Raw genomic sequence first — 283,702 nt, 5'->3', positions numbered from 1 at the left:
GCAGTTTTCCCAATTGAATTACAATCTTGTCCCACAAACAACAACACAGTAAATCTGTTTGAAAGAGTACTACATGTACAAGGATTAGGAGCAAATTTTATTTTATTTCATTTTCACACGACAGTGAGCAATAATTGAAAAAAATTATAATCAAATTTCATGAACAGGGTTTTGAATTGTGAGATATTCTACCTAATCTGAAGAGATTGTGGGACATAGCTGTAGTAATAACTATTTAAGGGGAGTTGGAGCCATGAATTGATGATGGGGTGGGATGATGAGAGAGTGTGTAAATACCATCCAGTAACATTGGATGGCAAAAATTAAAACTATTAAGATGTAACAACACCTTTCGAATTACAGTACCGGCAATAGCAATCCTTACTACATAAATCCATAGTTAATATGATAATTCTAACAATGCAATACATTAACTTGGTAGTATATGGAAGTTCAAAATGCATTGTTAAAATAAAAATCCTCTTGAAAGGTCAATTCTTCTTAGCATAATCAGAAACACTTATTTCAACTTTGGAACAACTGATATATATTATATATACTCGTGAGAACTCAAAAATCATATCCAGATATAATGAAAGGAATACCTTGAAATGATTCACTTTTTTTCTTTGAAATTGCATTTTTCCATTAAGATAAATAGCACAGGGATCAACTAAAGTTAGTATTGATCTACTCCAATCTTTGATCTTAACCTAAAGTGATGGAGGGATAAGATCCTACTGTTGATAAAGAGGTGAATAATACCCAGTATAGCTTAAGTTACATTTTGCCAAGTTATTTTAATTTTAAACTCAAGGGCTGTATTGAATTCTAAAGGTGAACAATAATTAGAAAATGCTAGCAACTGTGAGCATAGCAACATAAATTTCTCAAACCTAGGACCTGAAAAACAATTTTCCTTTTATCAAATTGTTTAGACTTCCCTTAAGGACAATTGAAAGGAATTTTCAATGTTTATTTTAAAGAAACGAAGAGTAATCTGAAAAATAATTGGATTCTTTATCTTTATGCAAATGAATCCAACATACTTTGTACTTGGCACAATAATCTATTTTAACAAATAATAAATATATAATTTGATTGACAATCTATCCTGGGCATATTTGATTTTCTTTCACATACTTGAATTTTTTCTGCCCAAAATGATGTATTTAAGTTTGACCTCACACACTTATGGCATGCCTTAATCAAATCCTTAACCAAAATTTTTTGAATGGATAGACAGGTTGCATATACATTATTTATAATAGATGATGGATTTCATGATAATCAACAACAACCACAACGTATCATTGATATTTCTTAAGTTATTGTTGGATTATTAATAGCAATGAAATGCGAGAAAACCTTGACACTTAACACCTTAACACCTAGGCTTTTTGTTGATCAGTATATTTTGATCATGCAAATAAGAAAGTTTCCTTGCTTGAAATCCCAAAACACAAACACCCTAGAATTAACACAATCCAAACATTATTTTATTTGAATACAAAATATACATGTATTATCATTAACAGTTACACAAGCATACAAACATAAAGAAATCCATCCATAAATCTAAGCATAAAGATGAAAATATCATCGTTCTGAGAGGAAAATAAATTTTTGTTTTTCAGCTGAAAAGAGCTGAAGTTTATAAAGCTAAAACCTTACAATCAATATCTTATTAATAATCCAAATCTAGAGGATTCTAATAGAATTATTGACACCAATCCAATACATTTATAGGAATATGTAGAAGAGATTCACTAAGTATCATACAAAAAAACTAAAGGTTGGACGATGGATCGCCCATTAAAATCAAGTAAGACTTATTATGATGGAAGTTGACTGAAAAATGTCTACAAGAACGACTGTCGTTGCAATCAGTTTGACAACGTGTCAGCTTTGCAACTCAAACTTCACAAGTCCAGTCCAGCTAGCATAAATATATAATATCTAATTCAGCAAGAATCACGATTTTCCCGGTTTTAGATTTTTAGTAGAGGATATTAAATAAAGCAGCTTAGAACTTGAGGTGCAGAGCTCAACCAGCCGGTCCTACTCACCTTTCCACTAAGATGCGCCGATCCATTCTGAACTATAGCACAAACCATGGGAGGAAGATGAGTATCTACACCTCCTATCACACTAAATCCAAAGCCACCAAGGGCTCTTCGTTCTAGTTTGACAATGTTATCCATATTTTGTACGGCCTCCTCCTCCTCGACTTGTCATCTCTTCTACTTCAACTCGATTCGGTTCGAATTTTTGAGCCACAATATCGTTTTATCTTCGATTTCCGATGATGCCCGATTGATTTACGACCATCTCCGGATATCATCCGGAAACGATTTTTCAAAATTACTGTTTCCTATTGCTTAATTCTTTGACATGAAAGCAGATAACATGTCAATGATCATGTTTTTAAAAGGGCAGGGCTTTCTTTTTCACGATCCTTAACGAAAATGTTGAGGAAGACAGTTAACATTTTATTTTTAAGTCGATGAAGAAAAATACCCCACCCCCTCTCCACTGGGGTTACGTGCTGAAAGTTTAAATCGACCTGCATTGTGGGATGTCAAAAATGGCGGACTGTTTTCAAAGCGAACGGTTGTTGTCAAGAAGTCGCTTAATATTTTGAAAATATCTCTTTTCCCTTATTTTGCCCTTGTTTTGGTTGTTATCACATGTACATCGTTCATTTTTTGATAGAGTTGAGAAACTTTGGTGTAATAACAGATGAATTGGTAGTCTATTTATTGATGCTACTGTTTACACTCGTCGAACTTGCCTCTTGACTTCTGCAGTTTGGACGTAGTTTAAAAAGTAAGGCTTTTGTTGTACCAGACTTAAAGCTTGAAGATGACGGCGGGAATGATAAAAGTTCCAAGTATCATGCCTTTAAGGCTGCCAGAGGTCGGAAGGAAAAACATTATTACCGCAGATACGCCAATTGAGCTTCGCACGGAAACCGAAGATACGATTATTTACTACACTATAAACGGCATGAAACCCGAGCCATTCAAACAGATAGGAATAAAATGTACTTACAGATACAATAAACCATTCGTGCTAGGACCTGGTAAAAGGGTGGTTAAAGCTATGGCTACGTCACTAGATGGAACAAGAGAGAGTTCTATAGTTACCAAGGCGTTTATGGTTGAAGAGGCAGACGATGATCTTGACGCAAGTCAGAGGACTGCATCATCGGATGGGAATGCGCGACAGAAGTCAAGAGGAATGTCTGGATATCGTCAAGATAATGACAATAGTCATCATCAAAATGAATTATCCGTTTCTAATAGGCCAGTTTCTAAAGGAAGATGGAGTGGTGATTCCACAAATCAACCAAAAACATCAACACCAACATCGATGAATCATTACATGGAAGGGCCTAATTATAGAAAACCATATTCAGAGCCACGATTCATGAATAAGAGATTTGGATCTGATAAAGCTACTATAGCCACATCTGACTTTCAGTCCTTTAATGGGATGAACGATGAGTACAGAGAGAGAAAAGGTCCAGAGACCAAGACACAGTCAAATAAGCTACAAAAAGATACAGATTACCTCAAATGTATTTTTTGTTTTGCGTCAAGACCTTCTGACCCATTTGCTCGGTTTTGTGCAGAATGTGGATCACCCTTACCTCCCTTGCCTCAGAGCAGACTACCCCCTCCAGAAATGGGTAAGCTGGTCACATGCATTTCCTGTCACTCAATGGTACCAGCGAATACAGAGATATGCATTGTGTGTGAGTCGCCGATGCCTCCACAATGGCAGCCACAAGCTACCAAAAAGTTTCTTGCAAAGACTGTGTGTGCAACATGCGGCACTGCTAACCCTCCAGACCTGAAAGTGTGTGTCACTTGTGAAGCACGACTGCCGACAGATGCAAAGCAGATTTATACAGAAAATAGTGCACCTCCTGTACCTAAAGGCGATATGGGGAGTTATATGACTTGTTCAAAGTGTTCAAGGATCAATAGCAGTGATGCTCGTTACTGTGATTGGTGTGGAGAGAGACCAAGCCTGTACCAGACACCTATTACTTGTTCTAAATGTGAGGCCTCTAATAGCCCACATTCTAGGTAAGTCTTCACGAGAGTAGTTAATGCTTTGCCCCCTGCCAACCCCTCCCCTCGTCCCTTCATAACCATATTCCTTACCTTTAAGACTTACCAGGTAAATTTTACATGCTATGTAATATTTTTGTGTATAAGGGTTTTGCACACATTAAATTTCCTCTGCTCAGTCACATCAGAGGTGTAGCTAGTGGGTGGGGTCAATCCTCACTAACCTCCACGATCCCTCCCCCCAAAAAAATGCAGGAATTTTTATTTAAATAGTAGACTGATGCATTACTGGTGCCAAAAGACTGCCTTGTCTGTGTTGTGCAGAACATCAATTTAATGGAGGGAGGGAGGAAGGGAGGGAGGAAGGGATGGAGGGATGGTTGAATATGATGGATGAATACTAATATGAGCCGTTTATGATTTTCGTCAGGTTTTGTCATTCCTGTGGCTGTTCCATAGAACCCCCTCCAAGAGTCACCCACAAAGTGAAGTCCAGTTTGATAGGAATGCTGGTGGAAAAGGACAATATACAGAACATGGCTGGCTGCGGTGGTGGTGCATCATGGTTACCTGTTACTACATCTAATTACTATGCTGACAAGGCTGATAAGGGTAACAATACCTCTGTAGCTGGTTGATAAAACTGATAAATTGGAATCCATTGTAAATAGTTGTGGGTGTTATACCCCCTCAACATTCACAACCATATTAAATGATGCCTCGAAACCTCAAGGGTGATGTAGCAGTAATGCACTTGCCTCTTAGTACTGGCGTCATGGGCTCCATTGACTAGGCATCACATGTTGGTAGAGTTTGTTAGGTCTCTCCCTTGATTCAAGGGTTTTTCTCTGGTTTTCCTCTGTTTCTTGCCTTAGAAAACAGACATGCTTTCGCTAAAAAATAGATTTTTCTCCAAAACCTAACAAATTTCAATTCAATCTGATTCAATTTGATCAGCCCATAGGTTGTTTTTGAGTATCAATGAAATTTATAGGTTTTTTCTTTATAATGTTCCTTTTTTCTGCATTTTCTACAACTCCTGATTTAGCACGTTTTCTCTAGCTAGGCTTCCATCCATCAGATCAGTACTAATTCATCATTTCCTTCTTATTTTCCCTTCAGCAACTTCCACTGTTGGACTATTCTACCCATCCTCCCAGTCCATTAATTCACAGATCGAATACGAGTTGAACGAGAGAGCAAGAATGGAAGGAACCAGGGATAGGCGGCTTGCTCTCGCCGGGGTTAGCCCGGGGCGAGGGTACTGGCGACAACAGATGGATCACATATGCGCTCACCTCAAAGCACATTCTCAGAACAACCCAGAATTCCGCAGTCTTATTGGGGAACCACGGCTTGGGAAGATCATCACTGCAGCTGTTCATGAGGACTTGGTTGGGGAAGAATTCACATTGACTGTCACATTTGCACGTAGGGAGAGCAAAGAATCTTGGAAAGAGAAGTCAAAGGCACTTGCTGACGGACTGAAAGCATTCAATATCACTACCGCGTCTAGTAGAGAAGATTTGAGTGGCAGTCAAAGTAGTCTCCAAGATACACAGAAGAAATTGAAAGCAAAGAAATCTAAGAAGAAGACAAACGTGAAGGAAAATGGAAAAGCGTCCAAGCTAAAGGAGGAAGATCGCTTGCTTGTTAAAGAAGTTGGGCCTAAAGGACAAGGAAGGGAAGATGAAATCGAACGACTTTTGGATGCTGGCGGCAATCCTGACTGCGAATCTACCGATGGCGTCCCACTTGTTGTCCTGGCAACCATCAATAAACATTTAGATTGCATTACGACTCTAGTTAATGCTGGTGCGAATGTTAACGCTAAAACACAAAGTAAAGGCAACACAGCCTTACACAAGGCTGTTTCCCTAGGGGGAGGGGGTGCCAAGTATGTTGACGCCCTTCTGGGTCTGGGAGCTAAAGCTAACGTTAAGAATGATTCAGGACAGACGCCTTATGATTTAGCCATGTCTTCTGGACACGAGTCCATTGCGCAGAGATTTACGTCGAACGTTGGTGACGAACTTCTTCAGACACTTACTAAACCGCACAAAACAAAGTATATAGCTGAATAATTAGTCTGTATGTTACCTTGGGTTTCAGAGGTCTTGTTACTCCAGTTCCCAACGAGTCCCTCGTTGACCACTCGAGGAAAAAACTAAAAGCCACTTGTAAACCTGTTCCCCTCCTCCCCCACCCTTTCCCCCTCCCCTTCCAAGGCACCCTGTAGGCCTGATACTCGGGTTAGCCACTTGTAGTAGGTAACTTCTCCAACCTAGTTTTTATTTAATTTTTACGTTTCTTTTAGTGAGTAAAATATGTAGCATTGTCTAAGTATTTGTCTCGGTTCAGATCCTATTTACTGGAAGAAGACAAACGATTGTAATAAACAATGTAAGTCTGATTTTGTCCCTGTAAAATCTAGGGTTCCTCAAGGATCAATTCAATAGTATTCGTCTGTAGCAAACCATCCTAAAGGAAAGTGCGGCGAGATTTTTTATGTCAAAAAATTCCCAAGAAGAAAAAAAGAAAAAGTTGGATTATTCCCCAGAACCATCCTAGAGGGATGTACAATGAAATTTTTGGCTTGAAAACCTAAACATAGAGGCATTTCAGGAAGGCCAAAAAATCTCCGTGGGAAAAAATAAGGAAATAACACATAGAATCAAGACGCCCTATAGGCGTTCACTGGGTTGCCTGTATCATGTACAGAGGCCTAGTACAGCTGAAGTAGAAGTTTGCAATGTTCGCCAAAAGATAATGGAATGTTTCACAGAAAAGAATGATTTCGTTGAACTCGTGTAAGGCGATCTTCTCCCTTAAGGTGTTGTCTACATAACATTAAAATAATTGCAGTTTCTGCCCTTTTGTAGGCTATAAAATAAATAGTTTTGCGTTATGCATGTTACACTACTTGTGAATTTGATCTTGCGCCATATTTGACGCAACAAGATCAAATATCCAAATGTTCTCAGTCAGAATCACCAATAAATTTTCTTATCTTTTTACCATCCTTTGTTATCTTATTATTTACTGAGATGGCTGTTTATTTTCTTTGTCAGAGAATGCAGAAATTGTGCAATAGTACCCAGAAGTCTTCACTGCACCATCTACTAGTCCTTTGTGGGCATATGATCCAAGTGCAGTATATGTTGTTGTCAGCAAACTTTGCTAGGAAAGATAGGAAAACATAGCTTTAATTACTTTTCGCGGATAGATATTGCTTGTATGACTGGTCGAACTTATTTATACAGGCTTATACGGCAACCGACTAGGAATGATTTTTCTTTCTTTTTTTTAATTTTTTTTTACTAAAACGATTGCCTTATTGTTGAAGATTTCAATCTAATAACAACAGATTTTTTAAAAAATGTTATGTGGATAAGATGGGCTTCGAACCCACCAAAAGAAATTTAAAAAATACGATTCTAATTTGCCATACCCCCGAGACATCCGCAGAGCTGAGGCGGCGTATGGACTTCGGACCTGACGGCGATTAAATCCTTCTGCCCTTGGGTGTACGAATTACGCAAGAAAATGTTCTAGCCGAAGCATCAGGGGAGAGACCAGCCGGCCCCCAGACCATATCGGCTAATCCCTTGCATCTCTGCCACGCACGGAATCGGTTGAAATCATAATGTTAAAAAGTCTAGTCTATTCGGTGAATTGTTTTCGCGGCTATTGTTATGCTGATTCACCAGGATCCGTGGTCCAGTGGAAAAATCGTTGTCGTTCAAGATACTAAGTCAAGCTCGTCTGTTGAGGGTTACGACTTGGATGGGTGACCTAAACATTACACCTACTAACGCTTTTGCTTGCTTCTTTTTTCCGTTTTTCTTTTTCTTTTTCTTTTTCTTTTTTTTTTTTTTTTTTTTTTTCTTCTTCTTTTTTTTTTTTTCTTTTTTTTTTTAATACAATATAGAATAGTAATAGCTGTATCATTCAAGAAGCTATCATGCAGGAAGGACGTCCCGTTGGAGCTCCTACAAAGGAGCCATATTTCTTCAATTAAAACATAATGAATCTAAACTAAACTATCCAAGCCGTAATACTTTATTTTGGAGAAGCTGGAAAGATGATAAATAACCAAGATGACCTTATTTCTGCGAATGACAGCCAAACTGAGCGTAAGCGAGGAAGACCTAGAAAACCTGTCAATGAGAAGTCAACGATCACGCAAGTGGAACCGAGAAAACGAGGTCGACCTAAAGGATCCAAAAATAAAAACCCAAAGGAAAAGCAAGCTGCATCAAATAGACTAAATTCTTCAGCAGTTGATATCTCAATTTTACAAGAAAATTCTATAGAATACGAGAACGAAATTAAATATGTATCTAGTCAACCGAATCCATCAACGAATTTGAATATTACAAACATTAATCTTCTCCCAAGAGATAACGCTGAATGGATCGATAAGATCGATAAGAATACATGTACATCTATTTCAATTAGTGATTGTTCTTCTGAAAGCGTGAGTAAGCCTGGTAATCTTCCATTATATACAAACGTTAACAAACCAACTACAATCTGCTGGGATAAAAATTTAGAAGGCGTGGAAATTAATATTCCTACCATGGCCATACTAGAAGCTTACAACGAAATAACAACTTGGAGGAGAAATGTCTTTTTAGTTCCTTATGGGAGAACTGGTAGAGATTTTATCGATCAAATAACTTTACACATAGATGATTGGAATGCGTGCTCTGACAAACAGCATATTGCCTTAAAAGCTGCCTTTGTTCTGTTGGCTGTGGGTCTCCAAAAGCCAAATAAAAAGTCTAAAGCTAAAGAAAACCAACGCATTCTGGCGAAACGTCTCGCACTCTGGAAGGTCGGTGAGCTCAATCAATTAATTCGCGAGGGGAGGATAATTCAAAGTCGCATGAAGAAACACAAGACCACATGTCCACCTGATCGATCAAAAGTCTTTGCAAAACTTGTGATGGAAGGACAAATTAACTCAGCATTGCGCTTCTTAAATGAATCAACAAACGGAGGCATATTACCACTTACAGATGACGTCATGACTCAACTCAAGGAGAAGCATCCTGAACCACAGCCAGCGAAATTGGGATCATTGCTATTCGGCCCAATTGATGATGAGATACCCGAGTCAATTTATAGTGAGATAGACGGTGATATGATCAGACAAGCAGCCCTGAGAACTAAAGGCTCGGGTGGCCCTTCAGGTATTGACGCTAATGGCTTCAGAAGAATTCTTGCCTGTAAGTCATTCAAGCAATCCTCCTCAAAGCTTTGTGAAGCACTAGCCACAATGACAAAGATCCTCTGTACAACATATGTAGATCCCACCACCATAGAGGCATTAGTTGCAAGTCGTTTGATACCGCTTGACAAAGGTGAAGGCAGCGTAAGACCCATTGGAGTTGGAGAGGTAATCAGAAGAATCATTGGAAAGTGCGTAATGAATGTGTCAAAGGATGACGTCATCGAGACCAGTGGCTCTCTCCAATTGTGTGCAGGCCAGAGATCAGGGAATGAAGCTGCAGTTCACGCAATGAATACTATCTTTGCTGCAGATAACACAGATGCCGTACTTCTTATTGATGCATCAAATGCTTTCAACTCACTAAACAGAGCTGCTGCTTTGCACAGCATCAGAATCCTTTGCCCTATTATTGCAGTTTATGCCATCAACTCGTACAGACAGTCAGCAAGATTATTCATCACAGGCGGGAAAGAACTCGTGTCAGCTGAGGGAACAACACAAGGTGACCCACTGGCTATGGGTATGTACGCGTTGAGTATGCAGCCTCTTATTACAACATTGCAGGCTTTTTCTGACGCCAAGCAATGCTGGTTCGCTGATGACGCTAGTGGTGTAGGAAAAGCAGCGGATCTTAAAAAATGGTGGGACACTCTTAACCAGTACGGACCAGATCTTGGGTACTTCCCCAACGCAAAGAAGTGCTGGGTTATAGTAAAGCCACCAAAAGAAGAAATCGTCAGAGAAACTTTTAAGGATACACCCATTAATGTAACAGTGGAAGGGCACAAACATCTTGGTGCAGTTCTTGGTTCCAGATCGTTTCTAAACGAGTACGTCACGGAAAAGATTGACAACTGGGTGAACGAGATCACCAAATTAGCAGAATTTGCTCTATCACAGCCACAGGCCTGTTACGCTGCCTACACGTTTGGCTTAAAACATCGCTGGACGTACTTTCTTCGCACACTTCCAGATATCTCAGACCTACTGAAACCTTTAGAAGCTGCCATCTCCGACGTGTTTATACCCGCCATGACACAAAAAGATTGTGATGAAGATGATCGCAAGATTTTATCGCTACCGACACGATATGGAGGTATCGGTATTACTAACCCGTGTATTGACGCAAAGTATGAATTCTCATCGTCAGTCAAAGTAAGTGCCCCACTTGTGGAGAAGATTATCTCCCAGTCTCACGAGTTGCCAGATGAAATTGAAGTGAAAACAGCAAAGCAGAAATGTCACACTGAGAAAGAAAAAGCATCCAAAGATGCGTTTGAAAGCCTGAAGGAAAGTCTACCAAAGATTACAGCCAGATCCTTGGACTTAGCCGCAGAGAAAGGAGCATCAACCTGGTTAACTGTAATTCCTCTTAAGGAAATGGGATTCGACTTGAACAAGAGAGAATTTAGAGACGCTTTACGTCTCCGTTATAATTGGTCTTTCAGAGACATTCCATCAAAGTGTGTATGTGGTGAAGATTTCTCGGTCGATCACGCAATGATATGTAAACGTGGTGGATTCGTAATTCAACGTCACAACGAATTACGCAATCTGGAGGCTGAGCTTCTTAGCACAGTATGCAACGACGTAGAGATTGAGCCCTTGTTACAATCAATCTCAGATGAGAAACTAAGCAAAGGAGCAAACAAAACTGCAGACGCAAGACTTGACATCCATGCACGAGGTTTCTGGGAGAAGCAACGTTCTGCCTTTTTTGACGTAAGGGTTTGTCACCCAAATGCAGATACGTACAAAGATCTAGATCTACCCAAAATCTACAAGCTACATGAAAATGACAAGAAGCGGAAATACACCGAAAGAGTAAACGAAATCGAACATGGAACATTTACTCCCCTTGTCTTTTGTACAACAGGAGGTATGAGTAAAGAATGCAAAACATATCACAGCAGGCTTGCTGAACTGATAGCCCGAAAGAAAGGTGAAGAGTACCACAAAACAATGGCATGGATTAGGGCCAAGACTTGTTTCTCTCTGTTAAGATCTGCACTTGTATGTCTACGAGGCTCAAGGACTATAAAAAGAACTTATAATGATATAAACAACATAGACTTAGACATTCAGGTTGCTGAAAGCGCCATTTTATAAATTTAGATTTTTAGCTTATTAACGTAGATTTTTAGATAAAGATACATAGTTATATATTTAATATATATTTCAATTTTCCTTATTAGTCAGTTTTTCATTTTATAATTCCTTCTTCTTTGTAAGTATTATATATTAACATATTCATATTTAAATAATGGACAAATTCTATTCGTTTTTTACAATCTTGAAAAAATGTATAAATATTTAAAATTTATTAATTATTGATTAGAGATTATTGTTATTATTAATTATTGATTAAAGACTATATATCCTTAATGAAAAATAAATAAATGAATAAATAAATAAATAAATAAAATAAAAAATAAAAAATATATATAGAATAGTAAAACTCGAACAAACCTTTTTATTCTTTTTATAATCGTTAACTGTCATTTGAATATAAATCAGACTTTACACGGGATTTTTGTATCATATGTCCGCAAAGGACTCTTGGGTAGTGCCGTGAACACCCCTGGGTACTATTGCGCAATTTTGGCGCGCGTTTTCTGACGCAGGAAAATACAGACACGCAACGCTTTATTAGACTGGGTTGCCACAGGCAACCCAGTAACCGGAACCGGAAGTGATTGCCAACGTTGGATAATAATCTAGAGCCCAATCTCCTCTCATGACGGCCTCCAAAGAATCAATGATCTGAACATAGCGTAGTCTACGAGACACGAACTACTTTCTATCTTTTTCTCCATAATGAAGCTCGTTAACTTAGCTCTAGGCATCAGTACTAGCTTTGTATTATTCCCAGCCTTGATATTGAATAGAAAAACGATCCTCTGCAAGGCAGAAGAGAGAGTTTCAGAAGATTCTGTGAGAGTCGCCATTGTTGGTAGTGGTATCGGTGGTTCGGCAGCGGCTTGTTTTACAAGAAAACTCTTTGGTGATAAAGCAAGTATTGATGTTTTTGAAGCGAGTAGTCGAGTTGGAGGAAGGCTTGGTGTAATGGAGGTGGCTGGAAGGATGTATGAATCTGGTGGGTCGATTATACACGAGAAAAACAAGTATATGAAGAGTTTTGTGGAGGAACTTGGTAAGTTTACTGAACACTGTACAGCACTCTAAAGCTATTACTGTAGCATACTTACTGTTATTACTGAAGCAAGGTTTGTAATGTGACAAGAGATGGGTTATTTGATATGCCTTTTTCTGTGGACATTTATTCATTTATAATTCAATCATTTCTATTTTCATTCATTCATTCTTTCATTAATAATAATAATAATAAACTCTTTATTTACCGAGGGTAACACTAAATAGCAATATGCTAACAAACCTGTGGCCCTCTAATATATTAAACTATGAAGATATGTGTGTAAAAAAATATCATTTATCCTCACATTCATTCATTCATCCAATCATTCACATATTCATTCATCACATCTGTTTATCTTTTCATTCATATATTCATTTATTCATTCCTTCAAATGCATAGTTGGTTTTGTTCCTTTTCCATTATTATAAAAGCACACAAAAAGTGGCTGCCATTTTAGTTGACCTCCATCAAAAGAATCCAAGACCAAATCTTTTGTCCAAGTCAACCAACATGGCGGCTATGATGTCACATGCACAAGGACAAAAGACATGGTCGCCATGTTGGTTGACATGACAAAAGACACCAAGACCAAATTTTTTGTTCAAGTCATCCAACATGGTGGCTATGACATCACATGCACAAGGACAAAAGACATGGCCGCCATGTTGGTTGACATGACGAAAGAAACCAAGACCAAATGTTTTGGTCATCCAACATGGTGGCTATGATGTCACTGCTTACATTTCTCAGGCCTTTGTCTGAAATGCATTTCTCTTTCAGGGCTAAAAAAGCTAAAAAGCAATGAAGCAGATAGTCTCATTGCCATCTACAACGGCACAGGCTTTGATTTCATTGGCAGCAAATTCAAAATACTAAACTACATCAAGTTACTATGGCGATATGGCTTTGACCTCATAACAATAGACAAGTGGATCAATAACATGCTGAAACATTTCAGTAACATTTATGACCTTCAAGATAAAGGTAATGCATATGAAAATGTTGACGATTTATTAAATGCAATGGGTGGAGAGGAATTTGTGGGATTGAAGCAGAAGACGACAAGAGATGTGTTGCAAAATCTTGGTCTGAAGGATATTACGATCAACGAGATAGTTACAAGTGTGATGAGAGTCAACTATGGTCAGGACGTGACCTTGAATGCTTTCGCAGGTATGTGCCTTAGAAATTTAAATTAAAATTATATTAACAATCTATAACTATGGTATTATTTTAAAACTTTTCATCCTCTCCAATAAACAAGTGATTGATTTGGTAGATTTTATTTTCTTAAGAAAACTGAAATCTTATCCAATTACTCAGTAATTGATTGGTTTCTCTTAGCCAATCCAAAGTCAATAATTACAACAGAACATATTTCAACCAATCAGCTAGCACAACTTTGTAGATTTTTTGCGATATTTAAAACATTTTAAAATATTTTACTATATAAATTTTTTAAAAAATTCAAAATAAAATTACTAGTTATGGATGTTAAAATAAAAGTCATGTGATAAAAGCTGCAAATTCGATGTAAAAAACATTTTGCGATCCGCACGATCCACTTGACTGAAGTCCAGTCCATTCCATCCATGCTCGGTTCCAGATTTTCCAAAATTAAAAAATCTCTCAAAACTCAGTAATCAGAAGAGTAAATCAAATTTTAAAAGTTGGACATGTTTTTTCAATAAGTCAAAATTATTTATACTGTTTCAAAACCTAAAAACGCATTGAAAACTTTTTTGTGATCCGCGATCCACTTAACCAAAGTCCAGTCCATTCCATCAATGCTCAATTCCAGATTTTCCATAATTAAAAAATCTCACGAAATTCAGGATTTAAAGGCATAAATCAAATCTCAAAGATTGGGTAGATTTTTGCTATACATTAAGATTATCCGTACCCTTTCAAAAGCTAAAGATTTGATGAGGCTTTTGTGTGAAAAATACTAATTTATACTTCCTGAAATGAACATACTCACACATTATGGAATGTGCACACCAAAAAATTACACTTTGAAATTAAATATGCTTAAAAATTCAGAGGAAATTGAATCCCAAGGACTACCACTTTAATTTTATATACATAAACTTGAACAAGAATAATAGGATTTGAAGTGCACTTCAGTGTATATATATATGGTACTTGTTTATTTAACAAAAGCTTTGGACAGTCTTGGAGGGCTTTTGATTATGAACACATCTATGAGTGCATGTCCGATAGTTTAAATCTATCAGCTGCTCTGGACTTAGAGCCTCCACTTATAGCCATTTTGTAGAGCACGTATACACATCTATGAAAGCATGTTGGATATTAATTTAACTCTATCAGCTGCTCTGGACTTAGAGCCTCCACTTATAGCCATTTTGTAGAGCACGTATACACATCTATGAAAGCATGTTGGATATTAATTTAACTCTATCAGCTGCTCTGGACTTAGAGCCTCCTCTTATAGCCATTTTGTAGAGCACGTATACACATCTATGAATGCATGTTGGATATTAATTTAACTCTATCAGCTGCTCTGGACTTAGAGCCACCACTTAAAGCCATTTTGTAGAGCACTTATCCACATCTATGAATGCATGCTGGCTAGTAATTTAACTCTATCAGCTGTCTTGGACTTAGAGCCTGCACTTAAATCCATCTTTAAAGCTTTTTCTTATAGGTTTTAGAATTATTACAGCATTGACTTTATCTCCTTAAATAATCCTGTATGGCTTGCAGCTATTAACTGTTTGAGTTTGCACTTGGCAACTTTTTTAATTACCTACTTGGTTCCTTGAGTGCTTGCCTAACTAAGTGTCCTGCGTATAAGAGCACTTGCGGTTTGGGATTAACTTAAGTGGTTTTCAAAAGAGCCCTTAAAGGGGCACTTGGATAAAAAAATGCCCCAATTTTTGAAAGTCTGAATAACTGAAGTATTTGAGGATAGTATGACTCAATTATAATTATGAAAATCTGATTAGTGAAAATTTTAGCCTGGGAGCCACTTGCTGTTGAGATATTTTGGGTTAAAAGTGAAAAGAACAATAGGGTTGAGTAAATGACGTCATTTACTCACAATTTAGATGCTGAATAAAATTGATAATTTTCCCCGCCACTTTTGACTGTGAAGGAAACATGTTGGCTACTATCTGGGCCATGTAGATAAGTTTAAACAAGTTTCAAGCCATTTCTAATTTTCATTGATTTTCATCCAAGTGCCCCTTTAAAAGGAAAAAGTCTTTTAGAAATCTATTGAGCATTCTCCCAAATTGCAGGATTATTAGAATATCTGTCTGGGGAGAGTTAATGATCAAACTAGATTTAGACAGTAACATAAAAATCACTTTTATTTAAGCGTCTAGTGCTTAAGCGTCGTTGTAGCTTTTTCACACTAATTGGGGACACTTTTCACTCACACATGCTATCACTACATTCAATGTCTATGCACACAATGTCTAGGGAGAATTAATGATCAAAATAGATTTAGACAGTAGCATGAAAATCACTTTATTTAAGGTGGCTCGACCCCCTCACGCTTGACCGCTACCTTCCACTTTTGGAACGCTAGTGCATAAACGTCTTTTATCCGAATGCAAATCTTTTTTGCACATAAGTCACATAAAGATTGAATTAATATTTGATGCAGTTTTTAGTGAGATCGGACGTCATAACACGTGATTATGATGAAATATTTGCTTTCGTTTAGAAAATAAATTTAGCCTTGCAGAGCGTTCAACACTAAAATGCTTCGTACCACATAATTATATACTAGATGCCTCCATTTGTGGGGATTTTTGAAAAAATCTATCTAGCTAATAATGAGATATTTGAGATTATTTAAATATAGCGCATAATCTACTTCAAAACTAAATAATGGATTGAAGTAGATTATGCACTATATTTAAATAATCTCAAATATCTCATTATTAGCTAGATAGATTTTTTCAAAAATCCCCACAAATGGAGGCATCTAGTATATAATTATGTGGTACGAAGCATTTTAGTGTTGAACGCTCTGCAAGGCTAAAATTATTTTCTAAACGAAAGCAAATATTTCATCATAATCACGTGTTATGACGTCCGATCTCACTAAAAACTGCATCAAATATTAATTCAATCTTTATGTGACTTATGTGCAAAAAAGACTTGCAATCGGATAAAAGACGTTTATGCACTAGCGTTCCAAAAGTGGAAGGTAGCGGTCAAACGTGAGGGGGTCGAGCCACCTTAAGCGTCTAGTCATTGTAGCGCTTTCACACTAATTGGGGACACTTTTCACTCACACACACTACCACTACATTCAATGTCTATGCACACAACACTCAACTCACACAATCCAGGATTCACTTTTCTGAACCTGAATGTTATCAAACACACACGACACCACTGCTCTTTTATTCATCTTCATATAGAGTATCTAAAATAGGATTAAAATAACTCAGTGTCAGGATTCATGCATTATCAAAATGGTATAAGATGGTTGTTGATCCAGGGTTGTTGATCCAGGGTTGTTGATCCAGGGTTGTTGATCCAGGGTTGGCTAGACTGAATTTTATCAAGCCACACACCACACCACTGCTCTTTTATTCAATGGCATTTATCTAACATAAAACCATATCCAAAATGAAGTTGGGAAAGGCCAACATGGTCTTGACAGTTACTAGTATATATTTTCAGCTTTCTAGGATTTAGCAACTAGGCGTGAATGTTGTCCATCACAAGTTACCCCACTCTACCCCTCACATTGCACCAGGCTGCTTCTAGCACTTTGCTAGCCAATACTACACTGCTTTGATGTCTAACATACAGAGCTAGCTGGAATTGAAATAAAGATCTGCAATAGTTAAACTCATTTGAATATGACCATATGTGATTCACAAACCTGTTTCATGTTTCGTCTTTTGAAGGAAATCAAATTATTTTTTTTATTGCATTTATTGGAAGATAGGAGCCACTCTTTGAAAACACTGGTAATATCTGTCATCTAGTCTTCTTATTTTCACATGTTCTTATCCAGCGTTTTTCATATGAATTGTTAATATAACTACATACATTGGCTGTATCTTTTGTCTACTAGATCTTATGAAAAATCAAATTCCAAATACATTCATTGGAAGACGAATGTCACTTGATCTTTAGGATGACTGCTTAACTTTGACATGGATTGTTCATAGCACTACATACATAGATGGCCTGCACCTCTTGGTGGCTGCAATACACAAGCTCTTACACAACCACTTATCAAGTATATATAGGTATACTGGATGGAAAAAATATAATTGACTTGAGCTTCTTTTTAGGTTCTGTCTCGTTGGCTGGTGTTGGAGGTGGGCTGTGGTCAGTGGAGGGAGGAAACTATAGAGTCTGTGAGTTACTTTTAACTGCTTATAAAGCTAATCTATATAAAGAAACCAAAGTAAGCAAGATCACCAAGATATCTAACAACAACAAACCATCCTATATCATCACTACTAGTCAAGGATTGAACCAATCATATGATATTGTGATTATTGCTGCTCCTCTTGAAGTGCAGTCCAATTATTTTACTTGTCTCTCATGCTCAAACTGGCCACAAGCGAGTCACACTAACACCTTCTGGCAGACTGTCGCTACATTTGTCCAGGGTGAGATCAACTTGACACATTTTGGGTTTCAAAGTGCCTCTGATGTGCCTGAGGGAATCTTTACAACCGAGAATCCCAAGAATTACTTCAACTCCATTGGTCTACAACAGCCAGTACAAGACCGCAACTCAACAGATACCAGAGATAAACCAGTAAGGAAGGTTTTCTCTCGTCAGTCTTTGACTTCAGAACAGCTTCAAGAGCTGTTTGCTACGAGAAATGTTACTAAGTCTGTAAAATGGCTGGCCTACCCAGACCTGAAACCTGCTAGGCATTTTACATCTTTTATCTTGGATGAAGGAGTATTTTACATCAATGCTATAGAACATGCAGCAAGTGCCATGGAGATGTCTTGTGTAGGAGCAAAAAATGCTGTACTCTTGGCTTATAAATATTACAATAAACAACAGGTTGATAAAGAAGAGGAAAAGAGAGAAGAAAAAACTAAAAACGATGAACTTTAATAACAATGCAAAATAATTAGACATAATTTTTTCATTGAATGAAAAGAATTTTTTATTTCATTTTTTAAGTGTATGATGTGTGCCGTTTAATTTCAATGTATAAAACCTAATTGTAAAATATTTATAGTTTATGTAAAGAAGTAACGATTTTATATTGCACCATAATTGTTTATAAATGAAAATAAAACGCACACGACGAATAAAGATGTAGTTATATCATTCGTAATAAAAAATGCTACACAAAATTCTGCAAATTGTTGCAAATCAAAAGTTTGTAATTTCGATGATCAAAATTGACAGAAAAATTCTTTGAATTCTAACTCCAAAAATAGTACATTTTTGTAATAAAGAAATCGTGTAGTGTTCACTTAAGTTGTTTTTATTGATTGTGCACACGATGTTGGTTGACCAAAAGTGCAACAGTTTATGGCCCGTAATCAATTGATTTATTATAAAGTGGTTATCATTATTTAGAGGAGTTGGCTTCCTCATTAATTTTGTATTATTATTCCATCACGACATGGTTGTTTTTCTGGAGTTTTTAATAGTTTTATCGCCTCCCAGACTCGACTATCTGATTATCAAATCCTTTTTAGCTTGTTTTTTACTGAATGTAATTTTGATCGCCTTTCCTATTTTTTAATCTTTAATGAAAGTGCAGTGTAAGGTATTGAATGAAAACAGCTGCACACAGTAGCTGTCTACGGACGCGGCACCTCCAAAAACAGATAAAAATCTTCAAATAATTATTTGCCTCGAGGCCCCGACTTCTGATAAAATGAAACGGCACTTATAAATGAAATGGGACTTATGCATGCACTATCGCCTGATGAAGACTAGCAGTAGCAGTCGAAACCTAGCGGTCCTCCTGACTACCACAATCGTGAGGCAAATGAATAAGTGAAATCTTTGAAATGAAACTTTTTTATCTTCGAATAAAAAGAAATGATTTCAACATTTATTTATACATATTCATTATACATATTCATTTATTAATAATTTCTAATATTCTATATTATTTACAATAGTAGAGAGAGTTGAAAAATTTACATATTGACGCGCGCACGTGGTATATACATACTCCCAATATACAATATATACAATATCGCTTTATATAGGCGCGCGCATATGTTATATATATATATATTACTACAGCATTCGATAAAATATTAGTGTGCGAGGGCGGCGTGTTTGATCTCAGTTACTAATCATTGTTTTCCAAGAGGGCTAAATCAATACTACTAACGTCTCGGCTATATATCTCTCATATCAGCCTTCTTTCTGATTAACACAGTTCTATCGTACATAGGCCCAAAGCTATTTCTTGTTTCTGTCGATATGATATATCATAGCATACAGCTAGTACGTATGTAGCTAGTATACATGGAAGATAATCATGGGTTATCTATAAAACCCTTGTGATAAGTTTTGAATGTTATTTCAGTGATGTTAAACATTTTATTTCAACACTTGAATCTTTTTTGAATTCTCGCATGACAAGCATTAGATACCCTGGAGGTACTTTTGTTCACCATTACATCGGTGATGCTTCTTTTTTCCCATAATTATCTTTTTACTCATCATATCTTTTTGGGTGGTAACTAGAGGAAAAACCGCATATATTATGATTGATCTTATCAGACGATGTTGAAAAAAATACCTCTTGAAATGAGAATACGTTTTTCAGTTAAAACTAATAAAACACTTGATGTTGTAAACTTGAAAAACTAACTCGGAAAATACTGATAATCCGTATCTTGCGCATCTCATCATTTTGATGAAGGCTGTCACAAGCATGGCAAAAACACCATGCCGCAAAAATTACTATTTTCTGATAAATTTTCTCTCCGGCATAGCTTCAGTAATACTGTATTATTTATCATTGGCCTTGATATCACTTAATTAAAGAAGTCCGTGTTCCTTAAGGTATTCTATCTCTAACATAACATCAGTGATATTCTTTGTTATATATACGGTGCTAGATTTATTATCGCGAAACAACGGCCGCGAGATATCTTGTAAGTGTTCTGGATTCTTAACCTTGTTATATCCCAGCAGAGTCATCATGATAGAACACTCTTGTTCAATGGTTCGGATAGTTTCAACATCGAGTTGTGTTCTCCATAGGTTTAGGGACATCGTAGCATTTTTGGTCGTCGAAAAAGGGTGAAATTCGTGCGTCTTCAGGGTATTTTGTCGTAGCCACTGGCCTGCTTTCTCAGACCAAGGCAGATTAGCAAACTCGTACAGTTCTCTTGTAGCTCGTTCAGTTTGTGTCGCGATATCTTCATACCGAATCACGTGATACATCGTCTCAAAAGCCTCCTCAGACACACCCTTTTTCAGGTTATTTAAAACCTGTGTACAAAGTGCGCGCGCATTTGTCTGATAATCCGCCTTTGTCCATTTAGTGTTGTGTCGAGAGAGGTCAATATGAGCACGTGAATTAATAATTGCCCTCGGGTCACGTACGAGGTGAATAACTTTCATAATATTCCAAGGTGCCTCGATGTTAAACCTGCGCAACTCTTTAAGCTCGTCTAAGTTCTTTACCCTTATAGTCTTGATAACGACATGACGGTATGATTGACAGATGTCAATCAATGTGCTAGTGTGAATCCGCTGACACTCTTCTTGCACGTGTTCCATGTTTGTTGTGCTCGGACACATAGGTGGTTTGGACAGGACACGAGAAGACAGGCGAAAAGCCGAGTCCGACAACTGACTGACAAAATAAGGATTTTCTTCAAAGTTACAAGTGAAAATAGTATTCAGAAGCCTTCGAGATAGGATTCTATATGCGTTACCATGGTTACGCTCGAGCTCCTTTAAAAAGAATATTGGTTCGTAGAGGTAGAGTATATCAGGGTGATGGTTGAATAACTGGCCAACAAACGATGAACCAGATCGTTTATATGCCATTAATACAATATTATAACGAAAAATACTTCTTTGCTTCGAACCCATGTCTTCTCCTTTCTCGCTCGGTTCTTTATTTCTAGTTTCCTGTAGAATATCATTGAGTTTTGAGGCAATGTTTTCCAAATTTGTTAATGTAGAACCGCAACGCTCTGACCTTGCATCACGCCTAGCATCGTCTGCCTTTTGTTCGGCACTGGAGTCCTTATATCTGCCATTGACTTTCCTACTCCATGTGGGATATGTTTTCGACAAACGCTTTTGCAGGCAAATAAGATTTGCCACACAAATTGCGGTTGCGCAGATCAACAGTATGTAAAACGTATATCGTGATAGCCATGAGTTTGCACATGCGTATGGCGGCTTTTCCGTTGTGGCTCTTTTCATAGTCGGGAATCTTTGCCCATCCTTTTCAGCGTAATCTTAAGACTACACCTAAGGCAAGGACAAACAAATCCACGCCATACGATTTCCTGGTATAGAAGTTTTCATTTGACGAACAAATAACAGATAACAGTCGTTTCAACGGATTTTGTTTTCAAACTTTTTTCTGTTTGTCGTTTGATACTGTCCTTGTGCAGCAGTGGCGTCACTTCATGGCACTTGTTCTTGTCTCTTCATGTTTCTGAAGTTCAAACACGTCTCAATAAATCAAAAATTATTCCCTAGGAAAAACTGTGTTAGGGAATTTTATCTCTGGACTTTTCATCCATGGAATTTTTATTTATTAAGGATATCTTGTTACGGGATATATTATATGTATATTTTCGTTAGAATTTCAGTGTACGTGATTTTTAGTTACGGAAGCCTTAGATACGGAATCCTTTGTCACGTGAGCCTTAGTTACGGTATCCTTAGTTACGGGGCCTTAGCTACAGTAGCCATGGTTAGCTTGGGTACGATCAAAGTGACAGGTCAATCTTTGTACCTGTAAGATCAAACCAAGGGCAGCGAACCATGTCATTTCAAACTGGTATTTTTTTGTCTTGTGTTGTTGTAATGCTTGTCGCTTTCTCTCTTAAAGAATCCGACTTAGAAAAAATAAATTCTTATTTTTCTAGTATAATGATTTTTTAAAAAATGAACTATTTAAAAAAACGTTATCCCATCCGGGTGCTTGGAGATTGCGGCTCTGATTGGTCCATTTGGTTCCGATTGGAGGCTTGTTATTCGATGAATTTGGCTCGTTAATTTAAATACTCGTATAACTAGGACCAGTTAGCGTTTGCATAAGTTAACCAACCATATGAATCACAAGAAGTACAATAAAAAATAATAATTGAACTAAAAAGCTTTGCTTGAAGTTGATCAAGCGTTCCTTGCTTGTACAGCAGAACAATAATGGTGAATATGATAGACTGTGATGGGACATTTACTTACATTATTTTTGTTCCATCTTTAATAAGACACACGTATCCTTGTAGTATTGGTTTTGAACTCCGTCTAGCTACGGGGCGTTAAAATTATGTCCGTTAGAACTAGTTACCAGGCCTAATGTTACAGAAACACAGGGAACCCATACTTTCAAAGATTTCTGCTTTTTTCCAGTCCATCCATGCCAGAGTCGATACAGGGTTCCCATGTCAAGGTTCCTATACACCACGAGTTTGTCACCAATATTCTTTTGAGCTTAAAAAACGCAAATGGAAATACAGAATATTTGCACTGCGGGCTCAACTGTAATATATCGACTTCTTTATTATTGGGAATAGTGTTTTCCCATTTCAGACCACGTGTCATTCTCTTGAGAATAAGATTCTTTGTTTGAGTTGTATTCCTAGTCATTTGTCTTCTAAAGAGACGACACTAAAGAGAATACCATGTGGTCTGAAATGGGAGAGGACGTCTATACCAATTTAATATATCAAAGCGTTTTTAGCGCAGTAATGTACATTAAACTGCGTCCCCTGCAGGCTGTAATTTGAACTGTACACGTCTCAGTTTTCCTCTGTTCATTAAAAGGAATTCCAAAACAGGATACAGGATAGAAAGATCATTGTACTTGTGACGTCATCGGCGCCATCTTGTTTTCTCGTGGTTTTTGAATTATTGATGTTGTCACAACTGTTTTACTTTATGTTAAAATCTGGTTTTCCTCGAGATTTAATCTTTTTTCATTGCCTATGTAAATTTTTATGTTTTCCCCCTTTCTTGATGCCATATTTGACCTTAAGCTTCTTTTACTGTATAGGAAAAAATATATTTTAGCTAATTGTTCAAATCGCATCATTAAAGTAATATTTTCTTCATCGGAAGCAGAAAAAGGAAAGACACCCTTGCTAAGAAAAAGACGAATTACAGATAAATCGACAAGTGAAACCCCATTAATATCCGATGCTAAATTCAACCATAATCCATCATCTCTTTACAATCAATATGTTTTTTGTTTTATATGATAAAGTACAAGATATATATCCATTGTAATATCCACGGTAATATTGCTGTTAGATAGGTTTGCTGGGCTCTCCCTTCATTAAAGGGTCCTTTTACTCTACAAAATTAAACCTAACAGGCTACAATTCCAATGCGATCTGTGAGTTAGCCGTGCCCTGACTTAAATCAGCTCAGAGGTTGTTTAAGGGTTTGATCTGTAAGTTAGCCGTGCCCTGACTTAGATCAGCTCAGAGGTTGTTTAAGGGTTTGATCTGTAAGTTAGCCGTGCCCTGACTTAGATCAGCTCAGAGGTTGTTTCAGGGTTTTCTATCTGTGAGTTAGCCGTGCCCTGACTTAGATCAGCTCAGAGGTTGTTTCAAGGTTCTATCTGTGAGTTAGCCATGCCCTGACTTAGATCAGCCCAGAGGTTGTTTCAGGGTTGGATCTGTGAGTTAGCTGTGCCCTGACTTAGATCAGCCCAGAGGTTGTTTCAGGGTTCGATCTGTGAGGTAGCCATGCCCCGAGTTTGATCAGTGCACAGGGTGTTTTAGGGTACGACTAATAGAACCGACAGCTAAAAGATAATATCTTCGAATATTTTCTTATTCTTGTATTTTAGGATAAGAAGTTAATACATAATATCACATCATGTATTTCACTACACGCTATTCCGCTCACTTTGTACTAAATCTCATTGTTAAAGTTTGTTTTGTCTTTGGCAGATCATTAATAAGTTCACTCAAAAGCCCTTTAATCGTGTGACTGAGATCTATCTACATTAGGCTTTGGATAGCATAGAACACTTAACTATCTCGGGTTCCAAATCACTTCCAACTCACGTGTTTGAGTAAGATAGGTTGCATTCATAGTTATATAACATTACTGAGCCCCAATAGCAAGGCAAGAAACACGGTGACTAAAATAAGAGTATGGCCTAGTTTATTTTGCCTTTTTCTTTCTTTCTCTCTCTCTCTCTCTCTCTCTCTCTCTCTCTCTCTCTCCTTCTTCCTTCCTTCCTTCCTTCCTTCCTTCCTTCCTTCCTTCCTTTCTTTCTTTCTTTCTTTCTTTCTCATTTATATGTATGTATGTATATTTTCTACACAAGAAAAGAGCAATATATATATATATATTTCAATATTTTTCCTTTACATATTTACCTTTCTTTCTTCCTTCCTTTTTTTTTTTTTTTTTTTCTTTCTTCCTTCCTTTTTTTTTTTTTTTTTCTTTTTCTTTCTTCCTTCCCTTGACGGAAAACCGTTTAACTCGCTTAACACAGTAACAAATATTCGAAATTAATGAGTTACAAACATCAGAATGTTTTCAAAATTTAAAGAAAATAAAACAGGAAATAAGGAACAAAAAGTGACGCAGAATAGCATAATTTCCAAAAATCGATAAACAGAAACCTAACGTTTTTACTTATTTTTCAAAACATTAAGCGAAAAATAAAATAAAATAATTTTGAGAAAAAAACAAAACGGCTCGCTAATAATTCAGATATATGTATATAATTCCTATATTGCTAATATCTATAAGATTACACCATAGATTATTCAGTCATTTTGCAGTTTATCGAAATTCATCATTTATATTCGAAACGGTATATGTTATCCTTCAACGACACAAAGACAAAAACTCCCAACTTTTAAATAAATTCGGCTGATTCACTAAGAATTTTAAGTTATTCCTTTCTCGTGTTAATTCGATTTCTATATTCCCTTTAAAAAATCTCTTTTTCGTTTTGGTTTTTGTCTCGTATCTCACTTTTATCTTTTTCCTCGCCAATTAACCACACGCTGTTTTACATCAATGCTATACATGCTATGTATTGTATAAGTCTACATTTGTTTGATTTATATTACACCTAACTGAAAAAACATAGCCGGGTTCGAGAAGGTCGTATCATCGAAGCTAAGGTCGAAAAGGATTATTGGTACTCCGAAATGTGTATTATATTTGCATATAGACATGTAAAAATGCACAGTAGAGCAAAGATTAACAACATGCCAAAGGCATGTTGCATAAAATGTGCACAGGAAGGGAAAACTGCAATACGCATGAAATTAGCATAATTGTTTGTCTTCCCATGCTCCCCTTCGGTCTTAGCTTTGAAGATATAACCTTTTTTTGAACCCGACAACGTTTTTTCAATTTGGTGTATACACACAATGTGTTGAATGAAGTGCTCAATCGATTTCATATTAAATACCGCTTTTTTTTTTTTTTTTTTTTTTTTTGTTCTCTTTTATCAACTACAATCGAAGGAGTTTGCGTTTTTTATTTTTATCTTTTCCGGAGTAAAATAGAAAACATAGCTTTTTTTTTCATGGAACCGCTTCCTACGTGGCTCGAACCGCCAAAGATTTCGGCGTTCAACGATTTTAATTGTCATTGCTAGCTGTATTCCTGTTCGATATACTAGACTTGGAACACCTTCATTAGTTTGTACGACGATTCTTTTTGAGCTTTTTAATATATTTTATTTTGAAGATAGATTGCTGATATCTCGGATGAAGACATTGCTGTGGGTGTTTTTGTAAAAAAAAATATTAGGGTTTCTCTTTATTATATTTTAAGCCGGTCGTGGTCAAGTGTAAGTGATTGTGTAAGCTACATGTTTGTCTCATTTACGATTGCACAATAAGACAGTTTGAGATAGTACGCCGTTCTTTCTGTCTTGTGTCTTTATCTTTCTCTTTATCACGTTTTTTCTTTTTCTTTGCCTTCGTTCGTTTTCTTGCTTTCTTAATTCTTTTTAGCATTTAAAAAATAGAAAATACAGCTTGAAAATCATTTAGTAGATTCTCGGCTTATTGAGGTTAATTCTATTGCAATAGAGTTTGTCTTTCATGTTGTTGCGGTTCCTGTTTCAACGTGTAATTTCCTTGACTCTATTGCCCTGCATAATATAAGACAAAAGAACTACTGAGTTTGTAATCATATGTAGTCTGGCTTAATACGGATATTGACTTTCCCTTTACCTGTCGTCTCACATTACCGTTATGTCCAATCAAATATAGACTTAGCTTCAAAAGTCAGGCCCAGTATTTTGTATTCCCTTCCGTTCGGTTGTCGTCTTGATGATCATAAATATTATTATTATTGTTATTATTATTATTATTATTATTATTATTACTATTTATTATTATTATTATCGTAGAATTATCGTTATTTCTGATTTTGTTTCCTTACTTCTAGTTATTTCTACTCTTGCTGCTGCTCTCTTGCTGCTGCTCTCTTGCTGCTGCTCTCTTGCTGCTGCTCTCTTGCTGCTGCTCTCTTGCTGCTGCTCTCTTGCTGCTGCTCTCTTGCTGCTGCTCTCTTGCTGCTGCTCTCTTGCTGCTGCTCTCTTGCTGCTGCTCTTGCTGCTGCTCTCTTGCTGCTGCTCTCTTGCTGCTCTTGCTGCTGCTCTCTTGCTGCTGCTCTTGCTGCTGCTCTCTTGCTGCTGCTCTCTTGCTGCTGCTCTCTTGCTGCTGCTCTCTTGCTGCTGCTCTCTTGCTGCTGCTCTCTTGCTGCTCTTGCTGCTCTTGCTGCTCTTGCTGCTCTTGCTGCTCTTGCTGCTCTTGCTGCTCTTGCTGCTACTATTTCTACTTTTATTGTTGCTACTACTTCTGACGATGTGGTTGTTGTTGTTACTCTTGCTGCTGTTGCTACTAATACTACTACAGTGTTGTAGATTATAAAGTCGTTGAGTAGTGAACTGACTAGCATTTCTACCAAAATGTTCTTGTCATTGCCGAAAGGTAGGATCTTTAACGTTGTCTGTTGAATTTGTGTTCAGATTAAAGGAATTAACTAAATGATCATGAAGCATTTCAGTCCTGCCGGAATATATCATCCACAGTCGCCATCTTGGATGAATAGAAAAAGAATCTCCAAGATGGCTTCCGTGAATCTTCTTATAGCTAATCTTAGACGTACTTGAACATAATTGCATGCGTTTAATCCATATAAACACCTATCGTTAGTACTTCTATAATTCATTAATCAGAATTTAACCATCTTTGTTTAGAAACAGTTCATATTTCACATTTTCACATTTCATATTTCAAGATATTTGGCGCTAAGAACACAGCCTTGCAGTCGATCGGTACCTCTCAACTCTCAGCAGGCGTCGAGTTAGTTGACCCGGTGTAGTCATCGGGTGAACGGTACACAATGCATTTGCTAACAAAGGGAGAAAAATCTCATTACCTTTAAGTTTTAATATACACACAGCTGCTTTAGAAATGGTTGTCGGGGAGAGCAATATCCGATAAGTCAGTCGAAGATGGAAAGGAATTGTAGACATAGATCTAAACACGAATAAATTAGAGGTTTTAAAAGGTTTTATACAACCTCTGGGTTATTGACAACAACAATAAGAAGAAATATACCAGTTATTCCAGCTATTCTGGATCTTGAAATGACCTAGTATAGGCTGGCTTATCGCCTATTTTATAATAAAATTGAAAAAACAAATGCTGAAATGATACGCTTTTTTTCGTCACTCATCTACACGCCGCCAGCTACGTGGTTAAAACCAAAATATTAATTAGTTTTTCAGTCAGAATGTGTTTCCTTGGCTGGCGTGAGGCTTTACATCCGTAATACCTTCAAAGTAACTAGACTGAACTGCAACATTTTGCCTTCAGGCTGTAATTTAAATATTCATTTATTTGGAAATAGGTAAAGTTAAAAAGAAACATTAGAATGACTTGAATTGGTGCAATCTTAAAGTTTAATTTCAATTTGGTTGTAACAAAATTTAGATTAAACTTTTCCTGCATTCTGAGTTGATACATATTTAATAAGCTTACGGTACACGCTGTATGTACACTTGGAATTTCTCCTAAAGATCCCAAGATCCGCTACTGCCTTTAAAACTCTTCCAGTAGTATAAATGTTTTCATTTGCGGTTTCCTTCTGACAACCCTACAATTAGATAAAACCCACATATAATAATAATAACAACAAAAAATCGAACACACGAACAATATGGTTTTGTAACAAGCACGTTTTGCTCATCAATGTCTCTTATATAGATAAAGTTAATATTATACTCCAAGAACCGATATCACACGTAAAGTGTTTTGGTCTAGCAAGTCGACACGTTTTCTCAATGGACTTCTTTAATTTAATCTTTTTCACCCTCAGCAGTGGAAAATCCGAATCTTGCGTTTTCGCGTTTTTTTCTATCGTCGAAACCACAAATAGCACAGAGAACACACGAACACAGAGAAAAACATCTGTGTGGTTTTCGTGTTCCTAGAAAGAAGAAACAACAAGATTGATTGAAATAAAAGGAATTGGGTTTACATTCTTATCATTTTCCGGCCCATTGTGCTGCAGTTCGCTAAACGTGAGGTAGTTATATGCAAAATACCGATAACACATTCGCCTCTCGAGAAACAGCTCGCTTGTTTCCCCTTAATTAACAAAGAAAGAGTTGAAAAAGAATCAGAATTCTTTTCCAGTTGGAGACAAAACAAAATTTATTTTTTTTAATTCAAGCACCAAAGTGTTATACTTTTTTTTCTAGGTTCTTATACGAATCCAAACACACTGACAAATCTGCCTTTTAACTCAGCTTTTTAATTTTTGGGGGTGCGGTGCATGCTACGTGATACAGTCGCCATGTTGGTTGAAGATAAGATCAACCAACATGGTGGCTGTCGTTTCATTGTTATTTATATCTCAAGGGGTTTGGAGTCGTGTTGATGCACCCCGAGATTCAGGCTTTCTTACAAGCCAAAAGATACCAATAGTTCAAACATTATTTGAATTAATTCCTTAGGATTTCTTATACATTCCTTGGCATTTAAGACAAATCACTTAAAATGCTATTCTTGAATCGCGTTCTTTATCCCCCTAATTTTTTGAAAAATCCTTTTACACAATCTTAAGACGAAAATTCCCTCTTGACTATAGAGTAAATAGTCACATTTATCTTTCTTAGTTGGTTAGTCTGGAATTGTCCGAATTCTCAGATTTAGTCTAAGCTGAAGGACAATTCCGGATAGAAAACCACTTTTACCACTTTTGAGCTATTTTCAATCCTCAAGTAAGGAAAATTGCTTGCTATGTTTGATGCACAGCCTTTTTCCTGGGAAAAAATACATTGCCGCCATGTTGGTTGATGCGTTAAAAGAAACTAAGACCAAATCTTTTGTTCAAGTCAACATGGCGGCTATCAAGTCAAATGTACAAAGGCAAAGACGTGGCCGCCATGTTGGTTGATTTGACTATAAGAAATCAAGAAAAAGTCTTTGCTTCAAGACAACCAATATGGTGCTGGGTATGACATTGAAACCAAGATTGAGCAAAGTATAAGTAATAGATATCTAGAACCAAACACCTCCCTGTGTTATGCAAGGCTCTTTACTCTCATGATTTTTGGATCCTTTTTTAAGCCATATGGTATTAGATATCTATCTGATAACCTCAGTGTACTTAATCTTTGATCATTCCAATATCCTTTAATTATTTCCCTCAAACCTTTTAACACCAAACTTTACCACATTAAGGAATGCTCTTTTCTATCTCCTTACAGTAGTTATGCCATAGTGATAGCAAATATGTTAGATTTTGTGTAAGGAAATCTCTCCAGCGGTTTGAAAGTCGGTAGTGAATAAGGATTCAAGTCATTAGTCTTCAGACAGTCTTTGTCTAGTAATGGTTGATAGACGCTTAGATTTGACATATGGCAGTATTGTTGGTCATGTACCACAGTTTTATTAAAGGATTTAGGAAACGTGCACACGCGCGTTTTGGCGGGAATTTTTCCCGCCGAATCCACAGGAGATCCAAAATAAATATCGTATTTATCTATGCTTATATGTGATGATGGATGTAAGTAGCTATAGTGCTGTCCATTGATAACAGTAAATTAGTTGAAAGAGTCATAAACAAAGAGATTTATCTGTTTATCTAAATAGGTAAACGAGAGAACCGGCCATTTAGTAGCGTTTCTGTCATGTATGTTTTAAAAAAAGAAACAAATATACGAACTTCCTAGCCCAATCTAGTGGTCACTAAATAACCTCAGTGTACGATAATCACGTCTCTACTCCTGTATTCTATTACTCTGATAGTTTAATAAGTAATAAAGAAAGAAAGAATCAATGATCACGAAAAAGTACTGGAGATTTGACTCAGAGTGTGAAGTGACTAGCATTTCTACCATTTTTCATTATTGCCTATTCACGTGTGTTGAAAACCATAGGACGTGCATTTTAAACTCGGCCAATGGCGAAGCTAAATGACCTCTTTCCTATTGGTTAGTAGAGTTCACGTGACTTGAATCCTAAGAGAATGAGAGGAAATAGGTTTTTTCTGCCAATAGAGATGTAGAAAGATTTGATGTAAATCGTAATAACTGCCAAGACGACCTCGCTCAATCACAAAGTACCGCAGTTTGAACAAACCACTGCGCTGCGCAAGATTGGATGTCTACACAGCAGCGAGCCGGCTTGTTATCATTTTTCCTTCACTTAGTCGCGTCAAAGTTAGGTATGTATAAGACCCCAATCTCGCTTACATTGGATTACATTTTGGCCTTTTGACTTTTCTCACAAATCATTTATCTCTTGCAGTCTTGTAGTAAGCGAGTCAAAGAATTCTGACCAGAGTTTAAAAAAATAGTCGAATGTCATTGAACAAAACGATGTTTTTACCCGATTACATGGACGAGCCCCAGTGGCTTCGCATTGGACGACTGGCAATAGAAGTCCTTCTCGCACTTTTTGGGGTTTTGGGTAACATTGCTGTGATCATCGCTATCGTCAGGTGTCCGTTCATGAGAACGGTTACCAATATATTCATCTGTAACCTGGCTGTAGCTGATCTAGGTGTATTGTTGTTCTCCTTTCCGTTTGCGGTTGTCAAAGAACAAACTTTGTTCTACTGGCCTCTAGGAAGGGCGCTATGCCAAGTTGCTTATCCTTTGTCGGAAGTCTTTATCGGGGTTTCTGTCTGGTCGATCGTATTCATCTCTATCGATAGGTAAGTACTGACTCTATTACATAATGACGATATTTTACATCCTTTATCTGTCTAGTTCTCTAGCGAAACTTCTAGGGGTTTGTCTTTTCTTTTCTTGACAAATTGCGCGAAAGATCCTAAACTTCAAAATAAAAAGCGTGATTAATAAGAAAATGATCGATAATAACCAAGTTTACGTTGACAACTTTTTTCCTAAATTAGCATCAAACAGTACAAACTTCTTTCTTGATAGCTGTTATCAAAGTAATATCTGAGATAAAATTTCTGAAACGACCCTTGAAGAGGATGATAAGATCACAAAGTAGACGCGACATGCGAACCAAATTGAATTTGTTTTTCTAAAAACGTCAGTCAGTGGTCAAAAAGTGCAATTGTCATTTATTCACTTTGGTTTAGGAATCAAGTCAGTCGAAGTTGATTATTGACTCCCCGCTTAAACCAAGTTGCATAATATATTCAGTAGAACTAAATTCGGATTACGCTTTTTGATAGATAAAACAACACGACATTTTAACCCCCGAATGATCAACAAGTAAAGTAAACTGGATTTTAAAAAATTCTAGAAAAATAATGGCTACAGAGACGATGAAAACGGGAATAGCACTAGCGTACTATGTAATTATGTGATATTCATTATGGAGTTCTTCACTGTTCCTATCTCCCCTGGAGTGCGAATTTTTTTCCGGGAAAAAATTAGCTTGAGAATACAATTTAAATCCAATACTTAGGAAATCATTATGATTGTTATCAAACAATTTTTTTTTCGTTAGGTTTTGCTAGAGGCATCACTACAGGGCATTTTCCGTTGCAATGCGGGTCGCCTTCTTCTCCCTCTCTCTCTTTCTCTCTCTCTCTCTCTCTCTCTCTCTCTCTCTCTCTCTCTCTCTCTCTCTCTCTCTCTCTCTCTCTCTCTCTCTCTCTCTCTCTCTCTCTCTCTCTCTCTCTCTCTCTCTCTCTCTCTCTTTCTCTTTCTCTCTCCAAGACCAAAACAGGCAAATATAAATGCAAAAAAAAAAAAAGTAAAACTAAGAAAGCTGTAGAAGATTTTTTTCCATCCCATTCCATTCCTTTCCTTTCCTTTCCTCTTGTGCGCAAGCAACTTTTCTCTTCATTTTTTGTCCCTTATGATACTTCCCTTTACCGTCCAAAAATATTTCAAAATTCACTAAACTGTACTCGGCTCCTCAATAAAGTTTTCTTTCTTTTCTTTTTACTTTGCATTGAAAAACACAAATTTAAAATAAATATATTATGAAATTACTGATCAATTGAAGTGTATTTAACAGTAATGATGATGAAAATGTAAATTATACACCGTGAAAAGATGAAAAAAGTGTATTTAGATGCTTTGCAATTGCGATGCCACAAGGACCAACCAACCCTCAAGGAGGCACGGCATTTTTTCATTAGAGTTTATTGGATTTTTCACATGTTATACTAGAGAGCCATAGCCATCGTTCTATTCCGGAAATGCTCAATTACCCTTTAAATTTGGCAGTCCCTCTGTCGCCGAACCGACTAGTTTTACTAAAAATTCTCAAATTTCAAATTGTATCTTTAATTTCTAATCTTTTTTTTTTTATTATCACGATAATTAGTGAAATGTTGTTTTTTTCTTAATCATTTTTTAGCCTCGGGGTTCATGTCTTTACTTTACAAAAATGTTTTATTATTAACGAAGAAAATATTTAGTGATTTGAATTCGGAATGTTTTCGAATAGTTCCAGAAGACGATTATTATTGGCGACAAGCACCATGTCGTCCTATCTGTGTTCTTTGTATGATATATTTGCTCAAGTTTTCACTTCAGTTCACTTTCAGTTTGCCACTATCTTCTTTAAACCACCTACGCACTAGTTACATCGCCAAAAAAATACTTTGAGCAAAAACTACAGCCTTGGTATCTAACACAAACATTGTCTCTTACCAAGAAATTATTAAAAGGCTAGAGATCGGTCAATACTTGAGCTGTTGTTCTGTTTGTAGCTCTGTGTGTGGCTTGTTATATTTAATATATTTCTGGCTATGATTCCTCAAGAACAAAAGGATAATTCTAGAGAATGTAACTTAAGAATTATTATGATTATATATAAAGCAAGAACTCAGAAAAAGCTGAGTTCAAGATGTGTTTTGAACCCACGGGGTTCGAACCCCTGCAAAAGAAACATGATAAAGAAGGCTACCGCTCCGTTTCTTTTCTGTCTCTTTTAAGAAGTTAAAACTTCTTAACTCAACTATCTCACTGATCGCTGTACAATGTTTGTTTTTGTTCAAAGTGGTAGAGAGCAAATTACACTCTTAACCAAACTAACAGTTCCATTTTGCTGCATCGTTAGATTCAAAAGAACCGATTGTGATTGCCTTGCCATGCACATAGGATGAGATATTAGATTCTTTTGTCAAGGGGTTTGTTCGGTATATAACGCTGATGTTTACAAGACTCAGCCAGAGACTCAAAAAATAACAATCGCTCTTCTTTTTGCGAAGAGGGTAAATCCAAAACCGGTTTGCACTGAAATGTTGCTCAACTCCTTTATTCCGCTAATTTGTGATGTTGAATCGAGACTCAAAAATTATTGATATCTTGGTATATTCGTCGGTGTTCAGAATTCCAACTTGTCCCTTAAATGTCAATGTAATATTTCATTATATTAAGTAATGAGTTTCTGATGCAATGATCATGAATTACACAGTTTTTCCAACGCCATAATATATTTGATTTTATGATAGAAAACTTATAAAGGCCAATATATTTGATATCATTATAAATGTACCTGCTCAGTTTTTGTCGGTATTTTTTACGAGGATGATTTTCTTGCGGGATAAAGGTGCGATGTATTTAGATCTCGATATTTCATATCACATCATTAATTTATACATGTTCTTGGTCCGTCCTTAAACCCGTCTCCAAGGTTACATCCAAGTGTACTGTTCGTCTTTTGCCTTCCGTGGTGGACGAGGAAGAGGAGGAGAACGGGCAACCAAGGCAGCGGAATAAGTTGACTTTTAATCAGTAAACGTGGGATATTTCTGTCTTAAATTTATCTAGTTTATTTAGTTCTTCCTTCCTTCCTTCCTTCCTTCCTTCCTTCCTTCCTTCCTTCCTTCCTTCCTTTCTTTCCCTTCCTTCCATCCTTCCTTCCTCCCTTCCTTCCTTCCTTCCTTTCTCTTCCTTCCTTCCTTCCTTCCTTCCTTCCTTCCTCTTTCTTCCATCCTTTATTTCATTCATTCAGCCTCCCTCGTTTTTCTTCCGTATCTCTTTCCTTTTATCTATTAACTCCTCCAACCTCCTTGCCTTCTTCATTACTTTTTCAGTTTCTCTTACTTCTTTCTCTTTTTTTCCACACACACACACACACAACAACAACACTTGTCTCGAAGTATCGAATGTCCTCTCAGTTTTCTCATCATTCACGTATCCACTATCTTCTTCATGTCAACACTATGGAAAGAGAAGTCTATGACGACAACGATTAAGAGTTTCTAGCCACTCTTGATCCATTCATTTATTCTTTATTCACTAGATACTTTTATAAGATTAAAATAAGTACTTAGAATGTACTTAAATCCATGGTGAAATGTTACAAGAAACATCATGTAGTCGAGTGTTTTCTCCACCGCCATGCTTGCCAGTAAGATGTTTGAGTTCTTTACTTTATTTATAGCAATTGTCTTTATTTAACTGTTATTTTCAAAGATTATCCTCTTTGGATAGTGTACTTGAAAATAAGATTCACGCATTAGATTAGCGTGTAGGAGTTAACCTGATGTTTGCTCTTTATTACTAGATGTTGTCAGACTAATCGAATAGTAACTAGTGGGCGCTAATATAAACCCTCATTTTTAAAGCGGTGATATTTTCAAGGCTGGTTAAATGATTCAAAAGTGGTGCTTCATCAATCTGTGTCAAAATGCAGAACTGTCTGTTGCTGACACAATGATGAATTAATGACGGCGGTCAGTTAAACTTTCTTTTAAGACAACTGATATTCTGAGTTGTCTTCAGGCGAACGATTTAAGAATTAGTTACAGATGATTTCTCGATAAGCAAATGCCGTCTTTAGGATAGTTAATCACCGCGAAGCCGGGGCTGAACAGAATATTTTTGAATTATGATATGACAAACTTTGAAGTTAGCCTCCCGCGCGTTTTATTATTATTATTGATTTTTTTTTTTTTTTTTTTTTTTTTTTTTTTGGTACCGTGTTGTTTTCACGGCGAAATTAAGTTTGGACTTCATGGAAAACTCGCTGATGAGGCTTTAAAATATGGCGTACAATCTTTCTAGACTATTTGTGAGAAATAAAAGACATGTTTTTTATCCGCAAGCGGAAAAACGGATGACCACGTTTCGGCATCATCTGTATTTCGCTTTACCTTTCGCTAGCCTTCTAACAAGGGACAAGTATTCCTTTGTTCGTCTTCTACTTGGAGATCGTTTTTTGCTATTGTTAAAGGATGATTTACTGGTAAACTGTCGTTTTACGTTTGCCGTTAATAGGCAGATTAAGATTCCCGTTTTTCCTTCCCGCAAACGGCAAACGTGACCACGTTTACATCGTTTCCCTACATTTCACTTTACCTTTTGCAAACCTTCTCGACAAAGACAAGTATTCTTTTGTTTATCTACTACTTGGAGATTTTTGCGATTCCTTTCCACTAATTTAAAGAATTTTTTAATTGTCAACTGACGTTCCACGTTTGCCGTAAACGAGAATCTTAAACTCTTTAATTAATAGCAATCTTATCTTTCTATTCCACTGAGCATCTGGTCATTCAAGAAGTTTTAGTTTCTAGTAAACATCAAAACCCTAACCCTAACCCTAACCCCAAAAACGATAAATTTCGTACTAAAACGTTTATTTTTTACAAATTACTAAATCGGGGTAAACCGCATTAACCGCTGCTGGAGTTTGACCTACAGCTTACATTATTTATTTAAGTGTTTCGTTGAATCAAGTTAGTTTGAGAATATATATTGATTGATCTAACTTGAGGTTTAAATTTAATATCTACCAGTATTAGTAACAATTTTTAATATTATATTATTGAAGTATTATTGACATCAATGATTGCCGTTCCACTCGTGTTCACAATTTTCCATAACTATTAATTTATTATTATTATTATTATTATTATTACTATTATTATTATTATTATAACTAGAATTAAAATCTGTTGATGTTGATAAATAAATAAATATATAAAAATATACATACACCTTGATGTAAATTCGCTTAGTAACATTAGATAATTGTGGGGTGGGGTGGGGAGGGGAGGAGCAGAGGTTGCAGACGATATTTATTGTTTTGCAACAATTCATGCACGCTTTGTGTGTGTGTGTGTGTGTGTGTGTGTGTGTGTGTGTGTGTGTGTGTGTGTGTGTGTAATATCTTGATATTTTTTAACTAAAAGGAGATGTTGCGCGATATTTTGACGTAGGTAAATTGCTTGCTGGGTATTTTTGGGGGATTAACGCAATCCTCCCTTCAATAATCTAGTAGTCCGTCCCTTAAATGGTATACTCTTCAATCAACGGTTTTCTTTTTTACTTTAATGATTCTTCGTCTCTTTGAGTTATCGATAACCCTTTCGGCGTTGTTTTCTTCTTCTACTCGTAATGAACAGAAAACGGTGTTTATCGACCAAGTCGTTGATAATACTGCTTTCTCACATCCGAACACAAATTATCAAGATATTTCAAATGTTAGATATAAACTTGGAGAAGGAGAAGTAAAAATATAGTCAAAAAACCACTTGAGGCTTAAATTAGACTCTTCAGCAGCCGTTCTTAGTGCAGGGAAGAACGGCTGCTGGGGAGACTAGGCTGAAAGAATCCGCGAGATCGAATCGTGCACCACCGAACACTGTTATCAACAAGTAACAAAAATAACAGTATGAGGGCCCAAGTTGTGCTTTCACTGGGTTATTAGAAAATTTAATTAGAACAAAAAAATTCCAATCATTTGAGAGAAAATTTATTAAGAAAATTTCAAATTTTGCCTGCTACAACCGCTGACCAACCTCCGGCTTCCTTAGATAACCTGGTACTTTGTTTGCTGGTTTTTTGAATTAAATGAATTTCTTTGTTTCGTTAGAACCCGCCACATTTACCACATTTTACCACTGTTTCTCGCTTTTCTATCCTTCGACGCTTTTGTATTTTCGTTGTTGTTTTGAATGTATCGCTGTGTGGTCGCAAAGAGATTTCTTTATCATCCTTCGAGGCATTTGTTCCTATATTATTGTTCCATAAATAAATCCTGGTCATTAGTTGACGAGATACTAGTAAAATAATGAATCAATTCACCACAGGTTAACGAACTTCCCAGTCCTGGAGATAATTACTTTAAAGCAAGCAAAACAGACGGTGTGATGGCCGACTGATCTTTTGTTTTCATGGTGTGATGTTCGCCTGTGTTAAGCTATAAATACTAGCAAAATTTAAAACAATTTAGTTTCTGAGGTTTTTACTTTTCTTTGACAAGTTTCGGCAAAATTAGAGTACACAAAAGTAATCAAAATGCGGCGAGCAAAGTATAAAACAATTTGAATGAACGAAACATTACTTCACTTCAGTCATGTCTTTATGTATTTCACATATTTTATGATAAACACACCGTAGGAAACAGATTTCAACAAATACATATTCGTAAAACATACTTTTGCTTCAGTAAGATTCATTAGTACGTCATACTTATGTGGAGAAAATTTTTCTTTTCTTTCAATAAAAATAAAGTATCCAGCAGAGTCCAGAAAAATTTAAAACAATTTAGTTTCTACAAAAAATTTAAAATGCGAGCAAAAATTAAAAATGAAATTTAAAAAAATCAAATTATACATCCTTTTATTTTAACGCTCATTTTTAGTTAACGTCGTACTTCATATCAAACTTTCCACATAGAAAAGTTGTCGTTCCGCTCGAGCTGTTTCTTTTACCATATATGGAATGTGCTTACCATATTAGGAAATTGGAATATAATTTTCTTCACTAAATAGGCGAATTTCTTGCTCAAAACTGCTCAAATTTACAGTAAATCGAGTGAAAACATCACTAACTAGTCAGCCATCTTGGTTTTGGCCGAAAAAAGACTGGAAATTGTGTAGGGGAGGGGAGCGTGGTTTGTCACCACAGGAAGCCCGCGAATGACAACAATTGTTTGATATGAGTAGGTTTTTTCTTCTTCTGGAAATTAAATATAAATATCAAACAAATGTCTCGGTTCCCTCGAGTCTTAAATAAGTAATGAACAGAAACATTTTTCGTTTCTTAATGTTATTTTGCACGTTTCCTTGTCAAACAATGCACGTTTTTATGTGGTTCGAGCCGGTTATTTTGGTAAAAGCGTTCTCTAGTCTCTTAGAGTGAGACATAACAAATGAAACCGTAATTTTGCCTCATCCTTGTGAGGTTTTTTCACTAAAAAGCAAAAAGCGTAATGATTACTTTAGGCGTAATTTCAGACCACATGTCATTCCCTTGAGTATTATTTCTTTCATGGACCCTTTTACTTTGACCGTAATCCTAACCTTGATTTTTTAATCTTTTCAGATATCGCGGGATCGTCAATGACAGCCATCTTCGATCCATGAAGATTGCTCGCATTATCTGTTTTATTTCTTGGATAATATCTTTCCTAGTGCTATGCCTCCCTCTCCTCATTGTGACGCGCTATTGGGAGGGAGCTGGGTTCAAGGACTGTATTCAAGAGTGGCCTCAGCAACACCGTAAGTCAATGGTGCGAGGATACACTTTCATCTGCTCCTTCCACAACTATGTGCTTCCTCTGTCAATCATCTTGTGGACATACTTCAAGATATTTCGCAAGCTAGGTAACAGTACAGCATTCAACGAGTCAACTCGGAGAGCCAAGAACCTGCGCGATAGCTCATCTTCTCGCCATGATGAGCAGCGAATCAAGCGAAACAACCGAGCTAAGAAGATCCTTACCCCGGTAGTGGTGGTGTTCGCCGTGACCTTACTCCCTGTTAATGTATTCCGACTATTGCTGACATGTATGCCCAGTCTGCTACACTTCCATTATCTCTGGGTTCTTTATAACTTGTGTGTCGTTGCGACTGTGTTGAATTCGTCTTGTAACCCTTTCATCTACGCCGTTGTTAGTGATAACTTTCGTATGGCCTTCAGGAAGATGTTGGGAGCTAAAGAGAATTTCGCCCGTAGACGAGCACCTTATGCTCATTTGTCCTCTCCTGAAGGCGCCACCGCCACCTTCAAGCTACATAGCAAAAACTCCCCAAAATCAACGACTTCCACAAACTTCCCCGTAGTGTCTACAGGCTCCTTAAGTTCATCAGATCAAGTTTGACCTGTTTCCCAGTCACGTGACTTTTCGGGCTTTGACTTATAGACTTTGACCTTACAACATGCAGAGGGCCATGAACTTTGGAGTTTGACCTTTCAATCATGTAATCTGCTCGATCTGTTTCTCTATAGCGTGACTTTTGGGGCCATGGCTTGTAGCCTTTGACCTTTCAATCATGTGACCTGTTTGATCTTTTTCGCCATCACGTGACTTAAGGGTCATTAATTTTGGACTTTGAGCCTCCGATAATGTGGCCTGCTTGATCTTTCTCTATCACATGGCTTGAGGGTCGTGAACTTTGGACTTTGACCTTTCAATCATGTGGCTGGCCTGGAACCATAAATCAAGAGACACTTCTTGTACCATGTGATCTCGTGATTATTGCCTCAAACGATTCTGAAGCCACTGTTAGAAAGTGTAAGCGAAGCACTACAGAGGCTTTGCACCATCATGTGATGGCAGCCATGACAGGAGGCAGGAACAATTAAAATCTGGTCTAATCTGATTTAAACGAGAAAGAATTCAGTTTCCAAGGGAAGAAAGACTCACGTGATGGTGCAAAGCCTCGATATACTGTGTTGTAACACTATGCCCCAAACTTGCATGTAAATATTTCTTTCGCTTCTTCAGTTTCCATCAAGTAGATAATATGTTTGAAAAATTCACAGACTCTACGGCTATGACCTCGAGAGAAAATCTCACAGCGTTTCTTAAACTGGAGGAAGATGAGAATACAACTCATTCATGTTAAAATGTAAATTCAATATATACTATAAAGTGAAATTTTCTCAAGGTTGCGTGCGCACCCAACTTGACGGGCCACAAAATTGAAAAACTTAAATTCAGTAAAATTGAGAAGCCAGTTTTATATTTAAAGAGGAGAATAATCGATTTTATAAATTCTTATCGAAACAAATCCCATAGGAATGTATAATAATTCTCATCATAAAGCTCCTGTTCTGGTGTCGTGGCCCGTCAAGTTCTTTAAATTTGGATGCGCACGCAACCTTAGGTCTATTGGTGGAACTGTATATGTTACATATCACATAATGCACACGTTACGCTTAATAGAAACTACAATCAACACAGGATCAGGATCTGTCAGGAGGAACTAACAGGAAGGACTACCACTTTATAATTCTTCGGATTTTACTTGGGCCGTAGAAAACAGATGGCATAATACTCCTAATGAAGAAATAGAAAACGCGCGCGCGTGCTGTGTGCTGTCATAAAGCACGCGGGGGTTGGCAGAACACGAGAGAAGTGTTAGGAGAAGCACGACGCGTAGGAGAGTGCTTCTCGACACTTCTCGAATGTTCTGCCGACCCCCAAGTGCTTTATGACTGCACACAGCACAGCAAGCAAGTTTTTTATTTCTTTTATAAAATACAAATTACAATAATAGATAGGAATGACGCAACGGAAAGTGCGCGCGCGTGCAATGTGCTCTCATAAAGCACGCGCTCCAAACCAACCAGAACGCGACATTCATAACAGTTATTTTATAATACATAATAGTATACTCTAAATCACTCTAATTCAGAATTGTTGTTCTGTGGACCATGTACAAACTTATTTAAAAGACTTATGTTGGAATTTTGTATTGTGGGCTAATCAGAGCGAAAATATTTAGTTTTCTTTCGCTTGACTTGACCACACTTAACCTCCAACACGAGAAAATTAACTTCAATTGTAGTTATAAGGACCAAAAAAAAAATACCAAGATAACCTTTTAACCAGAGCAGTAAAAATATCTTGTAAACAGGGTTTTTTTTTAGTGATTCTAACTATAGCATCGTAGAAACAAAACATTCTAAAATACTTAATAATCGTGTCATGTATGGAACTGTATTATTTGTTGAATAAAGGTGATTTCATCGACATTGACGAATATCAAGAGCTTATTTTGCGCTTATCTGAGGAATGAGAAGCGAGTCTGTGTCACTTCTCAGGTAGTCGTCAGTTCATTCGTTGGATGCATAAAAAGCAAACTCGACAAGGTCTTATCGAACTGATTAACCTCACTGAAGCATCATAAGAATAGATGACAAGTTAATCAGGGAGATTTCCCGCATCATTTGTTTGTACTGATAACATAAGTCGGATGATTTATAAAGCAACAATCTGCAGCCCAGACTGATAAGCTTAGAATTATATATATATATATATGGTTTTTTTTTTTAAACGCGTATTTCTTCAGATTGCGTGCATTCTCTTATTGTGAAACCACACACTCAACCAGGGTTCTCTTTTTTTAATCATCCACTGGTGATACGACGTACTCTAATTAATTTTTACCAATATTTCGTTTTAGATTGCGTGCATATTCATTTAGTCAAATCACACACTTGATTCGAAAGATTTATTTGAAAAGATTTCATTTCTGATCACCAACTTGTTATACGACAGTTTCTTGCTTTAGATTGCGCATATTCTCTTATATTCAAACCACACACTCGACAAGTTATGATCTTTGATCATCGACTTGTCAAAAAAGTGCGTACTTCAAACCCACTAGATGAACTATGGTTAGAATTTATTTTCGTTTGGTGTACAGTCCTGGCATTTAAAAACTCTTCAATAATTCATTGGTGGCACGTTTTCAGTAATATTTCTTATGATCAACTCGTTTTAGAATCACTTGAATTGTAGCTAAATTATTTATGGCAGGTATTTTATTAAGGATCTTCTCGGCGCCACTTCTCTCAAAAGGAAGAGCTACTTGTCGGCTCATTGATTTGCGGTTAGACCGGGTTTATTAATAGCATTCTGAACGACTATAAATATCTGATAAAAGGTATGTTATGAAATAGGCTGCGCGCGCATTTATGTGTGCGCAGTTAGAATGTTAAAAATTGAGCAAACACGCAAGGTGCGTCGTATTTTAGCCGTGCCCTGACTTAGATCAGCCCAGAGGTTGTTTCAGTGTTTGATCTGTGAGTTAGCCACATGCCCTGACTTAGAATAGCCCAGAGGTTGTTTCATAGTTATATCTGTGAGTTAGCCATGCCCTGACTTAGATCAGCCCAGAGGTTGTTTCAGAGTTTGATCTGTGAGTTAGCCATGCTCTGACTTAGATCAGCCCAGAGGTTGTTTCAGGGTTTGATCTGTGAGTTAGCCATGCCCTGACTTAGATTAGCCCAGAGGTTGTTTCAGAGTTTGATCTGTGAGTTAGCCATGCTCTGACTTAGATCAGCCCAGAGGTTGTTTCATAGTTATATCTGTGAGTTAGCCATGCCCTGACTTAGATCAGCCCAGAGATTGTTTCAGTGTTTGATTTGTGAGTTAGCCGTGCCCTGACTTAGATCAGCCCAGAGGTTATTTCAGGGTTAGATCTGTGAGTTAGCCATGCCCTGACTTAGATCAGCCCAGAGGTTGTTTCAGGGTTAGATCTGTGAGTTAGCCATGCCCTGACTTAGATCAGCCAAGAGGTTGTCTTAGGGGTTGATAACATTTAAAAGTTGATTGTGGTCATTGCACTCACACATTGCATAATTTTATTGGTGTTAGTGAATTGTAACATGACGAACAAGGTACAGTCAGTACGGGGGGAGCATGTAGGTCTAAGGTAAACCAGGTAACGGGGGTAGAGTTGGTATGGTATCCCCGCCTCCCCCTGGAAGAGGTGGTAACGTCAACACAGAATCAGATGTGTTAACAGTCGATCCGGGGGAGGATGTTGGCATGTTTCCAGTCAGTAGATTGATCCAAGGAAGATACTTCCTGACATTTGCATAAACACCATATTTCAAAGCCCTGGCGCATCCCTTGCCCCAACTGGTCACCCCAACAAGGCTCCACTGTTTGGGATTTTCTGGATTTCTACAAACAAATGGCCCCCCGGAATCGCCCTGACACGAATCAACCCCACCCTGTCGTAATCCACCGCATAACATGTTAGGGGTGATCTTCTCTCCATACGACTGCTCGTGCTTGCATATATCACGTGATACAATTGGTACTTTGGCTTGCATCAAGACCTGGAACACGAACGTTGAAGAGGTTAGAAAGACGTTCAAAGCGCAGCCCTACATCGAGAGCTGTTTTTAAAGGAGCGCAACTTCGAACGCTTTGTATTAAATGGCTAGACTTTGAACCAAGACAAATTAGGTCTAAAGACCCTTTGCACTGAGTCCAGAGAGGAATTGTTCTGGGGGACAAAAACAATGGAATTTTTTGCACAAGAAAAGACGGCCTATTGTTTTGAACAATTCCTCTAGGAAAATCAATTCAAGAGGTGTATTCCAGGTATATTGCGCACCAACCTTGGAGGTGATACCCCCCTCTTGTAACGCACCCCATCCACTGATAGTACACAGGGTACCAGTGTCAAACTCGTCATCTGCTTCAGGAAGACAGATTGTATTTACTCTCTTGTTGAGAGTGGCTGGCTTATCTAGTTTGATGAGCGCAAGGTCGTTATCGGTCGTGTGCTCATTGTACTTAGGATGAATGTAATATTTGTCGATCAAGAAATCTTGTTCGGTTCCTTCTGTCTCGTTCAACAAATGCTCTCCTGAAATTAGAGATTTTACAACGAATTTAAAAAGATACGAACAGTATATATGACCCTTGGTGTAGAGCGGTTTTACGACCTCCATGTTATGAGGCAAATACAATATTGTTCTGCTAGCTAATATTATAAATTAATGATAGACTAAGCCAGTTTTTGCACCACTTTAAAACACATGCCATTCCCTTGAGTATTACATCTTTGTTTACCAGTATAGAGCTGTAACTCAAACAAAATATTTTTCTCGATAGATTGACACGTGGCTACATCTCTCTTTAAGCAACCACGCCTTTGCTTTTGCGACCACACTTATGCTTTAGCAACCCCGCCTGTGGTAACACATGGTTGCCAAGTAACTGTTTACCCGGACATATTGTTCATGACTTACCTAATCTCAGTTTATACATGGTCTTATCCTTAGTGATCTCAAAGCAGTGAGCTGCAGTCAAGACCCATTCTGGATCGATGAGCGAACCACCACAAAACTGCACATTCTTATCGTATCCTTTGTTCCATAGAAACGCAACCTGCCATGGCCACGCCCCTGCCTTGGCAACCACGCCTCCCACAATACGTGTCCCAACGGCACTAGTACCACACAGACGCCCACCTGAGGACAATGATTATACATGCTGTCAATAGACCTTTTTGCTGTCAGTCCACATGTCATTACCTAGAGTATTATTACTTTTCTAGACACTTTTAATTTGAGCCTAATGTTTTCCCATTTCAGACCATATGTCATTCCCTTGAATATTATTTCTTAACATTGCGTCATATTTCGTCAGTGCCCACACTGTCCTAACCCCTCCCTCCTGCGTCACCTGTTTGTTTTCCAGAAAGGCTCCTCGAGGTCCACACCGCTCTGAATCCTTGTGCTGTGTCAGATTCATCTGAATGGAGTTTGATTCTTAATGTCGTGCCTTGCGCGTTGATCACTCCTGGTGAGTTGGTGCCACAGAAACGACCTATGAAAAAGAGAATATGACCCTTAACAACCCTGAAACAACCTCTGGGCTGATCTAAGTCAGGGCATGGCTAACTCACAGATTGAACCCTGAAACAACCTCTGGGCTGATCAAAGTCAGGGCATGGCTAACTCACAGATAGAACCATGTAACAACCTCTGGGCTGATCTAAGTCAGTGCACGACTAAGTTACTCACCAAGCGAGGGAGAGTTCTTTTTTGTTCCTTCCCAAATCTCCACGTTATCGTACGAACATTTGGCGCTCTGCTCAACGTTGAAGATTTCGAATGAAAGCGTCAAAGAGTGGGTTATTGGTACTGTAATAATCCATTCACAGTCTACATTTGCAGGGTAGTTGTTAGGGAAGTGAGGACTAGAGATATCTCCCGTCAAGTTGGTGAATTTACCACCACATTCTGCAAAGGTAATGGTGTAGATCGGGATAAACAACGTTTCATTTTGAATTTGAGAACTTTTAAGACGAAATTATCTTATAAAGGCTTAGCAACATCACGTGACAGCAGCCTTGTTAGATAGCAGGAACAATACGATCGTTTTTATGAGAAAGATGCAAAGGGGTTTTATTGTTCTGCCATCTAACCACAGGCAGCTCAAGCTGTATTATGGGCGCTGGCACGCGATGGTGCAAAGCCTCTATTGCAACATACTTATGATAATATACGTGTCATCCTCATCCTCAATAGATAAATAAGTAAACAAACAAACGCATAAGTACATAAACAAACAAATAGGTAAGCAAGTAAAAAATTAATTATTGTATAAATAAGTAAGTAAAAATTAAACATACAAAAAAAAACAACAAACGAACGAACAAACAAACAAACTATTAAATACTTACTTATATTCCTAGATACAGCCTTCCAAGTTGCTCGAAAGCCTTTACCAGTATCAGCATCATCAGATGTGAATACGATGTAAAGACTGTTGCCCGATGAACGGATGGAAGTCTTGGGTTTCTTGGATCCACACAGGTGAACTAGCTCAGGTCCCTTGGACTAAACATCAATGAGGTAACTAGTATTAATACCCTTAAACAGAATAGTGCTAAAAAGAGAAGTAAGTATAAAGTATGGATAGCATGAAAGGTCAAAGCAGGGGAAGGTAGTGCAAACTAAGCTGAAGATGCTAAGGTATGGCAGTTGAATGTAAAGGGATCGAGGGCAAGGTAAAACAGGAAAGAACATGTAGTGTAAAACATGCATGGCAGGGTATTGTATTCATAGGGTAAGGACATGAAGTGTAAGCCATGGCAAGGTATTGTGAGTTATGGCAAATGAGCGTAAGGTAATGTATTCATAGGGTAAGATAGGGCATATAGTGAATGATGACATTGAGAGTGAATATAGTGCAAGCCATGGTAGGGTATGGTAAGGTAGGGCAAATGAGCGTAAGGTAATGTATTCATAGGGTAAGATAGGGCATATAGTGAATGATGACATTGAGAGTGAATATAGTGCAAGCCATGGTAGGTTATGGTAAGGTAGGGCAAATGATCGTAAGGTAATATTTATAGGGTAAGATAGGACATGTAGTAAAGGATGACATTGAGAGTGAATATAGTGCAAGCCATGGTAGGTTATGGTAAGGTAGGGCAAATGAGCGTAAGGTAATATTCATAGGGTAAGATAGGACATGTACTGAATGATGACATTGAGAGTGAATATAGTGCAAGCCATGGTAAGGTATGGTAAGGTATGGCAAACGAAGGGCAGGATAGGAGAAGCGTATTGCAAGGTACAATCATAAGGTATGCATGTATAATAAGCTAATAATATTCTTAAGTGACCATAGACCTCTCCACTTACATTAGCGCCATCATATATCGTTAAACTATCGTATCGACACTTCTTGCTTCGTTCGATGTCCATCTCTTTGATATTCAATTCAATCGCGCTCTTGGAATCGACTCTTATCGTCCAGACACACGTAGATCCCGTGGGGTAGGGGGACGGGAAACCTGGTGAGGTGACTTCTCCAGTCTTTCCTTGTAGATTACTCCCACAGTCTGACATCAGTACATTTTTTATGCATAACTTTAGTTGTTAAATTTAATTAACTTCAAATGCGTGAAAGTAATTCAGGATATTTAATTCGCATGTGCGTGTGCGCATTTCAAGCATACGTGCCTTCTCTCCTTCTTCTCTATCTTCCTTCCTTCCTTTCCTCCTTTAGTCCATTCACCCTTCTTTCTTTCTTCTTTCTTTCTTTCTTTCTTCCTTTCTTTTCCATGCTACGCATGCTCCACGAGGTTGCGCAGTGTTGTGTCTTCGAACAACTAAACAAACAGTCAAAACCTAAAAATGGCGCACATCAACTTTATCAAAAATAACTCGCTCAACTCAATTCCCTCTATGACAAGTTTAAAATATTCACATGAACAAAATAGACTCATTATGTCTTGCTGTAGTGCACAAAGCTTTCTTTACTGATTGAAGAAATGTAAATATTTTGATGAAATGCAGCCATACTTACTAGACTTGAGTCTCTTTGGAGCTCGAATATTCCTAACTAATAAGCTGTCATCGTCTTCCTGCTCGTTAAAATACATTCAAAGTGGTTTCACAGAGTTAAAAGGATTGCACTTCCAGTAGAATTAAAAGTTATATAAGACACTCCAGTTGAGGGTCCCTAAAAAGTAGCTTGCCATATTTGAAATCTCTATGTCTCCTTAATACCATATAGTTGATATCAACTATTAACTATGTTCATACCAAGTCGTACCGCTCAATGAGCTAATCGTTCACAAATTGATTGTAAATAATTCGTTAGAAATATTGCCAGAAAGATGCCTCCGGCGTTAAACATAAAATCAAATTTCTAGTATAGTTTTCGCTACAAACACTGCGTTGTGTGGAGTGTTCAGTTGTTCATACCTTAAAGAAGCTTTCTAGAGGTATCGATTGGACCAGTCCAACGATAGTAACAGCAACTAAAAGCCGGACAACCGCCATGGGTACAGCTGTAAAAAACCAGTCCTTTTTACTGAGTGATCGACTTTTGCGTAGAGATCTTGATGCTTTAGGGACGATGTGTGAAATACGTTAAAATTAGATGCATCAAGAAAAAAATTAACTCTTGCCGGAGGGCGGCTGGTTGGTTTATTCAGCTGAAAGATTCAGGTCTGATAAAATTATGATTACACTATTGTCCGGGATGGAACTTTGAGTAGTTCAAATTTCGCACAACCAAAAGCAATTATATTTTAAAGAGAAAATCTAAATACTCCGTTTTCCCCATGCCCAACAGTAACTGTCCTTCCTATTGGGAATAAGATCGATGCGCTATACTCCAGCATTCCCTAGAACGCTCGGTTAGTTAAATTAGGACGTCCCTTGATTGACTATTCGAGTTGTATTTGGTTTTCTATATATTGGTTGAAGCCAGTTCAACGGCTGTTTATACTTCTGTTAAGTGTTCTTTGGTATATTTTTATTGAGTGTGAGCGTATTGATCTAGCTTGCCTTTTATCTGTCAGTTCGTAACGGACATGCGCAGTGGTTATGGCGATTATTTGCTACAGGTTGGTTTCCGTTGTAATAGTGCGCATGCGTCATGACTTATGTCATGTGTCATCACTTTCGCAGTTTAGTACTATTTTTTTATTTCACCGAGTTTGTTTGAAATATACGTCACCACTCACAAGGCGTCCCACATGGAGAGGAATATCTCTTGATCATAAGTCATCGACGAAAAAATCGGTATTTCGGGCATGCTGGTCATAGCAAGGAGTTAATCATCCACGGTCTAGGGGCCGATTAACCTCTCCCTTAGGCTTCGGCCAGGCTTCCTGATCATTCTGTAAGTCCTCGGATAGCGGTGTAGGGGTCGAAATCTCCGGCGTAGCCGTAAATGCTTCGCTCTGCCATACGACGGTTCAGCACTCGATGTCTGGAAGTATGGTCCTTTGATTTAATCAATCAAAAAAAACTGCTATCTATAAGCCTGAAGCGAGATGACGTTTTACCCCCGACTCTATACCATAATAGTTTCTAAAATTCTTTCATATTAAAATTTTTTATTCCTTAGAGAATACAGGAACAATAGTCATAATTAAAAAACAAAAGCAATGTGAAAAGGATTATGGTCTAGAGACGGGGGTAAAACGTCATCTAGCTTCAGGCTTATTGTAAATGAAATTTTGAAAGATAAGGCGGAGATAAAGTGCTACCGGAAGTAAACCGATGGCCCAGGTAAGCACAGCGGAATACAAGCATGCGCACTGACAACCAATGAATGGCCCAAAGAATGTAAACTCTAACTTATTGCCGTTTTTCTAAGCAACCCGGTTTTAAATCGGTAAAATAATTAGTCTTACCTTAGCCGGATCGATCAGATTTTCAGACCTAATTCTTCTTTCTATTGAGTCATTCTTTAAAAGATGCAGAAAGATGTTAATGACTTCGTCACCACCCTGCGCAATTCTTGACTTTAAAAATCATTTTAGGAAAACCTCCTGAAATATGCTGTGTAGAATGTGGTGACTCATTCATACGACATACCGAAGATTTATTTTTGATTTATGTTCGTGGCATTCTTGTTTACAGATAGTTTCTGATTTTTTCTTTCTTGTTATTATTTCTGGGTTTCGTGCGCCCGTGATACTCTCTTTTTCGTGTGCATTATTTTTACTGATTCCTTTCGTTTTATAGATATTTTTTTTCAAATAGAAAGAAAATTTTCCAATCGAAATTTCTAACGAAGCTATAATCATGTACAAAATATATTTTAGTCATGTTCTGATAGATAGATGCTAATCATTCGCGGTCCAATCGCCTCTAAACAAACCAAGAATCGAAGAAAGAATTTTAAAAACAATATATATAACATGAATAATACTATTTTTCATTAAGTTACAGGAAGTCTGTAAAGTTGGGCTCAAAATATTTTCTTTTTAGCTTCAGAAACAAGTAGATTTTAGAAAATTCCGAAATGATTTAACTTTTGACGATGTAAACAAACTATCTCAAGAATGCTTGAGGCTTTTTATGTTCTGTACTTATAGTCTAAACTCCCAAACAATAGAAAATCTAATCCCAACAAAAGAATCTACTGAGTGGTGCTTATATTTTTCACTTAATACCAATTAACATCAAAAGGCAAAGCCCGCACGCTGCAAAGCTATTCACTTTTAAAAACCCTTTTGGTTCTTCAAGAACTCTTTTTGTTTCTGTCGTTTTGATAAACTTCCACAATATTGGCGGCTTCGTTTGCTCTTGTTTCTCCATGAACGAATCAAAGTTTTCAGCAAAACCAGAGGAAAATAAAGTATAAGTAAGAGTTTATATGTTATTAGGGAAATAATGGTATCTCGCGGCATCTATATTTCGCTCGAGGATGGCACAATACGTGAAGTGCAGCAGATAAAACAATGGAATATCTCTAAGCTTACTTATTACTTCGCCAAAGAGACGTCTCTAAAGTCAAAAGTCAGCTTGCTATACCAGATAAATTCAAATTTCTAAAATTAAGAACATTGGTAGATATTTTTAAAAACAAAGTTGATAGAAATCTTTGAAAAAGGTTTATCAAATAGAGGTCAACCGTAAATCATCCAAGTTTATTTATTTGTTCATTATAATGTACGATTTTCGTTCCATAAAATCTAATTTTAAAACATCAATTTTTCGTTTTAGATTGAAATTACCAAGGTTGAAAGTCGTAATTGTAAAAGGATTTAGTGCTGACATTCAGTCAATTAAAAAATGCCAGAGAGAGTCTTCAAAAATAAATAAATAATAAATATCCTCGCCTTAACCGTGCTTGTAAGGGTCTTTTTCTGCCATCCCTTTCTGGACATCAGTGAAGTTTGATGAAAACTTATTTGTAAACAAAAAACAATGATAAATCTATGATTACTTTTATTTTGGTACAACCAGATACTAAAGAATTCTGTGGAAAAATAATCATTAATATTTTACAATATTTTCGTATTCATTTGACATGATAATAATAACAATAATTTTCATATAATTCTTCGAGTTTACTACTGTCGTCCTCGCTCATCATCTAGGGAGAACACTGTTTTAATGTTACGTCTTTTGTACTTATTTACCATAAAAAAATATAGGCTGTTTCTACCGCTAATGAATTATTAATTTGTATTTTTTTTTCATAGATTTAGTCAAAATATGAATTCACCACATATTACGAAGATATTTTGAGGCCTAAATTGACTCTTTCTGAATTTTTCTCTGCCGGGCACCACGACATTCACCAACTCTTGTTCCCGCAAGGCTGTGAATTTGGTCAGCCAGCTCAGAAAATAAATTCAGTGTTTGCACACATAATATTCAACTCTTAATCTAGTATAACATTAATCTATGTACATATATGTCATTGAACATATAGAGCAAGGAAATGAAGAGTTTACAAGTTAACATCAAGTAACATCGCTCATGGCGTTTCCCCCCACAGTTTTCCCAAACGTAAACTAAAATCAAAAATTGAATACCTAATAGATGATTTTAGATGATTTTTTTCGTTGCGAAATTAAAAAGCATAAGGAGAAAGAATTCAGTAAAATCACCATAGAGTCGTTAGATTAATCCTGAATTAATTGTGGGAGCAAAAAGAGTCGTGCTATTCCAATTTGTCTTCTTCATGTCACGGTTCGTCTTAAGAATGTCGTTGAAGATGACACAAACATCGTTCATTATTTGTTCTTCTTATACTAACTGTCCCACAATGACTATGTTTGTTTTTCTAGCAAATTCTTCGCTGTAACACGTACATGGCAGTGAATATTGAATCAATCCTAGAAAGATTCTCCAAGCTTCTTATCAAGTATTGATGCCTATATTGCTAATGGAAAAATCCTTTCCTGATATTCTCTGATACTGATATCTTTTCCCCATCATTTGCTAGCTGTCTTCGCAGAATTTTGTAATTATTTCTTTATTAATGAATCAAGCAAAATTGTTCTGTTGGCGGTAGTTATATGGGATATCAGATATTTGTTTTTCAAAGCGTTTTGGAAACCATTAAGGAAAAGACAGATGCATTCTTTATCCATTTACCTCAATTTATCTTTTACTATCATGGATGTTTATCAACCATTTATATCTCTTAACATCCAGACTGTCTTGCCCACAAACCAATCGCATTTTCGCGGTTAAGCCGTCTCAGACATAACTCTCAGTTTTATATACGCATTTTACTTTATGTTAAAGCTTTTTGTTTCAAAATCATTTGTTTTCAACGATTCATAATAAAAAACAAGACCAAATAATCGGAGACATCCATGTTACATCTTTTCGGCTTCACCAGCTATTTGAGTGTCTGATTCCATAGTATTGAGCGCGTAATAATTAGATGTCCGATTGATTGTCCCACATGGTGTAGCTTTGCCTCTGTTGTTATTATTACTATCCGTCTCTTGCGATTTATTTAGATTAGTTTCACTTACTGCAAGTCTTTTCAGGACGCCCGGGGAAAACGAGGAATCAAAATTATTCAGCTTTTGCTTCTTTGTGGTTGAAGAATGTCCAGCATTCATAGTAGGAGTTGAATTCTTTCTCAGTGAAACTTTTTCTTTTTCTTCTAGTGTTTCAACTTTTTCTGCAATCACATACTCGCTGGTCGATATTTTCAGATTTGATTTCGAGCTGATACTAAACGATAAAGACTTTGTCAACAAATGTTGACTTGCTCGCCATATTTCCCGCGAAAGTTCACTTTGTGTTGATGAAGAAACAAGGCTGTCTTCATCACCTTCATCTATAGAATGAAGACTAGTAGTTGAATCGTTGAAGTATCGTAGAAGTAAATCCTCCTTCCCTGATTTAATAAACCCTGTAGCAAGCAGAAATACCATCCCTTCGCCCATCGCAACATCAATTACACTTTTACCATCGTTGGTAGTTACTGTGACATCAGCGTACGTTGCCAACAACAACTCAACCACATCAAGGAATCCTCCGTTGGCTGCAAAATGCAAAGCTGTCCATCCTTTTGAGTCACAGATTTCCATATTTGCACCATGGTCAAGCAGAACACCGATGATTTCTAGTCGACCATGAATACAGCTCCAGTGAAGCGCAGTCATATCATTCTGATCTTGATCATTGATCTTGTCACTCTCGAATCGAAGTACGAATCTCACCTGTGCGATATCATTGTCTTCGATAGCTTTTCTCAGGATTACGTCGGTACTTGATTTACGATGGTGACTTTTCTTCATTCTTACTGTTTTTTAAATATCTTTGACTCAGTTAGTAGCATTCCACATGTCTTCAGTTAACGCAAAGCACTCTGTCGGTTTTGTTTCTTTACGGAGAAGCCGTCAAATCTAAAATGATAAAAAAATCATTGAGGAATTAAGTGTCATTGTCCTGCATGAAATCTTATGTTACTCTTGGCATGTTTACTTAGGCTTTTGATCTATGTTTAAATATTTATAATCCAAAAGATAAAAAATAACCTTGCCGAACAGAAAACAGCTACGGGCCAAAAACAAGCGCGCAGCGGAAGAAGCCACGAATTCAGTTCACTCACCGGGTGGCTTCAGTGGACAAATTGTTCAAGTTCCCCTAAGTACTGTAGTCCAAGTCATTCATGTGATTCAAGCACTTATGGAAATGAGTCCATTAACAACTAGAGTCTTCTATTTACTTGGTCAGTTTTATGTACAGAGAGATGAAGTAGTGTGTATGGTTACTTTTCGTGTAATCTCAGTATTCTTGACACTAACTTTTTAGAGGTGTGAGGTAAATCTACTCAAAGTTTAACCACAGATAAAGAATTAATTTCAATTTTAGTGTAACCAGGTCTAGCAAGTTAAGGAGTGGTGGTTAATTAGGGAATTACTTTGGATGAATAAGAATTTGATTTATTGAGCTGAACAAATCTAAATCACTGAACACTGCCATTGCCGATTATATTGGTGAATAATGGCGGCTCACTTGATAAGATAGTGGTATAAAAAAACTCATTAAATAAAGCTGAAAAATAAAGCCCAAAGATACGAGAATTTATTTTCATAAATTATAGTCTTTTTTCCGATTTCCGCTTTCTTTCATGATTGCCCAAAGAGCCTTCCGGTCGTGATTGTCATCGCCATTGTAATTACTTCGCCAAACTTTCCAATTAAATTCAAAAATACTTCAACTATCCAGTGGATTTTAAATTCCACAAAATAACTGAAGCTTCCCAAAAGCTTTTTATACTTCAAAATTGTTTTTAATCCGAGGATTTAAGCGCATTTTTAGTCGCTAGAGTAATTCTACATCTTGGTGTTATTTGTGCTCAGTAGTGAGTTTGCAGCCGGTTTTACATAAATAATTTTGCCCAAAGTTTTTAGGCTACAAAATAAAATATTATATTATTATTATTACGATTATACTTACCAGAATATTCCAAATTCTTTTAGAAGTATATTTATCTTATTTCCTTAAGAGAACCGGCATTTTCATTATCATGAAAGTTCGCCTTAGTCGATTGTTGCAGTTGGTCGGCCAAAGTGGTGTCTGAGTGTTCCTACGTAGCTAGAGCATACGCAACAGTAGTCAAGTTATTTCGACACGAATCAAGTACCGTTCAGAGACGTCATAGTCATAACCAGTTTTGATTGTAAGGTCTCCCGCCAATTGCTATTGAAGTCACAGCACCACGGATTCACTTTTGTTCTGGTTTGCTAACGTTGTTTTCGTTTTTGTATGATTTATAAATCCGTAAAGTGAATTCCTTTCCGTTACGCTGAAATACTTGGCATGACTAAAGGACGTGATGTGAATATTGAGCTACAAGTGGGGCGATTGAGAGGTTTTCTCGTCTTTTTTTTTTGCTTTCTAAACTAGAAAAAACTCTGGACGGCAAGGAAACGTGGGGTAGCAACCGTAGAACAAGTCGAGAATGGATATAATGTCAAGACTACCGTTCAAGAAGTGTGGGCCGCAACACAATGACTACGAGGGTAGAGAAAAAAAAATTGAAAGAAAAATAGAATAAAGAAAAACAAAGATGAAACGCGTAAAATGGGACGCTGGAGAGAATTCCTTGCGTACCACTTTGAAGAAATCGGCGCAAAATCAACGTGAATTCGCGAAAGGAACAAGACTGATGAACAAAAGCGATTACAAAGTGACAAAAAAGTGGTTTTATAAGAGCAAAGACGAAGTGTGTATTGTGATGCAAAAGAAAACATGAAGTAGAAAATGGTTGAGAAGACAATACTGTCATGATATTTAGTGGAGGCTTTGATTATGATTGCTTGCTTTAATGATGATTAATTCGGCATACTTATTCTGGTGCTTAACTTGATACAATGTGTGTAGAGAGAGGGGAGAGAGAGTCATATTACATTTGTTACATAATAGAGCCTAATGTTGCGTGACAAGTATATATTATTACATCCCCCTTTCCATTAAAGGGAAAAAAAAACTAATTTTATGAAACGCTAAAAATTATCTTAATAGAAAAAAAATATCATATGTAATAACAGTAATACTACTTGCTCATGCTTGCAAGTGTCAAATTTTTTTTTTTTTTTTTCTTTTTTTGTCTTTAAACGTATCTGTTGGGCGGTCTTACGATTCTTCCACTTCGGGTAACTGTGGTCCCAGGTGCGTGGCTTCCGTTGTTTTCCAGAGGTTCTGCATTGCCTCTGGTCTCTGTTAGTTCTTGATATTCACTGGTAGGTTGCTCTGCCGCTGGGGGTGCTTCTCTGATGTGACACCTGTTGCGTCGAAGCTCACTTCCAGTTTGTGACGTCACTAAGTATGAGCGTGGTGCTTCAAGCTTTTCCTTGACGACTGCAGGCTCCCACTTCTTGGTCGAGGGATTCTGAATGGTGATGTTGGTACCTCTTGCTAGCTCGGGTAGAGGTCTGACATTACGATCGTGGTAGAACCTTTGGATTTCTTGTTTTTCCCTTAACCGGTCGGTTATTTAATCACTGTTGGCACTCCTGTTGATGGTGCGGGGTAGGTTATCTTGTAGCTTTCTTCCGAAAAGTAACTCAGACGGCGATGGGAGTTTATTGTCAATGGGTGTGGTGCGTAGACAAAGCAGTGCCATACTGGGATCCTGTCGTTTCTCGAGTGTCTTCATGAGAACACCTTTGACTGTTTTAACTTGATTTTCTATGAATCCATTTCCTTGTGGGTAGTGTGGAGAACTGGTTACGTGGTGGAAACCATATTCGTTGGCAAATTCTTGGAATGCTACACTGTCGTACTGAGGGCCGTTATCTGATCGGACTATTTTTGGGATTCCCTGCTCGCTGAAGATTTGCTTCATCGCATTAATGACAGTTCTGCTATTACTCTGCCCTTTGGGTATCTTCCTGACGAATGGGTATTTGGAGTAAAAGTCAGAGATCAGAAGGTATTCAGAGTCGTGTAAGTGGAACAGATCAGTTCCTATGGTGTGCCACGGCCGAGGAGGTATCTCAGTTGGCAGCAACGGTTGTCTGGCATTAGATGCCTGATGTTGTTGGCAAATGGGGCATGATTGGGTAATCTTATCAATATCGTTGTTAAGGTTCTTCCAGTACACAGAAGTTCTGGCTCTGAGCTTTGTCTTTTCAGCTCCTTGGTGTGCTGCGTGAAGCTTTTGTAGAATGTCATTTTGAAGCGTTACGGGAATGATGATTCTTTGACCTTTTGTTAGTATTCCGTCATCTATTCCTAATTCGTCTCTGAATGACCAATAAGGCTTTAGGCTCTTTGAGATTTCTTTGATGGTTGATGGCCAGCCTTCGTAGATGACTTGCTTGAGGGTGGCTAATTCTTGGTCTGCGCTGGTGTTTTCACGAATCTTCTCAATCATGGTCTTGCTAAATTGAGGGTACACCTCATGTACTTGGACTTCCATGTTTCCAATGGGATGGTGATCTTCTGGTGATAGACGTGAGAGTGCATCTGCTATCAACATGTCTTTGCCGGGTATGTACTTGATTTTCAGGTCGTATGGCTGCAATCTTAGTAGCATTCTCTGTAATCTGGGTGGTGCAGATATCAGATGCTTGAGGTGAATACTTTCTAGAGGTTTGTGGTCGGTAAACACTGTGAATGGTCGCCCGAATAGATAAGTATGAAATCTCTCACAACCGTATACTACTGCTAGAAGTTCCCTTTCGATGTTAGCGTATCTTGCTTCGGTTTCAGTTAGCGACTTGCTTGCAAAAGCGACTGGTTTGCCATCTTGGAGTAAGGATGCTCCAAGACCCTTGGTCGAGGCATCAACTTGTAGGGTTACTTCCTTTCTATCGTCGAAATATGTTAGGGTGGTTGTATCAGTGATTGACTTCTTTACTTGCTCAAATGCTGCTTGGTAGTTGGCGTTCCAAGTGAAGACTTGGTTATCTTTGAGTAGACCTCTTAAAGGTGCTGTAAGTGTGCTTAAGTTGGGTATAATAATAATAATAATAATAATAATATTTATTTATAAAGCGCAAATACAAATCTGTTCTAAGCGCTAGTAAACAAACGACAAAGACAACGACAAAATAAAATTATTTACAAAGAATATGCTAATTTGAAGAGATAAGTTTTAAGTTCAGTTTTGAATGAGGCTAGACTTGATGCATTTCGGAGAGATATTGGAAGTGAGTTCCAGAGTTCAGGAGCAGCCACAGAGAAGGAGCGATGACCATAAGATTTAAGATTATAAGAATGTGCTGATAGAAGAACTTGTGATGCAGAACGAAGATTACGGTTCGGTTTATACACTGAAATGAGTTCCCGGATATAGATAGGAGATTGCCCATGAAGAGCTTTAAAAGTAAGTAATAGGATTTTATATTTAATTCTAGATTCAATTGGTAGCCAATGCAGATTAACGAGGATAGGTGTAATGTGGTCATGTTTATGGGAAAGAGTGATTATTCTGGCAGCAGCATTCTGTACAGATTGTAGTTTATCTAAGAGTTTGTTTGGTAAGCCAAAGAGCAGAGAGTTACAGTTGTCGAGTTTGGAGGATATGAACGCGTGGACGAGAGTTTCAGTTGTTTTCAAAGAGATGTATTTTCTTATTTTAGCAATGTTTCTGAGATGATAAAAAGAAGACTTGCAGATATTATTCACATGACGAACCAAAGTAAGATGCGTATCAAATATAACACCAATGTTCCGAGCATGCATTGAGGGCATTATCACATCAGAACCAAATTGAAGAGAAGGAAGAGTTAACTGTGGGCTGTGCTTTGAAGAAAATAACAGGAATTCAGTTTTGCCTTTATTTAGTTTCAATTTATTTGTAGTCATCCAAGCATCAATATCAGATAGACAGTTTTCAATCAGTTTCATGGAATCATTAAGAGACAAATCATCATTACAGGAGAAAGGAATAATATAATTGAGTGTCATCGGCATAAAGGTGGAAAGACATTCTGTGTATTCGGAGGATATCAGCTACTGGAGAAGTATAAAGGAGATACAACAAAGGACCAAGTACGGAACCTTGAGGTACGCCATCATCATCATCATCATCATCTGCTTCAGGGCGGACACCTTTGCAGGGTCGGGCTGTATTCCAGCTTCGCTACAGATGATGCCATAGAATTTGATCTTATCTTGCTTTATGTGACATTTGTCTGGATTGAGCTTTAACCCAGTCTTCTCACATCTTTGGATCATGCTGTGCAAGTTTTGGTCATGTTCTTCTTCTGTTTGGCCATAGACTACTATGTCGTCGACGATTCCAATGACTCAATTACAGCCTTCGAAGGTCTGGTCGATTTTGGATTGGAATACGTCTTGTGACATACGGAGGCCGAATGGCATTCTCAGAAACCGATACCTGCCAAACGGGGAGTTGAAAGTTGTGAGGTAACTTGATTCTTTGTCGAGGACGACGTTCCAGTATCCGCTTTTGGCATCTAGAATTGAAAAATGCTTGGCTCCGCTGAGTTTGGGAAGAATTTCTTCTAGTGTTGGCGTAACGTGGTGGTCACGTTGAATGGCGGCATTAAGATCTTTAGGATCCAGACATATTCTTATTCTACCGTTGGGTTTGCGTCTATAGACTAGGCTGTTGACCCATGCGGTTGGTTCACCTTCTCGGACCTTTGTGATTATTCCTTGTTCCATCATCTCGTCTAGCTCTAGCTTGATATCATCCTTAAGGCTGATTGGTACTCTTCTTGGTGGGTGAATCACAGGGGCTATGTTGGGGTTCAGCGTGATATGGTATTCGCCTTGGAATTTTCCGATGCCGTCGAAGCAGGTGGGGTATTTGGATAATAGCTGTGCTTTACTTTCTATCTTCTGGCTCGTAGCGTGGTTTATATGACTTTGGTCGTGTGGTTGTTTGGCATCATCCTGTGTTTCCACAGAACAGTTCAGTGTAATTAGCCTTAAATCTAGTGCTGTTGGCAAGCCTATGATTGCACGGCCTGGCGCGTTGGTGATGTAGAAAGGTGCTTTGGTTTGCAATTTATTGTGTGTGCATTCTATATTATATATGCCTAGTTGACCGATTTCTGATCCGCCGTATGCTGTGAGCTTTGTTGCTGATGGCTTTAGGGCTTTAGGTAGAGGGTTTCTGTCTGGACCAATTTCCTCCGGAAACATCTGTTTGAAAAGTCGGATTGGTAGGATGTTGGCTTGTGCTCCTGTGTCTACCTTGGCCTTCAAGTTTGCAGCTTGTGCGTTTCGCATGTTGGCCAATTGAACGCCTAGTGTTGCGTATACTTCATCTCTGGGTTTAGTATTGACGTTATCGACACTTATTGATTCAAAATTCAATGAGTCAAAATGTTCATGTAAATCATTTGTGTTCATCATCTCATGGACGCGCTTGTTTTTGTGACGTGCGTCTTGTGTGCTGTCTTGATATGATGGTTTTTTGTCTTGTGTCGTATGTTGGTTTGTGGGCTGTTGTGTGGACCTGTTCTTTTGGCGGCACATTTTACTCCAGTGGTTAGCTCTTGAGCAGTAATTGCATGTAGAGCCATATGCGGGACATTTTCGGTATTCATAAGTGTTTCCGCAGTTTCCACATTTTCTCATGTTCCCGGTTCCGGATTTTCCTACGGCGTGCACGCTTTGGTTGTCAAGCGGTTTGTTGGATAGCTGTGCTACATGCGCCATCGTTGCTTCGTAAGTTCTGGCGTATTCGATTGCTTTGTCAAGCGTTAAGTCGTTTCCGTGCTCTAGTATTCGCTCTTGAGCTTTAACATGCTTAGTGCCTATAATCAATTGTTCAATCAGGCGTTCTTCTAACTCCTGTTGATCTCTAAACTTGCATTTATTTGCATGATTCCTGCACCTAGTCATGAAATCATCAGTGCTCTCATCGTTATTTTGTTTTAGATGTTGTAGCTGATATCTTTCTAATCTAAAGTTAGTTTTAGGTGCAAGATGCTTTTCGAATTTGGACCAAATAAAGTCGGGCTTTGTTTTGTCATCGTCGTCGGCCCACGTGAAACTGTTGTATATATCTACGCCTTGACGGCCTATCCAAAGTAATATATATGAGGATTTTTCTACATCTGATTTCTTTGAGAACAGACCGGTGAATATTAATTGGCAATATTGTTTAAATCTAGCAAATTCGTCGGTGATATCGGCTCCAGCTTGCCAGTTCATAACAGGGGGCGTGAACCCTGTCGCCATGCTTGATGTGTTTCTTGCCGAAAAAACGCTTATTTCTTAATATTACTGACCTTCCAGTGTCTTGTGTGTTTAGTGCTTTACTTCTGACACCATGTCATGATATTTAGTGGAGGCTTTGATTATGATTGCTTGCTTTAATGATGATTAATTCGGCATACTTATTCTGGTGCTTAACTTGATACAATGTGTGTAGAGAGAGGGGAGAGAGAGTCATATTACATTTGTTACATAATAGAGCCTAATGTTGCGTGACAAGTATATATTATTACAAATACAAGGATAGAATGTATGAAGAATGGTACAACGCAGGAGGGAAATTGAAAAACAATGGCGAAGCAACAGTTTGAAAAGATACAGAAACTTTACCCCACAGAACGATCTATAAATAGTTTGAATTCTCAGTCTGTTGATGATTGAACTTTGGTTGTTAAAGAAGCCAGGACAGCGGTCGTTGTCATGATAAGAAGACCTCACCAAGAAGCAAGCATGGCTTGGGTTAGTTAATTAATGATGAATTCAACCCCGTGGTCTCCCTGTGCTAAGGATAAAAGGGAAAAACTGAGAACAACATAAATCATTAAAGGGAAAATCAAACTCTTTCCCAGATCTTACTCATTCCGTGAATAAGAAGGACCTGGGTACGAGAATAGAGGAACCCAGAAAAGGACTGCAACGACGACGTTTTTAACAGGGTTCCCAAGTCATGGCATTTGCATCAAATTATAAGTTAATTTTCTATTCTCACTGAATAAATTAGCACGGAGCAGTATGAATTAGCTCAACGCACATGACTTATTGCACAACGTCGTTTGAAGCTTCGGAAAACGAATTTTGCCCCACCCACCCTCCCCTAGGCCTGGTGTTTACCTCATCACAGTCGCGGATCTCACCCCATATCTTAACTTCATTGCGACGTGATAATGGATTCAGCGCGGATATATTTCTTTATTTATTTCCCCTTTCTAATAAAACAAAAACCGCAGACCACTAAGCAACGCAGGCTAACAAAAAAGGTCACACGATAACATGACCATAATCCTTTGCGTTTCAGTTACCAAATAATACGTTAATATATAGATAGGATAGCTTAACAGGCTGTCTTTCTGAAAACTGACTTAATTAAAGTGCTTAACACTGACTATAACGTTAACAGGGAAAAAGAAATTCTGCTCAAAGATAAGGATATTATTTATTCATCAGTAAAGGAATAAATAGGACCAAATGTGGTTTGCCATGAATGATATTCAAAAGCTAACATTAGGGCTGTATAAACAAAATGCTTTAATAGATGACCATAAAATAACTGTGAATATTACTTCAGGATGTTAGATATCTTAATCAATAACAGACTGAAAATATCTCTAAATACGATCTTAGCTTTATGTATATTTTATATCCGAATATTTCAAGTCATTAGTCCTCGATAATCCATTTTTTAACTTGATTTTTTTAAAAAGACTGGCAATGTCTGGCAAAAAGTGACGAAAATCTTTTAAAAAGAATTTGACTTTATTGAATGAAAATTACAGAAATAATAACTGCTATATGCAAAGAGTCTACGCCATATCAGTACTATCCTGGTGTCCAGCAACTTATCTTTCGTTCTCTCATTTCTTGTTATTTTTACTATTTTTTTTTTTTTTTTTTTACAAATAGCTAGGGCATTTAATAAAACTTAATTTATTCCAAAAATCTTTGCTTTTTTGTTGCTCAATATTATCTTTTACTAAATGATTAATGCTCAGTCGCCTCAGCCAACATTGTTTTTCTTCCAGCAAAACATACTTATATATTTACCATTCTGCAGTATTAATTACATGACTCAGTAAATACTTCTTGCTCTTCTTATCTGTTGGTATATCTAATGCAGAAATTTTTGGTTTTCCTAATAGAGCCAAAGACTAGTGCCTATAGACTATTATATTCGGTCTAAATACTTATGCCTTGAAGTAATATTTCTACAATTCAATAAATATAAAAATAACTTAGATGAAAAATTAAGAGAACAATATTTCTGGCAGGTACGAGTGTCAGACCTTAAATAGCTCAAGTGTGGTAACGAAGTGACATAGGATTTGATTTTTCGGATCCAAATTTTCTATACTTGTAGAATAATTTGAATGAAAAGTGACTGAGAATAAATAATTGATGAAATCTTGTCAGTAGACAAGCGAAATATTTGAATAATTACAAGTAAGATAATTTTCGAAAACTACCAGAACTTGTGGTAATGAGATCTTTCACCTTTAATAAAGTCCCTGTATGACTGATTCGATGGTAACGTCAAAATTTTGTCACTCTCAGATAGTTTTTCTGTTGAAACAAAAATTAAGTATATTTACATTCGACTGAACAACTAAGTGTTTTGCCATTGAGGCGAAAATCTTTTGTCTTTGATTAACTTGCGGGTTATGCTCTGACCAAGCTCGTTATTCGCACCAATATTTCTCAACAGACAGGCAATTCCAAATAGGAATATCGTGAATTTAATTATCAGCGTTGTTGGCCAATGAGAAGGCTTCTCGTTGACATCACAGTCAAGCTTGTCCGTCGTAATCGTAATCCAAAGGAACACTTCACATAGGATGATTACAGAGATACTTGGCACACCAACTGACGAACTTTAATTCAAGACTGTAGCTAGTTTTTTGGTTTCTAGTGCAGCCTCGTGTCGAGGTCAGTGTTTCTAAAGTGATTGATTCTTTTTTGGTCTCTCGTTTAGTGCTTTGGTTCTGCGTTATTAGACACGGCAATGGCTACGGTAGAAGATTCTATCTCACCTCCTCTGATCATAGCGCCAGCTAATGTAGCTAGTTTTCCGCGAAGATCTCGGATGAAGAAGCCGATGTCTCGTGTTTCATTAGCAACGGACCGTTTCTCTTGTACATCATTCTTAACCACTGGGAGCTACAACGAGAGCGAGTTATCTTGGTCTGACTTACCTCGATGGCGCAGTTTACCGAGTAATTTGGAAGAAGAAGTCTATTATGATGATTGCCCAGATATCTTACGCGCGTGGTCTAGGTATAGGCTTACAAACATGGCACGAAGATACAAGACTATGGACTATATAAATATGATGATCGCCTCGCGTAATGAAATGATGAGAAGTGCAGAGATCGACATTGGATCAAATTTATCGACAATGACAATGACGGGGCTCTCTGTTAGTCGAGATTTGTTGTTTGATCGCGATGACTTTTCTGAACAAGGCTCAGCGAATGTTACAAGAAGCCCTTCAGACGATCGACTTTCTTGGTCAGGGCAAAATGAGGATAAAAATACTAGTCTTACTGAAGCGAACTTAAAGGAAGCCTTGTCTCGTGTGTCCAATGCGGTTTCTTGCGAGAGTCTGAATAAACGTCATCGCAAAATGAATAAAATTGAAAAATGGCTTTTCAAATGCCGAAGCAGCCCTCAAAACAGCTTTGTGGATTGAGAAAGAAATTCTAGGAATCTCAAGAGAAAAGACTGAATGAAAGAAATAAAATCGCAGCCGCTTGTGCATGTATATCAATTAATGAATGAAAGACAAATGAATTGTTTTCATCTGCGTAGGCACCTGTTCAGACTGTATGTTTTTGGAATCAAACGCTCTGGGATCGGAAAGCAACGATTACTATTAACCTGAGTCTGTTTGATGAATAACCAAACAAAGAAATTGGCTTTTATACATCCTTTCAGGGATTATCTGTATGCCATATTCAGGGGGAAACTCAAATATGATCCGTAAATGGGAAAGAAAATGGTATGATCTTGTGCGGTAAAATACCTTGATAAATTCAAAACATTTATCAAGACATTCTAGAAAACAAATGTAACCTCGCATGACCAAGCGAGTAGAGGAACAATATCCAGTGAAAAAACACAATGGCGAAAACTACTTAGGAATTCTAGTACAGCACTATGAATATCATTAGTGCTTACTTTATTTATTTTTCTCTATTGTTTTTGGGCTGTAGTTAGGACGCCGAATGGAAGACTAGAACAACGCGAACGCTCAAAAACGCATTACTATGAAAAAATCGAGCTGATATAGGCTCATAATGAGAAGAATATTAGAAAATAGTGTCTAGCGCCGCTATGCACTGACTTAATCATCCATCGAATATTAAAGGTTTCAAAGAGACAATCTTATCAATGTTAATATCGACCCGGAAGTCAATCACGAAAATGACGATGATGGAAGTTTTTCGCCCATTTATCCAACCAAATTATCCATGTATTGAGTAATCTGAGCTGATGGTCCAACCACGATTGCTTGTCTGAAGCTACGTCTTGTTGCACACTTGCAGTCTTGATGGAGAACTACGCTCTTTGTCTTTCGTAGATAAAGACCTCAAAAGAGACTAAGTTTAAGTCAGCCTTTAAAATATATTTTTGCATTTTTTTGTCTACGAAACCATCTGCCTCTTATTGCATAAAATTGATCAATAGTCATAGTATACATCAGGTTTAGCCGATTGTGGATGAAAATAAATTCATTCCTTTCTTTTCATGGATATGTATTTCTCATTCTCTATAGTTTTTCGTTCAACAAATTTTTTACAAATATTGTAAGGGCTTAGAAGATACCAATTATGAAAAGCGTATATGGCAATGTAAAGCATCCTGTGATATTGATCCAACACTCTTGTAGGCGCGCAGTCAAAAATATTCAAATAGCATAAGGCAAACTGCAAAAGATAATGAGAACCAAAGAAGCTCTTAGCAAAAAGAAGAAAATTCGGACTCATTTACTTGGTTGATATCATCAAAAGTCTCCTTTTCTGAATTCCAAATTTTTGTGTGTGAAAGTGGTCCTTTTCACTTCAATTATCAGCTGTATATTTAATCGCCTTTGATCTAGTGTGGTGACAATCGAAGGAAGCAGTTAGTCACACTTGATGCCGGACTAATGGAATAGTGATTTATATTCCTATATAGTGAGGTTTATGACATGCAGAATTGAGTGTTCCAGAAACATTTAGACGCAAGTTGACGCGCGTCAATCCATCGGAACATTCATACTGTACAGTACTAGTATACAGCCGCTAGCTATAGTCTTAACGACTAGATTTGTAAGTTTTAAGCCTTACAGTGCTTGCTTAATTCACTTTTTAAAAATGCTTTTTTCAAGACAAATTGAAGTTAATATTGTGATGTAAAGGAGAGGAACGAATAAAACAAAAGCCATTTCACTTTTCTAGCAATTTTATGTTCACTTTTGACAAGTCTGCTAAAGTAGTGGTAGTTACTCTGCACGAGCACACATCAACATATCACATATATCACTGGCAGCAGCTACATGTAAATACACTACTAAATGGAGTTATTTAATTGTAATGGCTTCTTTGGATGTGAAGCCGTACCTGACAAAACTCCGCAAAAATTAGCTGTCATGTGTGTTTTAAGTCGTCGGCAACCCTACACAGCGCATTGTTCAATTTCTTCTGATAGTTTTTCGGCAAAGGCCGAAGACAATTAATTCTGTATTCTAAATAATTCGTTTCCTCTTCGTTGCGGTAATTGAAAGATAGATATGCCGGACTCTCTTATTGCGCAGTTTTTTTCCCAGTATTTCTAGCGGCGCTGATTAAATACTCGGATCTTCATTAGCCTAGACGTATTAGTATTTGATCGTTTTAACTTTCACTGCAAAGCGACTGCAAGAAGTCTTCAACGCGCGGACATTTCATCTGTTCATTTTTTAATTTCTTCTGCCTTATTTATTGTTTATTTTCCCGGCTCCTGAGATCTTTTATAAAAGACGAAGATTTGTTTTGTTACAAATGTCTTTCCATTCTCTACTGGATGATCATTATCATTTTGCCAGCCATTCTCATTCAAAGGCAGTCTCAACACACTGGAATAGATGCGCTAATAGATTTGGAGCCAAATTGCATGGCTTTCTCATTATCCATCGATCCCTCCCAGAACCACTCATCAAGGTTTTTATGCGATAACTAAATTAGACTTCTAAAGGATATTTGTCATGGTATTCTAATGGAAGTATATCCACTATAGGTTTATCATTAACTCTTTCATAAGTGTCGTCCTTAACCGAACGTTCATTAAGACTCCGGCAATTGCCAAATTTTTAGGCCTAAATATCAGTATGGCCCAGGTTTCGGCGCAATACCATTAATGTCAATAGTATTTATGGATCAAATGTAGGTCTTTAGACGGGTTTATTTCTCATAACTGCGCCTACATTTTGAGAAATTCCCTGCTGACACATGAGTAACATCTCTGCTTTTCTCCTTTCTTCTATGGGTTTCCTGTGGTTGGTGTCAGAAGTGGGATGCTCTTTCTCAACTGCATTCGTCTTATGTTCAAAACAAAGTGATTCCGTTAGTAATTTTAAACCTTCCAATGACGTAGATCTTGCATTTAGGATATGTATAGCGTCATGTCGGTCATGTCAAAAGCTATTAGACTTTCGCAAAGTCCGCCGCACTGTGTGAATTTTAACATCGGAAGATATATGACTCATTAAATATGAATGAACTATATTAGCTGATCTTCGCGCACATCGTTCAGATATCGTAACTTAGTGGTCGTTCTTTAAGATCTAAACCCGGCTCCAAGATGGCGCATTCATATTCCGCTTGGTTTTAAAATAAACACGACATTTCTTGCCCACACGGAATACAAACGTGGGAACATCGGCTCCAGAAGCAGTGGCAGATTTAGAGGGGGGCATAGGGAATTCAATATATCGAGGACCCCCTTGATAGCAGATATATGTATGTGTTTATCAGCGGTCAAGTGTGACGTCATAGCCGTTTGTTTTGTTGCAGGTCAACCAACATGGCGACCATGTCTTTTATCCTTGTGCACTGAGACGTCATAGCCGCCATGTTGGATGACTTGAACAAAAGATTTGGTCTTGGTGTCTTTTGTCATGTCAACCAACATGGCGGCCATGTCTTTTGTTCTCATGACAAGACATGCACGCCACATGTATTGACTTCTCCCCTCCCTAGGTATTTTGTTCTTGTCCCAGTTATATTCTATACTATGATTAAATATTAATGACGTTTTTAAGTAAATAAAAATGGTATCCCTTCCTACCCTCCCCTCCCGAAATATTTCAATCGTGTCCCCAGTCTCCCTTCGGGTTCATGCCCATATATGGTATAGTGGAAGGTTGATCTTCCTCCTTGTCGACTGTCATGGCGGATGAAGCTGGGTTCTGACTTCGACACCAAAATCACCGTATTTCTACGGTACGAATAACCTCTAAGACCACACAGTTATAACTGTGGACTCTACAACAAGCTGCTGGATTGATTCAATCTGAATCTAATGACGACGCAGTCGTTATCTGTGTACATTTGACTAGGAATTCCTAAAGTTTTGAAAGGACTTGGACTTGTACACGATGTCTTACTTCAAGCAGCTCGTTAGCAAAAAGAAAAGACGATTCAGGGAAGGTGGTTTCGACTTGGACTTGACTTGTATCCTTTGTTTTATTTGCGGAGTGGAATTCGCTCCAAACAACTATTTTTCTAGCTCATTTAATATGTACAAGAATGCAACTCTAATACCTCTGAGAACATTTATTCCTCGTTTTTTCCTTCCAAAGTACGAATCCCAAGAGACTAAAAATATATCTCCTTTGAAAAATTTAATAGGAAGATGCTTTAATTAAGCTGTTGAGAAGTGTTATTGATGTATTCGAGGTGTTAAAAGTTGGTTTTCGTACTTTGCTTGTGTTAATGATACACGTTTTGTCTGAAATGTTCACATGTCACGCTTTCCGATTATAATATCACACCACTAAATACCGAAACGTATATATATATATATATTATAAATAATTCCTAGTTTTCTTTCTTCTTTTATACTTTATAATGTATATTAATAACTTTTTATACTAAGAAAAACGACAGAAGGCTGAAAATTGTACTTTTTTGGTTACTTCCGCCTTGGTACCGAACAATATTTGACCAAGTTCTCACATTATTTGACTTTACTATATTGATTATCTTATTTATTACAAGACTATATCCTCTTAATCGCGTAAGAAAGTGAAAATTTAAGCGCTGAAATATTTTGGCTTGTTATAGAAATAGTTATGGTTTAAGTTTTCAGTCTTGTAGCCTCGCATTTGCTGATTCGAGCGAGGAGGGACTGTTTCGATTTCCGTTGAAATTGTTTCACAACTCCAAATGTGTACCAAAGATTCGACCGGAAACAAGAAGTGTAACTCTAACGATAACATATAATTACTTTGTATTTTGATTTCATTTACAAGCTACCTTTACAATCAATCAACTATTAACTTTATTTAAGGAGGGTGACATGTAACAGTTTTAGCTGACAAAACCCTGTCCTTCCATTTCCTCTTTGGTTAGTAGAATTAGTTTGGTTAGTAAATTATGTAACTTTTGCTTACCTTAAATTTATTCTGCACCAGTGTTCACAATGTCTTTTCTTTCATCACTGCTATTATTAAGGAATGTAAGATGTGCATACATGTCTGTACTATGATATAAACGCGCTGGGAGCTGTAGAGCATGACAAGAGTAAGCTTAGGAACACAAGGCGTAGATGAGCATGATTGTGTCTCTGTCCTTTAATATAAACATGGTAGCTTACCCATCAGCATGTAAAGTATATCTCAAATATTTTATAAAGTACTATGTAGGGGAACGTTAAATATTTTAATAAAAAAAGGATTATTATAATTGAGAAAATGGGGGGCCTTGAAATTTTAGTGTTTCTGAAAAGTGGATTCCCCATCCCCCTGCATAATAACTCCACACAGAATGTGCATGCGTTTTATATTTGTACAAATACACATATCCTTAACTCAGTCCAGATATCAAGCCCAATATAGTTGCAATGGGATTTCCATCGGAGAACATTGAAGGTGTTTATCGTAATCACATGGATCAAGTATACAGGTAAAGACATAAAGGACATTGTGCAAATACTAATGAAAAATACTAGAGGGATACCATACATTTGTGAAAAAGTTAACTAAGATAATTATACAAATTAGTGCAAAGGTTTGTAGTCCTACCGGTCTACTATGATATGCACTCTAACATTACATATATGATATGTGGCTGCATTTAAAACTGAATCACGTCATGCAATATTCATTATAAAATAACTATATAAACACCCCTTTTTAAATGGTTGGATGATTTGCTTTATGAGGCATGCACATTTTCTATGTCCTCATTCCTTTCCAAAATAATGGCTGTTTATAAAATAAATAAATAAATAAATGCCTTCTATGCTGTGTGCAGATACAAAGCATTTGGATATTGGCAAAACACTCTGGAAATGTTGAGAAATACTTCCCCTATTATACTTCAAACTTCTCCTATAACATATTTCTAGTGTTCTGCCAATCCATAAAGTAATTTACACACAACACGTGAATGCATTTTCTATTTCTTCATTCATTTTCTATTTCTTCATTCATTTAGAACAGCATTATAAAAGCGTAGCATGTTGAAGTCATGTGTTTCTCACATTGTTTACCAGTGATGTGGTAATAATATGCAACAATTAGTCCATTATCATCGGTTGTATATCTTATGTATGTTCTTTTTTTTTTGTATTTTTCTAGATTTCTTGAAGTCAGACACAAAGATCATTATAAAGTGTACAACCTGTAAGTAGTCCAAATATTCAAGAACCTTGAAGTTAAAATATCAAACACATTTAGTGAGAAAATATAAACTCAGGGCTTAAAATAACAGCTGATCAGTCGCCAGTCATCATCACAGGCCAAATTAGTTTTAACTGTGGGTCAACATTACTGGTCAAAATGACTGACAAGGCAAAGATTCGACTGGAGAAGTCCCAGTTCTGGCCTGATGTTGCTCGGTGTCCAGCCATCATTTCAAGTCCTGAGACTAATTGTTTTCCAAGGTCATGATGACTCATAATAGAAGTGCAGGACTGACTTTAGCTAGACTACCAAAAACAATCGTCTTTCTAGTGTTTCTGATTTTTGAAATATTTTTATAATGTCCTAGGTGTTCGGAGAGGCAGTATGACCCGTCTAAATTTCATCAGCGAGGTAAGGATTCATGGTACAACTTTTTGTTTTATGAATTTTGCTGATGATGGATTGTAATGGTGTGATGACGTTGGTGATGATGACTGATTGTGACTGATTGTGACTGTGATGATGATAGTGTTGATGAAGATATGATGATGACTGATGGTGACTGTGATGATGATAGCGTTGATGAAGATATGATGATGACTGATTGTGACTGTGATGATGGTAGTGTTGATGAAGATATGATGATGAATGATTGTGACTGTGATGATGATAGTGTTGATGAAGATATGATGATGAATGATTGTGACTGTGATGATGATAGTGTTGATGAAGATATGATGATGAATGATTGTGACTGTGATGATGATAGTGTTGATGAAGATATGATGATGAATGATTGTGACTGTGATGATGTTAGTGTTGATGAAGATATGATGATGACTGATTGTGACTGTGATGATGATAGTGTTGATGAAGATATGATGATGAATGATTGTGACTGTGATGATGTTAGTGTTGATGAAGATATGATGATGAATGATTGTGACTGTGATGATGATAGTGTTTTTGTTATTGTTTCAGTTGCCACCTACCCATTTGATGACCACAATGCTCCACCATTTGAGCTCATTAAACCCTTCTGTGATGATGTTGACGAATGGTTAAAAGCTGACAAGAGGAATGTTGCAATCATTCATTGTAAGGCTGGCAAGGTATTTAATGTATTTTATTGTTAAATAATAAGCTTCAGGTAAACAAGTCCTGGAACCTCATGGAAGCGTCAGATCATGGAACAACTCTCTTGACTAAAGGACTTGTTGTTAGCATTAAAGTCTGATTGTTGTTGATAATTGATGTTGTTGATGATATTGATGGGGGTGGTGGTGATGATAATGATGATATTGATAGCGCCAATGATGATGGTGGTCATGATGATGGTGATGAAGATACATGATGATACATGGTGCAGTGATGAAGGTGGTAATTTCTGTTGGTGATGGTGATGTTGAAGATGATGATAATCTTAATAATGATGCGAATACTCATCTAATTGATACTCGTCACATTTTTATACCTACAGGGGAGAACAGGAGTAATGATTTGTGCATACCTTCTTCACAATGGACATTTCAAAGACGTGAACCATGCTCTAGCATATTATGGTAATGCCCGCACGAGAAACTCCAAAGGAGTGACCATCCCAAGTCAAAGACGTTACGTCTACTATTATGACCACCTGCTGAAACACAGACTTACATATGAGCCGACAATGGTGTTGTTAAAAGCATTGGAAATAGTAACTATTCCCAACATGCAGAATGGAACATGTTGTAAGTACCAAAAATATCTATTTTAAAAAAGGTTGTCGAGGCAATAGGCCATACGTCAGTCCAAGATGGAGAGGAATTATTGGCATACGTCTAAACACGAATAATCTAGGTGTTTAGATGGTTTTGTTGACTACAGACATCACTAAATACCTCATTTCATCAATAACCTGTGTTCTTGTAAAGGATAATACTTGGAAACACTGGTCATTCCAGCTACCAGGTATTCTTGGATCTCATAATGACCTACTGTATCTCTTATTGGTTATCATCTTATTCTATCGCCATTGGCTCTCACAACCTTTTCTGACCTGGGTGTTATACATTGTGGAAGATACATCATTCTCTATCTGCTGGGAATTCCAATCTCACTTCATAGAAGGGAAGCTTGAATTTTTTCTTGAACTACATTTGGCTGTTTGTTGTTGTGTATTCAGGTATTCATAAGAGTGGTGGCATTTTTATTGTACAATTTACGATAAAAAGGTTTTTTTCATTTATTTTCTTTTATTATTTGTCAGGTCCTTTTTTTATTCTTTGGCAGTACAAAGTAAAAATCCACCAGTCTAAAATAATAGAGGTGAGTTTTTAGGCTTAAAAGTTTGAATGAACTGCATGAGGACTCACAGTCAATTAGTAAGAAAACCGTGAATACTTAAAATATGTCTTGAATGTCAATCATCTGGTTCTGACCAATCACATGTGACAGTTAATTAGTGAAACGAATTCATTCTCACATGCAATTGGTCAGAACACAAAACTTACCATTCCAGTCTCTTTTTAGGTGTTCACAATTTTCTTACTTTGACTGTAAATAGCTAATATTTTACTACCATTATCTTTAAAGTGCGACCCTAGAAGTTTGATGTCTCGTTTGCTGACTAGCATTTTAACAATTGTCAATTAAAGAACTGATATGACATTCTTGGGACTGTTACTCGGTGTCTATAATAGCAAGTGTTCGCAATAGCAAGAGTTAATTACAATCATTTCTTTGTCAAACAAATGTTTTTTGCTTGGGATTTTGCTCCTGTTTGCTATTGCTATTTAGCAAGTAGTCTGCAAGGCAAGAGTTGACTGTACATGTATTTAATGATTCTTACTTGATTTTGAATCCTTGTGTTGTGTTGTAGAGCTCAAAGAAGGGAGACAAAAGTATTCGTCTAGAACTCTCTCCACCTCTACCCATATGTGGGGATATTAAACTAGAATTCTTTCACAAAGAAAAGTTCAAAAAGGTTAGTATGATTTTTTTAGCCTGATCAAAGTCAGGGGATAGGCAACTCATAGTTTAAACCCTGTAACAACCTCTGGGCTGATCTAAGTCAGGGCACGGCTAACTCACAGATCGAACCCTGAAACAACCTCAGGGTTGATTTAAGTCAGGCCATTGCTAACTCACAGATCGAACCCTGAAACAACCTCTGGGCTGATCTAAGTCAGGGCATGGCTAACTCACAGATCGAACCTTGAAACAACCTCAGGGCTGATCTAAGTCAGGGCACGACTAACTCACAGATCGAACCCTGAAACAACCTCTCGGCTGATCTAAGTCAGGGCACGGCTAACTCACAGATAGAACCCTGAAACAACCTCTGGGCTGATCTAAGTCAGGGCATGGCTAACTCACAGATCAAACCCTGAAACAACCTCTGGGCTGATCTAAGTCAGGGCATGGCTAACTCACAGATAGAACCCTGAAACAATCTCTGGGCTGATCTAAGTCATGGCATGGCTAACTCACAGATCAAACCCTGAAACAACCTCTGGGCTGATCTAAGTCAGGGCACGGCTAACTCACAGATTGAACCCTGAAACAACCTCTGGGCTGATCTAAGTCAGGGCACGGCTAACTCACAGATCTAACCCTGAAACAACCTCTGGGCTTATCTAAGTCAGGGCATGGCTAACTCACAGATCTAACCCTGAAACAACCTCTGGGCTGATCTAAGTCAGGGCATGGCTAACACACAGATTGAACCCTGAAACAACCTCTGGGCTGATCTAAGTCAGGGCATGGCTAACTCACAGATCGAACCCTGAAACAACCTCTGGGCTGATCTAAGTCAGGGTACGGCTAACTCACAGATTGAACCTTGAAACAACCTCTGGGCTGATCTAAGTCAGGGTATTACTAATTGTTATGATTCTGTTTGTCCTTACAGGAGAGAATGTTTCAATTCTGGTTCAACACATTTTTCATCAGTACTGCTTATACTAATGTTGATACGGAGAACAAAGATGAAGAATGTGACCCAACCTTGTTTACATTTAATGACAAAAACTCCCCCGAGGATAGGTGGTTTACACTACCCAAGGGCTGTATAGATAAAGCGCATAAGGATGAAAGATGTAAACTATTTCCAGTGGATTTTAAGGTAAAAAATGTCAAAGTAAAAGGAATATTCTGAAAATAACAAACGACACTTGGTAAACTTTTGAAGTTTTTACTTGACATGTTGCAGCAATTATTTTTGAATATTGTTACTGCATTTGCTTCTTTTAAATAAAAAAAATTATGATATTTTAGATATCTATGAAAGCAGCTTTATCTATGATGATAATTGACTTTGTTTAGAGATGGTGGCGTGTGACAGTCGGAATAATAATTAATGTAAATTAATTAAAATAAATGATAATTGTGGTCCTCAATGTTTAACTTCTCTGAATGAGACGGGACCACCATTTTACATGGTCATTTGAGCCACAGCAATGGTCTAACCATTTGCAGATACTTTTTAGAACAAGGCAGTACTTTCTACTTAGATATTATAAAAATCTAAGTGTAGGTTCTGCCGAGTCTTGAACCATGACCTCATTCACAATATAGTATGGTATATGGGAAGCACCGGTGGCGTGCGCTGCTAATGCGCCCCCTCTCACCAATGCGGCCCAAGTTCGAGTCCTGCCTATCTTGATGTCATATGTGAGTAGAGTTGTTTGTTGGTTCTCTCCTGCTGCTTCGAGGGTTTTTCTCAGGGTTCTCCGGTTTCCCTCCCTCCTCAAAAATCAACTTTTAAATTCTAATTCGATCTTTGGGCTTTCACTTAGTTTGGAGTCTAGCTCTGTTGTGATTGTCCCATGCTGTGATACAACAGCGAAAAGCTTTGTAGATTTTTTTAAATATGGTGCCCAACCAACCGTGCCAACCAGCTGAAGCTTCGTACAAAATTATAAGAAAACTTAATTGTATGCACTTTTTAATCTTTTTTTATCAGGTGAAGGTATATTTCTCTGAGGTTGGTGAACGAGAGAGGCCAGTATATGAGAAAACATTGCCAGTTGCTGAAATGAGAAAACCAAGAAGGACTAACCACAGATTAAGACCATCATCTAATAAGAATTTTGATGATGCCAGCAGCGGCAGCTGCTATCCAATGGAAACAGATGAAAAATCACCATTTAAGAAGGTTAATAGCGAGAGCATTGGATATCAGACAGAAGAGGAAGATGATACCATTTCAGATACCGACAACGAAGAGACTTGGGAACAGGAAGGAACGATGGTTTGAAATCTTCGGAATGACAGGTCTGATTTTGTTACCATACATGTAATTGTCGTTATAAGGTTCCAAATCCATACAAGCAAAACAAAAAAATGCTCGTCGATTTTCCTATTGTTTTATATCCTCTACACAGAGTGATTCTATTTAACCCATAAATAGATATTATTACTAATAGATAATAAATAAATAATAATAAAATTGAAATACTGTGTAAAGGGAGTATGTAATTGGAATTTACATTTTGGAACAAAGTTTTTGGAACTTACTTATATTTTTGAAGTGAGAGAAGAAATGCGAAAAATGACTAACTATGAGTAGGACTCAATGGATAATTTTGACGATATGGTGGCCATCCTTCCAGCGGGCAAAATAAAACAAAAATCATTAAGAATATAAAGAGTTTCATGTATTTGTCTCTTTTATGGGTTAAGGTGATGGATGTGCCACCTTAATTTTTCTTTCGTTTTATTTTCTTATGGTGAGCTGTTAATATCAATTGGGGTTATTATTATAACAAAGCTTTATTTCCCCCTTGGATGCCCCATAATGCCTTGTGATTCTAGATGGCTGCCGTATCATTGAAGTTGTCCATGGCATATGTACTCAAAACGTTCGGGCTGATCAAACTCAGGGCACAGCAAATCCACATATTGAATTGGGATTTAGCTTGCTGTGCTTTGGGATTAAGAGAACCCAGAGAAAAACCTTGTATTCCCAGGCAGGGGCGTATCCAGGAATTTTAGAAGGGGGGTGACTATTACAAAGGTTTTACCAGGAATTCGAGTTAAAGGGGGGTGACTGTTACTAACGATGTACTGAGAAAGTTGAGCGAGAGGGGGATGACTAGTCACCTACTTCACCACTCCTGGATCCTGAACCCCTGCCAGGGAAGTACCCGTTATTGCTTTCTATCAGTTATATATTTTAACTACTTATTTCTGTTAACAAACATTTCAAATGCTAATTATTGGACGTTTACCATTTAATTCCATTTTATGGGTCAAGTAAAATCACTCTTAGAAACATTTTACTAAATAGTTAAGAGCATGAGCCAAAAAGCTTGTGAAGAAAAATGTCTTTTATTTTTATTTTTTCTTATTTTAATTTTGTAACAAAATAATCTAGAAACCTGAAATTCCTGTCATTCTACTCTAACCGTCAACACTCGACTTTATTTTATTCTTTATTTGTGTAAATATACTTTTATCTTTTAATTTCTCTTTCATCATTTCATCTCCTTGAATAGCTTTTTTAGACTTTCAATACTAGAACTAGAACTAGAATTGGAACTGGAATTCTAGAATTCTATTGTTTTTGATTTGTAAAGTTATTGGTTGACAAACTCTAGTGTTTTATGGTTAGAGTAGAACGATAGTAAAACATTTTGAAATGTATAAGTGAGTAAGAATAGAAGTTCTGACCAAAATGTAAAAATCAACATTTTATTGATATACAAATGTACGTTAAGCCTTGTTGTTATATTTTCCATACAATCTACTTTTGTCTAATGTCAATATTTCTAGTCTTGGTCATTATCAATATTGTTATTAATCCATATACTTGTCAACTCTGATCATAAACTCTCTTTAATGGACAGATCCAGGCAGGGTAGGTTAGAAATATATCCATGCTTCTACCTATACGACTCTTATTCTTACAGAAGTGTCTAATATCAGAGAATAAAGGCTATTCTTGCTGTTGATTGTCAATCAATCTAGCATGGTTAGCTGATCAATCCAGTAGCATTCAGTTGTTACTTTCAAGACTACCTTTATCATGGATTCTGTGCTCAACATTCTTGTTGAATTTTATGTATAAGATAATAATTTAACACACAGTCTCCTTGATTTTGGTGTGCAACCTGTAACAAATCAAACACAAAGATCTGATTGAATATTACTACAAGATGATGAGGAATAGACCAATTGATGGTTTTCAACCATTCCCAAGAGAATTAAATGACAAGACATGGCAGCCATGTTGGAGGATATAACGAGAGAATTCATTGACAATTCTTTTGTTAAGTTCCTCCAACATGGCCACTGTGAAAACCATCAATTAAGATTAGGCCTAAGGTTTTCCCATTTCAGACCATGTGTCATTCTCTAGAAAAAGATTCTTTGTTTGAGTTGTATCCATATTCATGTGTCTTCTAGTGCACAATGGTTAAACAAAGAAATGATACTCTAGAGAATGACACATGGTCCTAAGACAATATTGGATTTTCATGGATGCAGTATAAAATGCTATTTAAATTATCAATTTTCTATTAAATCACTATCCAATAGATAAGCAGATTTTTTAACATGAATGTAAAAAATCACATAAACTTGCATTTCATTGACCTGTACATAGAGTGAACAATTTATTTGCTGTTTGATTTGTTTAATTCAGCTACGGGTACAGTACCTAGATGCAAAATCTCTCTATTCATGGCCGCCACATTAGCATGTATGTATGAAAAGTCACTGAGATAATTTCAGTTCAAATCTGTGAAGGTAGAACATTGATCCCAAGCACTTTTCAAATTTTAGTGCTGTCTTGCTTTACTCTCTCCTTATGACCAGCAGTTGCTCTTCTTGGTCTTCTTTATTCTCATATGCACCCCACCTCCCTTGCATTATTTTGGTTCTGATCCAATACCATCAACAATTTCCCAGATCCCTTGCCATTCCTTTGAGTATCATTTTTTACATTTACCTGCCTACTTCTAAGATAAAAGGCAAACGAAGAATAATATTCCCAAAAGAATTGAAATGGCTAGAATTTCTCAAGGGCGGATCCAGTCAAAATTTTAGGGGGGGGGGGGCTAATTGAGTTTAGGGGGGGCTAATTGAGTTTCTTCCGTCAACACAACCGAAAATAATATAAAAAAGCATCGTTTTGTTCTGCTGAAGGGGGGACTTCAGCCCCCCTTTGCCCCTCCTGGATCCGCCCTTGTTTCTCAGCTACAGACTGATATACTGGCTGTAAGCAATAAAAATGTGGGAATAATAAAACATGTTGTATAACATCCATGCAGTGTGAGTGAATAAAATGACTTGATATTTTTAACTTGTGGATACATGAAGGGTAGAAATGAGTTGTTGTAATGGGTCTCAATATGCAAATGTGTCACCCCCTCCCTCCCTCCCTCCCTCACTATTGTAGAATGTTCACTTATTTCACACTGTAAGTAAATAGCAGCTATTATAGATGCATGCAAATGAGACAATACTGGTATGATTCTTAAACAAAATAATTTCTCATTGCAGGCTCAACTGTAATAACAGCGATTGAAATCAGGGTTGACTTGCAACGAAACTGCTAATTATTTATGATTTATTTTATTTTAAATTTTTATGGCTTGTGTCAGTAACATAAATATATTCAAAATTCTTTAATATTTACAATAGCATTAAGAAAACAGAAAATTATATGTTGCAAAATTAAGATTTTTCATTGCAAGAGATGACCTAAGTCAGATGTGCATTACAGTGCAGTAGTGATCAAAGAACAGCACACAGGAACCCAGGCTGTTCATTGTACTGTAGTTGTCAGCTAATTTTAGTTCCTTCGTCCTCAGGCTGATTTAGAGTATTCTGCAGGCCTATTTTATCATGGCAAGTACTATTACCATCAGTTTTGGTATTTAAAATGTCATTTTCTGAAAGTTCATTGTTTTTGACAATCGTGTAGCCTTGGAGAGGAGTCGTCTCATTATCCTTGGTTATGAACTCTGTGTGCAATGGCTCTTCTCCCTCAGTGCCTTCATCGTTGCCTCTGTCAGGGACTTTATTGATTTCTGTACTATATTCATTTTCTAGTTCTTCCTCGACAACATTCCTATCATACTCTACCCCCTCAAGTATAGCGCCTTCTAGTGATTTCTTTACGTCCTCTTCGAATGATTCGTGTTGTTGTCGATCTTCTGGATCGAAGTATGGATTCAGAGGATCCTCCAAATTTGGATTATAAAGCAAGAACAGCAAACCTTGCACACAGTCTTCTAGATCGTTTTGATCTGTCCAATCGTCAAATAAACTCAAGCAAACGTCGCCATCTTCTTCCTCGCTGATGTTTGGATGGTATATCCTCGTCTCGCAACAAACTTTTGGTGCTTCTTTCGGGTAATTTTCTATTTTAACTTTGAAATTAAACTTCCCTCTCTTGTAGTAACCATCAGTTGGTTTAATTTCGAGATGAAACTCTGTCACATCGTCTTCGAAGTCTAGAACTTTTGCTTGATTGTTTGAAAGTTTTTTGACATTTTTAAGAAGACGATGAAAATCTTGAGTGAGCGGAGTGAGTTGACCACACATTTTATGGTTGTATATCGGCTATTCTCCTGTCTTTTTACCTCGCTGATGGATTGTATTTCTAGATTTCTTTCTTTCCATGTAAGTAAGTTGCTTGTTTGTCGTAAAATGAATCTTGCAAGCCGTTAAAAAGACAAATATACTCCGGTTGAGAAAATTACATCAGAAAGTTTGATGTAATATATGAAACAACTTGCAAGCTTTGACATCTGTGGTGCAACCGGAACCAAAACAACTCGTAAACGACCAATCACAGGAGAACATTCTTGAAAACCGGAAATAAAGTTACACCATATGATGCAATCGTCAGAAATAGGGGTTAATACCCCCTGTGGAGTGTTAAAATGATAAATGGTATAATAATAATAAATAATTTTTAAAAATATTTAAGATGCCACTTTCATTGACTCTATTATTCTATTTTTTCGGACACATAGCATTCTTGAGGGATATATTGCTTTTGAATTTATATTGAAAATGAAAAGAAAAAAAAAAATGATAATAATAATAATTAAAGGAAAAGCAAAAGACGATAGAGAAAAAAAATATTTAAAAAATGGAATATAAGATATAAATGAGAAAAACGGAATAAAATGAGAATAAGATATGAGGAAAAGAGGTATTAGATTCCAGTTTCCCCTCGGTGTATATCTCCCATCATGCAATAGGTAGATGCTCGTGTTTATATTTTTTACTTCCAGGAAACAACGCATGAAACTCTTAAAAACTGTCGATAAAGAGGCTTTGATCTACTGATTTTCTCTCTTACACTCCAATCTACTCTATGCACAGTATTAAACACACGGTAAGGAAATTTCAATCGCAATTTCGTGTATAGAGAGTGAATGTTGAGACTTGCAAAACCAATGAGGATTTCTACATTTCTTGAAATTAAGGACAGTCTTCAATCCTTCCTCTTATAAATCGTGCTACGTGTCTTCCTCTTCATAAATCGTGTTATGTCTAGAAATTTGGTATCAGCCTTTTCTCAGGCTTTGAGATTTTATTATGGTGAGATTAAGATCGTTATAATCAACTGAATAAGCATGACACATGGCTAGCTGCTGTCATAATTGTGGGTCTATCAACCTTAAACTTAAAATGAGCTCATTATTTCAAACGTTAACATATCTATACTGGATAATATTGAATCATTAAAATCACATAAGATTTTAAGTGAATTTAGTTGGCTATTGCCAATTAATCAATTCAAAGCTGTGCATAATATTGATATAATGCTGGTCCTTTTTTAACGTTGTCCTATTTCAGCATTTGATCGATGCCATGTGCCCATCATTCCCTTGATTATTTTATCCTTTTTTCGTGTATGAAAATGTTTATAGTAAATATCTTTATCTCAGATTGTGAGAATGTTATGTAAAGGGTAATATAATTATAAAGGAAAGCAGGTATTTGTGCAAGAATATAATATACTGAAACTTGTATAGTAATAGTATAGTAATTGTATAGTAACGTATAAAAACATATTCCTAGTCACCACAGCAAGTATAGCAGTGGCCCATATATCTCAACGGGATCAAACTGAAATGATGTGAAGGCATCTCTGGCAGCCACTTTACAGTCCATATATGACCCCAGAGCACTGAGCTCTTACCAATTGTATCTATTATTAATTATTATATTATTTTTTCAGATTGACACTTTAAGCAACCAGATGTTCAAATTAAAAGAACTGCAATAAGCTGTATAGCTTCTGAGTCATATAAAGATGTATATGCATCAAAACCAGCAAGATACACCCCAAGATGGATGGGTGGAAGTAAAATGTCTGGGAGCTGGAGGATTTGGGACGGTAGTGTTATGGGAGAACAAGGTAATCAGTGTTTGATGAAGACTTTTATCATGGGTCAAGAGTTTTAAAATCTTTTATAGATATTTTGGAGTTATTGAGAGTGGCATAGGGGTAGTGAACTTGGGTTTTCCATTTGAGGTCTCTGGTATTAGTTTTGGATTCAGCATCACATGGATTCAAGGGTTTTCTTCAATCTGGTTTCTCTGGTTTTCCTTCTTCTGCAACACACTAAACTCCTATTCCATTTCAATTTAGTCGTGCCCTAACATAGGTTACACCAGCAGTTGCTTTAGGGTGTAATGAAATGGAAATTAGCTACAAGCTTATCAATCATATCATTTTTGTAAAAAACTTTTTGCACAAAATTTTAATCAGGTTATGAAGGAACAAATAGCAATTAAAAAGTGCCGTCTTGATCTCAACCCTCGAAACAGACAAAGATGGCAACAAGAAGTAGATATTTTGAAGAGACTTGATCACGCAAACATTGTGAAGGCCAAGGAAGTACCAGCAGCCCTTGATGTGCAAGAAGGAGAGCTTCCACTGATGGCCATGGAGTACTGTTGTGGTGGTGATCTCAGAAAGGTTACTATGTAGAAAAAATAGAACTTTAGACCATGTCCCTAGAGCATCAATAGGCCTTTAAAAACAACATGTAACACAGGAGAAATGGCTTTGAATACAAAATCGTATATATTTTATAAGGATTTGTGAAAATGTGTCATCCAGCACATTTTCCTATACAAATTCTTATAAAATATGCCATTTCTCCTGCATGTATAGTCAACATTATGAGCTAAAACTTTGCCTTCTTACTAATATTGAGGTGCTCTTTCGATTTCTGGTGTTCATTTTGACACACCTCTTTTTACAGGGGGTAGGATCACGTGACCCGTTGTCGTAAAAGGCCTATTCTTTGTTTAACCATTGTGCATGAGAAAACAAATAAATATGGATACAACTTTAACAAAGTAATCCTATTCTCAAGAGGATAACATACTATATGGGGAAACATTGCTCCCAAGCTGTCACTTCTAGAGGAGAACCGGTGAAAAAACCTGTGAAATTTCAAAAATTCACATATTCATATTTTTTACCAGGATTTTCATGCTTTCTTACAGGTCTTTCATAGCTATAGGTTGGCTTTTGTAGCTCAGTTGCCAAGTCGTCTGTAAATCTAACATATCAACTAATCTGCATTATCATTATTGTCATTTAGATTTTGAATTCACCTGAGAATATATGTGGAATAAGAGAATCAAGTGTAATTAATGTTGCTGCCGACATAGGTATAAAATATATTTTTGTCTCAGATTGCTTGTGTGATTTTAAAAGTCAGGTCACAAGATTATTTTGAATGTTATAAATTGATAATGTTCAAATGACAAAGTCAATTATAATGGCTTTGCAATTTCTGTAGCATTTCAAGGAACTTAAGGAGTATCACTTCTATTGCTACTTGCACTCAATGGTATGGTATTACATTACAGAATACTCCACCCCCCCACCCCCCCCCCCACCCCCCACTATTCCTGCTGCATGTCCTGCATCAGAGTGCAAGACTAGCTAGCCAGGGCTATAAATATTAATTTCACCTAATCAAATCTATCTTTTCTCTTTCTTCCCATGTAGCATGTGCCATCCAGTTTTTGCATTCAAAACGTATAATTCACAGAGATTTGAAGCCTGAAAATATTGTTATCAGCTATGAAAGTGGAAAGGTGAGTTATAAGTCCCACTTATCCCCTCCCTCCTCCCCCGATTACAAGCCCCCTCCCTTTCTCCCTCCCCCCTGATAATAAGCCCATCTAAAAAAACTTGTATAAGCCCAGGCTAATTATAAACAGAATTCTACAATATATCAACATCAACATTAACCACCCAAAGGTTCAAAGGTTTTTATATAAGAAGTGTCCTGTACCCTAGCAGTACTCAGGTGAAATATAGTTCGAAAACCTCAAATTTATGCCACCATTACTGCGATTCCCAGTCACACGCGACCAAGTGAGACCAAAATCACAAACGAAAAATTGAGTTTTAGTGGATGTCAATTAAAAAGGTTTCTTAAACATGTCTAAGGATTCCGACTCCGAATTTCAAATGTTTAACTGCAAACTATCAGTATTGACTTATCCTATCTTGAAGAAACTCAAATTATAGCCATAGCGATAGCTTTGCAATCAAGCGTTAAAGATTTGGAGCCAGAATCCTGTGACCATTTTTGAGAAAATATATCCAGAGTGAGAAATTCACAGTGACAAGAACCATGAGATAAGGACAAAGATTTTTGCACATTTGCATGTGTACATGTGAGAATTTACATCGGTCCTGGTGTAGAAACCAATAGAAATGATAGAAACCCTTTTGATTGACGTCCACCCAAATTCAACTTTTCGTTTGTGATGAAGGTCTAGTTGGTCGTGTGTGACTGGGAATCGCAGTAATTTTAACTATAATGTTATCTTAATGTATTGGTGTGGTTTAGTGGTAAAAAATACACTCGTCTTACTCTTCTTTCATTTATTTGATTGCGTTTGAGAGAGAGTTCCTAATAAAGGACAGATTACAATTTAACGATAAGGCAGAAAAGGATTAAAGCAAACGGAAAGCAAAAGAAATAGGAAAAAATACTTACAAAACGATGTGTAATTTAAGACGGTCGGTGTTGAACTGAAAAATTACTAACTGAGCTTGAGTGAACTTAACTTAGTCTAAATTATGCACATATTTTGTCTGGAAACAAAAGGCGAAAAATGCACACGGGAAAACGCGTAAAATTCCAATCTAGCACTAACATAATGTGTTCTTACCAGGCGGTCTACAAATTGATTGATCTTGGGTATGCCAAACAGCTGGATCAAGGCAGCGTGGCAACAACCTTTGTTGGTACTCTTAGATATCTGGTAAGCATGCAGAATACAGTAAAGGGCTATTAAAAATACTATATAATTAAATACTTGATGTATTACCAAATGAAACTGAAAACTGGAAAGTCCATGAAGAAGATAACTTGATTATTCGTAAGAAAAAAATACCAGTACATGTAATTACCAATAGATGTTGATACATTACAACCGCAGTAGAAATATATATTTCATATTTATTCTCATACATCAGGCCAATAAACCACCTAATGTGTCCTTGAAGTCTCATAATAGACTTGGTAGCTCAGCATGGCACCGGAATCACCAGGGCACAGGTTCAAATCCCGTTCAAGACTCAGAATTTTTCAATTTGAAGCTGCATAAGTTGCTTGGCATACTGTGAGGATCAGCTCAATTTGATATACATGTATATACTACAGATTTCATTGCAGTGTGGCACGCATTAAAAAATTCGTCTGTGAATTTGCCTACGAGAGGCTGTGACTCCGCCCACTTGGAGTCGTGATTTTGTCTGCATTCTTTTCTCGGCTATTCCCATGCAACGTTCAATTCGAAATTATGGCGGCGAGTAGAAGGTTCGAGTTCCAAGTTGAGTATGGAGGCGGGGGAAGTTTTCGAGCAATTTCTACAAATTTTCCAGGAAAGCATCATGTTATGATATCCCCACCACTTTCAACAATCTCATCTATGACGAGAGATCTCAAATCACTACTTATGCTCTTCCCCTACTGTAAACACGACCAAGTTGGCTAATGTCCACTGTGCATTTCACGAGAAAGGAATGCAGACAAAATCCAACTCCAAGTGGGCGGAGTCACAGCGTCTGGTAGGCAAATTCGCGGATGAATCGAATTTTTTAATGTATGCCACACTTCAATGAAATCCGTGGTAGTTGTGTCTTGTCAGTTTGGACTGGAGAAAATAATTAATTATAGTCAAACCATGGAGGTATGTCAAACTGCCATTGTTGCCAGACAGTGACTGGACATCACAAAAATTTGGCAAGAGAGATGTCACTAATGGAAATGTTTTTTAAATATTTGTTGAACCCAGGGATTTTAAGGTTTTTGAAACTTCTAATAGTGGTCAAGAAAAGTCTTGCATAAACCTGCAAACATTGTAGTCATAGCAAGTTAATTGATTACTGATGATGCCCATTTGTATCTTATTAATTCCTTAAGTCATTTATTCATGGTACTGTGTGTCCATTATCTTCAGGCTCCTGAGCTACTGGCAGGCAATGGTAGCTACTCCAAAACTGTAAGTTGATTTGTTATTAGTATCCTGACTGTATTTATTCACTTTTTTAAAATCTGTAAATTATTAGCATACTAATTGTGTATGGATTATTTCAGGTAGACTATTGGAGCCTTGGTACAGTATTATTTGAATGTATCACTGGAAAACGCCCTTTCCCAGACCTATTTCCTGTTCACTGGTATGATAATGAATATAATAAAAAATGTATTTGTAACAATAGCTGAACTGCATCCCTTTCACCTCTCTATTGACCACAAACTATACCCCTTCTTATTCAACTCATTCATATTCATGAAGGAAGCACCATAGAAGTCATAACCACTTAGAGATATGTCATTCTGATACAAAAATATATTATTTTATATAAGTTTTAATTTGTCCTCTTAATCTTTGGTTACTGGACACAGTTTACATAATTCAATATAAACAACAAAAGACCTTATAAAATACAATGAAGTGAGAAAAGAATAAATTAGCTTTGCAGTACATTCAAAAAAAGATCCACATTTTCTCAGAAAAAATTAAACTACCCTCTAACTTCCTCCATCATTCATTCGATGATGTATGACCCACAGATTACCCAACTTATGATACTTACCTGAACTCAAGCCAATTTTGTTTTTTTCTAGGCATAAAGTAATCGGACTCAAGTCAACTAAAGATATTCATGCTTATTATGATGTTTCAGGTATGAAAACTTACTTCACTGACGACAGTTTTGTTCATTTGGAAAACAGATTTTCTCATGTAGTATAACATTACAGACTAGATGTCTTAGGATTTTTAAAATTTGTTACAGGTTAATAGTAACACCAACTATGAGAAAATTTCACAACTTTAAATTAAAGTCTATTTTTTTCCAGATGAATTGAAGTTTTCAGATGTATTTCCATATCCAAATTCTCTCTCAAAGTAAGTTATTTTGAAGGGGTGGGGAGAGGTCAGGGGCTGTGTATCGTATCCCCTTCCTCCTTTTATATCCCTCCCTGGTGGAGCTGTAAATCTTTCTATGGAGAATTACTTGATGTGTTGACTGATAGATTTGTCGGTAATTCACTATTATAGCAGTCTGTCTTATGTTGCTACATAGTTTGTGGCTCTTGTGTCGAAATTTACCACTAACAGGGCCTCATAAATGGTGCATCAACTCCTTAAAAGACCTGTACGCAGTCCCTGGTTTGGTACCTTTATCTAATACTGGAATTTATGGCTTGGATTTTTTTAACTGTAAAAAACATCTTTCAGGTGTTTTCAAGATAAATTTGCAAGTCTTTTGCGGCTGCTACTGTTGTGGGATGCAAAGCAGCGGGGTGGTGAAGTCAAGGAGAATGGTTCACCAGAATGTTATATTTTATTACAAGATATTGTATATACTAAGGTAAGAAAAAAATTGAAAATATCTAATGTATTGTATTTATTTCCTCCTTAGAAGGTTGTTGAGGGTCTGAGGAGGGTATATATTGTGTAGTTCCATAAAATATACATACCTTCCCATGGAGGGGGATTAGAATTTCCGAGGGGTGGGGAGGGTCTGAGGGTCTTTGTGTACCAGTAGTTCCAAAAAATATCTGTACCTCCCACCCCTCCCCACTCCCCCCACAGAAGAGGCTTGATGTATAACTTCCCCTATACCAGAATCTATTTATGTTTTAATCATACTTCCTTTTTTTAGGTCATACATATATTCTGTGTCTTTACCTGCACACTATTAACTTATGAAGTCACTCAAAATGACAAGTAAGTGTTTTTGTCTTGGGATCCCTGTGTTGTCTTTACCACAGGATGCCCAGAACCACAAATATAATGCAATGTTATTCATTCCTCAGGCTTGATGATATTAATGTTAAGATTTATGAAGACACAGGCATTGCAGCTGAGGATCAAGAAATTATTACTTCTGCTGGGGAGGAAGTATCAATGGACTCAACAATGTTGGACTTCATTAATACTGATGTAAGTATCATTCTATTATTGAATTTTCATTTTTACTTCAAAAAATTATGTTGGAAACTTTGATAGAATTTATTGGTTCATCCCTCAATCTATCCCTCCATTTGTCACATCCCTCCCTCCCTCCCTCCCTCCCTCCCTCCCTCCCTCCCTCCTTCCTTCCGTCCACCCACCCACCCATCCATCCACCCACCCACCCATCCATCCACCCACCCACTATCTATCCGTTCTCTTTTCTTTTATTCATTTATTGGTCTCATCCTATTTAATCCCATTTGATCCCATTCCACCATCTATACCATCTTATTTCTCTATTTACAATATACTATATTTTTTTAAATTTTAGGATGATCCACAGTCATTCTTGTTCCTCATTTCCAAAAGTGAAATCCCGAGATCCCCTCGGCCTCTCTTCACGCTTCCTTCAACAATCAAATCAATAGGTAAGATTATCAATAATCTGTTTGGTCATTATTATTAATCAGCAGAATAAATCTCCTTACCAGCCTTCAGTGATGGACAAACACTGCTGGCCATGTGCTATCGTCCATGTACATTTTCTATTGAAAATTTGCCATTCAGGTGGTAAAACTCCATGCAAGACCAGAAACGACTTGTAATGATAGCAATCTACTAAATATATAAACAAGAAAGTTTGAAAAACCAATTTTAACGGAGTGTATAAATGTGTCTATTTTTGTAGTTACTGAATCAAAGACCCTTCTGTCATTTCCAGTAAGTATTATTCTCTTTCCAAAAGTATTAGTCAGTAATGATGAAAAGGTAAATTATACACCGTGAAAAGATGAAAAAACTTACTGACGTTTCGGACGCTAGTCCTTCGTCGGAGTAAAAGATTTTGCTCTTTTACTCCGACGAAGGACTAGCGTCCGAAACGTCAGTAAGTTTTTTCATCTTTTCACGGTGTATAATTTACCTTTTCATCATTACTGTTTCATTAGAAACACCGACGCAGCTCACACTAGTTTTTAGCTAGTTATATCTTTTTAAAAGTATTAGTCGTTTATTTTGTCATTGATATAGTGGATAAAGTGCAATGCATACTACTGCACCTTACAATATATAGCCCATTTTTGAGATATCATGACCAACCGCATCATAGCAAGGCTGTGTGTGAAGGTGCTCTTGGCAGCACAAAGTATAAAAGCGTTCTTCCTGAGAAGTTTTGGCTTTGACATGCGACTGAACAATATACCATTTTATAAACAAAGTGTCAAAGACAAACTTCTCAGAACGCTCTTATATTTCATGCCACTGTCTTCGCAGGTAGCCTCACTATGGTGTACTTGGTCACATCATCTTGGAAATGGTTTTAACTTTTCACATGTGAAAAGTTAACATATCAAGCTTTACTCTATATGTTAGTGTTGAAGTTGGAGTAGAGAAAGCTCACTCCATATATGGTATGATCAATTCCATATTTTGATTGTGCGGAAAAGCGGCAAACAAAAAGGTTAGCAAGGCTGACGTAGCCAATCCCTGAAAATCAGCTTCAGTTGGGATGTTATAAAGGAAGAGTTGTAGTTATAACACTACTGATGCATCCTTTGTTTTTTATTCGTCTAGGAACAGAAACGAGTTCATGCTGACGCTCTAACATTTTGTCAAGAACAAGTGGGTAGTTACCAGAACCTGTTGCAGGCGCACAGATCAATTCTGTAAGTAGAACTACACTGTATTAACGAATAACTGTCGTTCTGATTGGTTGGGAGCACGTGCATTATGAAAGCACACAGCACGCGCGCGTTATATCAGTTGCATCATTCCTATCCATATAATAACGGTATTGAAATTTGTATTTTATGAAAGAAATAAAAAACTTGCTTGCTGTGCCGTGTGGAGCTGTGCACTTGGGGATTGGCTGAACACTCGAGAAGTGTCGAGAAGCACTCTGCCTACGTGTCATGCTACTCCTAACACATCTCTTTACTGCACACAACACGCTTGCGCGTTTTCTCTCTCTCTTCTTTACTACATTAGAAGATGGTAAAATGACTCCAAAAATGTAGATCTGAAAATCGTCTGTGGAGTTGAGGTATAAGGTGTTGATAGGTTAATAGTTTAGTGGTTTGATGATGGGACGTCTGTGACTGTTGTAAGATTATGGTAGATAATGGTAGAATGATTAGGTAAGGTTTCAGTTTAGATATGAGGTGTTATTTATATTTTAATTTTTATTCCTAATCTTTTTTTAGAAAACAAATGTTAAAATTGAATTCAAAGCTGAATCAACTAAGATCCACCTTATCAAGTAACTGTATAAAACTAGAAGAACGACTTGAATTCTGCCGAGAAAGGTTTGTATTCAAAACCATCTATATTATGCCTAGGAATTCATTTTAGCTCTTGCGAGAAGCGAAGTGTTGATTTGGCACATTTGTTGCGCGCAAGCTGGGTAACGCCTCTTTGAGTAGAAAGTATTCGCTTATTCGCTGTACCACGTCAACGAAAATGAGAGAATACTGAGAAACCAAGTGCAGTCATTGAAAGATTTCGAGTTAAGATAGTGCAAAAACAAAAAAATAAATAAAAATTTAAAAAAATAAATGAATAAATAAAAAGCTTATCTGGATACCGCGGGATTTGAACCCACGTTAAAAATTCTATAATTAATTCCAAAATATAAAACCTGTGCCTACGAATTGCCATACCCTCGAGACATCCGCAGAGCTGAGGCGGCGTATGGACTTCGGACCTGACGGCAATTAAATCCTTCTGCCCTTGGGTGTACGAATTACGCAAGAAAATGTTCTAGCCGAAGCATCAGGGGAGAGACCAGCCGGCCCCCAGACCATAACGGCTAATCCCTTGCATCTCCGCCACGCACTAGGTACATTGATTTGAAAAGTAAAAATAAATCTAGTCTATCTGGCGCATCGTTTTCACGGCTAATGTTGTGTTAATTTCACGAAACCGTGGTCCAGTGGAAAAAACTTGGGCTTCCAAAACAGTGAGTGAGTGTTTATTTTTTGTTTTGTTAGCGCAATTCGCTACAATCCCGGTCTGCAAAAAGCTTTCCCAATATATCAGTCTCCGAGCAGCAGGTTACCACACACCCAGTTTCTCATTCGTTTAGTATCTAGGGCATACAATTCACATGACAATCTTTTTTCGTTTCCTTATAGTCTAGATATTGATAAGGAGTGTTATTCAGACGTTGTGGTTGATATACAAGGTAAAAGACATTTTAAAACTTTTTACATTGCATGTGCTAGGACTTTACAGGAATGAGAGGCCCGCTTCATCAAGATTGCTTTGCGCACTAATTCTCCTAGACGGCGGAGCTGGGGTATAAATTTAATTTCGTAGTTTAACGAGACTGATATGATTAGACATGCATGAACAAAGTAGGCAAGCAAAGCGTAGCAAAAAAGTATCTAAATAAACGAGGTATGAGTCTATTTTGAGTCTTTGGAAAATGAAAATCGTGAGTACACTGTTTACAACAAGGAAGGAGAATGTTTTTAGTTGCATCCGAGAATCTTGCGATCTTTTCGAACCGCTCCGCGCGCCCTAATGTTCTGATGGATTTCAATTTACTTCAATAGGGAATGAAAAGTTGTTGAAATCATGGAAAGAAGCAGAAAAAACGTATTTTGTATTTGATAAGGTAAGATAAGTTGTGAGGCCGTCACAGTCACAGCACGTCGTAACTTTTCCTAACGTTGGAGTTCGTGTACATGTCTAAGTTTCCATGTCATTGAGATAGACCTGATAATAGTTTATGCCTCTTTTGTTCACTGTTCTAGTCTAATGTAACGTCAGTTGAGAAGACTGCTTTAAACGTGCATGCACAAGTACTTGAAATTCAAAAGATACCATTCAACCAATCGCAGACGACTAACCCGATGCAAGAATTGTGAGTATTGGTAGTGATGTTGCTTGTATGTTCTTTACCTTGTCGTAATGTTTTCCAGACTACGTGTCATTCTCTCGAGAATAGTATTCTTTGCCATGTTTGAGTTATATCCATATTCATGTGTCTTGTTATGTGCAAGTGTTAAACAAAGAAATGATACTCTAGGGAATGACACGTGGTCTTAAGGGCCTGAACACATGATGTAATATGTTGTGTGTCGATTAAATGGTTAGGTATGTTGCCGCTCGACAAGTCTACGAAGACCTTAAGCAAAGAAACTTATCGTGTAAGTAAAGAGTTGAAATATTATTCGTACTAGGTTTTGTATTTGTTGTGATGGTGTTTTGTTGTTGGGAATCCAACAGGTTATGATCAAAAGATGGCAGACTGCAGCAAGATAGCTGAGGTTGTTGTGAAATGTTTAACGAAAAGAGAAAAAGCTGTCAAAGATATGTTTGTGCATTTGAGGTAAGACAGTGCACCGTCATCATTATCATCATAAGTCATCATCATCATCAGTCCTCACTATCAGTATTCATCATCATCATCAGTACTCATCGTCATCATCAGTATCCATCATCATCAGTATTCATCATCATCATCAGTATTCATCACCACCATCAGTCGTTATCATTGTCATCATCATCACCATCAACATCATCATTGGTCATCCTTAGCTTCATCATTATCTTCATCAGTCGTTAACATTGTCATCATCGTCATCATCATCATCGTCATCATCATCATCGTCATCATCATTGTCATCATCAGATTGCGGTCTTTGGGAAGGGCTTGTAGATGTTTGTGTAATCGATAATTTTTTAATCTCTATGACAGACGTATTCTTCAATGTACAAGACAAATCCAAGGTATTATTCCTAAAGTTGAAGAAGAAACACGGAAAATATGGAGACACAAAGGACTCGTAACACAGGTAGGTCATCCCTCGTCCTTCTCCTTCCTTCGCCTTCCCTCTTCCTTCTTAATTACCTCCTTCCTTTATTTTTCTTCAACTTTTTCTATAATTTTCTCTATTTTCGCCTTCCCTTTTTCTTGTACCTTCTCCTTCCTTTTCTCTTTGGCTTTTCTTGTCTTCCCAAGCTTATTATAACACCTCTCCTCTAGCAAGAGTGCCATTCCGTAGATACGATCTTAGTTACCGCTGTTTTACAGATCCAGAAACAAAGACAGTACGACATTTGGTCATTGATCAATCAAAAGGTATGAACTGGAATTAAAAAAGGTCATCTCATCTTACAGCGATGTGTTGAGTGTTAGCTGCTCAACTTAGCCAAGTAATTCCAGGACATTTGAATCATTCTAACCTCCCTAACTCTTCTCTCATTTTTACAGACTCAGTTTGATCATGTAACCACGGCAACACGGTATTCATTGGAATCTCACAACAGGTTTGTTCTGTTAAAAAAACTTTTCTTTTTTTTCTTTTTCCCAAAATTCATAAATATTTTTATTATATTCGATATTCTTTTTCTTTAGTGGAAGCGAAGATTCCTCGGAACTCATGCAACAAAGCTACAGAAGTATTGAAAAGTGAGTTCAGCATCAAACTTTAATATTCCAAATACTGGTTGCTATCTTTGTTCTTCCCTCTCATCCTTTCGCCGTTTGTCATGAAAAATTCCCAGCTTTTTGTGACATTTCTTCCAGGTTTTCTGGATTATTTCAGTCTATCAGAATGGAGCACAACCCTGTCACTCCACAGGTAACATTATTTTATTTTCTAATTCCAAATGTTACCGTATCGAAAAAAAGGTTACACCTTAATATTTTCCCCTCCTTTTGCCTAAATTCGTTCTTTGCTCACTTATTATTTTCATTATTTTCTTTTACAGAAGTTGGATTGGAGTTTTCTTGACGTTGACAATGGACCTCAAAACAAGGAAGAGAATTCATAACAAGAATTGACAGACTACGCGCAAAGGAGAGAATTTCCGCAATAAATAACTCAGCGTTGTACTTAGGGCTCGTTAGTAATCAATGAAAAAGACGTTGAGTTTGTCCTTAAAAATCTCCAAAAGAGTTCACTGTTCTGAGAAGCATTTTAATGAAATATATTGCCCAAAGATTGATTACAAAAAACGCTTGTATTTCAAGCTTAGCACTGGTAAAGAAAAAAATAGTATTCAAGAAAATAAAATCCAGTGTACTATGTTTCAATTTAAAATCAGATTATCATATGTAGAGCTGTGCAAATTTTTATCTATCTTTGTAGGATTTTATATTTGTTTTTTTATTTTATATCCACTCGTAGGGCCACAGGTTTGTTAGCATATTGCTATTTAGTGCTACCCTCAGTAAATAAAGACAAAGAGTTTATTATTATTATTATTATTGTAGTCAAGAGCAGACTCTAGACTCTAAAAATATCAATTTACGCGTCATGTACAAACGATAGCAAATAAAATTGAGTAAGACTTTGTAAGGTGTTTTTCAAATGAAAACATAAACGGTTCTATTAATTATTAGGATGAGAAATTACATTTTTAATGAATTGGAAAAGAAGATGTAGAGGAAAGGGCAGGAGAAGAGAGCAGGGAAGATAAGAGCATAAGAAGAGGCCTCATTAGCGGTCTCATATTCAGAGCATGCGTGTACATTGTTATGTAATCCAAGATGGCGGCAGCAGCGAGAAAATTTTTGCGGATATCTTCTCTTTTTGTACTCAGAAATAAGTTGTTTTTACAACAAATCAATATACAGCCTCGTTTTATAACTCATGCAAGACTCTATTCTGAAAAAGTCATAGATCCACCATACTTAGGGCCGTCAGTACCGAACTATAAACACAGAGAAGATGAAACGCTGGAGATGAAGAAATCGCGATTGTTGTATCAGAGCAGGTATTTTATACTGAAAATAGCTTTGATAATGTTACTATTATGTTGGGTTTTTCTTATGAAGTGTTATTCTAAGCTGCCATGTTCAGTTGCAAGAGTTATGGGCTCGCATTTGATACTGCTACATGTTTGTGATTATACAAAATATGAAATAAAAGTAATGAGCTTTAAATATGATAAAAAGTTGCTTATGTAAGCTTCTAACATAAAGTCCAACTTTAAATTTTGCATCAACAGAAAGAGAGGTATGCTTGAGAATGGTCTTCTTCTAAGCACATTTGCAAGCAAGCATCTTGACGAACTGGACGAAGCATCACTAGAGATGTATGACAAGATTATCAACCAGCCCTCAAATGACTGGGATTTATATTACTGGATGACGAGCAATAAACCAACCCCCGAGGAGTATGATAATACTGTTATGGACATGTTAAAGGAACATGCAAGAAATAAGCAAAGAGATGTGCGGCTTCAACAGCCAGATCTGAAACAAAACGAAAGACAGTGAATGGATGAATAGAATAGGATCAAAAACAGCTGGTTTTATTTAGCATAATTATTATTTGTAAATATTTCATTATAAAACGCATAGCAAATGTAAAGATGCGTGAATCTAGTTCATCAAAACAATAAGAGTTTCTTGTAAAAATTTGAAATAAAAGTGTGAGAAGTTTCCATTCCTTGATTGGGTTGCCTGTTTAATAGTAGTCCCGTTTACCCTGGGTACAAGGTTGCTCAGGAGACCAAAACAGCAACAAGTTTGACTTCTTGTTGAAGTCTTGAGTAGGAAAAAATCTTTTTTCAAGAGAATATTTTAATAAGATAACTTTTCCTTTGAACCAATATACTAAGCTTTCTTGGATGTGTTTTGTATTACGCGTAAATTTGGGGTATTTGAAGATTATTTTGTTTGTTTTTGGCGCGAAACATGAATCATGGAGGCAGTTGTGAGTGAACATCAACATGGCCGACGTTTGAACGATAAAGAAACAACTTCAAATCCACCTATTAAAGCAGATATCATACATGAAGCTACTAAGTATTGTCCATTGTATGAAGCTGCCGAGAAGGGCGATGTGGAGGAGCTGACTCGCTTGTTGTCCAGGAGTCAAATAGACGTGAACGAAAAGTCAGGTGGACATGGCGCCTACAGGACCTCTCTTCATGGAGCTGCAGGATACGGACACTGGAGAGCTACTAGGACACTCTTGACGGTACTTATTTAATAATCCTTACATAGATATATAAAAAGTAGTATCCATGAGCCTAAAAAGTTATAAGAGTCACACTTAATCTTGTAGCACAAGAAAAAGGGAGAGCGATAGCCAATAATTTCTGATATTGTTATCTAATCTAGGCTGGAGCAGACCCATATTATCAGAGCGACTTGGGCAGGACCCCCCTGCATGAAGCTTGTGCCGGTGGCCATGCCAGTGTAGTACAAGAACTTCTTCAATTCATGACAGATACCGACACACAAGACTGTCATAAACAAACTGCCGCACACATTACTGCTTTTCATGGAGAAGTAGAATGTCTGAGGCTTCTGATTGGCTGCGGCAGTAATATGAATATTGATGATAAGGATGGGTGTACTGTTGCTCACCTGGCTGCATTTAGAAACCACCCTGACATTATCAGGTACAGTAGGATATATAAAGACTGTGGAGGGGCATAGTCAGGATTTTGCCTTGGGGGTGGGGGAATGGGGGTTACATTGGTAATTCTCAGAACCCTTGGCTGTCTTGGCCTCCTTAGCTACATCCCTGCTGAGGGTGAGGTCTAGAATGGGGGTGGGGGGTGGCTAAACTCTCTTTTTTGGGGGGAGGAAGTTACAGACTGAGCCAAAGTCAAAGGTTTGCAGCCACTCCAGAATAATATTAGATTTGCTTCAGTTTCTTCTTGATTGACTTGGCATTAAATATGATAAAGTATTCACAGGAAGGCTGCCTATAGGTCTTTCTCATGTGGCAGCAGTGTTAGCTGGAGCAATATCTTTTTTAATGGCAAAAGCAAAGGCTTTAATTCTGGTGGGAATAAACATGGATGCTGCTTGAAAAAGTGTAATCCCATAGCTGTGATAACTGTTGCAACAGAACTTGTGGCCATCGATCTTTAGTTCTGCATCTGAGGAGCTTTTTTTGCTGTCTATACTCATGCAGTGTGTGATTTATAATTTCACGGTGTCTAAGATAAATGTTTATGATTACCCTTTATTGATATTTATAATTCCATCAATAGATGTCTAATTGAAGAAGGTGTTGATCCAAACTGCATCGATAATCACAGACGAACACCTGCACACTATGCCGCTATGTGCAATGGACTTGAGACACTAAAAGTTTTGGCACATAATGATCTAGACATCAACTCTAAAGACACAGATGGCTGTGTTCCTGCTCATCTGGCAGCCGCCCATAACAGCTTGTCCTGTTTGCAGTATCTCATATCAGCTGGTTTGACTAAGACAGAAGTAAGGGATAAAACAGGCAGGTCTCTTTTACATATGGTAAGAATTGAGAAAGCCTCTTTAAGCTAAGATAAAGAGCATTAAAACATCTCCTGATATCAATTTGTTTTGACCTGTCTGACATCAAAAAACAAATGGAAGTGTTATTTTTTCTACATTTTTTTTCTGATTGGTTCTAGGCAGCAATAAATGGAGCTACTGATTGTCTTCACTGGCTGTTGGAACGACGAGCTAACCCTAATGTTAGAGATGGTAAGTTCCAGCAAATGTTCATACTTCTCCCACTTATATGAGGATTGAGGATGGGTATTTTCAAGGGGTGGGGAGGGTCTGAGGGGTATATATGTGTAGTACCAGAAAATATCCATACCTCCCCCATTGAGGGGGATTGGAATTTCAAAGGGGTGGGGAGGGTCTGACGGGTATATTGTGTAGTACCAGAAAATATCCATACCTCCCCCATTGAGGGGGATTGGAATTTCAAAGGGGTGGGGAGGGTCTGACAGGTATATTGTGTAGTACCAGAAAATATCCATACCTCCCCCATGGAGTGGGATTGGAATTTCAAAGGGGTGGGAAGGATCTGAGGAGGGTATATTGCGTAGTACCAGAAAATATCCATACCTCCCCCATGGAGTGAAGATGGGTATTTGCAAGTGGTGGGGAGGGTATATCCTGAAATATTCTGGTGGGAAACCCTTGGTAAGGAGTCTAGTTCCATCATTCTTCCTTTGGTAATTATGTTGTCATCATGTTTTTTGTTGTAACATGATATTGTTAGGTTTGGCAAACACACCAGCACACTATGCTGCAACAGGAGCACATGCACAGTGTATTAGTTGTCTTGTCCATCACAATGCTGACCTTGATCTACAGACATCACAGGGTCTCACTCCTTTAGACCATGCTAAAAAAGCTGGCAAAGCTACAAGTTTCCAAGATGCAGGTGAGTTGGATGGACAACAGTTATAAAGTAGTGGAGTACTGATGGGAGGATGTTAATTTGTTTATCACTGATGTTTTGCAAATGTCAATACTGTCACTGTCTTGATTAAAGTTAATTATCGTTACTATGATCATCAGCATCACTGTGTTTACCATTATCAATTATCAATATCACCACCATCAGTCATCAGCATCATCTGTCATTAGTCATCAAAATCACAATCATCACCATGAGCAGTCTTACATCATCACCATTATCATCATTATCATCAGGCATCAACACACCATCATCATCATCATCAGTCATCAACACACCATCATTATCATCAGGCATCGACACACCATCATCATCATCAATATCAACACGCCATCCTCATCATCAGGCATTGACAAACCATCATCATCATTAACATCCACACACCATTATCGTCATCAATATCAACATGCCATCATCATCATCAGGCATCAACACACCATCAGTCATCATCATCATAATAATGTTATCTTCTCAGTTACTATCAGAAATACTGACAGACTCTACAATTTTTTTTCAGTTGATAAAAAGATCTGTTGTTACTTCTGTGTTGCCAAGCAACAGAAAGTAGAGTATGATCTTGCTCACCAGCCCACCCCTGTGGAGAAGAATATTGCTGCAAGTGAGTCTGTCATATTCAAATCACCAAAGCTTCTAGGTGAAGGAAATTCAGCACGACCAGTAAGGTATTGTCATGCAGATAAATATTAATATTTTAATATTTTATCAATAAATAATAAATTATTATTAATACTGGTGGTTGAGAGTAAAAGTCCGTAAAAGTCCTTCAGGTTTTATTTTTTAGTATCTTAGTGGCTTTTGCATTCAAACATGATAGATTAAATGTAACATTATGGGTTTTATTTTTGCCAACATCAAAAATCATTTTTGCATGGTTGGAACGTGAATTCAATATCAAAACCTGAAACAACGTATGCAGGATTGATGTAAGTCAGGGCACACCAAACTCACAGATTGAATCTGATGGAAAACCCCTTGAGTCAAGGAAAAGGCCTAAAGAACTTGACTCACATGCTGCTAAATCCAGATATCAAACTCAAGACCTCATAGGTATGAAGAAAGTGCACTACCACTACACCACCCTCAGCCCCCAAAGCACCAGCACATTTTATCACAGCAGTACCCATAACACCAACGAAATATTTTCCCTATGATTCTGGCAGTGGTAAGACAAACATGGTTACCAAACCAAGTCGTCCCCAATCTGGTAGCAGCAAGACCAAAAGGCCTGTCAATCAGCCAATGAAGAAGCAATCATCGGCTGATGTTCCTAGGCGTGACCTTGCGACCAAGTATTTTGGCGAGCATCTTTTTTCATTACCTGAGGTTCTTAAGACATCTTCAGCTGGTTCTGCTGGAAAGGGAAGACGGAAGAGCAAGAAGGACAATTCTTTGCCTTAGGTACTGAAGTGGCTAGAAAAATTGGACCACTGTGAACTAACTGTATTATTGTATAGATACGAATACCATTATGTACCACCCAATGTAAATAGTGCATGTCAACTAATAAAAATGTCAGAGCTCAGTGTTCATTATCTGTGATCTACTTGTAACCCCTCCTTAAGCAAGGCTTACAAACTGGGATATAATGTTAAAGATTAGGTCTGAAAGCTTGGATTGAATTCATTTAGCAGCAGTAAGGGGGACTCGCGATCACCATTCGGAATCGCCCGGAAATTATCCGTGTTTATGCACTAGCGTCCCCCGCGGGAATTACCCGTGTTCTGTTATATGTTGCGCGAATGTTAAGATATTTGTCTTATATATGCATGAATGTAAAAAGTTCACCAATGACTTCTGTATAATTTGCCTAAGATCCAAAGTTAACATTCCAAAACCCAAGGGTTTCTGGTGTTGTGGTAAGAAAATGCAAATAGAAGACGACACGTCAGCACAGTGTTACGAGTGTGGTAAGAATATTCGTAATGCCGTACCAAATGCTACCAGAGAGCAGTATTACGCTAATGGAGGTCGTAAGAAAACACCTTATAAGAGAATAAAATACTTTAGGGACTGGATGAGTCATATCCAAGGTTTACATCCGATATATTTAAGCGACGAAGTAAAGAAGAAAATCATAGACCATTTAGAAGAGCCAACCCCACAAAGTCTACGGAAAACGTTGAAAAAATTAAAACTAGGGAAATATTACAAAGCTATTCCCTATCTTTTGTCTGAAATTACCGGTAAGTCTATTCCCGAGGTTTCTGATATGAGCAGAGCCGAGTGGATGTTTTGTCGGCTGAATAAGGATATTCCTTATTACCCTGACGTAATTTACGAAATATTTTACAAAATAGACCCCAACCACCCCCTGTTAGGATGGATTCCGAGAAAATAAAAATGCAAAACTGGCGTTGCCAGAAACCCCACTGGGGAATGCATTGCGCAGAACACCAAGCTATCCCCAGTGGGGTTTTTTGCATTTTGGGCTTACGGGGCTTATTTCATCCCGCGCCAGAGGCCCTCTAGTACGTACACATATATCTTTCTTACGACCCACCAGAGGGTGAACTCCGGACAGCGTCCCGAGACACTCCCTGACTTTTCCAACTTTTCCTCACGAAACCCCCCATCGCGGGGTTGAATCGCACTTTCCACCCCTCCCCCACGGTTGCTGTGAGTGGGGGAGGCTTTTTTTTCACTCACAGCAACCGGTCCAAATGCGTCTACAGCGAGGCTTGAACTCGGGACTTTAGGCCTCCCCAGCTCCAAAGTCCCACGATCACAAGCGAACGCCAGACACATCTGGACGCTTATGTATGTGAAAAATATTAAATATTATATTTAATCTGCATAATTTCTAGACTGACGTTCGATATGTAAATAGAATCCCGTCACGCTCTTTTCGAAGCAGATGTTTACTGAGCAAGCTTTCTTTGAAGCTCTTCTTTCGCTTCTTGATAGATCTTTTTGCGAGATTCCTCGGAAAGATCTTTTACGACTGTTTTTTTATTCCTTATGTCCGTCTTTAGTTTCTCGTATTTGTCTTCTTCGGCTAAGATAAGCGAGAATTCTACGTCGTCTATCTTTCTGTCACGCAAAGCCTTTGAGACAAGGTCGGTAATAGTATTTACTTTAGCCCTAGACAGAGCTATTGTCGTGTCATGCTTGGATATTTTCGTGGATAGCTTTTTCATAATACCCGTAGCAACAGCAGAAATAATACCACAGGTTGCCCCAACGCCGGCCAAAGGAACTCCAACGATTATTCCCGGCCCAGTAAGCGAAGTAGCAACGCCGGAGCCCGTTAACACAACAGAAATGGATCCTGAAGTTATCGCAATCTTATGTAGCGTACTCCGGGCTCTGACGTACTTTTTTCGGACTTTTTCGTAGTGTTTTGTCTGCCCTTCCAAGTAAGCCAGGATTAAGTTCGCTTTATTAAGCCTGAAATTCTCCGCGTTTAATTCGTTAGGACCTGTATCCTTAGTGGTAGCGTGATAATTGGGAACATCTGGGTACAACTGAGGTGCTGATGGTATAACATCCATTATATATACTAATGTACGACGCTTTTGGGAATGATATTGAGGAGCAGCCACATCATGACAACCGGGATTACTGGAATTGGAGAGCATTTAGGAAGATGTTTCCACATGCAGACCCTAGTAAGTTCGAAAGAAGACCCGATGGGATTTACTTTAACGGCTCCAGAATGTACAGCAATGAGGATTTGAAACCTACGCTGGTCGATCAGATAGACTCTCAACTGAAGAATTCTGGTTATATCGAACATAAGCCCGTGCAAGGTTGGTCAAAGGAATTATTGCTGGGTACCAGTACTTATCCGATACCTGCAGTTTCATTTGATAAACACCCAAGCTTGGACCTAACGCTGAACATGCGGATCTCTAACAAGCATTCCTTTCCGTTAAAGGTGCGAGATATCTTCAAAAACGTTCCCATTGTTCATACCACCGCTAAGGAATCTCATGAATGGTTGAGAGGCCCTAACATGCGATACTGGCCACAGCAACTGAACTTTGCGGTTTGGTGTGCCACTAGCGGCTGCGGTGTAAGTGCGAACTTGATGAAGAATTCGATATTCATGTTTCATTTTCACTTCACGGTTAGAAGAATACTGCATGAGATGGGAGTTACCGCTTTACCGGGAGGTGCTGCGTTCTATCCAAGAGATAATAAATACGATGTTCCAGCCTATGACAGACTTTGTAAGGAGTTCGGTGTTGTAGGGAAGGATTTTAGATGCACTACCGGTGCTAACAATGGTCTGGGACATATTTGGGCTTATTGGGGGATTGGTGGACACGAGCTAAGCGATAAAGAAGTTCATGCGTTGAATCTACGATGGAACACTGGGTATCACAAAGAAACTCACGACAGTAGCACCTTCTTTGAACCAAATGCTAAGACCACTAAGGAAGTTAGAGACGAACCTCTGTTCAAAGACGAGGGTGGTAAGTATGCAGGGGTCAATCCACTGATTATTAAGATTACCAACGACGAGCAAACGAAGCAATATCTTAACTTTATACCCCCAGAAGGTAAAGGACTAACTAGAGCCGGCCTTGCCCGTTTGAACCGCAGCATAGAAGCTTACGTGTATTCCATTTTGGGAGCTCAGGTAAACACCCGATCCAGCATAATCGGAAATACGGGCGCCGCAGAAGAGACGCGAGCCGAAGCCTTGATCTTATTCGAAAGTTCGATCTTGGAGGGCGACATTAGCAAGGGCGTACAGCGTTACCAACTAGCTATACAAAATTCTAAGGCGAGGTTGGACTATGCAGTAGCCCCGGGTTGTTGGTTAATGCCCAGTAATTTATCTATAAATACTGGCTCTGTAGTAGGATACAACAACAAACTTCAACGAGCTACTAAGGATATGAAGTTTGGGGTGAATGACGTGAACTCTGACACTCTTAGGAACATTCCCCATTTCGTGGAGAAGTCAAAAAAGTCGCATGAAACGAAGCTACCCGTAGTTAAGAAACCATCGAAGAAGGTCCTGCCTGCGATACGTGAGGAATATGACCATGACTTATTAAAAGCCGGCCTAGCAGTCGCGGGTGTTGGTCTGAGCTATTATATATGGCGATGAACAACCCCTACGTAGCTGGAGTAGATTGTGTTTATACGACTTACACAGGCGAGAAAAAATACACCCAGGCATCTTGGGTTGATGTCACGGGCATGTCCGTGAATTTGAACTACTCGGGAAAGAAATTGATCCTTTGTAGTATTTGCATTGGTACGAGCAGCCATGCCAACGTGGGCTTTAGGTTCCTGGATGAGAATGGCGTACTGCAGCCTATGAGAAATAAGACGAATAACAGAGAGCCTGCGCATTTTTCCGTAGAGCCCCCCGCCAACAGCGCCGAGAATTTATCGATTTGGACTTTTCACATGGTTGCTGATTGCCATGGAAAGGTAAAGCTGCAAATGCGCGTAGATGATACGGGAAAGGCCACAGTAAATAGCATAGAGGATCAAAGAGATCGACCTTATAATCACGCAACCATCAGCACTCTTACGGTGGTTAGTCTCTAGAAGCAAACTATGTTTGCTGAAATATATGAATCCGCATTTAAATGAAACGCGCTACGTTCACTATTTAGACGTGAAGGAGTACAAAGGGCATAAGTGGTTTGATACAGGAATATGGGTTGAAGTTGGAGGCCCTGCGTTAGTCATTTGCACCATTAGCATTAACACGGGAACGAGCGCGAACGTGGGGTTTAGGCTCATCGATGAGAATGACGAGCCTTTGCCTTCCTATCGAACTTCCTCGAACAGCAGAAGAGCGGCCCACTTTTCGATGGAGCCAAACAAGATTAGCGGTGAAGATCTGACGCCGGTCACGTTTCATATGGTAATTAATTGTAAATATGCTAAGTTACAAATATTTCCCGATGATGGTACCAGCGATGGGTTGACGCCGAGCAACGTAAGGATAAATAGCATTGGCATGGGTAGCAATATTACCGACGCGGTTTGGAGCCATAAGCCCATTTCTACTATAAGCGTGTTGCCGCTAGTTCCGCATTATCAAGGCGGTGCGAATACTATCTTTACTTATCCCCAGTCGAGAACGCCTCGGGCGCCCGACGACGATAAGCCACCAGTAATACACAAGGATAAGATCAACCCTTCATCTTCTTCAGGAGTACCACTCCAATAGCTACGACTGATATCCAAATGTTATTCCCCACAAACTTTAGCAGTTCTCCGCCGGCCCTCAGTGCCAGGCCAAGAACACTACCCAGCAGCCCAGGAAGACCGGCTGCCATCTTTTTTCCCAAGTCCGTCAGCCCACTACCTAATTTCTTTACGCCCGCGCCCGTAGCCTTAAGCGTGGATAGGATAACTCCTACTACGCTTGAAATAGCGACCGCAAACGCCAGCGGAACGCCATACTTCAAAAGGGCTCTTTTTACCTTTTCCTTGGTGGTAAGCCCCAGCTCCTTTTCCAGGTTTTCCTTTTGCGCCCGTAATTCCGCAAGGCGCACCTCTAGATCTTCTGTTTCCCTTTGGGCAGCCTCCCTTTCCTCTTCGGTACGAGTTTGGTCCGCAACTACTTCTCGCTGCCGCTCTATTTGCCCCTCCAGGTCTTCGATGGCCTGATCTCTTTGCCGGATTTGTTCCTCCTTAGTATTGATTTCAGTCATTAACCGCCGCCTTTCCACCAAAGAGCCAGCTATGGTGGTTTGTAGGTTTTCGGTATCGTCTCTAATTAAGTCTAACTCTTGCAGGGCGAGGTTAAGAGCCCTTTGAGCCTGATTTCTTTCACGTCGAATTTGGGTTCTTTGGTCTACCAACTCAGCTATTTCTTGATTTTTAAATTCGACTTCCCTCCTATGTGCGTCGGCAAGCCGTTGGTTTTGCTTCATGTATTCCTCCTCCCTTTCTTCCAACGTTTCCCGCAGTGCTTCCACTGAGGCGCCAGAGCTTTGGGCTTCTCCTAAGTCCTCCCGTGCTTTGTCTAATTCGCGCAGGGCCTGATCCACCTGATTTCCTATTTCTTTTATTCTTTCATCTTGATGGGCGGACTTCTTTTCAGCATCGGCAAGTAGCTGACCTTGCTTTGCATATTCTACATCTTTTTCTCTTAACTCCCTTTGCAGATCCGCGGCACGTTTTTCCGCGTTGGTCCTTTCGGTTAAGTTGTGCAGCCTTTCTAACAGGCTTCTAGTAGCACGCTGAAAGCCTCTTAATCTCAAGACGTCACCCCTAACGTTGCCCTCCTCATCAAAGAGGTTTTGCGGTTTTGTCCAGCGGTCTTTGTCGGGAAATCTTAAGTCTTGGACGCTTATGAGGACTTTGTTTCCCTTTTCCGTGAGCTTTACGTCGTCAGCATCAAAGTTGTCGTAGCGCAGCTCTAGCTCCCGCGCTGCCCACTCTACGGTTTCCCGCGCGGCTGCTTCCGGCTCGCCCATGTTTTGAAGCTCTATGTGCTCACGCGGAAACGTGTACTCGCGTGCTTTGGGATGTCTTAGGGCCTTTGCAATCCTATCCCTTAGGGAATCGTCGACTTGTTGGGTGGGAAGCAGCGGTTCTTCATCACCGTCGTTAATGTCAGCCTGACCTTCCTCAGTGGTGGGATCGAAGTCGGGGTCTGTTCCTTCTACTTCCATTATATATGATAAGCTCAAAGTTAAATCCCAACGTATTACCTAAGCAGGTTGGCGGACTGAAAGCAGAACGCACCTTTCATCGGGTCACCTTTACCCCCAGCAGCGCTAAGCCAGGGGAAACCCTGTACGTAGGCGTGCCCCGCCTAACGGATAACCTAGTCTTAGTTCCTGGCACCTTGGCTTTAAGGTTCGACCTAGCGGTACAGTCAAGCCCCACAGATGAAAGGATTATTGTTAACAACGTGGGTCGCAACATCGTTTCTAAGATGAGAATCAAGTTCGCCGGGGAATCCTTGCTGGACTTAAATAGGTACGATCTGTATACCACGTACAAAGACTTATGGTTGACGGCCTTTGACCGCGCGCAAAGGATAGAACAAGGAATTGGTAGTGTCATTCTACGTAAGGTACGCACACCTACGAAAACGCAACCTACTGACGGCAGCGGAGAAACCGCAGTGGCAGACGCAAAGCGAATAAAGACCGCCTATGGTAGTAAGTATGTCATACCACTGGACTTTGAAGTAATCACGAATCACGGTGTGTATTACCCAAGACAGTTATCCGAGTTACAGTTTGAAGTAGCCTTAGCAGATGCTAATAACATCATTGGTGGGCTAAGCACTGCACTTACCACAACAACCCCATACTCTATTACCAACTTAGAGCTGCAGTATGAGACCGTGTACAGCGAAGAGCTAGCCCGTAGCGCTGGCATGGAATACAGCTCCGGGAAGGCATTCTTATACGACCACGTAGTGATGTATAAGACGTTTAGCTTCTTGGATAAGACGGATGAGGTTATCAATCAAAGCATTAACCTCCCCCGAAGAAGTCTCACGGGGTTAATGTTGGTGTTTGCCAAACCCTACGAAGCCGGTAAGCGCGACTCCGAAGCCTTTCACAACCCCAACATTACTAACGTCGGCGTGAATATTAACGGGGTTCCAAACAAGGTCTACTCGCAGGGAATAAAGCCTGCAGACGTGTACAGAGAAGTAAAGCGTAAGTTTGGCGACCAAATTAGCCCTGAGGAATTCTTTAAGGACAAATATGCGCTGTGGATTGACATGCGCACCATTAACGACGAAGACCTACATGGCCAGGGTTTACGTCTAGTAAATACGCAGGATGGCATAACATTGGAGATCAAACGCACCAAGAATGCCTCCGCGGGCGACGGTGATAAAATAAACTGCTACGTCTTCGTGGTGTCGGACGCGCAGCTGAGCGTAGAAATGAATCAGCTAAAGAGCGTTGCCTATTGATCCACTCGCTCATCCTTTTGATAAAAAAATATCGTTGGTATATAATGCTTCGCGTATTCGAAAACAACGAAACCAAACTGCAATGCATAGTGCAAGGCGATAAACTATACTTTAAAGCAAAGGAAGTGGCGGCTGCGTTGGGTTACGAACGCCCAAAAGATGCGATTAAGGTGCATGTTCGTGAAAAGTATAAGGTAAAGCTTAGCGAACTTAGAGTGGAGGTGAATCGCCTCCCCTCGTATTCACAGCCTAATTCCCTGTACGTAACCGAATCTGGGTTGTATCAACTAATATTTAGCTCTAAGATGCCAACGGCAGAGACATTCCAGGATTGGGTCCTCGAGGACGTTCTTCCCGCATTGAGAAAGACAGGTAAGTATGAAATAGAAAGGCGGTTCGATAGTCCTAACAAGTTAGTCTTCAAAATGGAAAATGAGTTTGACCTGCATAAGAAAGTCGTGGACTACATACGCCGCTTCTACCCACAGATGCTCATAGCGCCCGGCTTAGGGGAATTGCAGGATTCTGACAGCAAACGCATAAAATGCTGGCAGAAGGGTTATCAAAGGGGTCAACCCGACCTCTTAATACTGAACGCGCATTTAAGGTATGAAGGGCTTTGCATCGAATTAAAGACGCCGAAAGGAAATGGCATACTCTCCGCAGACCAACGCAAGATAATTTCGCAGTATGACGCGAATGGTTACCTGACCATGGTTAGCAACGATTATGACGTCATCTGTCGTGCCCTTAGCAACTACGCGGAAGGCATCCGTATTCCCTGTCGGTGGTGCTGCAAACGCTTCAAGACTACGGAGACAAGGGCAACGCATTTAAGAATATTTCATAGATATAATGATCGTCAACCAAATACACTGGCGTGACCTGATTTGCGGTAAAGCATACGAAATAAAAAATTACGTCGTCTTCGAAGACATCGACCGTTTACGGTTAGTCCTCAAAGACTTAGAAGGCAAGGAATATTCCCTTTGGGCGCCGGATTGCGTGCGGTACGTAATTCAGGGCGAGGAATTCACCCACTTACGCAGCTATGGTAAGGTAAATGGCCGATGGAAGTTTGACATTGAAAGAAGAGTCACTCCATCTCCTCTTTGTAGTTAAGCGCGTCTGCTAAAGTCCGCTGCGCTTTAGGATCCGCGGAGCACCAATGCCCCACAAAGGATCCTTCGGAGAATACCCTGTCGCAATGAAGGCAGGTGTATTTTTTACGCGGTTTTGAGGTCGTCGTAATGCAATCGGCTGGTGGTTCACACGTAATACAGTCCATATATTGAAAGGGCGATTAGGAATCCTCCAAAGAATGCCATGAAGTAGGCTACCATATACTTAGGGACTCTGCAAGGCCCCTTTAAAGGGGTCTTTATTTTTATTTATTATTATTCATTATCCTTAATAATAATAAATAAAAATAAGAATGGGATTTGAGACTCTTTGCGCAAACCCTACCTACTATCTTAAGCCGCCTACTAATCATTACGGGCTTTCCTTGCCGCCTCATTGCCGGCATGCCAAGCTTCGAAGCGATCTAAGTACTCCTTGAAACCGCCTTGGCCGTCGTAGAGGCACTGCCAAACATGTTGGTCACTTCTTTGACAGCCGCAGCGCTCACAAGTTGCCTCCCAATATTCTCTATCCTCCCACCTTACGCCTTCGACGCAGTCAAACTCCGCAAAGCGCTGGTCAATTTCCTTCTTCCGGCGCGTTAACTTCCTTTGGGTTTCCTTTGGGCAACATCGTGCAGCAACGTCGCCGTGCTCCTCGCAAGCCACGCTCAGCAGGTCGTAATTGCCGCGGCACCGATGTCGATGCCATTCGTCGTTCTTGTCCTCCTCGCAGCGCTCACATACGTTCTTTAGGCAAACGCGGTTATCCACGTGGTAATCCAACATCTGCGCGCTGCTAAAGAGGCGATTACACTCCTTACAACGCCTTTCGCGTGCCTTCTTAGCGCACACCTTTTTTTCCAGGTGGTATTTTAACATTTGCTTGCTGCTGAACTCCTTGTTACACCGCTCACACTCCATATATAATAAGGATTTAATAACCCTTATATGGGATACCGCATAAAGTCCTTAACGGACTCTTTTGCCCCGGATACTATTTCAAAGAGTGTCTCAGAATGTTGACGTTTAGGTTAAATCTTTGTTAAGGATGCCTGGAAACTATTTAAAAAGTGTCTCAGAATGTTGACGTTTAGGTTAAATCTTTGTTAAGACGTGCCCTTCAAAGGGGTTCTTATTTTTATTTATTATTATTAAATATCCTTAATTATTCTTAATAATAATAAATAAAAATAAAAATGGGATTTGAGACTCTTTGCGCGAACCCTACTTTACTATTTTAAGCTGCCTACTAACCATTACGGGCTTTCCATATATACTTAACGAAGATTTAACCTCATTGTTAACATTCTAAAACACTTTTTGAATAGCATATACTTAACAAAGATTTAACCTTATTGTCAACATTCTACAGGGGATATCGCATGAAGTCCTTAACGGACTCCTTAGCCCACGTTGCCATCGTTATCAGCGCGCCAAACCGTTCTGCACGCTTCAGACCGCACATTTCATCGTACAACTCCTGCACGCGCTCTTTTAACCGGTCTATCTCCTCCCTTTGCATTTCTATGGTGTCTCTTTTATCTTTTGCGTCGCCGGCAATCCTTCTTACTGCGTCCACTGGGTCCATCGTATATATAATGGATCCGAACCATATTCCCTGCAATGCTCTGATCGTAGGACCCACCGGCTGCGGCAAAACGCAGTTCGTAGTGGAGCAGCTATTAGGACCCTTTAGATACCGTTTCGACTATATCGTGCTGCTTTGTCCCACCTACGTGAATAACCGCACCTGGGAAGGCATAGGAGTGAAAGATGACGACTTCTTTGTAGATATCTTAGACCCCAACGAGTTATCCAGCCATCTTAAGTTCTGGCACAAACAATTCCCTAAAGATACGCAGACACTCCTTATATTGGACGACATCGCCTGCGGGGACGATGTAAAAAAGCGCACGTCAGAGCTCGTTAAACTCGCCTTTAGCGGCAGACACGACAATATCAGCGTTTGGTTGCTCTCGCAGCAGCTTACCAGCGTCTCTAAGCCTTTTAGGGAAAACATAGGTTCACTTGTCGTATTTTATACTCCGAGCCGGAGTGATCTGGAAACCATCTTAAGCGACTATGGAGGCGAGATAAGCAAGGAACAGTTACACGAATACATGCGGCATTTAAAGACGCACCAACATTCCAAAATGATCTTCTCTTTGAGGTTTCCCTACACGGTTGGAATCTATGATTCCTAATGTATATGGATATTGAGCAGCTCTTAGATGAAGTCCCCACACAGTTAGATGAAAGTAACCTTAAGGAACAACTTAACATCCTTGTGTCTTCGGGGAAGTGCAAAGAAATGATAGGTAAGGAACTTACCCATGAGCAGGTTAATAAGTTGTCAGAAGAGGAAGTCAAAAAGTTCCATAAAAGGTACGAGGCCGCCCTTGCAAGTAAGACCACGGACGCCGTAGCAGACTCCGCTATCCGACTTGCGACTAAATTGCTTGGACTTGCACTGCCCATAGATGACGTGGAGCAACTACAGAAGGACATAAGAGATGACTATGTCATATCCCAAGAACTTAAGATAACCTGCGGGTGGTTGTCTTTGAAGTGCGGTAAGTTAATGGCAGTCGCCTCTGCGGCACTTCACGTAGCTCAGCATGTCGACTTGAAGGAGGTACTAGGTTCCTTTGGAACATCTTGGAAGGACTTCAAGAAGGACAGAGAAGTCGAAAAGGTCTTCCAGGCAGCACTTGCTGAGGTACCTGATCAAGTCGCCTCAAGTACTTAGTCAAGTCGTCCTTAAGTACTTGGTCAGGTCGCGCCCAGGTTATTTCCAAGTCGTCCTTAAGTACTTAGTCAAGTACTTATCAAGTCCTTCAAGTCCTTAGATATAAATGAGTGAACCAGAGTCGAAGGTAGAGCAGCCCCAAGAGGAGCAAAAGATTACCAAGGTTAAATCTCCGGGCAGAGTCGCTGCCGGAAAGAAGCTCGCGGAGATGAACAGGAAGAACAAAGCAAAGAAAGAAGAAAAGGTGGAGGAAAAAGAAGAGGAATCCTTTATCAATCCTGGGTACGTCATTGGCGCGTTGGGAGTCATCATAGCAGCAGGCAGCCTCTACTTACAATGGCGGGCTACGAAGCCAAAAGTAGAACCCGTGCATGTGCCGCCAACATATCACGCACCCGTGCAGGAGCCCCCTAAGAGAAGCAAAATACCCGTGATGGAGTAATAACCTTCTCGCTCTGTAATATAATGTCAACCGCGTTATTGAAAACTGTTGAAGAAGCAGCTATCATTACTTCCATCGTTGCGGGTATTGGTTGGGTAGGTAAGAAAGTGCTCAAAGAAGACTTTACTGAAGACCCAAGCAAGAGCTTCGCTAATTTTGCTAAGATGACCGCTGCCGTAGGCGGGGCTATCATGGTAAAGGATTACCTACGGAAAGAAAAGTACCTGCCAACGACATAACTCGTGAAAATCCCTGTGATTTTCTAATATATAATGGCTAGCGTGGTCGCAGGTGGAGTTATTGCAGCTTTAGCATTCACTGGAGCTAATTATGGTGGTCAGTATTTGGATAGATTAGTCAGAGGCGACAAAAGCGGAGATTTGGCCGCTGAGAGGAAGAGACACGACTTAGCGCTGGAGAAATATCAGCGAGACGTGGCAGCTTGGAATGAAAAAAGACAAGCTTACAGGGATTGGTTGGATAAGAACTACCAAGACAAGATGCAGGCGGATAAGAACTTCGAAAATACGGACTACGCCTTTAAGCTCTATGCGCAGGCGCACCCCGCGGCATCGATGGGATTGAGAAAGCCTCAGTTCAAGAATTACTACCAGCCTTCTAAGAAACAAAAAGATAGTGAGTTGGTCTTCGTAGGAATCGCAGGGCTGGCAGGAGGCGTAGCTTTGGCGTATCTGCTCTAACGAAGGAAACTGTGTTTCCTGAAATATATGATCGTCTTTTTGGAAAGCGATAAAAATAACTTTACGACTTATCTGAATCCCCCCATCAAAGCCCATAAGGTTCGGCTGGTTAGTTGCTCTTTGTACAATTCTTGGTATAATTTAGTCAATGCCTTGGTCACTGAGCATAAAGGCGGCGGCAATTATCAAGGCGTATTGCTGCCCGATGGACATTACACACCAATCACCCTTGCTAAGGAATTAGCAAAACACGGTTATACGCTCACCACAGGATTGCCGCACGAAATGACCCTCAAACATAATATGCCAAACTATTCAGTAACTTTTGGAAAGCTTGACCCATTGGGATCTTTATTATGTGCCTCGGGCAAGACAATTACCGACACAGCCGTACCCGTGAAATGGAAAGTCGCATCCTCTTATGAAGTCTATTGCGACTTGGTCCATAGTTACAACCATGGAGAAAAGTCTTCTCTCATGTCCAAGTTTCTGCCCAAAGGTAATCCATTTGACCCAGTAGAATACACTCCCATTTCTTTGAGCTATGATTTGTCTAATTTGGTAGAAAGCATAAACATCACCATTAAAGTGGACGGAAAGACGGTGGATTTTAACGGACGTAAGATCAATCTTGTTTTGGAATTCATATAATGGGCCGCGTAGAGGACAAACTCAAAAGGATTTACTATGGGCCTGAAGGCTATTGGAAAGGAGCGTCGGCCATCAAGAAACTCGCGACCGCGGCCAGGGTATCAGAAGAAACGGCTAAGAACTGGCTAAGAAAACAAACCCTCTGGCAGGTTTATCTTCCCGTGCCTAAGTACATTCCCAGGCCCAGCTTCACCGTAAATACCCCCAATGAAGTTCATCAGGCGGATTTGCTTTTCTTACCGCATGACAAGGTGAGAAAGAAGACCTATAGATACGCTTTGACCGTAGTTGATATCGCAAGCAGATATAAGGACGCCGAACCCATAACCAGCAAGGATTCTGGAGAAGTCGCAGAAGCCCTAGGTAGGATTTATAAGCGCGTCTTGAAATGGCCTAAGCTGCTGCAAGTGGATGCGGGGACGGAGTTCATGGGCGTCGTTACTAAGACCCTGGAAGACCACAGCACTAAGATTAGGAGAGCCGAAGCTGAGTACCACAGGGGTCAGAGCATCGTCGAAAGATTTAATAAGACCCTGGCCGAGCGTCTCTTTGGATACCAGTATTGGAAAGAGCTGGAAGATCCCTCCAAACGCAACAGGGAATGGACACAGCGGCTCCCCCAGGTCGTCGCGGCCTTGAACAACGAGGCGGCCAGGGCTACGGGAATAAAACCCAGGGATGCCATAAAAAAGAAACACGTGAACACAAGTCCTACGTCAGAAGTTCAAGGGCGGTCGGACTGAAGGAAAAAAAGCTCCCCCGCGACATAGTGGTCAGATACCTCTATCAGCCGGGGGAACTCGAAGGTGGCAGTAAGAGAGCCACGGATCCTAACTGGTCCCTGGAAACGTATGAGATTTCGAAGTCCGTCACCAAGGAAGGGCAACCCGTGTTGTATTACCTAAATGGACCAAGTCGTGGATTTGTCATGGAAGAGCTGCTCATAGTCCCCAAAGACTCAAAGTAGTGCTGCTCCACGCGCCCGATTGCACTCTAGGCATGTCAGTCTTACGTTGCCTCTGCAATGCCCGCGTTTGTTGTTGATACGATCCACGGAGAACTGCTGATCGTCATTTGGGTCAAACCTCCATAGTAGAGGTATGTTACACTTGGCACACCGCGCCCCTTTCTTATAGACGTCGTCCACGCATAGGTCGAACGTCATATTTTTTTCTTCGTCGTGCCGCTTGTAGCGAAGGAGTTTCTTGGCAATGTTCTCCTTAGCTACGTCCTCTGGCGTCTTATCGTAGCGCAGTTGCGGCCCCCAGGCTCTTTTTAACTGTTTGGTATATTCTACACGGCTTACGGCAGTGTAGATAAGGTTGCTCCAACACAGCCGCTGGTCTATGATCCATAAGGTTTCTTTTATGGTAAGCCCTTGCGCGCTGTGGACTGTCATACAATAGCCCAAGCGCCAGTCTGGATGGGAGGTTATTTTTTCCACCTTTTCTATGGGCACCCAGGCTTTGTCATGCGTTACTGCGTTCTGCAGTTGGATGTCGGTACCAGGTACCCAGACGTCTCTTTTTTGCATGCGGGTGTCGTGGGGTTTGTAAGAAACGGGCACCAAATGCGTAGGGAAGCGCTCTCGGTGTATATTTAGCAAATCCTTTTGTATGTGAGACTGTGCCGCGCGCTTACTACTTAGCACCAGATCCTTAGGGTGCCAGGCGTATAGAAAGTCCTCGTATTTCTTCGCTCGTACGCGTTTGCGCAGTGTTTTGCATTGCTCGGCGTCACTGAGGCCCCTCAATTCCGCTTTCAGGTTTCTTATTTGATCCTTACTGCGGTAGTCGGTGTTAATTTCCTCCGCATGGTCTACGAAATCTTTCAGCCATTCGTGGGGCATCTCTCCGGCTATTGGAGGAGGCTGGCAGGGATCTCCGGCGAATATTACTTGACACTTTCCACGGAGGAATTCTACGAATTCTTTGAGGATTTCTAAAGGAACGGTGCAAATCTCATCCCAAAGTATCACCGGAGGTATGTCGTGGATGGCTTCTGGTACCCACTTTTGGCCATTCCAACGGAAGAAGCTGTGGTACGTTTGAGCGTCGTGGCCCATTTCGCAGAGTTCTCTTTCCAAACGATGTGTTGGCGTTAGCACCTTTATCTTAGGAAAGAGTTCTAACACGCGCGTAGTTTTACCGCTGCCGCCGGTACCATAGAGGTAAGAGAAGCGTTGGTAGGAAATAGGGTCCGCAACTGAAGGTAGAGGCTCTTTGGTAGGCGTAATGGAACCGCGGGTGTGTTCTCCGTGATATTCTACACGTGCCCTCCAAGACCTTATCTCCTCATCTTTGACGCGCCATTGGCCACTTTCTGCAAGTTCATCGGCAGTGTAGAATTCCTTCATCTTTTCCAATACGTGCGGTTTCACGTATAAGGAATCCGTGGCTACGCGGGGGATGTCTTCTTTGTCAAACCGCAGGAGCATTGCGAGAAGGTTAATGTGCGCATATGCGAGCATACTGGCACGCAGATGGTAATACTGCGGCCGATGGTCCTGGTAATAACACAAAGCATTCCATTCGTGTAGTTTATCGTCGACAATGTAGTCCCACTTCTCCACGGACACCATCGTTCCTTTGTCATGCGCACGCTTTATGAGGAAGCTTAACTCGCCGGTGTCCGTTATTAGGCGTCGCTGCATATGTTTTTCACCCTCCTTAGCGCCCCGCGTGAACTTTCCTATGACCACGCGCGCTGTGGGGTTATGCTCCGGTAACCATTGCGTGAAGGCGCTGTGACAAAGTATGGCTTCATGCGCTGTGTATTTTAAAAGTTTGCGCTCTTCAAAGAACTTCAATAGGGGCACCGGTATCCATTCTTTCTCCTGCAGGTGCTTCCCATACCACGCATAGATTATGGGGTGCAGACCCGCTGCTAATTTCCAGGTGGTCAACCGTACAAACCCCGTTGCTGGGGCGTCGTAGTGACCATCCAACGCAACACGAAAGAATTGTGAGTCTGGATGCCCGTATCTATCATAATATTCCTTACAATCCCCCAGGCCTTTGAAGCTTGCGGGGTAACAGTGTTTCATATCCAGCGACACGTATTCGTCTTCATCGTATTCCATGTTCCACAGACCGCCGTGGCCGTGTTCTACGCAAGCTTTAGCTATGTCTTTGAACTCCTCCGGCGTGGATTTCCAACCGTTTCTTTTCTTTGCGGCTAAGAAGTCCAAACTGCGACTGCTAAGCACTTCGTCGGAGAAGTCTTCTCCTAAAGTCTCACAGGCGCTTTGAATGCGCAGCTGTTCCACTTCAGGACGATACAAAGTACCATCTTGGGTCATAAATTGACTTCCTTCCGCATCCATTAACCAAATAGAATTCTCGTGCATTAGTTCTGCAAGCGGCGACTCCTTGTAAACGCGCGTCTCCTTCTTCTTTGGGAACCTTAACTCCCTCCACGCATGTGCGTTATGCTGGTAAATTACGATAGGCGCACCCCGGCCCCCATACTTGTGCGTCCCGGAGTAAATGAAGCCGTCGGTGATGTCTTTCACGTGTATGCGCCTTTCTAAAGCAACCTCTAACTTCTTGATGTTTTCAATGGTGGCTCCTGCCCTACGAGTAGCATGCTCCCATTTCCTGATGGCTTCTCTTCTCTTCAACGTAAGCTTACCTCCCCTAGAGGAATCCTCGAAGAACTCTCTAACTAACTTACCCACGCAGTTACCCGGATGCCGCATTGGTTTGAGCTTCTTAACGTCCGGGTTCTTAATTTCATACGCACCGTAAATAACCACGGTGACCGGGTAAGCAACTTCGTAGAACAACATGTCGATGCCCACCAGCGCCCCAGGACGCGTGTCCTTGTTTAAAACGAACAGGTCCTTCCTGCCAGACGCCCGTATTGGATTCCTGCCCTTTTCTATTATCCACTCGCCGTCTAAATACTTTATAAACGTCAACTCCAGGCGGTAATTACCTTCGGGCATTAAGTCAATTATCCTTTCTGCTCTTTCCTCGCTCATCGTCTCATCTGTATCTCCCTCCATAAACGTTGTGAAGGCAAAGTCGGCGTCTAAGCGGTCCAGCACCTGAGTTCGCAGTCGGCGCACAGTCTTGTTACTAATGCTTTTGATGGTGTCCATCTATATCTAAGGAATATTTTATCCTCCGTTTGCGACACAAACATAGCAGCAGTAAGGAAATCTTCGCGCAACATATAACAGAACATGGGTAATTCCCGCGGGGGACGCTAGTGCATAAACACGGGTAATTCCCGGGCGATTCCGAATGGTGATCGCGAGTCCCCCTTACTGCTGCTCATTTAAATTCATTTAATGCCGAATATGATTCCCATGTACATAAGATGTCCACTGTTTTATCTTGTAGGTCGATCACTTTCAATAACTAATAATTATTAGTAGAAAAAGTTTTGCAACTAAATTATCTCAAACATTTTTGATGAGTGGGAAGACCATAGTGGTGAAAGACAACATGTTAGCGGCCTAAGCCATCTATGCTACAAGGGGGATCCGGGGGGGGGGGGGGGGGGACAAAGGGGGGCAAAACTGTTAAATGCTGTTAAAGCTGTTGAATGTTTACATCAGATTGAAATTCCTTCAGCATATAATGCTAATATTAACATGACTACAAAACCAAACAGTATTCCAAAGGACTGTAGAGCAAATGTCTTCAGGTTTTTCTTAATCGATCCTTCACCTTCTTTACATGAAATCTCTGTTGCTTCTTGAAGCTGTAAGTACACATGTTTGAATGATAAAGATATTCAAAATCATGAAAAAATTTAATTAAAAATAAGAATAATTGGAGTCCAAATTTGATAGTGTTAAGAGTGTAGTGTATAATGTTGGATATATGTGCTATTTTTAAAACGTTGCAATACAGATTGTTCTTTAGAGAGATAATCATCTACTTTATAACTAGCCGACGCTTGGTGGTCATCGATCGCCCAACTTTTGGCCATACCTTGGCAGAGCATCAAAAGAAAAGCTCAAGCAATTTCTCCTCGGATTGAAATGTTTCATGAATACGAAAGAGTGAGTTTCCAAAATTGTTGGTGATGTGTCAGCGTGTTGGTGATGTATTGGCCAAGTGTCGGTCAATATTGTTCCTAAGTGTTAACCGTGTTCAATGGCCGACAGTAAGGCAATTGTCGACTGACACGTCGGCTGGTTAACATTGTCAGCACATACTTACCATGTCCACCAATGAGATGTAAAGGAACATTCCTCCTGCAAGAGCATAGATCCACTTGACAGCTGATGTTGAGTATCCTAGCAACAGTCCAACAACCAAACCAATGAAGCATGTACATGCTGAGAGAAAGTTACACAATAATGCCTGTTTATAAGACATGCCAGCATTGAGAAGGACTGCAAAATCACCTAGAGAAAAAGATAAATGAAAGAATCATTTAGCTTGGAGTAATGCTTTACCATTTCAGGCCACATATCATTCCCTTAGGAACACTATTGCTTATCAGGTTTCAAAAATCATTTCTGATAAACAAGAGAGTAAAACTCAAGGGAAAGAATCCCTGGTCTATACTTACCAAGTTCATGAGGCAACTCCTCACAGAATATAGCAAGTGCTGTGCTAATGCCATCGTACGTTGATGTTGAAAAAGCTGCACCTATTGCCAGGCCATCGATGAAGTTATGCACACCATCACCAATAACAATCATCCATGCAACGGGTGCTATTCTTTTTTTCTTACTATGCTTTTCAGTATCGTCAGGGTGTACAATACCAATAGATGGCTGAGAAGTGATGAGAATTTTTGAATCAGAGTCTGCACAGGGCAGGGCAAGTTCTGGCTTGTTTGGAAAATAGCTGTTGCCAATGCAGAAGCTCTTGACGTGACCATGGTGGTGATCTTGCTTGATGTTGTACATTTCTAATTGTGCTTCTGCTATGCCGTTATCAGGAATCTGATGTTGGTGTTTTTTGTCCTGCAGGCGATATTAAGAGAGTTCAGCAAAACAAAAGAAAAAGTCTCTTAAATTTTATTGAACCCTGAAACAACCTCTGGGCTCATCAAGTCAGGGCATGGCTAACTCACAGATAGAACCCTGAAACAACCTCTGGGCTGATCAAGTCAGGGCATGGCTAACTCACAGATAGAACCCTGAAACAACCTCTGGGCTGATCAACTCAGGGCATGGCTAACTCACATATAGAACCCTGAAACAACCTCTGGGCTGATCTAAGTCAGGGCATGGCTAACTCACAGATAGAACCCTGAAACAACCTCTGGGCTGATCTAAGTCAGGGCATGGCTAACTCACAGATCAAACCCTGAAACAACCTCTGGGCTGATCAAAGTCAGGGCATGGCTAACTCACAGATTGAACCCTGAAACAACCTCTGGGCTGATCTAAGTCAGGGCATGGCTAACTCACAGAGCAAACCCTGAAACAACCTCTGGGCTGATCTAAGTCAGGGCACGGCTAACTCACAGATCAAACCCTGAAACAACCTCTGGGCTGATCTAAGTCAGGGCATGGCTAACTCACAGATAGAACCCTGAAACAACCTCTGGGCTGATCTAAGTCAGGGCATGGCTAACTCACAGATCAAACCCTGAAACAACCTCTGTGCTGATCAAAGTCAGGGCATGGCTAACTCCACAGATCAAACCCTGAAACAACCTCTGGGCTGATCTAAGTCAGGGCATGGCTAACTCACAGATCAAACCCTGAAACAACCTCTGGGCTGATCAAAGTCATGGCACGGCTAACTGTAACAGATTGAACCCTGAAACTACAACCTACAGGCAGGGCACAGTTACTGTAACTCAAAGATTGAATGAGCATGTTGTTTTCAAGTAAGGAAGACCAGAGAACATAGGAAAACCCCCCAAAACCCTTAAGAAGGGAAATACAAAGGATATATAGTTGAGAAATCCCAAAATCCATTTCTTACATCTGACAAGTAGTGTGAATGTCCATGGCCGCCAAGCATATTATCATCATCTTTAAACCTGACATACATCTTCATGATGTACTCCATACAGAAAAAGAAATAGATCCCACCGACCATAACACAGCACTTGTAGAGGTAGGAAAAGTCATCATCTTTTCCAAGGCCAAATGCCTGCAGCAAAAAGATAAAATACATGTTAATGAAACAAACAACGTAGAACCTGTACAGAAATCAAGGGCGGCATAGTAGTGGTGCACTTGCCTGTCACCTCAGGGTCTACAGTAGGTTTGATTCTTGGACATGCCATATCAATGTTAAGTAGAGATTGTTAGGTCTCTCTCTTGATTCAAGGGTTTTTCTACAGTGTTCCTCCCTTTGCAAAACCTAATAAGCTAATTCTAATTTGATTTGTGAGTTAACTGTGACCTGACTCAGATCACCCCAGAGGTTATTCAGAGCTTAATGCGTGAGGTAGCCTTGCCCTGACTTTGATCAGCTCAGAGGTTCTTTCAGAGCTCAATCTGTGAGTTAGCTGTGCCCTGACTTAGATCAGCCCAGAGGTTGTTACAGGGTTGAATCTGTGAGTTAGCCTTACCCTGACTTTAATAGATTGGCCTAGAGGTTCTTTCAGAGCCTTAAGTGAGCCATGCCAAGTCTAAGATAAATTACTACTTACACTGGGAATAAGATGAAAAATACCACTTCCTCCTAACACTCCAACCGCTAGAGACACCATGAATAACAGAAGGGTCTTGTAGAAGTCTTCGCTCATAAACGGCACAACAAAAGCACCAAATAGAGATGCACAACTGATAATAAAGACAGACAAGAAACCATATCCCCAGGCTGAAATAATAATAACAATAACATATTAATATTTGTATATATGGTAATATTTTCCTAGTTGGGAACCGTACTTTTTTGGGCTACCTGTGGTAATATATGGAGTTTGACCCTAGCAAGCCCAAGCAAGTAAGATTCGAAATTTAAACTTTTTTGAAAATGTATTCACTTTGCTGAAATACTGTCATTCATGGTAATCAAGTACTTTTACTCATATGTTCTAAGGAATGACTTGATATACATGTAGAAAATAGTAGCACCGAAGCTAAAGAGAACCGTTTTTTGTTTACAAGTATAAGATACTTATCATTTTTACCTTTAGCCTTGGATTCCTTTCCAACAATAGGCTCGAGTTCTTCAGTTTTATCACTACATTTCTGACTATCTATCTGTTGTACAATTGCTGGACAAATCTTGTTGAAGTTTTGTTTATTCAATGCTGTCTTGTTGACTGAAAATACATCTAGAAGACTGGAACTTGAAAAGCACTGAAACAAAACATTTAAAACATGATCAAGTCATTTGATTTTTCCAGTCCGGAATTCTACAAATCGTGCGTTCTGATTGGCAGCATGAACGGTCCGGTATCCCGTAGGATAACGAAGAAAAAAAGTTATTTACCGTCCTAAAATGGGTCTGGATAGGGAAAAACGGGCCTCGGCCTGTGTTTTTATTCATATTAGCAACTATCATTAGTATTAGTAAACTAAGTATTATCATCATCATCATCACTGTCGTCGTCGTCGTCATCATCATTGATGGAAAATTCTATTACGAAGAATATCCTGAAATGTGTCTTGCAATAATTGACGACTTGCAATAACAGGTCAAGTGACCTACCTCCCTTAAAACGAGCAGTTTTGTCAAAATAAAAAAACAAATGAAAAGAGCATTTCGGCATTAGTAATTAGTGAGGAGGCAGAGTTTCAGCTCATAATAATCAAATGTTTCATAAGGATTTGTATGGCAGAATGCACTGGATGACCCGGGTAATCCACAACCGGCGGAACGAACCCCAACAGCCAACACTTTTCCCATACAAATCCTTGTAAAATATTTGATTTTATATTTAATGTCATTTCTTCTATAGTCAACATTTCGAGCTGAAACTTCGTCCTCTTACTAAATTTAAGGTGCCGTTTTCATTTATGGAGTTCATTTGGACTCATTTGCTCTTTTTAAGGGGGATGGGGTCGCGTGACCTGTTAGTGCAAGTCGTCTATTGCGAGCCTAAAGGCCTAGGCAATGCTGATTGAGCTTAACCAAAAATTCTTATTTTTCCTCTTTAACGGTTCTGTAACTAATAGATAAGTTGCCTGTTTATTAATGTTTTCGATATAATATAACCCTGATTTGATCAAGCTTAACTTAAACCAACTTAAGCTTAACTTTGTTTCATGGCAAGAGAACATATTTATACTCTCTTGTTCGTAGTCATTCAAGCAAGTTTGGGTTAGCACATAATATGCCACCATTGTAGCACACCTCGATTATCAAAGTTGGAATGTATTAATATGCAGGGTGCTAAATCTTTCTTGCCTCAAAATCACCAGACCTTTTTACTTAAACACTATTTTTGAAGTTCATACAAGCTAATTATGGGCATCTACTTTGCCATATCTTGAACCAATCCCGCTAAAACAGACAACCCTATTAGCAAGAAAAAAGAGGCTTATACATGTTTCTGAATAATTGATTAATTGATCAGCATCGATCAAGCAAATCACAAAATTATTAACTCTAATATCTTTGCTCTTATCTATCTACTCTAATAATTGCTCTGATCCATTGGATGGCATAGTTTTACATGAGCTCATTAGTTTAAATGAGTAATCCTGAACATCCCATTCCGGACCGCGTTCGTGCCGCAAGCTTTTTACGTGATTTAAGGATATTTTATAATGTACTGTTTTGGGAATTGACCCAGAGCATGAAGAAGACAAGTACACAATAGCAAGTTTATTAGCATACCATATATATTAGCAGGGGCGCACAAGGGGTAACTAGTCATGATATATAATAAATTATAATGTAATAATTATGATTTATATAGCGCTAATATCCCCATGGTTCAACGGCGCTTTACAAAAAAATCTGATAAAACATATAAAAATATAACTATATAGGTATTTAGTGTGGTTTAGTGGTGTACATTAAAATCTTTAAACCATAATTACAAACAACTCCATAAATACATACATATTTGATCACCCCCCCTTTTGCTCAAATTTCTTAGTATATCGTTAGTAACAGTCACCACCCTTTTCCTCGATAAAACCTTCGTAATAGTCACCCCCTTTCTGAAATTCCTGGATCCGTCCCTAATTACTAAAAAAGTTTGTAAGAAATTGCACAAATTTGAACAAATTAGTAAGCCCATGCAGTAACGGACCTCAGTACATTTTCTACAATTTTGTTAGTTAACTTCTTCGTGGATATATGGAATGCACTCTACCATATAATAAACAATAGATTTTACACATGAAGTAGAAATAATTAGAGTGACAAGTAATAATTCACTGAATTAAGTTATCTTTAGTAAGAAAGCCCTGGATGTCTAGAGGGCCAAATGTTGCCGAGTGTCTAGGCGTGCTTGGGAATGATTGGAAACCAGCAATTGAGGACACTTTTCACCCACCCAAACTACCACTACATTCAATTTTGTATTTCCCAGTGGCGTGGAACTTACCCTTTCATTGACACCAGCGTGATTGTTAGCAGTTTTTTCGTTATCTTTACCGATCCCCAAGTTCTCGAACATTGTTTTTAACTGTGTATCATCCAAAGAGCCATTACTGCCATACTTTTCGAACAGTTCGTCGGTAAAATCTTCAGGCGAAACAACATTGGCACTTCGAATTCCACTGTGCGACACATGATGCGCTCTGTAATTACTGTGAATAGGGACGAGTAATATAACAAAAATAAAGACAAACAGCTGAGATGTCCACGAGCTTCGGTACAAGAGAACCATTGTAGAAGAAGGTCGCGAAGAAGTGCGATCATGAGATCTGAACGAATTACCAAAGTTTTCTGATAGATAATCCGTTATTTCGAGACCTTTTAGCCTTGTGTTTACGCTAGTCTACTTCGAGAAATGTCACCGTTATCAGTTAGGAGGGGAGGGGTAGGTACTAGATTATTGTTCAGGACAAAATTTATATGCAATCCATTTATAAGCCACTTGCATGTGACGTCAAAGGAGCTCATTTTGGAGGATAAAACAAAAGAATTTCAATTTCCTGAGAATTAGAAACCTATTGTTGTGTCCTCCACATTTGGCTGAATTTGGACATGCTGCAATGGGTCGAATAATGGCTTTATATACAATTAAACTGAAGACTAGACTTTTCATCTTGTAAATTCTCATGTATAGTGCCACCTTAAATAAGGTTAAATACTTGAACCCCCCACTCTTTTTCATGATGTACAGCACATTTTTCATATATTTTGTTAATATTGTCTATAGGTCTTTGCCTGTCCTTCCTAGAAGTACCTTGTCAAGGTCAGATGAGAAATTCTATCAGATTGCAGTGAGTGATACCCCAATGTTCTACTTTGCTTTGGGTAGGTTTAAACACGACTTACAAGTGCCAGAGCAAGAATGATTATTTTAATTTATTTTTATTTTAATTGTTCAAAAATCAATAAACCTATTCTTTAACTCATATAAGATACCTTAAGCATTAGTAATCATTAACAATTTCTTGTGAAAGCAACTTAATTAATAGTTTTTCATAGCTTTATTATCAATGTACCAAATTAGGTTATTGCTTTCTGGACTGATTCCAACTATTGGCATTTGTTTCACATTTACTAGATTACTTTCTTCAGCAAGTGTTTGAACGATATAAGCTTTTTTGTTTCCTAGTATAAGCACAGCTATGGACTTGGATTTGTTTATAAGGTTGTAAGTCATTGTCATTCTTTTTCCTTGGGGTTCTATATGCTTTGATTCAGTCATAACCACCCAATCACTTGCCGAGAGTGATTCTGAACCATGAAACAACTGTGTGACACACGATGTGCTCTGTAATTACTGTGAATAGGAACGAGTAATTTAACGAAAATAAAGATAAACAGCTGAGATGTCCATGAGCTTCGGTACAAGAGAACCATATTTAAAGAAGGTTGCGAAAAAAGTCATGAGGTCTGTCGAAGAATATATTTACAACACTCCATTGACCGTTTCACTTGTCAAACAAATTAGCATCCACATGTAAACCGAGACTACGAGAGTCTAATTTGAATAAAACTTACGTAATGCTTTTTGTGTGGTGGGACCAGTGAGCCAATGTATGGAAGGTTGTGATTTTTTTAACACTCAAATCGTTTTCTCAAGACCTTGTAGCCTAGAAATGTCATGTTCTATCATTATAGCCAATTTTCATAGCAAGAAGGCAGACTGAGGGGAAGGCTATCTTAAGGCTATCTCTATTGAGGGGTTTATAGACAAGGTTGATTGATTGATTGATTGACAACTGATAGAAAATTTTACTTGAACCGTGAAACAAACTTTCGTTATACTAGATTGAATCTGATTAGACCGTGGATGCCATACAGATCAGACGCACGATGTCGTCAAAAACAAGACATAGCACCCCATGGATACTAGGGACTATTGATTATGTTTTCCATGGCAAATCTCCTAATTAGGGAAGGGGGGATGGTTGAGTGGTCATAGCATCCTTGTAATCAGTTGGTGCTGGGTTCGAGTCCAACTGTAGGCACTAGCTGATTCCTGATTAGTTCCAATTCAGTCTCTCGACCATGCTTGTAAATAGCCAACTGGTTTGCCTTCTTGGCAGTTGGGATTCTCAAAACACTTAATGTTCTGTTTCTGCTTCATTTCAGTTTATTTATTCTTGTAAGAGCATTGAGACTGCAGAATGCTCTCAATAAAGTATTATCATCATCATCATCATCGTTATTATTATTACTATTATCATTATATTAATTATACAGCTTCTCATTAATCCCATATAGGTAACTGTCCAATTATTTTCTTAATTGGATAGGTCTTGTTGATATGGAATTAATTACGCAGCTATATAATTAACAGGTAATGGGATTTCATTGTTCCCAATCAAGAAATAATTAGACTCAAAAAATTCCTCTGACTGCCAAATTGGACTCTGCCTATGGCCCCATCCAATTTTGTCAGTCCTCGGAATTTTCCTCGTCCAATTATTTCTTAATTGGACAGCATGGAGTCCTATTACATATACAAATAACCTTCAATAGGAATATTCAAATACAAACTAAAGACATATCTTTAATAATCTATGATAATAAATAAATATTAATCTTTATTATTATATATTATAGAGGACATTACACGATGGCGCAAAGATATTAAGTTGATCTTCGAGTGGTGAAATATTTTTCAACACAAGAATATAAACTTCATATCTTCAAGCCAAAATGTAATTTTCTTTTTAGTATATAGACACATCCACAAACACTTGTTAAAAACATTGGAAAAGATGTCATCAATATGTTCACGTGTGAGGATATGCAAAATATGTCACTGAGATCCCAGATGTAGTTCGTATGAAAAATTTTAATATTTTATAGCATTTTATTTTATTTTGTATATTCTTATGGCAGTTTATGTACTTATTGACTGAGTAGGTCAGGGCCATACGGGAAAATATTTGGCTCGAGGTGATGCCGTACGGACCGAGCGCAGCAAAGTCCGTACAAAAGACCGAGAGCCAAATATTTTCCCGCACGGCCCGACCTAACTCAGTCAATAAGCATTTTTTCATATGACCCTAAATAAAAAAGATATTTGAAAAGTTGCAAATTATGTCAATACGGTCGCAGGTTTCGAGCAGGGCCGTAAGGATTCGTAAGGCCCTGCTCACGCCATTTTCCCAAAGGTTTTTTTAAGAGCACGCTCCCGAGCAGATACGGGTCATATGAGTATATAGCTTATTATCGTTTACTTATTTTCTTTTATTGTTGTAAGAGCTTGAGACCTTGTAGAGTGCTCATTTATTATTTTTCTTAAGAACATGAGATTAAAATATAAAGATGAATTTAAGAACTACATAGGTTGGTAGGGTCAGGGCCGTAGCCAGGGGGGAGCACTGGGTTCACGTGCACCCCCCCCCCCATAAAAGCTTAAGGTCCGCTCAACCATCTCCTTTTTCTTTCTTTCTTTCTTTTTTTTTTTTTGGTTCTGCTTTCTTTTGGTTACCTTTTTTTTCTTTTTGGTTCTGCAAATTATTGCCTGTGCACCTCCCTGCAAGATCCCTAGTTACGCCACTGAGTTGGTAATAATAAAAAAAAACGATCAATGGTCTGATTTTATTCAATGTGCACCCTCCCTGTAAAAGTTCTGGTTACGGCCCTACCCCTATCTAGAATTACACGAAGTAATTTTCATCCAGGCCCTTTCTAGATCGAATTAGAATTCAAAAGTTGATTTTTGAGGAGGGAGGAAAACCAGAGAACCAGGAGAAAAAACCCTTGAAGCACAGTTGTGATCCAACAAACAACGACAAGTCCAAGAATCGAACCTGGGTTGCATTGGTGAGAGACAACCCTTTCACCACTACACCACCCGTGCTTGACCCCCAAAATAGCCATGCAAGTGTATGGATATAAAAATATATAACACATAATATATAATATATATAATAATTATATAATATTATATGTGCTTTTTCATTCCATTTCTGTGTCGGCACAGAATGTATCCTCCAGTCTTGGTCACAGAATTTTCTTCTACTTGACATATATCTATCATCTATATCTATATTCTATGAAATGCTCACTTCAGATTGTAATACTGGTAGAGTATAATGCTAATATATACATGACCACAAAACCAAACAGTATTCCAAAGGACTGTAGAGCAAATGTCTTCAGGTTTTTCTTAATCGATCCTTTACCTTCTTTACATGACATCTCTGTTGCTTCTTGCAGCTACGAGTTAAAATGAATGTTAAGTATTTGCACACCAAATTCAAGTGTGATTAAAAAATGTAGTGTATAGTGCCACATTCAAGATTAAATAAAAATTCTAGTACAATATTGAAGCTCTCCGGAATAAGGGAAAGTTAAGGACTTAATTTTCGAAGCCCCAAGAACGACCCATGAAAATATTAAAGTTCTAATTGAGAGCCCCCTCTTCATGTACCTGACCGCATCTGTCAGCATCTTTATGCATATACTTACCATGTCCACCAATGAGATGTAAAGAAACATTCCTCCTGCAAGAGCATAGATCCACTTGACAGCTGATGTTGAGTATCCTAGCAACAGTCCAACAACCAAGCCAATGAAGCATGTACATGCTGAGAGAAAGTTACACAATAGTCCCTGTTTATAAGACATGCCAGCATTGAGAAGGACTGCAAAATCACCTAGAGAGAAAGATAAATGAAAGAACGGTTTAGCTTGGAGTAATGCTTTACCATTTCAGGCCACATATTATTCCCTTAGGAACACGACTGCTTGTCAGTTTTCAAAAATCATTTCTGATAAACATGAAAATAAAACTCAAGGGAAAGAATCCCTGGTCTATACTTACCAAGTTCATGAGGCAACTCCTCACAGAATATAGCAAGTGCTGTGCTAATGCCATCGTACGTTGATGTTGAAAAAGCTGCACCTATTGCCAGACCATCGATGAAGTTATGCACACCATCACCAAAAACAATCATCCATGCAACAGGTGCTATTCTTCTTTTTTTCTTACTATGCTTTTTAGTGTCCTTAGGGTCTACAATACCAATAGATGGCTGTGAAATGCTGAGAACTTTTGAATCAGAGTCTGCACAGGGCAGGGCAAGTTCTGGCTTGTTTGGAAAATAGCTGTTGCCAATGCAGAAGCTCTCAGCGTGACCATGGTGGTGATCTTGCTTGATGTTGTACATTTCTAATTGTGCTTCTGCTATGCCATTATCAGGAATCTGATGTTGGTGTTTTTCGTCCTGAAGCGAAAGTTACCTAATTAACAAACTCTACACACCTAATGTCGAGTCCAGAACCCAAATTTATCATGGAACAAGGGCCACAAGTTTGTTTGCCACTGACTATTAAACCAGGTACCTTCATGTTTATCTTTTTGGTTTATGGCCTAAGTGAAAGCTGTGTTTATTCTTACTTACATCTGACAAGTAGTGTGAATGTCCATGGCCGCCAAGCATACTATCATCATCTTTAAACCTGACATACATCTTCATGATGTACTCCATACAGAAAAAGAAATAGATCCCACCGACCATAACACAACACTTGTAGAGGTAGGAAAAGTCATCATCTTTTCCAAGGCCAAATGCCTGCAGCAAAAAGATAAAATACATGTTAATGAAACAAACAACGTAGAACCTGTACAGAAATCAAGGGCGGCATAGTAGTGGTGCACTTGCCTGTCACCTCAGGGTCTACAGTAGGTTTGATTCTTGGACATGCCATATCAATGTTAAGTAGAGATTGTTAGGTCTCTCTCTTGATTCAAGGGTTTTTCTACAGTGTTCCTCCCTTTGCAAAACCTAATAAGCTAATTCTAATTTGATTTGTGAGTTAACTGTGACCTGACTCAGATCACCCCAGAGGTTATTCAGAGCTTAATGCGTGAGGTAGCCTTGCCCTGACTTTGATCAGCTCAGAGGTTCTTTCAGAGCTCAATCTGTGAGTTAGCTGTGCCCTGACTTAGATCAGCCCAGAGGTTGTTACAGGGTTGAATCTGTGAGTTAGCCTTACCCTGACTTTAATAGATTGGCCTAGAGGTTCTTTCAGAGCCTTAAGTGAGCCATGCCAAGTCTAAGATAAATTACTACTTACACTGGGAATGAGATGAAAAATACCACTTCCTCCTAACACTCCAACCGCTAGAGACACCATGAATAACAGAAGGGTCTTGTAGAAGTCTTTGCTCATAAACGGCACAACAAAAGCACCAAATAGAGATGCACAACTGATAATAAAGACAGACAAGAAACCATATCCCCAGGCTGAAATAATAATTAATATTAAAGTAATAATGATGATGATGATGAATAACAATGATTAATACTTGCCAAAGGCAGAGTGAATATCAGGGAATAGTTGAAACACAAGTCTTTGACTGGCGAGGTAAAAATCCCCTAATATTTCCTTATTTGAAGTTGTTTGTTCCCTCAGCAACAACATGGATATGATATAGAAACCTAATCTGAATTACGTACAACGATATGAAAAAAAATCACTATGGAGTTGTGAATTTTATTTTTTAGGTTTTTAAAACTGGGCCTAAACATTCTGCAAGCTATAGTAAAATCATATTTAAGGTTAGGAATGACTATTGCTTAGTTCTAGAAATTTTCCATACCCCCCCCCCCCTCCCCCAGAGCAATTTGGAATTTGAGAGGAGTTTGGGAAGTCAAAGAAAGAACAAAATTACAGAGTTAGTATGAAAGAAAATTGGAATTTCTAAGGGTAGGGGGGTCTTTAAAGAAATTCCTCCTTGGGGAGGCATGGATAATTTTTTTGAAAGTACACATCGTCAGTGTTTTTGCAAATGAGGTACAAAGTTCACCAATGGTGTGATATTCCAATGATGAAACATTTCAGCAATGGTTCAATGGCAACTTGATTTGGGAGTATTTAAAAGATTAATAATTATATTTTTTATGTAAAGTAATTTCAGGTTCAGTACAGTACAGGTTCTCCAACTGGCTACTTTTATTTGCCAAATTAGTCGAACATGTCTTTATCAAAATGCCTTAGTATTATTTTATGTAATAGGACTCCATGCTGTCCATTTAAGAAATAATTGGACGAGGAAAATTCTAAGGACTACCAAACTGGATGAGGCCGTAGGCTGAGTCCAATTTGGCAGTCAGAGGAATTTTTCGAGTCTAATTATTTCTTGGTTGGGGAGCATGAAATCCCATTACCTATTAATTATATAGCTGCGTAATTAATCCCATATCAACAAGACCTGTACAATTAAGAAAATAATTGGACAGTTACCTATATGGGATTAATGAGAAGCTGTATAATTAGTAATATTAGTGGTAGAAGTATTATGTAACAAAAAGATTCTCATAAACCAATGAAAAACAAAGAAAACAATAATAAGCATGCAAAGGCACTTGGGCTGTACTAGTGGATATGTCTATAGGGAGGATTGAATTTTGGGTTAAATAAAAATTTTTAGAGAAAAACAATCCAATGAAAAGAGTGATTTTTTTGGCTTTTGAAAATGAAGTCAAAAACAGTAATTTTTGTTTTTCCAAAAATGTATAAAGGATTTTTTGTTAGAATTTTGGACAATTCTATTGGTGTTTTGATTTGCAAAGTTTTCTGTTTACTGGTGAAGATTCTAGACTGGCATTGAGACCAACCCTTTCAAAATATAGGAGGAATTAATAAGGTGCATATTTATGGGCAATTTAATTTATTGGGCATTTGAGGAGACAAAGGGTCAATATAACCTATTGAAATATGTCTACAAGTATAAAAAAATATCATTTTTACCTTTAGCCTTGGATTCCTTCCCAACAATAGGCTCAAGTTCTGCAGTTTCATCACTACATTTCTGACTATCTATCTGTTGTACAATTGCTGGACAAATCTTGTTAAAGTTTTGTTTATTCAATGCTGTCTTGTTGATTGAAAATACATCTAGAAGACTTGAACCTGAAAAGCACTGAAACAAAAAGATTACATAATAACATTATCATATATCATATATTAAATTCCAAATTTGCTTGGATAAATTTTCTAAAAGAGGAACTATGGAACTACACACTGCTACACAGAATGTGTTATTCACACCAGAATATGTCATTATGTCACATTTATGAAACTGAAATCGTATACTGATTAATAATTCATGGCTCATTGATCAACCAAGGTTTCTTATTTGTACCACGTGCACATGCAGTAGTTTGAAACCCCCATCAAATAAGACTGCACCCATTTCAAAGTCCTAGTACTTTGAAATAAAAACATAACAAAAAGAGTATAAGATGTCGTGTCAAATACTCATCACTGTATTCTATTGGGGTTTCAAAATCCGAGTGAAATTTCAAATGCCTTGGCTACACCTCAGCATTTCAAATTCCACTCGGATTTTGAAACCCCAATAGAATTCAGCAACTTGTATTTAAAACATTACATCTTATGAAAAATGCTATGAAGACAAAAGTGGACATAGAGCTTTAAATTTCGTTCAGTTTTTGAAAACCTATTCGAAACTTCAGAATGGTGAAATGGGACCTAATCTAATATCTATTTCACAAGTTTAGTGACTTCACTCTAACATATGAAGGCTAAAGTAAAGAGAAAATATTTAAAAAATTACAAATAAAATTCCAGAACTTTAGATTATATTAGAATTTTTATAGTGAAATAGACATTAGACTGACACACTTTATTCCATTGTTTTCTTTTGTGTCTATTTGACTATTACACGTTCACTAATAATTTTTATTTCACGGGTTAAAAGCCTTCACTCTAATTACGTTGTGTATGTAAATCCCTCCAAATATATCGAGCACTTCACCTATGAAAAAATATCGCAACATTTTCTTTCAGTAAAAGAAATATCAAGCAACAACATGCAGGCAAGGGTTGTTATAAATATCCCTCATCCGATGGTCGGCGTCCCTTCCTTTAGGTGAATTTAAAACAATATGTTTAGTTTTTAGCTTTTATATTTTTGTTAGCAAATGTGAAAAAGATAAACAAAACTGGATAGAATCCAACAGCCCTTCTACAAAAATCAAATATTTAATTGTAAGCACCCAGCCTCTTCATTTCAGCACGTAAAAAAACGTGTACTGGTATTTTAAACTACCGATAAATGTGCCACGTACTGATACTGATATGTCTTCAAGGTAATTAGATATCCCTAGTCTAATAAGTGCGTTGAATATATGACTTGAATAAGTTGAACAATTCAACTCATTAGTAAATTTTAGTATTTTTTTTTCTACAAGAAAAAAATGCACTGAATGGTTTAACCGTAGTAAGAAAGCCTTGGGATACAATATATGTACTGACGTTCGTTAAAATTTACCTTTCTGTTACAAACTTTTTCCATTGTATATTACAAATGTTTTCTTGTTTTTATTATTGTTACGTCTATGTCTTAAATATAGTAGAAACTATTTTCATTTTTCCTTTCAGTCATTGTCAAATGTCACGTACTACAGTGACGTGGAACCTACCCTTTCATTGACACCAGCGTGATTGTTCGAAGTTTTTTCGTTATCTTTACCGATCCCCAAGTTCTACGAACATTGTTTTTAACTCTGTATCATCCAAAGAGCCATTACTGCCATACTTTTCGAACAGTTCGTCGGTAAAATCTTCAGGCGAAACAACATCGGCACTTCGAATTCCACTGTGCGACACATGATGCGCTCTGTAATTACTGTGAATAGGAACGAGTAATATAACAAAAATAAAGACAAACAGCTGAGATGTCCACGAGCTTCGGTACAAGAGAACCATATTTAGAAGAAGGTCGCGAAGAAGTACGATCATGAGATCTGAACGAATTACTTAAAGTTTTCTGTTAGTTAAGCCGTTATTTCGAGACCTTTTAGCCTTGTATTCATACTAGTTTGTTACGAGAAATGTCACGTCGCACGTTATCAGTTCTAACGTTCGTTCAACCAGGCCAGGTTCTATAACCGGGAAAGATTGGGCACATTAGAAGGGGAGGGGTAGGTACTAGATTATTGTTCAGGCAAAATTTATATGCAATCCATTTATAAGCCCCTTGCATGTGACGTCAAAGGAGCTCATTTTGGAGGATAAAACAAAAGAATTTCAATCTCCTGAGAATTAGTAACTTATTGTTATGTCCTCCAAATGGAGCTGAATTTGGACATGCTGCGAGGGCTCTAATAATGGCTTACACTTAAACTGAAGACTAGAATTTTCATCTTGTACATTCTCATGTATAGTGCCAAATTAAATAAGGTTAAATAATTGAACCCCCTCTCCTTTTCAATCTCGATGAATGATGTAGGTCATGTAGAGCACATGTTTCATATATTTTGTTAATATTGTCTATAGGTCCTTGCTTGTCCTTCCTAAAAGTGCCTTGTCAAGGTCAGATGAGAAATTCTATCAGATTGCAGTGAGTGATACCCCAAGGATCTACTTTGCTTTGGGTAGGTTTAAACACGACTTACAAGTGCCAGAGCAAGAATGATTATTTTAATTTATTTTTATTTTAATTGTTTAAAAATCAATAAACCTATTCTTTAACTCATATAAGATACCTTAAGCATTAGTAATCATTAACAATTTCTTGTGAAAGCAACTTAATTAATAGTTTTTCATAGCTTTATTATCAATGTACCAAATTAGGTTATTGCTTTCTGGACTGATTCCAACTATTGGCATTTGTTTCACATTTACTAGATTACTTTCTTCAGCAAGTTTTTGAACGATATCAGCTTTTTTGTTTCCTAGTATAAGCACAGCTATGGACTTGGATTTGTTTATAAGGTTGTAAGTCATCGTCATTCTTTTTCCTTGGGGTTCTATATGCTTTGATTCAGTCATAACCACCCAATCACTTGCCGAGAGTGATTCTGAACCAGGAAACAAAGAAGCAGTGTGACCATCTGGTCCGGCCCCCAGGAGTACAAAGTCCAAGCTCTTATCACTTATAAGTCTTCTGATCTCAGCTTCATAATGATTGTGACCTCTGTCACTCACTGCACACAAACCATTCTTAATTTTCACAGGTATTGGGTGAACATTAACACTGGGTACTGGAACATACCTTAGAAGATTATCATAAATAAATCTGTAATTTGAATGTTTATCTGTGAGGGTCTTACATCGTTCATCTACTAACCAGATATGAGTGCCATGCCAAGGAAAATCTGGGCAGAAAAATGCTAAATGTTTAAACAGAGCAAGTGGGTTTGATCCACCAGATAGAGCTAAGTGAAAAACACCACTCCTTATAACTTCTGTTGATGCCTGTAGAAGGAGATTTTCAGCTAATGTCTTAACTACTTCATCGCTAGAGCCAGTAACAAGAGATCTTTGTCTGAATAAACTTTTCTTGTACATATTGCTTGACCTCTCTTCTGGCTCACAACTACCATAATTATCTAGTACACCTCTTGAACAACTCTCATCTTTAAAAGGTTGAGCAAACTCAAGTCCTTGACCTCTGATGGAGAAATCAAGAGTTTCAAGGGTGTCTTTAGAATAGATTCTAGGCATTACAGACTTAAGGCTGTCTAATAATCGCGTCCAAATTTCCCATGATGCAATGAGGTCTTCAGTGCTGATGAACAGATCTTGTTTTCCATGGTATGCTGCTTTTATTAAAGCACTATAAGCATCATGGGATACAAAGGGTTCAAATACATTAAAGGATTTACCAAGGCAGTCATATAAATAATCAGGTTTAGAACTCGTTAGTTTCCAGCCAGAAAACTCAGAAACTGTTGGTAAACTTTTTGATACGATTAGAGCAGGCTTCTCCAAGTCTCCACCTTGTATATGAAATATCAGCTGGTCTAAAAAGCAATGATCATGGCTGGATTTCATGGTGTATTTCTTTTTAAAAATAATTCTCACATATGCTGTTCTTTCTTCCAGATGTTTCCCTGACAGCAAGACAAACGGCACACCATTCCATTTTGAGTTGTTAAGAAAAAGAAGTACAGCAGCAAAGGTAGGTGTTTCATGACTGGATGGAACAGGTTTACCATGATCCAACTCACAATCCTTCACATAATCTCCATATTGACCAGTAATAGCACTATACCTATGCAATGTTTTAACGCTTCGTAAAAACCTAATCTTTTTTTGATGAATTTCTGTAATATTGTTGATATCACTTGGGGTATCCATGGCAATAAGAGATAATACTTCAGTTAAATGGTTTTGAATGACATCACGAATGACGCCATACTCATTATAAAACCTAGTTCTGCCTCTACAATCTTCTTTCTCTTTCATAGCTATTTCAACACTATCTATATAATCTCTGTTCCAAAGACTACCAAATTTATTTCTGTGTTCAACTCTGAACTTCATAATTTGAGCCACCCCTGTTTTGCCGAGATAGTGATCGATGCGATATATCTCTTCCTCCTTGAAAAACTGCCGCAGATCTTGTGCAAGTTTTTTCGCAGATGCTAAATCAGAGCCAAATGGTTTTTCTAATATTATCCTTATGTAAGTATCATTAACATCTTTAAGACCACGGGGCCTACAATGATTGTTTATACTCTTGGCAATGGAACTATATGCAGAGGGTGGCACAGAGAGATAAAAAATACGTCCCAGGGCCTTAGATTCTTGAGGCACCTCAGCATTAAGGTCCTTACAAAGTGTTTCATAATCATCATCAGTCTTTAGCTTATAATATTTGACTTGCTGTTTCAACTGAACAACTTTCTCCCCACAGTCTTTCATATGCTCGTCCTTATTAGTCAAAGGACACTTCAAAGTCGATTCTAATATGCCTTTCAAGTGGCTTTTTCCTTTCTCTTGATCCATTCTAGCCGCTCCATATACCTTGATTATTTTTTCCGGGCTACTTTGTTGTATATATAGATCCAACAGCCCTTTCCAGAGATATCTTTTAGCCAAATCTCCAGTAGCACCCACCAGAATAATTTGAGTTGAGCGTCTTTCCATTTCACTGATTTCTCTTGGTTTGGAGCAACGTAACAAAGAAAGTGCCAGTAATACGATAAAATATGACTTCATTATTGTGACATGAAGATAAAGAGATAAAAATTAACGATTTTCTACGATATTTTGAACTGAATCACCCAAGCAATAATGTTCAGTAGTCTTGTCACGTGATACGCCTAGACAAAACCACAGGAAACCCAGCATTTGGGTTTCACTCGGCCTTGTGCGCATCTTAAGCTCAGTGTCACTTTAGAACATAGTTATTAACTATGGTAAGAATAAGCAAGTTGGGCCAGTTTCAGTTCTGCATCAGGTACTTACTTTTGTTTCAAATGACGGGTGTTTCTATTGAACAATTATATACTGATAATCAAAACATCGTACTTAGTTAAATAATGAAAATAGCTATAACTAAACTTATTTTGTATTCACATGCATTGAGCGTTTTATGAATAAAAGTTGTTTATTGTTTGTTTTTGATGAGTCAACAATTTGCCAGGGAACAAGAAGGGCAAGTCCAAAAAGATGAAACTTTGTTTGTAGTACTGATGATGAGCAATGAAGCATGCTTGCATAATTACAAGTCAACAACAAAATAGACAGAAAACAAACCGTCTTGAGACCAGGTGGTGGTAAATAAGTTTTTAAAATTCATCATCTCGATAAACTCTCCGATATATGATGGGGTCAAATCTTTCTAGAAGAGTACAATATAGATCTCGCAAATTTCTTGAGGCGCGAAGCTGAGGCCATCATTTGCATATCACAGGTGCACGGAGGCGAATCCAATCAAGCAAATCAAAAGATCAAGCGAAAACTAGAAAAACATCTGAAGACATAGTATAAATTAACAAATCGAACTGTCCCGCAAATTAAACATAATAATAAAAATATAATACCTCGTGAATATGAAATACAGACGCCTTGCTCCGGCATGCTCCGGAGCACCGTCATTTCAAGGGTTGATCCACGATCCACCCTGATTCACGATCCACCTGATGCAGAACTCTCATTTCATTCATAAAATAACTGTTATCAAGAGGAGCCCTGATAAAATCCATACAATAATAAATATAATTTAAGTAAAATACTAAAATATGGTACTAGTACTATGCTAATAAAATATAAAATATAACGCTAATTTATAATACTAAAATATAATGCTAAGGCTAAGCCTTGAACGAGGCGAAGAACGCGCTGCAGGCCAGAAGACTTTGGAAAGGCGATTCAAAAATATATATCTTCTTCCATAAATCATTGAACTAGTCATGATGTAACTAAGGATTTATTTTACTTCTGCATTTTTAAATGATTAAATTTCTTTTCATTAAATATGCATAGAAAAAGGACGTGGTGTGAATGAGTTTACTATTCCGCCATGATGAAGAGTTTTCTTTGAAATACGAAAAAATTAGTAATTCTACTGTGAATTTACCCATAACATGATGACCACTATGCCTGCTATACTAAATAATCTCCATGAGGAACCAGTTCCGATCTACGAAGGGTATTCATTCACTACTTCTATTACATGGGCATTTTGAATCAGTTCGTATCAGTCCTTGTTTCTTTGAGTGGCTTTGTACGATTCCTATACATTATCTCATACACAGGCAAACTTTCTTCTATTGTCATGTTAACGATCGCAGGGAGTTTCTGGTCACGTAACTCCTCGTCTTTTTTCTGGGTTTGTTTGTTTGTGGTGTTCTTACGAACAAAGCCTGTCGACTTGAATACAGTGTCATGCCAACCAGGACTAAAAATCGTAAACTCATCTACAAAACCTGCCTCCCATTCTGTCATTCCTGGTTTGTACTTCACTCCTACAGACTCACAGAAGCTCTTCAACACGTCTTCAGGACACTCTAGTAGCTCGCCAGCGTCGATAACCACTGGCGAAGGATCGAGATTTTCACGTACAAAGTTATACAAGGAAAAAAGTTGTGCAAACCCAGCCTCTTGAGGATCGAAGTAGTTCCATCCAGTCAGTTTGGGATTGGTTGATGCTTTGTACAGAGAATAAATAGCTTTCCTTGGGTCTCTGATCAGGAATGTGTGCTGAATATCGCTCAAGCCTTCCTCCAGCAAGATATCCATGCAATCTTCTACATAATATGCCATATCTTTGGATATAACCAAATCTATCCCATCATAATCCTTTTGAAGCATCATCGCCACGGATTGAAAGGTCATTCCTAATCTTGGTGGATCACTTAAGTAACGAGAACTCTTTCTTTCTTCACCGAAGTAGTAGGCAAGAGAAAAGGGCTCGTGTAAAGTTTTCGTGTTGTCTAGATTCTTCAATGAGCGTTCAAAAGCCGTAGAAACAGATCTTGGTGCTGTCCATACGATGATTCGCTTTGTATTCATAACTGAAGCGTTTCTCCCACCAAACGTAAAGAATTCGTACTCTCCGCCAGACTGTATGCTCTTCTAGTCTATGATATCGTATTAGGTCGTGGTACTGATAGTTCGGTTGAGAGAGATTTGAATAGTCTCCCTCCAGTCCGCTACGGTTCACTTCTCTCCCCACAAACGGCTGCTCACTCGAGTTGAACATTCCTTTCCCATTGTTTTTTTAAATGGATGATAACACTTATGAATCATACGACTACATGGTAAACAAACGTTACGTTTGGGTTTAAGGTTTTTAATTAATTATTATAAAATTTTCGATACTTCTAGTCTACCTAGCATATTATTTTAATTTCTGGGTTAAAATTCAGAGGCAATAAATGTTATAAATGTAAATAAAAGAAGTTGAAGTTGAAGTTGATGTTGATGTTTTAAAGTCCCGTCACCTCAAGGATGAACCGTAGTGCATCCGTGTTTCAAAGATATCATGAAAGGTGCCGCGCATGCGCTATTCTGAAATTCAGCTCCCATAATCCTTTGCGGTAATTAAGAGGTCATTCAAGTCTTCCCTTCAAACTTTGGAAAGGCGATTCAAAAATATATTTTTTTCTTCCTTAAATCATTGAACTAGTCATGATGTAACTAAGGATTTATTTTACTTCTGCATTTTTAAATGATTAAATTTCTTTTCATTAAATATGCATAGAAAAAGGACGTGGTGTGAATGAGTTTACTATTCCGCCATGATGAAGAGTTTTCTTTGAAACGCGAGGAATTAGTAATTCTACTGTGAATTTACCCATAACATGATGCCACTATGCCTGCTATACTAAATAATCTCCATGAGGAGCCAGTTCCAATCTAGAAAGGGTATTCATTCACTACTTCTATTAATGGGCATTTTGAATCAGTTCGTATCAGTCCTTGTTTCTTTGAGTGGCTTTGTACGATTCCTATACATTATCTCATACACAGGCAAACTTTCTTCTATTGTCATGTTAACGATCGCAGGGAATTTCTGGTCACGTAACTCCTCGTCTTTTTTCTGGGTTTGTTTGTTTGTGGTGTTCTTACGAACAAAGCCTGTCGACTTGAGCACAGCGTCATGCCAACCAGGCCAAATCTCGAACCCATCTACAGGACCTGCCTTCCATTCTGCCATTCCTGGTTTGTACTTCACTCCTACAGACTCACAGAAGCTCTTCAACATGTCTTCAGGACACTCTAGTAGCTCGCCAGCGTCGATAACCACTGGCGAAGGATCGAGATTTTCACGTACAAAGTTATACAAGGAAAAAAGTTGTGCAAACCCAGCCTCTTGAGGATCGAAGTAGTTCCATCCAGTCAGTTTGGGATTGGTTGATGCTTTGTACAGAGAATAAATAGCTTTCCTTGGGTCTCTGATCAGGAATGTGTGCTGAATATCGCTCAAGCCTTCCTCCAGCAAGATATCCATGCAATCTTCTACATAATATGCCATATCTTTGGATATAACCAAATCTATCCCATCATAATCCTTTTGAAGCATCATCGCCACGGATTGAAAGGTCATTCCTAATCTTGGTGGATCACTTAAGTAACGAGAACTCTTTCTTTCTTCACCGAAGTAGTAGGCAAGAGAAAAGGGCTCGTGTAAAGTTTTCGTGTTGTCTAGATTCTTCAATGAGCGTTCAAAAGCCGTAGAAACAGATCTTGGTGCTGTCCATACGATGATTCGTTTTGTATTCATGACTGAAGAGTTTCTCCAACCAAATGTAAAGAATTCGTACTCTCAGCCTCTATTTATTCCCTTGTAGTCTAATTAGTATTGATGGCTCAGGCGAGTGGGATGTGATCTTTTCCATCGTGAGCTAGTTTCATGTAATAAACAGTTATCACGGAATAACTCAAGTTATTCTTTAGAATTACGGTCGGAAGTGGCTTTAACACCCAAGTCACAGCCAGAGGAAAAAAAGAAAAAATACATAAATTCTTATACAGTAGATTGATTAGTATATAGAAGTTATTCATTGGGAAATATGAAAGTAATATAGGAATGTTTTTCGCTGTTTAGTCTTCACGCTGTGCCACATTATTTCTAATTTAATTTGAGTCGTCATCATAAGAATGACTTTTCTAATTATAAGAGGCGTCAAGTTTAACGGAACTTAAATCACTGCACAAGTTTCTTTCTTGTTCAAGTTCTTTTTTTTTCTTTCTTTCTTTGTCTTCTTTCTTTCTTTCTTTCTTTCTTTCTTTCTTTCTTTCTTTCTTTCTTTCTTTCTTTCTTTCTTTCTTTCTTTCTTTCTTTTTCTTTTTCTTTTTTTTTTTTGTTTGTTTGTTTGTTGTAATTTTTTGTTTCGTTTTGTTTTTGCTTGTTTTGTTTTGCTTTGTTTTGTTTTTGTTTGTTTGTTTCTTCCTTTCTTCTTTCTTTCTTTTATTCTGGAGAAGAGAGTTAAGTTAGCATAACCTTTCTAGCCATTTACAGATCAGAATGTTTTGGAAGTCAAACTAAATTAGTTATGGTAAATATTTTACTTAAAGATTCATTTTTCTATGCCGGATAACTCAATGTCACAAAGATCTCTACGAAGAAATTCGATTATTGATTGCTTTATACAATCATAATTCTCTCACCAGGGGACATGCGTTTCTTTGACGGCACAACATCATCATTGAACGAGTTTTCTAGAAAGATTAACGTTCGTTTGTTAGATAGTTCACGTCCAGGGAAGATTAAGTTAATTGTGTCGACACTTTAGCTTGATTATTTAAAAATCCCCTGACTGTGAGCTCAAATAATTGCTTACTGCATTTTTATTTCCAATCAAATAACATCCTCATTTTATTGTACTAACGGAAGTTTCTAATTTTACAGCATAAACTATAAAATAAATTATTCAAACGTACACTTAGAAGGTATGTTAACCAACCAGAATCACGATCCTCATTTTGTCACGAGTTTTCAACCAATCAGAATCATGGAGCGATCCTAATTTCGTCACAAGGTTTTGACCAATCAAAAACAGACACGTGTAAAAATAATCGTCATCCATAAATTTATCTCAAAATCCTCAAAACTCTTGTGCTTTTTATTAGCTTGAATTTAAAGTAAACATTTAGAAAAATTTAAAATGGTGGACCAACGCTGGTATCGGAACAACGTCGGAATGTCCAAATGCATTTGTATTTTTAAAGGGTTTATAATTTCATAAACATTATTATAAAACAGTTTCCTTCTCTGTGACAATCAAGTTTTGTGAAGAATGTTCAACATCTTTTTCTTCGTTGTTTTTGTGAAGAAAACGAGAAAGAAATTGAAGACTTGAGCCCACGACCTCTAACGAACCAGCGGTATAGAAGGAATAACTATAGAATCCAGTCACATCGGCTATCAAACCTAAAAAACATTATCAATATATTAATTTCATTTAATAATGTGATTTATAATGCTTAGTTATAATTTAAGTCGATGTGTGAGCACTTCTTCAGAGTCTAGAAACACAGGGACGCAGTCTGGGACCTCCATTTAGAGTTTAAACTTTATGAGTTAGATAATTAATAATTTAAAAATAAACTTATAATATTACTTTTACAATAGATTGTCTTTATGATGCAAATGTAGATTTTAAAAGTAGACTTTTGTATTGACTTTACTTTTATTCTTACACTCAGTTCCATTGAAAGCGGGCTTCCTGTGTCACTGAGAAAGCTATTTAAAAAATCCATTATGGCGGGAAAGTGTTAGCGCATATTATGGGATTGATGACCTCTTTAAATTTATTCTTTATATTGCCGTGATGCTTTGCCATTTTAAGCCACATAACATTTCCTTAACTTGAGTATCATTTCTTTATTTAACGGTTTCGACACATGAAAAGACACATGAATATCGGATACAATTATATTTAAGAATATTATTCTCAAAGAGCTGAATAACACTCGGTTTGAAATGGGAAAACATTACGCCCAAGCTAGAAAAGTCAGTCCCTGCTTACCTGAAAAGGGCGAGCCTGCTGCATAAGACAGAGATACAAAAAAAACATATATCCCATAAGCGACTCCCTTGCCTCGAGATGGTAGACTATCCAAGATAATATGCAAAGATGACGTAAACACAAGACCTTCGCCAACGCCATTGACGATACCATACATTATTAACAAGTAGAACTCATTTAATGAAGGTAATAATAGATTCCCTACAGCCAGGATGTAAGCACCAAGTTGGTAGATATGTGGAAGTGTTATTAGGCTAGTGTTGCCGTATTTTCCTACTAAGACTCTTGATAATAACGAAGAGAGACCGATCGAGAAGTAGATCCATAATGAGTGGTCACTCGGAATCCCAATATCTTCACAGTATTTCGCCTTGAGAAAGAATTATAGTAGAATTATAGCAGACAGTTATTTTACATTGTTTAGTCTTTTTTTCTAAAACAGGAAGTCGTTAAAAATAATTGTTTTTACAACTGGAATGCCCGGCCATCTTGGATTGACAGCCTAGATATAACATCCTTGAACCTGCGAGTGCCGGTTAATTTTGCGACAAATCTTCTCGCTGCTCTCCTCTGCTCTCCTCTGCTCTCCTCTCCTCTCATCTCCTCTGCTCTGCTCTGCTCTGCTCTGCTCTCCTCTCCTCTATGTAATATATATCTATTTCTTACCAAATGAACAAACGGCATCATATGTCCCAGCGATGTGATGGTAACCATAACAGACGTCAACACATAAACCTTGTTTTTGAAGACAGACACGTTAATGAGTCCATTACATCTCGTTTTACTTGGTTCTAAATCGCTGTTTTGGCGGTTTCGCTCAGTATAAGAGTGTCTTGTTGGTCCTTCCTTTCCTTTAAAGGCACATATCATTAATCCCACAATACAAGGACAAAATGCCAAACCACTCATGACTTTCATGCTTTTTCTCCAACCAAATGTTTGAAACAAACGCTGCACAACAGGACTCATCACCAGTAATGCTGCCCCTGGACCAACAGACACCAGCGAAGTTGCTTGAAAAGCATATTTCTTAAAATACTCCGGTATGACCAGTAAAGAGCTCAGAAAAACCAGAGACAAACCTGACCCAAATATCATGCCAAATGTGAGTATTAGAATACCAGAATTCGGTGCAAATGATGACGTAAATAGACCAATAAAACTGATGGATCCGCCAAGCAACATCGCTCTGGTACACCCAAAACGATCATAAAATTGTCCAGTTATAGGACCCAATAACCCACTGTTAGCCAATGACAATGAACCAGGAATGGCTGAAACAATAAATGTGACGTTGTATATAGTATACTGTATGCCTGTCTCCCCTAGTGGTTTACTGGCTCACATACTGTATGCCTGTGTTCCCTGGTTTACTGGCTCACATACTGTATGCCTGTCTCCTCTGGTTTACTGGCTCACATACTGTATGCCTGTGTCCCCTGGTTTACTGGCTCACATACTGTATGCCTGTCTCCCCTGGTTTACTGGCTCACATACTGTATGCCTGTCACCCCTGGTTTACTGGCTCACATACTGTATATCTGTCTCCTCTGGTTTACTGGCTCACATACTGTATGCCTGTCTCCCCTGGTTTACTGGCTCACATACTGTATACCTGTCTCCTCTGGTTTACTGGCTCACATACTGTATGCCTGTCTCCCCTGGTTTACTGGCTCACATAATGTATGCCTGTCTCCTCTGGTTTACTGGCTCACATACTGTATGCCTGTCTCCTCTGGTTTACTGGCTCACATACTGTATACCTGTCTCCTCTGGTTTACTGGCTCACATAATGTATGCCTGTCTCCTCTGGTTTACTGGCTCACATACTGTATGCCTGTCTCTAGGCCGCGTACAGTATGTGAGGCATTTTGTAGGCACTTGGCAACAATTCTGGATTTTAAAATGAAAACGAATCATCATGCATCTTCACCATCAACATCTTTCATCATCACTAACATCATTAGAAATCGTAACCTTTATGTGCTTTAAGATATACCTGTAATTGCTTTGCCAGACTGCAGCTCTTCCAAAACCCCAGGAAACATAATGCCGTAAGTTGAAGAACAGCCATAGACAACGAGGCAGCTGGTAAGAAGTAATAGACACAACAGCCAAGACCACGGCCCATCTGTACGAGTAAACCGCTTCCATCTCGAGACGGTGATTTCCTTGGTTAGAATATGCCAGACGAGAAAAATGATTGATGGTTAGTGCAGGTTCCTTCCCCCCCCCCCCCCCCCCCTTCATTATCTTCTTATCTGCGTGATTCAGTTTGATTCGCCTCAGTGCAACTCACCTTTTCGGCGCTAGCCGTCACGGAGCATAAATTGTTTTAGATTGTGTTACTGTCACCAAAAAGTTCGGACGTCGTTCTTGAATTTCCGTACAAAAATGTACTGACTCTAATTGAACTATTTACTTGGTTAATGTTCGTTAATGTTTAGTTAGTTCTCTAAATACAAGTAAATGATCATTTTTCTAGCTTGATTGTAGCTTTTCTTACTGCTGTTAAGATAGCTAACTAAAGAAATCTACCTAAATACCTACTGTCTCTGCGATATGCAAATAACGAATAAACGTCATGCTTCATGAGATATTTGATTATATTATATTTATTTCGATCTCGTATTTGTGAAAAATGTTTGACAATATTTTAGTATACGCGAAATTTTCTAAGTCGCCTAAAATCGTAAATTGACACTGAATCTAACCCGGTCTCCCGCGTAACAGGTGGGAATATAATAACCACTACGCTATCAAGGATTTTGATGTAAATATAGACCACAAGTTTTTTTCACTCAAGTTTTTTTTATTTTGCGTATCTCAGTCACGAGCGAAATTAGAATTTTATAATGTTCACAGTTGGCTAAAAAAGTATTTGGCCTCGTGGAGCAGCAGTTAGGCGGAGTCGCGAAGCGCCGACAAAGCCAAAAATCGAAAGTCGAAAAACATCAGGGGGGGGTGGGTTTTTAGAGGTCGGTAACCCGCCCTACAGGGGGTCTTGCGCGATCGGCCGACACGCGAAATGTGCCTAACTGCTGCTCTGTTGGGGTCGCAAACAGAGGGAAAGATATTCTTTAGATATACATGGCATCCGTCAACGACATTCAAAACGAAACCGTGCGCAGGCTGGGGAATCAGGTGATGGATAACTCAGATGCGGATTTTGTCTTCGCGACGTTTATGGAGGGAAAGACAGACAAGACTATGAATCACGAGATGGCTGAAAGGATAATCGACAGAATGCCGGACGGTGACTACCGTTTGGAGTTGACGTTCGTGAAGTATTTGGACGGCGAGTGGGTGATAGAAAAGGGCCGTAATCCCATCAGGGCGTCTGGTAAGCAGAGTTTGTTCGTCTTGAATAAGCAAACGAGGCCGGGGGCATTGGAGGGAATTGACATGCTCTTCTATGAGGTCGCTTACCCGGTTACCGTCGTCATTTACGGCGCGTACGAGATCGAGGAGCCTGATGTTAGGAAGTTGCGACCGATGCGACATCCGGGTAATTGCGTCGCGAAATTGGTCAAAAAGTTCTTCGAAGACGCTGCTCGTGGTGGTAAGCTTACGCCAAAGAGAAGCGAAGCCATCAGGAAATGGGAAAGAGATACCAACAAGACTGGAGGTACGATTAAGAACATTCAGAAATTAGAGACGGCTCTAGAACGCCGCATACACGTGAAGGATATCACGGGCGGTTGCATTTACGAAGGGACGAAAAAATATGGAGGTAGAGGTGCCCCTATTGTCATCTACCAACACAATGGACACGCTTGGCGAGAACTTAGGTTTCCCAAAAAGAAGGAAACTAAGGTTTATAAGATGTCGCCGTTGGCAGAATTGGTCCACGAGAATTCCGTTTGGTTGATGGACGCGGAAGGAAGTCAGTTTATGACGCAGGATGGTACTCTTTACAGGCCTCTAGTAGAACACCAACGCATTCAAAGTGCTTGTGCGACGTTAGGGGAAGACTTTTCAGACGAGGTCTTAAGCAGCCGTAGTTTGGACTTCCTAGCTGCGAAGAAAAGAAATGGATGGAAGTCCACGCCTAAGGAATTTGGAGACATAGCCAAAGCCTGCGTAGAGCACGGCCATGGAGGTCTGTGGAACATGGAGTATGACGAGAACGAATACGTATCCTTAGACATGAAACATTGTTACCCTGCCAGTTTTAAAGGCCTCGGGGATTGCAAGGAGTATTACGACCGCTACGGGCATCCGGATTCGCAGTTCTTTCGTGTGTCTTTGCCAGGTAAATATGACGCCCCAGCTACGGGGTTCGTGCGGTTGACCACGTGGAAGTTAGCAAAGGGCTTACATCCGATAATTTACGCGTGGTATGGGAAACATCTGCAGGAGAAAGAATGGATTCCCATACCCTTGTTGAAGTTTCTCGAAGAACGCGGGCTGCTCACGTACACGGCGCATGAAGCCATACTTTGTCACTCCGCCTTCACGCAATGGTTACCGGAGCATAACCCCACTGCTAGGATCGTCATAGGAAAGTTCACCCAGGGTGCAAAAGAAGGAGAAAAGCACATGCAGCGGCGTTTGATAACCGATGACGGAGAGTTGAGCTTCCTCGTAAAACGTGCACACGAGCAAGGAACGATGGTGTCCGTAGAGAAGTGGAATTATTTCATAGAAGGTAAAGGTGAACGACAATGGAATGCGTTGTGTTATTACCAAGATCATCGCCCGCAATATTACCATCTCCGGGCGAGCATGCTTGCATATGCACATATCAATCTCCTTGCGATGCTGTTGCGTTTTGACAAAGAGGATATCCCACGCGTGGCCACGGATTCCCTCTATGTGAAGCCCGAAGTGTTAGAAAGAATGCAAGAGTTTTACACGGCCGATGAACTCGCGGAAAGTGGTCAATGGCGTGTGAAAGATGAAGAGATAAAAGCCTGGAGAGAACGTGTGGAATACCACGGGAAACACGTAAAAGGTGCCACCGTCCCCACCGTGGAGCCATTGCCATCCGTTGTGGACCCCATTTCTTACCAACGCTTTTCGTACCTGTACGGGCCGGGAGGCAGTGGTAAAACTACCAGGGTTTTGGAATTATTCCCCCGCGTGAAGGTGTTAACGCCGACACACCGTCTGGAGAGGGAATTGACGGAGATGGGCCACGACGCGCAAACGTACCACAGCTTCTTTCGCTGGAACGGTCAAAAGTGGGTGCCGGAAGCAATACGCGACATACCGTCGGTTATATTATGGGATGAGATTTGCACCGTGCCATTAGAAATCTTGCAGGAATTTGTAGACTTCCTCCGCGGAAAGTGTCAAGTTATATTTGCCGGAGATCCATGCCAACCTCCTCCCATTTGCGGAGAAATGCCCCATAAATGGTTAAAAGGAATGGCAGACCATGCAGTGGAAATCAATGCTGACTACCGCAGTAAGGACGAAGTAAGAGACTTAAAGGCGGCATTGAGGGGCCTCAGTGATGCCGAGCAAAACAAGACGCTGCGTAAACGCATCCGAGCGAAGTCTTACGAGGACTTCCTTTGCGCGTGGCATCCAGAGGATTTGGTGTTGAGCAGCAAGCGCGCAGCACAATCGCGAATACAGAAAGATTTGTTAAGCGTACACCGCGAAAGATTCCCAAGCCATTTGGTGCCCGTTTGCTATAAGCCTCGCGATACCCGCATGCAGAAGCGTGACGTGTGGGTGCCAGGTACCGACGTCAAACTGCGAAACGCGGTAACTCATGATAAAGCCTGGGTGCCTATGGGAAAGGTTGAAAAAATAACCTCCCATCCAGATTGGCGTTTGGGATATTGTATGACAGTCCACAGCGCGCAAGGGCTTACCATAAAAGAAACCTTATGGATCATAGACCAGCGGTTATGTTGGAGTAATTTGATATATACCGCTGTGAGCCGTGTGGAGCATGCCAAACAGTTGCGGAGGGCTTGGGGTCCGCAATTGCGTTACGATAAAACGCCAGAAGATATAGCAAAGGAGAACATTGCTAAGAAACTCCTTCGCTATAAGAGACACGACGAAGAAAAAGGCATGGTGTTCGACCTATGCGTGGACGACGTCTATAAGAAAGGGGCACGGTGTGCCAAGTGTAACATACCTCTACTATGGAGGTTTGACCCAAATGACGATCAGCAGTTCTCCGTGGATCGTATAAATAATAAACGCGGGCATTGCAGAGGCAACGTAAGACTGACATGCCTAGAGTGCAATCGGGCGCGTGGTGCTGCGCTACTCTGAGTCTTTGGGGACTATGAGCAGCTCTTCCTTGACAAATCCGCGACTTGGGCCATCTAGGTAATACAACACGGGCTGCCCTTCCTTGGTGACGGACTTCGAAATCTCATACGTTTCCAAAGACCAGTTAGGATCCGTGGCTCTCTTACTGCCACCTTCGAGTTCCCCCGGCTGATAGAGGTATCTGACCACTATGTTGCGGGGTAGCTTTTTTTCCTTCAGTCCGACCGCCCTCGAACTTCTGACGTAGGACTTGTGTTCCACGTGTTTCTTTTTTATGGCGTCCTTGGGTTTTATTCCCGTAGCCCTGGCCGCCTCGTTGTTCAAAGCCGCGACGACCTGGGGGAGCCTCTGAGTCCATTCCCTGTTGCGTTTGGAGGGATCTTCCAGCTCTTTCCAATACTGGTACCCAAAGAGGCGCTCGGCCAGGGTCTTATTAAATCTTTCGACGATGCTCTGACCCCTGTGGTACTCAGCCTCGGATCTCCTAATCTTGGTGTCGTGGTCTTTCAGGGTCTTGGTAACCACGCCCATAAACTCCGTCCCCGCATCCACTTGCAGCAGCTTAGGCCATTTCAAGACGCGCTTATAAATCCTACCTAGGGCTTCTGCGACTTCCCCAGAATCCTTGCTGGTTATGGGTTCGGCGTCCTTATATCTGCTTGCGATATCAACTACGGTCAAAGCGTATCTATAGGTCTTTCTTCTTACCTTGTCGTGCGGTAAGAAAAGCAAATCTGCCTGATGAACTTCATTGGGGGTATTTGCGGTAAAGCTGGGCCTGGGAATGTACTTGGGCACGGGAAGATAAACCTGCCAGAGGGTTTGTTTTCTTAACCAATTCTTAGCCGTTTCTTCTGATACCCTGGCCGCGGTCGCAAGTTTCTTGATGGCCGACGCTCCTTTCCAATAGCCTTCAGGCCCATAGTAAATCCTTTTGAGTTTGTCCTCCAGGCGGCCCATTATATGAATTCCAAAACGAGATTGATCTTGCGTCCGTTAAAATCCACCGTCTTTCCGTCCACTTTAATGGTGATGTTTATGCTTTCTACCAAATTAGACAAGTCATAGCTCAAAGAAATGGGAGTGTATTCTACCAGGTCAAATGGATTACCTTTGGGTAGGAATTTGGACATAAGAGAAGACTTTTCCCCATTGTTGTAACTATGGACCAAGTCGCAATAGACTTCGTAAGAGGATGCGACTTTCCATTTCACAGGTATGGCTGTGTTGGTAATCGTCTTGCCTGAGGCACATAATAAAGATCCCAATGGGTCAGACTTTCCAAAAGTCATTGAATAATTTGACATATTATGTTTGAGGGTCATTTCGTGCGGTAATCCCGTGGTGAGAGTATAACCGTGTTTTGCTAATTCCTTGGCCAGTGTGATTGGTGTATAATGTCCATCGGGCAGCAATACGGCTTGATAGTTAGATCCTCCTGTATGCTCAGTGACTATGCCCCTAATCAGGTTATACCAAGAATTGTACAAAGAGCAACTAACCAGCCGGACCTTATGGGCTTTGATGGGAGGATTCAAGTAAGTGGTAAAGTCATTCTTGTCGCTTTCCAAAAAGACGATCATTATATTCTAGGCGCCAAAGGCGCCACTAGAGGCTAAGCGCAGCTTAGACTAAATACGCCAAAGCTACGCCTCCCGCCAGCCCTGCGACTCCTACAAAGACCAATTCATTGTCTTTTTGTTTCTTAGAAGGCTGGTAGTAATTCTTGAACTGAGGCTTTCTCATTCTAAAGTCGGGGTGCGCCTGCGCATAGAGCTTAAAGGCGTAGTCTGTGTTTTCGAAGTTCTTGTCTGCCTGCATTTTGTCTTGGTAGTTCTTGTCCAACCAATCCCTGTAAGCTTGTCTCTTTTCATTCCAAGCCGCCACGTCCCTTTGATATTTCTCCAGCGCTAAGTCGTGCCTCTTCCTTTCGGCGTTAGATTCTGCGTTTTTATCACCGCTAACTAATTTATCCAGATATCTACCACCATAATTAGCTCCAGTGAATGCTAAAGCTGCAATAACTCCGCCTGCGACTAAGCTAACCATTATATGTTAGGCAGGTACTTTTCCTTCTGTAGGTAATTTCTTAGCATGATAGCCCCGCATACAGCAGCGGTCATCTTAGCAAAGTTACTCAGATTTTTACTTGGGTCCTCAGTAAGGTCCTCCTTTAGGACTTTCTTACCTACCCAACCAATACCGGCGATGATGGAGGTTGTGATAGCAGCTTCTTGGACGGCGTCAATTAATTTGGTTGACATTATATTACAAAGCGAGAAGGTTACTCCATTTCAGGGATCTTACTTTTTCTAACCTCCACGGGTGCGCGATATGTTGGGGCCTCCCACTTTACTTTTGGCTTCGTAGCCCGCCATTGTAAGTAAAGGCTGCCTGCTGCTATAGCAATTCCTAACGCGCCAATGACGTAGCCGGGATTCCAAAAGGATCCCTCTTCTTTTTCCTCCACCTTTTCTTCTTTTTTGGCTTTGTTCTTCTTGTTCATCTCCGCGAGCTTCTTCCCCGCGGCAACTCTGCCTGGAGATTTAGCCTTGGTAATCTTCTGCTCGGGCTGCTCTGCCTTCGACTCTGGTTCACTCATTTATATCTAAGGACTTGAAGGACTTGATAAGTACTTGAGAATGACTTAAGGATGACTTGACAATGACTTGACTAAGTACTTGACAATGACTTAAGGACGACTTGACTAAGTACTTGACAATGACTTAAGGACGACTTGACTAAGTACTTGAGGTGACTTGACTAAGTACTTACGAATGACTTGACTAAGTACTTGAGGCGACTTGATCAGGTACCTCAGTAAGTGCTGCCTGGAAGACCTTTTCGACTTCTCTGTCCTTCTTGAAGTCCTTCCAAGATGTTCCGAAGGAACCTAGTACCTCCTTCAAGTCGACATGCTGAGCTACGTGCAAAGCCACAGAGGCGACTGCCATTAACTTACCGCACTTCAAAGACAACCACCCGCAGGTTATCTTAAGTTCTTGGGCGATAACATAGTCCTCGCTTATGTCCTTCCGTAGTTGCTCCACGTCGTCTATGGGCAGCGCAAGTCCGAGAAGCTTGGTGGCAAGTCGGATAGCGGAGTCTGCTACGGCGTCCGTGGTCTTACTTGCAAGGGCGGCCTCGTACCTCTTATGGAACTTTTTGACTTCCTCTTCCGACAACTTATTAACCTGCTCATGGGTAAGTTCCTTGCCTATCATTTCTTTGCACTTCCCAGATGACACCAGGATGTTAAGTTGTTCCTTAAGGTTACTTTCATCTAGCTGCGTGGGGACTTCATCTATCAACTGCTCAATCTCCATATATGTTAATGGAATACGGAAACCTCAAAGAGAAGATCATTTTGGAACGTTGGTGCGTCTTTAAATGCCGCATGTATTCGTGTAACTGTTCCTTGGATATCTCACCCCCATAGTCGCTTAAGATGGTTTCCAGGTCACTCCGGCTCGGAGTATAAAATACGACAAGTGAACCTATGTTTTCCCTAAAAGGCTTAGAGACGCTGGTAAGCTGCTGGGAAAGCAACCAAACGCTGATATTGTCATGCCTACCGCTGAAGGCGAGTTTAACGAGCTCGGAAGTGCGTCTTTTTACGTCGTCCCCGCAGGCAATGTCATCCAGTATGAGGAGTGTCTGTGTATCTTTAGGGAATTGCTTGTGCCAGAACTTCAAATGGCTGGATAACTCATTAGGATCTAAGATATCCACGAAGAAGTCGTCATCGTTCACTCCTATGCCCGTCCAGGTGCGGTTATTCACATAGGTGGGGCATAATAACACGATATAGTCGAAGCGGTATCTAAAGGGTCCTAATAGCTGCTCCACTACGAATTGGGTCTTTCCGCAGCCGGTGGGTCCTACTATCAGAGCATTGCAGGGAATATGGTTCGGATCCATTATATATACGATGGACCCAGTGGAAGCAGTAAGAAGGATTGCCGCCGACGCAAAAGATAAAAGAGACACCATAGAAATGCAAAGGGAGGAGATCGATCGGCTGCGGGAGCGCGTGCAGGAATTGTATGATGAAATGTGCAGCCTGAAGCGCGCAGAAAGGTTTGGTGCCTTGTTGACGATGGCCGGTTGGGCAAAAGAAAGCATTAAGGACTTTATGCGGTATCCCATATAAGGCTTAAATAACACTTAGTTATAATGAAGTGTAAGCAATGTGAAAGGGAGTTCAGCAGCAAGCAAAGATTGCAATATCACGTCGAAAGACGGGTATGCAGTAAGGAAGTAAACAACGTCACTGTTTGCGAAGACTGCGGCAAGCAGTTTAGCAGCGCGCAGGCTTTGGAGTACCATCGTAATAAAAGGGTTTGTTTAAAGAATGTATGCGTGCGCTGCGACGAGAACGTTACCGACGCCTGGCACCGACATAGATGCTACGGTAATTACGATCTGCTGGGCGTAGCATGTGAGGAGCACGGTGACGTTGCCGCCCGATGTTGTCCGCAGGAAACCCAAAGGAAGTTAACGCAAAGGAAGAAAGAAATAGACGAAACGTTTATGGAGTTTGACCGCGTAGAAGGCGTAAGGTGGGAAGATAGGGAATATTGGGAGGCCAACTGTGAGCGCTGCGGCTGTCAAAGAAGTGACCAACATATTTGGCAGTGCCTCTACGACGGTCAAGGCGGCTTTAAAGAGTACTTAGATCGCTTTGATGCTTGGCATGCCAGTAACGAGGTGGCAAGGAAAGCCCGTAGAAGTTAGAAAGGGACCTAAAATAGTAAGATAGGGTTTGTGCAAAGAGTCTCAAATCCTGATCTTATTTTTTATGTTGTTTTGTTAGGGATCAACAATACCTCAACAAATCAACAAGAATAATAGGAACCCCTTTTAAAGGAGGTTGCAGGATAATGAATAAGAACCCTTTTAAAAGAAGAGCGGATCGTCACTACCTTTTTTTTTTCGTCAAGAGATGTAGTAAAGTACGACTTGTGCAAAGAGTCTCAAAATACGACTTTATTTTTTATGTTGTTTGTTAAGTATCATCAACGTTTAACAAAACAACAAGAATAATAGGAACCCCTTTTAAAGGAGGTTGCGCACTAAGAACAAAAGAGGTCTATGCCTCTTTTCGTGTCCCAAAAGACGCCGATTCATATTCCTAGGTAGTAAAGTACGACTTGCGCAAAGAGTCTCAAATCCCATTCTTATTTTTCTTGTGTTTGTTAAGTATCATCAACAAAACAACAAGAAAAAATAAGGACCCCCTTCAAAGGCCTTGCAATATATGCTAGCCTACGCAGCAGCCTTCTTAGGAGGATTCCTAATCACCCTTTCAATATATGGACTGTATTACGTGCGAACTACCAGCCGACTGCATTACGCCCACTCCTCCACCGCGTAAAAAATACACTTGCCTTCGTTGCGGCAAGGTATTCCTGGAAGGATCCTTTGTGGGGCATTGGTGCTCCGCGGAGCAGCGGACTTTAGCAGACGTCCTTATGAATGCAGAGGACTCTCAGGCTCCCAATTAACCACGTCAAATACCCACCTGCCATCCTTTTTACCATGGCTCATAACATGGGTAACGTCCTGCCCTTCAATGGCGTACCTTATCCTATCGGGCGCCCAAAGGGTGTATGTTCTTTTTTTATTCTTTAAGACCAAACGCAGGCGGTCCAAGTCTTCAAAGACCACATAATTCTTTATCTCGTAAATCTCCCCCACCACCAAATCCCTCCAGTGCGTTTGTATGAACTTTAACTCGTTAAATTTATCCTTGTCCATATATTCTATGAAATATCTTTAAGTGTGTTGCCAAAGTCTCCGAGGTTTTAAAGCCCTTACAACACCACCTGCAGGGAATTCGTAGGTGTTCAGCATACGTAGTGATCTCCCTGCAAATGACATCGTAGTCGCTGCTTATGAGCACCTTATAGCCGTTTTCTTCATACCTCTGTAAGAGCAGTTGCTGATCCTCAGATAACCTGCCATTGCCTTTTGGGGTCTTTAGCTCTATGCAGAATCCACAGTAATGTGTGTGCGCATTCAAGATCATTAAGTCGGGTTGACCGCGTTGATATCCTTTCTGCCAGCACTTTATACGTTTGCCGTCTGAATCCTGCAGTTCGCCTAGACCAGGGGCTATGAGCATTTGGGGGTAAAACCTGCGGATGTAGTCCACTACCTTTTTATGCAGGTCAAATTCATTTTCGATCTTAAATACCAACTTGTTTGGACCGTCAAACCGCCTTTCGATTTCGTATTTACCCGTCTTACGCAGCGCGGGTAGGACTTCCTCAAAGACCCAATCACGAAACTCCACAGCTTTGGGTAGTTTGGAGCTAAATATCAGTTCGTACAAACCAGGTTCGGATATAAACACGGCATTTGGTTGCGTAGTAAAGGAGCGGCGATTCGCAGCCCCTCGTAGATCAACCCATCTTTTCTGGTATTTCTCAGATACGTGTGCTCTAATTGCATCTCTAGGGCGCTCATAGCCCAACGCCAAAGCCACCTCCTTCGCTTTAAAGTACAAAGTTTCGCCTTGCACTATGCATTGCAGTTTCGTACCGTTGTTTTCAAATATTTGCAGCATCGTATATCTAAGGAATATTTTAACCTTAATATGCAACACTTTTAAGTTGGTTCATTTCCACGCTCAGTTGCGCGTCTGAGACGACGAAGATGTAGCAGTTTATCTTATCGCCGTCGCCGGCACTGGTGTTCTTGGTGCGCTTGATCTCCAATGTTATGCCATCCTGCGTATTTACTAGACGTAAACCCTGGCCATGTAGGTCTTCGTCGTTAATGGTGCGCATATCAATCCACAGCGTGTACTTATCCTTAAAGAATTCCTCGGGGCTAATTTGGTCGCCAAACTTACGCTTTGCCTCCCTGTACACGTCTGCGGGCTTTATTCCCTGCGAGTAGACCTTGTTTGGAACGCCGTTGACATTCACGTTGACGTTGGTAATGTTGGGGTTATGAAAGGCCTCGGAGTCGCGCTTACCGGCCTCATAGGGTTTGGCAAACACCAGCATTAACCCCGTGAGACTTCTTCGGGGGAGGTTAATGCTTTGGTTGATAACCTCATCCGTCTTATCCAGGAAGCTGAACGTCTTATACATCACTACGTGGTCGTATAAGAATGCCTTCCCGGAGCTGTATTCCATGCCGGCGCTACGGGCCAGCTCTTCGCTGTACACGGTTTCGTACTGTAATTCTAGATTAGTGATAGAATAAGGATCAACAGTCCCGCTAATTGCGCTGTCCATGCCTCCTAGAATGTTCGTAGTGTCCGCCAAGGTTACTTCAAACTGTAACTCGGATAACTGCCTGGGGTAGTACACACCATGACTCGTAATTACTTCAAAGTCTAATGGTATGACGTACTTGCTACCGTACGCAGTTACTACCCTTGTTGCGTCTGCTACTGCGGTTGCTCCACTGGAGTCCGTAGGTGCCGGGTTGGTGTCGCTGCGAAGCTGACGTAAGACGACGCTTCCGATTCCCTGCTCTATCTTCTGCGCACGGTCAAAGGCTGTTAGCCATAAATCTTTATACGTGGTGTACAGATCGTACCTATTCAAATCCAAGAGGGATTCCCCGGCAAACTTGATTCTCATCTTAGAGACGAGGTTCCTACCCACATTATTGACGGTATAGCGCTTGTCCTTGGTGCTTGGTTGTATTGCTAGGTCAAACCTTAAAGCCAAGGTACCAGGAACCAATACTAGGTTATCCGTTAGGCGGGGCACGCCTACGTACAGGGTTTCCCCTGGCTTTGCGCTGCTGGGGGTGAATGTGACCCGGTGAAAGGTGCGTTCTGCTTTCAGCCCGCCAACCTGCTTAGGTAATACGTTGGGATTTAACTTTGAGCTTATCATATATAATGGAAGTAGAAGGAACGGATTTTGACCCCCTTACCGAAGAAGGCCAAGTTGATATTAACGATGAAGAATACGAGTCTTTACTTCCTAATGACAACGTAGACGGGCGAAGTCTCTTTGAGAAATTAAGTAGTAAGTATGGTAGGAGGGCCCGCGATGCTATGCGTTCCTTGAGAGATAAATTTAGGTCTAAGAACCCCCACACGCCCATTCCAGAATACTTACAAATGGAATCCCTTGGCGTGCGGTCGGACTTAATGGCGGACCTCATCGAGGACCTAAGGGAGCGATACCCAAGCCTAAACCTGGCTCTCTTAGACATCCAAATAGGAGACAAAGGGCAGGTTCAAGTTAGAGAATCGGGTAGGGAAAAATGGCACAACCTGTATCAAAGGAAGAATTCCCACCTGCTTAACAACCAACTTCCAAAAGGAGTCACAAATGCGCTGGGAACGCCCAACTTGACCATGCAGCGAGGCTCGACTAGGGAGGAAATGCGACTGGATTTCAATAAGATCTTTAAGGCGGCAGCTAGATTACCGGCCTTTGCAGGCGGCCATGGAACATACGAAGAATTAAGGGCGCAAGTAGGAACGCTAAGTGAGTCACTCCAAACCAAGACAGAGGAAGTTGCTACGCTGAACTCTCAAAAACGGGAATTGGAGGCCAAGATAAATAAAATACGGACCTTACCAGCACGCCTTGCCGAGCAAGCCTCTTCTGCATATGATTTAGCGGAAGCGCATCGAGAATTGGCCGAGATTGCTAGCCGAACGGAGGCAGTTAATAACGACTTAGAACGAATCACCAGGGAGCGCGAGGACCTCTTAAGGGCAAGTGAGGATTTGGCGGCTCTTAAGGTGTCTTTCCAGAATCTAGAGCTGGAAAACGACGTCCTCGAAGAAAGATTTAAGGAAATGGAAGACGAATTCATTAAACAAAATGAACTAACTACTAAAAGCCATGCAGACGAAATCGTAGACTTTAGGAATAGACTTTCTAAGGCGTTGGACGAAAAAAGCGACGCAAGGAATCAGCTAAGGGCTGCTTTGAATGAAGCGGCGGGAAAAGACACGGAACTACAGCGCTTAGGACAAGAATTAATGGAGTCTGTTGACAGAGAAAGGCAATTAATGGTGGACAAGGCAGTGGCGGAGGAACAAATACGGCAACTTCGACAGGCCGTCGAAGACTTGGAGTACGAAATAAATCGACAGCGAGTAATAATCGAAGATCAAACTCGCCCTGAAGAAGAAAGGGAGGCAGCCCAAAAGGAAGTAGAAACCCTTCAGGAAAGACTGGCGGAATTACAAACGCAAATAGAAGGTAAGGAAAAGGAGCTGGGGCTTACCACCAAGGAAAAGATAAAAAGAGCTCTGGTGAAGTATGGTATTCCGCTGGCATTTGCGGTTGCTATTAGCACCGTAGTAGGAGTTATCCTTAGCACGCTTAAGGCAACGGGCGCGGGCGTAAGCAAGTTGGGCAGTGGGCTGACGGACTTGGGAAAAAAGATGGCAGCCGGTCTTCCTGGGCTGCTTGGTAGCGTTCTTAGCCTGGTACTTAGAACCGGCGGAGAACTGCTGAAGTTCGTGGGGAATAACATTTGGATCTTGGTCGTAGCTATCGGCGTGGTACTCCTGAAGAAGATGAAGGGTTAATCTTATCCTCGTGTATTACTGGTGGCTTATCGTCGTCGGGCGCCCGAGGCATCCTCGACTGGGGATAAGTAAAGATAGTATTCGCACCGCCTTGATAATGCGGAACTAGCGGCAGCACGCTCATGGTGCTAATGGGCTTATGATTCCAAGTGGCATCCGTTGGGAAATCTCTTGACGGGGCGGCATTTATCCGAAGGTAGGCAACGTCGTTGGGGAGAACTTGTAACTTCGCATATTGGCAATTGGCTATCATGTGAAAAGTTACCGGCGTTAAGTCTTCTCCGCTTCTTGGAGGGGGTTCCGACGAGAAATGGGCTGGGTTCCTATTATTATCTTTTTTTCTGTAGGGTAGTAATGGATGGTCATTCTCATCAACGATCCTAAACCCGACATTACACGAATACCCCGTCGAAATGCTAATGGTACACATGACCAATCCCAGGCCCCCAACCTTTACCCACAGCCCGGTGTCATGCCAATGCTGTTCTAAGTAGTCCTTCTCCTCCAAAAAATGTAGAAACCAATCTTCCTTCGCGTGTGGGTTCATATATTTCAGGGAATAAATTCCCTTCTATAGACTCATTACCGTAAGAGTGCTAATGGTCTTGTGATTATAAACCGTATCTCTCTGATTTTCTATGCTATTTATGCAAACGCTCCCGGTGTCATCTACACGTATTTGCAGCTTTACCTTCCCATGGCAATCGGCGACCATGTGGAAAGTCCAAACCGATAGATTTTCGGCGCTGCCGGGGTCGGGCTCTACGGAGAAATGCGCAGGCTCCCTGTTGTTCGTCTTATTTCTCATAGGCTGCAGTATGCCATTCTCATCCAGGAACCTAAAGCCCACGTTGGCATGGCTGCTCGTGCCAATGCAAATGCTGCATATTATCAACTTCTTTCCCGAGTAGTTCAAATTCACGGACATGCCCGTGACATCAACCCAAGATGCCTGGTTGTATTTTTTCTCGCCTGCGTAAGTCGTATAAACACAATCTACTCCAGCTACGTAGGGGTTGTTCATCGCCATATATAATAGCTCAGACCAATGCTTGCAGCTGCTAAGCCGGCCTTTAGTAGGTTATGGTCATATTCCTCGGTAACCTTCTTTACTGGTTTCTTTGGTGGCTTTTCTACATGCGCCTTCTTTGATGGTTTTTCTACGTGCTCCTTCTTTGGCTTCTCCACGAAATGGGGAATGTTCCTAAGAGTGTCAGAGTTCACGTCATTCACCCCAAACTTCATATCCTTAGTAGCTCGTTGAAGTTTGTTGTTATAACCCACGACGGAATTGGCGTTAATAACCAAATTACTTGGCATTAACCAACAACCAGGCGACAAAGCGTAATCCAGTCGCACTTTAGACTGCTGCACCGCAAGTTGATATCTTTGAACTGACTTAGAAATCTCATTCTCGATAACAGCGCTTTCGAAGAGGACAAGGAATACTTGTTGCGTTTCCTGTGACGCACCGGAGGCATCTACGATGGGGCTGCGAGTGCTAACCTGGGCCCCTAGAATGCAGTAAACAAAGGCTTCAATGCTTCGATTAATCCTTGCTAGGTTTTTCAGTCCAATGCCCTTTGCGGCAAAGAAAGGCGCCCAAGGATATTTCTCTTTGCTTTCTATGAAGTAAATCAAGTCACCTTTTGACGCTTTACCCCCTAAGTCGGAGAATTCCCATCTGCTAGGATACCCCATACCCGGAGTTTCTATGCTGGCGCCAACATACGAAGCATAGGTGTAAGTCTCTCCTAAACCATGGGCGGCACCCTCTTTGTTGCGAAAATCAGGGTTGGTAAGCTTAAACTCATTCCTTAATCGCTCCCATGCGACTTTGTCATATTTGTTATCCTTCGGCTTAAAGATAGTGTCACTAGGAAGCGGCGCTCCTAACTCAAACAATATCCTACGAATAGTAAAAGCAACATGAAATCGCAGGAAAGGAATATGGAACATGTCCGCGGCTATACCACATCCTTTAGTAGCAGCCCAGACAGCAAAGTTTAACTGCTGCGGCCAATACCGCATGTTGGGACCTGATAACCATTCTCTGGATTCTTTCCCTGAGGTATGTTTCATGGCAGTTTCTCTAAAGATGTCTCTGACTTTTATTTTGAAAGTCGTAGAACCCACGGGGATTTCTAAGGAGGTAACCATCTTAGCAAAGTCATTTGCGCCACCTTTGTTATCGTAAAATGGGTAATCCTCCGTTGCCGGTAATAAATTCTCTGGAAAATTAGGCTGCCTTTCTTTATGCTCGGGTTTTGGGTTCTTTGGCTCCAAGTCCGCATTGCTGTACATTCTGGAGCCTTCATAGTAAATCCCATCGGGTCTTCTTTCGAACTTACTAGGGTCTGCATGCGGAAACATCTTCCTAAATGCTCTCCAGTTGGCATAATCCCGGTTGTCGTGATGTGGCTGCGCCGCTATGTTATTCCCAAAAGCGTCGTACATTAGTATATAATGGATGTTATACCTTCAGCACCTCAGTTGTACCCAGATGTTCCCAACTATCACACCACGGCGCCCATTGAAAATGCAGAGAATTTCCGTTTAAATAAAGCGAACTTAATCCTGGCTTACTTGGAAGGGCAAGCGAAACACTACGAAGAGGTCAGGAAAAAGTACGCCAGAGCCCGAAGCATACTACATAAAATCGCGATAACTTCCGGCTCCATGTCCGTGGCGTTAACAGGCACTGGCGTTGCTACTTCTTTAACGGGACCTGGAATAGTCATTGGCATTCCTTTGGCAAGCGTTGGAGCTGTCTGCGGCATTGTTTCCGCTGTTACGACAGGCATTATAAAGCAATTGTCCGGTAAGATATCCAAGCACGACACTCATATAGCCCTGGCAAGAGCAAAGGCTAACACCATTGCCGACTTGGTGTCTCAGGCTCTGCAGGACCGCCGCATAGACGACACGGAGTTCTCTTTGATCCTCGCGGAGGAAAAGAAATACGGGGAGCTAAAGTCGGGTAATAAAAAAACCATCGTGAAAGATCTTTCCGAGGAATCTCGCAAACAGATCTACCAGAAGGCAAAAGAGGAGCTCCAAAGAAAACTCGCTCAGTAGACATCTGCTTTGAAAAGAACGTAGGTGGATTTCGACTGCACATTTCATCTTCTCGGAATCCATTCTAATAGGGGGTGGTTGGGGTCTATTTGCTGGAATATTTCGTAAATTACGTCGGGGTAATAAGGAATATCCTTATCCAGCTGACAAAACATCCACTCGGCCCTTTGCATATCTGGGACATCAGGAATACGCCTACCGGTAATTTCAGACAAAAGATAGGGAATAGCTTTGTAATATTTCCCTAGCTTTAATTTTTTCAATGTCTTTCGTAGACTTTGCGGCGAGGGCTCTTCCAAATTGTCCACGATCTCCCGCATGTCTAAATACGCCGGATGCAACCCCTGGATATAATTCATCCAGTCCCTGAAGTATTTCAACCTCTTATATGGCGTTTTCGTGCGACCTCCATTGGCGTAATACTGTTCTTTGGTAACATTTGGCACCGCATTACGAATATTCTTACCACACTCATAACACTGTGCTGACGTGTCCTCCTCTATCTGTATTTTTTTACCACAACACCAAAAAGATTCTGGCTTCGGTATGACAACTTTAGGCGTTAAACAAATCACACAGAAGTCGTTAACGAACTTCTTACACTCATGCATCGTATATCTAAAGGATATCTTTCCCTCTGTTTGCGACCCCAACAGAGCAGCAGTTAGGCACATTTCGCGTGTCGGCCGATCGCGCAAGACCCCCTGTAGGGCGGGTTACCGACCTCTAAAAACCCACCCCCCCCTGATGTTTTTCGACTTTCGATTTTTGGCTTTGTCGGCGCTTCGCGACTCCGCCTAACTGCTGCTCGTGGGTTGCCTGTTCTCCTATTTCTTCGCTCTCTTGTTGTGGTACGATGAGCTTCAAAATACCTGATCTAAATGACATCCGATGAAGTGAATCGCATTCATTACGAAATCAAAACAATTGCAATTTGCTCTTTCTGTGATAATAAGTACAAATTGTGATTTGAAACTATGGACAGATTTTTAATTCACACCACAATTTGTACTTATTCACATCTTTACTATATTCATTTTGGTTCATTACTCAGTTTGGTTCTCAGTTTATATTTCATAATATCCAGATTATTTTGGAATATAATAGCAGAAGCCACACGCAGTCATTGACTGCCTATTTTTTGTTTTGCTTTGGACGGCACACACGGGCTACACAAGTTCATCTGTTTAGACTTCGCTGCTTGCAAAATAGTAAGTTCGCTATTGTTTGTGTAGCAAATTTACTAATTATAATTCACTAGCGTGCACATGGAATAGAAGCTATTTTCACATTCTTATTTTGACCGATGTGTTTCATTTCGCGAAGCGGAAGAATGTTTAAACAACCACAGACTGTCAGAACAGCATCTTTCTGTTTAGGGAGTCGTTTCTGTTTTTAACGTCCAAACTAGGTTCTGTTCGCAAACGTTCAAAGGGTGGTTCGGAGCCTTTCACCCGACTTCACTATAAAACATACCCGGCATGTTCTTAAAGTAGTAAATATACAGGAATATCTGCTCATAGAGCTTTGAATCTCTATAGGTTTTCAAAAAATATGACAATGGCACCTTATTTAGCGAGACAGACTTTGTTTCGGTTGTAAGCTTTCGGGTTTCGGGATACTAGTTAGCCTGCGTTATGTTGTAGGGCAGCGTTTATATAAATACAATATAAAATCGTATAAATCGCCAAAGAATACATAAAAAGCACAAGAACAAGCTGATGCGGTCGCTGAAGTCATAGATCGCCGTCACTGAAGTGAGCAAGTAAGGCAAAGATGGTATTACCTCTGCACTGATGCTTTCTTGATTGGGATCCATTTGTGATGTCTTAGGAGATATCTAGGAGACACAGCAATAAGAAAACAGTGAAAAACCGACACACAAGTGCGATCTTTTAGGATGTGTGATCTTTTAGACTGAGGAACCAGGCCTTCTACGTTGGTAATAACAATAAATATGTTTTTATATAGCGCTTCCCGTGACTCGAAGCGCTTTACAGAAAGAAAAAATATAATGATGTAATAAACAATGTTCAGTAATTAAATAGGAGTGTTTTCAGTTTCTGTTTAAATGTTTGTAGAGATTCAGTGTTTCTTAGGTCAGATGGTAGTGAGTTCCAGAGGGTTGCTGAAGAAACAGAAAAAGAACGAGCACCATATGTTTCTGTTCTGTAGCTAGGTTTCGTGAGGAGCAGGCCAGAAGATGAAGAACGGAGAGCACGAGTAGGACTGTAGCACAATCCTACAGATTCCCACGCCATACATGGTAACATAGAAAAGCAGTAACCTTTTTATGCGTTTACTTGTACGTCCTATAAAGAGAATTTTTTATGTTTGGCAAATGCGCAAATGCGCAAACGATTTTTTCTGTGACGTATGTACAGTTAAGACTGATCCAAGTGAGCGGTGAACGCGGCGCGCAAAGCATGAGTGGACAAAATGACATGCCCTAAACATTTTTGGAACTTAAAAGAACAAAGCAAATGTGTGTTTTTATTTTTCCTTTACATAATTCTGCTTCTTGCAGACAGTTATGCTATATTTCAGTCAAAAGAAAACAAAAAAAAAAACAAAAAAAAAAAGTAAAAGTTTGGTTACAGTTGCCTGGGAATGACGGCCGGCGGCAAAACAGCTAAACACGGTGTGACTGGCTGGTACAAAATTCACCGCTCGGCTGGACAGCTACGATCAAGAGAAGGGTCTGGTACCCAAGCCAACCCCACATGCGCATGCGTTACTGAAATCTCCTAAATTGGTCCTTAAATATTTGCTTTTTGCAAGTTTAAGCCTATTTACTACACACAGGATTACAAAACACAAAAATTTGGTTGTTTGAGCAGAACTGGATTACTGAGCTCGCGATAAATCTCATCAAGAGATGTGAATTCTCCTCACAAAATGACGTCATAAAAAGAAAAAAAATCGACGGAGTGAAAATAGGGTAAAATATTGTAGCAGCGAGTATGCAAGAAATTGTTTTGATGAGAGCATGTTCTTTTGGGTTGAATGAACAATTTGCACAACAATAGCTGAGAACGTCATGCGTTAAATAGCATAGCATTGAATAACAATACGACTGCCTACCATGTTATTTGAAACAAAAGTAAATTAGCAAAACAGGGTTCAAAAATAAATAAATTAGTATTATGAAGGTTCAAAATCTTTATGAATGTCATAGAACACGAGCTTCTTATTTTTGGCATCTTATATGATTTCACCTTTTATCTCCTTGGGGAAAATTTCTTAATTCACTCGTCGATTGATGAGAGCACTTGTGATTTCAAGTCTCTACAAGCAAGTATTTGCATGTTCAGCGATTCATTTCTAACAAAAGAATCATGATCACGAGATAATTCAACCTTGACGACAATTAAAGCGACCAATATTTCAGCGCTTTATCAGCTCCAACTTATTTAGTTTTTTGTTGAAAGATCCACCGTCATCGATAAAGGAAGTTGAACCTCAAGTATCAAGTGTTTGTGAAGGAATGAAAAGCCAAAAGCCCATAGAGTTCAGGTAAGGTATTTCGAGTATTTTGATCGAGAACTTTCCGGGTTTCGCTCTGCATGAAGATTTTGGTAACTGCTGTTTCAGATATTGACAATGACTTCACGTTGAAAAAAAATTAAACATGTTTACAACAGAATTGATGTTAACGAGCAAGATTGACGAAAAACTTGACAGAAAAAAATGATGGATTAGTTTACAAGAGTGTGACGACGAAAACTGATACTAAGTTATCTTGTAATTCGATGCTACACAAGAGTAAAGAGGACGAGCCTTGGACGTTCGATGAGGTTGAAAACAACCAGCATATTACTAATGATTTTACGAATAATTTAAGGCATAATGAGTGCTTAAACGACACAGAAACGCTTACATGTACTGGAAACAATGTTAAGACAGAAAAGATGGAACAAAACAGCACGGTTTTAAGAGAAAAATCTTTACAATTCTTCGAAGATTCGAAATTCAAACGCGAATGCGAGTGGACGTCTTCTTACTTCGCCAAGAAAAACAGCGAGGATTTGCAACCAAAAGACAAAGATTTAAACGGTAATTATGGTCATATAGCCATCAGGAATAAAACTGAAGCTTCTAGTTCAATATTATGCGAAAATGTCACTTCACCGTTATCTAAATTTCAACAAAATGGAAAACCTAATGGGATTCCTGTGTTGGAGCAGCAGGGGGGACATGGAACTAGTGATTCTTTTAAAGAGGATTCTTCAAGAAGTTGTGACTTAATTTCGGATAATACTTCTATTACAAGTGCGTATAAGGATATTAAACACGCTGGACATGATATGAAGGGTTATGTAAGCCCTAAAGAAGGAAATATCGCGTCATGTTTACACCGTGAACGATTTGACAGATTTTCTTCCCACGACACCCAGCCAAGTAGAAAGAATCCACAAGACATTAAAATACCTATGAATACTTTGAACAAAGAAGTTCTTTTATGGGATAAGAAGAGTACATCTCGTACAAGCAGTGGTTTGTATCAGGATGCACAAGACGTCATTGACTGTCGCGCAACAGCAATGTTCAGTCAAGCAGACATAGCAAAGAGTTTGAAAGTCGAGAACCATGTACGAGAGAAAACGATCGTGCCTGTTTCGATACAACGTCAATCCGTGTGTTGTGGAGTCTTGTTTGAAGAGAGCTTCACCCTCGAAGAAAACAGAAGAATATCACCCGATCAATGGAATTCATTTGATGATGGTGATCAACACGATGAAACTGTTGTCATAGCCGTCTGTGATGATGATGATGATAATGATGACAATGATGGCAATGCTGATGCTGTAAGTAATGATAATGATGATAACCGTGTCATAGTAAATGTCAATCATGACCAAACTGATGTCTTTTCTAATAATATAAGAGTGACGAAATGGCATGATGATGAGGGTTGTCATGGAGATGACATGAAGATGTTACTAGTAAGTTACCATGGCAATGATCTTGATACTTGTCATGGTAACGTCACAGGAAACAGTGCAAGTGATGCTGATGAGAAAAAGGATGCTGATGCTGGTAGTCAAGAAGATAGTTCAAAGAGATTTCTGCTAGGAAGCGGTGCGGTTGATGTTGAAAATGATGTGGGTAATGATGATGATGATTATGATGATGATGAGGATGATGATGGTAATGATGATGATTATGAGGATGATGATGATGATGATAAGATAGAGAATGGTGGTAATCCCTTTGATCTCGAGGAGTCAGAATACCAAAAATTGATGCAAGCGTTAGATGATTCAATTGATTCCCTGCTTGATGATGATCATCAAGAAGAACCCAGTATTGATGAAGAACACTACAACACAGGGAACCCATTTGTGCCTTCTGATTGGACAAATGAACAAACAAAATCAACTGATCTTTCGACGTACGAGGAAAATGACACCAATACAAAGAATGAAGAGGTTTTTGTCAATGAACTGTCACTGGAACAAATGAAAACCCCTTTTGATGATGAGAGCGAGTGTAATGATCTCATTCGTGAGGAATCATTCTGCGGTTTAGAAGACGAACGAGACGATGGCAGCAAATGCGATGACAATGAAATGAAAAATCCTTTTGATGAGAGCGTGTGTGATTATCTAGTTGGTCTGGAATCATTCTGCAGTTCTGAAGACGATCAAGATGATGGCAGCAAATGCGATGACAATCAAAGGAAGAAGTTTGAAGAACAAATTGAGAATCACACCAAGGAAAACGAATTGGAAAGCAATTATCATCATGTACCAACAGAGTTAGCCAAGACTCGAGATAGCTACTGTGCTGGACACGATGAAGTTGAGAGAAAGTTTATTGGCTCACTTGAGAAAAGAACTGATGCTGGGTTCAGTGGGTTAGACTTGTTTGAAGAACATCCATTTGATGTAAACTTGTTGGTGAAGAAAAAAAACGGCTTACTAGATGATAGTTTAAAAGCTGCGGCTGAAAAAGAGAATTGTCGAGATGAGCTGGAGGACATCAGTCAGTGCTGTAAAGCCGTGTTGGAGGAAACCAGCTCACATTCAATTGATGCACTTGTGATGGAAGATGGAAAGAATGATGAGGACGACGACGACGAAAAGCAACAGGAACGCGACCTTCCACATGTAGAAACATTCACAAAGACGGCTGATGTTCACATGAAGAATGATGGCGGAATGAAAGAAGTTCCACTACCTGAAGATCAAGATCAACAGGACCCTAGTCAGTCCCGCACTATTCCCGTGATAGTGGAACCTTCCACACCCACGCGAGAAGATGCACGCCAGTGCAGCATGGATGGAAATGATTTTGTATCTCTTCTTGAATCGTACGGTATCCTAACACCACAATCAAGCCAGGGCGAACAGTTTTCGAGTGACTACTTATTCACCAACGAGGACTCAACGAAGGATCTTTCACTTCAGGATCGGATACAAAACGTCAACAAAGCTTTTGAATGGGTTCGTAAAGAACTACAAGAGATGCTCGGGATTGATTCTGGTTTAAAAGTTCAGTTCGATGGACTCCGACAGGAAGCGCGATCATTACGAGAAGAGTACGAGCTATTTGTTAATTGTGAATACTATGACGATGACGAGATTTTCGACGAAGCCGCGGAATACACGACTTGTCAGAGAAACTCGAGTGATACTGCGAGTAAAGTAGTACAAGATGATTCCAATCAGTGTATGCATAGTAAGCCATTATTACACAATGGAATACGAGAAGATAACGGGTATCATTCAGACACGCCTTCTTCCAGTACAGACACTGGATCAACAGACAATAACAAACCACAGCATACCACTCATGCGCATGCTAAGTACTATTATCAACCGCAGCCCACACACCCAAAGATCCAAGAACTAACCAGTGGCAAGTGTGTTTTTGAGCTTGTACTTTAAGTTAACCGTGGCGATTATTCCTAATGAAAGCAAGCAGACTTACATTGTCTTGCTTTTTCGCGTTTTAAGAGTAATTTAAGAGTAATTTTAGTGAAACGAAAGACCAAATAACCATGATGACGTCACCTCTTTGTTTATTTTTGTCGACAGTACAAAATCAAAAATCTAGTTTTAGAAAATATTTCGCGTGGCTTTGTCAAACTCACGTTCGTGTCCTGGTATTCTGATTAAGTATTCATGAATCTTGCGCGCTTTGATAGGACTAACGGAATCTAATCTGAATAATGTAATATAAAAGACGAATTATTTGAAAGCATGGGACAAGAGCATCGCATGACGTCATCATTTTGTCTGGTTTGTTGGAAAAATATGAGTTTTTATACGTTAAAAAATTATATTAGGATTCCTGTGGAAGACTGTTGGTTTTACCACAGGTAGCCCACGATTCTCAAACCCCGAGAATGAAATTTAATTTAACGAAGTAGTTAGAGTATTTAAGTAGAATATTTTTTTTTTTGTAGTTTATAAAGCTCATTACAGTTGGTTATATTGCTATGCGGTGATCAAGACAACAGTCGTGACATTGAATAGGGTAGTACACTGCCGTCAATTAAATATATTGTTAGAGTACATAAAGGTACATGGAGACCGTGTGGATGTACATGGGAAACTATACTGTAACAGCCGTGATATGAATAGGGTAGTACACTGCCGTCAATCAAATATATTGTTAGAGTACATAAAGGCGCATTGGGACCGTGAGAAAGTACATGTTAAAGTATTCTAACAGTTTATTGGATTGACGGTAGTCTCTTTTCCAATCTCCATGTCCCGACTGTTGTCTCGATCATGGCATAGCAATTAAAACAGCTGTAACTGGAGCATCTATTTTGATGTACATTCTTGAGCTAGCATTGAAAATGCAGTCTAGTTCATGCAAACGTTTAAGTATGATTGAGGCTGGTATTCGGTATTTTATTTCTAACAGACGCACACTGATTGGCCCATTTAAACAATATACATAAACGATATACACATGTCATCCCCTTTAGTATTATGTCTTCATGTACCAGAAATGCGCGTGACAAGAATTTTATTATCAAGGGCATTACACGTGGTCAGAAACGGGAAAACATTACACCCAACTAAATATATAAGGGATTACAAATAACTTTGTCTAATATTAGTCATAACTTGCATACCCTAATGTAATAATATTATTTCCATGTAAAATATGCGGAGATCACGTGATCATGTAGTGCGCATAAGTCTCCTGGAAAGACTTCTTTATCTAGTCTATCTATATAGACAACTAAACTGTGTAACTAAAGCATAAACAATTATCATTCAACATTTATTTTCGTAATTATCTTCAAATGTATATTTTTAGTTCTGATAATTTATACATACTGTTTTTGTCATAAAATGATTAACAAGAATAACAATTAACAAGAATATTTTTTCTCCTTGGTAGCAATTTATCAGTCTGCCAAATAAAGATCTATTTGACATATTTTAGGTATTAGCTCTTAAAGTATTATTAATAATAAATGGAATAATACTCAAGAGGTGGGATATTTTGCTGTACTCTCTGTTGGTGGTAGTGGTTCAAATACAGGTGGTCATATAGATGGAACATCTTATCTCATTTCTATTCTGGGAATATTATCCATTCCATATTTTACATATTCCAAACATCTGCTGGAGTTTTGTTTGTTGCTAAGTAAATCCGCCAACAATTTTTTATTTCCTATAACATATTTATTCCTTTTTTCTTTCTATTTCCATCGACATCTTTTTGAAATCTCATTCTTTCCTTGTCCCATTTCGTCGTTTTTATTCAACAGCTAGCTATATGATCGTCGTGTTTTTATTTCTCGCTTTTTTCTATTCTCTTAAATTTTAATTCCATTCCCAGTTATCCTTGCCAATTCATCTATCCAAGATCCCATTTTTCTATCCCATTCTATCCCATTTCAAAACATTTTTTTAAACATGACTCAACTTTTCTATAGATTTAGTTCAATATAGTAAACCCTAAAATTTATCTCCACAAGTTATAAATATTTTATTTGTTTGTGTCGATTCAATTTCGCCTCGAAGTGCCTCCTAATTGTATGTCATGGGTTGATAAGGTAAACATCGAAAAAAAATTATAATTCAGAAAGAGAATTTCAAACAAGAACGAAAAGACTTAGTAAAAAGTAACTAGCGAAAGGAAAAAATTCTAGACGTAATTGAGGTGCCCTTTACACAGAGCGTAACGACAAAACAAGCTCATTTGTTTCATTATCAATAAAGACAAAATTGGCGTAATTAGTACCAAAAAAATACAGGTACTCGTTGATTGACGTGGAACACACCAAGCAGGTGCAAATGATATAGAATGAAAAATAGAACGAACCAGATCTAAACGAAAAAGAAGGTAGCTTTGTCTTCTCAGAAACCCATTTAAATGTAAATATTGTTTTATAACTACATTTTGTATTATATTCAAGTCATCTCTTTTGAAGTCTAAGAAATATACTTTAGATCTAGATTGCCGTTGGTTTGATTAAGAGAATGCCGTCCCCTCCATTATTAATCAGTAATGCTAATTGAAATCGTTTTCTATAACTCATTTTAGTTAGACCCGAATGTAAAAAACGTGTCCAATTCCATGTTTTTGTAAATATCTATATTTTTTCTTCTTTTTGATTTCTTTCTCTACCCCTAATTTTACTCTCATCTTTTTCCATATATCTTAAATAATAATAATTATAAAGCTGCTGTTAAATCTTTACAATGCGAGAGACTTTCCTGAGGGGGATGGGGTGGGGTGGGATCAGCTGATCTGAGAAAATTTTTAGCCAATCAGAATCGAGAAAAATCTCATAACTGAGATGTTCCTTTTTCTCTTGAAATTATGGATTTCCAGGCCAAATAAAAAATAAACCTTGCTACTAAACACTCGATAACAGTGTTCAAATAATTAGTGGCTTTAATTGTTTTCATTGCGATAGCAGGCATGTTATTATTTCACGCTTGTCAATTTTCGCAGACTACATGACACCTCGGTTTGCAGTGACGTCATTTCTACGTCACTATTTCAGATCAGCTGGGGTTGGTTTTCAGCATACGTGTCATTCCCTAGAATATCATTTCTTTGTTTAACGGTTGCGCATTGAAGACACATGAATATCGATACGACTCAAACAAAGAATCTTATTCTCAAGAGAATGATACGTGGGCTGATGTGAAATGGTAAAAATATCCCCCCAGCTAATTAGGTCTATTAGGTAAAAGTAAACTTAAAACACTGATATGTTATAAGATGAAGAGGAAGACAGGATGGAACTATTATAACAGCCCAGATAATTATGCTATATGTGGACGTACCATACTCTAAGAATAGGTGTTATAACAGCCCAGATAATTATTCTATATGTGGACGTACCATACTCTAAGAATAGATGTTATAACAGCCCAGATAATTATTCTATATGTGGACGTACCATACTCTAAGGATAGATATTATAACAGCCCAGATAATTATTCTATATGTGGACGTACCATACTCTAAGGATAGATGTTATAAGAGCCCAGATAATTATTCTATATGTGGACGTACCATACTCTAAGGATAGATATTTTTGGGGTTCAAACATGTGACTGAAACAGCCGCCATGTTGGTTAATCTAACAAGACAAGCTAATGACAAATGCTTCGTTAGCGTCAACCAACATGGCGGCTATCACTTAACATGCCCTAGGGCTATAGCAAGCAGTGTATATTATTCCACACGGAAGTTTCTATGAGCAAACAGCCGCCGGAGATGCACTCGACAACCGGACAATTATTTTCGTGAATAGTAAAACCTTGACCGGATAAATACAAAATACTTTGCGTCATTTCAATTAAAATGTGCTTATTGTTCTGTTTATGAGTTTCATGTCGTTCGCACAGCTGAATCTACCAAAAAAAAATAAATACTTCTCGATTCTTTGTTTAACATTCATTTCATATGCAGACATGACGTCATCCAGTGCTGATGTCATCGACTGTATTTGTGAAGGACAGCATAAACACATAAAAGGTTTCTCGTGTGCACGATTTGCGAATCCAAAATGATGCTATGAAACGAGACCTGACTTGCAGCACGAATAGATGTTATAAACAGGCTTCCATAATAGATACAGAACCTAAAGCATTGTAACCCTAACAATACACACGTTTTATAGTCTTAATTGCTTTGTTCGGTTAAAGCCATGGGCACTGAGCACCTAGCGACATTGAAATGGCTTCCCTTTATTTTTTTTCCATTCATCAATTTCTATTAGTGTCACGACACCGAACACCATGCCGCATTCAAATGGCTTTCCATTTTGTCATTTATTTTTTCCTCTCAAGTTGTGCACTCATGACTCTGTGTCTTGCGACTTTGGAATGGTTTTCTATTATGTTTCATTCATCTATTTATGCAGTCATGGCTCTGAGCCGAGCGACATTGAAATGGTTTCCCATTATGTTTCATTCATCTATTTATGCACTCATGGCTCTGAGTCGTGCGACATTCAAATGGTTTCCCATTATGTTTCATTCATCTATTTCTCGTACATTGTCGCGACAAAGACACGGTCAACTTTGATATGGTTTCCAATTAGTTTTTCATTCAATACTTGTCACAAAAAGTGCTTTACGGAACGTCCAACATTGAAATGGCTTCCATTATCATTTCATGAAACTTTTCCTCTCACATCACAAAAGAATTCAACAGCTCAACAAATATAATTTTCTCTTTTCTCTTCTCCTTTTACCTCCATTTTCTTTACCTTTTTCCTTCTCTGAATTATTACGTCCTTTATAGACTATCCGTGTTTCATCAATTCAGATTTAAATACACATGACAATAGGTCTAACTCACCTAAGACATATCAGCTGAATCAACCCCTGTCTTGTCATCTTATCAACGATATTACTACGATATAACGTCACTGTAAACCCCTTCAAGTGAAAGGAGTCAATGTCACGCATCCTCCAGGAAGTCGATCTTGGTTGCTCTTCAAAATAACCCCCCAAAACGTCGTGATGTAATTAGAATAAGTTTTTTGGTAATGACTTCACTAAAGCAAACCGCGATACTCGTGCAACATAAAGTGGTGAAACACTTGAAAATAAAGGAGTTACAAGAGGTTGACAGTTAAATGGCTTTTGGCGGGAACGTTCTTCGTACTCGGTCAAAACACAAGAAATATTGCGCTGTCTAATTATAACGAACGAGAAATTTCGAGAATGTATTAAGAGTTTTAGGATAATTCTTGACTAAACTTGTTGGTGATGATTCACTAAGGAGGGAAAGGAGAGAGTAGAAGAAGAGAAAGAAAAAGAGAGGGAGGGGAGGGGAGGGGAGGGAAAGATAAGGGAAAGAAGAGTAGAAAATAGAAAAGGAGATGAGAGGAACGAAGGAATTAAAGGGAAGGATTAAGGTTAGGGGGAATTCTTATCAAAAGCTAAGATTTTCTCGACCTAAGTCAACAAACACCGTTATCATTTAAATCTTATTTTAGACTTTGGAAATAAGTAGAAGCCGGTTCGTACTGCGGAAAGGAAAACAGCCAAGCAGCGCACGCGAATGCAACTGAATAGGAGTCCGAAAATGAAAATGAAATAGTTAAGCTTTGAGTTTAATTTTAGTGGAGAAGGTGAATTTGAGAAGAAGCTGGATGTTTGATACTAAAGGCTATAGCAAGAACCTCATGTGCCTGATTGATACTAGAGGTTTTCTAGCAGTTTGATGGTCGATACAAGAGGTTAGCAAGAAACTGACTGATCGATACAAGAGGGTTTCTAGCAGTTGGATGGTCGATACAAGAGGGTTTCTAGCAGTTGGATGGTCGATACAAGAGGTTTTCTGGCAACTGACTGATCGATACAAGAGGGTTTCTAGCAGTTGGATGGTCGATACAAGAGGTTAGCAAGAAACTGACTGATCGATACAAGAGGGTTTCTAGCAGTTGGATGGTCGATACAAGAGGTTAGCAAGAAACTGACTGATCGTTACAAGAGGGTTTCTAGCAGTTGGATGGTCGATACAAGAGGGTTTCTAGCAGTTGGATGGTCGATACAAGAGGGTTTCTAGCAGTTGGACAGATCGGTACAAGAGGATTTCTAGCAGTTGGATGGTCGGTACTAGAGGTTTGATACAAGTTGGCCGGTCGTTATTCAAAGGTCTATTAAAAGGTTAGTTTCCTCTTGAAGTGTTTTTCTACTTTATTCGTTAGTATTCAAGAATATTTTGGCGCGAATGAACATTTTACCTAAATTGATTAAAACTAAAAATCGGCTTTTTTTGATATTCTGTTTTCTAGGAATAAATAAATACCCTTTTCAATTAACAACTTAAATGCAATTTAATATTAATCTGAAAAAAAAATTGGAACAAAACTATAATGTTAAATCGTATATTTTGGCTACACCATTAGAAAGGTATAAAAAGATGTATTAATATTTTTTTATTATGAGTAATTTACTAACTAGCACCTAGCAGGGTACATAAACGCCCTAAAATAACAAGGTTTAAAAACAAGCTATTAGAACTCAATTTGAGAATTCTGTCAGTTCGAATAGATAAAAGCGCAGACAATAAGACTCTTAGACTTTTTAAAAAGCCGTCTCTAATTTTCTAATGATTTTGAAGCAATTGATTGTAGACAATTTGGCGAGCAATACAAATGTGTTTTCAGGCGTGCTTTGCTCTTGTTTCCCAAAAAAACACCACATTTTTGTTTTCCAGCTGTCGTCTTAATGATAAGAAAGAACAATACTCAAGGGAATGACACAAGGTCTGGTATGGGAAAGTAAAAAGTTGAGGGACTCTCTAATACTTATAAAAAAAAAAGTTTTGAAATCTTGGCATTTGAAACAATAATTTTGCACTCCACCATACCCCCTAGGGTAATCTTTTGGACCTACGCATTTTAAAGCATTCTTTCAGGGGGAACGAGGCTCAGGACACTCACCCTTCAATGTGCTTTTCGATTTTTGTCTTCTACGGTGTCGTTTTGGTATCCTTCTCCCCTTTCCACGGCTTTACTTATGTTTTTAGTTGTTTTTAGTGACACTGAACAGTAGCAAAACACAGCAGATCCAGACGTGTTTCTAACACATCGTTTAAAACCTCTTTATTCGACCAAGACACTGAATAGACCCACATCAAAGGAATTGAATAACCTCTATACAGCGACCACCTATGCATTGATAAAACCTCTTTCAATTCGACCAAGATTTTGAATAGACCCACATTAAAGGAATTGAATAACCTCTATACAGCGACCACCTATATATTGATAAAACCTCTTTAATTCGACCAAGATTTTGAATAGACCCACATCAAAGGAATTGAATAACCTCTATACAGCGACCACCTATATATTGATAAAACCTCTTTAATTCGACCAAGATTTTGAATAGACCCACATCAAAGGAATTAAATAACCTCCATACAGCGACCACCTATATATTGATAAAACCTCTTTAACTCGGATACCTTGTTAATGCCACCAAGATAGTGGGACTTAAAGTCTCATCACGTAACAGGAACTACTAATCTCCATTAATCGACAATCTAGACCTTGATTAAAATATATCTCTACATCGACCATCTTTCTAAAACGACCAAGTGTCGAAATTCCTAATCTCGCAATAATCTAGGCGTTTCCCCTTAAAGGAAATCAAATATTATAGCTAAAAAAAAAAAAAAAAAAAAAAATCTTTGGACACAAAAATATATTACTCCACATCAATAGCAGACAGCTGCGAGCTAGTAACCACAGCTGGCTCGTCATCTCGTCAAATCATTTGTTTATAAAGAAAATCCAGTGATCTAACATAGAGAGGAAGTGTTAACTATTGATAGCATGACGTATTCAGAAAACTATGACGGTGTCTTCTGAACGTCTTCTGTTTTAATAACTTCACAAACCATTAGTAAATCGTTATAATTCAATATTATGTCATCTGTACTTCAAAATCGTTCCTATGGTAACATGACTCACATACAGATGATCTTTAGGTCGTTGTCTAGGAAAGATTGCTGTTGTTGTGTTGTTTGTCGTTCCTAACTGTGTCACGTGACGTATGATGGTGCCGGGGAGGGTGTGTGTGTGTGTGTGGAAGGGAGGGGGGGGGGGAGGGGGAGGGGTAAGGGGGAATCGCCTTAAATTTCTTACCCACAGCTCGTAATCAGCGTTGAGGAGTGTGTGCGCTCGTTTAGCTATTTTTTTCTATCGATCGATTCCAGTGCGAGAGTGAGAGAACCTAACACTATTTCCAATTAAAAATCTCTCCAAGATCCGACTGAATTCGCGGTTACAAGCGAATGAAATAAACGTATTTACGCGCTCAGTTGTAATTGCTAAAGGTAGTGCACGGATTAACGAATTAAAATGCCTTTTACTGTTGTTGAGCCACTAGACCAAAGGAAGGGCAATCTTAAGGTCTTATCTCTATACAATCGAGTTTGAAAATCTTTCTTTAATTTGGAGCAAAGTGCTGATATCTTCCCTCCAAACACCGGATAGATTTCCATGACGTAACAAGTCTTTTAGCGAATAGAAATTAATTAACACGTATTTTTCAAAGATTCCAATAAATATATATTAAGGAAATCCCAGCAACTTTTTTACTTTTTCTGCCGCCACGTTCTAATCAATTAGAATAGAGAATACGTACACGCAACGACCTTCATTTGAACAACTTCTTGTTTGTTCATAACCTAGGCCGGTTCTTACACAACGACCGACACACAAATTTTCCTGGGAGTTTCAAGCTAGTCATTCAATTTTCAAGTGTCCATTTCCTCCTCGTCGCTTACAGTCATTGAGTAAAACTGCCAAAACAAAATAGAATAGCTACATCTCCTGTCACGGATCTTAAGCTCGAATCTTAGGCTCTTGGGTTTCATCGTGAACGATAACTATACTTTTTTCATTTTCGTTGGATTATAACTATGAAGTATTATTTCGCTTTTTTTTTTCACGAAAACAAATATTGAAATTTCGCTGCAGGAGAATGAATTAGTTTGAGTTCGTTACCAAGCCAACGGACTATTTTCTGTTGATATTCAGCAAAGTGTAGCGATAGACAAATTCATTAAAAATGTTTTCAGAATGAAAATTAAAAAAAACAATAATTTATATACTAATATAGGTAAAAAAAATCGGATCGAGCGAAAGTAAATTGAATTTTGTGCGAAAAATTGCAAACATGCCAAATTATAGTTTAAACTATTGTGCAAGCTCTTTCGATGATAATTTTCAAATATGAATAAATTTGGATAACATTTTGAACTCGTGTCTTGTGGAAAAAGAGTGTTACATTATAAAAAGTTGAAAGCAAGTTCCTCGAAGTGTTTAAGAGAAAAACTTCTCGCTTTTAGTGTACTTTAGTTCCACGTATGTACAAGTGTGCGAAAATTCGGTCTTTCGTATCTAAGGTTTCAAACGATGTTTTTATCTTTTGTGTTGAACTTCGCGTATTATATGTTGGTTGCTAAAACAGTTTCCGGGATAAACTGCCTGACCTGTACGAGGATTGAAAGCAGGCGAATTTGTCTGTTTATCACAGTAATTTATACGGTAAACAATAGCAGAGCAGAATATCCGCATGACAGAAACATGCAAGTAATTTTATTCATTTATCTTTCGTCGCCAGCGAATAGTTCAATAAATTTTATCGCAATGTATTTCAGTTTTTTGCTCAAACGAAACGAAAAAATTTTCCTCTCATTTAGAAAAAAAATTATTATTGACTTAAAGTAGTGTCTTCGGATTACATCCTATTGTTATAACCAAGACAACATACAAAGTTCAAAACTGATCAAAAATTCGAAAAAAGGCATGACAAAGGGGTGCCCTAGGGTGCTGTGATGTCATGAGGTGAATTCCTTGTGCAAGCCAGTTCACTTTCCCTCTGACTGTAAAAACAATACCTTCTGAAACAAAAAAAAATCCAGGCCAATATAATGACAGAGGGTTATTTTTTTGAACTGTGGTTTGAAGCGAAGAGAGTTTTAATCGAAAGCTCGCGTAATTAGAGAGCTGGTTTAATCATTCTATTGTAAGACGCTTGGAGTTTGCGGTGCGCATGCGCCAGATAGACAGGTGCTGTGCGGGCAGACGTACAGAGATATATTGGTATATTGTCAAAGAAACCATCTAGCCAAACAACTGACCCAACAACTCTTGAACGCTCGAATGAGCAGTTGACGAGAAATCGGCGCAAAAAGAAGCGCTTTTTTTCGACCAGAATGAAGAAACGGCAATCGAAAGACAAGACACATCGACATCGATAATTTACCCAGAAGAAGAATATCTTGGGAAAATTTAGCAAGGATGGCTATTAGCTCCAATACGAAAAAACTGTTACTGCGAATTGTGTTATTCCTCGTCTATCTTTTGATGGGTGCAGGTATATTTTACGGTATAGAAAACCATGACGAGAGTAAACGAAGGAAAAATAATAATTTTCATGAGAAATACAAGAACTTCACAGACAGATATAAAATCAGTAAGGAAGACATGGTTGCGTTCATTAAAGGATTGGAAGAAGCAATGAAACTAGGATACAACGCAACTTCTGGCTTCAACGGCTCGTCTTCTGGCGGTTGGCCCAAGCACTATCGTTGGCAATTTATGAACGCATTTCATTTTGCTGGTAATGTTGTTACAACTATAGGTAAGTGAGGAGGTTTATATCAGAAAATCTGGAGATTTACAGCTTTGCTGGATTCATAATCGTACGAATACGAGCCGAATAACCCTTAGCAACCATTGGGAATACAAGTCGGAGCGAGTGAGAGCCGAGATGCGAGTGTTGTGTCTCTATCATTGGAGAAAAATCATTGAACACAAATACAGAATATATAATATGAACAAAAGTTTTACTCCAAAATGGTCTTCATTTGTGGTTGGTTAGGGGGGTAATGAGCCAAGCAAGGTTTCAATAAGCGGTTTCTTTAGGCAAATTCGGCCTGAACCGTAGCTTACACCTGGCTGGCTTACAATAAGTTGTTAAATATAAATGATATCCTGGAGAATCAATAGCAATTCCAACGAAAAGGATTTCCAATTTATGTCCTAATGTGTTCGCAAAAAAAGGGACCTTTATCCAGCCTCTTTATAAGCTATAATCGAAAAAATCGTAGCATAAATAATGTGTTATTTTCGTCTGAAGAAGGCTTTTATAAGGAAACGTTGAATGAAACAAGACTAAACTAGTTATCAGGTTTTTAATTCTCTTAGAAGCAAGCTAAGGTAGAGACAATTGGCCGGCATCGCGTTAGGAATAAGAATAAAATGTTCAACGGTTGGGGAAACAGATTCGATTTATAATCAAGTAACGTTGTCAAGATGATGCAAAACTCTGCCAAATATATTCTAATCCGCAGGTGATAGAAGATTTGTGCCGAAATAAAACCCGAATATATGTTGATTTCGAATTATGTAAGTCATTCGCTAGAATTACAAACCAGATTTTCTTTTCTTTTTTCTTCTGTGAGAAGATTACTGGGTTGCGTAGAGCCACTATAACCATATCACGACAAATCTGCTGATCCTCAATAGCATTTCCGATTTGGAATAGCCCGTCTATTATCCAATAGGCAATTCGCGTTTAGGGGGAATGTTTTCTATGTACGAGTTAAATGTCTTCTTATGTATGTATTCTTGTAATTTGGCGCTGTCGGAAGAATCACGTTTTTTTAAAAATATATAGAAAACACGTTCCTTGTTTATCACTTTACACCTTATAATCAAAAGAAAGAAAAAAAGATAAGAGAAATTTAGATAGACATAAGAGAGAAAAACACAGTTGTACAAAAGCTGTTTTTTGGAAAAAAAGAATATTGGAAAACTGAAACGCTTTCACGAAGCAATTGATGTACCAGAAAATGGACGCTGTATGTCAATATTGGCCGAGTCACGGACTCAAAAAGTTGTTTGAGAGTGAAGTCTGGGTTTATAATCACTCTATTCCTGAGACAGAAAACGAGAAGAAAAATCTAGAACGAGAGTTAGCGATCATTAATATTACACGATGTTCCATTGTCACGCGGGGAACGCGCGCTACTTATAAACAATGACAGGCAGATTCGATGATAAATCGAAACAGTTTGGAATTAAATTCTTGGATGGGTGAAAGAGCCAAAAGATGTCGATAGTTTATTGACATTGTATGATCTGGTAATTTATCCTTGGATTAGAAGGCAGCCCATATTGGCTTAGATATTCTTGTACCGAGTGAGTTAGCTAGCCTAGACCGAAGATAAACCATTTATATGCATGTGTTATCATTGAGTGTTCTCCAGGAAGTAAGAGTTATGTTTTGAAATAACAAAATACAACCATCCATCGATCGCAGATTGCCATCTATCAACTTTCTCATTTCTCAGTCAAGGCTCTAAAATTATATCAATTCGATGGAATTTTTTTTACCGTAAAGTGCTCAATAAAACTACTAGTAATGGTTGTTATAGCGCCCTCGCCGCCCTTAAAACTCGGAGCAACAAATCCCGACAAAATTTGGACTATTTTTCACAAGCCAATCAACCCACTATTTGTTAATAACAGCAAATTTTGATCCGACACTTATGAAGATCTGCCAAGCAGTTCTCAAAACGACAAATTTATAAATTATGATCTAAAAAGCCGTACGGAATGACTGACCGTAATTACCATCCCGAAAGATTTTATATTATAATTTCAGTATCCAAAGATAAAAATAAAAATAGGTTGGTATAGATATTCTAATTCTTTAAACACTTATTCGAATTGAACTCAAATTGAGATATCGAATAGTGATAACAGGATTGATTTTATTCTTCAGCGCCGAGTGTGAGGGTTTGAGTTACATTTTAATCTAATACGAGAGGAGAACTTCCTCCGCAGTCCAGACAAGCGAAGAAAAAAGTAAAGAATAGAGAACAATAACAAAACTATCGAAGATTTTCATCTTCAAGAATATTTTGTGCGACCATTTGTATGGCTAACCAATTAAACAATGTACACCAAGGATGTTTTATAATCCTTTCTTGAGCCATTCTTCTTTTGATGGTATTTGAAGTACAAATCTCTTAGCTCGTTTCTCACAACAGCTTAGTTTTACTGTTCGATTTTAGGTCTGAACTTGTGTCTAAGAAGTTAGAAGCACGCTCCCTCGTTCTCTATCTCTCGCTTCTCTTCATTTCTTCGTTTCTTTCTAAATTCGTCTTTAAAAAAACATTTGAAATTACTGGGTCGATCGGCTATAATCGAAACTGATAAGAATATAAAAAGCGATAGGTCAATTGCTTTCAAATCATTTAAAATATAATTTAAATCGTTTCATAAAATGGAAAATATAATAGACCAAAAACCGAAAAAAATGAACCACAGATCGCTACAACCTTTCTCACTGGCGGTAACAACTGACAAACGCATTAACTAGCTAAAAATATTCCATATGCTGCTATATTTACAAGTCATAAAATCTCAATTCATATAAAGATTGTGCTGTCGAATCTACTGATGTTACTATGACGACCAATGTTCCTAATAATATTATATCGTATTTTTTTATGTTTAATATTTTCATGGCGAATTGATTCAGTTTGTCTATGTCTTGGTCTGGACATTGAGCTTTTAAAAATTCAAATGCGGAGGATAAAAGAATTAATATTAATGTCTAAAACGAAATTCTACTTATAAATCCCAAAATGATTATTGTATAGATTACAGTAGTTAGAAAAAATGAAATCAATCAGTATTCATCGCTAAAGGAAAAAAATGAATTGTTTTCTAAATCAAGGAAAAGTGGATTATTGCCCGCTCTATCTATATCACTACATGTCAACAACAACAAAAGTATAATCTCACAATTACTGAACAAAATGTAAATTATTCAACTAGATTCACGACAATATCCTTTTGAAATAGAAAATAATACGAGTACCGTCATCTTTATAGCTGCTCGTTAATAGTAATTGTTCCACCTTGGGAAATTTTCACACGTTTTTATAAGATACCATTGACAGACTATTAGAAGTTTTTCCTAATTGCAGAAAAAAATGGCTTCGAAAAATTTCACTATTACAGAATGAATTATTAATATTTCAAGTTTTCCTGATGGAATATTCCAAAGAACGGAACATAACAGCTATTTTACTATGTCGGGAAACAGGATTTAGTTATATTCTTCTGATACCGACACCGAACGAATTAAATTACTCATTTACAACATTTTCTTTTTCTAACATGAAATTATTCTCGCAAGCTTCGTTTTAGCTGACGTTCTTTTCAATATCCTAATATCCAAGGCGTCAAGCATTAAATATAGGTTGTCTAAAACATCTCTAAGAGTGCCAAGAATATTTTTGATATGATACCAAAGCCAAAACACAAACTGAACCTCACTAAATCATGTAAAAGAGAACGTATGTACAACGAAAATTAGATTGACATGTTCTAAATTCAACGCAAAGGGGGGCTTGAATTATCTAGTGTTAATATTATTGACAAAAATGATGACAAACGTACAGCTTCCTTTAAGATATATTAATATTTTTGTATTGCGCTTTTGTTTAAACTGTAAAAGCGGTGCAAGGACCCCTGATCTGGGCCTGGCCATGTTACTCAGACGATATTAAACGTTTCTTTTAAGTTGGAGTGAGACGCGTTATAAAGTATAAAATACGAATTTATTTATCTATGCTTATATGGATGAGTGGAACTTTGTTTAAGGAGGGTACGATAAACAACCTCTGGGTTGATCTAACCGAGTCATGCAGGGCACGTTCGGCTAATTCACAGGATCGAATTGGAATTTAGCTTGTTAGGTTGGGGATTGTAGAAGGAGTATAAACAGCGAACCTGGAGAAAAACCTTCGCTCACTTGTTATGCTGAGTCCAGAAATCGAACACGAGACGAGGAGAGGCAAGTGCAATTGACTACAGCACCCTTGAACAGCTCTCATTTCAGCTAACAGTTATGAATTCGACTTAAATTCCTGCTAAACTAATATACGTATGTTTTTGTTTTTCAGGATATGGTCACATAGCTCCAGTCACGTTATTGGGAAGATTCCTTTGTATTTTATATGCTCTTTTTGGAATTCCATTGACCGGTCTTACGCTTCGATCGATCGGTAACAGAATTTCCGAGTTTATCGCTGCCACAATCAAGACACTAGATCGTAAAGTGTACAACCGTGAAACCGAAAAAATCGAAATCAAGACTGCATTTTTGGCATTCGCAGCACTATGGTTTATAATTCTCGTTCCCGCTGCAGGGTTTTCATTAATAGAGGACTGGGCGTACCAAGACGCCGTGTACTTTTGTTTTATAACTTTAACGACCATTGGCTTTGGGGACTTTGTCCCTGGCCAGGAAAGAGAAAAGTATGAAGAAGGTGTTGAAGCATTATTAGAGTTTCTTAATCTGTTTTATATGGTTCTTGGGCTGGCTGTAATGTCTGGCGTGATTGTTTCGATTAGCGGAGTTATAGAAGAGAAGACGAAGAACTTCGGTGTTGTGGACCCAATGGAAGCACTTCGAAACATCCGAGTGGAAAACTTGAACTCGCGGGCGCTCAAAAAGCTAGGTTATAAGATGGGTCCTGGCATGGGCCCACCAGGAGCGCCTGGCCCGCCAAACCACGATGATCCGACTATAAATAGCCGGCTCCCACCAAAATTAGCGCCAAAAGCGATAGCCGTGGTCGCGGCCTCGGGCAATGATCGAACTATAGAACGAAGCCGTTCGGCGGAAGCGATGGATTTTCAAGGGCCAACGCCCGTTATGTATTTAAATAAAAGAAATGGACCATCGTATGAGAACAAAACGACAAGCCCGACTGGATCAAAAATGTTTAATAATAAAATAGCACCAACTACAGTATCGGAAAACCAAACAATTTCGAACAGCCCGAGTAGAAAGCTCGATTTACGGAAACGATCCGAACACAATTCTACGAGTACGGAGAGTGCCGAAGAGGCACGAGCGAGCGACGAGGATAGCGAAGTAAAAACAATTAACGAGCTCAATGAACTCAGAGAAGAGGCGGAGCTAGATGCTTGTGAGCCTGTCAATCATGAACCGAAGAATAACTTGGTGAGTAAATCAATATCTATGCCAACAATGCCTTGCGCGCTGGGTAATGCTGCATGACGTCACAGCGGACAGCCAGCCATCTCGGTATTTGTTGCACAATCGTCAGTTACATGCGCCTTTGTTTTTATCTGATTTGTTGCATAACTCGATTTATAGCAAATTTCTAAGATAAAATTAGCCGAGGACGATAGTAGGGGGCGGGGGCTGAAATGTAGCTTATTTTTAAAATATCCTCCCAAGACAAACAGCTAGCAGTTCACATACTTAATTGCATGTACGTAAAACAAACTGCGGCTCACGTAAGAACAATTCTTGGCGATGGATTTTCGGAAGGATAAAACTAGATCCCCTTAGGAGTGTTGACCAGAATGATTAGTGACAGTCTGTCGTCGAGATCAATGAACAAAACTAAACTGACAAACCAAATGAAATTCTGTTTTTGCAACTAGACTAAACAATACTTTGATTACTAAGTTCTTAACTATATTACTCTGACTTTCATTTACCCTGGGCCATCAGTACCATTTTGCTTCAGGTGGTTTTGATCACGTGACTGACCACGTGATGTTTTTTGTTTTAGTATAAGATAAGTCCTAAACTACATTATTCGTTAAACATCTCTAAATATTGTCAGACACGTCACGTGATAGATCACGTGACTGACCACATGATGCTTAGATGACTTGGAGAAAAAGACGCCAAGTCGGCCTGGGTGGCGTCCAACTTAATACATTTTTCTGCCGTACTCTTCGTCGTACTCCGCCGAGTCATAAGATAAACATGAAAAAAAGCGTTATTTTGGTGGTCATTTCAAAAAGTACTGCAAACATGAATGAATTTCGGCCAATTTGCCAACTGAGGCCGCCATTTTGAGTCTGGTTTAATGTCAAGTTTACGTCGTAACAATCTTAAGAATTTCAATCAACATGTAAAAGAAAAAAAGAAAAAGTTACGATATGGAAAAAGGATTATTTGGAGGAAGTTTTGCTAGTTCGCTTCGTGTTGTCTAACCTCAAACACAGAAAACAAATATTTGAACAGAATTTGTTAGAAATACAAACAACAAGTCGTGTGGACCATCGCGTTGTATTCTTTACGTGTTGCCTTAATTATTTTCTAATGTGCATTTTGAATCTCCCGTAACGGGACCAGCCATCATCGTCAGCTTACTTTGGCGCCCGCCACGCCGATAGCAACATTTAACGACCACGTATTCTCTTTCTTGTTTGTCAAAACACTTTTATTTTTCGGTGCTATCTCTAAGGTATTCTTCTAGAATAAGTCATTAAAAGACGGTATAACCCACAAGTCTGATTCTTAATAAACAAAAGCATTAAGATCCATTTGTCGCTGGGAGAAGCGTCGACAATAAACTATGTTAAAAATGCTGTGCCATCGAGAATCGTCATGGCAACCGGTTCAATATTACACCAACCATGCATCGATCCACCCTTCTAGAATCCGCCGGCAAGTGTCCTTTTTCCTTCTACCATTAATTATTGTTAATGAAAACCATACATTTTTTTTACAATTTAATTATTTTTTCCTAATTCATCCATCCATCCCTCTATCTTGTCTTCGTTAGCTCCCATTTTCTTGGTTCTACTGTTATTGTTTATAAAGAAAAAAGAAAAAAGAAAAAAGAAAAAGAAAAGAAAAAGAAAAAGAAAAAGAAAAGGAAAAGGAAAAGGAAAAGGAAAAGGAAAAGAAAACGAAAACGAAAAAAGAAAAAAGAAATTGAAATATTTTCATATTATAGATCTTATAAAAAAACAAAATTTTGTAAAATTTTCAAAGCTGAATATGAAAAAAAAAAAAAAAAATCTAAACTCTTTCACCCATTTTTTAATGTCTTTTCAAAGATACTGAACTACCGCGTCGTAAAAAGAGAAGGAAAAAATCTGCCGAGCTGTTTCGTTTTTATTCCTTTCACATGAAATATTTAGTTATGAAAAGAGAGAAGATTTATTAGTTTTCTGTCGCCGCAGGTTTTTCGCTTCATCGATCTATATCAAGGTTTCTGGGAAAATCTCCTACAGTTAGCAATATGTGGACAATCAATCTTTTCCACAATCATTTTTATCATCATCCATTAGCATTGAAAAGAACAAGTCAAACTGAAAAAACGAAATAAAATTATCATTAAGAACCAAAAAGTGTTTTTGATATTCCTTCGTCACGCCCCAGTAATCTATCCATGGCTTTAGGTGATGTAGACTGGCGCCAGCACTTCAAACGTAAAAACAGAGCACTCTCTTTAATATCACCATCGATATTTTTCAAGTATTCGCATTATTGATCGGATTATGCTTTTATTTTCTTTAGATTGAATACGAATATTTATCAGTCAAGAAATATTGTTCTTGCGAGGCTAGCTTTGCGCGTCTTAAAGTAACTGAAATAATCTTGAATTTTTGTGAGCTTTTTGACGTTTTTTATAACGAATCCTATGAATTTTCGTCTTTTCTTTCACTACAAAAATTTGATAATAAAATATAAAAATAATATGAATTTTTTCCTTTACTGAGTTTTATTGGTATTTCTTTTCAATGCCTCATTCTACAAGAATTGGAAATAAACGGAATATTATTTGAAAATATTCTTAATAAGAATTGAGGTTATTTTCAAAATATCTACATAACATAAATTGCACAAAATCTTAGGCGGAAGTGAGCTAGTCGATTTTATTCAGATGAGTTCATACCGCAGTCAGGCACAGAGCAGTCAATTAGATTAACCTCAGATAAAGGGACAGATAAAGGTACATTCTGATCTAGCTTGAGAAATAACGAGCCTTTTATTGATTACTGGTTCCCAGGCCCACAACCGCCATGTTGGGCGAGGTCTCTGCTCTAAGAAGATCTAACCCGGTGGGATGAATGCAATAGAACGAGAAACAATAGAACGAGTCAACAATAAAAACAATTGGTTGTTTTTGGCCAATCTCGATGGCTCTTTTTAGCGGGTGTGGCATTACTGGCCATGTTGAGTGACCATTACGAAAGATTAGTTCCTTCCCTAAATGGATAGACTGCAATATGACGTCATATCATAGTGACGTCATAGGAGTGATGAGCGTATCTGTCATGTACTCTAATTTATGATATATTTACATTTACAATGGCAGGTGATTCAGGTACAAGTCACACCCATGCCATCACCGAGGGAATCACCTATACAAACAAGACCTTCAATCGATAGCATTACTACAATCCAGAAGAATGAAGACCCTGACACTGAACCAATAGAGACCTACGAAGGGTCAATTAAGGATAGTATTGACTCGTCACATGGCTTCCAACCTGATAGAACTACAGCTATTGATCATTCCAAAACAAACGAAACGTTCGACAAAGATGATGAGTTGCCGGTTACAAATCCATTTACACAGGACGCCAAGGATAAACAAAACTCGCCGCATAAAGCGAAAACGAACGATGCCAAAAACGTGAGAACTAAGAATGGAATTATTCAAAAAAATACGCATTCGAAACCAAGTGTTAAGAAACATGGAAGAACGTTTAAGCCTGTTGAACATATAGACCTTGGAGATAAAACTATATCAAAGGTACCGAGGTGATAGATAGATAGTAATGTGTCCCACACGTTATAACCTGATCAACGGTACCTTTATGGTCCTACATGGAGCGAGTTGGTTCCTGGTTGGTATCAGCGGTAAACCTTGCTTAAGCATGCGCTCAGCGTCAACCTTCCCATGATGCATCAGAAGTGTTTACAATCTGAGTGTTGTATGCGCCAAGATCTGGAATCAATCGACATGGAAATGATATCTCAGTACGTTTAAACCATTCACGTAAATAATATTCTACAGCTGCACTTATGGAAGTATCAATCAAATTGAAATGTTTAGCAAAATTTTGCAATTCGATCTCTTCTTGACGTCTTTTTACACTCAGATTTGAACAAGAACATACTTCGCAAGGACTTCATAAACGGTATGACGGATACCTATTCCAATCACGGGTGCGCGACCTTACTCAACTAACCACTGGATTTTCTAAGAGGAGTCATGGCCATAACTGTTCAGTATCACGTGACTTTGGATGATCTGTCACATGACGATTACTGTTCAGTATCACGTGACTTTGGATGATCTGTCACATGACCATTACTGTTCAGTATCACGTGATTTTGAGTGATCGGTGTCATATGACCATTACTGTTCAATATCACATGACTATAGGTGGTTTATGTCATATGACCTCAGATAGTCAGTGTCACGTGACCTTGGTTGGTGTGAATCGTTGGTTTTGATATATTTCCGAGCTAAAACGTTATGTTAAATACCTACAGGCCTGTTAGGCTTGGTTCCAGGGCTTTTACAATAATGTATTATATATTATTATTATTTAATATTTTATCGAATTCACATAACTGCACCAGTATTATGTCATATTATAAATCAGTCGCTATCAATCAGTTATCACATACTTAAAACCGAATAAATTACCGAAGAAATAGACTACTTCGACGACACGGCGGCCATCTTGGATCGCTAGGCATTATGGGGTGTCTAGGGGTGCAAATATGGAGCTACTGAGAGGCTTGAAAATTTACTTTTATTGAAAAAAGACAGCACATTGATCGCCTTTTCCCATGAAAGAAAGACAAAAAACCCTCTATATATATCATCCGCCATCTTTGTTTTGTCAGTTTTTTCCCCTGGACGTCCCACAATACCTTACGATTAAAGATGGCCGCTGCATCGTTGAATAGATCTTAGCAACTTGACATCCGTTGCGCACATGAACTTGATGAGAGCCTTGCTCTAGACGCCATGTCTTCTATTCCAAACCTTTTAAAATTCTACTAATTTTTCCGGTTTTCGTGTCACAGCACGTCCAAAAATACAATTTAATTTCCTGGAGTATTTTTCTTTTCTATTGAGACTGATACGTCAATGACATATTGAATCCGTGAAAATCTTGAAATGAGAAAAACATTACGTCAAAAGCAGCGTAGTTCCAGAGCAAAAAACGCACGAACAGGGGATGGGTGGAGAGGAATATTCTTTCATTTTAGCTATTCATTATTTTAACTAATCCCTTAACACATAAACTACATGATGTTCATGATTACAAGTTTAGTTTCTTCCACTATTGCAGTAGGATTATAAGTTATTAACTATCTGGTCACCTAGGAACACGAGCAATTCAAAAAGCACCCAGACTCTATCTTATTGTAGACTAATTGAACTTGAACTCGTAGATCTCGTAACATGGGAAATAGGTCTTCAAGAGGGGGCTTCTACCTGGGTGATTGAAGACGTATAACCGATGTTCCTTTATTTTAATCCCGGTTAGTCGATAAAGAATAGATATAGACTAGGAGTCAAAGTCAGTGGAGGAAACAGGAATTTAAAAAGGGGTTGCAAAATGGTCGCCAAGCAGGAAAAGGCGGTGCGATCGGCTTCACAAAAGGGAGCTCCAATTTCATTTAATTTTACTGAGAAGAGCAAGAAAGAACATGATTGGCTCTAAAGATCTCACAAACCCTGGAACAACCCCGGGATGTGCCACTGACAGTTCATTTCAGGAATCACTACAGTCAAACCCAATACAGTTAATTCGTTAGATGATATTCAAATCTGAACTCCTGTCTTGTTAATATTTCTTAATTTATTGTTTTCTAGTAAGGACGATCGTTTGAATGAATACACCGCGATCTAAAAAAAGCACATAAGACTCACTTGGCTCGTTTTATAAATTAAAAATAATAACATTTTCCAATTCAGGTTATTTATACTTCGATATTTATAAACGACTGCGTTAAAAAAAATGATTTCAAAGCCATTCCAGCCAGCGGCTACAGGTAGCCATGGTAACGTGTGACGTCAGTTTTACGTCAAACTTTGATGAGCTATGGCTTCGGAATTGTAAATGTATCGTAAATAAATACCTTGATAAACGATCCACTTCCATACATAGTAGTTTACATATATTTAGTGTAATTTATTTATGAATAAACAAACGACTGAAAACAAACACACCACAATTGTAAATAGAAGAAGTAAGAATACTTTAGAATAAAGAAATCTTTTCAATTAATGTAGTCAATGTTTTTTTTTTTTAGACTTTGCAGTTTTTTGGGGTCTGAAACACACTAACTGGTATCACGTGATCAGAAATTATAGACGTGATCATACGTAACGATCACGTGTGGAAATATGGGCCATCACGTGACATACCAATGATTACTTTTTAGTAAGCTTGTAAACTAGAGTGAAGGCATTTAACCCGTGAAATAAAAATTATTAGTGAACGTGTAATAGTCAAATAGACACAAAAGAAAACAATGGAATTAGGATCTACTAAAGTGTGTTAGTCGAATATCTATTGCACGGGTTTAATGACTTCACTCTATCAACCACTGCCTAGTCTGGTTTATGGTTTACCCAAGCTAGACCAACATTCATCTTATCTCTATGAAGGTAGTGTAGTCACATGATGATGTCCTACAGTCACGTGATTGAGCCTGCGCATTGACATACAATGGATATATATGTATGTGTTTTGTGGTCGCGGGGTTTTCGTGTCTCAGTGTATATATGTATATATTATACTTAATTTTCTCTTTTCTTATATTTATACTTTTAGGTTCTTAATCGCAAATTTTAGTATAGAATATTTAGATTTTCATAGATTTTATCATTGCTGATGACCGTTTTATACCAGCTGTTCTAGTGTCCAGATGATCGTTTTTTTTTAATAGGATAAATAAAGATGTTATTATTGTTATTATTAATGACACGACAATGTCTATATCCGCGTAAATCATATATAAGGAAGAAGCTCCATGCATCTTTCCCTGCGTTCTAACTTAATGTATTCCAGGTCAAGGCCGCTAGTAGTACAGCTGTTTCCAAGGTGACCACTGACGTCAATGTTTGTCCAGGATGTTGACCTATTACTGCCTTGCCGACAGCATCTGTCTTTTTAAGGTAATTCCAATTACAGAGGAAAAGTCGAAAATTGTTATTGATAAACAAAGGAAGAGCAGGGATTTTATTACAGTACATTGAATATCCAGGAAGCTAAACTGAAGGCATGAGTTCTTTATACATTCCAATCTGACACTTTGATGGCTTTGCGTGACGTCAGTAGGCGTCGAGATCAACTGAATTGTTATTAAAGGTGGAGAGGAATCGACAGATCAATCACAAAAAACTTGAAGAATCTTTTTTTATATCCGGCGAAATATTTTTACACGAAATCAAAAGGAGTGAAAGTTCAATTTGTGATTTAACTTATCCGTTTGCGTGTGAGAAGACAAACTACGCCACGCACACATACAACTGAGTCGATCATAATACCTCTTTCCTTCTTTACACACTGCATCTACTATGTTATTGAAGGGGAACTTTACTTTATCGGTATTTCAAAGAGATTCAGTAACATTCTGGTATACGTTAGTACCTCGAAACGGTTTTACTAGGGGGGGGGGGGGGGCGGATATTGAACCACGGTACTTTCTCCTTTAGTAAATTAGAATTAACATTACTGTTATAAACAAGATTGATATCATTATCAACAACAATTATCGGCTTAAACATCATCATCACCTTCCTTACCCATTATGTATTAACATGATCCTTACCCATCACTATCGTCATCATCCGATGATGATTGTTTGGGAGACTTAAGGGAGTATGTAATTTGACTGGAAAAATGGGGGGAAATGGAAGGAAAAGAGAGAGAGGAAGAATAGACGAAAGAAGGGGGGAGGGATGAAGCAAGCATTATGGAAGAAAAGCTTATGTCACTAGCAATGAGAACGTCTTCAGTTATTATCATTACGGTATCACCATCCCATTATTATTTACATCATTATATCCATTACCAACATTATCGTCATCTTATCATTACCATTATTATCACCATCATCACCACCTTCATTAGCTGTCATAAACATCATCATTATCATCATCATCATCAACAACAACAACAACAGCAACACCAAAGATGTTATTCAACACACAGTTTTGGTTGACACCGCGGAAATCATTGACGATACGAGAACATGACAAATTCCAGCACTGTGATTGGCCCATTGGCCTCTATATCTCCGATCTGATTATGGTTAACATTAAAGCTCCACAATGCGGAACATTATATAGCTTTCAAAATCAATTTCTGGAAAGCACGGGCACCGTAGACTTGCCGAGTATATATCATCATTTTTTTAGGGTTTTTCTCGGGTTTTCTTCAATATGTCAGTATATACTTCAAGATTCCATTTGCGGATCAAAAAAACCACTCTGTGGAAATGCCAATGCCAAATTACATTAGATTTTTTTCTCGATTGACACTGATACATTTTCTTGCATTTTGATTGGTTGATTAGTTGCGTCAGAATGGCAGTCAAGTTTGACACTCCAATGGCTTTTCTCTAATGACTGAGAAGGGTGCCAGCTTTAACCATATGGTTTAACCAAATCGGTAAGTATAAGATTCAACAATTTCCGTTTTGGTTAGTCTTGGTAATCCAAGATTAGCCGATCCGGATGAGCGGTGCGTATCCAAGAATAATTACTTGGCTAAAAACCAATCAAAACACGCGATTTGTTGGGATACCTAAAACTGAAAACCGAAAATGAGTCGCTCTCATTTTCGTTCAAGCTAATGCGTTCCATGTTGTTTTTCTTTCTGCGAGGCTCATAAAAGCTATTAAAACACTTGACTCAGCAGGGAAGGGGGGGGGGGGGGGGGGGGGGGCTTACTCGAACAAAATACCTCACCAGTGGGTGGGAGTGCAATCTTCTTCCCGAACCTTCACTTCACTGTGCTCGACTTTGAATAAATTATAACATACAAAAAATCTCATCCCTGAGCTATAACCTTCAATGCTAAAAAATTCGTTTAAAATCTTTGACATGAAATTTGAAGCCCTAATTTGGAAATGAGATTCCACAAGTCACGTGATCGCGTAATGGCTCCTTATATTAGTATGCAAATCTATGCAAATAATGCGAAGGACGAGCGTAATTTATTGAATTTAACGAAGAGGTTCGCCAGCATTTTCTTCCCAAACAGCTACAAAACTCTGCCAGATTGAACCACAGATTATCTCTCAACTTGTTTTGTTTGTTTATGAATTATTCTGAGACGCACTGGATTATATTTTTGATGGTATGGCATCTTCTGGTTGATAATGGAGTCGATATAAAAGTCTAAATGTACTGCAAACGTTAGGTCATCACAAATCTTCAACCAACTCGTAATATCGAGTTGATAATAACTTTACTAACGGTAAAAATACCACTAGCAGTTTTGTAGCGAAGAGCTTGGCTCTCGATCCATCGAATATACCCAAGACTTGTCAAAGAAATCTACCTGATTGCCAAGACGATAATTCGATTCGAGTCGTCGTAGAAAAGGAAATCTTTCAAGCTGGCCATTTCTTCACCCATCTACTGTTCCTACAAACCTTGCTGTGGACTGGATCGATCATTTGGCTTCTATTTTTTCCATCCTTGCAAATATATCTCTGTTAAATGCCATCGTACATCGTGGAGTTGGTTGTACAAGTCTAGGAAGCTATTTCGAATCAAGCGTATTAACTTCGTCTCAAATGCAAGTGTCGTTGTAATCCGAAGTTGCTACTAAATTTAGACTGACTAGATTGAAAATATTTAGTCTAATATAAAGACACAAGTACACCGCGAGAAGGATTTTCTTTTCTTTTACTTCCTAAAGGAAGAGTCTATCAGGGAAATTGTTATAAATTCACCGTCAATTTTACCTGTCACAATTTCTCCAAGCTCACTATTTACTGTGTCCTGGAGTTAGTTTTTCGCTATAAATACACTTACGCTTGTCAAAGGGCTAGCTGTTGTTGTATATAATTAATTATTTGCTGCTTGGAATCATCTAGACGGCTTAAAGAACTTTATGGTGGATCTTCCAACTTTGATTAAATGTAAACAAACAAGCCTAGGTCTCACGAATCGAACGAGAAGTTGTAAAATGTTGATTCTGGCAATATCCACCTATGGATCTCAATAACCCGGAACATCAAACCAAGACAAACAAAAAGGAAAAGGAAATTCTACCTAGAGGTTGACAAAAAATCAGGAAAACTACAGTATGGCGGAGATTACGAATGAGAGTGGAAACAGCAAAAGTATGATCTACTTTGTCAAATGTTTGCAAAAAGCTGCAGAATTCCGAACGAACGAGGTAAGTTGTGCAATGTGTGTTTAAAGTGTTGAAACAATAGATTCTTTTGCCGATGCTTTGTGTTTTAATAGAAAACCTGCGAAAACGAATAGATCTTATTCTCGCGCCTAAGCTGTCTGAGGACCAAGTAATCTTTTGATTAAATACATCATTGAAATCAACATGTTGAATGATGGCTTTTTGTAGATTTCGTTCGCCTAATGGCAATTATTCTAATAATCACTTAACCTAAACGAACCTTATAACTATAACTATTCAAGAGATTGTCTCCAGCTATTTACTGAAAAATATTTTTAGATTCAAACTGAAATCATTTTTTTCTGTCTGTGTATTGAATCCTAAAGTAGTAAGATACTAAGGTATGTTTTTGTTTGTTTTGTTGATACATTTTTGGCGAAGTCTGAAGACGGCACACATTGTCACTCTATTCTAGACACGTTACAGCACATATTAGGTTATACATAGTTAGAATCTAGTGGAATTTACATGCTGACATATATACTGAACTTAATACAATCGCATAACTATGGATAAGTTACTGGGAGATCATTTTGAAATTCGCAGTTGAATAACACTACATGACCTTATTTAAGTACTTGAGTTTGAATTTATTCATTAACTTTATTCAATGGCTGACAAGTTTTTTTCTAATCTTGGAACTGGATGCATTTACCATGTCTCCAAGAGTTTTTCTGTCTGTCTTGTTTAAAATACTATGGTGGAGAGGTTATACTAGCTAGAGTAGACAAGTACTGATAGAGGGGAAGGGGACTTATGAGGTATTTTGTGATGTAGCACTTTATATTATTTGCAATCATTACTACCCCACTCATGAAGGAAATTATTAACAACCTCAACTGTACCTGATAGTTGAGTGCAGTTGTTTATGCCTTCAAAAAAGTGAGAATTAAACATAAATAATTGAAATTTAACTGTAGAACCCATGTAGTAATTCATACCATGCGAGAAGAGTTTCTTTTCCTTCTCTCACCCGTAGAGGAGGTAAAAGGACACTCTGCTTGTAGGGTAAGAAATTCAAAGACAGAAGACGACAAAATAATGAATCCCAATTCTCATAAGAAAAATATATTTTATCGTTTTATCCTCTGCATTGCAACTTTCCTACAATGGGTCTATTACTTGAGCTAAAAACACTTGTTTTCTTAACTGACGCTTGCATTCAGTGTAACTTTTAATTAAGACTCATTTTTTAGATATGCTTATCAAATTATGAATAATTAGTGAGAAAAAGCACAATAGAACTCAGTCACCCAGGAGAAGTCTGTGAATTGGATAAAAAATCTTCCTTATTTGCAGTCAACTATCATGGATTTCTTTGGCCAAACTTACCCAGATCTCAAAAAAAAATTAGTAGAACATGAAATTATACTCTTAGACATTTATGTATAAACAATATACAATATTAGCGAGTGGTATATATGGGCAAGCAAGGGACATAACAATATTTATTTTTCATTTTTTCAATATATGTTTATGTATAGCTGATAATGTATGCAGTATAATTCCTAACGAGTTTATATTTTAATATCATATTCATTGTTTACTTTAACACTCATTCATGGATCCAGTAGGTATTGCATCTGCAGAGGGTCACACATGGCTGTGATGTACAACTTCAACTCATATATATATGCTTAATTTTTTTGAGTTTATTCAAGGACTTTTTATATTTTGTTATTATCAAGAAAATTAAATTAATTCTGTTGTCATATCACTGCCAAATCCAGCTAAAACATTTTTAGAAGCAGGCATAATAAAATAATTATATGATAACTGTCACCAGCTGAATTCTTACTAATATAATAAACAGATATTCCTTCTACCACTTCTTTCCTGTTTCTATTTTTAAATACCAGTAGCTTTTTCGTGAGCCTATATTGTTCTGTAACGAATTAATTTGGCAAATAATTGATAAAGTGGTAGGTTAAAGATAATGGTAAGGAGATGGTTATGAACAGATACACCAAAATGTACTCATAGTTCGATTGCTTTTTTTTTCAAAATTTGGATTAAAAAAATATATAATTTTAACGTGCAAAAAAGTGACCATCATCTAAAACTTAGTCAAAGATGATACCCTAATCATATAACCTCTGCACTTGTTTTTACCAAGTGAATTTAAAAATCACATTGCAAAATATTTTTAAATGTTTCTCTTGACCAAAGGTTGCTTGGCTGCCTGTATTTTATTTCTTAATGAATATCCCCATTCCTTGCTGACTCACAAGCTATGAATGAGAATGATAAATCATGTTTTACTTGATTTTTGCTAATTCTTTTAAAAATTTTACACCATGGTGTGAATTGGATTTGAAATTATTATTTGACATTTTAGTTCCTGTGCAAAATATCAAAGCATTTTTCAAGTTACCATTCATCCATTTGATTTTCATTATTATTTTTATATTATTCTTTTATTTAGGAAATTACTTTCACTACATAGATCTTCTAATCTCTATCTATCATTTCCTGATTAGTCTTTTACTTTTCTGTTTTTTATATTATTTTAATTAGAAAGGAAACAAACACCTACATTTTAGGGCACAGAAATAATAACGACACTGTCATAAATCAACAGAACTGAAACTTGGGAATTAGAAATGCAATGTGTTATATGAAATTCATTTTTATTTATTTATTTCTCTTCGTAATATAATATGTTATGTTTTCTTCGTAATATAGTATGTTATATTAGCGAGTATAGCAAGTACGGTATGTGGGAGTTGTGTAAGTAGTAGTGTGGGCCATCATAGTAACAGATCTGGGAGGATTATATCACATACATGCCCTATGGGTGCTTCAAAGTGCATTAAAATGCCATTAGAATGGAAAAAAGTGATGGATAGCTGATTGTAAAATCATATTTCAGCTGTCGACCTCTACTAAAAGATGATATCCAAAGTGGATAGAAAAATAAGAGCATCTTTAGCAAATTTATTTTTTGTTCAATAATATCAAGGTGATAGGGCAAACTGATTGATTGCTGATAGCATCATCACATCTCTGCTGACAGAATACCAGAGAAATAATATCTGAAGTGAATAGAAAAATAAGAGGATCTTTCAAAAATTTAATTTCTTATTCTGACAATTTAATTATTTTCTATAGCTAAATCTTTATTGTGTTTGCTCATTTGATTATTTAAATAAATAGTGTGGCTTGGTATTTTAAATTAGCTGGGCATATAGTGACCACTTTAACATGTGAACAGACCATGATGTGTACATCTTGTCGCAAACTAATTGGATTATTATCCAAACGAAGGTTATAGTTGTCTGACATATTTTTACATAATCACAGCAAAAGGGGTTAATGGCGGAATGGTCACCTGTTATGGCTTAAGTAGTATAATTATTCTATGTCAGAATGTATAAATACAAGTTTATATTCTGAAGAGATTAAAGTAACTATGAGCTATTGATTTAAAGCAATTGAGAATAAAAAATCTTGTTTCTTGCGTTTTTTCATTTTTCAAAGTGATTGTGGTTGGTGTCTTTACTGTTAAAATGTCATCATCATCATCTCCATCATCATCATCATCACCACCATCATCATCATCAACAACATCAACATTATTACCACCTCCACTGCCACCACCAAATATTGTCACTATCGTTATTGGCATTCATTCTATTATTAATGATAATGTTTATGTGAGCTCATTTGATTTGCATTTTACATGTACAAGAGTATTGATCATCATAATTTATCTTTTTCCCCTTAGGAAGCAGAGACAATTTTCCACCATTTGCGAGGAATGAAAGCCATGGGAGGTTACCTGGAGTCATCTGTCAGGTAATGATTGTTGTTAATCATCATCATCAGAATGATCATCATCATCATCATCACCATCATTTAAAATAGCAATCAAAATCATCATTCATCATTTAATCATCAGTTTTATCACAATACCATCATCACCACTCCCAGCACCATATTAATGATGTATCATCATTATCATCAGCACCACCATCATCATCACATTCATGATCATCATTATCATCAGCACCACCATCATCATCACATTCATGATCATCATCATTATCATCAGCACCACCACTATCGCCATCAGCATCATCATCATCATCACATTCATGATCATCATCATTATCATCAGCACCACCACTATCTACATCAGCACCACCATCATCATCACATTCATGATCATCATCATTATCATCAGCACCACCACTATCGCCATCAGTACCACCATCATCATCACATTCATGATCATCATCATTATCATCAGCACCACCACTATCGCCATCAGTACCACCATCATCATCACATTCATGATCATCATCATAATCATCAGCACCACCACTATCGCCATCAGCATCATCATCATCATCACATTCATGATCATCATCATTATCATCAGCACCACCACTATCGCCATCAGCACCACCATCATCATCACATTCATGATCATCATCATTATCATCAGCACCACCATCATCATCAAATTCATGATCATCATTATCATCAGTACCACCATCATCATCACATTCATGATCATCATCATTATCATCAGCACCACCATCATCATCACATTCATGATCATCATCATTATCATCAGCACCACCACTATTGCCATCATCATCATCATCATCATCACATTCATGATCATCATCATTATCATCAGCACCACCACTATCGCCATCAGCACCACCATCATCATCACATTCATGATCATCATCATTATCATCAGCACCACCATCATCATCACATTCATGATCATCATTATCATCAGCACCACCATCATCATCACATTCATGATCATCATCATTATCATCAGCACCACCATCATCATCACATTCATGATCATCATTATCATCAGCACCACCATCATCATCACATTCATGATCATCATCATTATCATCAGCACCACCATCATCATATTCATGATCATCATCATTATCATCAGCACCACCATCATCATCACATTCATGATCATCATCATTATCATCAGCACCACCACTATCGCCATCAGCATCATCATCATCATCACCTCCACTATCGCCATCAGCATCATCATCACCACCACCTCCACTATCGCCATCATCATTATCATCAGCACCACCACTATCGCCATCAGCATCATCATCATCATCACCACCATCATCATCACATTCATGATCATCATCATTATCATCATCACCTCCACTATCGCCATCAGCATCATCATCACCACCACCTCCACTATCGCCATCATCATTATCATCAGCACCACCACTATCATCATCATCATCATCATCACCACCATCATCATCACATTCATGATCATCATCATCATCACCACCATCATCATCACATTCATGATCATCATCATCATCATCATCACCTCCACCAATATTCCTTCATCATCATCATGAGTCTTCTTTTGTTCTTCATAAATGCAAAAAGCAGCATTCATTATTATTGCTTTTTGCAATTTGCAGGGTTAACATGAATGCACATGTCTAGTAACACTGGAATGCAATACAAAATGTTCTTAATACATCCTCTACATACAAATAGATATCTGTCATGCCGATATAAAACCACTATGACATCAAACATTTGTTAAAGTACATTAATGTAGATGTTAGCGTACTCATTAAACCCTGTTACAATGCTAAAATCAATATAAACTAACCTTGGTTTGTGTTCTTGTTTATACTAGGGTCATGTCGCAGACTGCAAGATACGAAGAATATGACTCAAATTTCCTTCTTTATCAGTAAGTAAACAACTATAAAATATAAGTTTATTTATCAAATAGATTTAAATCTAAATACAAATTGTAAAAATAGCATGTTTTGTTTATATTTTAGCTACTTTAACCTGTTCTGCTATTGTCTTATGTTTAGATTTGTTGATGTATAACTTCTTTTGTCGTAGTATTTGCCTACACAACCTATTACTCTTATGGCTTCATCTTTTATCAATAAAAATGTTTTCAGTGAGGCTAGATTTCATTGATATTACATGTAAAAGCTTCGACAAATTTTACCAGGTTTTCAGACTTATTTTCAAACAGTCTAAAAATGAATTTGTACTTTTTTCAGCAGTAAGCTTGAATCATGAATCAGTTGTTGAGAACAATCATTATAACAAAACTGTTTAAAAAACTAAGTATAATATAGAGTTTTCATAGCTTTTAGACAAAGCTTCCTTCATATTCTAATTTACTTTACAATGGGGTTTATAAATTAGACTAAACAAGCACGTAAAGTAGTTAAAATTGGACGATATTTTGACACTGTGGCATATGAGGTGTCAAAACAAATGTGAAAGTTTTTCTAAAATATTCCAACTTTTGTAGGCTATCATTTACCTAATCAATAAACCTCATCCTTACCTACCATTTATAATTCAATTCACAGCTATTCTTCTATTTTTACTGCCCAAAAATGGGAAGAAAAGAGATGACTTTGAATGAACGTTTGAAAAAATGTTTGTAAACCACGTTGTCTTTCTATTTTATGTCTGGGCTACCTCTGTCAAACATTTCGAGGAGACCTGGTACTCTTAAGGACATAATAAATCAATCTAATAAAAAAAGCTTGTAATTTTTGAAATTGTGCCCAGATTTATTAATGAAAGTAAATACTTTAGAGTTTTTGTGCTTCTTACATTCGTATTTTGTGCTTCAGGTGGTTTTGTTGGCGCGTTATTTTCATTGGGTTTCCTGTGTTCGAAAATATTACTGACTGGGCTACCTGTGTGTTTTTCCATCTTCCAAAATAATTTCATCGAAAGTCCTTTAGAATTTAACGCAATTTTTTTCCTTTTTAGTTCCAATGACTATGCTTCCTGTTGGTATATTTTACTCACTGGTTGTGTGTTTTTAGAAGGATGCATGTATCTACCTGGAAGCAGGTAAAAATATCAAACATTTGGACTTGAAAACAAAATTTTTTTCTAATAATTGTGTTGAGTTTGAACCAGCAAAACAACTATTTTCGTATTTCACTTTCGACTCTCTATATTTTGACATTCATAACATATGCAAATTGTATATTTGTCTCAGCAGAGGAAACTACAGTAACACAGCATTAATATTGGCAAATTTTATCTGTCTAAATCACCTTAAAGTGCAGCTATTTTATCACAATTCTTCTGCAAACGTTTCATCAGCTGTCTATAGCAAGTTTATTTAAATTTATTCATGTTTATTGCTACAAAATATTGTATTGAAATTCATTGAAATATTAAGATGTTAAGTCCATTGTTAGGTTTTCTTATAACATTAATTAACTGTCCCAATATTCATTCTAATAACTGTTTTTTCTTGTGTTTTTTTTTTTGCAGTTTTGGTAAACAGCCCCATGGTGCAGATGGTACAAGGGGAACTGACTGTCTGGTATTAGAGCGATCTGGAATGATAGTGGTATGTCAGAAGTGGTATTTCAATTCACAGTTTGAGAAAACTATGTTTTCGTATTGTTTATTGTATTGGTTCATGATTATATTCTTTGCCGTCACATGTGAGTATAGTTAATTGAGACACATGAATGCATGAGTACATGTAATGCTCTGATACGACATGTTTATTATTATTGTATTTATTTATTGTTCTAGATTGATTATCCTCATGAGAATCTCCTACAACCATTCCAAAGACATTCTTACTCAACTTCAGAGCTTGAAAAGCTCCTTGCGCTTGAATCAAAGGATTTTCTTGTAGGAGGACCAGTTCCTGAAGATGAAAAGGTATTTAAATTTGATTTGATTCTGACATGTCCCTTCAAATAAAGCTAAGTTGGTCATAAATCCATTGCCAGCAAAGAAATAGGGCAGTCCATATATTTAGCTATTAATTATAGTTTGTTTGATGTGTCAATTTTTGTCCCTTGCCACAAAGGTTTTTCTTCAAGTTTTCTGGTTTTTCTTGCTCAGTAAAAAATCAACATTTGAGTTGAGCGCTGTGTTGTAAATATTTAATGAAGTGGTAGTGCATGTGGAGCAAAGTGGAGTGATGGTTGTACATGTATATTTTCTTAGTTTATTAATGCTTGAATGTACAATATTTAATGTTTGGTATATAAAGCTTATATCATGCTATATAAAATTACCTACTTAAACACCACATGATTTCTTTAGCTTCCAATGGAATTGCAACAAGTAAAGGATATCTTGCTACGAAGTGAGCACAATCTAAAGAAAAAAGAAGATAAAGAAAACAAGGCACATGCTGCACTAGAAACAAAATACAGTCACTCCTCTGAACACTTAGAGCTGGACTTATCTGGACTGGTAGAGAGTATTGGTAAGAATATTCTCTAGATAATCACTTTAATTTTCTTCTTGGGCCTTTCTGCTGGCAGTTGCCAAATCTATCTTCAAATGTTATCGAACCCTGTAGCAACCTCTAAGCTTATCAAAGTCAGGACACGGCTAACACACAGATCTAATTGGAATTTAGCTTGTTAGTCTTCTTCGGAGGGAGGAAGACAAGGAGAACCTAGAGAAAATTCTTGAATCAAGGAAGAAACATAACCAACAGTTACTTTACTCACATGTGTTACCATGAAGTACAGGAATCAAACCTATCAAGGCCTAGTAGATGAGAGGATAGTATATTACCGCTATGTCACCCTTGATTTCCAACTTCTACCTGCTGAAGGACAAAGCAGCTTGTCAGAAGGTTGTGCTGATAGCAATTATTTGTCACGCGAGACTTTGGTTCTCATGAAATTGGTTGTAAAAAAGGCCTGACACACAATTTTTAAACTTATAGGATTCAAGTATTATAGATACCATCCTATTGTCAAGGAGTAGAATTATTATGGAAAATACTAGGATAGGTAGTTGATGTCTGTGTCTGGACTTTCTCAATTTTCATGCCAATAATGTCCATTGTATAATCTTTTCCTTCATATTCAGAATTTTCAGGTTCAATGCTGAAACAGTGAAAATAACCACCTACCAGAAAAATGTCATTCTGTCATTTACAATAAATTCCTTGTAGTGGAAAAGAAATGCTTTTTAACCTAAGATATTTTTCAAAAGGAAGAATTGTTGACAAATATGTATTTTTTTAGTTGATTCTGATGATGAAGAGGAATCTGCTTCCCATTCTTCACAAGAGGTAAATAAAAGTGTTCATCCAAACTTCTTTTAACAACATTAATTATCATGATTTTTACATCATAATCTTTGGTTATATTTTTTAGTCTTTCATGGTCAGAGATGTCGTTCGAGACTGCCTGGAAAAAGAACCCTCGGAAAGAACCGAGAGTGACATTGGTAAGCAAACTGATTGCTGTTTTATTGTCGACAGTTTCAGCTTCACTCAACCTCGTCCAGGGCAAACTAAACCTTTCACGAGATATAGCCTTGAGATTTTAGCATTGTTTCATTACTAGCTGTGCACTAATTGAGTCAAAAATCGAGACAGGTATCATAGCAATGTAAACAATGTTAACTACAACTTTATCCCAATTTGAAAACGATAGTTTATAGTTGCACATGACAAAAGTTTTTGAGCATTAAAGTCCCAGAGTAGGTCATGTGTCATGACCGCTATGTTTTATGAAGGGTTCTTTAACTTGATAGAAAAAGTTCCTATTTACATAACTGTCAAAGATTATCTAATATGCTTCAAGAATCCTTACTCGAGCGTAGAATATACACACAGTTGTGTCAGAGTGACTTAGTATTGACTGACAGACATGTGTTCCCCGGTTGCAGCTGGCACTAAATCAGTTTTCTTTTCTTACATACTTTGATTTCTTATTCCCAACAGAAACCCTTATGGACTTCATGCAACATCTGCCAGTGAGTTATTTTTCTAAATCTATACAAAATCAGTCTATTTAAATATCTTTTTCATCATTCCTGAATGAAACCTCGCCTAGTAAAGAAACAATGCCTTTTACATCAGTAAAGGTCGGGACACAGAGAAAGATATTGCCTTGCTTTCTTACAGTAGTCCATTTTTGTCTTGGTTTTTTTTTCTTCTTTTTTCTTTTTTTCTTTTTTTTTTTTTTTTTGTCTAGATTTCACAAACCATATATAGAATTTATTGGAATTAAGTGACATTTTCTTAACGTTGTTGTTGTTGTTTCCAGGCGTTCGCGAACATGACGCAGAACGTACGTCGTGCTTTGTGTGCTGTCATGGTGTTTGCAGTGGTGGAGAAGGCTGGCTCGGTTGTCATGGAGAATGGAGAAGAGGTTTGACCCTATAGCGGCTCTTTTCCGAGTTTTTATATGTATTTCCTTAGAACAAGTTTTTTTTTATTCACAGCTTGATTCTTGGTCTGTTATTCTCAACGGCTCAGTCGAGATTTTTGTCGATGGAAAAGAGACAACGTGTCTCCATCTTGGCGATAGTTTTGGTGTTGAACCGTCCCTGAAGAAGATGTTACACAAGGGCGTGATGAAAACACGTGTAGATGACTGTCAGGTGAGTTTGCATTTGATTGGTTCCCGGTATGTCCCAACATCCTGATTGGATGATTAAAGATCTCGCTAGCAGTGATTGTTTCAATGAATGTCGTAATTTGATTGGGCGATAAAATTTAGCGCAAGGTGATTGGCTTAATGAATGTCGTAATTTGATTGGATGATCAGAAATCGCGGGCGAAGATTAGTCTAATGAGTGAAAAAGAAAGAAAAAAAGCAAAGGTAATCGCAGAAGGAAAGCTAAAGACGACATCAGAAAACTTCCAATAATCGTAGATTTTAACTTGTTTTTATCTTAATCTCCCAACAGTTTGTGTGCATCGCTCAAACAGACTACTACCGAATCCTGACCCAAGGCAAGTCAAATGTCAAGGTCATAGAAGAAGGGGGCGAGGTTGTCATGGTGACGGAACATCGAAGTACGGATGGTGGTAACAGAGAAGGACAAGTTGTGATCAAGGTCAGTCAGTGGCTAACGCTTAGTATGCATATTTTGCTTTAAGTAGAATTTAAGAATCAATGGAATCAAAAGAAGTGTAGGTCTTGTGTTTGATTCCTGGAATTAGCATCAAATTTGAGTAGAGATCGTTGGGTCTGTCCCTTGATTCGAGGGTTTTTCTACAGTGTTCCTCACCCCGCAAAACCGATCATTTTGCTCGTTTGTTTGTCTACTCACGCGCCACACCTCAAAAATAGATCGCACAGTTTTTAAATCGCTATCAACACCGATTCAAAATGGAAATCATTTATCATTCTTTTAAACGATGACTGTCCAACTTAAGAAGCTTATTATATAAGGTTCGTCCAAGTTTACGTGTTTTGTGGTTAAACACGTTGACTATGACGAAAGTGAAGGGTGAGTCTTGTGTAAGAATGTCCGATGTAACACGATATGGTCGTTAATAATAAGGACTTTGACTTTCTAACCTTTACTACTCCGTTATCAAGCGTTCTCTATACAGCGATGAAATGAGGATTGGTTTGAGATTTTGCGTATTTTCGTATTCCATCTTTATCATCGTTCTCTTTATACTTTGAATTATCTCATTCCTTTATGCTAATGAAGGTAAATAATCCTGCATATCTCTCTTGTAGAATATATTATTTTTGTATGAAATATTATATTATCTAGTGTATATAATATCAAATTTCTGTTATTCTCTGCTGCGATCGAATGTACGAACGACGCTCTTCGTCAGGGATTCATATTTTTAAGTTAAATTTTTCGTTACATTTAACTTATTTATTTATTTCTTGTCGTTGTGCAGGCTAAACCAGAAAAGCTGATATCCCATTTGGTAGAGGATCATTCAGTTATCGATCCAACGTTCGTGGAAGATTTCCTTCTAACATTTAAAACCTATTTCGACCAGCCAAGCCAGATCTGCGGGCGTCTTCTGTCCTGGTTTATCAGTAAAGACTATCGCGATAAGGTACGTAGATCTACCACGAGATATATCATGGTTGTATCTTTATTATTTAGACATAGTACTTGTATTAGGAGAGAGATATTATGGCTAGATGTAATATGAGATACCAGAAGTGTTTGAAGTCGCTGCTATTTTCACCTACCATCGCATTAATTACCGTCAATTAGTTCTATTTTTACTCTGACGAAAGTCGATTCCTTAGGCGGATCTCAGATGATGATCGTCTCGCAGGAAAAAAATTTAATTGAGTTACAATGTTCACACTGGCAAGAATCACCTTTATCATTTGTCCAAATTAAGTCAGCTTCGGCAACATCAGTGCTAAGGTTTATTAATACTTTCTAAATCCAAAGACCTTCGGCTGTTGACTCGAAAGTTTATACTACTTCAACAGCCATGCACACCTATTAATTGTTCCTCTTGTATTAACCTGAATTCTTTGTACTGTTTAATAAACGAGTAGGAGTGTTTTATCAGGTATAAAAGCACGAGGCGTAGGCGTAGCCGAGTGCTTTTATACCTGATAAAACACGATCTACGAGTTTTTTGAACTGCTTAAAACACTCATGAAGCTCTATGTCTTCATCTAAACTTGGATGCATACTTCATCCCTTATGAAGTCATCCTCATAGTATTCGAGTGGTCTTTATATAAAGACACATGTGTCTTTATATAAAATCACTTGAATACTAATGAAGAGAACTTTATCGGGTATAAAGGTTCATGCACGTGACTTGTATGGTGGCTCCAATTGGACCATAAGCTTATGAATTATTAATGAGTTTTCTAAGTACTGTTTAATAAACGAGTAGGAGTGTTTTATCAGGTATAAAAGCACGAGGCGTAGGCGTAGCCGAGTGCTTTTATACCTGATAAAACACGATCTACGAGTTTTTTGAACTGCTTAAAACACTCATGAACAATTTATAAGATTTTGGTTCAACTGGAGCCACCATACACGTCACGAACATGGATTTTTATACTTCGATAGAGATTTGACGTCACGGGCATGCGCAACCAGATTCAATAGAAGCTCCCACACGTTGGATATTGCGTGCCAAGGCAAAGACAGGCACGTTAGTCAAAGATCTTTAGGGTTGGCTATGACCTTGATGAAGCTCTATGTCTTCATCTAAACTTGGATGCATACTTCATCCCTTATGAAGTCATCCTCATAGTATTCGAGTGGTCTTTATATAAAGACACATGTGTCTTTATATAAAATCACTTGAATACTAATGAAGAGAACTTTATCGGGTATAAAGGTTCATGCACGTGACTTGTATGGTGGCTCCAATTGGACCATAAGCTTATGAATTATTAATGAGTTTTCTAAGTATATATAATCTCCACTTGTATCATTATTCATTCCACTTTTTTTGTCACAATTTAGCTTATTGTACCTGTGTGCGAATAAACTTGAAACTTGAAACTTGAAACTTCGAAAAACTATTTAAGAATTCAAACAAAAATTCCACGATGTATTTTGTTTGTCGTAAATGGAAAAAAAAAAAAACTTCAAAACAAGATTAATAATACATCCTCTAACACGCAGGATTTCTTCTTTATTACAAGGAAGAACTCACGAGACCCTGTATCACGTGACTACATGAAACAGCCGTCTGACGTCTTGTGATAGTTGTTAGTACTACGCATGCGCATGGTTTTTGTATAATTATCAGATCAATGCTAAAATGTTCATGAAGCGAAAAACGCATGAATGTTTGCTTCCCGCTGGAGGAAGGCACTTATTTCAAGATAAACGCATTGAGAAGCAAAGCATGCGCAATGTAGCGGTAGGAAATTTAAAAAAAAAACTTGTAGGGAATACATCGTAGAGAGCAAGGAAAAGCGTAACCTTTTGCGCGCATGTCATTTACACTTAACGACACTATACCTGCTCTTTCTTTACAATATTTGTATCGGATGTCATCTCTTAGAAAAGTTACATGTCGCCCCACTTTTCAGCTTATGTTGCATGCAGCTTTGACCAGAAATCCCTAAAAGCGAACACTCTCGATATGATCCACAACGCATAGGTCCTATCTATCTGTAGAATGCAGTTCAGGGCTGCAACTCCCTGTTTGAGCCCAAGCATGCATGTGAAAAGAGACGCGGGGTCTGTCACATGCCAAATGGCCGTTTTCTGATTGCACTGACTGCTATCCAATCAAATTCTGGGGGAAAACATCACGGTCATGGCATGACACGTTTGTAACGTGAGTTCGTGACAGTCACGCTCTGGTCACGAACTTGTAGAGATAATTTAATAAACTTTCGATAATTATCAACATTATTCTCAGGTAACTCGAGTGATCCTTCTATGGGTCAACAACCATTACACCGACTTTGAAGGTGACACCGCCATGGAAGACTACCTCGAGACGTTTGAGGTGGGACTTGAACAACAGGTAAGGGGTATGAGTGAACGATGTACCGTTTCCGCTGTGATGGCATATTCTTATTGTGCTCACCATGCTGCACAGTTAGCGCCCTTTCACTTTGCGCTTCTAACCAGCTGAGCGGTGAATTTTGTTTCAGCCAATTTTTGCCACTGGTCCTCATTCCCAGGCTACTGCCTACAAGAAGTACAAATATGGAAGAAGAATAAAAACAATTTCATTTTACCACCATTTTTGCTTCTTTCTTTCGAGCTCCAAAAATGCCGAGGGCCGGTCATTTTGTTACCGCTCAGCTGGAATGCGCTGCCTCTCATCAATGCAACCTGGGTTCTATACTTTACATATATTGTGGCTTTACATATATTTAACGCGCTGCCTGCCTGGCGAACGTCAGTCGTCATCGGTCACGCACACTTGTTGTTTATACTGGCCAATCTGATTGGCTTGCGCTTTGAATACCCATACGACGGAGCACTAATAATGAATGATTAGAGTAAAGAACGCACTGTTACCTTCCTTGGAGCGCAGCTATTTAGTTGGAGTATCAAACAGCAGTGTTAGATTATCTTAAAGTGTAGCAATGATCATGGTGGGAGGGGTTAAGTAAGTGCGTACTGTTCTTCCTGGCTGCGCATGTGCGTGGATGACGGAACAACCAAATGAAATGTCTTGAAGTGAAGTAGTGATCATTGCGTAAGTGACTAAAGTGCGTGCGCACCGAAAGTTTCCTAGGAGCACAACCAAAAATAGATATGTTTATCGAAGTAACGATATTTGTATTATGACCATCCGTAAACTTTAAAAGTACACTTATTCTTCACTTGACTCTGAAGATGACTTCCGCTCAGGTTGTCGAAACGTCAGTCCCATCAAACAGTCCTTCTCAGGACTACATCCACCCGGATAATCATAATACAAATATTGCTACTTCAATAAACATTCATTCACCTTGGTTCAGACCATTCTATACAATAAAAATAGGTATGACAAATGTATATAATTCTCTTCACTTGATCTTGTAACTGATCTTGTCTGTTTTCTCTTTTACAACAGAAAATGAGTGGTCAATTAGACTTACTGAACATGGCGTGCTCAGCCAAGGCAAAAAGCCGCGTTATCGTTATGGTAAGAGATCGAAATATCTTGTTATAATCATGAATTGTGATAGCGTAGACTCATTACCTTTAACTTGAGACCGCGTCCAAAAGATACCTCTGTCAAACCTTTTTCTAGTCACAATGAGTATGAGATAACGGGACTCGACTGTATATATTTGACCATTGTACAATGACGTCGATCATTCTACCGCAGTCCGGGAGCGTTACTTTTGCAATTCAGTTCAGTTGCCAAAACATGTTTAGAAAAAGCATTAGTCTAAGGAACGTTGTATACGAACGTTACTAAAAAAAACTTGTCATTGCTAATCACCACTGCAATATACAGCAGTGGCGCAGCTCAACGGGGTCGCAATTTTCCTTTTCCTGCTGATTCTTATTGTTTCTGTGTATTTCAGGACCGTCCCTCGTGCAAGCATAACTGGGGGTTCTGGATGGCTGGAGGAAAAGAAATGTCACTCCCGATTTTCGTTTCCAAGGTATGACTGACAAAAACAAACAAACAGACCACACCCAGGCAGTAAATTGAAAACATTTCCAGTATTACCGCTGTTTTGAGTGCTACACACTGATCGAGACAACAGTCGCGACAGGGAAATGGGAAAATAGACTACCGTCAACCAAATGTATTGTTCTGTACCTTTACGTACGCGTGACCAACGCAATGAAAACACTGGTAATAGACTCCTTGCATGTGACGTCAAAGCAGCTCGATCTGGGGGACAAAACAAGAGAATTCCAATCTCCTGAGAATTGGAACCTATCGTTTTGTCCCCCAGATTGAGCTGCATTCTGACGTGCTGCAAAGGGTCTATTAAGCAGACTCAAAGCTATCGTATTTTGTCTCTTCGCGAGAATAACCGCTGACTAACATTACCTTCTGTGATCGTACAGGTCGAAACAGGATCACTAGCAGCAAAAGCTGGTATAAAGAGAGGAGATCAGGTAAGAATTGGGCTACCTGTGTGGAAGTTATTAGTTGCCTTGACAACCCTGGATTACCGCTAATTTAATCATTACAAATAGGCAACATAACCAAATAACTGAAGTGGCGCCCCTAAAATATCTTAGTTGGTATCATTAAGTCCGATATACACGGTACGATTTTATCTTACAACGTGTTGTGGCGCGCAACATGTTGACGGCGCAAATTGCTTCGTGTAAATCCACCATGAACTTGCTTACCCCTAAAACTTGAAATAAGAGACGAGCCATTAGATAGTTAAGGGGGAGGGGCGGGTAGTTGCGTAAACCCCCAAAAAAAATTGAGCAAGCAATTCATCTACGAAAAAAATTATCGCGCAACATCTCCTTTCATTAAAGAAATATCCAGCAAACACACGAAATTACGAAAAATAAATATCGTACAACATAAATTTCTTCAACCCCACCCACTCCCCCCTGAATTATCTAATGGTCCTTCCCTAAGCATGTTGGGTGAGACAGTTGTGAGGAAAAATCATACCTTGTAAACTTCTGTATACATAGCCCTCCCTCCCTCCCTCCCTCCCTCCCCACCCCTGAACCCTTTCCCCAAGCCCTTCTCATGGATCCTGCACTGAGAACCGGTCTTCATCCCCTTTTGCATCTACCCTTTATTTCCACACTTTATTTATTCAAATTTAGACAATAATAAAGGACTCCCGTTGAATCTCCTCCATGGATTTGAATACCATTGTAGGGCCTTATGTTGCCTAGACAACGAGATGCAAAAATGGCGGATCTTGAGAAAATAAGGAGATTTGTCGAGAAAATCCTGACAGATATCATCTATTTATTCATTTTAAAATCTCAAAATATAACAAAAAAGTTCTTTTGAAAAGACCAGAATAGGTTACGTGTCTTGACCAGTGACTGACTTATTAACTATGATCATAATAATTATGCAATACTGAATCGCTCATCGTCATAAGGCGATTTCATCAACGTATTTTGTAATTGGAGGCTAACGCATAGCTTGCCAATAGCTTGGAGAAAAACAGGAGAAAATCTGTTGTACTCGATGAGCAACAAAAGCCATACAATTGTCTTTGTTTAGTAGAAGCTGACGCCAAACAGCTGGTGTCAATTGAATAGAAAAAAATCTGTTACGGTCACCCTGTGCGCACCTGTAGTTAGCACAAACATTGAAATTCATAAATATCGCTTTACTCATACCATTTGTTATGTTTTTAAACACGACTAGATCCTAGATGTTGACGGCAAGTGCTTCGACAACCTGACCAACGACAAGGTACTAACACATATCTCGATACACTTAAAACCATGAAATTAATTCTCTATGTAGCTGTTGTATGATTTGATTTTATTCTGTCTCTCCCTTAGGCTCGTGAAATGGTGTCTTCGTCAACACACATCAAACTAACTCTCAAGAAAAACATCGCAGGTACTAAACTTGAAAAAACACTTTAAAAATCTCGTAGTTTTGAGCTATAAATTTCATTTTTTGTATCTTCCCAAATTCCTGATTGGTTTCTTAGGATTTTATCGATTCATTCTTTGTGGTATTTTTTCCATTCATTATAAGGGTCTCGCCCTTTTAACAGACGCTCAGGTCATCCATCCATCGATACACGTGTCGTTTTTGCCTTTCTTATTGAGTATATTTAAGTGGATTGCTCTTCATTTCTTCGTAATAACTTCTAGAAGAAACATTAAAATCTATGTTAAATTTTGGTCAAGAAGTGCTAATTTGTGGGGTATCTTCTTTTACGATTTCACTTAGTGGTCAATTCGGTATAGATCGATATCTCTATTTCATTTCTTTGTTTCATTCATAACTAACATTGCATGTCATTATGTACCTTGTCACGCAACTTGTGAATAATGTCACGGACATGTCATCTCTATTTTTAAACTGATTATGAATGTTTCTTTGAAAAAAATTCAACATATTTAATTCCGTCAATTTTTGAAATAAAAATAATATTTTTAATTCTAATGTGCGTATGTTTTTCAACTATTTTACCTGCAAAAACACGTTTCTCCTGAAGAACTCAGTAAATCATAAGCTTTTCAAATGAATATCATTAATCTAAAGTTATGAGGTTTGTCATCAAAACGATGCATCCAATACTTAGTGAAGACACTTACATTTCTGGGTGGATTTGAACCTGAAACAAAGACATGCTGACATGATGCACAATATTTACTGGTAAACCAGTGATGAACGATATTGTGATGTGTGCATGTGTTGTATTTGAACAGCAAGCCAAACAATTATCCAAGGAAAAGCTTTGGTAACTAAGGAAAAACTATCTAGAATTACAAGTTTTTGCTTAGATAATCTTCTAGCGTGATAAAGTACGAGTTTATAAAGGTACTTAAAGTGTTAAGACGAGAAAACGAGCCGCTTGCGAAGCATTTAACTTTCTTTTGTGTTGCAAATGATGATCTAGATGGAATGTTATTTTATTGTTGAAGATTTATGTATGCATGACTTAGTAAGGATAGGAGTACTCCATTTACGCATCATTCACCAGAGAGAATCGTTAGGATACATATGTTTTTATATCTAAGAATTTCTCTCTTGGATTTCCAGGATTTAAAGAGCTACAATCTTCACCTGTTATTGTAACAGGAGACCATGCAAAGAACGACAACCATGGAATTGAAAAGGTAAGAAACTTAAACTCCATTTACTCATTATTGAAGTTGTCATGGCTGAAATCTTCTTAAAGCTTTCGTTACATTTATAATATTCTTCCAGAAACAAAATAGCTTTTTTATAGTGCTACTCTGTCTGACAGAATTTTATTCTAAACTTACTATGGGATTCAATCTTAGAAAACGAACACGTTTCAACATTATTTTGAATTCATCACTTGCTCAAATATTGTTTACACATCTCAGGAAGTTCAAGTTGATGTTATTTCTTTTCATCATTGAAATGTTTGACAAAAAAGTATTCAAATGTGACGTGCAGAAATTTCATCAAACATTCAAAAAATTCATCAAAATTTTACAAAGAAGTGGTACAACTCTATAACTAGTTGTCAGTTTGTTTACTCTAGGTTTACCTAAAAAATGGACAAAAAAAAAGCAAAAAGCAGATCCTTTTTTGTTTTAAATCTTATTCTAGTTTCATGCCGAGTTGCACGTTCATCTTTATTCATTTAGCAACTGTTGCGCTTTTTATAAGCAAGATCGAAGGACTTGGAGCACAAAAAGTCGGTCATAGTAGAAGCATATTCTACCACCTTGCCATGGATTGTTTGTAGATCCTACATTGTTGCCTGTGTTTGAAGTTCTAAATGTCATTGTTGTATACACACTACCTCTCTTCTCTCACCATGCCACCAGCTTCATGTCACTAAAATCGGTTTTCCATTATTTAATTGGCGAAATTTTCCTTAAAATCAGAGCTCGCCCTTTTATTTTTCTCCTTTTTAAAAATTTGAAAAATATTATTGTATTCATGAACTGTTTTATTTATTTATTTTTTTTTTTTTTGCATCGTTGGTATTGGTTACTTTTGCCTGTGGTTTTTGCGGTTTTCATACAATTCTAATGAAGTATGTTCTTTTTTTGGTACGTTGCCAGCCCGAGTATGTCCAACGTAGCTCTTCTGATTGCACAGAGAAGAGGAACCATATGCAAACACGACTCTCAGCTCCTGATATAACCTCAGGTATGTCACTCTATGTCCTTATTATGCCTATGTACATCTGCCACATTGTTTCCTCTCCTGCCCTTACTTTCCCGTCGAAACCTTGTTTCTCTGTACACCATCATCAGTGAGGCCTGTCTTTAGTTGTTGCGCATTGATAATGACCCTATTTGTACTGATTCCATTCCCAGTACTACAGTACTCGTCAAGCGAATTTTTAAATGTCTTTAATTTTGTTTTCTAGGATCAAACAGAAAGCCACCGGTGAGTGTTGAATGTGATAGAATAATATACTGATCATTCCATCCATGATGTCCCACTTAAAACTGACCTAGATATTCAATGTCGTACAAGACGAGTTCGTTTCTAATGGAGTGCCGTGTTCGCTACGCAGTCAAACTATTGACGAATACTTTGCGCAATAGTAGATCTGCCAATCAAGCTGCCAAAAATGACTTCTTACCCAAACCAAGTGGTTTTTGTCAGATTTTTAGATTTTCTCCTTGTCATTGCGCGCTTTGAATTGGGTTTTAGGTACACTATTATCTCTCGCTAACGCGATGCAGTACAAAATTTCATTTATTCCGCTCACACGCAAACAAACGTAGCTCAATAATGGTAAGCTTGTTTAGGCGCGCGGAACATAGAGCCATAACTGCTTCTGAGATACCTAAGGCTAAGAGAATTCCTTGTGCGCTTGGGGATTGGCGTAGGAAAGCTGAAGGTGCTAGAAGCGCTCGTAACTTTAGTCAGTGGGACGCGGGAGTATAAGTTACTTGTTCTGGCTTGGAATATTGTGCAGAAGTATTTGGCGCGCTCTGTCGCTACGCGTCTTGGGGTACTCAAAATAGAACACGTCAATCATCATACCTTTTCATACCCTGATATAAACTAGATTAATTCTTTTGTTTATCAATCTTCTACAATAACAGCCATTGTTAAATATCAAAGGAATGTTGAAATCATTTCCTTATTACGAGTTACTTTGCTAACCACAATCCATCGCGCTTTTTATTGGGTAATTTTCTTCACTTCCGGTCATATGATGCTCACCGGAAATGTAGATTGGCCGACACGTCTCGACAACTCTTCGAGCCGTTTCAAGTTGCCTGTGGTCTGGTCATCGCGTGCTACTTGTAACTTATGTTTATGGCGAGCATGTCTTCTTTTTTAGATTCCTATGCAAACTCAATCCAAAACTGATAAAGTAAAGAAAGCCCTGACGAAGTTTTCAACATTGGGTTCTCTTTCAAGACAGTACAAGTAAGTAAGACCTAAACTCTTTCGCGCCAAATCTTTAATTACATAAATCACTGGTCCTTGAAGATTTTTAAATGCCAAGAATATCAGACTGGCTGCTTCTGGTTGCTTCTTTGTTTATGCTCTGGTGGCTTCTAAATCCTCGTAGATCGATCCTAAGTTCGGGTTTTGTAAGCTCTGTTGAGGAGTATTTTGACGTGAAGGATTTGTCCATGATGGAATGTGTGACGATGTTGACATGCCGTGTCATCTTTCTCTGTTTTTCTTAGACTTATTATATGTTATTTTACTTTTAACTCACGATCCTTCAACACCAAACGCTCCCAGCGAATTAACCTAACTTTACACGACTAAGAAGATGTTTATATTGCATGAAATCTTGAAGTCTTGCTCCCAATCTAACCTGGTACTGTAATCACAGGTTACGATCTCTCCCTAATGGTTTTAATTTCAAGTATTAACTTCACAAAAATACTGTACTATACCACCGCAATCGCGGACAGATTATCTCTATTACTAACGATTACTCCATGGTAAAGATCATAACCGCAGTGACTGCACCACTAAAAAACGTCCATGAAGGATATCACGCAAGTTTCCCCACTGATGATTCATTCTGTGTTTGCGTGGAGTGGACTAAAGCTGCGCCTAACTGAGAGTGCAAACGTCTCGATGCTTCAAGCGCACCATGGCTGGATTCTCGACAAGCTACTTCTGAAGAAATTCAATTATATTTTTTCGGAAATCAAGGGTGCAGCATCACATGTTTGTAGAGGATGTCGCGTCTCTCCCTTGATTCGAGGTTTTTTTTTACAGTTTTCCTCCCTCTGCAAGACCTAACGTGCTGTATTCCAATTTGACCTCAGATCAGCCCAGATGTTGTTTCAGGGTATCAATAAACTATGCCACTAATAGCCCACTGGTTTTGTTTCAGGTTAATATCGAAGAGTGATCGTGATCTGACAAGTGTTGATTCTGGTTTTCACGAGGGAGACGAGGTTCATAACTCAGCTAGATTAGGGGTTAAAGTGCACACTCGTGGCTCTATTCCCAGAGCATTTGGATCCATGGAAAGCCTTAATACAGTAGAGGGCCAGACTAACGAGTACCCTGATAAGGTTCTGAGGGTGTATAAAGCTGATCAAACAAGCAAATACTTCCTTATATACAAGGTAACTTTGTATAGAGGCTTTGCACCATCACATGATGGCAGCCATGACAGGAGGCAGGAACAATTGAATCTGGTTTAGAATCGATTGAAACGACAAAGAATTCAGTTTCCCAGGGGAAAGATACCCTATTGTTGTGCCTCCTGTCATGGCTGCCATCACGTGATGGTGCAAAGCCTCTATTACAGTAGATCAACGACCTACTTTTGTCAGGGGTTAAGATACAAGAAGCCTTTTCTGTAGCACAGGAGGTGTACTCTGTTCCCTCTTCAATGTGGCTGTGAGCTGTTCGGTCCTCTCTTCCACCACAGTATACAAGTAGAATTGTTTGACACAGTGATATCTTATTCCCTCTTGAATCAACACTTTAAAATTATTGAAAATTACAGGGCTTTAAATGGATTGCCCATGATCCATTTGATTTGAAGATTGAACATTATTCCCTTCCATTCCCTCCCATTCTTATCTCATCCTTATCTCATCCATGTATTTCAGGAGACAACAGCAAGAGAAGTCATCGATATGGCACTAGAAACGTTTGGTCTTCCAACAAATGCTACAGAGTAAGTTGTACTGTTTGTTCAGCATCTTATCAATCAATCAGTTTATTCAATCTACCTTTCTGGAAATATAGTAACAAGTATTCAAAATTCTATTAACAATAATTGTACAAATATGTAATAAAAGAAATAGTGATTGCAGATTTTATAATTGAATGTATATATATCCAGAAGGAAGACACCTAAAGAAGAAACCATAGGCTTATATTCTTAAGGTGTCTTATATAAGCTTGGGTAATTTAGATATAATTATTTGATGAAGCATGAAGGTGTATATTGTCATATATAAAAATGAATATATAGAAATAAGTACATATTAGTACATACATATGCACATGAAGTTAAAGTTAGAAAGTATTAATTTACAATGATCAGTAATTATAAAGAGTTCATTTACAATCTTGTGCACACTTTGAGCAAGGGTTGTACCTTGTGAGTTCTGTAGCACTGAATCCCTAGCTGGGAGACTCTTTGCATATCATGCAAACAAATTGAGTGAGAGTTATACTTAGATCTGTATCCCCAGCACTAAATCCCTAGGGGTTCAAAACAATAATTTATGAGAAATTATCATGTTTTGGCCTCCAGACGAGGGGATTACTTTAAGGGGTCTCTGAGAGATGTTCCTCACATTATCTGTATATCGTTTGTTTCTGTTAGAGAGTATTCGCTATGTGAAGTCACTGTAGAAGAACATGGTCTTGTACGACAAAGGCGTCTACCTGATACTCTAACAAACCTGGCTGATCGAATTGGCTTGAATGCAAGGTAAGAAATAAGCACGGGGAGGGAGGTCACATGCTCCCCCAAAAGTTTGCATTTGGCACTAAAATGTATCTAATTTATGTGGGATTCCTGTGGATTTGGTGGGAATGGATACATTGCCCCCCTTTAATCAACACCCCGCTACACCCCTGTAGAAATTCGTGAATAAAAACAATATCAAGCTAAAATATAATATAATCTCAATGTCTCTCACTAAGTATGTGACCCATAATCCTTTGTCTTTGTTTCACAGATATTACTTAAAGAATAACATGGAGACTGCGCAGTTGTTACAAGGAGATGCAACGCAGGTAAGAACGATGTAACCAAGCCTTCAGGAGTTAGTTCTGAGCCAGCAGTACAAAAGGCCAGCATGTCAAAAAATATCTCGCCTATATCAAGATGATTTTATTCTTTTTGTGCGTTTTTTTCTAACAGGAATTAGCAAAAGAAGGACAAGTGACTTTGTTAGGATTAAATACTCAAGAGGTAGCGAAACAACTTACTTTAAAGGTGAGTATACGGTCATAATTGGACTTTGCGCACAGATATAACCCTGTAATAGACCCTTCTCTAAATTACCTTGGATGCTAGCCTATCATCAAACACAGAAGGAATCTCAAAATAAATTCCATTGGGAAAAGTAGCATTCCTGTGTATTTTCATCACATACAAAATAATTTTGAGAGGGCCCTTAAAGGGCACTTGGATGAAAACGCCCCAATTTTTGAAAGTAATAATAATTGAAGTATTTGAGGATAATTTGACTCAATTATGATTACGTAAAACAGATTAGTGAAAATTTTCGCCTGGCAGCCACTTGCAATTGAGAAATTTTGGGTTAAAAGAGAAAAGAACAATAGGGTTGAGTAAATGACGTCATTTACTCACAATTTAGATGCTGAATCCGACACATTTTACTGTGAAGAAAATATGTTGCTTGGCTACTATTGGGACCATATAGATACGTTTAACTAGTTTAAAGTCATTTCCAATTTTTTTAAAATTTTCATCCAAGTGCCTCTTTAAATTCTAATTCTTGAGGTTAACATTCTATTCTTTTGTCCTCCCAATTGGATTGCAATGTTAATATGCTTCTAGGGGTTTATATACTACAATATAATTAGGTTAAACAAGCTTATGGGCCATATATCATCTTTCATCTCCTTCAGGATTTCGAGTTGTTACGAAGCGTAGATTCCCGCGAGTACATCTATGATGTCTGGGAATTCCCTCCAGAATTATGGACCAATCTAAGCAAGTTCTCAGACGTGAGTAACAAATACTTAAATAAGTTTTTTATTATTTGTATTACTACAAATAAGATAAGAGTGATTTAGCAGATCACCTGCGGTTTCGTGTTTAACATACTAACGTGTAATCTGTTTTGTACCGATGGCAGATTGTTAACTACGAGACGATGTGGGTGGTCACCGAGATCTGTAGTGAACCTAGTCTAGTCAAAAGAATGAAGCTTATCAAACACTTTATCAAAATAGCAAGTAAGTGGCTGACGACCCTGTTACCATATAAACATCTGCTTGTTGCTATAGGAACACTGGCTGACGACCCTGTTATCATAGAAACGTCTCCTTGTATTAATAGGAACACTGGCTGACGACCCTGTCACCATAGAAACAGCTCCTTGTAGCTATAGGAACAGTGGCAGACGACCCTGTTATCATAGAAACCGCGCTTCGTTGCTATAGGAAGTGTTTTCAACCTTAATATGTTTAATGCATACTTACGGTCTAATTCTTCATTTCTTTCAGAATATTGTAAAGACTGTAAAAATTTTAACTCTGCATTTGCGATTATAAGGTGAGATTTACTGACGAAAACAAAACTGTGGCCTCCCTTGCCAGCGCAACATGTCGCCATGGTAATAATGGCGTCATTATTCGGTTGTACAGTGATTCTCTGTTTGTTAATGGTTGTACTTTTTGTCTTTATACAGTGGATTGGCTAACATGTCTGTAAGACGGTTAAAGAATACATGGGACAGACTACCGACTAGATATAACAAGATGTACGAGGTGGGTCAGTCAGTCAGTCAGTCAGTCAGTCAGTCTGTCAGTCAGTCAGTCAGTCAGTCAATCAGCCAGTCAGCCAGTCAGTCAGTCAGTCAGTCAGTCTGTCAGTCAATCAGCCAGTCAGTCAGTCAGCCAGTCAGTCAGTCAGTCAGTCAGTCTGTCAGTCAGTCAGCCAGCCAGTCAGTCAATCAGTCAGTCAGTCAATCAGTCAGTCAATCAGTCAGTCAGTCAATCAGTCAGTCAGTCAATCAGTCAGTCAGTCAGTCTGTCAGTCAGTCTGTCAGTCAGTCAGTCTGTCAGTCAGTCAGTCAGTCAGTTAGTCATCTTTCTCATTCTTATTCTCATACAATTGAATACTAATCTTATACGATTTTCTCTATAGGATCTCGAGAATCTGATGGATCCTTCGCGCAGTATGTTCAAGTACAGAAGTCTCGTAAACAGCGCAAACGTTTCACCGCCATTGGTAAGTGACGTCACTCACCCTCGTTTTTATTTCTTCAACCTTTCCATATATGGTCATCCACCCGAAGCATTGCTAGGACAAACAGAATCAAAACATTCTGATGTGATCAGTAATATCCCAGAATATTTGTTTCAATACTCAGGCCTGGTTACCTAAATATGACGTAGATTAATATCAAAAAGGGTTGTCATAGTAACCATTCTTGTATCCTTCTTCGACAAAGATGTCAGTCTCCACAAAAACCGCAAACTGATTTCACGTGAGACAGTAGAGATGAAGAGCGTTGAGATGTATTTCACGTGAGACAGTAGAGATGAAGAGTGCTATTAAAGCTGATTATATTTCTGCTTTTAGATTCCGTTTTTCCCCGTCATTAAACGAGATCTGACTCTGATTTACCTCAACAATAAGAGCGTGGTTGACGGCCTTGTAAGTACTTCACTTTCATTTTCCTTCAAATAAAACGATTGATTTTCTTTTTAATCTTCAAACCCACGCTTAACAGATTTTATTCAAGCTCTTGACGTTATTTATTACGTTATTTTCGCGGTCTGCACGACAGACGCTTCAAATCACAAACCGGAAATCAAGACTGAAACTACTGAGGCAGTCTCCATGGCAACTGGGGGATTTTTTCACCGAAAAAATTTCCCGCCAATTTGGAACATACTGGCACAGTGTTTTGACTCGTAAAGGAAGTCATATGTGAACGAAGTGCTTCCTATTTACTTCCTGCCGAACTGGGGATTTTTTTTGGAGCAAGATAAATCACCCGTAGTATTTTACCTCAAAAATGTTTTTGAAGATATTGCTGAAGAAGCAAGTTATTCTCACTGAGATAATTTTGACTAGAAAGAAAAAAAAAATCCGAAGTCATAGTGTATTTGAGTTCCACGGAAATTGAACTAGAAATTTACCCGGAAGTAATTGTTACTTCCTCTGAACCCAGCTTCATTACGCTTTTCTCTACCAAAGGCTGCTTTTGAGTGGTTTGAGTGGCCGCATTACGCGACCAGGTTGCGAATTCAAATGATTTCTCTTTCATTTTTTTAATCTTCAGGTGAATTTCGAGAAACTTCGTATGATAGCAAGAGAAGTTCGACAAGTCGTCAAGTGTCATTCAGTACCATATGTAAGTATCCTTAATTCTTCAACAGAAGTCGTTTTCACAGGGTTTTTTTTAGAGTAGGAAATCATCAGTAAACCCTGTCATTCCTTCCTAGGACCCCGCGACCATGTTCGACCAGGATTCTAATGCCTCCCAGAGTAAGACATCACAAGTCGTTGGCATGGTAACCAGTGGTACCACGTGGGGACGTCGATCTTTAGCACGTGACCAGAACCCGAAGAAAATGTTTGAAGAGGTTCATACGCTTCATTATTTCATTATTAAACAAAAAAAAACATTCAATTATTATGACGAAAGACCTTTTCCATAGGGAGAATAGTAAAGAAACTCGTGGGATTGTGGGGCAGAATAGGTCCAAAATGGTTGAGATTTTTGGTGAAAAGTCCACAACACATGCGGTACGAGTTCGTTACCAGTCTTCCTTTCACATCTCTGTATCTGATCACGTGACCAATATTCAAACTCAAATGACTTGACTTTGGAAAAACAGTTCAACAATTGATATCTAAATTACGTACTCATTTGTTGCAGGCTGTGATGACAAGGCGTGTCCAAAAATACCTGGACAATCTTCTCGTTATTCTAGATGAAGATAAACTACGAGAAATGTCCAATGCGTGTGAACCCGCACAGGGGTCGGGTGAGTAGCTATTGACATACCGTGACACGTGACAAGAGCATTGCGTTACATGTGATTAATATTCTATTTTCTTGTGTACTTCAGGTCCACCTAGTGTACAAACTAGACGGAAAAACTCTCCAGCAACCTCTCCTACAGTAGTGAAGAAAGAAAAGAAAAACAGCAACAGACAAACAGGTAAAACCATTGGTTAATATAAGAGAATATTAATGATTACTGATTTGAACTAGTTTGAGATTAGATTATTTATCTTGTTATTAAAAATTTTGTTTATTTATTTATTTTCTCTAGAACCTTCGCCTCTTGCTTCAAGAAGAGATCAGCCCATAGCTCGTAAGTACTTGTCAAGATTGACAAAACATTATTAGGGGAGGGGAGGGCAAGGACGAAGTATCCACACAAAAAAATAAGTGTATTCTATTACTCTTTTGTTCCCAGTCTCACTGCGGTCTTTTGAAGTGCTTGTTTAACTGGTACCCAGTTCCCCTCCCATCCCATCATGCATGACATTTTTCTAGGCTGCTTACGATTTTTTAATTGTTTTCAGCTGACCGCATATCTGTCTCCTCTACAACAAGTACATCGTCGTCTCTCCCTGATCCCCACTCGCCCAGACCAGTCTACGAACCACGTAAGTGTTGATGGTGTTGCACCACTCATTACAAACCACGTGACCACTTCCTTGAGCATCACGTGGCTAATAGAAGACGCTCACTCATCTTAGTACAGCACTGTCCTATTTCAGAATATATGGTCATTTTTAAACAAAGTTGGCTTTAGTAATTCTAACGAATAACAATCTGGGCTCGGTTGTACGAAGGGTGGATAGCGCTATTCGACGTATATATCTTATCCAGTGGATAATTATTGGATACCAGCATCGATTTATCCACTGGATAAGGATTCATCCATCGAATAGCGCTATCCACCCTTCGTACCAAGAGATTTCCAAATACGATAAAGGCTTTGATTTTGGCTTTGATTTCTTTGATTTTATTTTGAGCTAAAATAAGATATCTTCTCTAGCACTATGGTAGGTAAAAACGATATACTCGAGGGAATGCCTTGATGCACTATTTCGCTCAGCCGTCTTGAAATTCAAACAACAGGGTTCTAATCAGTAGTTTGTCTTTAATACTTTCAGCAACAGACGTTTTCCATGAATCCGACTCTTCTTCTTCTCTACGTGAAGAATTCAAAGTACCTTCTTCTCTACGTGAAGAATACCAAGTACCAGACTCGCGGGTAACGACGTTACCTCACGGTTATAGCAGCGATATATCAATACGATGCACCCAGACACACGGTAGGTCGGGTCTTTCTTCTTTTTTTTTTTCTGTCGGATGTTACATGAAAAAAAAAACGCGTTCAAAATTCAAGGGGGTATAAGAGAGACGACGGTGAGGTATATTGAGATAAGGAAGTAAACTCCGTGACTCACCAGTTGCTTGTTTGTTGTACACAGAACATATAGAAACTAGAAGAACTAGATTTGATTACCCAGGTAAGAAGAAGGAAATACTCAAAATAAAATATTTATCTCGTGAAAAATGTTTCCATGGAGACATCAAAATGTTGAGCTGGTGAGAAAAGCTGTTCCAGTGTTGGGTGTCAATAAAAGCCATCAAAATGTTGAGCTGGTGGAAAAAAGCCATTCGAGTGTTGGGTGTGTGTAAAGCCATCAGAATGTTGAGCTGGTGGAAAAAAGCCATTCGAGTGTTGGGTGTGTGTAAAGCCATCAGAATGTTGAGCTGGTGGAAAAAAGCCATTCGAGTGTTGGGTGTGTGTAAAGCCATCAAAATGCTGAGCTGGTGAAATAAGCCATTCAAGTGTTGGGTGTGTGTAAAGCCATCAAAATGCTGAGCTGGTGAAAAAAGCCATTTAACTGTTGGGTGTATAAAAAGCCAACGAAATGTTGATCATGCAACTTAATTCTTGTTATTTTGATATTAGATAATGCAGAGAGGTTTCCTATCGAGTATTCCTATCCTGCAACCTACCAAGATGAAAATCTAAATGCAGGTATGTTAAGATAATAAACAAAACCAACAAATTAGTATCATTTTGACATTATTTTGTAAATATTACTTCCATTGTCGCTTAGTCGTGTAGGTGAAGAAAAACGCGCTCAGTTTTACTTTAGACGTAATGCTTCATTGAAACATTTGTTACAGTCGTATCAATAATCCGTTACATTCCTCCATCCCCTAAAAGAAAAGAGGTTATGTGATGGGCAAATGAGCCGTTGCTCTTAGCTGACCCTGTAATCCTTAATTCAAGTGTTGGTAGTAAAATACTCAAAGGATTGACACGTGGTCTGATAATGATGCTTGATTTTTACGAACCTAACAAAACCACACAACTGAAACGAGTTTCATTGAAGGATTTTCCCTCCTTCATCAATTATAATTATTACATCATAATTAATGAATATTAATAGCCCATTAGTATTTTATTGAGTATATTTCTAATGATATTTCAGAGTCTTATCATCGAGGGAGATACAAATATCAGCATCCTCCCAAATACACTGTAGAATATATCCAAGATTTTGATGGTATGTAGTCATCAGGGAAATATTCACAATTCTCCATTCTCCGCTAAACCCAACACGCTAAATTCCAATGCGCCATGCCCTGACTTAGATTAGAGCAGAGGTTGTTTCAGGGTTCAAACTATGAGTTAGCCATGCCCTGACTTAGATCAGCCCAGAGGTTGTTTCAGGGTTCTATCTGTGAGTTAGCCGTGCCCTGACTTAGATTAGCACAGAGGTTGTTTCAGGGTTCTATATAGGTGTGGGTTAGACGTGCCCTGACTTAGATCAGCCCAGAGGTTGTTTGAGGCTTTGATCTATAAGTTAGCCGTGCCCTGACTTAGATTAGCACAGAGGTTGTTTCAGGGTTCTATGTGTGAGTTAGCCATGCCCTGACTTAGATCAGCCCAGAGGTTGTTTCAGGGTTTGATCTGTGAGTTAGCCATGCCCTGACTTAGATCAACCCAGAGGTTGTTTCAGGGTTTGATCTGTGAGTTAGCCATGCCCTGACTTAGATCAGCCCAGAGGTTGTTTCAGGGTTCGATCTGTGAGTTAGCCATGCCCTGACTTGGATCAGCCCAGAGGTTGTTTCACGATTTGTTTTGTGAGCTAACTGTGAGTTAGCGGTTTTCTAACCATAGTTCAGCCCAGAGATTGTTTCAGCATATTGATAAAATGTGTGAAATATTAAAAAATAAAGCCGAAAAGAAAGATATTCAATTCAATTTTCAATATTTTTGTAACAGAAAACAAATACGAGAAAACAACGATAACATTTTGAGACACAGTACGCTGCTGCCTGTTTTATTAAAAGAAAAAAATAAAGCCGCTGAAATTCGTTATTGGGATGCCTGCTTCAACTCTTGCAAAAGCTAATTAATTTTGTCAATACCAAGCAAACCAGTGAATGTTTTCAGTTGTTTTGTTATTGTTGCTGTTTAATCAAAACACATCGTGTTTGGAGGTGGACAGTAAGCCGTACGTATGGTGTGGGATGTATTCACGTGTCGAGCAGTGGTTAAAGCACTCGCCTCTCTCCAAACACCCAACCATCACATGATTATGTGAATCTGTCCTACTTTTGAAAATATCTTTGAGTAACATTACTTAATAGTTTTATTTTGTGAGCATTTTTTTCTCTCTTCATCAAAAATATATTAAACCTTTCCTAAACTATCGTAACTTTTAGCCCATGTCCTATCTTAAATATCGTTTTTGGGGACGTTCACAAGCGCAAATAAAGTAATTGTATTCTATTGAAATTGATTTTGATACATCATAACGTAAGGTACAAATAATTGACTAAAAACATGTCGGCCATCAGTGGGAAAAAATTGCGCGTTTTGTGACCTTGCTTGATATATATTGCTTTATCAATGTCAAGGTCTTGAAGTTTATTCCTTGAATATGATCTATTCTTAGTATTAACTAATATTTATCATTAATACAATTGTACAATCACTTGTATATGTAGTTATGTTCTATTTGATCAGACTTATCAACTCAACATTACCTTAACGAGTGATTATTTTTCTCTGCAGAGTCAGAAGAGGGCCAAGTATCAGCCGTGTAGCGCCGTACAAACTGAATCAATAAAAATATTAGGGATTATTAGAACATTTTAGACTTCAAAAAGTCGTTATTATTACGTGGTTTTACAAGCATTGCTTGGAAAACCTTCACGTTCGTTTTCCCGCCCCTATAGACGAAAGTGAACGAAAAATTATTTTAAAAATAGTTGACCTAATAAGGCGGGCAATTCAAACTGAAAGCTTCAGTGGTTGGATATCATAGCAATCCAGTCTTCAAGTGTTGTACCACGCTGATTCTAGTCGACTATGAGAATATGAAAGATCTGAATGATACTGACATAAAGAGCCGTATATTTTTTATTTTATCATCATTATTATTAGAATAATATTAATGTTATTACTAGAATATAGGTGATATAAATTTCCCTTTATGAACAAACTGTTTCGTATCCTATTGTAAATATTCTGCCAACCAAACTGCATATTAAAAAATCATTTTATAATAAAAAATTTATCGGTTTAGTTACTTTGTCACACTTTTTTTCCATCTTTCTCCGTATCGATGTGCATGTGAGAAAGTTCTGGTAAAGACATTGTGATTTTGGTCAAAAACTACGATGAAAAAAGACAAAAAGATTCGGCAAACTGAATACACAGAATTTAGAATATAAATCTTCCAAAAACAAAAAGACCTCCAAAATTAAAAAGGTTTTGTAAAAATTGGGTAAAAACTCCAAGTACCATGTCGTTTTTGCTGTTGATATGTTTATTTTAATATTTGAAGAGTCGGAGATATGGGAACCCATGTCAGTGTTAGTGCACCGATGGTAAGGGAAGCCACGTTAAGTGTTAGTACACCAATGGTAAGGGATGCCATGTCAGTGTTAGTGCACCATGTTAAGGGAAGGCATGTAAGCATTAGTACACTAGTAATGGAAGCCATGTAAGTGTTAGTGCACCAATGGTAAGGGAAGCCATATAAGTGTTAGCACACTGGAAAGGGAAGCCATGTCAGTGTTAGTGCACCAGTGGTAAGGGAAGTCATGTCAGTGTTAGTGCACCAATGGTAAGAGAAGCCATGTAATTGATTGTGCACCAATGGTAAGGGAAGCCATTTCAGTGTTAGTGCACCAGTGGTAAGGGAAGTCATATCAGTGTTTGTGCACCATTGGTAAGGAAAGCCACGCAATTGATTGTGCACCAATGGTAAGGGAAGCCATGTCAGTGTTAGTGCCCCAGAGGTAAGGGAAGTCATGTCAGTGTTAGTGCACCAGTGGTAAGGGAAGCCATGTCAGTGTTACTAAACTTTTAAAAAACGTCATACAGTACGTTATACAAAGAAAATAGTATAAACCAACTTATAAAAAAGCTATTAAAGAATCATTATTTTTTTAAAACGAAACTAAGAGATACGTTTAAAACAACGGAGACTCACGCACATTGCCGTCGTTCTCGGGGATTCCCCAGAGCTAAGTTTACGTTTATCTTCAAGCTGACGCCAGATATATGTTTGATTTGAGACGGTTTCGTGGAACTTCAAGTACGTTTGACAGCTTTTCAGCCACTACTATTTTTGTTCACACATTGGTTGATGTTTGGTTATTATACTACTATGTATTATGCTCAGTATATTTTCATGGGACAAGTTAAATCACTCTGCACATTCACAGTACCGAACTACTGGTACTTCAGCACATCTATCCACCCCCATCATCATCATGACATCAACTGAGTATGCAAAAAAGATAGAAAGTTTATTTAATATCCGGACTAGACGATCCGTCCAGTCATTTCACAGCCAATTGACAGTTCTTCTCGCTAAAAGCAATTAATCTATTACTTTTAGCATACAGTGTTATGATCGTGATTTTAACACACGCTTGAGAGCTGAAAATAAGACTCCTGCAAGCCTCGATACGCCTGTCTAGGTGGTCGAACTAATATCATGACGTCATTAGTGTCTAAAAATAGCAACAAAGTTACAATGCAGTTTGTACTAAAAGTATTGGAATAAAAAAAGGTCAAAAGGACAAAAAAATGTGTACTTGTTCTCTACTCTAGGTCAAAGAAATTGTGTAGCTTGAGAAACATTCTTTATTTTGTTGAATTTGATCTTCTGTTTGCATCGAGTTAGCTTCTATAATACCCCTTTAAGCCTTTTGACAAACTTGCAATTCATTGCATTTACATAATTTTGCATCGTTCCACAATCCAGTACAGGAAGAGCATTTCATCCAGAGGTAAGTTTCTTTAAATACCGAATGATACTTTATATCATATAAAACACTAAACCCAGAGTTTCTGAGAAGGGAATATTCCCTAATTTCCATATTCCCAAAAATAACCTTCTAGGCCGGAAGCATTACATCATGGTTAAGAAAGGTCACATGAGTGTTTTTGACCAATCATGTTGCGTATATTGACTAGGGGAAGTCCCAGGGACATTCCCTTTATTGGCCAACGGTTTGCTTCTACTGCTAGGAGTTTCGCTTTCCTCATAGAGGAAGCTTGGATGCCTTTTTAAGCCAGTCTACACTTCAGTTTTATCATTTATAGGATACTTCATCAACAGTTCAAGGTATTGTGAATTGACATTGCAAATCAGGTGTTTTTAGGGGTTTGTTTTTGTCAGCTTACACGTGCCGTGTTGTGGAACGTTGGATCAAGATTGATTTCCTACCCTTTTGGTTGGTATTTTTCATCCAATTTCTGTATTTTTCCCTTACTTATTCCCTCAAAGATCAGGTTAGATCTTTGCTTTCGTTACTGGATAGGAATCGAAAGCGTTAGCCATGAGTACGAGAGCTCCTGTCCTACTTACAAACTTGTCTTTTATTCTTGTTTTTTTCTCCTCAAATGCAACTTTATTTTGGACGTCGTACTCTTCAAACTCGTAGTCATTCGTACACAGTTTTGTACCATTTGTTATTCTTTCTGAAATATACAATGTATCAGTACAATTTACTGAGTTAATTTAAGTATTCATCCAAGGTGTATAGTTGCTTTGATAGCTAGTTATTAGTGCAAATTCAACTCTACTCCTCTTTTAGTCGTTGTATTTTTTTCGCTGACACTAAAACAAAACTTTATCAACACAAGGAAATATCCACTAAGATACTTGAATGAAAAATAGATATTCTTTGAATCTTTGAGTAGAATTTTTAAGTCGAAGTTCAAAGCCTTCAACGATGAAATCACTCAATCGACATGTATATATATATATATATACTAGAGTAGATTATTCAACCTGTACATACAGCTACACCCTTTATGTGCCTTATACTCAAGCCTATACCTAACTATACTTATATATCCTTCCCATACATTATGTCGCTTCAGGGACACATGGCTGAAATACCATTATCTAAGCCGGCCTTAATCAATCATTTTCAGTTAACATTAATATATCATTAACTGACTGCAGTCAAGGCAAGACACAGCTCTGTTAACACAAACCTTATACAAGTCTTTTTTATTTATAAACTAATATTTTATTCTATAGTATTAAGAGTTTTCTATTTTTGTTCAACTTCCAGGTCACCTATAAGCAGTAACGATTAAAACAGATTAGTGATATACTCAAAAAAAGGCACTGTTAAGAACTGATTGCAACCATGACGCAGTCAGAACAACAGGTTGGGAGTACGTTAACAGAAAGTATGCTCCATGAGATAATGACACCTGGTTTTCTACCAGATATATCGGCACTAAATGTTCAAATGCAGGGAACTTACGATGGTAAGTTTTAGTTATTTTATCTTCTAAACTCCAATTCAATCATGAAACAAGGGTCGCACATTTGTTAGTCACTGGATATCAAGTCCTACCCTTGAAAATTTTCTTTAAAACAAGATATTGTTCTTTTTTACAGGACCTTATTTAGAGATTCTTGAACAACCTAAATCGGTAAGTGACATTTCTTCAATTCTTTAGATCGAGTGTTTTGTATTTTTATTTTTTATTTTCAAATCAATAAGAAATTAAAAACGATCAACTCAATTAAATATAAATTAAAACTGGAATTCAAGAATGTAAATAGATGCATGTGGTTGGAGCTACAGTAGAGGACCCCTTATTAAGCAAACACCCTTCATTAAACGGACAGCTAGTTGCATGGTCGTGAGATTTCCTTCACATATTTACTGTAAAACAAACCTCCTTTTAAGTAGCACCCTCTACAGAGCTTAATATAATGGATAGTCATCAGACAATGTCCAGCCAGGATTGTAACTTGTCCAGTCAAATCTTTATGTTGCTGGTCATTTTGTCTAGTAACGTTGAGTCAGAAAGCATGTATAACTGAGTTAAAACTAATTTCTAAGATCGATCACGACCAGTGATTGTCTATTCCTTATTTTAAGCCCTGGGATAAAGCAGGGTTCTGAAAGTGTCTACTCAATTGAGGTACCACTGTAACATATCAGCCATTTATCTCTAACTTTTCTTTCTTTAGCGTGGATTCAGGTTTCGTTATCCGTGTGAAGGACCTTCCCATGGAGGGCTCCCAGGTGAATTCTCAACTCAAAAAACTAAATCTTATCCTTCAGTTCAGGTACACAAACACTACATTTTATATGTCAATAACTGTGCGAGTAATGTGAGCTGCTAATGTGTCTTCTCTCACCAATACAACCTGGTATTGATTGCAGGACTCAGTGTAATATATGGGTTTATCTGCATGTTGGCTCTCTCCCGTGCTTTTACAGTTTTTCTCCTTTTTTTTCCTTTTTAAAAATCAACTCTTAAATTTCAATAAGATCTGGCATCAAGTGCTCAAGTGATGAGCTTCTGCTTCAGGATACTGAGTATTCACTCCCTTTATATGTTCAACGGAATAGACATCATTACACTTACAATCAATGATAAATATGTATATCTTATTGCGTTCAATACTTTTATACTCCAGCTGAATAACTACCGTGGGCCATGTCGAATAGTGGTTTCCTTGGTAACAGAAGAGGAACCTTATATGCCACATGCGCATAGTCTAACTGGCAAGAATGCCAGCAAAGAGGGAATAGTTACTGTACAGATTGGACCAGAACAGGGAATGTCAGCAAGGTACATATGATGATAGGATTTGTATGAAGGTCGAAAGGGAATCATCAGTAGCACACTTGCCTCTCATCTCTGGGGTTCTTGGTTCGATTATCTTACTCAGCATCACATACAAGGAATTCAAGGGTGGTGTAGTATTAGTACACTCACCTCTTACCTCTGGGTTCTGGGGTTCTATTCCTGGACTCTGTATCACATACATTATTCGAGGGTTTTTCTCTCTCCGGGTTCTCTAGTTTTCCTCCCTCTGCGAAACCTACAGTAACTTGCTAAATTCCAACTGAATCTATGAATTAGCCAGTTGTTTCAGAGGTTTTGTCAGTTTAAAATTTGACAAACTTCATTACCAAAGAATAGTCTTTCATATCCACATACAGTATAATTTATAGCTGATGTACTGTACAGTACATATAAATATCCTTTAACTTAATATCTTTCAATATTTCTCTCCAAAGCTTTCCAAACCTTGGAATTCAACATGTGACAAGAAAAGCTGTGGCCAAAACATTGTTAGAAAGATACACGAAAATGCAAGAATTGCAGTCACTTACAATGTCAGTAATGAGTACGACACATAATGACCCAGCGTCACTGTTTGGTATAAGTGGACTTGGTGCACAACATGCTGCTGGAACAGATAACAAACCATTTGACAAGAATCTTGCGCTGTCTGTTGCTGGTATGTTTGGTTGATACTTTGCATACTGATTTACAGCTAGTGGGAGAAGGGGGGGGGGGGGGAGGTTAGAGACTTCTGTTATCTGCCTAATGCCTAGGGTCAGAGATCTGAGTATGCTCTGTACATAACTGAGCAAAATTCTCTGGATTGAGCTAATATGATCCACTCTTATTACTTCAAAACTTAATGAAAACCCAGTATTTTGTTTTTCCTAAGGTCTTATATAGTTTCAGACTTAGGCTGATTATGAGGGTTTTTTTTAGCAGAACAACAAAAATAACTCATTGATTTAAGAAATTAATAGTATCGCATAACAAGGGTTTGAGGAAGTTGATGTTTGACTACTGTATTTTTTTAAACATTTATTCCAGATGAAGAAGCTAAAAAGATTCGTAAGATGGTAGATGACCAAGCAAAACAGATGAACCTTAGCTGCGTCAGACTGTGTTTCCAAGCATACCTACCTGACGATAATGGAAACTTTACGAAACCATTAAAACCATGTATATCAAATGCTGTTTATGACTCAAGTAAGTATAGTCTTAGAACCAGTAAATACAGGTGTAATTGTTTATTTGATTTACAGTACTACATTCTGATTCCACATTGTGCGAATCCTTTTCATTAGACACAATTTTTTGGGTGCATAAATTGTAACACCATTGTCTTGTCACTCCCCAAGGAGATAAAAAAACAGTCTTTGTTTTTTCGAGGGTACATGTAGCACAGACATTGCTTAATAAACATGTGAACCATTGGCTAAAACATTTGAATAAGAAAAAAATATAGACTTCATGTACTACCATTTAACAAAAGAAATTACACTCAAAAGAATGACACATGGAGTTAAATGTGACATTATGCCTAAACTAAAGAGAAGGTAGAAGATATAACTAGCTAAAAACTAGTGTGAGCTGCGTCAGTGTTTCTAATGAAACAGTAATGATAAAAAGGTAAATTATACACTGTGAAAAGACGTTTCGGATGCTAGTCCTTCGTCGGAGTAAAAAAGGGGTACATGAATATGACTACAACTCAAACAAAGAATCTTATTCTCAGAAAATGATACGTGGTCTGAAATGGGAAAACATTACACTCAAAGTAGAAAGGTCTGTAAAAGAAATAATACTCAAGGGAATGAGGCATGGTCTGAAATGAGAAAACATTATGTTCAAAGTAGAAGGGTCTATAAAAGAAATAATACTCAAGGGAATGAGGCATGGTCTGAAATGAGAAAACATTATGCTCAAAATAGAAAGGTCTGTAAAAGAAATAATACTCAAGGGAATGAGGCATGGTCTGAAATGGAAAAACATTATGCTCAAAGTAGAAGGGTCTATAAAAGAAATAATACTCAAGGGAATGGGGCATGGTCTGAAATGGAAAAACATTATGCTCAAAGTAGAAGGGTCTATAAAAGAAATAATACTCAAGGGAATGGGGCATGGTCTGAAATGGAAAAACATTATGCTCAAAGTAGAAGGGTCTATAAAAGAAATAATACTCAAGGGAATGAGGCATGGTCTGATATGGGAAAACCTTATGCCATTGCTAAAAGGTTCTATTAAGAATACAGATTGATTTTTTTTACAATTTCTTCATATCTAGAGGCACCCTCAGCATGCCAGTTAAAGATTTGTAGAATGGACAAAAATTCAGGCTGCGTTACAGGTGGAGATGAAGTATATCTGCTTTGTGACAGAGTACAAAAAGGTACCACACCCTCTTTTCCTATGTTTTCACTTCATCATGATTTAACCATTTATCATGATGTCAGATTAAACTGTAGTTTGGAAATAGTCTCTTAATGTAACACTATCAGGAATCATTGTTGCTCATTGGTTCAACTCTGCGTCAAAGGCTTTTTAAATTGTGCTGCTTAATTGCAATTTAATTAAGGAAAGAAGGCTACAGGTTTGTTAGCCTCTGGCTATTAAGTCAAATAACCTTGCAAAGGAAGGACTACATCTATTATAATTATGTATTAAGGTTTGCTATAATTTTTTAGACGATATTGAGGTTCACTTTTTGGAGTATGATAGTGAAGGCAAGGTAAATTGGGAAGATCTGGGAACCTTTGCACCATCAGACGTTCATAGACAGGTATGTGTCTTAGTAGCCACTACAGAAATTCATTTTTCAAAATCCTGGTGTATATGTATATAGTCAACTGCAGAATCGTGCACCTTCAAAAACTTAGAACATAGGAGCTGAGTGCACAATGGTACATGCGAAGTTCGTTAATAAGATGTATCTAGTGATACAACTTGCTGAGTGTTCATACATTGTCACACTGGCAGAAAGCATAAATGCTTTTAACATGTTTCACATTGACTGGCCTGGTGTATTGTTTCAAAAAGGTTACTAGTGAATGAGACCTCCTCATATTACCCACATTAATATAACCACAGAAATATTCATCATAACCTCAGCTAGTATACCAATGGAATGCTGCCAGGTGCTGGATGGAAAACAATGACAAAAACAAAACAAGACTGTGTATCTCAAATAAATACATCAGAGGATAACTATGTCATTTCCCAGAATACTCCTTGTAGTTCTCTTGACAATATTAATTTGAATTCCACTGGAATAACTGCTGCAATGGTGACAGGTTTGCTATTTTCTGAGTTGAAACCATGAATTACAGCATTGTACTGCAGACCAAAGCACTAAAGTTTCACTTGAAACTACAGTTCTTCATTCTTTATCTAAAATTATAACAATCTTATTGTTTTATGTTTCTCTAGTTTGCAATAGTTTTTAAAACTCCTCCCTACTGGAATGTTGCTGTAGAAAAACCTGTTAAAGTTTTCTGTGAACTACGAAGAAAATCTGACAAAGAAACTAGTGAACCAATGGAATTCACATACACACCACAGCTGTTTGGTAAGAATGGACTTCCCTCTCATATACAGTATTCCATCATTTTCCCCTATTTTTCTTGGTCTATCTTTTATCATTTATTTTTAACTAACATATTTAAAATCTTCATGATTGCAAGTTACTTTAAGATTTGTCATCATCATCATCAACAGCAGTAGCAGTATTATCATTGCTACCAATGATTCACTACAATCATGGTCATCATCATCATCATAATAATCACTCATTATTACAATCATCATCATCTTCATCACCTCCACTACCATCATCTCATCATTCACAATCATCATCAACACTCATCTTCATCATCATCACCACCATCATCTTATCATTCGCAATCATCATCAACACTCATCTTCATCATCATCACCACCATCATCTCATCATTCACAATCATCAACACTCATCTTCATCATCATCACCACCATCACCTCATCATTCACAACCACCATCAACACTCATCTTCATCATCATTCAATCACCATCAGCACCCCATTGAGCTTCATTCCAGGATTCCCACAAGGTCAATGAAAATATTCATAAATTTTTTATTTCAGACCAGGAACAGATAGGAGCTAAACGTCGTAAAAAGATCCCACACTTCTCTGAGTACTTCCAGCCACCCCCAGGTGGTCCAGCAGGTGGAGCTGGTGGTATCGGCGGAGGTGATGCAACTGGTTATTTCAATTTTGGCGGTGGCTTTACACTTGCTGGTATTGGTTTACCAAGCACTACTAGCGACCAAACACAGGGTACGTAATGTAGGGTTACTAGACAAGGAACTTGGTTTAGAAGTAGCTTAATTAGTGCACTGAAACTCCACAAGATAAGAAGACATCATTCTGTGCCCATCAGTCATCTTCAGTCATGATCCCGTGACAGGATCTTGAATCTTACCTGTAACTCACTGTCACACACAAAACTATGGACGATTCAAAGCGTAAGATGGTCACAAAGAGTGTGCAACACTAGGACTTAGCACAGAATAGTATAAATATAATCTGAGTACATAAAATGTGCTTGTGAGGTAAAGATATTGCAGAAATAAATGGATCAAATGTCAAGTCCACGTCAGCAACATATGGACCATAAATGAAAATCAAGATGCCAAGAGCGGTCACAGAAATATATCTTCAGCCAGTAGGGTCTAGTGAAAGACTTATTGGTGTCATGGACAGAAGTGGAGAAAGCAAGCTTGATAGAGCTATAGTTATTATGGTATCAAGATTTGAAGACTTAAGGTCATAAATGTATAGCACCTAATTTAAACTGCAATTCAGCCCTGCTGTACCACAAAATATTTCCTATGCTTAGTTTTTTCTATAATTAGTTAATCGTAACCATTGATTTCTAGATGAGGTAGAGTCTTAACACTTTCTTCTAATCATTATTATATACATGTATGTGTCTAAATTAAGAAAAGCTAGAAGATTTATTAACATGTTTTATTATATTTATAATAATTATAAATAAATTAATAAGATATAAGACAGTTGAAATGGACCTTATCGTTGGTTCATTGATGTCTAAATCAGTTTCCTGAAAAAAAAATTAAATTTTCTGATTGAATCATCATCATTTAGACCAGCTTTGTTCAGTGGAAACTGATTTTCGACTGTTAAATCAGCTCATTAAGCGAGTTAAAATGTTGTACACGCAGACAGCGTAGTACATCATTGTTGTACTTTGAAGAGTACGTGAGATAAAGTCCTGTATATTACAGATTATTTTTTATGAACATTTTTATGTTGCTAATATTTTGAAGGATTTGTAGTTAGGGTATCTTGCACGTTGTAAATAAAATGCTTGAAAATATCACCAGCACAGTATTGTTGTCAACCTTGTTTCAAAGGTTATAATAAAATAAATGTCTATAAAGCTGCTTTCAAAGGAGTGGGAAACGATATGGCAAATTCGTACTAGTTGCAAAGTAGCTGTAACTCATCTTACCATAATCATAACTATAGTAATAATAATAATAATAAATATTTATTTATATAGCGCTAAATCCACTAATTGCTCAGAGCGCTCACTTGTAAAAAATAATACATAATTAACTAAGCTAAATAAAAATTGAGATATAAAAAAATATGCGAACAAAACGATAAAAATTGTACTAAATGTAAAATTATGAATTAAAAGCTAACTTAAATGTATCTTCAGAGAATTTTTAAAAACAGACACGGATGGAGACTTTCATATTTCTAGCGATAAATTATTCCACAGTCTTGGTGCAGCAACAACAAACTATGTGTTGTGATTGAATGAAAAACTGGAAGATAAAAAAAGATATTCTCAAGTAAATGACATGTCATACTGTAAATCAGGGCCCAGTTGTACAAAGGGTGGATAGCACTATCCAACAGGTAGATCTTATCCAATGGATAAATTTATTGGATAACAGCATCATCTTATCCACTGAATAAGGATTTATTCGTCGGATAGTGCTGTCCACCCTTTGTACAACCAGTCTCAGCTCCATATGTTTGCCACTTATACAAAAACCATGCTATGTAGCAAAGGTGGTACTTAATATGATTAGCTTGTGGCCTTCAAGATTGATAACAGCTAAGACAGCTAACTATTCTAAATCAAGAACTATTCATTGGGTAACCATAATGATAAGACCATCAATATGATCATAACACTGACAGAGAATAGAGGCAAACAGCCTGGCTGTAAATCTGAATAAGAACTTTACCAAATCCTTAGAAGGGTAAATGAAGAAAATCTACAGGAAGAAAGACTCAAGAATTATCCAGGAAAGAAAGCTTTTTGCCAACACCCCCCCCCACTTCTAAGGTCAATTAGAAAGTGTGGATGAGGTGAGGGGGGGGGGGGGGGGCTGAATAAAGGCCAGACATTAGAAACTTTGGCTAACTTGCCACATCATTTAAGTTACTGTGGTCTGGAATGGGCAACCATAGGCCCAAGAGGTATATTGATTTACTGAGTGGAATGGGATGTAGAGTAAGTATGTCTTGAATGAGTGAAGATGACATGATGACTGAAACAAACTCCATCATTTCTCTTCTTGTGTCCTGGCAAGTTGTCACCTAAAGTAACCATCTACAGCAAACTGAATGAAACAAATCACTCACCTTACGACCAATCATACTTATATACTTGGTTTTACACATCCCTAGTCCCATCCAGTAGGGGAGGCTTGGGTATTTACAGGAAATCCATTATATGCCCTGGACCATTAGTATTATTTGCAAATGTGCTGTACATTTGAATATTCACAGACAAGTACAAACACTTCATTTGTAAAACTACTAAGTATATTTTGCACTAAAAATAGTACTAAAAAATAATTTCTATTCAATAGAGTGCAAACAATTAATCCGTGAAACACTAATTGCTAAATAGTACAAAAAATGCTAATTAAACAATAGAAAACAATGGAATTTGCATAAAATTGTGCTATTTAGTATTACTAAAGTTTCACGGTTATATTGTTTGCACTCCACCAAATAATGCCGCCTAGTTTTCAACCAACTAATTTGATTGGTGGTTGTGTTCATTGTAGGCGGTACAGGTGGAGGAATGCAGCAGGCTACTGCTTCCCCTGGTACCCAGCCCTCTCAGGAGATGCTGAAAGAGTTGGCCTGGGCCATAGCACAGCATACATCCAGTGCTATGAGAGACTATGCCTCTACAGGTGACACACGCTACCTCCTTGCCATCCAGCACCAATTAACTGCTGTTCAAAATGATGATGGGGATACGTGAGTAGTCTAATATTGTTATTCAATAAACAAATATGTGTATGTAAAAAGCTTAAGGGTACATATTAAATTTATTCAAGGAAGTATATCTGTTTCAAGTGAAGTGAATGGGAGGGTGAGATCTGAACAAATAATAATAATTTTACGGATAACTTTACTGAGATGAAGAACAATTAGGAGATGTTGCCAAAATATCAGTAATCAATGTCATGGAATGGGGGGGGGAAGACTAAAGCCATTCAGGCTTGTTATCAGGGGTGCTTCTAAGTTGCAAACAAACCTGTTTCCCCTCTCTTACTGTTTTCAACGTTACTTCAACCAGGAGTAAAGGATATGAGCCCCTTTCAGTGAAGGTTATGAACTCTGCTTTCCAAAGTCCTGGCACTCGATGGACCTGACCCACCCAATCTTGATGTACAACTGCTAGCTCTATAAATAATTGTTAGGGATTGGTATAAGAACAAAGATAAGTTCTTTATTTTTTCTTGCAGTGCACTTCACCTTGCAGTCATCAACTGCCAGTTTAATGCAACAGAAAGTCTGGTATCAGTCATGAAGGACCTGCCAGGAGACCTTGTTAATGAGTACAACTATCTTAGACAGGTACGTCATTCCTGTAGAGAGGAAAAGAATGTATACACTATTGACTTACAGTATTTACATGGTATAACATGCTGTAACATTGAAATGGCTTCTCATTTTTTTATCATGAATTATCCATTCACACTGTACTTCTGAGGTAACCATAGATACAGTACAGCTATGGAAGAACGGATATATTTGCTGCCCTAAAACTAACCCACAGTTCATTCCAATTAGGAAAAAAAATTTAACTCGATTTTATGCAAAATTTAAGCATAAAATTACTGGTTTTGAATATTAAAATAAAAATTGTAGGATAATAGCTGCGAATTCGTAGTAAGAAAACGTTTTGTGATCCGCACAATCCACTTGTCCGAAGTCCATTCCATTCCAGCCATGCACGGTTCCGGATTTTCCAAAATAAAAAATCTCCCAAAATTCAGAATCTAGAAGCGCAAATCAAATTTTAGAGGTTGGTCAGGTTTCTGCTATGCATAAGGATTACCCCAAGCCTTTAAAAAGCTACAAATTTGAGAAAAATATTTTTTTCCAATCCAACACAATTCCTGATTTCCCAAAAATAAAAAATCTCTTAAAATGAAAAATTCAGAAAGAAATATCAAGTCTTATAGTTTTAGCATCTTTATAATACAGACCAACTGATTAAAAGTCTTTAAAATATAAAAATTTATTGACTGAATAGAACACCCAATAGACCTTTATTAACACATGAAAGTATGTGTACATGTAAATACAACCCAGTACCCTACTCTCCCAGTTGTACTTGTCTTGCCTCAGCCATCCCCCTCCTACATATGCTCTACCATATCTCCCGGTCCTTGTGTGCGATTGTTAAAGTGAGGAAATTAACCAAGATTCTCAACATCTTCAGACTCTCCTCTCCACTTGGCTGTACTGACAAAGCAACCTTGTGCCGCTGAATGCTTAATGAAAGGCAATGCCAAGGCAACTAGTTGTGACCGTCATGGCAACACTCCTGTACATATTGCTTGTGCTCAGGGTGATATTGGGTGTTTAAAAGTTCTGTTGAATAAGAAATTACGCAAAGAAAGTGAGGAATTTCCTGAGATACACTGGCAAAACTATAATGGTAGGCAGAAATACTGTTAAGAAATGTAACAACCTCCACAACTACAAGATATCTTGATACTGAATTTCGTTTGATAGCCTGTACCCTGGGTTTAAGAGGCTCTCTCTGTCCTGAGCTTCCAAGCTGCAGGGTAGAAACCCTGTTGTTGTGGGTGCTTGTGGTGGTCACTTCAAGATTTCAGGGGGGGGGGGGGGGGGGGGTAAAGACTGTCCCTGTACTTGAATATTTTTGATGATAGGGATGTTTGGATATATATTGTTATTTTTAGGTTTTACTCCATTACATCTTGCTGTCATAAGAGGTAATCGAGAAATCATCAAGATGATTCTATCAGTAGGAGCTGATGTTGAGGCTAAGGTAACTGAAAATTCTGGTCCTCATCATCATCATCATCATCAGTCATCACCATCATTTTCTCCATTACCATCATTATCATCATCTTTGTTACCATCTTTATCATTGGCCATCATCATTACCATTCATCATCACCATCATCATTACCATTTATCATTGTCATCAACACCATCATCACCATCATCATCAGTACCATCATCACCTTATCATCATCACAATCAACATTATCATCATCGTCAACATCATCATCGTCACCATTATCATCATCATCATCAGTACCATCATCATTACCATTCATCATCATCATCAACCCCATCATTGTTATCACCATCATCATTACCTTTCATTATCATCATCAACAACATAATCATTGTCACCATCATCATCAGTACCATTCATCATTACCATTCATAATCATCATCAACACCATCATCTTTGTCACCATCATCATCATCACCATCATCATCATCACCATCATCATCATCAACATCATCATCAGTACCACCACCTTATTACCATCATTACCATCACGTTTATTTTACTGTTGTTTTTTTATTTTATTTGTTATATCCTTGCCTTGATTCTGTCTTGTTTCACAGGATGGTACTTGTGGGCGCACTCCTCTTCATCTTGCTGTCGAGAACAATAACTTAGCCATAGCTGGCTTTTTGATTCTTGAGGTAAGCAAGTTACATAGCTGTGTGCCTATAAATGGGTTCTCTGGGGGAAGTGTCTTTAGCACAAAACAACTCCCCCTCCCCCTCCCCCCAAAGTTTGTGCATACTGAATAGATTCAACATTCTACATCATAGGCCAAATGTTATGTTGACTCCTATACCTTTGATGACAATACACCACTGCATCTGGCTGCTGGTCGTGGACTGGAAGGACTGACAGCTCTGTTGGTGGCTGCTGGAGCTGATACCATGGAAACGAACAGTGAAGACGAGACACCTTATTCTCTAGCCAGTACTGCTGAAGTATGTTACATAATCATCTGGGATGTGATAAGGCATGGGATTTAATATGATGACAATGGTTAAATAACTGTTGCCTAAAACTCATTTTCTTTGCACAGGTCAAAAAGATCCTTGCTGATGAAGACGAAGTTCCAGATACTCTTGATGACATCAAAATACCTGGTAAAACAGTTGTCAAATCATCGTCCTGCAGCCCATTTATGTCACTACACCAAAGTGTTAGAGTGCAAAATGATTGCAGAAATGACTGGATCATTGCTGGTGCAATTTTTTTCATGGAAATTTGATATTGTTTGAGGTTGATTTTTTCTAAATATCTGTAGTCAAAGCAAGAGACAAACTATTTCTTTCTTTATTCGACTTGTGTCTTGGGCAATAGATACATCCAGCCTGGTTTTCATGTTTCTCAGTACCAGCCTCTTCTGTCATCTATAGAAATAAGTAGTTGCACAATTGTCATCGAGTAACCAGCCGTTACATTTTGTTTTCATTTCAGAAGTAGAAATTAAGAAAATGTCAGCAGAGGCGAATGCATCTCTCATCGGCCAAACCACAGCTCCGCCAGGTGAGATGATGTTTTATTGTCACTCCTTGTTTACAATTTTCACTCAAGATTATTGATTTCTTGCTGTTTCTATAGAAACAACAAGGCTTCTGACATCAAGTAACTATGGCAACAAGAAGGACCTGCATGCTGTCAAGGCCATGGTGGACCATGAAGACTCGGGTGTTGAGGGAGACTCAGGATTTGGTTCTCATTCAATTTCAGTTTCCAGAAGTGAAGGTACTTTTCATGATGTGTTTTGAATTACCATAGTTTTCACAACCATCTGAAGTTTAGTACTCCAAAAATAATATTTTTGAAAAGTGACAATGATTTTATTTCTTGTTTCTTTGAGATTCATTTCCATTTTCTTCACACCCTGGCAAAATCTACCATCCAACAACAGAACAGGATCCTCGACTGCAATCCACCAACAATCAGCCAATGAAATGGGCTCACTGACATCACACTATAACCAACCAATCAGAAGGTCTCAGTGACATCGCAGCTAGCCAATAAAATTAGCTTATTGTCCTTGCGATGATGTCACCATGAAGCTACCCATGGCAGCCAGTGTAAAGGCCAGGCGCTGCCGTGGAAACTTACCAATGCCATAGCAACCAGGCATTGCTATGGCAACCAACATTGCCATGGAAACTGGCAGACATGCTGAGCAGCCAAGAGAATCGAGGGCAACACTCGATCAGAGTTAGCTAATAAAGCTTTCTTGATGCTTATGGACCCTTAGTGTGACTATGCAAGATACCTTGGGTAGCAAAGTTGTGCACTATAAATATTCCAGGAATTGACATACATAAATTCTTTATAGCATTTTTCATGTTTCTTTGACCTCTGCAATTTCTAGACGCCTGGGATTTTGGCTTCCGTCAATCAAAAATTCATTAACTCGGACTGCTGTAGTTTTGATTGACAGATGCCAGAACAGGAGTTGGAGTTGGAGTTGACTGGGTCTCAGAAACATGGGAAGCGCTCTAACCCAGACAACCAGACTACATTGCATCAATGTACACATAAATAAACCAATAACCATCTAGTATTTTAGTTAAGAAAGCTCTGTTTAAAAACAATAGACCCCTTCACAGTTCCCTGCACCATCTTGAAAGGTAGCCGTGCCTTTGCATCGCAGCGAGACAAACGGTGAGCTTGCAATGATAGAGATCTTTTTTTAACACCTTCTACAACTATTCACATGTCTCTATCATTGCAAGCTCACCGTTCGTCTCGCTTCGGTGCAAAGGCACAGCTACCTTTCAAGATGGTGCAGGGAACTGTGAAGGGGACTATTGTGTTATCGTGAAGTGCAGTATTTGATGTATCTGACTAGATTTTATTAGCAGCAATATTAATAGTAGTAAAATACTGATTTAAGAATTACAAATAAAGTATTTATAATGCAGTGTTCAATTAGTTATTTATGTACTTATTACTTGTATACTCCAGTTTTCTGATCGGTACTTGTCACGTGACAAACGATACCCGGAAGTGACTTGTCATGGAAATTGACTTCCGGTCACTGTGAGCATGGGAACTATTTTAAAATAGTTAATTTTTCTCTATCATTCTTTGCATATCCTTAAAGATCTTAGTCCACAGCTACCGGAAGTGAAATTTCACCTAGGTTTTATTTCCGGTCATAGAATAGGTCTTCTCCGAATTTTACTTTAAACTACTAGTATACAATATAAATGTATATTAATCTTGTAATCTTTAGTTACCTATTTAATACTCTAATATCAATTTAATAATAATCTTATATTCAAATATCAACTTAATAATCTAATACTAATCTAATAAATATTAATCCAATATCATATCTAAACTATGTTGGATATTTTACTTCGCGTTAGTTCTGAGATGCTCTCATCCATCGAACAATCACTTGTCGTATTTATCATCTTCAATCGACTTGATGTAAAGCTGATGGAACTCATTTTAGCGACCAGTCTCTCCCGGTTCTTTTTGTTGCAACACACAAATCCGCGCATGCGCCGTGAGGTACGTTGTAGAGGTCTCTTGAGGCGTTTATTCAGGTACCCATATAAATATGGATGAACTATACACCCAAAACATACCAAAGACATGCTAGTGATGTAAGCCACCCGAATGAACTTCCCAGTAAACATTGCGAGCACCAGGCACCCAATGTAGATCACGTGACACGAAGAAAACGAGACTATAGTCAGTGCGAGGACTCGTATGTTCTTCGTGAGTCGTCGTCTTTTGCTCGGAATCGTTCGGCGATACATTGAATCTTTGCTGTAGAACTCGGCTGGTAGCTGTAGGTTGTTCCTGTCTTGCACAAAATGAGCTACCAGGACAGCATTGATGGCAAAGAATGCCGTGAATGGAATGCCAAGGACTGCAAACTGTGCAGCTGCTATTTCTCTGGGAAACATACAGGCTGAATGACACTTAAACTCCTCTAGAATGTTTGACATCGATTGATAAACAGTCAGGCAGCCTGCATACAAGACAGAGATAGTCCACGTTATAGATACAATTATGGTAGATTTGTTCTTGGAAAAGATCTTGGTGTAGTTGTGTTTGAATAAGATGACACCGTAGCGATTGATAGCCACCAAAAGCAATGCATACAAACTAGAACATGTAGTTAACTCGGTGATAAACTCCCGTACGAGACAAGCAGTTTTGTTGGAGCCAATGAGCAGATATCCTAACATGATTTCTACCTGCAGAAGAGGAAAAACAATCGCTCCTTGGACGATACCACAGAATGCAAGATTAGAAATGAAAATACATGAAGCCACACGGAGTTTCTTGTCTCTCACAAACACATACAAAATGGCGCCATTGGCGAATACAGAGATGCTGAACACGAAGGTAAGTAGAAACGAACTCGTTCCCACTATAATTTGGGTGGTATCCATGGTAACACGATAAACTGATTGTAGGTGTGTGAGAGAGTATATTCTATATTCTATATGTGCTTAGTTTGATCAGGTTGTTCCTGAAACTTTAGCAGCTCGAAGGAAGAAAAATGGAAGCTTCAGGATACCATGTGCTTTATACTCTAATGCACATGCAGACCTGAGCATTCTCACGATCATACCAGTGACGTATTTGACATTTTTTGTACGCTTTGGGATCTTCGTTTCAATAGAAATTCAACAAAAGAACAAAAACAATTGCACTAGTTAGTACTATAGGTTGCTATCAATAGACGTCACTTCCGGTAATAGCTCTTTTTTGATGGCTTGTAGAATCCTGGAGGTTGTTTTGATCTCTTGTTTTCTGGTTTGATGTCGTGAAAATAGTCAAATACAATAGTTTGAGGACTTATTTTGATATGTTTTGACTTAGCATCCGCTAGTTGCCCCCCAGTCAACCGCTAGTTGCCCCCCAGTCAACCGCTTGTTTGCCCCCCAGTCAACTCCAAAAAGTCACGTGATTGATAGTAAGCAATTTCGTACTGTTTTGAGGTACTTAGCGTGGCTCTCAGTACTTAATGAAAACAAAGATAATTTTTCCCAAAGTTTTTGCCGACTCTACTGTCATAGTAAAGTAGCAACACATTGCTACCTTAAATGGAGTTGGTATGGGAAAGTGTGAAAAGCGCACGGCACAAGTCAAGACAGCGACCGTTCCGGGGTTGAGGAAAAAGCTGAGTTAAGTTGGCATTGCAGTGCATTGTGGGACTGTTTTGGGGGAAGAAATAGACGCCATCTTGAAAATATGTCCGATCCTCATTTAGATGTATCAATGTGAAACTCTCCTGGCCAAAAAAAAAAAAAAAAAAAAAAAGACTGGCAAAGTGACAAGATCAAACAATTTTGCGAACTGACGTCGATTTTTCCGCGTTTCTTGATAAGACTGTTTCTTTTTAATTCTAGCTCCTGTTTTTCCACTTATAGTATTGATAGCAATATAAATTAGGTATTTTGGAAGGATTAAGTGGTTTTAGCTCGTCTTCCTGTGAATTCCATGAATGACACTGGTGTCCTGTAGACTGCCTCACCCATAAAGAGATTGTTTCCATTCTAAACACATTTTGCATCACGAGCATATTTAGTGTACAAAATAATAATAATAATGATGTACATGATGTCTTTCCAGATAGTTTCAGGTCTTTTAGATTATAATATTACTGGCCATATTGATCAACCAGATAAGATTACTCCAGTATAAGCAAACTAACGGTCACGTAAAGCTGTAACTCGGCCCTGTTGAGATAAAAACTCGAACTAAAGGAGCTCTCAAATTCTAGAAAACAACATCCTAGAGTGCAAAGGTTTCATTCTGTTGGTATTTCGAGTGCTTTACCCTTGAGTCTACACTCGCTCGTCACATGAAAGCCTCGTCAATATCTGTTTTCTGATTATGTTACATTATGTTACCTGGTGAAATCCCTTGTCCTTTGTCAGTATTAACTAGCATTTTCTGATCTAATCTCAGTTTAATCTTAATTCTAAATGGATATTCGCTTCAAGAGTTGAGTTTGGCTTCTCCGCACCACGTAGCAGATGTAACTTTCCCCAACATTGGAAATTTGAATCGTGACGAACTTCAAAGGGAGAAACGACCAAGAATGATTGTCTATTGAGATTAAAAATAATTTCGAAAGTGCGCCCACTGCGAAACTAGTTCGAAACTACGAATACTGTCTTGAGTCAGTAACGAACCGAGTATAGTTACACATCAGACGAGCTGATCGCTTTACCTGACCGATATACAGTTTCATCACTCGGCCCACAAGGTGAGTAAAGGCATCTCTCTGATTTTCAAAAAAAGACGAAGAAACGCTACTAATTAAAGGTAATTTGGCGCGCAGTGGGGGTTAAAATAGGTTAATGTTAGTTCATGAAAATTCCTGCATGTCTTGAGAGCGACTTGACATGACAAACTCGCCTGAATACCGGGGACTTGGTTAAGAATTATTCACTCAGTATATAACAAATAAAGAATTATTTTTTATGTCGTCTCAATTATTTTTATTACACCCTAAACCAAGTCATAGTAGAAGCAAGTTAACTGTGTTTGATTAGTGTTGATACAATAGTATGAGGCTCTTGTTAATTAACTGCGCGAGTTTACTTATCGAGTTTTATCATCAAGTTTACAGATGTCATCTTCCGATAAACAAGTCTTATTTCTCCCCCTGATTGAAAACATTTCTATTTTCAGATAATGACGTCATCTGACATTCAGAACACAAGCTTTCTGTCCCCACAACACGGCCAGATCGTCCTGGAGCTTGGTGCCAAACACGTGATTTTGTCAATCAGCCTCGTTCTCATTCAATTTTTTGCTATATTTGGAAACACGATGCTGTTCTTGGTAGGTCTACCGTAAACCCCATTTGCGCACGCGCACTAATATGTTTATATTGAATCTAGCGTTTGCAGACTTGGGCGTGGCCATTCTCTGCATGCCATTCTCCGTGATCACCTGTGTACGGCAGTCCTGGGTGTTCGGTGACGCTCTTTGTCAGTTCAATGGTTTCATTAACATCACGTTCGCCATGTGTTCGCTACTCACACTGACTGCTATTAGTATAGACAAGTACTTTACTATCGTGAAACCGCTGGACCGAGTAATGACGAGACAGCGGGCGCTCCTGATGCTGGCAGTCGCGTGGGTTGAACCCGTGTTGTTTGCATCGCTGCCACTTACTGGCTTCACACGATATGAATATAAACAAGGTTAGCAATTAAAACTTGTCATTCAGTGTGCTTTGAGTGATTTGGTTTTGACGCTATGGTTTTAACTTGTATTGCTACTCTGCTACTTTTCTAGGAAGTTCTCAATGCGGTGTACAGAACCCAGTCTCTCTCGCACAAACCATACACGCAGGACTGGTATTCCTCGTCGCTTACGTCATACCGCTAAGCATCATGGGATTTGCTTACGTCAAAATTTACAAAACAGCTCGACTTCACAACCGTCGTATGAGCCACACATCGATGACTACAAGAGTATCTACATCTAGATCAATTCAAAACCAGATCGCTTTAACTATCTTCATCATGCTCATGGTGTTTATTATTTGCTGGACGCCTTACTTCATTTACGTGGCTTACATCACAGCTAATCACGTGACTAACGATCTAACAGGTGACCTTGGACTGGCAGCTTATTGGTGCGTGTTCTTGAACAGCGCCTTGAATCCTTATATCTACGGGATTCGTAATCCACATTTCAGGGCAGCATTCAAAGAAGTTTGGATGTCTGCAACTCGTTCTTTCTGTAGCTTATTCAGTAACGTCAAAAAGAGGGGATATTCCAACTCTTCCACTACCGTAACAAAGACTTCCCAGGCTTCTCCTAACAACAACGTATCGTCTCGAAGTCCGAGTGTTCTGCTAATGTGCAGTTCCCAAATAGCGCATACCGGAAGTGACGAGAAATCGGAAAAAGATGTGGAAAAGGGATGCAAAGCTCAAGAAGATCACGACTTGCCAGAACATTCAGAATTACAGGACAAAAGATCGGATTACAAACCTGCCCATAAAACCGTAGAAAACCAGCTCAATTACAACACTCCCCTGATTTCTCACATCAACCAAGGATTTGAGGACAAGGATTCTTGCTGTCATGAATGTTCACGAACCATAAGAGAACAAAACATACACAACTGTGATGACCACTCGTTACTAAGGCAACAGTGTGTATCTCGAAACATACCACACGGCTCTTCACGGCGTATGCTCAGACCTCACACGCATCCTCAAACTAAGCCTTGTAATCGACTAGACACTCGAACTGAATTCAAAATGGCTACGCACGTGCGCATTCAAAGGCGGTGTACGCATGCGCACAGGAAAAGTACTGGGAGAACCAATCAGATGATAGACATAGGGCCACGTGGGTTTAATATAAATAGTCACGTGAATGCATCAGATAGCGGAACTTGTCAAAGTCAACTGAGCTGTAAGATTAGACAATCAAAGGAAAACAGAAAAAGAAGAAAAATGCACTGGATTGAGACGTATTTGTAATTATGTTTCCTCAGTATGTTGATAATGACCACGGTTCGAAACTAAGGCCCCGTCCACACGTATCCGGAAATTTTTGTATCCGCAAATTATTTTTTGCGGATACGAAAATGTTTGCGTCCACACGCAGCGTATTCGAATCGTTTACACCGTCCACACGTATCCGTTTTCGTAAAATTTGCGGATACGGACACAAAAATTTGCGGACACGTGTGGACGCAACCTATATCCGTAAAAAACAATTGCGGATAAAAATTGCGCCTAAGCGACTCCAATGATCAATACTTGCCTAATTAAAGCTGGAATGACTTGTGCTTCTTCTTCTTCTTCTTCTCGTCAAGAGTATGGATCTTAGTACTGAGACTGATTCGATGTTCTTTGGATTCAACGAAACCAGAAGGTTATGAACTTCTGACGAAACTCATTTCCATGTCAGAATGACCTATCGCCTATCGCCTTTGGCGATGACAACGTTTGCATTAAGTGTATGTTTGACTTGTGTTATGAGTAATGAGTTGAAGACTCGCACAAAGTACTTGGCTCCAAAAGAACTTGTTTACAAAATATTGAGCTTAAATACGTAAAGCTGTCCTTATGGCGAAAGGCCAAGAACCGTTTTTCTGTCCTGTCCGTTTAGGGTGAACTAGCATTCCTATATGGAACTTAAGGTGAATTTGATTAACCATATTAACTCTGGACGGTTGAATATTACTGACGTAAGAAGCATCACGCGGTCGCGTTGTTGTTGGTATAGTACAAACAGAGTCAAGTACGGACGGCCGTTAAAGAAGTAACACTCATAGGCTATTCAAACCGTTTGACCTTTGGAATGAAAACGTCTGCATTACAACAGCGAACGAAGGAGCACGGACGCAAGATAAGTCAAACAAGTATAACGTTGATTTAATCCAAATAATCGAAGGGGAAAAAAACCTACAGAAATCCAACCACATTCGGTGTCCTAGTGCCCTTGGCAGAGCAAAACAATTGTATACGTATTTTGCTGCAACTGATTGTAAAATATGGGGAGGATCTATCAACTTCAGGAACAATTGGTCCTCCGTAAGGGAGTTACTTATGTTATTTTGCATAAGAAATTCTTCTCTAAGTTTAGAGTATAGAGTATATATGCGCCAAACACTGCGGTGGTGGGGGTGGGGGGGGGGGGGGGGGGGGAGGGGGAACTAGCATTCCTGGAAGAGTTAGACGTCACCTGGCAGTAGGTCTTCAAGATCTAAAGGCATGAGTAAAAGTAAGTCGTTAGATTTCGAAAGACTGTGATAGAGCTACTAATATACATTTTTTTAAATATCCAAATTCTATCTAGCAGTCCGTTGAACTCCATTCCGGATCTTAGCATAAATATTATTATATGGTAGAGGGTCTGTCGTCAAGCGATCGTCAAGCCCGTTCTCTAGAAGAGATCGAATTACATTTTGCTTAGTTTGGCTAGAAAGGCAGGCTAATCTTTGTCCTTCCTTCGTTTACCTATATTTGTAAATCGATGGACATTTTCTAAAAACAAATTGTCATTGACGAGTGAGCCAGAAGGTGTTTTAGAAATTTATATTCATCATTTTATTATTCTTAAAAACAAAATGAAAGCCCCAATAAACTTATGTGTACATCAATTTTATTTGTAGTAGTTTTTAGAGCCAAAATACCTTTTGAAATATAGCATCATTATCGGAGTTGAATCAGCTTGCAAAATATATTTAAAAGTCGCTGCCATGGAGCTAGCCTGCGTTCAGCCGGTATAATTTCCTCAAAATATTTCGAGGAAATTAAACCGGTTGAATGCAGGCTACCATGGAGTAGGTTGGGGGTGAGGAAAACGAAGGCCGAAGACCCCGGAAAACGAACGATCAATGTTGGTAAAATAATCTCTTTCCAGATTAATTCTAAAATTTAATTCATGTTTTTCATCAGTGAGGAGCTTTGCACACATCATCGCGACTTTCGAATGGCTTTCCTCTAGCTCGACCAATCACAGTGGTCAAAACGAAAACCTACCTCATCCTATCACAGTGCTGTGTAAAAAAAATTCAAAACTCGCCGCCCCAGTCTCTTGCTCGTTTCTAAACTGGCCAATGGCAGCGGAGAAAAAGACACGGGAGAAATCCCACGTGATGGGGAAACCAAACGTGATCAAAACTTTGCAATTGCATGCAATTAAGTCATTTGAACACGCTCGCTCATTCCAATCAAAGTTTCGGGAACGGCCGTTGTGCGGTTATTGCAGTAGCGATGAATTCTTTTACAATGAATACGAAAGAACGTTACGCAGAGAGCTTCAAAATCTTTCGACAAAAATCAGGAGAACTTGCTCATATTGTGAACATCCTAAATGGTTGCCTTGGAGGCATTCTATTGAGGCGAAACTTCTCCCCAACGCAGGGCCGCCATCAGCTCAACGTACTGAGTGTTGGTAGTGGATCAGGAGAGGCAGATATTGAAATCTTGAAGATTTTGAACAAGAAAATGGTGCAGGAATCAGAAGGTTGTCAAGAAATAAAGATACACAACTGGGTTGTTGAGCCAAATAGGTATTTCCTTGAAATCTATGAAGCTGCCATCGAACAGCTACCACCATCGTGGCTTAAAGAAAAAGGGGAAGCAGAAGCAGAACAGCACCAGAAGAAAGAAGGAGAAGGAGAAGGAGGAGACTTGGTGGAGGAAGGATCCGGGGAAGTACTTTTTAAGCTGTTGAATATCACTTTTGAGCAATTCAAGGAGACAAATGCTGACAAAAAGTTTGATATCATTCACTTCGTACATAGTTTTTACTATATTGACATGGAACAAGCTCTAGTTCATTGTATGGGGAAGATTCTTCATCGAAATGGCTTCGTCATTTGTATTGTTGGAGATCAAGACAGCCTTACAGAAAAGGTCATTGATAAGGTTAACAAAGTTGGTCAAAGTGACAACGCCACACAATGCAAGGAACCAAATGCCGAGAAAATCAAGAAGATTGCTGAGAAGCATAAGTGGAAATGCGAGCATCATACATGTGCGTTCAAGTTTGATATTTCAGAAGTTTTCGACGAACAATCAAAAACTGGGAATCTCCTGCTTGACTTTTTCACTCATACTGTCGATTTTCGCTTTACCAGTAATGAAATTATTGTCCAAGAAACTTTGGACCTTATTAGAAGTTTGAGCTTCGTCGAGGATAGAAAGTATTTTGGATCCTTGATTGAACACATTTTGTTCATTTACAGCCACGATAACTAGAATTAACTCAGGAGCTTATTTAAAAAAGAATTTGTAAGGGGAAATTAAAAGACATTTAAACTAAGGGTTTAATCAATGACATTTTAGCTCTCTAATAATAATAATAATAATGATAATAATAATAATAATAATAATGATAATAATAATAATAATAATAATGATGATAATGATAATAATAATAATGATAATAATAATGATAATAATAATGATAACAATAATGTAATAATAATAATAAGTTTGTAAATCATTAAAAAAAAATAATAATAATAATAAAGAATATTTACATTATGTACTTTGTGAAAATTTAAAGAGAAAAAGTTACTATTTACAAAAAACTAGAAAAAAACAAAATGAAAAACAAGCATTATAAAAAAGTCTAAAATTATCTAATATCGGCAAGGTTAGTATTAATGCTAAAGTCCAATAGAAAGTCACTTTCGTTGTTCTTATAAAAAGGAGTGCGGGAGCCTCTAATGCATGTAATTACAGCTTTCAAAATCTCAAACGACAACTTTGTTCTAATATATGTTATTGTGTCAGAATAGCTTTGCCCAGTTTTGTTCGCCAGTTTATCCGCTAGAGTTTTTAGGAATAATAATAATAATAATAATAATAATAATAATAATAATAATAATACGGTTAACAACCGCATACAAGAGCAAGTGGATTAAGACTCCTTCAAGTTGAAATTTAGCCAATAAAGCACCATTTACACCTACTTGCAAGAACGTTGTCATACAATATTAGAACACTAGTAATTTAATGAGAAAGGAATACATTAAAAGACAAAAGAAAAAGTTCAGCTTCAGTGATCTTCTTTTGTTTTTTAATATAATTCCTATCCCACTCTTGCAAGTAGGTACATATAAGAACCAGTTCAGCCTGATAAATAATGAAAATAGGTCCTCATTTAAAAATAAAGGGAGTACTTTAAGTGATTTTCATATTTTTCTTCTCCAAAATATACCGGCAGCCCTTTCCCTCTAGTTATGACTGGTTGTAAAAACCTCATTAATAATTCATGAAGGAAACACAATAGAAATCATGACCATGAAGGAGGTTTTATATCTAATATAGATTCGTCTTCATTTGCATAAACTTTAACCTTGGATTTTCTCTATCAAACTTGGTTTATATCGTAAAGAATTCAGTACAATATGAGAACATACATCATGAGTTTATTAAGCCGTTCAATAAACTCGCAGATCGTGGTTTTTCAGGTCTAAATCCTGATAAAACACTCCTGCTCATTTATTCAACACTACTTAAAGAGGCAGTGTCACATTATAATACATTGTATGGAGTTTCCGATATAATTTTGCAACTATCAATTTAAACTAGCTATTTGTCTAGCTTAGCCAGTACCAAAAATCTGTCATAATCCTTAATTTGCACTAAATTGTAATCATTTCAGTTTTGTGTGGTACAAATAAAGTATATGTGTGTGTGTGTGTGTGTGTGTACGTCGTCTCAATGACCTTTCCATTTTATGACCAGTGGAGGACATACCGAGCGACGCTATTAGCAGCCTTCAGGAAAAGTACTGGGAGAACTAATCAGATGATAGACATAGGGCCACGTGGGTTTAATATAAATAGTCACGTGAATGCATCAGATAGCGGAACTTGTCAAAGTCAACTGAGCTGTAAGATTAGACAATCAAAGGAAAACAGAAAAAGAAGAAAGATGCATTGGATTGAGACGTATTTGTAATTATTTTTCCTCAGTATGTTGATAATGACCACGGTTCGAAACTAAGGCCCCGTCCACACGTATCCGGAAATTTTTGTATCCGCAAATTATTTTTTGCGGATACGAAAATGTTTGCGTCCACACGCAGCGTATTCGAATCGTTTTCACCGTCCACACGTATCCGTTTTCGTAAAATTTGCGGATAAGGACACAAAAATTTGCGGACACGTGTGGACGCAACCCATATCCGTAAAAAACAATTGCGGAGGTGGGCCTAAGCGACTCCAATGATCAATACTGGCCTAATTAAAGCCTTTCTTTCAAGATTAATTTCAGCCAACTTAATTTTTAACTCTTGGATACGCGAAGCGTAGAAACAAGTTTTTGTAAGGGGTCTGAATATGCAAATGTGTCACTAACTCACTATGGCGTTCATTGTATGGGGAAGATTCTTCATCAAAATGTCTTCGTCATTTCGGTATTCTTCTCGGAGAAGACAGCTTTGCAGAAAGGGTTATTGATAAGGTAATAAAAGTTGGTCAAAATGACAACGCCACCAAATGCAAGGAACAAAATGCCAAGAAATCATAGCCTCCTTTGCAGACGTCATTCGTGTCGGTCTCTTATTCCTCCTCCACTAACGTGTTAGTGGGGGAGACCGACACAAATAGCTTCTGCAAACGAGGCTAAGAAAATCAAGAAGATAGCTGAGAAGCACTAGATGAACAATTAAAAACTGGGAATCTTCTGCTCGACTTTTTCACTCATGCTGTCGATTTTCGATTTACCAGTAATGAAATCATTGTTCAAGAAACTTTGGATCATATTAGAAGTGAGCTTAACCTTCGTCGAAAATGGAAATTATTTTGAACCTTGTTGAACTCATTATGTTCGTTTACATCCATGATAACTAGAACAAAAAAGCTCATTTAAAGAAGAATACGTAAGGGGAAAAACGGTCTATTAAAGGCTTTTAAACTAAGGGTTTAATCAATGACATTTTATCTCTCTACCCATATACAAGTTTCTTCACAGTGGTGATCCATTCACAGACAACATTCAAGCTGAAAGATGTAGATAAATTTATTTACACATATTTCAAAAAACGTTGTCATCGCCAAAGGCGACTAGGTAATAAGCGATAGGCGAAAAGCGATAAGATGTCATTCCAAGATCCAAGAATAGCTGGAATGACCTGTGCTTCTTCTTCTTCTTCTTCTCGTCAAGAGTATGGACCTTCGTGCTGAGACTGATTCGATATTCTTCGTATTCAACGAAACCAGAAGGTTATGAACTTCTGACGAAACTCATTTCCATGTCAGAATGACCTATCGCCTATCGCCTTTGGCGATGACAACGTTTGCATTAAGTGTATGTTTGACTTGTGTTATGAGTAATGAGTTGAAGACTCGCACAAAGTACTTGGCTCCAAAAGAACTTGTTTACAAAATATTGAGCTTAAATACGTAAAGCTGTCCTTATGGCGAAAGGCCAAGAACCGTTTTTCTGTCCTGTCCGTTTAGGGTGAACTAGCATTCCTGGAAGAGATAGACGTCACCTGGCAGTAGGTCTTCAAGATCTAAAGGCATGAGTAAAAGTAAGTCGTTAGATTTCGGAAGATTGTGATAGAGCTACTAATATACATTCAAAATATATAAAAACATTCTATCTAGCAGTCCGTTGAACTCCATTCGGGATTCGTAGCTCTTAGATGTAATCAATATATGCGCCAAACGCTGCGGTGGGGGGGAGGGGGGGGAGGGGGGGAACTAGCATTCCTGGAAGAGATAGACATCACCTGGTAGTAGGTCTTCAAGATCTAAAGGCATGAGTAACAATAAGACGTTAGATTTCGGAAGATTGTGATAGAGCTACTAATATACATTCAAAATATATTAAAACATTCTATCTAGCAGTCCGTTGAACTCCATTCGGGATCCGTAGCTCTTAGATATAATCAATATATGCGCCAAACACTGCGGTGGTGGTGGTGGGGGGGGGGGGGGGGGGGGGGGACTAGCATTCCTGGAAGAGTTAGACGTCAGCTGCCAGTGGGTCTCCAAGATCTAAAGGCATGAGTAACAATAAGTCGTTAGATTTCAAAAGATTGTGATAGAGCTACTAATATACATTCAAAATATGTGAAAAAATTCTATCTAGCAGTCCGTCGAACTTCATTCCGGATCTTAGCATAAATATTATTATATGGTAGAGGGTCTGTCGTCAAGCGATCGTCAACTGAGCACGTTCTCTATAAGAGATCGAATTAAAAAACAAAATGAAAGCTCCAATAAACTTATGTGTACATCAAATTTAATTGTAGTAGTTTATAGAGCCAAAATACCTTTTGAAATATAGCATCATTATCGGAGTTGAATCAGCTTGCAAAATATATTTAAAAGTCGCTGCCATGGAGCTAGCCTGCGTTCAGCCGGTATAATTTCCTCAAAATATTTCGAGGAAATTAAACCGGTTGAATGCAGGCTACCATGGAGTAGGTTGGGGGTGAGGAAAACGAAGGCCGAAGACCCCGGAAAACGAATGATCAATGTTGGTAAAATAATCTCTTTCCAGATTAATTCTAAAATTTAATTCATGTTTTTCATCAGTGAGGAGCTTTGCACACATCATCGCGACTTTCGAATGGCTTTCCTCTAGCTCGACCAATCACAGTGGTCAAAACGAAAACCTACCTCATCCTATCACAGTGCTGTGTAAAAAAAATTCAAAACTCGCCGCCCCAGTCTCTTGCTCGTTTCTAAACTGGCCAATGGCAGCGGAGAAAAAGACACGGGAGAAATCCCACGTGATGGGGAAACCAAACGTGATCAAAACTTTGCAATTGCATGCAATTAAGTCATTTGAACACGCTCGCTCATTCCAATCAAAGTTTCGGGAACGGCCGTTGTGCGGTTATTGCAGTAGCGATGAATTCTTTTACAATGAATACGAAAGAACGTTACGCAGAGAGCTTCAAAATCTTTCGACAAAAATCAGGAGAACTTGCTCATATTGTGAACATCCTAAATGGTTGCCTTGGAGGCATTCTATTGAGGCGAAACTTCTCCCCAACGCAGGGCCGCCATCAGCTCAACGTACTGAGTGTTGGTAGTGGATCAGGAGAGGCAGATATTGAAATCTTGAAGATTTTGAACAAGAAAATGGTGCAGGAATCAGAAGGTTGTCAAGAAATAAAGATACACAACTGGGTTGTTGAGCCAAATAGGTATTTCCTTGAAATCTATGAAGCTGCCATCGAACAGCTACCACCATCGTGGCTTAAAGAAAAAGGGGAAGCAGAAGCAGAACAGCACCAGAAGAAAGAAGGAGAAGGAGAAGGAGGAGACTTGGTGGAGGAAGGATCCGGAGAAGTACTTTTTAAGCTGTTGAATATCACTTTTGAGCAATTCAAGGAGACGAATGCTGACAAAAAGTTTGATATCATTCACTTCGTACATAGTTTTTACTATATTGACATGGAACAAGCTCTAGTTCATTGTATGGGGAAGATTCTTCATCGAAATGGCTTCGTCATTTGTATTGTTGGAGATCAAGACAGCTTTACTGAAAAGGTCATTGATAAGGTTAAAAACGTTGGTCAAAGTGACAACGCCACCCAATGCAAGGAACCAAATGCCGAGAAAATCAAGAAGATTGCTGAGAAGCATAAGTGGAAATGCGAGCATCATACATGTGCGTTCAAGTTTGATATTTCAGAAGTTTTCGACGAACAATCAAAAACTGGGAATCTTCTGCTTGACTTTTTCACTCATACTGTCGATTTTCGCTTTACCAGTAATGAAATTATTGTCCAAGAAACTTTGGACCTTATTAGAAGTTTGAGCTTCGTCGAGGATAGAAAGTATTTTGGATCCTTGATTGAACACATTTTGTTCATTTACAGCCACGATAACTAGAATTAACTCAGGAGCTTATTTAAAAAAGAATTTGTAAGGGGAAATTAAAAGACATTTAAACTAAGGGTTTAATCAATGACATTTTAGCTCTCTAATAATAATAATAATAATAATAATAATAATACGGTTAACAACCGCATACAAGAGCAAGTGGATTAAGACTCCTTCAAGTTGAAATTTAGCCAATAAAGCACCATTTACACCTACTTGCAAGACTTTGTCATACAATATTAGAACATTAGTAATTTAATGAGAAAGGAATACATCAAAAGACAAAAGAAAAAGTTCAGCTTCAGTGATCTTTTGTTTTCTAATATAATTCCTATCCCACTAAATCGCTAATGTTCTATTTTCGTATGACAACGTTCTTGCAAGTAGGTACATATAAGAACCAGTTCAGCCTGATAAATAATGAAAACAGGTCCTCATTTAAAAATAAAGGGAGTACTTTAAGTAATTTTCATATTTTTCTTCTCCAAAATATACCGGCAGCCCTTTCCCTCTAGTTATGACTGGTTGTAAAAACCTCATTAATAATTCATGAAGGAAACACAATAGAAATCATGACCATGAAGGAGGTTTTATATCTGATATAGATTCGCCTTCATTTGCATAAACTTTAACCTTGGATTTTCTCTATCAAACTTGGTTTATATCGTAAAGAATTCAGTACAATATGAGAGCATACATAATGAGTTTTTTAAGACGTTCAATAAACTCGCAGATCGTGGTTTTTCAGGTCTAAATCCTGATAAAACCCTTCTGCTCGTTTATTCAACACTACTTAAAGAGGCAGTGTCATATTATAATACATTGTATGGAGTTCCCGATATAACTTTGCAACTATTAATGTAAACTAGCTATTTGTCTAGCTTAGCCAGTACCAAAAATCTGTCATAATCCTTAATTTGCACTAAATTGTAATCATTTCAGTTTTGTGTGGTACAAATAAAGTATATGTGTGTGTGTGTGTGTGTACGTCGTCTCAATGACCTTTCCATTTTATGACCAGTGGAGGACTTACCGAGCGACACTATTAGCAGCCGTGCAGCTTACGATCATGAGTGAATATCTAGTACATTAGTGTTATGCCTCTAAATTGAGATAGGCTTTTGAACCAGGAGACAATCCCTTACTCTTACATGAAGAATTCAACGAGTTCTTTCATTTAACCCATTTACTGCAGGTTAGGAAGGGTTGGGAGACAGGCCTACGTTTTGAAGACTTGAGAGTCTAACCATTTCCAGATCAGGTAATTACAAAGGCAGCACCTCGTATGCATGTTTCTCCTGGGGATTCGTCCACAGACAATATCCAAGCTCTGAAAGACATAGATAGCTTTATCTATCCTCGACATTTAGAATAAGTCGAAGACTCATTTAAAATACATTAGAGGAATAATCAATAGATTCAAGACTCTGCGGGTGTGATAGAGGGTGGACAGGGATGCCTTGAAGATAGCGTACCTGGTAGTGAATCTCCAAGATGTGAAAATAAGTTGCTAGATTTCGAAAGATTGTGATAGAGCTACTAAAGTGCAGTGAAAACCAATTTAGATATGAAATTTATAACAAAATCATCAAAAATATCCAAATTCTAACAGGCCGTCGATCCATTCCGGATCAGCATAGGCATTTATTTCTATATTAGACAAATGTCGGCAAGCGCGGTTTCATCGTGTTATTTACGTGAGTAAAACACGTTATTACTGCTGATAGAGGCTCTGACCAGTTCAGACAAAAAAGTAATTACAAAAAAAGATGTAATTACAAAAGCAGCCTCTCGTATGGATACTTCGAGATCGAATTGAAGTGTTTAGTTCGGCTAGAAAGACACGCTTATCTTTGCTCGAGACTTGTCTGAGAATTGCTTGGCTAATTATAATGTTAACCGATATTTCATTGTAAATCGATGGTCATTTTCTAAAAGAAAATTCTCATTTACTGAGCGGTGAGGTTGAAGTCATTTCGGAATAATACAAGATCGGTGTGGTCAAAACATACATGCGTTTTAGAAATTTATATTCATCATTTTATTATTATTCTTGAAAAACCAAAATGAAAGCTCGCAGAATAAACTTATGTGTACCTCATTTGTAGTAGTTTTTAGAGCCAAAATACCTTTAAAATATAGCTGCCATGGCGGATCAGGCAAGGGGTGGTGAAAACCAAGACCTGAAAAACGAAGACCACGAAAAATGAATGATCAATGTTTTTGATAAAAGAATTTGTCTGCAGATTAATTTCAAAATTCAATTCATGCTTTTCAACAGTAAGGAGCTTAGTTTGCACACATCATCGCGACTTTCGAATGGCTTTCCTCTAGCTCGACCATAATCACAGTGCTGTATATAAAAGTGTCCTGCTCAAGCGAAACCAGCCAATAAAGGAGCTTTAACCCATTGAAACATTCACACTGAAAAATAAGGATTATAAAATAAAATAGCTCTTAGTGCGATATCAAAGAGCACTATAAAAAAAAATTTGTTTATGTGACACTAGACTGATTTAAAGCCATTCCCCCCTCCCCCCAAAACATTTCTCTTTGCGATAAAAAAAACATTCAATTACACATGTTCAGTTCGTTAGAAGGTTGCCTTGTTTCAACTCGTGATTCTAAAAGGTTTTCATCGTGTTATTCACGTGAGTAAAATACGTTATGACTGCTGACAGAAAACCTGACCAGTCCAGACAAAAATGTGCTATCTGTCACTATATATCAGTTTTATTTTCGAGTAAAAAGGGATATAAAACTGCAGAAAATAAATATTTCAAAGGTGAAATTAAATATTATATACAAATTTATTATAAACGAAACATGCTGAAAATAATCACAAATAATCGCTGTTACAGGACGATACAGAACGAGAGATAGCAACAGGTTAACGCTGTTTATTTGGGACATTTAATCGGGTTATCAGGACCATTGCATCATCGGCAGAAAAGGGGTTTCGTGAGGTACTGACACACATTCACTCTTTTTTTCTCTTTCTCTTTCTCTTTTTACTTTCCGTTTCTAAAATGTGTATGCTTTTCCTACAGGTCATTCTTTTCTTCTCACACCACCGGAATTTTTTCGTTGCAGTCATCTGACATTTGCTGATAGAAGCCCATGTCATGTTGACTAAAAATCCTTCATCACAAGAATATCCTGTTGACTTTCTGCAAACATTCTCGTATTCCATTCATCGTTTTCTTTGTTTGTATTGTTTTGGAGTTCTTAATACCATTGTTTCGTAGGTAATTATAATCCGGCAGCGTTCTGGGAAATAACGGACGAGGGGCTTCAGTATACATCCTTCTTGTACGACACAGCATGATCTTAGTATCCTGAGAAATCCTGCCACGTATTGCACGAGTGCTCTGGAGGAAGAGAACAAGCAACATTAAACCAGCTGGTAACTTGATCTGCAGTTGAATCCTTCATAATTCCATTGTTTTGTCAAGATCTGTTAAAGTGCAGTGTTTTACATGACATTTTGACATATATTCAAGCAGCTCTCACGATAGACGTTTTACATACTGCATTGTGCTCTACCATATCTTGTCTCTTGTGGTCACTCACAGACAGGCTCTCACAGGGAGTTGGTACATTTATAACGGATATTTCGGTAAGTTTGATGGAGTAATAATCTCTAAAAAACTTTGATAATCTTGCTCGTTGAGCCTTTGAAAACAACTGCAGCGTCATTTTGGATGTTATTGCACAGATTACTTCACAATACATGATAAATTCCTTACCTTCCAGCTATCAAATAACGACACGAAAAACACTTTTTGGATTAAACTTCTAGTAGAAATTGTTTTGAAGAAATTAGAGAGTCTTTCTAATCGTGTTCGCACAAAAAAATCCATCGTTAGTTGATCCAACTGCAGTGGAATGCGGTCAGACCCTGGAGCGGAGTGACCACACAGTACCTAATTAGATTACATGAATTACCAGGGATTACTGAATGTATAACAATGTATGCTTGCCGTACTGAGCTGTACTTTTGCAAGGATTTCTCGTGGAAATGTTAAATAGATAATAAATAATTGGGGAATTCTCTGCGCAGATATGGCAGCTGAGAAAAAAATTGTACAAAATTAGCTTTGCTAGTAGTTTTTGTAACTTGTTGATAGACAACTGGTTTGATCAGTTACGAATTTACTTTACTTATCTGTGCTCAGTAAAAATCGTGTTTATTCCTCTTTGAATATTAGCTTCGAAGCCGGCAAGCCCCACTGGTTCTAAATATAGGTGAACAGTCATTTCCTCAACCCATTTGACTGTCGTTGGTGGCGGGAAAACCCATTTTAGTGTTAACCGGTTATCAAGGTAAGACGTCTAGCCGAGATCCAAACGGCAGTGAAATGGCTTACAGCTAAAAGATATCCAGTACAGAAGACATGCAGAACATTTCGTTTTTTGTCATTCGATGATGGCCCTTTATTACGACCGATGAGAAAATTTGATTTCAAAATCATTTTCTCGTGACGGAAATAAACTGATTTACGGATTTAAAAGAGTAATAACATTTAATTCACCTGCAATGAGAGCAAGTCTCGACTAGTATCTATCCAAGTGCATTCCCGAGGGAATCATAAAACTATAAATGGCCAAAATGACAGTCATTCCGCTTCAGATAGCTCAGTTTCCAAACAGATTAGGAATTCGAGAAGATTTCCCGTGTTTTTTTTAAAGCTATTAATAGAAATGACCATGAATACTTTAATATCCTCTCTGAATCGTGTAGGTAATGTGATTGGATGATGCCCGCATGCTTGCTCGTTCTTTGATTGGTTAAAACAGAAACCCATGCGCATTAATATAAGATTAGATGTCTTGCGCTTTCTCCTACCCTTTGATTGGTCAAAGCGAAAGCCTGTGCTGTGATTGGCTGTTGTGAACGTTCTTGCCTTTTGATTGGTTCGCAGCAACGCAAGTCTAGCTTGTTAAAGTTCCCTTTTTCCATTTCTTTCAGTTTTTTGTTATCCAGTAAAAGACAAACCACAATGCATAGCAGCAAGAACGACACAAATCCCGTTCCCATGGAAACGATGTATAATGACGTAGAGCACGTGTTCATGGCAGGCACCTTGCTGATCATCATGGTGTTTTCATTGGTGGGGAATATTACAGTCTGCGTGACTGTTTATCGAAAGCGCCGACTGCGCACGCGTACAAATGCATTCATCATCAACCTCACATTTGCCGACCTCGGCGTGGTCACCCTGTGTATGCCATTCTCGTTGATCACGTGCTTGAGCCACAATTGGACGTTTGGTGACGGCATTTGCAAATTGAATGGGTTCGTCAACATAGTGTTTACCCAGACGTCTTTGCTGACGCTAACAGCCATCGCTATTGACAAGTATTACTCTATTGTGTGGCCGTTACGGCGTGTGATGACGAAGAGGCGAACAGTTGGTTTGATCGCCTGGACGTGGATACAGCCTGTTATCATTGCTTTAGTTCCCTTTACTGGGATAACACGCTATCAGTTTAAACTAGGTGAGTTTTATTTAAGAATATACACAGGCAATTTTTCTCTTTTTAGGATCTGTAGTAAAAAAATTGCACCTTAATTTTGGGTTTTGTTGCGTGTAAACCTTGAGATGCCCGCGCAATGTCATACCATATTTGGATGGTACTTTAATCAAGTGTTCTAAAGATCCGTCGTTTTTCATTGTAACACAGGTACGACCCAATGCGGTCTAGAGTTCCCCAGGACACTCCATCAGATCATCTACGGCGTGGGCGTGTCTGTTATTGGCTACTTTGTGCCGCTAGCAATCATGGGATACGTATATTCCAAGATTTTTCATTCCGCCAAGCAAAGCGCACGACGAATAAGCCGCGTATCTTTAACAAGCACTTCCAGCGTCAACTCCTTTGCAACGCACAGAAAAGTGGCCGTAACAGTTTTGATTCTGGTGATTTTATTTTTCGGTTGTTGGACGCCTTACTTTACCTACGTCATCATATTGATTTCTTATCCTTCACTGACGTCACACCAACACGTCATGTCGCTTGGTAAAGCAAGTTATTGGATGGCTTTCCTCTGCTCTGGTTTAAATCCTTACATCTATGGAGCTCGCAATCCTCAGTTTAGAAAAGAGTTCAAACTTCTTCTTTGCTGCCTTTGTCCTTGTTTTGCACCGCGCCTGAAGATGAGGGGTTGTAGTACCACTTCCAGTAGCAGAGGATCATGGGAAGTTAGTAACGAGTATAACCCTCTGCGTCGAGGAAACACCCCTACACCCTTCGAATCACCTGTTGCCTACCCAAAGAGAGGCTCGTCTTTTGACTTGACGGCACATCTGAGAAATATAGCGGTTCAGAATAATGATTTGGGTGATGGTTATTTTGTTGAAAGTAACCATGACGACTCTATCGATAAACCAGAAAGTGGTAGTAACCATGACAACTCGTTAGGCAAACAAACAAAACGGCGACAAAGTTCTCTCAAACTGAGATTCCAAGACAACACGAGTTTTGTCGATTTGCCAAGAAAAGAAAGTGACAGCGAACACAAAGACCAGCAGTCAAGTAACCATGGTTACGATGAACCTTGCAAAGAAGTGAACATTTTGTCATTTTGTAATGATATCACAGACGGCTCTCAAATGGTATCAAAACGAACAAATGATGTAAACAGATATAAAAGAAAGTGGATAGAGAGTACGCTGTAGGGTGGGGAAGGGGGAAACCAGAGGGGGAGATAGTGGGAAGGAGGAAAAACTAAAGATGGTAAAGTTCTCTATGAGAATCACTAGTGTAAATATATAAACGGTAAATTATTTTACGTACGTTGTAGGGTGGGGAAAGGGGAAACCAGAGGGGGAGGTAGTGGGAAGGAGGAGAAACTAAAAATATCAAAGTTCCCTATGAGAATCACTAGTGTAAATATATAAACGGTAAATTATTTTATCAAAGTTTTGTGGATGTTAGAAGTTGTTTTGCTCGCAGTTTGATAGTTGGGCGATCATCCCATGCTGAGAGTTAAATAGAACAGGAGTGATGTAGCTAATTGTAGGTGTCATCTTTTTGTTTCTTGCAGTTAGAAATATTGTCGTAGTTACAGCAAAAAAACCTCATTTGTCCATAGGTTTAAGAAATACAAAAGTAAATCTTTATCAGACCAACTGATTCTCTAATTTATTTATTCCGCCTTCCCCTCCTATTTCGAATTCTTTCTTCCTTCTTTCCTTCCTTCCTTCCTTCCTTCCTTCCTTTCTTATTAAATGGAGTAAAAACTCTTGTCATAAAGCTGTTCCCAGACAGCTTACGCTCGATTTTTTCGATCGAGATTCACTTCTCAATTAAGCTTTTAAATCTAATAAAAAATGGCCAGGAAAAAAAAAATCTTATTTGGACAAGATGGGATTCGAACCCATCAAAAGAAATTTTAAAAAATCGATTCTAATGTGCCATACCCCCGAGACATCCGCAGAGCTGGGGCGTCGTATGGACTTCGGACCTGACGGCGATTAAATCCTTCTGCCCTTGGGTGCACGAATTACGCAAGAAAATGTTCTAGCCGAAGCATCAGGGGAGAGACCAGCCGGCCCCCAGACCATATCGGCTGATCCCTTGCATCTCTGCCACGCACGGAATCGGTTGAAAATTTGATGTTAAAAAGTCTAGTCTATTCGGTGAATTGTTTTCACGGCTATTGTTATGCTGATTCCCCTGGAACCGTGGTCGAGTAGATAAAACTTGGGCTTCAATAAAACTGAGTCAAGTCCGGTTGAGGGAAGTTAGTATCTGGATGGGTGACCTAAAACTGATACCTACTTAACTTTTTTTGCGATATTTTTTTCCCGAAAAAAAACAACAACGACAAAAACAAAAACAAAAAAAAACAACAACGACAAAAAAAACAAAAAAAAACAAAAAAAACAACAACGACAAAAAAAAATTAAAAAAATAAAAAATAAAATAAAAACATCGTTTCCTCCCCTCCCTAGTGACAGCCTTCAACACAGGTATCCCAAACCTTGGGGTTCCTGTGGCTCATAGTTTTAGCGGCCATTTTGAAATTTAGATGTCTTCAAATCTGTCTGAAGCTTTGAATTCTTATTTTCTTCGAAATAATAGGATAATGTCATGAAAGACAAGTCTCTTGTACAATATTAACTATGTGGTGGCTGAGAATTCGTCCATCTCCTATTATTTCCAAAGCTTTGGTGAGTATTTTTGATGTATTTTTACTCGTTTCCTTTATGAATTCGAAGTAAAAATAAAATGTTAAACCACTTCTTTACAAGAAAAAATTCAAACACACACGCAAGGATATGTTAAATACTATAATATTATTAAAGAAAATACGTAAGTATGAATTATTAAAGGGATAAAACAATTCTTCGTTTGCAATAGACGTCATAGCCGCCATGTTGGAAGAATTTGACAAAAGATTTTTCAATGAATGCTTTTGTTATATCTTCCAACATGGCGGACATCCCTTTTGTTATAGTGCTCTCTTGGGATTGATTGCAAACCAAGAATACTGTCTTTTATCTGAAGGTCAGTACTAATAAAAATTACTATTATTAGAATAATATTAATTTATTATCACATTGCAGGTCAATATCAACCATAAATGGACACTTCGATGCACATCATGTGTGGTACCTAAATTAATAAATCAGAAAAATCAACCATGTCGGCAATCAAGTTCTGGTATATCTCACTACTTCTCACAAGACTTCACGCCAATTTACTTGGCACAGCAAACCCTAGAATCAATTCATTCATTCACTCATTTACCTTGGTGGGGGGTCATCCTTGGGGCGACTTTCTTTCTTAGGACTATTATTACTCTACCTCTGGCAGTACGGCAGAATAAATTAGTGACAAAGATTGAGTTACTGCAACCAACGTTGAAAATGATGTCTGAAGCTCTTAAATACAGGATAGCAGCAGAATGCAAGCAAGGGGGTAAAACGGCAGCCCAGTTTGATGCAATTTACAAGAAAAAGGTATATTTGCAAGATAATAAATTGAATTCAAATTGGAACATCTGTGAGGAGTGTATATTGTGTAGTATCAGAAAATGTCCATACCTCCCCCATGGAGGGGGATTGGAATTTCCAAGGGGTGGGGAGGGTCTGAGGAGGGTTTATCATATGACCCGTACGGCCCTGCACGCGCGCTCTAATAAAACCATTGGAAAAAGTCACGTGATGGGGGCCGGACGGGTTGACGTAAGCGGGCCGGAAAAAACCGTCCGGCCCTGCTCGAATCCGTGCGCTTTCTCTTTTTTAGCTTTTATTTACTATCTCTTTCTTTCTTTTATTCTTTTATTGATTTTTTCGTGAGGGTCATATGATAAAATGCTTATTGACTGAGTTAGGTCGGGCCGTACGGGAAAATATTTGGCTCTCGGTCATTTGTACGGACCTCGCTGCGCTCGTTCCGTACGGCATCACCTCGAGCCAAATATTTTCCCGTACGGCCCTCCCACTCAGTCAATAAGTACATAATATTGTATAGTTCCAAAAAATATCCATACCTCACCCATGGAGGGGGATTAGAATTTCAAAGAGGTGGGGAGGGTCTGAGGAGGGCATATTGTCAGTAGTACCAGAAAATATCCATACCTCCCCCATGGAGAGGGGATTGAAGTATCCAAGTGGGGTGGGGAGGGTCTGAGGAAGGTGTATACTAGTACCTCTTCATGACATCCAAACTTAATAATAAAACAATCCAGTTATCTCACATCATTAATACACCATCTTGTACATTTCATTTATAATTTTATTAATTGATTACATTCTCCCAGCATCGCCGCATGATGTATGAGCTTTATCAAAACGAGGGATGCAACCCAATCAAGATGTTTCTGTTGCCATGGATACAGCTACCATTATGGATTATTATTTCATTAGCAATAAGAAATATGACAGGTACAAGCTATATGCAGACGGCAAACAGAGGTATGATGACTTTTTCTAAAAATCACAATTTTAATTTTTGCATATTTTTGGAGCATCTACAAGAAGTATCTAGTTTAGAGACAAAAACACTGTACAAGTAACAACATTCATGGAACCTGACTGTAATACAAAGAAACTTTTTCACTACCATCAATTAAAAAAATCAGTAACTCAAATCAATGGGTATTTCCAGAAATTATCCATCCCTCCCCCTCCCTCCCACCCACAGAGGAATTTGGAATTTCTGAGGGGTAGGGGGGTCAGACAAAGAACAAAATAACAGGGTTTTTATGGAAGAAAATTGAAGAAATTCCTCAGTTGGGGTTATGGATTATTTCTGGAATTAAACAATGAAAATTTGATCAATGAAACCAGAAAAGACATAATAGGAAACTTTACTCTAAAGAATGAAACTTTTACTTGATCTCGATGCAAACTTTTTTTTGTAAAAGCTGTAAATTAATATTCTACTTAAAAGCAATTAACAAAACTTATCTTCATGAGATTTTCAAACCTTATTTTCAAGGGATGTACTTTTTTGTATTTTTAGCCTTTCTTTCTGTCTTTCTTGATGCTGAAGCCAATATCTTCTAAATAGTTTGACCGGTCAATGTATTTTGCCTTTGCTGATCTCAAAACCTCTTGAATTTCATCTTCAGTCAGATCCTTTTCATTGATTTTCCTCAACTCTTCTTCAAGTACTTGCGATCTTCTTGCATCGGCTTCTGCCATTTCTTTGTCAATACCTGTATCTTGGAGTAACTTGGAAATAGATCTTGGAGACTTCGATGGTGAGCTGTACTGTTTCATTAACAGAGCACTGGCAGTTGCTCTCTCTGATAACAGATCCTTACCTGCTGCCAGTGTGAACGCATGTTTGTAATGATGCTTGATCTCACTAACTTGGTTTTCAGAGTTGGTACTGTCATCCTTAAGGCCAATTCCAATTTTAAGTTTACGAATGTCATCAGAAAACTCAAACATTTTGAATTCTAATTGTTCTACCTCTTCACACAGTGCTTGGAACTTCTTGGTGATCTGGTTGATATCAATCTGTACCTCAACTTCATCCACATGATTGAATTTTAGCCTTGCATTCTCCTGCACCTTCTTGCTGTCATCACCTGCTTGGCTTTCTCTCTTTTGCCTTGATTTCATGAATCCTGTTTCTTTATCATTTCTCCCACTGTCCTCATCATTGGAACTTGAGCTTTGAAAATTGTATTTCTGGCTGTTGAAGCCTTGTGTCTTGAAAGTTATCGACGAGTTCTTTGCTCTGTCCCCACTTCCTCCATCACTGCTTGCACCATCAGCAACGTCATATTCTGAGGAGGAGCTCTTATATTCTGGTACTTCATCTAACTTTGATTTACTCTTTAAAAACCTCTCTTTGGTAACATCGCTCTGGGTGGATGTTCTAGCTATGGCTTTGCTGTTATCAGGACACCCAAATGACTTGAGTTCAGGCTTTTGTGAAGACGTCATCAACATGAACATAGGGTTAGGTTTCATCCATGAATCAGAGTCAATGCTAGAGAGTCTGGGTGATGTCTTTGGTGAGAAACAGCTCTTAGTGGGCGTGGCAGGTCCCTTACCCTTATCTGAAAAAGATAAACTCCATCTATCAGGATTATTGCCTGTAACTGTGCTCTCTTTGCTTGACCACGCCCAAGGGTTCTTTTTCTCATCACCTTGGAAACCATTCTTTTGATCACCATGGAAACCACTTGTCACTCTTGGTACCTTTTCCTTCATATCATATGTTTTGCGCATGGAGAATCTTTTCTTTTCATATTCTTCATCAGAACCACTTGTTGGTGGTGATGGTGATGATGATGATGATGATGATGATGATGATTCTTTAGACCCAAAGGGTTTCTTCTTAGGACTTTTGATGTACTCGTGCTTTGCCAGCGTATCTATGGTAACTGTCTCAAATGTATACTTTTTCCCGGTACCATTGTGTGACGAATCTGATTCTTCTAGTGAACTCAAACTCCTAATAGAAGCTGACCTCTTGATTGGACTGCTGGGTGGACTACTGCCTTGATGCTCAAGAGCTTGAATCCTTGATCTCAAGTCACTGCAGCTGGAGACAGATCTGGTCAATGTGCTGTTTGTCTTGAGGGTTTTCTTGGGACTTCTTGCAATCTTTTCTGCCAGTAGTTCTGTGTAAAGGCGTTTTGTCTTGTCATCTCCTTCCCACCACTTGTATCCAGATTTAGAGGGGGAACTTGTCATAATTTGATTCCTGTACCGATAGAAAAACATATATATTGCTGATCATAAAGAGAATAAACACTGATGGTAGTTGTTGATAGTGATAGTTGATGGTAATGATAAGATGACGATGGTGATGATGATAATGATGATGATGGTGATGGTGATTATAATGATGATAATGATGTTGATGGTAATGATAAGATGGCGATGGTGATGATGATAATGATGATGACGATGATGATGGTGATGGTGATTATAATGATGATAATGATGTTGATGGTAATGATAAGATGACGATGATGGTGGCAATGATAAGATGACGATAATGGTGGTAATGGATATATTGGCGTAAATAATAATGCTGGTGATACTATAATGAACATAACTGGAGACGTTCTTATTGCTAGTGACATTATAAGCTTTTCTTCCCAACGGCTTGCTTCCTGCCTATTTTTCATTTTTCATCCAAAATACATCCACCCTTAAGTCTCCCAAACTATTTATAAAATCCTTTTCCATGTCTAATCGAGTCGCAGTTACTAATCAAATTGCATTATTGTATTTTTCAGAGTTAGAGTCTTCCGTCTCCTGTCCCGAAATGTCTAATGAGGGATTCCTGTGGTTTCCAGATCTTCTAGTCCCAGATCCCCTCATGATTCTTCCAGCTGCTGTAGGGCTGTTTAACCTGACTAATATCGAGGTAAGCGGTGAGCTCAACATTCCCGTAACACTTTGGCACGAGGAATACTTTTTTTATTTCAAAGGAAACCCAATTGAGATAAAATTGTAAAAGAAAAGAAAATTCGGGGGAAAATACTTTTTTGAGTAATTCACTTAGGAAGCGCGTAACTTTGATAAAAAATTACCGAAAATGTAAATTTTGGTTAATCCTTTTGCGATAGGTAGAGCGTTAAATGCGATGCGATCTGGAAAGTATTGGTAGTTTAGGCGTTATGATACTTATGCCGGCGCTACGAGAAAAGATAATGACAAATAGCCGACTAAGTACTTCTTAACTAGAATAAGGTTGCGGGCACTTTAAGACATGATCGTTATACATGCGATGCGATTTGAATTACTGGCTTCACAGACAGGGTTAAACAGAGCCGAACATAGCCTTCGTACATCCCAACACAAACTAAAAAAAATAATTCGGTGTTTTGAATACAACAAGTGAATAAGAATGACTAGTGGTTACTAGTTGGGACTGTGTTGGCCCGGGTGTGTTTGTGTTTTGAATACAACAAGTGAATAAGAATGACTAGTGGTTACTAGTTGGGACTGTGTTGGCCCGGGTGTGTTTGTGTTTTGAATACAACAAGTGAATAAGAATGACTAGCGGTTACTAGTTGAGACTGTGTTGGGGTGTTAAATACGACAAGTGAATAAGAATGACTAGCGGTTACTGATTGAGACTGTATTGGTGTGTTAAATACGACAAGTGAATAAGAATGACCAGTGGTTACTTGTTGAGACTGCGGTGGCCGTGTGTTGAATACGAGTGAATGAGAACAGAAGGAACCTTGAACACCGTGTAAACACGTTTCTAGCTGTACTGACGTTTTGGACGTTAGTTTTGCGTCGCAGTAAGAAAAAAAGAAAAACAATCTTACCTAAGTAAGGAGTTCCACAGAGTCTCAGAGCTCCAACGAGCACTCTTTAGACCAGTAATAACTGATCAGAGTCCTCGTTTGTGTGTGGATGGGTGTTCACCTGTACTATCCGTATTATTTAATCTGCTCACTCCCAGTTAACTTGTTCTCATCGCCACACCACTAAACCTTCGCGTGTTTGTCTTGATTACTGTGTTCTGAGTGGCTGTGTTGAAGTTGAAACCGGTTAAGCGTGCAAGGTGTGGCTAACGCTACATCGTGACAACATCTCGAGCGTTGGCCAACCCCACAAAATACAAAAATAACTTAAAGGAACTTAAACTCACGGATATTTTTATTACTCGTTAGTATTCGAGGAAGGTTCTTCGAGCGAAAACTTAATTTATTATCTTTAAGTTGTCTTATCTCTACTTCGTATACAGAAACAAAAACAATGAAAACAACTTCTAAAAATATGATACTATCTTTGTTTGTCTTTCTCATTTTCTTGCTAAAAATCCAGGATCATTTGCACTGAAATTTTGCAAATTTTATCGTATTTTTTCCAACTGCAAAGATTCTTTCGTTTCAGTTTTTCGTTCTTTTTATTTCGCAAACAGAATTGTTTTTCTCTGTTCTTGACTGAATATATATGAAAGCGTTGTTTCCACCCGTTGCTAGGCGGCGAATAACCTGTTGTGTTGTCGTGTGTCAACCTGTGTTAATTTTGATTGGTCAGTTGTCTGTTTTAACCTGCGTTGATTGGTCATTTGAACTGGTATGTTTTGACGAATCGATGATTCCTTTAAAAATGTTTTGATCACAAAGGCAGACACATAAACCAGTTTTAAACACGGCGCGTTCAAAGTTGGTGTGCATGGAAAGTTCTTTCCGTCCAAAAACGTAGAAAAGACCTATATTTGGTTAACTTTTATTTTGAAACGTTTTTGGAATGGAAAAATGTATTGGGGCGTAACAATTTGATAAAACATTTTGTTTAGCGGTTTTGTCCGAATGCATTGGTTTAATATGTTCACTATGAAAACGAATGAGGAAAGAGGATGTGGCTGGGGAAAGAGGATGTGGCTGGAAAAAGAAAGCACTTTTTTTTTTAATTTTTTTGTTTTTTGTTTTTCTTCTCTTCTTCAAGTCTATGATCATTCTAATGAGAAGATCAGGCATCACTATCATCTTGATCATCGTCACCATCACAATCAATATCAGCATCTTTACTATTATCACCTTGATCATCATACCATCGTCATCATCAACTACACCATTATCCAATCTTCACCATTACCATCATCATCATCAACAAGAGCAGCAGCATCATCAAAAGCCTCTTCATCATCATCACCATCTTCATTGTCATCATTATCAACATCATCATCACCACCATCTTCATTGTCATCATCATTTATTGCCACCATCATCATCATTTATCACCACCATCATCGTTGCCTTCATAAAAAAGTTAAATTGATCATTGAAAAAATTCATTATATCAATCATCATCATCATCATCATCACTAATAGTTATCAATAACTTCATTTTTATACAGATTCATGCACTGCGCCGTCAGCAGCCATCAAGAAATCAGCGAATATTCACTAACTCTCTGCGGACCATGTCTATTGCTATGATATTCCTGGCTTCCCAGGTCCCTTGTGTGAGTAATGAATACAGCACTCAGGGTAGCACAAAGATAGTCAGTACTGTAGCTAATAAACCTGTGGTCTGCGTGCATGATTGGAATTTGAAAATTAATTTTTATAGAAAACCTTTGAAGCACATTAAAGAATCCACTAGAAACTCTTCTCACACATAACACAGCGGGAATACGAGACTTGGGTTGCATTGGAGAGAGGCGGGCAGTCATTTGACTTTATTTCTAATAGTTCTTAGAATGTGATGTTGAAGCAGCTGAAGCCGGAGAACAAAGCAAACAAATTTCATTCTCCTGAGAACTGGAAACCTATTGTTATGACCTCCAAATTGAGCTGCATTCCGACGTACTGCAAGAGGTCTATTAATGTCCCTCGCATCCGATTTTAGTGTCGGTCGTCACGCAACACTCCCTCCCCACAAATAATATAGTAAAGTGTAATTTGTCTGGTGTCCTTTGTACTTAATTATTAGTGGGGAGGGAGCGTTGTGTGAAGACCGACACTAAAAACGGATGCAAGGGAGACTAGGGGTCTATGCAAGTGATTCATGGTATATTTCATGGTATGCTGTTCAAAACCATTGTATAACTAGTATATCCAACACTTAGGCTATGAGTCTCTACTGGGCAGCATCTGCTGGATATGGTGTTGGCCAAAACATCCTGATGAGACTACCCAAAGTAAGACGACGGCTTGGAATACCCAAGACCCCAAGTGAAAGTAAAACACCTTTGAAGGACCTAAAGAAGCTACTGGATATAAAGGTTGATAGTTTTATCCAGAAGCAAAGACAAGACCCTTGGGATAACAAGAAGTAGAGACAGGTTAGTTAATAATTCTCTACTATTCTATTAAAGAAATAGAGAACGAGCGCACGTGCTATGTGCATTTTTTAAAGCAAGCGGGGATTGGCAGAAAACTGAGAGAAGACTTCTTAGTGTTAGGAGAAACACGACGCATAGGACAAGTGCTTCTTGACACTTCTCAAGTTATCTGCCAATCCCCAAAGTGCTTCATAACTCCACACAGCACAGCAAGCAAGTTTTTTAAGATAAAATACAAATTACATGAATGACAAAACTGAAAGTGTAAGTGCGTGCTGTGTGCTGTGTGCTCTCATAGAGCACGTGCTCCCAACCAATCAGTATGCAAGATTTAGAGCAGTTATTTTATAATAGCAGTAATTTTATAATAGCAAGAAAACACTGACATAAAATTTTATTTATGTAAAAAGTTGGTTCACAATCTTGTATTAGGCTTCAATAAATAATCGAATAATTTTTTCAAAATTGTTGTTCAATGCCAATTGGATCAAAAATTGGTCAATTGGTAAAAAATTCAGGAAACCTATTAACCTAAATTCCAATCAAAAATTCAGGATTTTACTGATGATATAACTGTAATAAATAAAAGACTAAATATAGAAATACGCTTATATAACATTCCAATAAATCTTTCATAATTCACCTCCACGTTCCATTTTTTCCAATTCTTCCATTTCTTTCTTTGTAATTGTTCTTCCATCACATAAACAAGCATTTCTCTGAGCTTCTTTATAAGCCATACATCCTAATGCCAGGGTGCCGGAATAAAACAAATCTGATGAAGTCTCACATAATTTTAATTCCTTTTCACTGAGTTTCCTACCGAGCCCTTCAATGAGGCAAACATTATCTAAACAAGACTTGAAGTCTTCGTCACACTGGTTTCTATCGCTGTTGCATGTGTCGTAGCATTTATCATGGATATTACAGCATTCTGTAAAACCTGGTAGGTTTGTTGTGTCTATCTGGAATATAAAGATACACAGACCATGTTAAAACAGAAATTATGCCCCAACTTTGATCAGCCCAGAGGTTGTTTCAGGGTTCAATCTGTAAGTCAGGTGTGCCCTGACTTAGATCTGCCTGGAGGTTGTTTCAGGGTTCAATCTGTGATTTAGCTGTGTCCTAACAAGGTACCCCTAACGGTATTGCCCTAACTTTGATCAGCCCTGAGGTTGTTTTCACTGTCTGTCAAAAATGTGAAGCAAAATATATACAACTTAAAATGTATTACCTGTAATCCCATTGAACCACAACCGTTGCTAGAAGGTGTATGACTTGGATTTGAAATTGGTGTCTTTCCTAGGATCCAGAAATATAAAAGCTATATTAAATGTGATAAAATGCAGGTGACCACAATTTTTACATGGATTCTCCAGTTAGAAATGTATAATACAGTAGCTCATCAAAAGAGCAGTTCTAATTCTGATGAAGATTTCTTGGTTTTACTTGACATCATTCACAAGTTTTCAATACAATTTTTTCTTGCTGACAGCACATGGTGGTCAGTGTGTGAATGCCATCAGGAGCAGATAATGAGATTCAAAGACTTTTATCAGCTGAATGAAACTCAAGTAAAAGCACAACATGAGAATATGTGGACCGCGTAGCACTTATGAAATACATGAAGATATAGAAATATAGATAAGTTACAGTGCTTGGGAACGAGGGTACTACCGATGCTCTACCAGCTGAGCCAGAGGTCAGACTGAGAGCAGCTCAGCTGGTAGAGCATCGGTAGTACAATTCCGAAGGTCGTGGGTTCGATTCCCAGCGAGGTCGGAAATTAATTTTTCCGAATTTAATTCCAAGGGCTTTCGCCCGGAATACCCTCGTTCCCAAGCACTATAACTTATCTATATTTCTATATCTTCATGTAAAAGCACAACAGTGAGTCTCATTAAAACAGGTGCAAAAATATGAAATCTAAATTACTCTGAAGTTTATTCAGCTAATGAATTTAAAAAATCTTTGATACAGCTGTGTTTAACCAGGCTTGTGAACATGAATAATAATGAGCTCTGGTATGGGATAAAGAGCCAATCACATCTAACCAAGTCACTATACAGTGACAATTTTAAGAGGAAAGTTGAAATATTTCCTAAAATTTTTCTTAAGAATATTAAATCTAAAGTAAAACACATGAAAAGACATTGAATATTTATATTGTGATAACGTAATTACTAACAGTCAAGTTTTGCATGTTGCTTTGATACAGGTGATGGCGATCTCGTTATGAATATTGTTTCAACACAACATTCCAAAATTAGTTTTAATAACACGGTTAATAAAGTCCAAACATTGAAACAATAAGCTTTTAAAGTCTTTAAATGTGATCAAAAGAGTTTTCAAACTCTTCTTTTCAACTTCATAATTTTCTTGGAAACGGACTTTATAAAAAGCCAATCAAAAAGTTTAAATTTAAATTTGTCTTCGAAGTAACCAAGTCATGAAACTACTCAAGATTGAAGTTAATATTAATCATTTGAGTATCCACTAGCTCCTCGGTTTTATAGTACCTCCAGAACGTTGTGATAGATAGTTTTTAGAGCTCTTTTTCCTTACCTTTTGGACATTTAAAAGCGCATTGACTTCCGCCTGAAAGTTCCGCCAAAATCTTCGCCAGATCTCCAAGACCACCCGATAGATCGCTACTACTACTTGATACTAGTTCAAGTAATGTCCCTAGAAGACATAAGCTAAGTAGATAGCTATTCATTATAACTTTGATTTTAAGGGTTTAAATCTTGTAATACAAAGTGTAATATCAAATATTTTACACTAGGTACCAGGCCTTTTCGAGAGAATAAGTCTTTGAGCCTGCGTTTCTTCTGGCCTGCGGCGAAGAACTATTATGCCAGGATTTCTTGGACTTCAGGTATAGAGCGCTTACGTTAAAAGACTTGCCAAAAATAAAAGAATATGTTCCCGATTTCTAATTTTTATTTCGGATGGAGGAAAATTAGTCGTAAGAAATCTGTAACGATCCACAGAGTCACCTATAGACACATGATGTATAAGCAGTCCTGTGCCACGATCCAAAAACATCTTTAAAAATTTTACATTTATTTTTGCAAAATTTAGGAATAGAATCACTAGTTATTTGTAATAAAATAAAAATCATAGGCTAAAAGCTGCAAATTCGGCGTAAGAAGACGTTTACGTTCCGTACGATCCAGCCATTCGAAGTCCAGTCCATTCCATCCATGTACGGTTCCGGATTTTCCAAAATAAAAAAACACTCAAAATTCGGGCATTTAGAAGAGGAAAACAAGTTTTAGAAGTTGGGTATGTTTTTGCTATACATTAAGATTATCCATGGCCTTTCAAAATGTCAAAATTCAAAACTTTTTTTTGTGATTCAAGCTCCAGTCACTTACCGAGGCCCAGTCACTTGCAATCCATTCCAGTCACATCCAAATAATTTCCAATTTATCTCAATAATGGAGTAAAAATAGACGTAAGGGACCGGCCATTTATTAGAGGGGGGTGGGCTGGTGCAAATGGGGAGGGGGCCATACCTTCTTGTTCCACCAAAAATAAGGGGCTGCATTAAATTATGCAAACATTTTTGGGGGGTCATGCGTTTTTAGTCAGCTATTTCAGGTTTGATATAGTGTATAAAGCTATTTAGTTTACATTTTCATAGCAAATTTAAAGCATACAATCTCGAAAGTGAATCCGAGAATACTATGGAAAACACAGGTATTCGGACCCAAGCAAGGGGAGAAGGGAAAGGGTTTTCGATCAAAATCTGGTTCAAAATCGAATAGAATAAATGATCGAATAACTTGGGTCAAAATAGAATAGAATAAATGATCGAATAACTTGGGTCAACATAGAATAGAATAAATGATCGACTAACTTGGGTCAAAATCGAATAAAATAAATGATCGAATAACTTGGGTCAAAATCGAATAGAATAAATGATCGAAACACTTAGGTCAAAATCGAATAGAATAAATGATCGAATAACTTCGGTCAAAATCGAATAGAATAAATGATCGAATAGACTGGGTCAAAATCGAATAGAATAAATGATCGAATAACTTGGGTCAAAATCGAATAAAATAAATGATCGAATAACTTAGGTCAAAATCGAATAGAATAAATGATCGAATAGACTGGGTCAAAATAGAATAGAATAAATGATCGAATAACTTGGGTCAAAATCGAATAGAATAAATGATCGAATAGACTGGGTCAAAATCGAATAGAATAAATAATCGAATAACTTGGGTCAAAATCGAATAGAATAAATGATCGAATAACTTGGGTCAAAATCGAATAGAATAAATGATCGAATAACTTGGGTCAAAATCGAATAAAATAAATGATCGATACTGGGATGCCTGGAAGGAGGGGGGGGGGGGGGGGATGTGGGGGGGTGGAGAGTAGAGAACCTGTTTTCAACTTGCATGGAGGATTTAGTTGGTTGAGTTTCCAAAAATACTGATCAAGTAGAACTGATAAAAAGCTCAATCTGGAACTCCAATTCCAGTTCCGGTCCAGATTTTGGCTTACGTAATTAGATTGTTGTGCGATGATGTTTCATAAACATGCACATTTGCACGGGAATTGTATAGCTCGCTTTGAAATCAAAATGCTCAATTCAAAACGTAAATACATATAATATATAAATACATAGGATAAAAGCTGCAATTTCGGCGTAAAAATCGTCTATATTACGGTACAATTCAACCAACCGAAGTCCAGTCTATTCCATCCAGTTACGGTCCCGGATTTTCCAAAATTAAAAAACACTCAAAATTCGGGCATTTAGAAGAGGAAAACAAGTTTTAGAAATTGGGCATGTTTTTGCTATACATTAAGATTATCCATGGCCTTTCAAAATGTCAAAATTCAAAACTTTTTTTTGTGATTCAAGCTCCAGTCACTTACCGAGGCCCAGTCACTTGCAATCCATTCCAGTCACATCCAAATAACATCCAATTTATGTTAACAGCATCTTAATGGAGGAAAATTAGTCGTAAAAATCTGTAACGATCCACAGAGTCACCTATAGACACATGATGTATACAGTCCTTTGAAAAACCTTTGACGCTGACCGGCTTCACAGGACTGCAACCAGTGCCACGGAAAACATAAAAAAACATTTTGCATTTTTTTTGTGCAAAATTTCAGGATAGATTCAATAGTTATTTATGATAAAATAAAAATCATAAGATAAAAGCTGCAAATTCGGCGTTAAAAAGCGTCTACGTTCCGTACAATCCAGCTAAACGAAGTCCAGTCCAGTCCATCTATGTGCGGTTCCTGATTTTCCAAAAATAAAAAACACTCAAAATTCGGGCATTTAGAAGAGGAAAACAAGTTTTAGCAGTTGGGCATGTTTTTGCTATACATTAAGATTATCCATGGCCTTTCAAAACGTGAAAATTCAAGAAAAACGTTTTTTGGTGATTTAAGTTCCAGTCACAGACCGAGGTCTAGTCACTTGCAATCCTTTTCAGTCACAACCAATCCAATCCAGTCACATCCAAGTAATATCCAATTTATCTCAATAATGGAGTAAAAATAGACGTAAAAATCTGTTACAATTCACAGAGTCACCTATAGACACATGATGTATACAGTCCTTTGAAAAACCTTTGACGCTGACCGGCTTCACAGGACTGCAACCAGTGCCACGGAAAACATAAAAAAACATTTTGCATTTTTTGTGTGCAAAATTTCAGGATAGAATCAATAGTTATTTATGATGAAATAAAAATCATAGGCTAAAAGCTGCAAATTCGGCGTTAAAAAGCGTCTACGTTCCGTACAATCCAGCTAAACGAAGTCCAGTCCAGTCCATCTATGTGCGGTTCCGGATTTTCCAAAAATAAAAAACACTCAAAATTCGGGCATTTAGAAGAGGAAAACAGGTTTTAGCAGTTGGGCGTGTTTTTGCTATACATTAAGATTATGCATGGCCTTTCAAAACGTGAAAATTCAAAACTTTTTACTGGGTCGCCTATGGCAGCCCAGTCGTAAAATGCCTTTTTTTCATAGTCTCAGTTCTTGCGAAATGTGACTGTCAGTATCAGTCTGATACTCTGGTTACTAAAGCAGTCTCACAATGCACTGCAATGGCAACTCGAGCCGGGTTTTTCTTCAACCTCGAAATTCTTAATTCTACCCTTCAACATGTCTGCCATGGTTGGTACAGACTAGGCCTTGCCTTACCTTTTTACAAAATTCTAAAACAATTACTGACGGGCAAAATAAACGACTGGGTTTACTAATTCAATATTGTGAGCTCTATTTCATGTTTAATTGATTCAATAATTCAAAACGTTAGACGAGTACAATAATCTTGTTTTAATCAAAAGTAATTACAGGTTTAATGCCATCTTTGTCGGTGTTTACTTGGCTAGTGTTTAGTGCATTTCAACGCTTGCCTCTTGGTTATTCTTTTATATCTCTACCGTTTCCTTGGAGTAAGTGTTTTCATAGGCTGTCAATATGGCCTCATATCTGTGAATATTTTCATCACGGTGCGTCAAGCTTGATTTATGATTCTATTTTTGTTGACAGTTCAAGGGCAAAGGTGGATTATTTATCACAGAAACAAACACTAGTCGACGTTAGGTATCCTATGTGTGGGGAGGTTTTGACATGACATATTGAATTGCTTCCGTCATATCACCAGGTTACTATACCGGCTCGTGTTAATATTTACATTACAGGGCTCTTGTTTCATTAACACTTTGATCAAAGTGTTCATCATGGTGCTTACTGCAGCAAGTTCATTATGTCCTGAAACTCCCTCACCTCAGAACTCTCTAGAAAAAAACGACCACGCTTGTTCTATAAATTACAAGGAAACTTGGAGTCTAAATCCTCCAAACCAAGATCTTGCTTGTGCAAGAGTCATGCTAGATAAAGCACGCGTACCAGAAGGAAAGAAGAATAGTGCGATACTTTATAATAAAACAAGACCCTTGGGATTCAAGAGCATTCCTACTCAACCAATACCACCAGTGGATCTACGATGCGTCGTTCCTGCTAAGGGACAAAAACCGTTTGGAAATGATCTTTTTCAAAGCAGCAGCTCTAAGTTGAAAGAGCAACGACATCCGAGACCTCCACGCTTTCCTCGCTCACACAGCTCGAAGGATTTACAACAAAGTCTATCAGGAAATAATGTTCCTTTGAAAGCTGGAAGAAGATTACTTCACCGTAGTTTTTCCTCTCCAAATATCAGCTCAGCAAACAGCATCAAGCTACCAAAACCAAGTCAAGATAAGATTAAAGACAATAAAATAGCTAAAAAGAATGAAGTGAAGCAAAGAAACACAGTAAAGGAGTTGCCATCTGTTGGGGCTGGAAAGACGATAGCACAATCCTGGAAGATTCCGTTCTCGCCAAGCAAGATGGTGAAACACATTCATCATACTTTGACTTCCTCATCTAGCAGGTCAACTGAACCAAGCTACGACAATGAGAATATGATGAAAGAAATAAGTCAGTTGAATGGGAGTGAAAGGGATGAAGAGAATGAATGGGATTGGAAGGAACTGAGTCCCACGAGCAGACATGTCGTGTTTGTCATGAATCACGATAATGGACGTATGGAAACGTTGGGAACCTTGCAACCGGTACCCGAGGAACCAGAGCACGAGCTGCACACGTGCAATGGCAAATCACCATGGCATTACCATGACAACGAACCAAGACATCACGTGGCTGAAGACCTAATTGAGTCGGATGATGAGGGACTGGTGCTGAAGAGTGACAACAGCTTGGACCCGATCAAGAAAGCCATGATAAACAATTGGATCATGGATGTGACCCTTAAGACATCTCAAGACGAGCAATCAAATCTATGACTTTTGTTCATCTGTATCATAAATTTTGTAAATATTGGACTGTATTCCATTAAACTTGGGTGTGATGTTTGAATGCCAGTGAATGCCATTCTCGTTCACAGAGCCTGAACTATTGCCAACTAGCGGAAGGCTAGCACAGGCTCTGGGAACGAGAATGATTGAATGGCATATGTTATTTTTCTTCAGTAGTGCCATCCAATAATGACATCTTCATAAGCATTACCATTAAACAAAGAAATAACATTCAAGGGCATGACATGTGGTCTAAAATGGGAAAACATCACCTCATTGATATTGTATTGATAGGACCATACTTCTAGATTCCTGTGGTAGAAAAGAACCTGACTAGTGTTTTGTGTCGTAATCATTAAGCGTGACCCGAGGTGGTTCTGGGATATTATATCATGTCACAGCTTGTTTTTCAAGTATTACTTTCTAGTTTACATCTTGTGTAAGAAAACGGTTCAAAGATCATTGACGTCTTTCGGGATGTTTTTTAAAAGTTGAAATTATATTGAATCTTTATTGATTTTTATGCAGTTTTGTGGATGTTTTACACCTACCTCTTTTCTACATTCATCACACGAAATTGCTCGTACTTTGCAGTTGACTTAACTAATATTTGCATTGTGGAATTAGTGCAAGACAAGGAATGTAAATATTTTAACTACGTTCTTTCCTTTTTGATAACAATCGATATTTAACGATATCTTTGGTCTAAGAAATCTCCTTTGATGAACAAACCTTGATAGAGTTGCACACAGAATTAATATGGACCGCATAAAAGAGCATTCAAAATTGCTTTCAAGTTAAATTTGTCTTTATATAGAATGGAATTTTCCTTAGTTATGTGTCAGCTCGCCTTGTCACTCGACTTGTAGCTGTAATCATAATATTTAGATCTTGTAACCTTGGTCCTCTATTGTGAAGGGACGCTTGAGGAATGATAACATAAACTGAAAATCAAGAGAGAAAAAAAAACAAGCAAACTTTCTTATAAGTATTTCAAGAATTGAGCTACGAATTATTGTAGTCTAGAGTTACATGTAGCTTTCTATATCTTGGAA

At 38.4% G+C, this 283,702-nt stretch overlaps 32 protein-coding genes and 2 long non-coding RNA genes across 44 annotated transcripts in view; 18 read left to right on the top strand and 16 right to left on the bottom strand.

The window, feature by feature from the left end:
- Nucleotides 1–3,171, bottom strand: part of LOC116302920 (PH and SEC7 domain-containing protein 1) — a 31,630-nt gene extending 28,459 nt beyond the window's left edge. The window contains exon 1 of one of the 5 annotated variants that reach the window (XM_031712335.2): nt 3,055–3,171. Coding sequence is in view for 4 of the 5 variants with exons in the window: in XM_089040529.1 (XP_088896655.1) it covers nt 2,070–2,204 (135 nt within the window). In the remaining variant the exon portion in view is untranslated. Of the gene's footprint in view, nt 1–2,069; nt 2,337–3,054 lie in introns of those variants that run through there. The other 4 variants (XM_089040529.1, XM_031712332.2, XM_031712334.2 and 1 more) reach the window with 4 other exon arrangements.
- LOC116302922 (double zinc ribbon and ankyrin repeat-containing protein 1) lies at nt 2,492–6,495 on the top strand. Its single transcript, XM_031712339.2, has 3 exons — nt 2,492–4,097; nt 4,513–4,694; nt 5,205–6,495. Exons 1-3 carry the CDS (start codon nt 2,866–2,868, stop codon nt 6,164–6,166), a joined length of 2,376 nt encoding a protein of 791 aa, XP_031568199.2. The 5' UTR covers nt 2,492–2,865; the 3' UTR covers nt 6,167–6,495.
- A 1,531-nt stretch (nt 6,496–8,026) lies between these two features.
- LOC148914065 (uncharacterized) lies at nt 8,027–11,537 on the top strand. Its single transcript, XM_089040507.1, has one exon. It carries the CDS (start codon nt 8,167–8,169, stop codon nt 11,428–11,430), a length of 3,264 nt encoding a protein of 1,087 aa, XP_088896633.1. The 5' UTR covers nt 8,027–8,166; the 3' UTR covers nt 11,431–11,537.
- Nucleotides 11,538–12,068: 531 nt separating this feature from the next.
- Nucleotides 12,069–18,921, top strand: LOC116302930 (prenylcysteine oxidase 1). Its single transcript, XM_031712348.2, has 3 exons — nt 12,069–12,475; nt 13,259–13,651; nt 17,767–18,921. The coding sequence occupies exons 1-3, from the start codon at nt 12,139–12,141 to the stop codon at nt 18,552–18,554; spliced, it is 1,518 nt and encodes a 505-aa protein (XP_031568208.2). The 5' UTR covers nt 12,069–12,138; the 3' UTR covers nt 18,555–18,921.
- Nucleotides 18,922–19,602: 681 nt separating this feature from the next.
- On the bottom strand, nt 19,603–21,501 carry LOC116302925 (carbohydrate sulfotransferase 1-like). The gene has a single exon (XM_031712342.2). It carries the CDS (start codon nt 21,474–21,476, stop codon nt 20,457–20,459), a length of 1,020 nt encoding a protein of 339 aa, XP_031568202.2. The 5' UTR covers nt 21,477–21,501; the 3' UTR covers nt 19,603–20,456.
- A 9,678-nt stretch (nt 21,502–31,179) lies between these two features.
- LOC116302929 (neuropeptide Y receptor type 2) lies at nt 31,180–42,039 on the top strand. Its single transcript, XM_031712347.2, has 3 exons — nt 31,180–31,337; nt 31,421–31,829; nt 39,382–42,039. The coding sequence occupies exons 2-3, from the start codon at nt 31,474–31,476 to the stop codon at nt 40,157–40,159; spliced, it is 1,134 nt and encodes a 377-aa protein (XP_031568207.1). The 5' UTR covers nt 31,180–31,337; nt 31,421–31,473; the 3' UTR covers nt 40,160–42,039.
- A 1,597-nt stretch (nt 42,040–43,636) lies between these two features.
- On the bottom strand, nt 43,637–48,718 carry LOC116302919 (ovochymase-1). Its single transcript, XM_031712331.2, has 9 exons — nt 48,532–48,718; nt 48,131–48,188; nt 47,464–47,663; nt 46,497–46,653; nt 45,835–46,053; nt 45,494–45,637; nt 45,058–45,279; nt 44,422–44,672; nt 43,637–44,136 (listed from the first exon to the last, which is right to left on the bottom strand). Exons 1-9 carry the CDS (start codon nt 48,607–48,609, stop codon nt 43,720–43,722), a joined length of 1,746 nt encoding a protein of 581 aa, XP_031568191.2. The 5' UTR covers nt 48,610–48,718; the 3' UTR covers nt 43,637–43,719.
- A 2,781-nt stretch (nt 48,719–51,499) lies between these two features.
- On the bottom strand, nt 51,500–55,294 carry LOC116302927 (uncharacterized). 2 transcript variants are annotated; one of them, XM_031712344.2, is made up of 2 exons: nt 55,003–55,294; nt 51,500–53,945 (listed from the first exon to the last, which is right to left on the bottom strand). In XM_031712344.2, exon 2 carries the CDS (start codon nt 53,835–53,837, stop codon nt 52,902–52,904), a length of 936 nt encoding a protein of 311 aa, XP_031568204.2. In that variant the 5' UTR covers nt 53,838–53,945; nt 55,003–55,294; the 3' UTR covers nt 51,500–52,901. The 2 variants fall into 2 exon arrangements, with proteins under 2 accessions (XP_031568204.2, XP_031568205.2); XM_031712345.2 differs by lacking the exon at nt 55,003–55,294 and adding an exon at nt 54,078–54,598.
- Nucleotides 55,295–63,612: 8,318 nt separating this feature from the next.
- On the top strand, nt 63,613–66,392 carry LOC116302928 (uncharacterized). The gene has a single exon (XM_031712346.2). It carries the CDS (start codon nt 63,965–63,967, stop codon nt 64,649–64,651), a length of 687 nt encoding a protein of 228 aa, XP_031568206.1. The 5' UTR covers nt 63,613–63,964; the 3' UTR covers nt 64,652–66,392.
- A 1,945-nt stretch (nt 66,393–68,337) lies between these two features.
- LOC116302926 (phosphatidylinositol 3,4,5-trisphosphate 3-phosphatase and dual-specificity protein phosphatase PTEN) lies at nt 68,338–78,411 on the top strand. Its single transcript, XM_031712343.2, has 10 exons — nt 68,338–68,654; nt 70,022–70,106; nt 70,784–70,828; nt 71,196–71,239; nt 71,810–71,940; nt 72,309–72,558; nt 73,077–73,135; nt 73,689–73,793; nt 74,721–74,933; nt 75,774–78,411. Exons 1-10 carry the CDS (start codon nt 68,579–68,581, stop codon nt 76,065–76,067), a joined length of 1,302 nt encoding a protein of 433 aa, XP_031568203.1. The 5' UTR covers nt 68,338–68,578; the 3' UTR covers nt 76,068–78,411.
- A 954-nt stretch (nt 78,412–79,365) lies between these two features.
- On the bottom strand, nt 79,366–80,546 carry LOC116302931 (uncharacterized). The gene has a single exon (XM_031712349.2). It carries the CDS (start codon nt 80,360–80,362, stop codon nt 79,598–79,600), a length of 765 nt encoding a protein of 254 aa, XP_031568209.1. The 5' UTR covers nt 80,363–80,546; the 3' UTR covers nt 79,366–79,597.
- A 482-nt stretch (nt 80,547–81,028) lies between these two features.
- On the top strand, nt 81,029–94,585 carry LOC116302916 (inhibitor of nuclear factor kappa-B kinase subunit alpha). The gene is made up of 28 exons (XM_031712327.2): nt 81,029–81,164; nt 82,014–82,193; nt 82,548–82,757; nt 83,392–83,461; nt 83,805–83,893; nt 84,986–85,075; nt 86,276–86,317; nt 86,413–86,495; nt 86,947–87,005; nt 87,181–87,229; nt 87,563–87,695; nt 87,990–88,054; nt 88,144–88,270; nt 88,614–88,710; nt 88,971–89,002; nt 89,855–89,946; nt 90,484–90,585; nt 91,414–91,463; nt 91,837–91,898; nt 92,038–92,147; nt 92,381–92,433; nt 92,513–92,615; nt 92,985–93,081; nt 93,321–93,368; nt 93,501–93,556; nt 93,645–93,698; nt 93,816–93,870; nt 94,001–94,585. The coding sequence occupies exons 2-28, from the start codon at nt 82,089–82,091 to the stop codon at nt 94,061–94,063; spliced, it is 2,196 nt and encodes a 731-aa protein (XP_031568187.2). The 5' UTR covers nt 81,029–81,164; nt 82,014–82,088; the 3' UTR covers nt 94,064–94,585.
- Nucleotides 94,586–94,678: 93 nt separating this feature from the next.
- LOC116302918 (succinate dehydrogenase assembly factor 2, mitochondrial) lies at nt 94,679–95,690 on the top strand. The gene is made up of 2 exons (XM_031712330.2): nt 94,679–95,008; nt 95,243–95,690. The coding sequence occupies exons 1-2, from the start codon at nt 94,782–94,784 to the stop codon at nt 95,511–95,513; spliced, it is 498 nt and encodes a 165-aa protein (XP_031568190.2). The 5' UTR covers nt 94,679–94,781; the 3' UTR covers nt 95,514–95,690.
- A 57-nt stretch (nt 95,691–95,747) lies between these two features.
- Nucleotides 95,748–125,679, top strand: LOC116302917 (uncharacterized). Of its 2 annotated transcripts, none has more exons than XM_089040451.1 (7): nt 95,748–96,219; nt 96,363–96,646; nt 97,247–97,514; nt 97,655–97,727; nt 98,257–98,421; nt 98,975–99,140; nt 124,226–125,679. In XM_089040451.1, the coding sequence occupies exons 1-7, from the start codon at nt 95,941–95,943 to the stop codon at nt 124,362–124,364; spliced, it is 1,374 nt and encodes a 457-aa protein (XP_088896577.1). In that variant the 5' UTR covers nt 95,748–95,940; the 3' UTR covers nt 124,365–125,679. The 2 variants fall into 2 exon arrangements, with proteins under 2 accessions (XP_088896577.1, XP_031568188.1); XM_031712328.2 differs by lacking the exon at nt 124,226–125,679 and adding an exon at nt 99,639–100,007.
- LOC116300416 (metal cation symporter ZIP14-like) lies at nt 117,528–123,891 on the bottom strand. Its single transcript, XM_089040463.1, has 7 exons — nt 123,446–123,891; nt 121,073–121,244; nt 120,590–120,759; nt 119,914–120,084; nt 118,541–118,940; nt 118,186–118,373; nt 117,528–117,721 (listed from the first exon to the last, which is right to left on the bottom strand). The coding sequence occupies exons 1-7, from the start codon at nt 123,728–123,730 to the stop codon at nt 117,572–117,574; spliced, it is 1,536 nt and encodes a 511-aa protein (XP_088896589.1). The 5' UTR covers nt 123,731–123,891; the 3' UTR covers nt 117,528–117,571.
- Nucleotides 125,680–126,018: 339 nt separating the features above from the next.
- On the bottom strand, nt 126,019–133,215 carry LOC116300419 (metal cation symporter ZIP14). The gene is made up of 8 exons (XM_089026121.1): nt 132,980–133,215; nt 132,576–132,639; nt 131,233–131,404; nt 129,556–129,725; nt 128,880–129,050; nt 128,300–128,702; nt 127,945–128,132; nt 126,019–127,692 (listed from the first exon to the last, which is right to left on the bottom strand). The coding sequence occupies exons 1-8, from the start codon at nt 133,213–133,215 to the stop codon at nt 127,543–127,545; spliced, it is 1,554 nt and encodes a 517-aa protein (XP_088882247.1). The 3' UTR covers nt 126,019–127,542.
- A 709-nt stretch (nt 133,216–133,924) lies between these two features.
- Nucleotides 133,925–136,555, bottom strand: LOC116300417 (GDH/6PGL endoplasmic bifunctional protein). Its single transcript, XM_089040442.1, has one exon. It carries the CDS (start codon nt 136,453–136,455, stop codon nt 134,041–134,043), a length of 2,415 nt encoding a protein of 804 aa, XP_088896568.1. The 5' UTR covers nt 136,456–136,555; the 3' UTR covers nt 133,925–134,040.
- LOC116300422 (uncharacterized) lies at nt 135,320–170,015 on the top strand. Of its 3 annotated transcripts, none has more exons than XM_089040436.1 (3): nt 135,320–135,412; nt 164,988–165,072; nt 165,201–170,015. In XM_089040436.1, exon 3 carries the CDS (start codon nt 165,309–165,311, stop codon nt 168,447–168,449), a length of 3,141 nt encoding a protein of 1,046 aa, XP_088896562.1. In that variant the 5' UTR covers nt 135,320–135,412; nt 164,988–165,072; nt 165,201–165,308; the 3' UTR covers nt 168,450–170,015. The 3 variants fall into 3 exon arrangements, with proteins under 3 accessions (XP_088896562.1, XP_088896556.1, XP_088896550.1); XM_089040430.1 differs by having other exon boundaries at nt 165,151–170,015; XM_089040424.1 differs by having other exon boundaries at nt 164,988–170,015.
- LOC116300421 (uncharacterized) lies at nt 137,653–138,961 on the bottom strand. Its single transcript, XM_031709293.2, has one exon. It carries the CDS (start codon nt 138,751–138,753, stop codon nt 137,929–137,931), a length of 825 nt encoding a protein of 274 aa, XP_031565153.2. The 5' UTR covers nt 138,754–138,961; the 3' UTR covers nt 137,653–137,928.
- Nucleotides 139,373–140,671, bottom strand: LOC148914064 (uncharacterized). The gene has a single exon (XM_089040419.1). It carries the CDS (start codon nt 140,465–140,467, stop codon nt 139,646–139,648), a length of 822 nt encoding a protein of 273 aa, XP_088896545.1. The 5' UTR covers nt 140,468–140,671; the 3' UTR covers nt 139,373–139,645.
- On the bottom strand, nt 141,075–164,120 carry LOC116300420 (monocarboxylate transporter 10). The gene is made up of 5 exons (XM_031709292.2): nt 163,343–164,120; nt 144,715–144,886; nt 143,382–143,989; nt 142,716–143,085; nt 141,075–142,117 (listed from the first exon to the last, which is right to left on the bottom strand). Exons 1-5 carry the CDS (start codon nt 163,373–163,375, stop codon nt 141,939–141,941), a joined length of 1,362 nt encoding a protein of 453 aa, XP_031565152.2. The 5' UTR covers nt 163,376–164,120; the 3' UTR covers nt 141,075–141,938.
- An 8,560-nt stretch (nt 170,016–178,575) lies between the features above and the next one.
- LOC116300418 (uncharacterized) lies at nt 178,576–189,537 on the top strand. Its single transcript, XM_031709290.2, has 3 exons — nt 178,576–179,162; nt 183,505–184,571; nt 187,699–189,537. Exons 1-3 carry the CDS (start codon nt 178,820–178,822, stop codon nt 188,149–188,151), a joined length of 1,863 nt encoding a protein of 620 aa, XP_031565150.2. The 5' UTR covers nt 178,576–178,819; the 3' UTR covers nt 188,152–189,537.
- A 4,022-nt stretch (nt 189,538–193,559) lies between these two features.
- LOC116300410 (rap guanine nucleotide exchange factor 6) lies at nt 193,560–227,350 on the top strand. Its single transcript, XM_031709283.2, has 46 exons — nt 193,560–194,770; nt 198,516–198,586; nt 200,457–200,513; nt 201,572–201,655; nt 202,088–202,166; nt 202,358–202,489; nt 202,880–203,045; nt 203,821–203,867; nt 203,953–204,025; nt 204,525–204,556; nt 204,850–204,954; nt 205,028–205,186; nt 205,496–205,645; nt 206,454–206,618; nt 208,919–209,026; nt 210,071–210,142; nt 210,531–210,611; nt 211,027–211,077; nt 212,318–212,365; nt 212,458–212,518; nt 213,674–213,750; nt 214,675–214,762; nt 214,986–215,005; nt 215,916–216,004; nt 216,936–217,173; nt 217,666–217,733; nt 218,391–218,498; nt 218,749–218,806; nt 218,934–219,008; nt 219,668–219,766; nt 219,898–219,997; nt 220,268–220,316; nt 220,453–220,531; nt 220,911–220,994; nt 221,349–221,423; nt 222,055–222,126; nt 222,218–222,358; nt 222,655–222,763; nt 222,848–222,940; nt 223,055–223,096; nt 223,311–223,394; nt 223,908–224,069; nt 224,229–224,267; nt 224,717–224,785; nt 225,246–225,320; nt 226,838–227,350. Exons 1-46 carry the CDS (start codon nt 194,678–194,680, stop codon nt 226,867–226,869), a joined length of 4,059 nt encoding a protein of 1,352 aa, XP_031565143.2. The 5' UTR covers nt 193,560–194,677; the 3' UTR covers nt 226,870–227,350.
- On the bottom strand, nt 202,433–203,424 carry LOC116300411 (uncharacterized). Its single transcript, XR_004197596.2, has 3 exons — nt 203,296–203,424; nt 202,856–202,933; nt 202,433–202,475 (listed from the first exon to the last, which is right to left on the bottom strand). It is a non-coding gene; the product is annotated as an uncharacterized LOC116300411 (long non-coding RNA).
- A 3,080-nt stretch (nt 227,351–230,430) lies between the features above and the next one.
- LOC116300424 (nuclear factor NF-kappa-B p105 subunit) lies at nt 230,431–244,178 on the top strand. The gene is made up of 20 exons (XM_089040397.1): nt 230,431–230,566; nt 230,700–230,734; nt 231,282–231,380; nt 231,735–231,889; nt 232,342–232,565; nt 232,937–233,095; nt 234,174–234,278; nt 234,574–234,668; nt 235,316–235,454; nt 236,009–236,203; nt 238,984–239,182; nt 239,674–239,789; nt 240,657–240,875; nt 241,144–241,232; nt 241,829–241,909; nt 242,042–242,209; nt 242,308–242,371; nt 242,706–242,774; nt 242,850–242,993; nt 243,109–244,178. Exons 1-20 carry the CDS (start codon nt 230,443–230,445, stop codon nt 243,213–243,215), a joined length of 2,586 nt encoding a protein of 861 aa, XP_088896523.1. The 5' UTR covers nt 230,431–230,442; the 3' UTR covers nt 243,216–244,178.
- A 410-nt stretch (nt 244,179–244,588) lies between these two features.
- On the bottom strand, nt 244,589–245,880 carry LOC148914063 (5-hydroxytryptamine receptor 2A-like). The gene has a single exon (XM_089025954.1). It carries the CDS (start codon nt 245,660–245,662, stop codon nt 244,589–244,591), a length of 1,074 nt encoding a protein of 357 aa, XP_088882080.1. The 5' UTR covers nt 245,663–245,880.
- A 1,315-nt stretch (nt 245,881–247,195) lies between these two features.
- LOC116300425 (dopamine receptor D1.S) lies at nt 247,196–250,040 on the top strand. Its single transcript, XM_031709299.2, has 3 exons — nt 247,196–247,488; nt 247,917–248,434; nt 248,529–250,040. The coding sequence occupies exons 2-3, from the start codon at nt 248,110–248,112 to the stop codon at nt 249,728–249,730; spliced, it is 1,527 nt and encodes a 508-aa protein (XP_031565159.2). The 5' UTR covers nt 247,196–247,488; nt 247,917–248,109; the 3' UTR covers nt 249,731–250,040.
- An 892-nt stretch (nt 250,041–250,932) lies between these two features.
- Nucleotides 250,933–253,048, top strand: LOC116300426 (histamine N-methyltransferase-like). The gene is made up of 2 exons (XM_031709301.2): nt 250,933–250,979; nt 251,657–253,048. Exon 2 carries the CDS (start codon nt 251,894–251,896, stop codon nt 252,962–252,964), a length of 1,071 nt encoding a protein of 356 aa, XP_031565161.2. The 5' UTR covers nt 250,933–250,979; nt 251,657–251,893; the 3' UTR covers nt 252,965–253,048.
- Nucleotides 253,049–257,004: 3,956 nt separating this feature from the next.
- On the top strand, nt 257,005–259,541 carry LOC148914062 (histamine N-methyltransferase-like). The gene has a single exon (XM_089040374.1). The coding sequence runs from the start codon at nt 257,503–257,505 to the stop codon at nt 258,571–258,573; it is 1,071 nt and encodes a 356-aa protein (XP_088896500.1). The 5' UTR covers nt 257,005–257,502; the 3' UTR covers nt 258,574–259,541.
- Nucleotides 259,542–261,350: 1,809 nt separating this feature from the next.
- LOC116300428 (uncharacterized) lies at nt 261,351–262,786 on the bottom strand. The gene is made up of 2 exons (XR_004197600.1): nt 262,314–262,786; nt 261,351–261,935 (listed from the first exon to the last, which is right to left on the bottom strand). It is a non-coding gene; the product is annotated as an uncharacterized LOC116300428 (long non-coding RNA).
- On the top strand, nt 261,832–265,257 carry LOC116300427 (histamine H2 receptor). Of its 3 annotated transcripts, none has more exons than XM_089040365.1 (4): nt 261,832–261,970; nt 262,071–262,183; nt 263,537–264,066; nt 264,253–265,257. In XM_089040365.1, exons 3-4 carry the CDS (start codon nt 263,568–263,570, stop codon nt 265,245–265,247), a joined length of 1,494 nt encoding a protein of 497 aa, XP_088896491.1. In that variant the 5' UTR covers nt 261,832–261,970; nt 262,071–262,183; nt 263,537–263,567; the 3' UTR covers nt 265,248–265,257. The 3 variants fall into 3 exon arrangements, with proteins under 3 accessions (XP_088896491.1, XP_088896487.1, XP_031565162.1); XM_089040361.1 differs by adding an exon at nt 262,776–262,890 and having other exon boundaries at nt 261,927–262,183; XM_031709302.2 differs by having other exon boundaries at nt 261,927–262,183.
- Nucleotides 265,258–266,572: 1,315 nt separating this feature from the next.
- LOC116300414 (cytochrome c oxidase assembly protein COX18, mitochondrial) overlaps nt 266,573–283,702 on the top strand; it is a 22,730-nt gene continuing 5,600 nt past the window's right edge. The window contains exons 1-6 of the mRNA XM_031709285.2: nt 266,573–266,744; nt 267,141–267,536; nt 268,340–268,493; nt 271,286–271,416; nt 273,871–273,978; nt 274,585–274,800. Coding sequence (XP_031565145.2) covers nt 266,697–266,744; nt 267,141–267,536; nt 268,340–268,493; nt 271,286–271,416; nt 273,871–273,978; nt 274,585–274,794 — 1,047 coding nt within the window. The 5' untranslated portion in view covers nt 266,573–266,696 and the 3' untranslated portion in view covers nt 274,795–274,800. The remainder of the gene's footprint in view (nt 266,745–267,140; nt 267,537–268,339; nt 268,494–271,285; nt 271,417–273,870; nt 273,979–274,584; nt 274,801–283,702) is intronic.
- LOC116300413 (uncharacterized) lies at nt 268,294–272,573 on the bottom strand. Its single transcript, XM_031709284.2, has 2 exons — nt 272,330–272,573; nt 268,294–270,744 (listed from the first exon to the last, which is right to left on the bottom strand). Exon 2 carries the CDS (start codon nt 270,732–270,734, stop codon nt 269,040–269,042), a length of 1,695 nt encoding a protein of 564 aa, XP_031565144.2. The 5' UTR covers nt 270,735–270,744; nt 272,330–272,573; the 3' UTR covers nt 268,294–269,039.
- On the bottom strand, nt 274,802–277,574 carry LOC116300415 (group XIIA secretory phospholipase A2). The gene is made up of 3 exons (XM_031709287.2): nt 277,366–277,574; nt 276,035–276,102; nt 274,802–275,765 (listed from the first exon to the last, which is right to left on the bottom strand). The coding sequence occupies exons 1-3, from the start codon at nt 277,517–277,519 to the stop codon at nt 275,433–275,435; spliced, it is 555 nt and encodes a 184-aa protein (XP_031565147.2). The 5' UTR covers nt 277,520–277,574; the 3' UTR covers nt 274,802–275,432.

This window comes from Actinia tenebrosa, unplaced genomic scaffold (assembly GCF_029948245.1).
Source record: "Actinia tenebrosa isolate PJP-AT-01 unplaced genomic scaffold, QUT_ActTen_1.0 PGA_scaffold0__85_contigs__length_37466705, whole genome shotgun sequence".
Classification (NCBI taxonomy): Eukaryota; Metazoa; Cnidaria; class Anthozoa; order Actiniaria; family Actiniidae; genus Actinia; species Actinia tenebrosa.
The sequence above is the reverse complement of the archived record's forward strand: the minus strand, read 5'-3'. Positions and strand labels throughout refer to the sequence as shown.

What these genes read in the sequence shown, in the direction of transcription:
- LOC116300419 (XM_089026121.1), bottom strand. Translation starts at nt 133,215, where the DNA reads ATGGTTCTCTTGTACCGAAGCTCGTGGACATCTCAGCTGTTTGTCTTT. An exon ending in GAAGGAATCCAAGGCTAAAG is followed by an intron (nt 129,726 to 131,232) that starts GTAAAAATGATA and finishes TTATTATTTCAG; the next exon opens with CCTGGGGATATGGTTTCTTG. An exon ending in ACATCTCATTGGTGGACATG is followed by an intron (nt 127,693 to 127,944) that starts GTAAGTATATGC and finishes TTTAACTCGTAG; the next exon opens with CTGCAAGAAGCAACAGAGAT.
- LOC148914065 (XM_089040507.1), top strand. Translation starts at nt 8,167, where the DNA reads ATGATAAATAACCAAGATGACCTTATTTCTGCGAATGACAGCCAAACT.
- LOC116302916 (XM_031712327.2), top strand. Translation starts at nt 82,089, where the DNA reads ATGTATATGCATCAAAACCAGCAAGATACACCCCAAGATGGATGGGTG. An exon ending in ATGGTAGCTACTCCAAAACT is followed by an intron (nt 86,318 to 86,412) that starts GTAAGTTGATTT and finishes GGATTATTTCAG; the next exon opens with GTAGACTATTGGAGCCTTGG. An exon ending in CTTGAATTCTGCCGAGAAAG is followed by an intron (nt 90,586 to 91,413) that starts GTTTGTATTCAA and finishes GTTTCCTTATAG; the next exon opens with TCTAGATATTGATAAGGAGT.
- LOC116302918 (XM_031712330.2), top strand. Translation starts at nt 94,782, where the DNA reads ATGGCGGCAGCAGCGAGAAAATTTTTGCGGATATCTTCTCTTTTTGTA. An exon ending in CGATTGTTGTATCAGAGCAG is followed by an intron (nt 95,009 to 95,242) that starts GTATTTTATACT and finishes TTGCATCAACAG; the next exon opens with AAAGAGAGGTATGCTTGAGA.
- LOC116300413 (XM_031709284.2), bottom strand. Translation starts at nt 270,734, where the DNA reads ATGACAAGTTCCCCCTCTAAATCTGGATACAAGTGGTGGGAAGGAGAT.
- LOC116300410 (XM_031709283.2), top strand. Translation starts at nt 194,678, where the DNA reads ATGGCGGAGATTACGAATGAGAGTGGAAACAGCAAAAGTATGATCTAC. An exon ending in CGAATTGGCTTGAATGCAAG is followed by an intron (nt 218,499 to 218,748) that starts GTAAGAAATAAG and finishes TTTGTTTCACAG; the next exon opens with ATATTACTTAAAGAATAACA. An exon ending in AAACAGCAACAGACAAACAG is followed by an intron (nt 222,941 to 223,054) that starts GTAAAACCATTG and finishes TATTTTCTCTAG; the next exon opens with AACCTTCGCCTCTTGCTTCA.
- LOC116300426 (XM_031709301.2), top strand. Translation starts at nt 251,894, where the DNA reads ATGCAATTAAGTCATTTGAACACGCTCGCTCATTCCAATCAAAGTTTC.
- LOC116302928 (XM_031712346.2), top strand. Translation starts at nt 63,965, where the DNA reads ATGGCTACGGTAGAAGATTCTATCTCACCTCCTCTGATCATAGCGCCA.
- LOC116302931 (XM_031712349.2), bottom strand. Translation starts at nt 80,362, where the DNA reads ATGTGTGGTCAACTCACTCCGCTCACTCAAGATTTTCATCGTCTTCTT.
- LOC116300416 (XM_089040463.1), bottom strand. Translation starts at nt 123,730, where the DNA reads ATGGTTCTCTTGTACCGAAGCTCGTGGACATCTCAGCTGTTTGTCTTT. An exon ending in TTTTTCATCTTATTCCCAGT is followed by an intron (nt 120,085 to 120,589) that starts GTAAGTAGTAAT and finishes TTTTTGCTGCAG; the next exon opens with GCATTTGGCCTTGGAAAAGA. An exon ending in ATTCACACTACTTGTCAGAT is followed by an intron (nt 118,941 to 119,913) that starts GTAAGAAATGGA and finishes TATCGCCTGCAG; the next exon opens with GACAAAAAACACCAACATCA.
- LOC116300417 (XM_089040442.1), bottom strand. Translation starts at nt 136,455, where the DNA reads ATGAAGTCATATTTTATCGTATTACTGGCACTTTCTTTGTTACGTTGC.
- LOC148914063 (XM_089025954.1), bottom strand. Translation starts at nt 245,662, where the DNA reads ATGGATACCACCCAAATTATAGTGGGAACGAGTTCGTTTCTACTTACC.
- LOC148914064 (XM_089040419.1), bottom strand. Translation starts at nt 140,467, where the DNA reads ATGAATACAAAACGAATCATCGTATGGACAGCACCAAGATCTGTTTCT.
- LOC116300427 (XM_089040365.1), top strand. Translation starts at nt 263,568, where the DNA reads ATGCATAGCAGCAAGAACGACACAAATCCCGTTCCCATGGAAACGATG. An exon ending in ACGCTATCAGTTTAAACTAG is followed by an intron (nt 264,067 to 264,252) that starts GTGAGTTTTATT and finishes ATTGTAACACAG; the next exon opens with GTACGACCCAATGCGGTCTA.
- LOC116300418 (XM_031709290.2), top strand. Translation starts at nt 178,820, where the DNA reads ATGGCTATTAGCTCCAATACGAAAAAACTGTTACTGCGAATTGTGTTA. An exon ending in TAATGTTGTTACAACTATAG is followed by an intron (nt 179,163 to 183,504) that starts GTAAGTGAGGAG and finishes TTTGTTTTTCAG; the next exon opens with GATATGGTCACATAGCTCCA. An exon ending in ATGAACCGAAGAATAACTTG is followed by an intron (nt 184,572 to 187,698) that starts GTGAGTAAATCA and finishes TTACAATGGCAG; the next exon opens with GTGATTCAGGTACAAGTCAC.
- LOC116302922 (XM_031712339.2), top strand. Translation starts at nt 2,866, where the DNA reads ATGACGGCGGGAATGATAAAAGTTCCAAGTATCATGCCTTTAAGGCTG. An exon ending in TCTAATAGCCCACATTCTAG is followed by an intron (nt 4,098 to 4,512) that starts GTAAGTCTTCAC and finishes GATTTTCGTCAG; the next exon opens with GTTTTGTCATTCCTGTGGCT. An exon ending in TGCTGACAAGGCTGATAAGG is followed by an intron (nt 4,695 to 5,204) that starts GTAACAATACCT and finishes TTTTCCCTTCAG; the next exon opens with CAACTTCCACTGTTGGACTA.
- LOC116300415 (XM_031709287.2), bottom strand. Translation starts at nt 277,519, where the DNA reads ATGAATAGCTATCTACTTAGCTTATGTCTTCTAGGGACATTACTTGAA. An exon ending in CGCTTTTAAATGTCCAAAAG is followed by an intron (nt 276,103 to 277,365) that starts GTAAGGAAAAAG and finishes TCTGGATCCTAG; the next exon opens with GAAAGACACCAATTTCAAAT. An exon ending in GTGGTTCAATGGGATTACAG is followed by an intron (nt 275,766 to 276,034) that starts GTAATACATTTT and finishes TTTATATTCCAG; the next exon opens with ATAGACACAACAAACCTACC.
- LOC116300420 (XM_031709292.2), bottom strand. Translation starts at nt 163,375, where the DNA reads ATGGATCCCAATCAAGAAAGCATCAGTGCAGAG. An exon ending in TGATGCCGTTTGTTCATTTG is followed by an intron (nt 143,086 to 143,381) that starts GTAAGAAATAGA and finishes TTCTTTCTCAAG; the next exon opens with GCGAAATACTGTGAAGATAT. An exon ending in AGCAGGCTCGCCCTTTTCAG is followed by an intron (nt 142,118 to 142,715) that starts GTAAGCAGGGAC and finishes AATGTTTTTTAG; the next exon opens with GTTTGATAGCCGATGTGACT.
- LOC116300424 (XM_089040397.1), top strand. Translation starts at nt 230,443, where the DNA reads ATGACGCAGTCAGAACAACAGGTTGGGAGTACGTTAACAGAAAGTATG. An exon ending in GAGCTGATGTTGAGGCTAAG is followed by an intron (nt 241,233 to 241,828) that starts GTAACTGAAAAT and finishes CTTGTTTCACAG; the next exon opens with GATGGTACTTGTGGGCGCAC. An exon ending in CCAAACCACAGCTCCGCCAG is followed by an intron (nt 242,775 to 242,849) that starts GTGAGATGATGT and finishes CTGTTTCTATAG; the next exon opens with AAACAACAAGGCTTCTGACA.
- LOC116300421 (XM_031709293.2), bottom strand. Translation starts at nt 138,753, where the DNA reads ATGAATACAAAGCGAATCATCGTATGGACAGCACCAAGATCTGTTTCT.
- LOC116302929 (XM_031712347.2), top strand. Translation starts at nt 31,474, where the DNA reads ATGTCATTGAACAAAACGATGTTTTTACCCGATTACATGGACGAGCCC. An exon ending in GTATTCATCTCTATCGATAG is followed by an intron (nt 31,830 to 39,381) that starts GTAAGTACTGAC and finishes TAATCTTTTCAG; the next exon opens with ATATCGCGGGATCGTCAATG.
- LOC116302927 (XM_031712344.2), bottom strand. Translation starts at nt 53,837, where the DNA reads ATGAAGAAAAGTCACCATCGTAAATCAAGTACCGACGTAATCCTGAGA.
- LOC116302919 (XM_031712331.2), bottom strand. Translation starts at nt 48,609, where the DNA reads ATGGCGGTTGTCCGGCTTTTAGTTGCTGTTACTATCGTTGGACTGGTC. An exon ending in TCCAAAGAGACTCAAGTCTA is followed by an intron (nt 47,664 to 48,130) that starts GTAAGTATGGCT and finishes TACTGATGTCAG; the next exon opens with ACTGTGGGAGTAATCTACAA. An exon ending in AAAGAACTCTCCCTCGCTTG is followed by an intron (nt 45,638 to 45,834) that starts GTGAGTAACTTA and finishes TCTTTTTCATAG; the next exon opens with GTCGTTTCTGTGGCACCAAC.
- LOC148914062 (XM_089040374.1), top strand. Translation starts at nt 257,503, where the DNA reads ATGCAATTAAGTCATTTGAACACGCTCGCTCATTCCAATCAAAGTTTC.
- LOC116300422 (XM_089040436.1), top strand. Translation starts at nt 165,309, where the DNA reads ATGCTACACAAGAGTAAAGAGGACGAGCCTTGGACGTTCGATGAGGTT.
- LOC116302930 (XM_031712348.2), top strand. Translation starts at nt 12,139, where the DNA reads ATGAAGCTCGTTAACTTAGCTCTAGGCATCAGTACTAGCTTTGTATTA. An exon ending in GAGTTTTGTGGAGGAACTTG is followed by an intron (nt 12,476 to 13,258) that starts GTAAGTTTACTG and finishes TTTCTCTTTCAG; the next exon opens with GGCTAAAAAAGCTAAAAAGC. An exon ending in GACCTTGAATGCTTTCGCAG is followed by an intron (nt 13,652 to 17,766) that starts GTATGTGCCTTA and finishes GCTTCTTTTTAG; the next exon opens with GTTCTGTCTCGTTGGCTGGT.
- LOC116302926 (XM_031712343.2), top strand. Translation starts at nt 68,579, where the DNA reads ATGTCTTACTTCAAGCAGCTCGTTAGCAAAAAGAAAAGACGATTCAGG. An exon ending in TTCATTGTAAGGCTGGCAAG is followed by an intron (nt 71,941 to 72,308) that starts GTATTTAATGTA and finishes TTATACCTACAG; the next exon opens with GGGAGAACAGGAGTAATGAT. An exon ending in CATGCAGAATGGAACATGTT is followed by an intron (nt 72,559 to 73,076) that starts GTAAGTACCAAA and finishes ATTATTTGTCAG; the next exon opens with GTCCTTTTTTTATTCTTTGG.
- LOC116302925 (XM_031712342.2), bottom strand. Translation starts at nt 21,476, where the DNA reads ATGGCATATAAACGATCTGGTTCATCGTTTGTTGGCCAGTTATTCAAC.
- LOC116302917 (XM_031712328.2), top strand. Translation starts at nt 95,941, where the DNA reads ATGGAGGCAGTTGTGAGTGAACATCAACATGGCCGACGTTTGAACGAT. An exon ending in CTACTAGGACACTCTTGACG is followed by an intron (nt 96,220 to 96,362) that starts GTACTTATTTAA and finishes TATCTAATCTAG; the next exon opens with GCTGGAGCAGACCCATATTA. An exon ending in TACAAGTTTCCAAGATGCAG is followed by an intron (nt 98,422 to 98,974) that starts GTGAGTTGGATG and finishes ATTTTTTTTCAG; the next exon opens with TTGATAAAAAGATCTGTTGT.
- LOC116300425 (XM_031709299.2), top strand. Translation starts at nt 248,110, where the DNA reads ATGTTTATATTGAATCTAGCGTTTGCAGACTTGGGCGTGGCCATTCTC. An exon ending in ACGATATGAATATAAACAAG is followed by an intron (nt 248,435 to 248,528) that starts GTTAGCAATTAA and finishes CTACTTTTCTAG; the next exon opens with GAAGTTCTCAATGCGGTGTA.